General features: G+C 40.7%; 3 protein-coding genes and 1 pseudogene across 3 annotated transcripts; 3 read left to right on the forward strand and 1 right to left on the reverse strand.

Annotated features, from left to right (window-relative positions):
• Positions 1-384: 384 nt before the first annotated feature.
• On the forward strand, positions 385-167,294 carry NOTCH2 (notch receptor 2). Its single transcript, XM_028102049.2, has 34 exons — positions 385-681; positions 40,666-40,747; positions 71,846-72,105; positions 75,660-75,995; positions 86,438-86,560; positions 107,712-107,945; positions 109,264-109,419; positions 110,097-110,285; positions 111,210-111,323; positions 112,146-112,259; positions 113,935-114,168; positions 117,784-117,894; positions 123,847-124,039; positions 125,372-125,517; positions 127,773-127,886; positions 130,274-130,393; positions 130,814-130,966; positions 138,351-138,579; positions 139,359-139,560; positions 141,207-141,360; positions 141,929-142,113; positions 143,662-143,794; positions 148,832-149,068; positions 151,451-151,563; positions 152,411-152,916; positions 154,264-154,611; positions 155,388-155,530; positions 155,730-155,940; positions 156,374-156,470; positions 157,867-158,035; positions 158,903-159,204; positions 159,957-160,104; positions 160,740-160,837; positions 162,651-167,294. Exons 1-34 carry the CDS (start codon positions 609-611, stop codon positions 164,037-164,039), a joined length of 7,416 nt encoding a protein of 2,471 aa, XP_027957850.1. The 5' UTR covers positions 385-608; the 3' UTR covers positions 164,040-167,294.
• Positions 97,984-98,340, reverse strand: LOC148164489 (ubiquitin-conjugating enzyme E2 D3 pseudogene; annotated as a pseudogene).
• Positions 167,295-175,252: 7,958 nt separating the features above from the next.
• Positions 175,253-177,457, forward strand: ADAM30 (ADAM metallopeptidase domain 30). The gene has a single exon (XM_028101899.2). It carries the CDS (start codon positions 175,253-175,255, stop codon positions 177,455-177,457), a length of 2,205 nt encoding a protein of 734 aa, XP_027957700.1.
• Positions 177,458-214,343: 36,886 nt separating this feature from the next.
• Positions 214,344-225,886, forward strand: REG4 (regenerating family member 4). The gene is made up of 5 exons (XM_028101900.2): positions 214,344-214,410; positions 216,991-217,088; positions 220,194-220,331; positions 221,922-222,027; positions 225,819-225,886. The coding sequence occupies exons 1-5, from the start codon at positions 214,344-214,346 to the stop codon at positions 225,884-225,886; spliced, it is 477 nt and encodes a 158-aa protein (XP_027957701.2).
• The last annotated feature ends 17,831 nt before the right edge of the window (positions 225,887-243,717 follow it).

The following is a 243,717-nucleotide window of genomic DNA, read 5'->3' on the forward strand; positions in this document are numbered from 1 at the left end:
ATACCTATCTTACTGGAAGAGGTCTGTCTCTCCTGGCAAGTTCACGATCGCGGCAACCCTGGCGTCTGAAGTTCAGGGTCCTATCACCCAGCTCCTTCAGCAGAGGCCCAGCCCAGCGAGGCAGTCCAGCGAGGCAGTCCAGCGTCAACCGAGTTAAGGCGCGTCGAAATCCGACGCGGGTTGGAGAAGGCTGGAGGGGCAGTCGGAAGACTCGTAGTAGATCCCTCCGCGCGCAGCTCGGGCCGGCGCTTCTTCCTGCGGGAAACCCCTGGGTGCCGAAGGCGGCGGGGCTGGGCCGCGGCGACAGGGGGGCGGGGTTTGCGGTGGGAGGAGGCGGCCGAGGCGGAAGGACACACGAGGCTGCTTCGCTGCACAGCCGAGAAAGTTTCAGCCAAACTTCGGGCGGCGGCTGAGGCGGCGGCCCGGGAGCGGTAGACTTGGGGTGCGGGGAGTGGGGGCATTTACGCCTGAGCTTCGGGGCACAGCGCAAGGCCTTGAGCCGCAGAAGCAGGAGGAGGAGGAGAGGAGAGAGTGGGGGACCCTCTGTGGGGACCCCCTCCTCATGTGGATCTGCGCAGGCGGCGGCGGCGGAGGAAGAGACCGAGAAGATGCCCGCCCTGCACCCCGCTCCGCTGTGGACGCTGCTGGCGCTCTGGCTGTGCCGCGCGGCCCCCGCGCGTGGTGAGTATCCGGTCGAGGGGTGCTGTCCCCTGCGCCGGGGCCCGCGCACTGCCGCCCCGGCGCGGCCGGCCACCTGGGGCGATCATAATCCCCCCACCCCCTCCGTCCTCCTCTCTGCGAGAAGGCCGGGCTCCGAGTGAGGCCCCTCGGTTCCCCAAAGTTTGGACGCCGTCAGGGTCTCCCACCCCGCCCCCCGCACTCCCCGCCGCCTCCTACGCCCCTCGGCCGGTGGCCCCACACACGCCTCCTCGGCTGAAGGGGGGCCGGGCCGCGAGCCTCAGAAACTCGCTTTCCCAGGCACTTGAGTTCGGGGAGTTGGGCTGTTTTGCCCTTTGGTTCCGCGTTTCCTGGGGTCGAGCGAGAGCCGAGTGCCGGCTGCCCGAGACGAACCCTCGCCGGCCGGGGACCGCAGATGGGCCGAGCAAAGGAATGCCAGATTCTGGCGTGGAGGGAGCGGGGGCAGGGCCTCCGAGCCGCTCAACGGCTTATACCTCCACTGCCAGACTTAGCTTTGCCAAAGGGAGGCACACAGTCCGGGTGGGTGGGTTTGGTTTGGATGGGGACAGGGTTTCGTGGTGCGCCTGAGTCCTGACACTCCGAATCCCTGGTCCCGATGAATCCGGTGTGTTTTGCTCGAGTCTTTGAAAGGTGGAGGCAGGAGTAGTAGGAAACTGGTGTGGCTGCATGCTGAGCCACATGATTTAAAAATCTCAACTGCTGTTATTCTTTCCGAGGCGCTGAGCTCGGGCGCTGTTTCAGAGTCTGTGTCCAGCCCCAGGAATGTGGTGTGACGATCATCAACTCCTCCAACCTGGCAGCGGCATTTGCTGCTCTTTTGGCAAGGTTGGGGGTGGGGCAGGGGCGGGTGAGGAAAAGTGGATACGTTAATTCAAAGTGCTTCCTTGGAAAGCCTCTTTATGGTTGGATATTAGCCACAGTCTTTCGGAACACGGTTGGACCAAGGAAGGGGAAATCGAATCACGTCTTATCCATCCCACCCACAGTCTTAGATTCCGAATTTCTTCAGACTGTTTAGTAGAAAAGAGCTTGGGTTTTGGAGCACTCTGTAATCCTGGGTTCAAATCCAGCTCTGCTGTGCTCACCAATCAAATGGGAATGAAATTACCCAGCTAATAGGATTAATTAAGAGAATGTATATTAAACCCATGGCAGTCAAAAGGTATTCAGAAAGTCGTTTCAGGGCAGGGCTGTGTTTTATTTTTCATGAACTCTGCTTCCAGAGGGATGGTAGATTGTGCATGTTTGTTAAACTGATAGGGATTTCTTTTCCTAGCCTAATCCGAGGGAAGATTTTACCTTTACCAAAAAAACTAGTACATGAGCTATGTCTTTTTGCAAAGAAAAGGTTAAGAAGATGATGAGCTTCAGAAAAATTTGCTCTTTGTTCATTGTTAACAGTTGGCATGCCAAGAGAACAAGGGTTTTTTTTTTTTTTTTAATCTTTTTATCACAGTGCTGAGTTGTTCAGGACCAACCAGATCCTTCTTGGAAAGCTCAAATTCCATACACTTCTATGTCCCTAAGAATTTCAGAAGTGGACCAGGAGACTGTGTGATGATGAACCAAAAATCATTGTTTCAGAAGCATTTGATGAAACACCATGGCATTTTTGCCTTTCCTTTTTCTTTTGAGTGAAAGCGTGACTGTAAGTGTGGATTTATGATAAAAAGGACTATAAACAATGGGATTGCAAAGCGATTTGCAAAATTAAGTGTTAAATAGTAAGCTGTTTAGTAACATTGTTAGTAACACTGACAATTTCAATGTCAGAAGTTGGATTACTTTGACACATAGGGCTTCTCTCGTTCTAGGACCTCAGTACATAGAATGATATCCTCTTTTATACTAATGTACTGATGAGGTATTGCTATTGCCAGCTCGCTTTTAGGTGGACAAGTTGAGTGTTAGTCAATTGCTTCAAAGGACTAGATATGGATATTTTGATTTTTAGACAGGTGTTCTTCGGATGCTAAACCACTGCAATAAAAGATTTAAAAACCTGTTTTTTGGTATAAATCTTAAATCTTTTCAAAGTCTAGCAGTGAAGGCTTCTTGAATCTTCTTAATCTGTTATTGTGTTTTTGTCAAGGTACACACTCTTCCAAATTTTTGAGTGTTCCTGTGTTTCGGATTGTGGCCAGTTGTTAACTTAAAGGTCACTGAGTTCCTATGGCAAGGAGCAGTCGACCCATCTGTCTGATTGTCTAAACAGCTATCCAAGACCACCTCTTGTTCCTCGTTTTCTTTTGCTTTGCAATGGGAAGTGAGTCCCTGGTTTTGAAGCCTGCTAGATAATTTCTCAGCCGAATTCTTCTCCTGCTTTAAAAAAAAAAATCACAAAGAGCAATTCTTTTTTTCTTTCAGATAAGGATGAAGTTTATCCTAAAACTATTTTCCTTTTCTCTTTCTTTATTCTTGTTCTTTCTATATAATTATTCTTTTGCAGAGGTGAAGGGATGGAGGGAGGAGGAAGGAGAGTGATTATCTCTTGTCTCTCTCTTCTTTTTCTGGATTTTTTTTTTAAAGATTTTATTTTTTTATTTGACAGAGAGAGACACAGCGAGAGAGGGAACACAAGCAGGGGGAGTGGGAGAGGGAGAAGCAGGCTTCCCGCCGAGCAGGGAGCCCGGTGTGGGGCTCGATCCCAGGACCCTGGGATTATGACCTGAGCCGAAGGCAGACGCTTAATGACTGAGCCGTCCAGGCACCCCTTTTTCCTCATGTTTTGATTTTTAAAAATATTTACCCACACCTCCTTGGCATCCTTCTGCCCTAGTCTCACTCCACTGTCTCTTCCACAGGCTTCCTGTGGTATAGAGAGAGTAACTTTTGGTTTACCTGAATTGTATTTGCTGACTTCAGGACCTTTAGAAAATGTTTAAATTCAGTGGGATATGCTTGGATGCTTCAGAGCAGCCTTACAATACATTTTAAAAATATCACACCCGCAGAAATTCTATTTTGCCCACAAAATTTGCATTGATCTAGTTCCCACTCTGATGCCATTCCTAATGGTTCCTCTCCTTACCCCGTCCCTGTGATAGAATGAAGCTCCATGTCCTGGCTGCATCAAAATTAGCTGATAATCAAAAATCAGACTCAACGCCCAGGGATTCTGATACAGTAGGTCTGAGAATCTGTATTTTTCAAGGTTTCCAGTAACCTGTTGGAACCCACTGATAGTTCATTATTCTGCCTTGAAGTGTGTATAGTGTGTAAATGGGGGTTTTTCCTTCTTAATTTTAATAATTTCCAGAATTAATCTAACCTTAGCCATTCCAGTGTTTAGCCCTCTGATTATCAGATTTTTAAAATTGCTAACATAAAAGCTGTTGAGTATAATGCCATTTCTTCTTGTTCATCTGGACACAGTAGGTCCCCATTTTCTCTTTAGAAGGGCTTCATATATTCGAGTGATATATTATAATTCCTCTCCCTGATCTTTTTCCTCTCTGTTGTCTTTTTTTCCTCAAGCTTCATACATATATATAATTTTGGATTCCTTTTATTTGTCCTTAGTGGCTTTAGAGTAAAAAATCCTAAGCCATTGTTTGAATGAAAATATAATAATAGATTTTACATTATCCTTATATTGTGTTTCTACTTGTTATTTAAGTGCTTTCTTTCTTGACATCTTTATCTGGATGCCACAACTTGAACCTTTCATTTTCCTCCTACTTTTTCCTGATTCTCCTTCTCCTCTCTTCTTCTCCTTCTTTGCAAATGACTTGAAACCAAAAGGTTTTATGTTCTTCTATTCTGCTCTTTTTATTGGTCTACCATATGTATGATATTGTGGAAAGATCACTGGACTGGACCCAGAAGACCAGCATTCTCCTCCAGGTCTGTATTTAATTAGTATTGTAATCTTGTGGGAGGGATTTTGGTCCTCCATTTGCTCAAGTATGTTGTCCATAGTCACTGAGCCAATTAGAATCAAGACTAGAATTTCTCTTGTTTGGTCCTCAGTCCAGTGCTTCCTGCACTCTCCACACCACTTCTATCTTTTGTACAAATGAGCTCATGTACGCGAAAACACTTAGAACATCCTCAAGTGCTTATTATTAATGTATACTTCTTGAGGAAGAGAATTGTGTTTTTTCATTTATGCGTTTTTTTTTCTAATACTCTTACCCTGTACCTGGCACAGTGCCTTGGCATCTAATAGACACTCAATAAATATTTGTTCAGTTGAACAATTACTTTTATTATTTTCTTATTCTAGACTACTGTGGTAATCCAAGACCTTTTTTTTGATAGTATTTGTAAGAGTCATTGCTTACCTTACATTTGGGGAAAAACCAAATTTTTCCCTTCCCCAGATGTTTTATTTAAACTTGCCATTTTGAATTTCAGTGTGTGTGTGTGTGTGTGTGTGTGTGTGTGTGGTTCTCTCTATTTTATATTTTTTTTCTGATCACTTCTGCAAATCATAAAGGTCACTTTGACTTTGGAATTCAACCTCAAAGCTGCTGGCATCCACCCCCTGCCTCTCACTTGAGCTGTTTCTACTGTTTCCTGTATTAGTATATTACTAGACCAGCAATTTCTGTTATTTTGTTCAGAATTGCCACACTTTATTGTAATTTGGTCATTTGGGGGATTATTGGAATGCTATTTTTAAAATTAGAATTAACTAAGTTTATGTTTGTTTTGATGAGTTTTTTGCGTTTTTTTTTTTTCATTATGAGCTAGATATTGCAAGCTAGTATTAGATTAAGAGGATATATACATTTGGTGAAGTTTTTTTTCCTACCAAGAGAGTTCCCTAAAAACCACTACCACAAACAACTCTAAAGATGAGATGTGATAAATAAAACTTTGAGAGAACCATATAGTGCCTGAGCTATCTCTACAATAAGATTTGCTCCTTGAGGGTAGGCACTGTGTCACACACATCCCTTCTCTGGTCCATAAAACTTGTTTGGCATATGCTCAACATGTGGAGTCATCCAAGCAGCAGGTCGGCTTTGTCACAGCACCTGTGACTCCTGCTCTGTCCTCCCCACCTTTGAGGCATTCTGGAGGAGAGGCTGATGGTGAGTCAGGGGTGTGTCTTTATGCTCCTTTCTCCTTTGAAGAGAAAAGATCAGTTGAAAGCTGACCCCACCTACAGACTTTTATACTATTTTTATTAATGGTAGCTGAAATTTTCCTCTTTGTTGACTTACGCGTTGGCAGAAACTTTAAAATTCATCTAGTCCTTCTATCCTTTCCATGCTGGGTCTGCTCCTCTTACAACATCCTGGTCAAGAGGTAGCCTACCTTCTTTGTGCTTCAACAACTCTTGTGGTAGCTTCCTGCCTTTGGAGCCAGCTTAGTTCAACTCTGGACAACTCTGATTTTTAGAAAGATTTTCTTATATTTAGTTGTAATCTGTCTCCATATGACTTGTGCCCCTTGGCATTTTCTCAAGAATTTGCCTTGCAGAGTCCCGAGCCCTGCGTGAGTAACAAGGATCCAAAGGGGTACTCTTTATTGAACTGATACCTACCCCTCCATAAAAGGAGTTAGTGAGGAGCACGAAGATGATTCTATGTGGGGTGTTTTCCTGGAGATTCTGATTCAGTGGGTCTGAAATAGTATTTGGGAATTTGTATAGTTAAGAAATAGCCAGTTCATTTATATATTAGGGAAGTTTGGCATCACTGCAGAGTGAATCTGGGGAAACCAAGGATTTTTTCGGTTTAGTTTTTGTTTGTTTGTTTGTTCTTTGATCGTACTAGAGATAGGTTGCTTTGCCTGGGTCTTGTGGTCATTTTTTACCCTTGAAAGTGCTTGCTTCTTGCTAAATGCCTAGCCTGCTGGTGAAGTTGCTCTGGTATCCCCATAAGGCTAGTCAAGTTGTTTGTTTTGTCTTAAAAAAAATAGTCTGCAAACTATTCAGAGTCTTCGGGCGGCCGTGTAGGCATTGTATATGTTGTGTATGGTGGAAGCCTCCTTATCCCTTCATCAGAATGTTACCCGAGATGCCAGCATGCATAGGTGTTCCATGGTTTTTTGGTGTCCACTAAGGAATTCGGTCCTAGTCCTTGTGATGACGCTGCTTTTGAGGATGTCCGCTTTGTTCACCCGTGAACACGTATCTGGTGTCAAGGATTTCCCTCAGCTGTGTTAGTGCAAAAAGATACCAAGATCACTCATTTCAGGCAGTCGTGCCTTAGGGCTCTCCGGGCTGCTGCAGCAAACGGAATAAGGAAGGGAGAATAAAGAAGGAATCAAGGGTGTCTTGAGCAGAACAGAGCATTCTGCAGGAAGGGACCCAGGAGCGCTCCTCTGACAAAGACACTTAATGTTGCTGTCCTCGATAGGAGCTAGAAAGTGGCTTCAGATCTGAAAGGATAGGTTCATGGCCTCTGGATGGGACAGACTGCAATGTTCATTTGTAGTGGTACAGGGTTTGCTGCAGATCTGTGCTTTCTGTCTTTCCTCTCCTTTTTGAGGCAAATACCAGTTGTGTGGCAGAAAATACAATGTGACCTTAAAAAGAAGAGTAAAGCCAAGAAGAGGGGATGATAAAAGCCAGAGCTTGGAGGGAGAAAAGTGAGGTAATTATTGTATTAATTTATTTATGTGTATAACTATGTAAGCTTCTATATATAACTCTGGTAGGAGCCCTAGCTATTGGCTCTAAGATTTATTATCTTTGTAGCTCTGCTGTCCCAGTGGTGTGTTAGGGAAGGACTGTGGTGTGTTGTTATCCTTACTTTGTGTGTTTTCATCAGGTGGTAGGGAGTATAGGGTATTCTGCTTTTGTAGATGTGTGGGAATCATTGACCAAGCAGAAGATAGGGCCCCGCCCCCAAGGAGCTGACACCATCGTGGAGATAAGGCAGACGAGCACACAATTAGGAATATGAAATACAAGTCATTTAAGTCACTTATCTACAGTCTCAGAAAGCAGTTTCCTGCAGTCAGGGTGACTAAGAGCTGTAGGGTCGAGGGGAGTAACCTGCAGGTCTACTAGGGAATAATGACTCCCAGTGTACTCCTGCTAGGCTTGTCTGCTATTCTCCCCTTTCTCTTTTGTAATTTAGAAGTATCAGAACTTAACTTGGGGAAAAGATAAAGACCGCTTTATCTGGTGGGGGTCTAAATTAAATTTGGCATATGTTGTGGTAAGTATTATGTCTATCAGTGGGTTTGTGGCAAGAGAGAGGGCTGTGTTCTTAGTCCTGGATGCCGGGCCTGATCTAGGACAAGTTAAGGTGGAGACATCTTCTTTGGAAGATCTAGTTCTCGGTGGCAGTAGCTGAAGGAACTTCTTGTCATGGACAGGCATTGACTGAGGTATAGTATGGACACACCCAGAGTTGCTGCCTCAGGTGGCACTGATTAATCATGTTCACATCTCCCTCACCCGCTGAGCTTGTCTTGGCAAAACCCTGTTCTACCAGCTCCTCAAAGTTTGTGTTTTACTAGATATGATTGAACAAAGTCTTGGGGGTCATTTTACTGTCCTTTGCCACTCTTGAACTGTGGGCCAGTTACCTTGGTCCAGCTCTGGTGCCCTTGGACTTTGGCCATTCAGTGAGGGGCCTTGGTCTTTCTTCCCATTGGACTGAAGCACTTTCCCCAGAGGCCTGCCTGAGGCAGTTTCTAGTCTTCAAGTCAGTTCCTTTCAGAATATTGGCACCTGGGCAGTGACTCTGGTTCTTTGAATACATCAGCCAAACATCATGCCAAGATGGACTCATCGCTTCACAAAGACAGGTTGGATCTGTGGGTGTTGCAGAACCTGTTTCTGGGTTAAGAGTAGCTCCCCCACCCTTATATATATTTAATCATATGAAGAAAGCATGTGTGTATTTTATGAAGGAAAACATGACGATAATATTTTGATTGGAGTCGGATATCGTCTCCTTAATAATATGTTGTCTTTTAACAAATAGCATCACTTTAAAATACAATTTTGCTTGCTGAATAAAGTGCTGTACAAGAAGCTGTGGTTACATTCTAAAGTAGACTACCTTGTTCAGAGGCAGGTGCATTTTAAAATTGTTGTTGTTTGTTTCTTTTTCGTCTCTTTTTCCTCTCATCTGTCTTGTGAGGAGATTCTGGAAAGTTTTTAAGCCTTGAAGATTAAATAGTGTATTTTAACTAGACCCTAAGAGGGACAGGTTGTTATGCTGGCATATTTATCCAACATTCATAAGAATAATTGAATAGTGTTTACTCACTAATATCTTTTGTTGAGTTTCTGAATATGAAAACTAGACAGTGCTAATGTGTTAACTTCTCTAAATGGTAATTGTAGTAAGCTGCAAGAAACTGTTGTTTAATTCTCTGCTTTCACATGCTTTTTTGTCTGTCCAGGAAGTGTTGAGACTCACTGAAGTTTGATGATGTGTATATTTTGATTATGATTTTGATTATGTTTTTCTTTACTGTGAACATGCCTTTATTTATTTGCTAGATCTTCTTTAATTGGAAATGTTAAGGACATTTACTTTATTACAACATTTAAAGCACTTTCTAACCTTTATGAGGATTATTAGAGGAAAGATATATCTTATGAATCATTCAAGTCCTTGGTCCTGTGTTACTATTTAATTAAAGTAAGTGACAATATTTCATGACTCCTGTGACATATACTTCCAAGAGATTTAAGGGAAATGATTGTAACTAAAAACAAACATTGTAATATTTTAAGGGAGGTTTACATAGTAATAATTATTCATGTTTATACATAATTACTTATATTTATAGTTTTTTGATTTTCTCTGGCACCTTTACAAGATTTTTTTTGGAGGGGGAGGTTACTTAAAAAGTAATTATATTTAAAAGTAGTTAAAGACATTGAAAAATCTAGAAAAGTGTGAGAAAAATAGTCACAATCAAACCACTCACTATTTTGGTATACATCTTTTGGTCTTTTTCTTCTACCTTTAGTTTTAAAATGTTGATTCATAATCATGGAACACTACATCAAAAACTAATGATGTAATGTATGGTGATTAACATAACAATAAAATTTAAAGCAAAAATGTTGATTCATAATATATACACACTTTTCTGTGCTGCGTTTCTTTGGTGGTTATAAATATTTCTATTTTTAAGCACTTTTCATAAATTGAATTTTATTGGTTAAATAATATTCTTTTTAAAATGTTCTTATTTTTTAAGACTTTCGTTAAGATTTATTTTAGAGAGGGGCAGAGGGAGAGGGAGAGAGAGAGTCTTAAGCAGACTCTGCACTGAGTCTAGAGCCTGATGCAGGGCTTGATCTCACGATCCTGAGATCATGACATGAGCTGAAACCAAGAGTTGGTTGCTTAACTGACTGTGCCACCCAGGTGCCCCAATAATATTCTTATTAATGGGGTTACTATGTTTTGACCATTCCTTGGTTTGACTGCATATTTAGTTGGTTCCATTTCTTTTCTATATAAATGATACTCGTCTTCATACAGAAAAAAATTCATTAGGATTTTTCCTCATTAAGCTAGATTTGCAGAAGAAAAATTGCTATGTCAAAGAGAGTGATTTAAAAAAATTGGGGAACAGAATTTATTTATTTATTTTTTAAAATTTATTTATTTGACAGAGAAAGCAAGAGAGGAAACATAAGCAGGGGGAGTGGTAGAGGGAGAAGCAGACTCGCTGCTGCGCAGGGAGCTTGATACGCTGAATGACTGAGCCACCCAGACGCCCCGGGAAACAGAATTTAAAAACAAACAGGAAAACATAAAAGAAAATTAAAATCTCCAATAATTCCATCACCTCCAACCAAAACCCACAGTTAATATTTTGATACATTGTAGACAGTTTTTTTCTGTGTCTATTATGCAGTTGGGGTTTTAGCTATGTATGGTTTTATCATCTGCTCCTGCACTACTTAAAATACTGTGAACATTTTCCTATATATATAAATGTTCTTTAACAGTATTAAAGGCTGCATACTGTTCTGTCTTAAGGATCAGTTATATATCTAACTTAAACTGAAATCGGTTCTTAGTTTGTACTTTTTTCATAATTGTCAATAATGCTATAATGAAATTCTTATATGTAAATCTTGGTAGAAATATTTATTTTGTTAACACTAAGCTCTCAGAAGTCAAGTCATTGTATCAAAGAGTATGGACCTTTTTGTGACTTTGATACACACTGCCAAATTCCCTTCTATATAGTTTAACCAACTATAGTTCCATCAGCAGAATATGAAACTGTCAGTGTTGCCAACTGTGTTCAACACTGGTTTTTGTTTTTAAAACTTAACCAATTTGACAAGTGGTAAATGCTACCTCACCTTAATTCGCCGCCTTCCCGCGCTGATTACACAGTGATACTGAATGGTTTTTCATATGGTCAGTGGCCACTTATTTACTTATTTTGGTAAACTGTGTCTTTTACCCCTCAAGGTATTCATTTTTTGTTACTGATTTATATTAAGAATATTAGTCCTTTGTCTTAAATGTGCTGCAACATTTCAAATTGCTACTAATATGTATATTTTTTTCTTACAAACATTTATTTAAATTCTAGTTAGTTAGCATGTAGTGTAATATGGGTTTCAGGAGTAGAATTTAGTGATTCATCGCTTACATATATAACACCCAGGGCTCATCATAACAAGTGCCCTCCTTAATACTCATTGCTACCAATATTGATATCAAAAACTGTTTATTCAATAGGTCAATTTTTAATCCTTTGACTTGTAATGAGCTTGGTCAGTTTTCTTTGTATCTGTTACTGGTATTTTCTTTAGCTAATTTAAAATTCTAATCTGTATCATAAAACAATAAGCTGTCAGTTGTATGTGCTCAGGAAATGCACATTTAACATTTTATGAAAAGATGCTGGAGGAAAACAGTATATTCTGGAGCTAAATATGTGATTTTTGGTGGGTTGAGGGTAATCTGCTTATGTCCTGTCTTCCTGGAGGGCCAAGATTTTTGAAGTATGTAACATCCCTAAAAGGCAGGACTAGTGCACTACTACTAAATCTGACATTTTGACCTAATTGATAATAGTACTGTGGTCTAGCCAGTCAGTTTGGGCAGACAACAGTATGACTAAGATTCCCTCCACTCTCTCCTCACCAAATTGATTAGTTGTGGGACAGAATGGGCTGAATCAACCTGTTGTTTTGGCACCCCACGGACACCACCTGTTTCTTCCATTTCTCCCTCCAGCTTCCCACTGCCCTAGTGCAGTGCTGTGTGCACAGTGGGTAGGGGATCAATGTTGTTGCTGAAGAATGTTGCAATAAAGAAGAGTAGACTGCTTGTTTTTCAAGCTTGTATGTTCTTAAGGTACCCTGCTGCTTTTGACATTAAGAGCTCCAGCTGAACTGTTGTATGTGGAAGCCCTGCAGGTCTTAAGTGTTTGATTCAGAGTAATTTCAGGCAATATGAATGCTTTCTTAAGTATCATTGGAATTTACTGGGCTGGTTGTTTGCCAGCTATTGCCGTATTTAGCATGAAGAGACCTGGGGAACAAGGACATTTCTGACCAACCAAAGAAGGAAACCTTTCTGAAGAGGATTGCGACTCTTTTTGTTCCGTTTTTTAGGTGTGGTTAAGAGAATGCCAGTTAAGAGATTCGGTTTGTGTCCAGTCACTGGTCTTTGTTTCTGTGCCCCATACACAAAATTAATTTGTGGGTGGGAAGAGAGATTTGATAGTGAAGCTCTTTCTTACCCTGAAGTCTAATACTCTTTCTGGGAGGAAATTAGAGAATTCTTATGCCTAGACTGTGCATTGAGAGGCTTAATCAGCAGGTGAAGCTGCTGATTAAAAACAGGTTGATGGGTGCTTATTCTCATCTTTCTTCTTGAAGGCTTATTCATTTTCTGCTCTGTCATGGTCTGAATTTATTTTGGCCCAGTCCTTTTCTCCATCCTTCTTTTGGAACCATCAGCCATCCCTCTGTGGCTTAAAATTTCTCTGCCTGTTTTTCCATTTTAAAGATGAAGATAGTATTTGGAAGGATCAGTCAATATAACTAACATACAACTTATTTTCATAAAGTAAAACAATCCCAACATTTACATAGCAATGTAGCGTTTACAGAACTCTCTTATATAATTGCCTGCTTTATTCTTCACAAAACTGTGGTGGAAAATGAACCTCAGAGGAGTTAACTGGTTTGTATACCATTGTTTAGCTCTAGATAATAAGTGACAGAGCTGGGACTAAAACTTGTGGTTTGACTCTTTAAACCTCAGCTTTTTTTTTTTTTTTTAACATTTTGTTGAATTCTTACTATGTGTCCGTCATTTTGCTAGGGCTTTACATATATTTCCTCATTTAATTCACATAGCTGTCCTTTAGGGTAGACAGTATATAACTGTTTCACAGATAAGGAAATTGGAACTTAGATTCATAGCTTTGCGTGTTGGGGTGAATAATATGGTTAATGAAGAATGGAGCCAGGATTAAAACCTCTGGCTCCAGAGCCTCTGCAGTCAACCATGGCGCTTTATGTACCTTTGTACAGTTATACCTCGCAACAACCCTATGAGGTGGGGAGTAGATTACGTGGGGAAACAGGCTTATAAAATGCCTAGGATAATACAGTTAGTTAAGTGGCAGAGTTGGGATTTAAAGCTATGTCTGTCTGTCTCCGCAATCCTTACTCATTCCAGTATACTAAAGATACATGTTTTTATGATATGAATAAGTTCATTAGACTGGCAGTTCTTTGAATATAGAGGTCAGCTATTAGGAATCCTTTGTATTTTCTGAATAAAAAAGAAATGGATGGACATTAGTTGACTGATGGCCCTTGACTTCCTTTAGTTGATTTCTATCACCAGGACAAGCAGATTGAATTTGGGCTGAGAGGAGGCGAGTTCTCATTAAAGATGAGTCTTTAAGCCAAAATGGGCCACAGCTATGAGATCTTCAGAGGGCTGCTCTCAGGAGCAATGGCCTGACTCCTGAGGGCTCTGCCTGGGGACATTCCTGGCTGTGTTACTGGAAACTTCCTTGAGAGGGAATTGTCACCTTATTGGGAGAGGAGGTGGGATACGTTTAAGTCTGGCTCTGAACATACTAGCCCTGTGTCTTGGGCAAGTTTCTTTTTTTCTTTTTTAAAGATTTTATTTATTTATTTGAGAGAGGGAGAGAGAGAGAAATAGCATGAGAGGGGAGAAGGTCAGAGGGAGAAGCAGGCTCCCCGCTGAGCCGGGAGCCCAATGTAGGACTCGATACCAGGACTCCGGGATCATGACCTGAGCTGAAGGCAGTCACTTAACCAACTGAGCCACCTAGGCGCCCCCTTGGGCAAGTTTCTTAAGCACTCTATGCCTCACATTCATTATTAATAAAATGAAGATCATAGCTGCATATAATTATTAGGGTTGTTATGAGGATTAAATAAATTAATAAGTGTATAATGTAATAATTCATAGTACAATGTCTAGCACATAGTAAGAGTGCAGTAAATAGTAGTTATTGTTGGTGGTTTATGTTGCAGTATGGACTTTTTGTTGCTTTCACTTTAATGAAAAGTGGATGAGTGATTTGGACCCTTGGTGAGAAATAGGAGCTTCACCTTTGCAGCGTATAGATTGTACACTGGTTTTCAGTGACCCTATAAATATTTAGGGGTATTGTATTTGAATCTGTTCCCTTAATGGGGTGTACTTGCAACTTGGAGAAATTTTGTCTATTATACAAATTTCACTGATATGTGTTAACTCATTTCCCCATTATTTATTAATCAGACATTTGTGGTTGGTTGTTATGCTTACTACAGAAATGGTGATTTTGCTGAGATGTATCTTTAAGGATAATATCAGGTCTAACTCAATTGTTCCCCAATTTCATATGATATGGCAAACATCATCACGTGCCATTCTATGTCACCATGTGGAGTACTAGTCTAAACCCAAAATATTTAATGTTTTGATTAGCCTTATAGCACTTAATGGACCATCTCTGTTAGGCATTTTGAAATAATAAAAATGTCCTATGGTCTGTTATTACACCTTTAGGGTCTCCTGGAGATTTTGGGATCTCAGGTGGGGGATTATCCATCTAGTCCACCCCTTGTTTTGCAGATGCAGAAACTAAAGCCCAAATAAGTGACTGGCCAAAGGACCCAGAGCTAGGTCAAGGCTGGGGCCCGAATCCAAGCTCTTGTTTTGTAGTGATCTTTCCTCTGCATTCATTGCTCAAATGATCTGTCTGTATGTCAACCTTTTTTTTTTTTTTTTAATTTGAGATCCAAAAAGGGAACAGAGAAGGAGTAGAAGAGTGGGGAAGGGGAAAGGTGTGGGGCCATATTGAAAATGTCAGTGACAGCGGAGAAAATATTGCCTGTGCGCCCCTGCCTGTCCCTTTGGACTTCTCTGTAGTGGTTAAGACAAGCCAGTGGGGCTGGTGTCGTTGGTGATTCAGTAATGGATTAGCCAGGACTGGTGGAGTTACTTTCTCAGAAAAGGGTTTCGTATTTTAACATTTGTTTCCCATGACAGTTTGCTTATTCTCAAGTTTTGGCAGCCTTGAGCAAATGGTTGTCAGGTTTTTATTTTGTTTTGTTTTGTTTTAAGACAAAACTCCACATTTTATTTTGCTGATTTAGTAAACTGTCTTCTACCTACCACTCCCTTCTGCTCCCTCTATAATTATTTCTAAGGCTTTGTTTTTCAGTTGTGGGAATACTATGAAAGGTTTTCTTTTATAGTCTGAGATATTTATAATTATGTGTAAGCACACTGTTTACAGAAAATGTAAGTGGTGCATATGGTAACTCAAATACTCTTAAGGCACTTAAAATATTTTCCAGTAATTTAAATCTTTCCAAAAAAACAGCTGAAACCACTTATGGTAAAAGAGGAGGTGTACAGTAAGGATAGCGCATTTAAATGTAATTAATATTAGATAAAAGTGAATGTCACTTTGGAGGAACTGGGAGTATATGCATGAAAGCGGACCGAGGCATGCCTCCTCATTAATAAAGTGAACAAAACAGACGAAAATCTGTGTTCTTCTGGAGCTTATATGCAGTCACAATAGCTTTTCTATACCGAGGGTTTATTATGTGACAGATGCTTCACCTGTTTCCTCTGGTCCTTATAGTAGGTGTTTGAGTCCTATTTACTGAAAGGTGAAGGAATGGTCATCTAGGCCACTCAGCTGATCACTGGTATAGGCCAGCAATTGGAACCCCTCTTGCCCAACTCCAGAGCTCACACATTTACCCACTATAAATAATTCTATTGTCAATTTGGTGGAATCCTGTAATCATAGATAATGTAACTTTGGATTTAATAATATTTCGTGTACCAAACTGACTTAAATTTTACCCTTCTTAACACCTTACCTCTGAATGAACATTTGCATAATATGGGAATTGTTTAAACTTCAAAATTCCATTTTGAGGATTTGCAGTCCTTTCTAAATCTTTTTTAAAGTGGGAGGAATGGATTTATGTTTGTCATAATCCAAGGAAAGTTGTTTAGCATTTCTTTCCCTTTTATATCTTGATCCTAAAAGAAATTCTTTAGTAGATTAAGATCAGGAATGAATGGGTAGCTTTTTTTTCTTAATAAAAAACATTTTGAAAGATTGAAAATGGCCATCCTGAGTCATATTTGTGCCAGCCTTTTTAGTTACGGATAGCTTTTTTTTTTTCCCCCAGATAGCTTTTTCTTGACTGTGCACATCCATATGAATTCTTATTATTTAATTTTGAAAGGGATATAAGAAACCACATAAAACAATTGAAATTCCTCAGCATATGAACAATGGACACAGCCAATTACTGAAACTACTCAGTACTAACCTATCTTGGCCTGGATAGTGCAGCATTTCTACACATATCATTATAGAAAAAGCACACTCTTTTCTGTGAACTCTTTCCTTATTATTATCTTCTTTGTTACTGACAATCAATAGTCATCTGTACTAATAGATAAGAGAATGTGTCTGACACCAACATGTAATCCCAGATAATCCTGTCTGTTTTAAAATAGAGCTCTACTCATGCATGCTCACACATGTGGGTCCTTTCAAACATACTGGACTCTCCTTAAGGTTTAGTTGTGTTAAATGCCCATTGAATGGTGAAGGGGAGAATGCTCAGGGATATTAAGGAAATGAAAGAGATAAATGACAGTATAGGTTGATTGTTTGTTTTTAATTATCTCTTGAGTTGACTTAGGTACCCTTTCCCACTACATTTTGATTTTTGCTTTAGCACAGCTGGTGAGTTTTGGAACCAGGTAGACCTGGCTCTGATTCTTAGCTAAGAATATTGGGCAAGCCCCTTAACTTCTCCATGTCTCAGTTCCCTTATTTATGTAGCGGGAATAATAGTAATACCTAACTTGCAGGATTATTTGCAGATATTAGAAACAACATATTTAATTGCATGGTTCTAGGCACAAAATAGACACTCAAGTGTGGGGGGGCGCCCAAAGTTTAAAAACTTCATTAGCCTCATGATAATTCCCCCCCTTTGGAAGATATGGTCTGAAAATAGTTGTCTGTGACCCTTCTTGTTTCAGTTTCTTTCAAGGATTCCCTTTAGACTGTTTCATTGCCAAGGCAAGATTATGGATCACCTAAAGAGCAAACTAAAGCACTATTGTCCAGTAATTTCAAATTTGTAAGTTAACTGTGTGTGAATTAAAAGCCTTTCTAACCTTTTGTCTGCTCGAGTTTGCAGCATGTTGCACCTGTCGCTTCAGAAACAGTTGGTTCATAGAAAAAAATTATTTAGTATTTCAAATTAAAGTCGAGGAACTCTTTTAATAAGGAGGATCTACTTGGTTGGCTTGTTTCCATCTTTCACCCCTGAGTCTTAATGGAAATCAGGTTTGAAATGTTAGAAGCTGTTGGTTTTCGGCATTGGGAAAGCTTATCTAATCAGGCATGTGAAGTGGCCTATGTTGGATTTCTGTGCCAGAGAAGGCTAGGGGAGGTTGAGGAGATTATCGCTCTTGCTTATAATTCCTGAGCATTGTCGAGACACTGGGACAGCAGTAGGGATATTAAAAAAAACAAACAAACATTGAACTTGGTTACACCAGTCCAAAATACATCCCACTCCCATTTGGGCTGGTCTCATAACATAGGTGTATATGAGCTAAGTTGAATCATGTAATAGTTTGTCATTTCTGGGCTAGATGGTGAGGATTTCCTGTTTTACAGAATTTTGGATTGGGAATTTTACATTAAATAGTGCTTTCTGGTGTATAGTCACTTTTGTAAACATGATCTCACTTGAGCCACAAATAAACTCTTCTAAGGAGGGACGGCTGGTGACATTATTTTAGTTTTACACATGAGAATAGTAAGTCTCAAATAGCTCAAAGGAATTCCTCTAGATCACATGGTGAGTATACAGCAAAGCTGGGGTTAGAATTCAGGTTCTGATTTCTAGGGCTTCATTATACCACACTGCTTCCTGCATAATGTACCTAAATCCAAATTCTGTTCCCCAGGATAGGAAAGGATTCTCTTCCTTTCTGTTTGATTAGCTGCGTCAGAGCATGACAGCAGTGAAGCAGATGTTGAGGATTCTTTCCCCAGAAGCTCAGTTAGCTTTTCCTAAAGCTATTCTGCGCCTGCAGTCACCACTTGTTACTGTTACCTGGACAGGATGTTGATCCAAAGTGAAATAGGCAGGAGAGTGTGGCTGACTCAGCTTAGCCCATCAAGCTTCCATGTGTTCTGCCAGTGGGTCTGTAATGTCATGTTCATTTACATGCATTTCATGTGCTTTGATGTCTGTTTCTTCGTATTTTTCTCAGCTGTTTTTAATGTCTCAAGCCTTAGTTCTTCCTGAGTGGCCTGAAGTGACTTTCCTGTTCATTAAAGTTGCCCTAAAATCTCTGAAGAGCATGCAGCATGGGCTTCTCCTCAGTGTAATTTTATCTCATAGCCCTTGGCAGTTCTCTCCTTAACTTAAGCAGAATATAAATTGTGAATGCAGATAGGCGTGTCGATATTGCACTGTCACTTATGTAAGTGCACTTTAGCTTTTCTTCTTTCCTTTTAACCAAAATGAGGAAATAGAGAATGTTTTGTTATGGTAGTTTTACACATACACCCACGAGGAAATGCGTAGTTAGCTTCTGTGGGAAATGTAACTGATACATTTCAGGGAACTAAAATGCATGATGGCTAAAAATTTTAAGTCTGCCAAATGTTCATAGGGAAAGAAAGAAAAATGATCAAGCTCTCATACTGCACTTCAGTTTAGCTTATTAATTCTAAGGTTAATAATTTATAGGAGCCTCTGCCCTGTTTACACCTATTATATATGAAAGTATGCTTGTCTTTCCACAGAATGCATTTCACAAGTTTTACTTTTCTTTCAAGGGAGCCATCTCTACAAGTGTTCCTCCAAGGGGAACAGTGTAGGAAAGCTTTCCACCTGGTGGCCAACTGGTTGCAGGTTTGATACCTCAATATTATCAAAACGTCAAGTGGACCATTTGGCCCCTCCAGCAATCCAGCTGGACATTTGGCCATGCCCTGTGGTCAGCTGAGAGCTTCCTTGATGAAGGCCACTGTCATCTAGCCACATTAGGGCCATGCACCTTTCTCACTAGGAAGTCTTTGGCAGTTGTATGTCCTGAGACCTAGGATCCCCTTCTCCAACATCCTGAGGAGAGCTTTGATAGCACTGATAGCACCCTTGCTCCTGAGGTACATAGCTTATTCAAAACACATGTAATTTGTTCATAGGAAGCTGGGAACTGATTACAGTTTTTCCTCATGACAGGTTGAAATTAACAGGTTTGTAACATTCACCGAAGTAAAAGAATACTCATCGTTTTGGTAAAGTGTTAAATTTCAAATCTGATAATTTGGAATTTGAATTAAACAAACATCCCTACTTTAAGTGTGTGTGTGTGTGTGTGTGTGTGTGTCTTTTGGGAGGAGGAATAGACCTTGGAACTGTTAAAAAAATTTTTTTATAATAGTGCCCACTCTCAGTTGGCAGATAATAGCTATCCAAATATTGCTCAGGTCTAGTGAAAAGATTTAGGGAAGTTGTAATGAGTTTAATAACCATTTGTGGAGTGACATAGATCGACACACCCAATTACACAAGACCTGAGTCTGAGAACTGTTGATGTGCAATCATCCCATCAGCATCTGCTCGTCATTATCAACAACAATAATGGCTCAACTATTTCTTTGGGGCCACATGAAAAGACAGTGTACCCATAGCAAAGGGTAAGTCAGACCTGACAAAAACATAGCCCTCCCTAACCCTTTGTTCCCAAACTTCTCTTTAAACACATCCTGTTGTGAGGTTTTGAAATATCTCACATTATTTCTTGTTTGTCATTTGTTTTCCTTCTTAAATATCATGTCTTTCTAGCTCAACTTTTTGCCAAAACCATGAAGGTCCAATGTATCTGGGTCATTTTTCTAATCCATTTCTTTGTCATTTGAAAGCCTTCATGTCTCTGGCTTCATGCTGCTTTATGTGTACAAAGGATTCAGTATCTTTCCTAGTTTACATTTTTGTTACAACTGCTGTCAAACCACTTATGAGCCCTTTCTAATATAAATCATTTTGGTCACTGCGAATGGGAGGGAAGGAATCGGTTCACAGGAATAAATTTGCATGTTGGGAAGATAATATCTTAATAGTTTTCAAAGCACTTGCAAGTGCATTATATCTTTTATAAGACCATGTGTTCATTTCTGGAGACTGTGACAGAGACCCTCTGGGACCTATTTGGAAGTCATGTTGTCAAGTACCAGGATTGGCTGGAGAATCAAAACCAGGTCTTCTTTCTGTTCCTCGGTGTATAACTGGATCATTGTTTTATCGGCAGAAATATGGAATCTTTCGATTTTTAAAAGGTACTCGCTTGCCTTTGGAAGGTACGTTAGCAGTCCTTTCCAGAGTGGAAAGAAGATAGTTCTATTTTCCAGCCTTTTGATAAAAAAATCATTGTGTTATCTCTAAATCTTAGTGTTTCTAACTAGAGTCTGATAGCACTTGCTATCAGATATCACTTACCTCTGACTAAGGTACCTTTTGGAAAATTAACGTTTTATAGAAATTAGTGAGCTTTTCCATGACTTTCTGAAGGAACAGACTCAATCTAGAGATATAAATGTGTTCTTTGATTTACTAACACATTATAAACTTTATTATTTGGTTACCTTCTTTCTGAAACGTGTGTTTATGCATAAAATGGATGCTTAACTAGTGCTCATTGATTTTGGCAAGTGGCAAAATGCAAGATGAATATTGGCAGAACAGTGTTGTACAGCTTCAGTGCCAAGGTTGCTATGTGCAGACTGGCTGTGAAACCTACTTTACCTTTTGAGAACAAATGTAGATTTTTCAGAAATCACCCCAAGCCTGTGGTCCAGAAGTCTTGGTATGGGGTAGTGTAAGACCAGGGAATGGGCTTCTCTTACTTAGGTAAGTAAGAGTTACCTTACCTAAGTAAGTTCTCTTACTTAGGTAAGAGAACATTTAAGGAATAGGTTTTGCATTCTTTCTAAGGTTAGGCCTTGTGCTGAATGTTAAAGTAGTAGTTTCAAAAGTTTTTGTTTTGTTTTGTTTGTTTTGTTTGTCTAGTTTAGGCTCCTAGTGGTGAGCTGAGGAGAAGCAAAAGAGGAGAAGCCATTCTTGGGGATTTCCTTGGAGGTTGTAGCTGGCTCTAAAGAGTCCTGGTTGAACTAGATGAGTAACTAGTTCCTATGACTAATGAACTTTGCAGGAGTCCCTTTGGTTGCATATGTAGCTCTCTGGGATTGCTGTAAGGTTCCAAGTCATCCCACTTTGGAATAGTGGTTTTCAAACTTGAATGGGCATTTGGAAGGTTTATTAGAACACAGATTTCTGGGCTCAGGGCCCACCCCTCGAGTTTCTGATTCTGTAGGCCTTCAGTGGGACCTGATAGTTTGCATTTCTGACAAGTTCCCAGATGCTGCCGCTGCTGGTCTGGGAATTATACTTTGAGAACCACTGGCTTAGAGCAACATCAGGTGTTTGAGTTTTGGGGCAAAGAGAGCTATGCAGGCTTGGCTGGGATCTTTTCACAGCTCTTCCAGTACACAGAGGTGAGCTTCCAGATGTATGAATTAATTCATCCAACAAGTATGTGACTGTCCGCTATGTGCCAGCCACTGTTATAGTTGTTCGGGGATATTGTGAAGAAAGTACACAAAAATCCCTTTGTTTGTGGAACTTCAGTGAGCATAGGCTGGGATTAACTTGGTATCAGTCCTGCTGCTTATTGGCGCTTGCAGGTGAGCCTGTTCTTTTTCTTAGCTCCCTTCTACTTATTTTACTTTCTTTTGGAATCTTTGAATTTAGTAATAATGACATCATTATTACTGATCATCATCAGAACTTTTTATTGAGTGCTTGTTCTATGTTAGAAACAGTGTAGTTCAGTGCTTTACATTTATTATCCCATTTAATTTTTAGAACAACCCTGGGTGTTTCCATCCCGATTTAAAAGATGAATTTTGGAAGGCTTGGTAACTCACCAAAGATTATACAGCTAGCTGGGGCTGGGTCTGTCTGATTGCAAGGCCATACTCTTTACTACCAGGCTGTAGTCCAGGGTTTTTAAACTGCAGACTGTGACCACTAGTGGGGCATGAAACCATTTTGATAGGTCTCAGACAGCACTTTGGGGGAAAAATTGAAACCAAATAGAAAATACCACATAGGATAAGCATTGCTTCTTGAAATTTTCATTTTTTCTGTGTATGTGTAAATATTGAGTTCTGACTTAAAATATATTTCTTACTGTAGATCACAGGAAAAAATGTTTGCAAACTACTGCCTTATTGGCTATCGGACCATAGGTCATCATTTTAAAAAAAGATTAGAACATTTAAGCCTTAGAAAAATAAGTAATTTTTTCAAGGGCACAGAATAATCAGTGGCAATACCAAGACAAGATGTTTGAGTTTTGCCCCTGGTTCACTGCTTCCTTTCTCACATCTTGTTGCTTCCTTAAAAGTGCACTATATTGCCTGGGAGTTGAGTCTTATCTGTTCACGTGATGGAAATATGCCATGGAACCTTTAGAGATGTTGACAAAACCTGAAAAGGGAAGTTGAATGTCCATCTCTTCTGGGTAGGTGAAAATTCTGCCATGAAACCCCCAAAGCCTGCAGATGAAGATGTAACATTTCTCCTGTTAGTTCTGGTATACTTGGTAGAATGAGGGTAATGATATTAGCTAACAGTACCAGGCTCTAAGCATGTTTCCTATGTTAATTCGTGTAATTACTAATTATTTTGGCAGGGTGGCCCTGGCTAGGACGTGAACTCAGCGGTTTAGAGTGAGAGGGGGCATCCTACCAGCATGAGTTAACACTTCTCTATGCTGTCCCCAGTTCCTCATTTTGTTCTTGTTGAGTTCAGGGCTATTTTCCTCATAGCCTGGCTTACCAAGGCATGGTTTCAGCTTCATTTCTTTTTCTTTCTTTCTTTCTTTCTTTCTTTCTTTCTTTCTTTCTTTCTTTCTTTCTTTCTTTCTTTCTTTCTTTCTTTCTTTCTCTTTCTTTCTTTCTCTCTCTCTCTCTCTCTCTCTCTTTCTTTCTTTCTCTCTCTCTCCTTCTCTCTCTGTCTTTCCTTCCTTCCTTCCTTCCTTCCTTCCTTCCTTCCTTCCTTCCTTCCTTCCTTCCTTCCTTCCTTCTCCCCTAGACTATATACCTTCATTCTGTGGGTAATTTAGGTTCCTAATACTTTTTCCCTTAAATCAGTACATTGCTGATTTGCATCAGGGGCAGGGCTGTGGATTGTCAACATGATTAGGTGGTGATATATGTTGGTCCTTCTAGAGAATGCTGCCCCAACACTTTATACCAAAGGGGCTTACAGTCTGTCCAGGAGTAATGGAGACACTTGGAAATAACTTGAGAATGCTTACAAACCCTCCCAGCAAGTGCCCTTTAGTGTCATACCAATGGTCCATGGAAGCTGAGGAAATGCAAAGTCAAGGCCTCCTCAGGAGGGAGGTAGGGATGGAGATTGGTGGGGAGGAGAGACTAATACATTCTTGTTAAAAGAATGACATGTAGGGACACCTGGGTGGCTCAGTCGGTTAAGTGTCTGCCTTCGGTCAGGTCATAATCCCAGGGTCCAGGGATCAAGTCCCACATTGGGCTCCTTGCTCAGCAAGGAGTCTGCTTCTCCCTCTGCGTGCCACTCCCCCTGCTCGTGCTCTCTCTCTCTGACAAATAAATAAATAAAATCTTAAAAAAAAAAAGGAATGACATGTAGAAGTAGGTAGGGATGGGATGAAAACCTTAACTCATGAATCGTAAAATTCAAGTGAGAAGGAGCCTAAAAGGCCTGGAGGAGTGAGGTCCTTGGCCTTCAGTCAGATGGCTAGATGATAGGGAACAGGCAGGGTACCTAGGTTATCATTCTGTGGCGTCTTTCATTCTAAGACATGTTCACCAGTGTTGTCTTCCAAAGCACCTGCTCACAGGAAAGAGTGACTGTCACTTACCCTACACCAGGGAAGATGGCACCAGGAACATGTACCAGGTTTATCTTTGCATTTTCTCCAGTTTCTTTGCATTTTCCCTCAAATGCTGTGTAGCCTCAGGGCTATGTGTGTCCTAGTTTGTGAAATGCAGGGGTAAAACAAGAACCTCCAATCTTTTAATAAAACGTATGCCCCAAGAGAAACAGTTTTTTTGAGCATGGACTCCGCCCCTCCAAATAGTTAAATAAATATTTTAAAATTATACACATGTACAACTATTAAACCATACATGCATATGTTAACTCTTAGTAAATCTTAATTATGTGTTTTTTAGACTGTAAATATTTAGACGGTCCTAAAGTACTTCTGGTGCCCCATGGGATAGTCTTGTACCCCTCCACTTCTGGGATACACACATCTCATTTTGCAGACCACTGGTCCAGAATGAAAATTGAAGAGTTTAATGTCAAAGCTATTGTTTCTTTCATTAAGTAGATTTTTTACTCTACTCCTTCTGTAGAATAGTTTTTGAATGTAAGCTTTGAATTAAAAGGCTATCTTTGGGTGATGGTCATTAAAGAGGTCACGTGAAGTGATAGCACTGGGTGTTATACGAAACTGATAAATTATTGAACACTACATCTGAAACTAATGATGTCCTATAAGTTGGCTCATTGAATTAAAAAAAAAAAAAAAAAAGGCTATCTTTCCAGAGTGGATTATGTGGGAATGGAGGATGCATGTGAATTAAGTTGAATCTCTCCTTGAGAAAGAATGCTGGTTTTGATCTAAGGAAAATGAACACCTCCCCCTTTTTTTCCAATTAAATTTTTTTTCGTTTTTGTTTTTTAAAGTAAGCTATTCCCAGCGTGGTGCCTGAACTCACAACTTGGAGATGAAGAGTCTCATACTCCACGGATGGAGCCAGCTAGGCACCCCACAACTTTCCTTTTCTTGGTCTGTGTTGGTACAACACCCTTGTTTGATGTCATTAAGATTTCCCTCCCCACCATTATAGTGATCAACCTCACACTCCATATTAGGGCTTGGTAAATGTTTGCTGATTTTTAAAAAAAATTCCTTCAGTCTTAACTGGAGAGCAAACTAGAAATGACAGAGCAGTAGAATGGACAGTATACCACACTTTGCTATGAAGCTGCTGGTGAATATATTGGTACCATGCAATGGTTGTTGATTTGTTCTAGGCCTTCTACATTATCAGCCAAAGTTGAGCAGGACTTGTAGTCAGAAGTAAAGAAAATAAATTAGTTCATTTCATTTCAGAATTTGGAAGCCCAGGACTGTGGGGATTAGCTAAGACAAAGATAAACAGTAAATGCAGTGAAGATTATTTTGGTAATTAGAAGAAATTCCATTTTTATAACGAAGTAAAAAGGAATAACACTCTTTAAAAATAAAACTCATTTTGGTGACACAGTAGAACCAGACAAACTCAGGGACATGTGTTCTATATATATAGATATTTCCAAATATTTTTTCAGTTGTGAGGATGCAAATCATTACAATATTAGAGCAGCTTGGTTCATTACTGTTACTGGAAAAACGAGTTGAACCAAGCACATGTCCTACTGAGAGTGAGTCAACAGTGTCATTTTAACATAAGGAGGGACAGTACATTAAGTGAGTTATTCCAAGTCCTGTGGTTTTCCTCCAGCTGAGCAAAGACAGCTCTTGTTTCAGAAGTAGGGCTTACGTGCAAAAAAAGAAGTTGCCTATTTCCTTTCTTTCTCAATTATAGCTGGTTTTCTTTTTGCCTGACACTTTTCAAAAATCCATTTTCTCCTTAGATTTGTATCATCAGATTTTCTGAATTTTGATGGAGTATTTATTTATGGAAAGTATATTATTTATTATAGACCAATTGTATTTTAAAGTTTTATTTCAAATTCATCTACCAATTCATGGACCAGGGTTGGTATAATGGTGTCAGATATCCTTTAGAAAATGTTGTAAGAAAAACAGAAAAGTAATCTATTTTAACATGTCATTATTTTTCTAAGGTTTTTAGTAGTATGGACATGAAATAAGGTGGTATTTTATGGAACATTATACCAAACTGTAATGATGAAATTTATCCTTTTGACTTTGGAAGACAAGAGTCTGGTGTTCTGAGACTTGTGGAAAAATAGTGCTGTGAGCTGTTTGAGGTTTCCTCAAATGGGATCCAATATGATTAAGGGTTTGTGTCTGGATAGTTTATTCCTTGGTTTGGGAAGGTGAGTTTTTGTCTTTTTTTCCCCTCTCAGTTGATTTCCTTTAACTGGGAGAGAAGCAGACCAGATGAAGAAAATATTCTGTCTCTTAGGGCATTCTTGGTTTACCACATTAGTTACTACATGCCTTCTCTGACTAGCAGGCCACACTTTTTTTTAGAGGTTCGGTTTTCACTAACTTAACTGCAGATGTGTTCTTTGGAGGATTTTATTTCCGATCAGTTGAATTATGGGTAGCTTGATCAAATTATGATGGGTTGCCTACTTTTAATAGGGTCACTTCTTAAGAGTAAAATCTTGTCGGGCGCCTGGGTGGCTCAGTTGGTTAAGCGACTGCCTTCGGCTCAGGTCATGATCCTGGAGTCCCGGGATCGAGTCCCACATCGGGCTCCCTGCTCAGCGGGGAGTCTGCTTCTCCCTCTGACCCTCTCCCCTCTCATGCTCTCTCTCTATCTCATTCTCTCTCTCAAATAAATAAATAAAAACTTTAAAACAAAACAAAACAAAAACAAATAAAAATCTTAAAAAAAAGAGTAAAATCTTGTCAACATAAGATGTGATGATTATTATGATCTGGTTCATGATTTCCTTTTGCTTCTTGATGCTACTCTGTATTGAGAAGAAATGGTATCTAATTATAATTTTACAAAGGAAGAACTCTGTACAATTCCACCCATTCTTTTACCTCATAGGGTACTTTGTTTTTGTGTTTTTCCTGAGAAATAATACATAGCAGTATATTGAATCCTAGAGTTGGCAAGTTTTTTTTTTAAAGATTTTATTTATTTGAGAGAGAGAATGAGAGATAGAGAGCACGAGAGGGAAGAGGGTCAGAGGGAGAAGCAGACTCCCTGCTGAGCAAGGAGCCCGATGTGGGACTCCATCCCGGGACTCCAGGATCATGACCTGAGCCGAAGGCAGTCTGAGCCACCCAGGCGCCCAAGTTGGCAAGTTTTCAAAAGTGGGGTACTTTTGTTGTGGAGGTGGGAGAGATACTAATGAATGTCCTTGTTAGGGCATGCGCATGAAGAGTGGTTCTGAAATACAGCATTGGTGGCCCCTCTTATCCTAGGAACTTAGTCTTGTTTTGGTTTTTGACAAGCCTGTGGCCTTTAGCTGGTCTTTGTCATAGATGTTTTTTATGTACATAGTTGGTATGTGGGTGCTTATCTGCATGAGAGTATTCTGTTATGGAGGTTTGCAGGTTTGGGTGGACATCAGGTTTTTCTGACTGCATTTCAACAGATGTAATGAGTGGAAGGATGCTGGACTGGTAGATAAAGACTTGTGTTCTGGTGCAGCTTTGGCCATCTTGACTTGAATGACTTTGGGCAAGTTCCTTATTTCTTTGAGTTGCAGTTTCCTCTTCTGTAAATGGTGCTAATACCAATTTGCATGCCTTACAGGGTTGTTGTGGGGATCAAATGAAATCATTTGTATGAAAATGTTTTGTAAACTATGAAGGTATTTTTATTGTAGCATTGCCTTTAGTCAGACTTCTCAGGGTTGAGAAAGCGAGAGTTGGGAGCTGACGTTCTGATTTGTTTGGCCGGTGTTCACATTGGTCTTAGAATACTTGTAGGTTTGGGTGGGGGAACATAGATGGAAATTAGCTAAAAATCCCTGCCCACTAGAAGCTGAGTCATTAATCCTAAGTACATGTTGCCAAGTCAGTACCAGCTCCATCTTTAGGTAGAGCAGGTGCTTGTTACTCTCATTTTACTGGAAGGACACTGACCAGCCAACTAACGTAGGATGTGACTGGCTACTTTCTGAAATCACATCATTAGAATTACTCCTTGAGGGTAAGATACTGTATTGTAGGAAGGTTGCTGATTTGGGTTATTTTCAGTGGAGTTGGAAGAGCACATACAGAGGCCCACTGTGTGCAAATTTATAAACTTGCTCTACTTAACTCAAAAACCAGATCACGTGTAGAGGAGGACACTTGATTCACTTGACATTTTTAATATAAAACTTAAAGTATTTGAGACTTTCTATGGTAAATTCTATTCAGGCTTATAGCCAAAGTGATTACAATGCCTTGGTTTTCATATTTTCGATGAGGTAATGTGTGCTTTGGTGGGGAGAAGTAATGTTATTTAATCACCAGCACTACACTAATAACCACATTAGCTAAATCCTTTGTCCCTTTGCTTGAACTCAGAGTTACTTGCTTTAATACTGGTTTTCCAGAGGACTTAATCCTGTTAATGTGATGAGGTGATGGTGGGAAGGACATTCCCATTGGGCCTGGAGTGGTGTAACTGGTAAAACTCCCTTTCTAAATCCCTCTTGTTCTACATGAATATCACTCCCATGTCCCCAAAGTGGAATGAATTTTTACTGAGGAGAGTATTTTAAGAGTGATAAACAAAAGAGATGAAAATATCTCCTCTGCCAGGTCTTTGTGACCTTAGAAAGCTAGAATAAACTATCATTTTGCAGATTTTATTTTTGTCTTCTTTTGTGGGAAATTAGGGACTTGTTTATGTTCTCTTGGAGGGAGATAGAAAACTGGCCTGCTCCTTCAACAGTTTGGCTTTGAAAACATTTTCCAAACATTTACCATATGCCTAGCATTACATAGCTGGGTTGAACCTAGGTAGAACAGACATGGTCTAGGTATTGCTGAGTCCAAAATCTGTCTTTTGCTGGAACCCCCTTGGGCTGCCAGGCAGGAGGAGTGGCAGCAAGGTAGATGAAATGGGTGGTAGATTAGGGCATCTGCTTTTTTTTTAAATTCCCTCTAGGAATTTATGACTCATTTATGGGAGTTGGGGAAGACTGGGCTCCAGAAAGCCAATACCCTTTATAGGATTTACCCCCAAAATTTTAATTTAATATATTGAGGTTTAAATTATTTTTATAGCTCTTTCTGAGAACTCTGGACTGAAGCTGAAACAAGAGAAGTCTTTTGGCCTCTCTAAAACTAAGAAAACCTTCATCAAAGGCAACATAAATTTTGGGTTTGCCAAATCAGGTGTTGCTGCAAATGGAGAAACCTAGATTTCCTTCCTGTTTTAAAAAACGCTAACATGGAAAGCTCAAGTTCTGATATGATCATTTATTAATGCAGACAAAATTTTCTATCTTTGCTGCCTTTCTTTGCTCATCCAGTTGGCTGTGCCTGTTTGTAAACCAGGTTGTGGCTGTCAGTGTGCGGGGCTGTTTTTGTTAAAATGACTATTACAACTCCATGGAAATCTAAGTAGTCTTAGAGATGAATTCTTACCTACATTCACAGTAAAGAAAGAATATGAATAGTTGAAAGGTTTGAGTCAGAGGAGAGGAATTTTAAAGAGGACTTAATTAAACATTGAAATTATCAGCTCTTCATCAAATATCTTTAAGTATACATTATTATTACGTTTTTCTGTTGACCCTGGGACCCAAGTTCTGTTGGTGTGAGTTGGCGTTGATCTGTGTTTGAAGAAACAAGTGAGAAGAAGGGAGCAATTGAAAATAAAACTAAATAAAAATTAAAGTTTGTAGCTATACTATATGTTTTCTTCCGTCAGTGGTTAATAAAAGATTTGATATTTTCCTAGTGTCTGCCTTCATCTATTCCAGGGTTGTTGTCCCAGACATGTTCTCTGGAAATGGGAACAATATGCATTTACCATCTCCAGATTTAGACATTTTCCTCACAATGCTGGTTTCTGTGCTTATCCGGAATATTCGAGCCTGGGTATGAGCCCAGGGTTTAGGACCTTTGAGCTCTTGAGTTTAAACAGTTCTCAGTGGAACATAATAAAAAATAAATTAATTAAAAAAAAACAGTTCTCAGTGATGTGAGTTTTGTATTGAATATTGTCCACAGGTGAATAGGGTTTGGTTTTGGCTGAAGGTATAGAACCTCTGTCACCCAGATAATAATATAGAAATAACCCAAGTGTTAGGACCTTAGTTTCTGCAAGCCCTGGCTTCAGAACAGTTGACTATAATGGAGTGGTGCTTTATGCTGGACTCAGATTTTTTGTCATACAGTGACACTTCATGGTGTTCTGGTGACTTGATTCTTGGGAGTAGCCTTCATTGCTACAACCAGAGTTTTTAAAAAAAGGCGGTGGGGAAGGATACTCATGAGGAAATCTGGGGCTGTTCTCTGGATTTTTCCCCATTGGTTTTGTGAAGTCTCCTGGATTTTATTTTTTTATTTATTATTTTTTTAAAATTTGATTTTATTTAAATTCAATTAATTAACATAAAGTGTATCATTAGTTTCAGAGGTAGAGTTCAGTGATTCATCAGTTGCACATAACACCCAGTGCTCATTACATTATGTGCCCTCCTTAATTCCTTGATTTTATATAATGTAACAATCTTAGGTTTTTCCATTTTTATTTTTAACATAATTTTGTCCCTTGTTCTTTGTTTTTGGGGTCTACCTCCAGATAAATAATAGAAATTGTCTACTCCATTTAAAAAGTTTTCTGAACAATTTAAGCTAAAAGAACACTTTGTTTCTTTTGGGTGGGTAGCAAGAAGATTATATATATTTATAAAATTCTTTTCCAGCAAGGGTACTTAAAAGCATGTATTTAAAATTAAGAGCTTTTAAAAAAATGAAGCTGTACTTAACAAAATTGCCTTTAAAAAGCTTTAAAAAGGGAGCATTTACTAAAAGCACAGGAAATTGGTGACAGGCAGAATTTGTTTCTGATAACAACAGATAATAGATCATGGAGGAGATAATAGAAGGTTGCAGACAATAGGATATCACCTCAGATTGGCCTTTTTTGGCCATTATATAAAGAAGATAATTTAACTTCTTCATAGAGAATAATTTAACTTCTAGATCTGATATAGCTTCTTCCCTTTTCATAGAGAATAATTTAACTTCTAGATCCAATATAGCTTCTTCCCTCTTGGGTTTTATTATACCAAGATCTTGAACCTTTTGGACGTAAAAATCCTGTAATTATTTTGGTCAGTGTCATTTTACTAAATGTTAAGTACTCAATAGTAAAGAAATTTATCGGGGCTACTTTGGATCAGATTGGAGCTTATTTTTCTATGGATGTGTATTGGGGGAATCTACTCATGGGGAAAATGGTACTATATAATGAAAACATATGATCTTAGCTTACCATTCACTTGAAATTTTTATTACTGTGTTTTCTGCATTTGCTGTTTAGATGTAAATTATTTTGGCTTCTGTTCAACCCATTTAAATCAATTCTTAGCCATAATACACATGGCTTAAGATTCATGGGGAAGAGTGGGGGCGTGTGTATCTTATGCAAATTTTAAGGCAGGAATTTCCAAATATGTTTCAGTTTTGTGAAGATTAGAAAAGTATAGTTCCACTTTCTCAACTTCTCATCCCTGTTAAAGGCCAGGAAATTTGCATCATTTTTTTCCTTCTTATTTTACTTTTCTACTGCTTATACAAAATGAAATCAGAATTATTAGACACAGTCACGTTTGGGTATCACTATGCTTATGGAAATTGAAGCCTTAGAAAATTCTAAACACATGAAGTGGTCATTGACTTTGTCAATAGGTTTTGTGTTAAAGATAGTTCATTGACTACCTTATGAGTATTGACTATGCCTGCTATGGTCCAGGCATTGTGCTAGGTCATGGGTATACCAAGATGAGCCAATCATGGTCACAGTCTTTAGAGAATTTGCATGGAGGTAGGGGAGAGGGACAGGTGAGCCAGCACTTTTATTAAATTTGGATGGGATGTAATGGGAGTACGGAGGAGGAACATCTAAATCAGACTGGAGGGTGTCTGAAGGCTTCTTAAGGAAGGTAATGTTTTATCTATGATTTGAAATATAGGTAGGAGTAAGCGAGATGGATAAAGAAGAAAGGGAGGGGAAGAATTTTCCAAGTAAAGGAATGTACATATGTGTAGAGGTGATTATTAACAAATTTGCCACATCTGATTTATAAATGTGTTTTTATAATTTTTCATTTTATTTAACTCAAAATTTTTCTGCTTTCTTTAAGAAGACAGAAAAATGAAGGAAATAACACAGTGTATATAGTATATGCCAGTAGAGCACAGCAAATATTGATGAATTTTTCTCTTTGCAATAAATAAATCCAGTAGTATAAGAGAAAATTGGAATTTTGTATTTTTGTATTTTTATTTTTTAAGAAGATTTTATTTATTTATTTGACAGAGAGAGAGATAGCTAGAGTGGGAACACAAGCAGGGGGAGCGGGAGAGGGAGAAGCAGGCTTCCCACTGAGCAGGGAGCCCGATGCGGGGCTCGATCCCAGTACTCTGGGATCATGACCTGAGCTGAAGGCAGACGCTTAATGACTGAGCCACCCAGGCACCCCGAAAATTGGAATTTTTTAAATCAAAGATTATTCTAGAGTCATCAACTCACTAGGACAAATGTCTTTATAACAAGAATTCTTTTAGTAATGTCAGAAACACCCTTGTTATTTATAACTTCATTTTTTGTTGGTTATATTTTCTTTAGTCAAGGTATACTTGTTTTTAAAAAAGTAATATTTTGCTAGGAACTCTATAGCCTAAACCTTAATCTCTGTGGGTCTGATATCAGCATCTCTTAAGTAGGAAACACATTTTCTATTATATGATATCTGTAAAGGACAGAGAAATCCTTGTAACACTGTCAGGAAAATAAAATTGGTATCTCCCTTGTTGCATTTATTTGCCTTTTAATCAAGACGAATTTCAAGGAGGAAGACAGATGTTTCTCTACTTTGTTTTTATTTAAATGTACCACTTGGGATTTGAAGCTTCTGCACTTCTGTTTGTTTGGATTTTTTTTTTTTTCATGGCTTGATCCCAAAAAATGGAATAAAAAATTTAGTGGAAGTTTGTTGTTTGAAATCACAGGGTGCTGTGAGAATTATTGCAAATCCCTGATGTCCCTCTGCCCTCAATTCTCTTACTTTTGGTAATAATGCAAGCAGTCGTTTTGGAAAACTTTGCTTTGTTCATTTTACTGAGCCTCTTCCAGAAGCATCAGCAGCGGGCTGTAGCCAAGGTCCTAGGGCGTAAACTCAGACTTCTCCCTCAAATGCTGCTACTAGAAATTTGCATAAACGTTGAAGAGAGAATTAAAAGGGCCCCGTATGCCCTCTCTTCACATATTTTAGGAACCCCACCCATTTAGGGTATTAAAACGTCTTTTGAGTGAGCAGTGGATACGAACACAGATATCACACTGCAGACCGCCGGAGCAGGATATGGAAAAAAAAATCATGTGAGATAGACAACAGAGGCTTATTTGAAGAGGCTACAAAGCAACAAGTAATGCCAATTTACACCGATTACATGTTAATGCAACAAGTGAAACACATTGAAGGCTGCTCAGATTACAGCCGGCTGGGGTGCAGACTTAATTACTCATGTTAGAGATTTCTAAAACAAAGGGAGGCTTTTAAACCAATGATATGTAGCTGGCATGATACTGAAAAGCCCTGGAAAACCTAGGCAAATGCCTCGAAGAAATTTTAAGGAAGATTCTATCCTATCAGGATACCTTGGGCCAGTCCCTAAATGGGCTAATTCCTGGGCACTAGAACTGGTTAAAATCAATGATAGCTTATTCTGTTGTTTGCAGTATTTGTAGACAAATGAGACCAATAAACTTGAGTAGATACCAGGACCTTGTCCGTACTGAGTTACACAGTGCTAAACACAAGAGTTTGGGTTGTATTTCTTAGAGGTTTTTTTCTGGAGTGGTCCTGAAATTGACATTTAGAGGGTCTGCTAAAGGTTTTTAATAAAAGCAATTTTTATTTTGTTTGTATTTATCTTAGAGTCATTCAGGTAAATCACATTCTCTTTGCCCCTGCCCCTAGCTTCCCTCCATTACACTGTATGGACTGAAAGATAGGAATTGTTTTACTTCTGTTTGATTTCCATTCAATGTCTAGTAGAGAGCCATGCTCACAGTAAGTTTTTCAACAAATAATGGAACCGTATTAAAGTTGAAAGACATTTTTGCTCATAGTGTTTATTTTACCTTTACTGTGTCACTTATTCCTGCAGTACTATACCTTTTTTTTAAGCAGTTATCTCTGATTTTTTTTTCTTTTTTGTAGTAGTAGTTCAGTATTTTTTTATTAGATTGTTAGTGATGGCAACTGGGAAGAATTTATTCCACTTATTGATATTACATCTTAAATTGTCTAGGGCTCTTCTATTTTTCCAGATTTCTCAGTTTGTTTAAACTGGGGTTTGATTGATTTTAACAGGTTTCCCTAGAGGCACCATTTATCATGCATTCACTGACCAAGAATTTAAGTACCTACTATGTGACCTAGGCTTTTTTGAGCTCTTCCTATGTATTCGAGGTTGTTTAAATGTATTATTTCAGTTAGTTCTTACCGTAGGGCTCTGAGAGATGATTTTACTGTGAAGAAACTAAAGCAGAAAGAGGGTACAGGTGTAGACAGTAAATGGCAGAGCTAGAATCCAAACTCAGATCCTGATTTTAGCACCTGTGCATGAAACTAATATTGCCTCAAATATACAGAAAAGAAGAAATGTTTTCTATCCTCTAGGAACTTAAACATGGAAAAATAAGAGAAGACAGCATAGAATTAAGTGCTAAACTGTGAGTGAGTTACTAATGTCTTAGGAGTCAGGGGCTCTGAGGGTGAGGTGGGAAGTGGGCTGGGCCTCAGCAGAATGAGTAGAGTGTTGATGGTGGAGGGAAAGTGACAGCCATGGAAGCTGAGATGTGGGTAGACATCCATTCCAGTAAGAGACTGAATTTATTTTGGTGGGAGGATCCTGGGAGGGTAAGGTGGGCTGTAATCTTGAAGGCAGGCCTGAGGGTTTAGACTGAAAGAAATAGGAAATGGTTTGTCCCTGGAAGAAGTGCCCTCCATGCCATTGTGTGAAGGTACTGCGTAGACCTCCCAGCTGGTTCTTCTGAAGCCAAATTGAGAGTAAGTTCTGAGAATTAAGAACTGAAAGCCAATGCAGATTAGAGAGTGCTGTACCAACACTTTGTGAGTGGACCTTCTGGGAGGTTGGATGAGATTAGAATATAATCCTTACCACTCTTGGGGAGCTGAGAAAATAGATGTCTTCAACTTAGTCTAAAAAGGGATGACTTGAATAAGCTTATATAAAAAAGAAAAAAAGCCCCTGCACTCACTGGAACATTTTACAATTGTGACTGTTTCCTTCCTTCCTTTCTCTTTCTTTCTTTCTTCCTTCCTTCCTTTCTCTCTCTCTCTCTCTCTCTCTCTCTCTCTCTTTCTTTCTTCTTTTTCAAAGATTTATTTATTTCAGGGAGAGAGAGAGCGAGCGAGCAGCAGGGAGGAGCAGAGGGAGAGGGAGAGAGAATCTCGAGCAGACTCTGTGCTGAGTGTGGAGCCCAACATGGGGCTCGATCTCAACACCCTGAGATCAGACCTGAGCTGAAACCAAGAGTCAGATGTTGAACTGACTGCACCACCCAGGTCCCTACAATTGTGACTGTTTTCAAACACAAATCTGATTGTCATTTTCCTTGCTTAAAGCTGAGCACTTAGACCAGAAGCCAGGGTCTAACCCCTGCCTTCCTCCTATTACTCCCCCTCCTTGCTTAATAGTCTCCAACCACGTGAACTTGGAATACCAGTCTCATTCCCATCTCAAGGCCTCTACACTTGCTCTTTCTTCAGTTTGGGATTGCTCTTTCCCACATCTTCATGATTCTTGTTCATTTAAATCTTAGCTCAAAGATACCTTCTGAGAGAGGCCTTTCCTAGTCACCCTGTCTAAAGGAGGTCCCTATACCTCCAGCCTTTGTGATTACTCTGTCTCTCATATCTGGGTTCTGTTTCCAACAGAATCTAATACTTACCATTGTCTAAAATGACATTATTTATTTATTCATGTATTATCTATCTTTCCCTAATAGATAGAAGGTTCATGGGGACAGGGACTTTATTCTGTTAAGTATGGAATCCCTGACATTAGGGCCTGCACCTCAGATGTTTTATAAGTATGTTCTGAATATTAGAAGCCTAGCCCCCAAAACATTGCACAGAAAATGTGTGAAAATTAGAAATTGTTCTCTAAATTTTGCATCACATTGCCAAGTTGATGGAGTGATGAAATTGAAATCTCCTGCTTCTCTTTGTTTTTGCCCTTTTTTGGAGGAGGAGGAGGGAGGCATGCACAGAGATACACACACACACACACACACACACACACACACACACAGTGTATGAGATTGATTCCAGTCAATAGTATTTATTGAGTGATCACTGTGGCTTATGATAAAAATTTGGGAAAACACTTTTTTTTTAAAGATTTTATTTATTTGAGAGAGAGAGCGAGCACATGAGAGGGGGGAAGGTCAGAGGGAGAAGCAGACTGCCTGCTAAGCAGGGAGCCCAATGCGGGACTCGATCCTAGGACTCCAGGATCATGACCTGAGCCGAAGGCAGTCGTTTAACCAACTGAGCCACCCAGGTGCCCCAAAAGTCACTCTTTTTGTGAGTGACTTATTTCTCTGAGTCTACTAAAACATCAGTTAAGCATCTGTTCTCTAAATGAGATATGATTGAGCATTTCATTTTTTACTCCACAAATGTAAAGGTGCTTTCAATTTCACTGTTAAATTTAAGTGTTTTACATTGGAAAAAGCACATTGAATTTTGAAATGAGATCTTTTCTGGTTTCACTATTTTTTTTTGTTTTTGTTATCAAAGTTTTAATTTCTCTTTGAATGGCAAATAATTACAGTATTCATTTAGAAATACCCCTGAGCAAAGTCACGAGTCTCAAATTTTACTTTATTTTTATTTTGTCTATTCAGGCAGTACATTACTGTCTAGATTACTCAAGACCTCCAGTGTATTCTATAGTTCTAGGGGATTCCTTAATGTGGACACTCATGCCTTAATTGTTCTCAAAGTATGGCTCCTCAGACTTGAAGCATCAGCATTACCTGGGAACTTGTTAGGAATGCAGATGCCCAGTCCCCCTCTAGACCTACTCAATTAGAAACTGTGGGGATGGTGTCTGGCAAGCCCTGCAGTTGATTCTGGTGCACACTTTGAACACCATGGCTTAGTAAATGTTAAAGGGTCAAGGTAGCGTGATCCTGCAGATTAGCCAAATGGCATTAATTATTAGCCCTGTAAGCCCACCTCCTTTTTGGTCCCTGAATTTGATTGGTTCACTAAGGCTAGGCTGTAAAGTTATTTGTTTGATGGATTGTCACATATTGACTTTGGGTTGTTTGTATTTCTCTGAACCTGTCACTGTAATGATTTGCCAGGACACTTAATAGGAACAGACTGTAATTTTTTTGCACCCATGGCTTTCTGAGTCATGGGTGGCTAGACCCTTAATGTCCTTCTGCACAGATTTCTCCAGGGACCAGGAATGCTGTTCACATACTTTCTTTAAATTTTATTTTATTGTATTATGTTAATTACCATACATTACATCATTAGTTTTTGATGTAGTATTCCATGATTCATTGTTTGCGTATAACACCCAGTGCTCCATTCTGTACGTGCCCTCTTTAATACCCATCACCAGGCTGACCCATCCCTCCACCCCCTCCCCTCTAGAACCCTCAGTTTGTTTTTCAGAGTCCATAGTCTCTCATGGTTCATCCCCCCCTCCGTTTGCCCCCCCTTCATTTTTCCCTTCTTACTAGCGTCCTTTTTTTTTTTTTAACATATAATATATTATTTGTTTCAGAGGTACAGGTCTGTGATTCATCAGTCTTACACAATTCACAGCGCTCACCATAGCACATACCCTCCCCAATGTCTATCACCCAGCCACCCCATCCCTCCCACCTTAATGAGGGAGGTGTCACTGTTGAATCACAGGAGACCTTCAAGAGCATTTAGTTCACCCCAGTTTAGTTTACTGGTAGGGAAATTGAGCCCCCATGAGGTTGTGCTTTACTTGCAGTAGTACAGCTAGTTAGTGGTAGAGGCAGGATTTCAGGTTTTTGGACTCCACTGAGCCAGGATTCCTGCAGGGGGAGGACAGAGCTGCAGTTTAGCTTGCTCTGTGCCTGCAGGACATTCCTTTCCTACCGACAGGTTTTCTTCTTTATTTAAAGAAAAAAAGCAATAGAAAAAAGTCAGGAAGTTCTCATTGAAACTAATAAAAGTGTCTAAAGAGAATGAAAAAAGCAGTTTGAGAACTTTGGTATGGAGGAAATAACCTGACATTAACTGTTTTAATTATAGTTGTTGCATTGGCCTTATCAGTGTGGGAAGAGGGAGCATTTGAGCCCTACAGGGAAGTGGGATATGGACAACAAGATGACCCTCTTCCTGAATCTGCCTGTTCAGGCTGCATCTTAGTGACTGTGTGATCCCAGCAGCTGTCAGAGATGGGGCTGGACTCAGGAAGAGACCTGGACCTCAGACCCAACACTGCCACAGATAGTGGTGTGATGTTCCATGAGGAGGTCACCTAACTTCCTTGGCCTTCACTTTCTAGTAAATGGGTAAAACAAGACCTATCCTGCCCATCTGAAAAGAGAAATGTCAGATAGTGGGAAGTAGTGTATCACTGTAGTTAGGAGTACAGACTCTCTTGCAGGTTCCAGACTCTCTAAGGTTCAGATTTGGCTCTTTAACTCACTGGTGTGGCAGTAGCCGGTCACTTAGCCTTTTTGTGGAACACATATAATGAAATTAACTGCTTCACAGCATTGTAGGGAACATTGAATTAGTTAGTCTATGTAAAGTGCATAAAATAGTATCTGGGATTTAGTAAGTGCAATGTGTTAGCTGCTGTGGTTATTACTATTTAAAAAATATTATTTTAAGAGATGAGATTTCTATAAACATGTTCTCAAATGATTCCATCACTTGGTAACGGTACTGGGCAAATAGAGGGTTCTTATGCAGTAATTTTTTTTTTCTAGGGAAAGCACTTTATTTTATTTTTTTAAAGATTTTATTTATTTATTTGAGACAGAGAAAGCATGCACGTGCAGTGGTGGCAGATGGAGAAGCAGGCTCTCTGTTGAGCAGGGAGCCCGATGCAGGACTCGATCCTAGGACTCTGGGATCATGACCTGAGCAGAAGGCAGATGCTTAACCAACTGAGCCACTCAGGCACCCATCTTATGCAGTAAATGTTAATGGAGGAGTTGTTCTAGCATCCAGCTTGTGCCTGGGCCCCTGTGAAACAAAGCTGATTTTGATGCCCTAGAACGTCAGGCCTAGAGCCTGTGATATTGAGCAGTTTATTCATAAAGTAGTATGGCTAGAGAAAACTCAAAGGTGGAAACGTCTCAATTTTGCTTTCAGGTATTTGTATACAAACCATCCTAGCAGATGGACATCTTAATAATCTTACAGAAAAAGTTCATTAACTGCGATTTTGGTTTTTGTTGTTTGACTAGGTTTCTTTCTGTCTTGCCTTTCCAATTGTTATTAGGATTCTTGATAAGGATTTTGGTGATGAAAATTCTAACTCTAAAGGCTAAATAATCAAGTTATCCAGCAAGTGAGTGGTAGACTTTAGGAGCCTTTCTCCTCTTGTGGCTGGAATCTATGAAAATTTCTACCATTGCTGTTTATTTCTAAGTAGTCTGTCTTGGGAGGGATTATGGTGCTGAGGTTCCTTTTCATTGCCTTGTAAAAGGACTGGAGTTTAAGAATTTGAGAGTTATTGTTTTATCTGCATATATAAATTAACTTTTTATTTTCTTTACTTTGACACCCCGCCCCCCAATCTGTGTTCATGGTCTACTCTCCCATCTTTGTGTGAATCCCTTAAGGCTAGAGATTATGTTGTATTCATTTTATATGTATTCCATTTCCCCTTTTCCTCTGGATCCTAATAGTGTGTCTAGTATATACTAGGCTCTCAATTACAGTTAGTTCAATGAATATTGTTGATATTTCTGATTAGTTATTAAAGTGGCCTATTCTGAAACCTCACTTGAAGGCTTAAGTAATTCATTAGTATCATGGTGATCTAGTATTTACCCAGGTCTTCCTAAATATTCACTGATGAATCCTTACATTACTTATCTGAAGTATTCAAATTTCAAGATGCTCATGGCATGTCATGGATGTTAAGAGCTTTAATTTTCTTTGCGAGATAGGGATGCAACAGCAGGGAAGATAGAGGCACAGAGAATTAAGAGCATCATTCAAGACTGTAAAGTAGTTATTGTAGGAAGAGACTCCTAGGATGAGTTTCCATGCTTCTATGACCCCAGAAACCAGAGGACAAATATAAAACAAAACAAACAAACAAAAAAACCTGATGAAAGCTCTAAAGGGAAACCCAGATCAGGTTGGATATGGGAACGGATATTGACCTAGATTGGGTAATATTTCTTTGCTGTCTGAGGGTTCTGATTAGTGACTTATTTCTAATGTACGTTTGTTTTTATTTTTAGCATTGCAGTGTCGGGATGGCTATGAGCCCTGTGTAAATGAAGGAGTGTGTGTTACCTACCACAATGGCACAGGATACTGCAAGTAAGTTTTTCTGTTTTTTTTTTTTTTCCTTTTTATGTATTTTATTTTTCCTCAGTAGAACCCTGGACAAGATTTGGTTCTACTAATTCTATTTTCAGTACTTCTGTGAACTTCTAACTTTTCTGATGTAGTCTTTGTGGGGGATGAAGATGGAAGGATGTAGATGTCAGATAAATGGTTAACAAGAACTTCTTATTATCTTATCGCTATCTTTTTCATTATGAAAATGACTTTTCAGTGAGTTGGCTAGTTAATGTATATTGAGTGCATTCTTAGAATCACTTCTCAACATGTTAGTTACGATCTTGTTTTTAAGTCAAACCACAATAGATATTAACTTTAATTCTGCCTAGTGTAAGTGAATATTATAACATGAAACTATTTTTCTGGTGTAAAATAGTCCAGTTCCTAAAAAGAGACTGTGGGAAAGATGCATATGCACTTGTAGGGATGGGATGGGGAACAGGCACTGTGGAGAATGTCATTATATGGGCTTACAAGAGTAAGGGTATGGAACAGGACTAGGGAGCATAGGCCAAGAGCAGTTTTTCTTTTTCTCCAACACCTAGTTTAGCTATACTTTTGGTTTCTTTGAGGAGGCCTGTGAGATTATCTCATAAGAAACTCCTCTTTTTGTCCTATGGACCATATTTTTTTCCTTCTGGCTCTGGCTCAACTGAAATTTTTTTTTAAAGACTTTATTTATTTATTTGTCAGAGAGAGTGAGAGCACAAGTAGGGTGAGCGGCAGGCAGAGGGAGAAACAGGCTCCCCGCTGAGTAAGGATCCTGATGCGGGACTTGATCCTAGGACTCTGGGATCATGACCTGAGGTGAAGGCAGTTAACTGACTGAGCCACCCAGGTGTCCCTCAGTTGAAAATTTTTGACAGGAACATGTATTCATTGTATTTAGATCATGGAAAAAAAGACTGATAATATAACTTTTCTTTAACGCTTTCATGGGGTACACTTGTCCTCTGCTTTAGTAGCAGTCCTTGCTTGATAAGCATTTTAAACGAGTTTATCCAACATAGTTTTATTTCTTTTCTTTTATATTTAATTGAATAACGTAAATATAATAATGATATTGGTTCTAGTCAAATCCATTCTGACACCAGGATCTAAGTTCTTTTTTTTCTTTTTTAAGGTTTATTTATTTATTTATCAGAGAGAGAGAGGGAGAGAGAGAGTGTGAGCACACTCAAGCAGGGGGAGCAGCAAGCAGAGGGAGAAGCAGAATCCCCGCTGAGCAGGACCCTGAGATCATGACCTGAGCTGAAGGCAGACGCTTAACCAACTGAGCCACCCAGGTGTCCCAGGATCTAAATTTTTTAATGTCATAAGTGAGGATTTTTGCAAGTCAGGGAAGATGCTCTTGAGCAGAGTGATAATATTTTAAGCTATGATGACAGTAAAGTTGTTTTTTAATTAAAGATTTTATTTATTTATCTGAGAGAGAATGAGAGAGAAAGCACAAGTAGGGGGTGAGGGGCGGAGGGAAAGGGAGAAGCAGATGCAGGGTCGCGTGGATGTGGGGGACATCGGGGACCCGATGGACACGGGGGACGCAATGTGGGGCTCAGGACCCTGGGATTCCAGGACCCTGAGATCATGACCTGAGCCGAAGACAGCCCCATAACCGACTGAGCCACCCAGGCGCCCCAGATGACAGTAAAGTTTAACTGTGGGTTGCTTGAATTGGAATAAAGATAATACTGGAAATGAAATGTTTTTGTAACTGATGATAAGCTGCTCACATAGTTTTTCTAGCTGGAAAACAAAAAACCAAAACATGTGATGTAGTCTTCGCTCAGAATGGTAACACACCTGGAGATAATAAAGGGGAGGAACTTAATACCTTAGAACTGGCTACCAGAATCTTCAGTCCGTTTTTGGCAGCTGGTGTCATAGTTACTTGCTTTATTCTTTATTCAGCTCTCTTGTGGTAGTTAACACATTAAATTATGATCATTTGTGGATGTGTTTGTTTCTTCTACTGGATTTCAAGGTCCTTGTTAATGCCTGATAGGTAGCTAGAGCTTAACAGTGTGTTTCTTGAACCAGAAGGTGCTCAATAGATTTCATCATTCACATGTTTTTTTAATCCGTCTTAAATAAGAAGGTACTGTCCTCTGAGAATTTTATTTGCTTCACACAGAATCTAGTATGGTAGTACTATACTGAGAGGCACTTTAGTTCTACTTGGACACAATTCAACGTGGTGACTTATGTAGGGGGAATTTCAAATAGGTTCTAAGTGTTGGCCTACATATTTGTGGTTTGCTGTGGGAAGAGAGACTAGTCTCTGAGCACTTACCAGGAGAGGATACTAAGGGTCACTTTTGGGAGAAAAGAGATTTCTGGGCTGTTAGTCTCCAACTCTCCAGCCAAGGTGAGAGAGACACAGTTGCCCCTGGTTTCTAGAAGAAGCACTACTAGGGAACAGGGAACTCACTTTGTGGTTAACAAAAATGGAGCTGCCCAAAATCTGTCCGTGGATGCTTAATTGTTGATGGGATAGGTTGCTTATGGATATGGTTCTGGGCAAGTCCCTCAGATGTCCTCCAAACCCTGTGTGAGGGAAACAAGCCCCCTGAGAAAGGAGAGAAAGGAAAAAAATGGGCGAGACTGTCCTTTTGGGAGACCAATATGAACAACAAAACTTGTAAAAAGAGGGTATTTCTCTACGTTGGTAAAAGCAATATTAGCATCTTCAGGAGTGGCTGTCAATGACTTAAGTGGACACAGGAAAAGCAAGAACAATATCAGGGAGGCGAACTCAGTCATCCCTACAATGCTGCAGGATGTTAAGCAAAAATAACATCTACTTAACAGAACTTTCAGTGTATTTTCACCAACTTTCCTTTTTTCCTTGGGGAGAGAAGGTAATCCAGCTTGTTCAGTAAATATTATTTTCCCAAAATGGTAAATGGATATTAGAACACTTAGAAGTTCTATAAAAATTACATCAGACATGCAGGGCATATGATTATCTTTTTGTTCATGAGATTGCTTAGTGGATTAAGAAAAAGTTGAAGCCAAATTCTTTTTACAGGGGGTGGGGGGGTGGGAATTAATGGAAAATGTTTTAGAGTAGAAGATATCTGACTATCTGTTTAAAGAGCATAATGCTCCTGATTCAGCTAAAATATAATCGTTGTTTATAGAAATTATAGAAATCCGTGATAAGATCACATTGACAGATGAGGATAAGTACTTTTAAAGGTTAGTTTTGTACACAGCTCAACTATTTTTTCTCATTGTTAGGAGCCCAAGTATTCTATCAGTCTATGATTAGATTGGGATGCCAGACAAGGAGAACCTGTGTAATCTTGCATAAAACTCAATTATTGCTCCTAAATAGTTGTTGTCAGATCTTAATAAAGCCCTCTCACTACAGAGAGATAAGACATTTTATTCTCTCCCTTGTCCTACTGGGAGGTGTAAATATATAATTAAGTTTGGCTGTCATTAATCACTTTCAAGTTGTTTGTCTCAGGCTTTCAAAGATAAACCATTCCAAATCCCAATTTGATTGAAAATCATGGGTAACTCAAGTTCACTAGAATGTTGGGGGAGGGTAAGGTTTTGGTTTGTAAAATTCACAAAATGTGCATTTTTAAGGACATATTTGTCATAGTTATTTAAAGTCCTTATTTGTCAGTTCTTAACATCTGGGTTGTCTTTGGGTATGTTTGTATCAACAACTCCTTCTGTTGACTCTGGGTACAATTTCCCTTTACTTCTCATTTGTGGTAGTTTTTGTTATTTACTGGACATTGTGAGCGATGCATTTTAGTGTTTACTTTCCATTAAAGAATGGTGAGTTTTGTTCCAACAGACAGTTACATCACTGGAAGATTGCCTTGATCCTATGAAGGCTTGGTTTTAGGCCTTGCTTTGGCGGGTCTGTTTTGCCTTTAGTCTGACAGTGTAAGTCTTAGTCCTGGGATGTGGTCCTTAGACCCAAGGTATGACCCCTCGAGGGGATCAATGGGAAGTGTGAGGTGCTTGTCAAGCCTGGTGTTTCCCAAACCCCTGTAATTTAGTAGGACTTGAATTCAAACTTGGGACTCCCAAGAACTGCTCTCAGCCTTTCAGCCTTCCAGCTCTTCCTTTCTTTGGGTTCCTAAATACCTTGCTAATGCACAGCCAGGAATCATTTAAGGATTTGAGTGGAGTCATATACATATTTTAGGGCTACCTGCTCTGTGGTTCTGTCTTTTCCAGGATTTCTCCTCCTCCAAATTCTAGCTGCTTTGACAGTTCCAGATACCTTTGACTCCTCAGCTCAGTAAGACTTCCATTTTCTGCTTGCATTCTATTCCTCATGTGCTGCATGGACTGAGGAATACCTTCAGGGGAAAAGCTATATAAATGTAGGTTTCATATGGTTTGGTTTTCTTTTTTTGAGGCTCATATCCCAGTTTCTGCCTGCTTTTGATTACTTTTACCTTTAATATATTGTCCACAGCATCTAATTATTGTAAGCAAGAGAGTTGATCTGATATAATTACTCTGCCATTATTTTTAATGATAAAAATGGTCATTATAAAGGACTCTTTGAAAATATTCTACATGCCACTTAGGAGGTAACTAGCACAGTGTTTATTAAACACTGGAAAGTCACCATCAGTTACTTAGGTACCTGTGGATGGGTGATTGCATTTGAGAATCTCTACTTTTTGCCAAAGTACCTAAGTAGAAACTACATTTTAAAGTAATCATTATCAAAGTAAATTATTTTTACTTTACATTATCGAAGTAAACAAAGTAAATCATTATAAATATAAAATGTTATAAAGTATAATTTTGCTTCACAATTTACCTAAAATTTGTCTGCTAGCTGTAAGAAACATTAAGCATTAACAACTAACAATTTTCCTTGCCAGAATTAGGAGTAATGCTGGTGGTCCAGGCCTCCTAAAGCCATTCAAGGAAACTAGAGTCATTGCCTTCTTTGTCCTCTTGATATGTTTCTCTATAGTCAGGAGAGAATAGAATCTTGGAATCTTCCAGAGCCTGGCTTAGAGTAGATATCAATATTTGTGTTGTAGTGGTGCTCTCCTAGAAAGGCATTTTCAAAAGTCAAGGCTGACCAGCATTTTCCCCTTTCACTCACCTTGTTAGTGCATTCAGTGCTGTTCAGGGCAATATCAGATCAAAGAGATGCACTGGGAAAAATGTCGACTGTTAAATCACTTTCTCTTTCTTCTCTGCTGAAACTGGTTTTGCCAAGAAGATTCCTTCAAGTAGAGTGCCCTATTTAGCAGAACATCATATATACAGGTCTTCTGGCAGAGGCTAGCAGAAGCGTGGCCACTTTTCCGTAGTTCTTTTATCTTTACCATAAAATGAAGAATACTGTCTTTTGCTCACTAAATACCTTTCACAGAATAATCTTTCTTTTTTTTAATAATATGATACTTAAGAAGCTATTAATTCAGGAATTACTTATTGTATGCTCTTTATGTATACCACGTATAATAGATAACTGAAGTCTGTGGTAATAGTTGCAAGTAATTGATAGTGTTATCACATTATTTCACACTCTTTGGGAAGTCATAAAATAATTATTGATTCATTAACCTGGACTTTTTAAAGAGGTTCAGAATAAGTCTTATTAGACTAATGCAGTGAATTGTGAAATGACTGTAATGTCAGAGCAGAAACTGTTAGTGACTGGTAGGGCTGGGACCAGAGTGAGGTGAGTGAGGCCTTCATCTCAGGTGTAAAATTTTAGAAGGTGTCAGAAAACCCAGTTACCAAGATAAATAATATTATAAGAGTCTCATGTTCTACCAGCTAAGCTAGCTGGGCAGTTATAGTTTAATGCAGTAGTTCAGGATATCAAAATTAATGCAAAAAAACTGTGATAAAAATATCCAAATTTTAAATAAAGAGATCAGTATTACTGACTTTTCCTTTTGCCTTAGGCTTCAGGATGATTCCCTGTGGTACTCTTGTGTGGATTAAGGTATCTGAAAGAGCCCTGCCTGGTGACATGGAGGGGACGTAGGTTTTTATGCCACATAGTCTAGAGTTTGAACCCTAATTCTTGTTAGCAATCAGACCTTTGGCAAGTTAAAGAATATTATGCTAGCCAATGTTTATTGAGCACTTATTATATGCCAGGCTCTGTGCTTAATTAACCTTTTTATATGTTATTGTAGTCCTCATATAAGTTACATGTCTTAATATCTTTGTTTTACTGATGAGTACATACGGAAACTCAAAGAAGTTAAATAATTTCCCCAAGATCACATAAACTCTATTTTTAAAAATTTTTTAAAGTTTTTTTTTTAAAGTTAACATACAGTGTTATATTAGCTTCAGGTGTACAATATAGTGATTCAGCACTTCCATATGTCACCCTGTACTCATCATGACAGGTACACTTCTTAATCCCCATCATCTATAGAACCCATCTCCCTCTCCCCTCTGGTAACCATCAGTTTGTTCTCTACAGTTAAGAGTCTGTTTTTTAAAAAAAAGTCTGTTTCTTGATTTCTCTCTCTCTCTCTTTTCCTTTGCTCATTTGTTGTTTCTTAAATTCCACATTATGAGTGAAATCATATGGTATTTGTCTTTCTCTGACAGACTTATCTGACAGACTTATCTCTCACTTATTATAAGTGACAGACACTTAGCATTATACTCTCTAGCTTCATTCAAGTCATTGCAAGTGGCAAAATTTCCTTCTTTCTTATGACTGAATAACATCCCATTGTATAAAATACCACATCTTTATCCATTCATCAATTGATGGGACACTTGGGCTGCTTCCATATCTTGGCTATTAATGCTGTTATAAACATAGAGGTGCATGTATCCCTTTGAATTAGTGTTTTTGTAGTCTTTGGGTACATACCCAGGAGTGTGATTGCTGAATCATAAAGTAGTTCTATTTTTAACTTTTTGAGGAATCTCCATATTGTTTTCCATAGTGGCTTGACCAGTTTGCATTCCCACCAATAGTGCAAGAGGATTCCCTTTTCTTCACATTCTTGCCAACACCTGTTGTTTCTTGGTTGATTTTAGCCATTCTGACAGGTGTGAGGTGATATCTCATTGTAGTTTTGATTTGCATTTTCCAGATGGTAAGTGATGATGAGCATCTTTTCATGTGTCTGTTGGCCATCTGTATTTCTTCTTTGGAGAAATGCCTGTTCATGTCTTCTGCCCATTTTTAAATGGATTATTTGATTTTTGGGTGTTGAGTTTTATAAGTTCTTTATATATTTTGGCTACTAAGCCTTTTGGAATATGTCATTTGCAAACATCTTCCATTTTGTAGGTTGCCTTTTAGCTTTGTTGATTTTATCCTTCCCTGTGCAGAAGGTTTTTATTTTGATATAGTACCAGTAGTTTATTTTTGCTTTTGTTCCCTTGTCTCGGGGAGACGTATCTAGAAAAAAGTTGAATTTGTCCAATGTTCAATGTCAAAGAGGTTACTATCTGTGTTCTCTTCTAGGACTTTTATGGTTTCTAGTCTCACATTTAAATTTTTAGTCCATTTTAAATTTACTTTTGTGTATGGTATAAGAAAGTGGTCCAGTTTCTTTCCTTTGCATGTTGCTGTCCAGTTTTCCCAGCACCATTTGTTGAAGAGACTGTCTTTATCCCATTGTATGTTCTTTTCCTGCTTTGTCAAAGATTAATTGACCATATAGTTGTGGGTTCATTTTGGAGCTTTCTGTTCTGTTCCATTGATCTATGTGTCTATTTTTGTGCCAGTACCATACTCTTTTGATTACTACAGCTTTGTAATATAACTTGAAGTCTGAAATTGTGATGCCTCCAGTTTTGTTTTTCTTTTTCTATTTTATTTTATTTATTTGAGAGAGAGAGAGAGCATGAGCAGGGGGAGGGGTAAAGGGAGAGGGAGAAGCAGATTCCCTGTTGAGCAGGGAGCCTGACATGGGCTCGATCCCAGGACCCCGAGATCATGACCTGAGCTGAAGGCAGGTGCTTAACCCACTGAGCCACCCAAGCACCCCTGTGCTTTTCTTTTTCAAGATTACTTTGGCTATACAGGGTCTTTGTAGTTCTATAAAAATTTTAGAATTATTTGTTCTAGTTCTGTAAAAAACACTGTTGGTATTTTGATAGGGATTGCATTAAATGTATAGCTTGCTTTGGGTAGTATAAACTTTTTAACAGTATTTGTTTTTCCAATCCATGAGCATGGAATGGCTTTCCATTTCTTTGTGTCGTCTTCAATTTCTTTCATCAGTGTTTTATAGTTTTTAGAGTATAAGTCTATACTATAGCATTTCTGAGAGGTAGCCTTTGACTTGAAAGCTCAGTGCAATTACTGCAGATGAAATACAAGAAGGCAGTGAAGGTGGGGAGAGAGGATACTATCTACTAAAATGCTCTTTGGTAGAGAAAACTAAATTGAAAAACTTGAAACTTCTCTCTTCTTTTTCCTAATGGAAAAATGAACAAGTCCAGACAGATTTTATGTAGCTTCACAGCTTGAGACAGGTCAAATTCAACAGCTTCTGATAAATTTTGCTGCCAGCTCAGAAGTCACAAGTTGTTAAACATAGTGCCTTACATTTGCATAGTGAGTTATAGATGTATGGATGTATGTCCTGTGAGGCTTTCCTTATTTAGGGCACGAGATCTGGACACTGTAACAGTACCATTCCTAAGTGATTCTTCTTATTAACACTATGTGTTTGAAAAATCCTTTAACAAATACATTAGGTGTCCCTGAGAAAATTTTTATAAAGTAAGTCTTGATTATCAGTTTCTTATAATATAGAACAATGGGATTCCCATATTCTTTTCAACTGATCTTTTTCTTCAGGTTGGAATCTTTATAAACTTCATGTTAGATAAGAAGTAGGAGAAGGTGATTCTTAGACTCTGCCTGTATCCTTTTGCCTGTCTTGGGTAATTGCCAATAAGTTAAATCAGCTAATTTTGGCCTGCAAACCTGGCATGAATAGATGTGAGTTTAGCTAGGCTTCTTTCAACACAGTCCCCAAGTTAACCATAATCCTTTCTAAAGTTTCTTTCTTATTGTTCCATTGTGGCATGTCAGCACCATTAATTTCATGTGGGAATTCTTTTCTCCCCTTTTTTCTTATGACTAAGCAGGATGAGAAATATTTTTCTTCTAGGATCTTGAGTAGCTTAATTAAATACTTCATTTTAAATTTTGGCTGTCTATCTTTCATCGAGGCTAGCAAGATTGAATACAGAGGGGTGGGGATATCAGAATGTGATAAACATGTAATTATCTAAAAATTTCCAAATACTTTTTTTCCATTAAGCTAGCATAAATATGTGGGCATGAAGGAGGTTTTCTTTAAGTGCTCTTCTTTTTTTTTTTTAAGATTTTATTTATTTATTTGAGACAGAATGAGAGAGAGCGAGCGCATGAGAGAGGGGAGGGTCAGAGGGAGAAGCAGACTCCCCGCCGAGCAGGGAGCCTAATGCGGGACTCGATCCAGGGACTCCAGGATCATGACCTGAGCTGAAGGCAGTTGCTTAACCAACTGAGCCACCCAGGCGTCCTTTAAGTGCTCTTCTAAACGTCCCATAGCTAGGAATTTTGTAGCGAGGAGTAAAGTTTGGTGTCTCCTCCATCCCTACAGTCTTTTCTGTGTGTGTGTGTCTGTGTGTGTGTGTGTTTGTGTTTGTGTGTGTGTGTGTGTGTGTGTGTGTGTGTTGTGAGTTTTTTGTTTTTGTATTTGTCTTAGTTGTATTTTACTTTACATTTCAATGTACGGTAAATTACGATTTCTCTGGGGCTTCCCAAAGTTTTCTATATTCTATTTACCTACCTATTCTATTTACCAAAGATTACCAAAGTTAGTAATCTTTGCTAGCACTTCATGCTCTGTGTCCAAAAATGTCTCACTGATTTTTATACTGATGCCTTCAGGCTTCCCTTATTAATGCAATTACCTTCTGTTTTAAAATGGTCCTCTCCTAAACAAACTATTACTTGAATCTTTATCAAAAGACTTTTATGAAAGAAAAGTGAAAGCAGAGACTAATAAAGGCATTATTTCAGTGATAGGTGGTATTACTCATTGAACCCATCCAACTGGAACATCATATCCAATATTTTTTCTTCACATAAGTATGAGGAGAAGGTAGGTGTTAATGAAAAAATAACCTGATTAGGACTTATGTGGGATAGTGGCATTTAGGGTACTGAATCTCTATAGATTCAGGCCACCTTCCTGTACTTGCTCTATCTATAATCCTGTATCCTGAACACTGAAGGTCAGATAGACCAAAGCACTGTAGGATTCTTACTCTTTGTCTTAGTCAGCTCAGGCTGTTATAACAAACTACCACAGACTGGGTGGCTTAAACAGCAGACAATTATTTCTCACGCTGTTCTTGAGGCTGCGAAGTCTAAGATCAAGGTACTGGCAGATTCAGTTCCCTATGAGGACCTTCTCCCTGGTGAGATGGCTACCTTCTCACTATGTATATCTTTTTAATAATTTTTATTGTTATGTTAATCACCATACATTACATCATTAGTTTTTGATGTAGTGTTCCATGATTCATTGTTTGTGTATAACACCCAGTGGTCCATGCAGAACGTGCCCTCTTTAATACCCAACACCAGGCTAACCCATCTCCCCACCCCCCTCCCCTCTAGAACCCTCAGTTTGTTTTTCAGAGTCCATCGTCTCTCATGGTTTTTCTCCCCCTCAGATTTCCCCCCCTTCATTCTTCCCCTCCTGCTATCTTCTTCTTCTTTTTTTTTTTTTGTATATTTTCACTAGTAGGGAGAGAAAGCTCTGGTCCCTTCATCTCCTTATATGGGCGCTAATCCCATCATGAGGAACCTACCTCAGGATTTTATCTACCTAATTACTTCCCAAAGGCCCCACCTCCAAATATCATCATATTGGGGATTAGAGTTTCACTGTATGAATTTTGGGTGGATGCAAACATTCAGTCCATAGCACTCTTCAAAGAAAAGTTTAATTTTCATCAACTAGTATTTATTGAGTTGGCTACATTGACTGAGCACTGTGCTAGGTATTGTGAATAGACCTAAAGGCTCAAGAGGTTTGTGCTCTCTGACAAACTTACTTATGAGTATAAAATACCTTGGGAGTGTCTGCTAATGAATGTCATGTTTATCTCACATAAAACATGGTGGCAGTCCTCTGACATCTTGCCATCTTGTTAGGGAGATGAGGCATACATATATGTATAAAATACAGTAGTCTGTAACTACCCACTGTGTCAGCACAGATGATAAAAACTATGGAGATTCAGACAACGGAGCAACTACTACAGGACAGAAGATTAAAATCAGAGGATTTTTTTAGGGGATCACTTAGATTATAAATCTGAGAATATTGACGGAGATGGGTAGTAGAAGGATGGAAGTACAGAGACTGAGGGGACCAGAGGGGCTGTTGTTTCCTGGAATAATCATTACCAATATCTTCATCATTTTGTTCTTTTTTTTTAAGGTTTTATTTATTTATTTGAGAGAGAGAGAGACAGATAGTGACAGAATGAGAGAGCGCACAAGCGGGGAGGAGAGGGAGAAGCAGACTCCCTGCCAAGCAAGGAGCCTGACGTGGGGCTCGATCCCAGGACCCTGGGATCATGACCTGAGCTGAAGGCAGACGCTTAATGACTGACCCACCCAGGCGCCCCTTCATCGTTTTGTTCTTTTTTTTTTTTTTTAAAGATTTTATTTATTTAATTGACAGAGAGAGAGACAGAGAGAGAGGGAACACAAGCAGGGGGAGTGGGAGAGGGAGAAGCAGGCTTCCCGCTGAGCAGGGAGCCCGATGCGGGGCTCGATCCCAGGACCCTGGGATCATGACCTGAGCCGAAGGCAGTCGCTTAACCAACTGAGCCACCCAGGCGCCCCCATCGTTTTGTTCTTAATGACATAGTTTTAAAACTTTTCTACATCTTGTTTCTCTTTTTTGTCTCTACTTTAGGATGTGTGAAGTTTTACTAAACCAGTATGTTGGATTCATCTGGTTTCATAGTGATAGATAACTGATTTAAAAAAATCATTCCATATATACATGTTGGCTTGAATGGTTGAAGATAAAATGTCTAGAGTGAGGGTTGGAGGGGAAGACCAGGGGACAGGAAGGGGGGAAGATGGGAGCCTCATCTTTCCTACTCCTAGAACTTTTTGGTTTTGACTTGATTTTTATGCTGCTTTCAGAAGCAGCCAGGTAAGCTTGTGGACACCATTTACAAAGGAATTCAGAATCCAAGCATCTCTGAGGCAAGAAAAAGAATGGGTTAAGATAGGAAAATGATGGAAAAACAGACACGAAGAATAGGATCAGTTGTCATATATGGCCTGGTTCATTCTCCTAGCTGAGAATTCAGGTATCCCATCCTCTGACCTCTTCTGTCCAGCATATCATTGGCCTGATCTAGTTCATTGCAGGGATCCAGAGTAAGCAAGCATCTGTTAGCCAAATCTTTGGTTAGCCCAAATTAGCTCATGTCCTTTACTGCTTGTTTCCTCTGATTATATAGTACATACCAAAACCCTCAATTATCCAGAATAAACCAGGGCTGCCTATTCTGTGTGGAAAACATTTGACAATGGTTATGATTCTCTTGGCTAGACCATGGTAGGGCCTTAGCCATTTAACTGCCTGTCCCTTTAAGATTTTGAAATGCCCGTTCTTGTGTAAGCCAGATACAACTCCCTGATGAATTATTTTACTGGGCCCCTTCTGAAACTTCAGTCATCCTGAAAAGTACCTCAGGAACCTCTTTGACTTTAATTTTCTGTCTTAGTCCTATTTGTATATAATATTTGTGGTATCTGATTCTCTGCCTCATATTGCTACAACTCATGGCCTCGCATTTCTGGGTCACTTTTAAAAAACGGAGAGAACTTGATTACTAATGAAAAGTTGACTCATTTCCTTCCAGGCAAAGGCTGACACTGAGTATCAGGAGTTCATAATTAGTCTCCACAGACGCAATCTCTTTAATTATAGGGCATCACTTATTCTTTCTTAAATTTTATAAGAATTAATGAGAACATCAAGAGTGGAAAAAATGATTAAGGTAGGTATTTATGCTGTGTTGAGAGGACATATAAAAATGGTATCTGGAAAAAGGTCCTACATGAATTTAAGTGGTTTATTCCCTGCAAGTTTAAATTTGGAGCAGACCTTCCCAGACCATTGTTTTATACACGCATCAGTCAATTTTAGCCTTGTGAGATTTATCAGCAGGTCAGATTCCATAAAGAGACTTGCAGCGTCTACCACCACTCTGGTCGGAAGAACATAGGCTCTCATGTTTTGGAGAAGATGGGAAGGCCTTTCTTTCCCTTTTAGGTTCAGGATTCTTATTTATTCTACATATCTTGTTTAAATATATTGTTCTTTGCCTCTTTATGCTTCCTGTGAGGGGTTAGCTGAAAGTGAGTTATGCAGCAGTTCATTTACTCCAGTGAGCACTGAACTGTCTGTGCACTTAGAATGGTGATTGGTAGGCAGTGTGGAGGATGTAAGAGACCAATTTTGTGCCAGGAGCCCCGTCTCGGAGGGGTCAATAGTCAAGACAGACACACACACACACACACACACACACACACACACTCTCTCTCTCACTCTCTCACTCTCTCTCTCTCTCTCTCTCTCTCTCTCTCTCTCTCTCTCCAAGCATTAACATAGCAGGCGTTGTTATCCTTGGGCAGTATTGCTGAGGGAATTCAAAGCCAAAATTGTAGAGTTATCATGCTTAGGAGGTTAAAAGGACTTTGACAAGCACTTCGCTTACTCACTTTGTTTTACATGTGAGGAGCCCAGGGCTTAATATGGGACCTCCCCTGGATTACATAACTGATTAGAATGTAGACTGGGACTAAAAATGGTTCCTTAGACCCCTGCAGGCGATCTAAAGATTCAGCACTACTTCCTTTCATTCTTGGTACCAACCCTCAAGGAATTAATGTGGGTGAACATGTATATGTGTATGTGTGTATAGATGTATCTGTGTCTCTAAATAGAGCTATATATGTATCTATATATAGAGAGATAAAAATAGAATTAAAAAAAACTTAGTGCTTTTGTGAGGCAATTTTAAAAACCAAGAATTTTAACTAGCTACACATTTATTTTTAACATTCCATGAAACAAAACAGTGTGGAAATTCTTTTGAGTTCCTCATAAGGGAGGTCTATGCTATATTAATATCCAAGGGGCCATGGAACATACAAAATGGAATCATACAATTGTAGACCTAAAGGGAATATTAGAGTTTTTTGAAGCTCAGAGAAGTAAAGTGGGCTGGTACAAGGTTAATATCTAGTGGCAGAGCCAGAGCTGGTGTAGAGGTCTATGGGGAGCCAGTCTATCAAAAAGATCTGGGAACATGCTAAAGTCTTAGGTAAGAGATTTGTAAAACAATATACTAGTTACATTTTTATTCTTATTCAGATAAAAAAATAAACTCATGACTTTATATGTATATATGTAATACATATATTAAAAATATATATTTGTTCACATATGCCCTAAATATATCTCACCTGCCACTAGGCAAGGGTTTTTAAAGCAGAATGATACAGGAGACTGTAGCCACATCAGGTATGGCTTTGCTTGACTCAGTTTAGTAAGTAAAGTGCCTCCCCAGAGTTAGTGTGAAAACATGGGTTGGGCTGTGATTTATATTATGGTGTCAACCATAATGCTGTTTTTTTGTTTAGATTTGGGAGATTTTATTTAGAACTTCAACTTGATTCCTAAGTACAGGTCCAGCCTGGGCTATTTCAGGTTTCATAGTGTCTGTTTTGCTTATTACTCCGTCTTTTTGGGGTAATGCATTTATCTTCACTTTGAGTAAACTTGAGTGTACACTTTCAGGATGCTTGCTTGATACTCAGTTTCTCTGGTTTGGAAGGCTACAAATCATTGTAATATCTAAGATTTTTTTGATCCCCTGGGCCATGGTCCTTTTAAGGTAAGTAGTGGTTTTTGCCATAAGTCACCATATTAGGGTTATACACCATAATTTTTTTCCGTGATGTCCATTATTTTTATTATCTTGGTTCTAATTATGCAGAGATGTGGCAGTTGACAATGATCTTTTGACCATTCAATTGTCTTTCTGAAATTAAACATATTTCATTACAAGTACTTCTAAAGTGGCCTGACTTCTAGTAAACAAAAAGTTACCTAAATTTCAAGCATGTGTTTTCGCCTGGATATACTTTCTTTCTTCCTTCCTTCCTTCCTTCCTTCCTTTCTTCCTTTTTCTTTCTTTCTTCCTTTTTCTTTCTTTCTTTCTTTTCTTTCTTTTTTTCTTTCTCTTTCTTTCTTTCTTTCTTTCTTTCTTTCTTTCTTTCTTTCTTTCGTTCTTTCTTTCTTTCTTTCTTTCTTTCTTTCTTTCTTTCTCTCTTTCTCTCTCTCTCTCTCTCTTTCTTTCTTTCTTTCTTTCTTTCTTTCTTTCTTTCTACAGAGAGAGAGAGAGAGAGAGAGCAAGAGCAGGAACACAAGCAGGGGGAGTGAAAGAGGGAGAAGCAGCCTTCCCGTGGAGCAGGGAGCCTGATGAGGGGCTCAATCCCGGGACCCAGGGATCATGACCTGAGCCGTAGGCAGACGCTTAACGACTGAGCCACCTAGGCACCCCGTCGCCTACATATACTTTAATTCTGTCATGGCCTTAGAGCAGGGATCAGTAAACTTTTTCTTAAAGTTCCAGATAATAAATGTTTTAGGCTTTGCTGGTCAAGAGGCAAATTGAGGATATATAGGTACCAGTATACCCCTTTAAAATGTAACCATTTAAAAAATGTAAAAGCCAGCTCCTGGGGTGGAGATCCAAAAACAGCTGGTTTTCATCCAGGGCAATATTTGCCAACCTTTACCTTAGAGCCTAATAGCCACTTGAAACATCCTCCAAGCGCATGTGGTATAAACTGGAAGAATGGTTTTTTGTGGTCAGTTGGTTTTTTTGTTTTGTTTTGTTTTTTAAGCATGTAACAGAAGTTCTTGAAGCAGATGTTGCTGAAGTTAGAACAAAGAATTATATCTGAATCCTCCTGTGTCAGTTTTTGGTTGATACTGCATTTCTAGTTGAGATGATCTATACCGGAGGTCTACACAAAAGTAAGATCCTGTTAAATTAATGAGTGGTATTAAAAAAATAAAGAAAACATTACATTTTGGGGAGCAATAACTGTTCTCTTACTGCCATAGAAGTATTAAATGCTGATGTCATTAACTTCATGAAAGTTATCCTTTGTGTGGAAAGATTTTAGGGTGATTATTGTGATGGTGATGGTTTTAATAATTGTTCTCAAAAGCTTATAATCTAGAAGAAAACATAAATAAACCAAACCCAATCCCAGCAGTACAGTTAATGTAGAGTATGCTTCCAAGTATAGGCATCCATAGGCTAAGACGCCCGTGTGGTGCTAGTATCTTCCATATGATGAGGGTTTGTGGGCTTTGCTGTTGTTTTTGTTGTTATAAGACTGCAAGAATATGTAAAATAATGATAGTGTTGTACTCTTAAAAGAAATAATCTGTATGGTATCTAGATGTATGTCAGACAAACTTTCCCATTAGACCACAGTTTAGTTTTGCAGGATTTTCATTTTGTTCCTATGGAGGCATAGACTTTGATTTTATACAACAGATCAGATACAGATGAAGGAATTTCCAAAGATGAGGAACACTTTATTTTCAGGACACTTGAATTTGAATATATAGTTGATCCTTGAACAACACAGGGCTTTGGGGCACTGACTCCTGCACAGTTGAAAATCCAATAACTTTTGACTCCCCCCAAAACTATGATTGCTTACTATTAACCAGAAGCCTTACTGATAACATAAAAGTCGATTAACACATATTTTGTATGATATATGTATTATATACTGTATTCTTAGAGTAAAGTAAATTGGAGGAGAGAATATGTCATTAAGAAAATCGTAAGAGAAAATACATTAATGGTACTGTACTGTATCAAAAGAAATCTGCTTATATGTAAATGGACCTGCCAAGTTCAAACTCATGTTGTTCAAGGATCAGTTGTGTACTAATACAGGCATCATTTGTGGGAAACTTTTCTATTCTTTTCAACGTTAATGAGCATTATGAAGTCCCAGATAATAGGCTAAGAATTACTTTATTTGTATATACTATCTCAGTGTTCTTCAGTCTTTTTATCATTATCACTCTTTGCCCCAAAGAAGCTGTTTTAGACTTTTTTCCTAATTCCCCCATATCCCCAATGCAGTTTTAATACCACAGATAAACTGCATCTTTGTTTATCTACTGTGGCTCTTTGGAAGGCCATACACTGTTGTAATATCTAGGAATGACCCCCAAGAACCAATTTTTTACCCCTTGGGCCGTGATCTTATCTTTTTTTTTTTTAAGATTTTATTTATCCATTTGACACAGAGAGAGAGACAGCTAGAGAGGGAACAGAAGCAGGGGGAACTGCAGAGGGAGAGGGAGAAGCAGGCTCCTGGCTGAGCAGGGCCCGATGCGGGCCTCGATCCCAGGACCCGGGGATCATGACCTGAGCCAAAGGCAGACGCTTAATGACTGAGCCACCCAGGCACCCCACCATGATCTTATCTTAAGGGAAGTCTTTGTTTTGAAGTAGGGTTAGGCACTGTTAATTTCTTTTCTCATGATGTCCATTATTTTTGTTATCTGTGGTTCTAATTAAGGAAATTTAAGTGTTTCGGGGCATTCTGAAATTATATTTAATTTCCAATTATCCATGGAACAGTTTTGCATACCTGCTTGTGTGAGTCTCCCCTTCTCCCTTTTTTGGGGAGAATGATTATTTTGGACCTACAAAGGAATATTTTTTGTCCTCTTAAAGTTTAAAGAAATGCAGATTTTTCTCCTGCCTTCTCTTACATTCAGGTTTGGTTTGATAGGATTTGGGTGCAATTATTGTTATTATCATTTATTTTTTTTAGAGAGGGGTGAAGGAGAGAGAGAATTTCAAGCAGACTCCACGCCCAGTGTGGAGCCCAATGCAGGGCTCAAACCTGCAACCCTGAGATCATGACCTGAGCTGAAATCCAGAGTTGGATGCTCAACCAACTGAGCCACCCAGGTGCCCTTGGGTACAATTATTTTTGAACTAGGAATCTTTTCAGACCAAACTATAAGCTTTTGGAACTGTTTCACTTTCAGACATTTTTTTGGACTTTAGAACTTTGAAGGCAGTCATCCATTCATGCTGGGGAACAGAAAGCAGGCATCCATACTCATTTTTCTTCTCTGAAATCTTGTTTAATTTTTACTGCTCAGTCTCTTAAGAATCTAGCGGTTCATGCTACTGAGGCTACTTAATAGGATGTTCTGTTCCTCAGGACTCCAGACTCCTGATGGTTCATATAACCAATGTTTTATCAAAGATTAATAAAAGATTAATGAAAGTACAAGAGATAAAAAGACTGTGTGTGTGTGCGTGCACACATGCATTTGCACATACATGCGTGTTTAGTTAATTTCATATTTTTGGGGAAAATGTGATTTAAAAAATCTCCATATGGGTTTGGCTAGTCCATTTTGAATGATTTAGGGGTGAATGAGGGTTAAGAAATCCTCTCCATATTAGGAATCTTAATTAGGTTTGATAATCCTTTGGATAAATAGTTCAACCTGATGGTTCCCAAACTTTGAGTGTAATTAAAGAGCCTTTTTAGGATTCCATGGACACCTGCATTTTCCTTTTTACTTCCATTAAGAATGTGAGTACTGCATAGTTGAAAGCCTTCTATATACCAATTACTGTGTTAGTGTGGTGGTGGACAATTCTTAGTCTTTTGGGAAGACAAATAATCAAAATAGAGGATAATGAGTGATATGATACTTTAGGGTTATGGGAGTATGCAGTGGGGGAATCAAGCCTGTTTCTCAGAGGAAAAACATTTAAACGGAAGTTTGAAGGAATTTTAGGGCTTAGTTCTGAGAAGAGGGTCAGGTAAAGTGTTTTGGGCTGAGTGACGAGCATGTACAAAGGTCTGGAGGTGAGAAGTGATGGACTGTAGCACATTCTGGGAGCTGAAAGAAGAGTGTAATGCATAAAAGGAGATATGATCTTGAGTTGAAACCATTTTTCCATCTCTTGTTTGAAATGCAGTGCATAATACCAAAATCCACTAAAAAAATCAGTAGCCAGTATATAATACCTTTATATTTTAATAATCATAACAATATCTACAGTCTATTTAAATATGGATGCAAGACATTCTTTTAGTAGTCTAGAGAGTGCTCTGTGTTTGCAGATTTCTTGCAGTGACTGTATGGCGCATAGCTTGGGAACAACTGGCTTAACTCATTCATTTTTGCCTATTACTGTGGAGGGTGCTTTTTGTAAACTCAGATGTTTAGAATATGTTTGCCATGTTGTAATCATGTAGAAGTAGACATTTTCTCAGGGTCCAGTGCAGTAGAATATGGCAAGGCACTGAATAAGAAGACATAGGGAAGACCACCTTCTGTTGTAGCAGCAATGCAAGTCTTTCAACACTGTTTGTGTGCCCTTGCCCAATCTTTCAAGTGATGATTGAAGAGCCTGGGTGCTGGGTTCAGCTTTTGAGTTCTGATAAAGGAGCCCCGACTGTAAACTGGAAGATAAGGGTGTTTGCAAATTCTTGTGTAAATAAAGCATGGTTTCCCATTGCAGTGGTTACTGATTTCATAGTCTCTGATGAGGATGAATGATGCCATGAATTAACAGCTTTAAAACTAGTACCACTGCAGCTTCTTTTTTGGTTTGGATTTATAAAAATACATATGTGTTTATTGCTTTATTTGAATGGGGAAGGGGGTGAAAAACCTGAACACATAGAAACCAAGTGAGGTGGAGTTTTAGAAGATAATTCCCAGCCTCACAATTCCCCGTAAAATTCTTTTCCTGTGGGAAACTTTTAATTTGGAAGCATTCAGCCTAATGTGGGAACCAAGATTAACATTTTCTGAAATACTTCTACAAGAAAAGCAGAAATGTACTGTTCAGGAAGCTGAATTTACATAGTGGAAAAATGGGCTGTGCTGCAGTATTTGGTAGTCTTTATTTATTAGTTGTGGTAAAAAGTTGTGTGTGTGTGAGAGAGAGAGAGAGAGAGAGAGATATTGATTGTATATTTCTCTTTGTTTCCTTTACATCAAACCAGCAAAGCCCTAGAAAGCGTGTTTTACCACAAACCAGCCCAGTACTAGGCCCTAACTATACACAAATACTTTTTTTTTTTTAAGCTCTTTTTGTTTTCTCTTCTTGCTGAGTAAGCTGTAGTGTTTCCTTTTTTCTTTCTTTCTTTCTTTCTTTCTTTTTTGGGGGAGGGGAGTGAGTGTGGGAGTAGGAACAGCAAGAAGTCAACAGGACAGAGCTTCTTCCCTTTTCTCCCCCTCTTTACTAGGAAGTTAACTAGGAGTCTTCATGTGTTGTTTTTTAATACCAAGTCAGTAATTAGCATAACCCAGTTAGTTATCTTTACACAGAGTTACAGAATTAAAAAGTTGACAGTCTGATGGGATATCAAACTAGAGGCATGGGAAGAGGGGACAGTGAGGTTAGACTAGTGGGATGATCCTCTTGAATGCCACCCTCAGAGTATATATAGACCTGATTCTGTAGGCTCTGGGGCATCTAGAAGTTTGTAGCTGGAGCCTTGGGAATTAAATGCTGTAGAGGAACTTTCACTGGTTACAGTTAGCCTGGCTGTTAGCAATTATTTTTATCTACTTTAACATAGGGAGCGGGGGAGGGAGCAGGAAACTAAGCTGGCATTATGGTCACAGGAAAGAACAGACTGATTTGGGGCCTTTTCAAACTACAGACCTTTGTTACTGACCAATGCTTAATTTGGTTTCTGGGTTTTGTTATTTTTTTTCTCCTGCTTTTACCTCATTTACCTTAACGACAGCTCCCCCCTCTAGAGCTCAGCCAGGGCAGGCTGCCACTGCGGATTGGGGGGCCGAGAGGTCCAGAGCAAGAAGAAAGTGGGTTGAAAGCAGAGTTCTGTTTAAAGAATTTTCTGCTGGAAACTAGCCCAGAGGGAGTAAAGAGGCGCTTTAATGAGGAGCAGCTGCGGGGCCGACGCAACCCACATGAGACATTTTTTTCCCCTCCGTTCCACATTCTGTATAGTTTTTTAAAAAATCATGATTTTGAAATAGCTGTTTTGTGAAGCACGCCTCTCTTTTTTCTTCTTGTATGCGGTGGGGTTTTGCTTTGTTGTTTTATTTTCTTAATGACCAAATCCTCACTAAAAAAAGCTGAAGGCAGAGCTGCAGCAAAGCCCTGGATGCAATTTGGGCTCACCCTGCTGATACAGAACATTCGGTGGAGAAAACAAGGAGAGAGAACACTGGCTTTTATTTGGAAAAGGGGGCTTATTTCCTGCTCGGACTTCAGTCATCTTGGAGCTGACACAAGCTGCTACAGTGTTTTAAGCTTTTCTCTAGACGAGTGGCTATTCACTTAGGAAACTTGAAAGAACAAACTTTTCTGTCCTGTATTACTAGGGAGCCTGATGCTGAACTGCAGCCATTGCCAGACAGATTGGAATTGCTATTCAAATCCCAGCTTCGTTGAAATCTGTAAAGTGGCTACATGTAAACGCATCCAGGCTGCTGGTGACATGTGAGAGTTGGGGTCTGTTTCTCATCTGTTTTATTGAGGGGGTCGGTATGGGCGTCCTTCCAGTTGGAATGCTTTCTAGTTGCAAGAGGAGGAATCCCTTGTTTTTCTCCCTCTTTTCTTCCTTCCTTCCCTCCCCCCACCTTTTCCCCATTCCCCATGTGTGTTTGAGCAGTAACAATGAAAGAGTGGACTTCTTCATGTCAGAAATGGCAGACTTTTTCAGAAGAAAGGAATGTATATATCTGTATGGGCCTGATAAATATGCAGATTAGTTCATGGAATTATTTTACAGAGAAAAGCCCTCCAAAACTTTTCCTGTATTCACAGCCTCCTCTGTTAACTGTATTCTTTCAGAGTTCCAAAGCTAGAAAAGAGGGCAGAACAGAAGGAAGTCATTGAGAGAACTACTAAAATAAGTGATAAATTCCCTTCAGAAGGGAGGCATTCAGACAGTTTTGGGAAAAAAAGGCAGCTGTTAGATTTATTTATTTATTTATTTATGTATTTATTTTTTAAAGAAAATTTTTAACACACACCTCTAGCTCAAGATACAGGCTGTTTTCCAAAAATTATACTGAGGTAATAACTTAATAGAACTACAGATTTCTGAGAGAATTTGGATGATTAGCCCCAGTTTCCAGCCTCTGACCAAATTCAACTTGAGCCATCTCAAGAAGGGAGCTATTGAAGTTCTTATTTTCAGGCGGAGAGTCTTAATTTCCACTCAGACTAACAGGGTAGATGGTATACTTGTATTACAGTTGAAAAGGGATTTGCAAATTTGAAAGGTCTCCTACTTTAGGAAATAGGGGTCCTTTATTTCTGTCTGTCTCATTTACCCATTTACCCCCTTTCTTCCCATGTCCATAATTCTCCTCAGCCTCCTGGGGCATGAGGGATAATCTTGTACCTCAGGATGATTCTTGGGGTTGATCTGGCCCATGTTCAACCAGGCAGAACACTGTGGGCTTGGTAGGGGATTTGGGAATATATTTGGATCGAGAGACTGACTTTATCCATCACATGAAATTTAACCTTTTTTCGAACCAGTTGCTTAGTGGTATATAGGGGCTCATGGTATTCAAGGTACCTGTACCAAGTGTCTCAAGACATGCCCTTCCCTACAACAAGATACCAAATGGGAGTTCGAGAGAAGCTCAGGAAAGACATAACATAGCAATGGCTTAAACAAAGTAGTGCCATACTGGTAGAAATAATGTAGTGCATAACATGGCACTGCATCTGCTGTTTTGGGGGGATCAGAGATGGGTGAGGTGATTTGGAGGGGGCTTAACAGAAGACAGATTTTGAACAGATCTTTGAAGCAAGGGTGGAAGAAAGGAGCAAAAATTAGAGATGTCAGATGGGAAAGTTTTAGAAGATTTTTATATAGGGAATAGTAGACAAGAGTATGGAAGTCATCTGGACTGTTACACTAAGGAGTAAGGGAGTTGATGATAGGAGTAGGGCAGACAAATAGGTCATAGATTCTAAGAAACTTGGACTTGAAGGGCTGGATGCTAATGCTGGTTTCTGAGCAGAGCAGTGACATGATCAAAATTGTGCTTGAAAAGGATTGTTCTGTAAGTAGTATGCTTAGTTTTAGCAAGGAATTTCCTGGTTATCCTTATAGAAAGATGTGAAGAGGATGCTGGTGCAGCCAAGATGTTAGAGCTGACTGAATAGATGCCAGTGTTGGGGCACGACCTGGTAGGATACATTCAGTTAAGTACTGTTTTATGCTTTGATAAAAGATCTAGGTAAAGATAGAGATATAGTTGTAGATGGTGCAAAACTGGGGGAAATTGCTAGATTCACAGACAGCAAATTTGGGGCAGGTCAGTTAGCTTTGGTGTTCTTATCAGTAAGATAGGGTTTCAGACCAGTTAATTTCTGAGGTATGGTGCAGTGCTGAAATTCTGTGCTTCTAGAAATAAAGTGTAAAAGTTATCTCAGTCAAAGAAACTTGGGGTAAAGATTCAGCATGGTGACAGGTCCAATTATTGTGTTCAAAAACGTGTTGTGCAAGTATAGGATACAAGAAATACAGCATGAGTAGTTCATGTGAAAAAAAAGATCTGGCATTTTAACTGTATCTTCAGTAGCTCATAATAGTATTTTGTGGCTTCTAAAAAAGTGAACACAGCTTTATGCTGCAATAGTAAAAATATACTGTCCAGATAGTCCAACCTCTAAGCTGTGCTGGTAAGAGCACATGTGTTACTATTATTTTTTCCTCATTTGGGGCCCTGTGTTTGTTTGTTGTTGTTGTTTTTTAAGATTTTATTTATGAGAGAGAGAGCATGAGCAGGGGGGAGGGGCAGAAGGAGAGGGAGAAGCAGGCTCCCCACTGAGCAGGGGACCCTGAGATCATGACCTCAGCTAAAGGTAGATGCTTAACTGACTGAGCTACCTAGATGCCCCTGGGACCCTATGTTTTAAAGAGGTTTTTGATGAACTAGAATCATCTAGTAGGAGGAGGCAGGATGGCCCAATGTTTGGGGTACATGGGCTTTGGAGTCATATGTGGCTTAGAACCCTGCCTCTGCCATCTTCTAGCTGTGAAGTCTTAATCCTTCTAAGCTTCAAAGTCCTCATATGCAGAATGTGGATCATAATATACCAATACTGTTATAGGGAATAACAAAAGAGATAATAGCTGTAAAATGCATGGCAAATACATAATACACAGTAAGTGCTTTAAAAATGTTGGTCACTATTATTACTATTATTAGCTTAAGCATAGAAGAGCCACTGAAATGGTGAGGAGGTCAGGAAATTATTTTCCTTTTAAAATTTATCAAAATTTATTTTTAAAAATATTTATTTGAGAGAGATAGAGTGAGCGAGTGAGAGCACAAGTAGGGTGAAGGGCAAAGGGAAAAGCAGACTCCCCGCTAAGCAGGGAGCCCGATGTGGGACTCGATTCTGGGACTCAGGGTCATGATCTGAGCCAAAGGCAGATGCTTAACCGACTGAGCCACCCAGGCGCCCTGGAAATAATTTTATACTAAGGAATAGTCCAAAGTACTGAATCCTGTAAAAAAGGAACCAAAGGGTCAACATAACTATCTTTAAGTTCTTGAAGGGCTACAGGTTAGAGAAGCAAAGGCTCATTTTTTATTCTAGAGACAGTGAATTTTCTAAGTGAAATTTTAGGGAGGCAAAAAAATTTTTAAATGAGATATTCACATAGTATTAAATTTACCCTTTTAAAGTGTACAATTCAGTGGTGTTTGGTATATTCACAGATATGTGTAACCATCAACGGTATCTATCTTCAAAACATTTTTATTATCCCCACCCTCAAGAAGCTCTCCACTCCTTGGTGGTTTCTCTGTTTTCCCCTCCTCCGAGCCCCTGGCAACAATAATCTCTTTTATATCTCTATTTGCCTATTCTGGATGTTTCATAAAAATGAAATCATACACTATGTGGCCTTTTGTGTCTAGCTTCTTTCAGTTGGCATGATGTTTTCAAGGTTCATCCATGTCATAACATGTATCAGATCTTCATTCCTTTTCATGGCCAAATAATATTTTATTGTATGAATATACCACATTTTATTTATCTATTTACCCATTTATTTATTTATCCATTTATCAGCTTATGGACATTTGGGTTGTTTCTGCTTTTTGCTGTTATGAATAATATGACTATGAATATCCTTTACAAATTTTTGTATGGACTTACATTTTTAGGTATCTTGGGTATATACCAAGGAGGGGAGGCAGAATTTAAGACATCAGAAAGAAAGAGCTTTCTTTTTTTTTTCCTTTTTCATTTATTTATTTTTTTAATTTAAATTCAATTAATTAACATATATTATTGATTTCAAAGGTAGAGGTCAGTGATTCATCAGTCTTATATAATACCCAGTGCTGATTACATCACATGCCCTCCTTCATGTCCATCACCCAGTTTCCCCACCCCCCAGGTCCCTCCGCTCTAGCAACCCTCAGTTTGTTTCTTATGATTAAGAGTCAAGAAAGAGCTTTCTGATAATGCAATCCACCCACACTGAAGACTGTTCTGTTGTTGAAGTAGTGAGCCATTAATTTTATTTTACTTAACAAATGCATGGTGTTTACTATGTGCCAGATACCATTCTAAGTATTTTACAATTATTTAAAAACCCTCTGAGGTAAGCACTATTATTAAATCCATTTTACAACAAGGAAGTTTAATAACTTGCTCAAGGTCATACATCAAGTAAATGGGGAGCTGTAATTGAAATCCATGTGGTTTGGTTCTAGAATCTATACTCTTAATAGCAAGAACAATAATAACTTCAAGCATTTATTAAATTTTTACTACTACTCAGGCACCCTGCTTAACTGCTTATATTCAAGTAGAGATTGGCAATCATCTTTTAAGGATATCTTAGAAAGAATTATCTCACTGGGTAGAAATTACCTTAGGGTGTGTTGAATCCCAAGATTCTGTTATTCCAAGGATAATATCTGGCCTGAGGCTTTTAAGATGATCAGAATTTATATCAAAAAGGAAACTGTGAATATGAATGGTGATTATTGTAGGAATTCACTTAATAAGACTTGTCAGAATATGATAATGTTATATATAACTTAAAAGCAGTAACCAAAAGTGACTTTTTGAGATTGTGAATGGAAACCTTAGAAAAATGGAAGAATTAAAGTTTTGTAGGAAAATGATCCCACTTTTCAAATGTTCAGTTTCAAGTACTGCAGAGTATTTTAGGATAAGTGGATGACTTTTAGTAAACTGAACATATGGAACTGGAGCTGTTTATGTGGGTACATGAAGGTAGTTGTTTAAAACCGAATGAACAACAACAACAATAACAAATGCATATGAAAGGAAAGAGCAGTGCATCCCAAACTTAAAGCTCCCCCATAACTGATGGGGAAGAAGAAGAGGAATCAGACTAAGAATTTACCAAGCTTTGAGATAGAGGGCGTCCTAGAAACCAAATGTAAAAAGATTAAAATGTTAGAAGGCGTGGTCAGAGACACCTCTTACAGGAAAGAATTTCTTTAAATAAATATTTTTAGGTTTATTCTTCATTCATTAATTTATTTAGAGAAGGAGGGGTGGAAAGGGATAGAGGCGAGAGAGAGAGAATCTCAAGCAGACTTCACGTCCAGCGTGGAGCCCAATGCGGGGGCTCTATCTCACAGTCCTGAGATCATGACCTGAACTGAAGTCAAGAGTGGGCGGATGCTTAACCAACTGAGCGACCCAGGCGCTCCAGGAAAGAGAATTTCTTTATGATGAAATTGCAGACTGAACTTGACGAGGGGAAAGTCATTGCTCTAAGAGCATAATTTCTGGGCGATAATTAGAATGAAAGTTTTGTTGCAAAGGGACAAGTAAGAACTAGATGGAAGAGAAAGGGAAACTGTGAAATTAGGCCACAGTTAGAGAAGTTTGGTTGTGATAGAGGAAGAGTTTGGAAAGGGAAATAGGGCTTAGGGAAAAATGTTCATTAAAACATTTTAAAAGAGATTTGTTAATTTAAAAGAGATTTGTTAGGTTAAAGAGATCTGTACATGTTTTAAGGTAAATAAATAGGCTGATTGATGTCTAGCCCTCTAGAACATTTTAAATAAGAAATTAAATATTATATTAACAGTAGGTCTAGTTTCACATAAAAATAAGATGTAGTTCTGTGTATGGACTTTAGGAGACTAAGTCAGTTGTACATTATATTATCTCACCTAGAGTAAAAACCTCAAGCTTTCTTCATGGTGGTCTACAGACCCCTCATGATCTGCCTAACAGTATAGCTCTCATCCATTTATCTGCTACTCTTTTTCTTAATCCCTTTGAGAGAGCCACAGAGGTCTTCTTGCTATTCCTCAAACAAGCCAGGACTGTTTCCTATTTTAGGTCCATTGTATTTGCCTTTCCCTTTGCCTTGAATACATTTCCCCTCGATACCTGCATGGCTCGTTCCTCACCTCATTTAGGTGTTGACTGAAATGTGCCTTCTCAGTGAGGCCTTCTCTGATTTTCCTATTTAAAACCAAAACATTTCATTTTATCTATACCCTACTATTCCCAATTCCATCACCTCCCATCCCCCGTTTCTTGTCTTATTATTTTTTTCATAGCACTTAACTCTACCAAACAGATTATATATTTTACTTACTAATCTTGTTTTTTATCTTCCCTTACTAGAATTTAAACTCCACAAGTTCAAGGACTTTCCTAGCACTAGAACAATATCTGGCACATAATGGGCACTTACTAAATGTTTGTTGCATGAATGAATGAGTGCAATATTCTTTGCAGAAAACTGATGTGAGAACATTCTTCATCATCATTAACATCATTATTAATAAGCCTGTTGGATGCTATATGTAGAATTGGGCTTCATATATTTTCTTACTCAAACTTTTTCTTTTTCTTGTATTTATTTCTTTTCTTTTCTTTATGTATTTGAGAGAGAGAGAGAGCACAAAGTGGGGGGAGGGGGAGAGGGAGAAGCAGACTCCCTGCTGGGAGCCCAATGTGGGACTTGATCCCAGGACCCTGGGATCATGACCTGAGCTGAAGGCAGATGCTTAAAAGACTGAGCCACCCAGGCACCCAGCAAACTTTTTCTATAAAGCACCAGATAGCAAATATTTTTGCAGGCTAAATGGTCTCATGACAACTACTTAACCCAGTTATTGTAATGCATAGTAGCCATAGACAATCCATAAATGAATGAGTATGGGTGTGTTCCAATATGACTATTTATGGACACTGATATTTGAATTTTACATAATTTTCAAATGTCACAAAATATTATCTTTTTTTGACATTTTTCTAAACACTCAAAAATGGAAAAACTGGGCACCAGGGTGGCTCAGATGGTTAAGCATCTGCCTTCGGCTCAGGTCATGATCCCAGGGTCCTGGGATCGAGTCCTGCATCGGGCTCCCTGCTCAGTAGGGAGCCTGCTTCTCCCTCTGACTCTCTCTCTCTCTCATTAATAAATAAATAAAATCTTTAAAAAAACGGAAAAACTATTCTTAGCTCATGGGCCATTCAAAAAATAGGCAGTGGGCCATAGTAGGTCTACAAGCTGTATTTGCCCACCTCTGCTTTTACTGGTTTCTTAAACATACCTTAGTTGAAACTTATTTTCATGTACTTGGTAGGGAGCAACAATGCAGATTAAACCCTAGTGACACATAATTCAGGAATATTCTTCTTTGGCTCCAGAAATTTTCATATTGTTTCGTTTTTGTTTTCCTGGGAACCTTATGGTTTCTTTACATGTTTATGATACTAATATTTAAATGAATTTGCATTCTCTGAGCAGATGCCACATGATAGTGTTGGGGAGGTGGTGGTGGTGTCATAGTCCAGGAGCAAAGCTGGGAAAAGCCCACCCAGGTTTAAAATTTTGCCATTATTTATAAGGTGAATAATTTCCGTATGGCTGAATCAAGAGTGTCAGCCAGGCTTAATGCCCATAGGACTGCCACTGTGAATGAGAATTGTGTTGCAGTTTTTAACATCATCCATAACAGACTTCTTAAATAAGTTACAAATGCTTTTAATAATATAGCTCAGGGATAATTTTAGCTATGCTACATTGGCAGTTTTTGTTCTTCTACTTTAAAAAAATCAGAAAATAACCTATCAAATCAAGCTGTGATCTGAATAAAGCATCATATTTTCCTCAATACGTGCAAAGAGAGGAAAAAATGTTTCATTTACAAAACTTTTTAACATAAGGCTCTTCCCATACTTGATTTTGTTCAGTTCTTACAACAATGTAGGTAGCTTTATTAACTACTTAAAATGTGAAAGAACTAACAGTGAAGTTAAGAACACGTCTAGGGTCACAGCACCAGGACTCACTCCAAACAGGCCTCTGACCATATGAGGTGTAGACACTCCTCCCAGAAACTGCAGCCAGTCTTTGGTTTTAGTGCTCTGCCCTCTCTTCACTGCCTCTCCATCTCTAGCTTCACCTGCTCATGAAGATGCTCAGAGCTCTAGCTGCTCCTGGCTCTGCAGTGCTTCCTGTCTTCAGATCTAGGAAGAGGGGAGCCACCTACCAGCTCTGTTTCCTCCTCCAGCCATGTTAACTACTGCACAATTCTTTTGGGCATGTTCTGTCTTAGTTCCTTAATAGTTGGTCCTCCTCCTTTTCTCAATAGCTGGGACCTCTGAAGACCTCACCTTGCCAACCAATGCCCAAGGAAACATCTTGGGTGTGATTGGACAAAGACAGGAAGGAGGAATACATGATACCCGTACTTCAAGTCTGGGCGACAGGGAGAATCAGGACACAGAATCTGCACATAGGGAGCTGTGATGGGAGCTGGTTGTGAGGGGGGAGTTTTATTGGTTTAAGTGTGTCATCTTTGAGGTAATGATGGAGCAGCCTTGTAGACTTAGTTTGCTATCCTTCAAAAAGTAAAATGGAGAAATAGGTTTAACCAAATATCTGAGGTGACAGCCAAATGGTGAAATTTATAGTTAGAATCAAAGTCTTTGTGTTACTTTTGAATGCTTCTTAGAGGTCTCATTTAAATAACCCCTATATTAGGAAAATGGAGACTATCTATGCCTTTTTTTAAAAATGCTGTTTAGAGAATGTAGGATTGTCATAAATACTACGTACAATTTGGGATGGTTGCATATCTTATGAATCAGTGGGTTGCACATAAAAAGATTCCTCAACACGCCACGTGGAGAATGTTACAGAATGTTATTCTTGAATTGTTTTGTCTTATTCACTTTGGCATTTATATGGTACCTTAGATATTTTTATGTCATTTTCATTATGTTTTGTGCTTTTTATTTGGTTAAAAAAGCTGCCTGCTATTTATATCTTAACAGATTTAAGTTTTTAAAAAGGCCCCTTTGAACCCTTCCCCTTTCCTGTACCTCCTTTTTCTTTCTCCATCACGGAGAAATGTAACCCCTGAACATAACCCAGAAATCTAGATATAGGCCAGTTGATGTCTCAATAGAAACAAGAAAAGAAGAACTTATTATTTCTCAGTGCCTAATTGAGAGAAAGCACATGATATTTTACATGTTCTAAATTGGAGAGGATAATAGGGTCCGTCCATGCATTATCATGTGAATGTCTTAATCCTATCAAATGGCTTAGTCAAAATGAGAAAGGTAATGAATTTAAACAGACAAGTATCAACAGTGCTGCACAAAAAAGTGCTGTTTCACCATACCCGCCTGTACTTACATGAGAAAAGCTGTGGTTGCATTTTGCCTTTGATAAGGATTGTGCTGACTGGCCATGGCAGACCATGCTGGGTCACCCACCTGGTATTTTGTCACCTACTAAGACTTGAAAGGACATGAGAGTGTGTGGTTAAGTTCTCTAAGCACTTCTGAACTAAGGCAGTTTTACAGGTTGTACCTTTAGGTCTCTCAATTCATAGTCTAGTGTTTTCTTGAATGCACTGCGTTATCTTGTAAAGTTTTTGGACTTACAAGAAGTCAGGTGTTTTCATGGACTCCTCTCTTTTTATACAGATGTCCGGAGGGTTTCTTGGGAGAATATTGTCAACATCGAGACCCCTGTGAGAAGAACCGCTGCCAGAATGGTGGGACGTGTGTGGCCCAGGCCATGCTGGGGAAAGCCACGTGCCGATGTGCCCTGGGGTTCACAGGCGATGATTGCCAGTACTCGACCACTCACCCCTGCTTTGTTTCTCACCCCTGCCTGAATGGAGGCACCTGCCACGTGCGTAGCCGGGATGACTATGAGTGCACCTGCCAAGTTGGTTTTACAGGTAACAAATGTGACTCAGGGTCATATTTTCCTATTCTCAGCAGATACCTTTCTTTAGCATCTCTTAGATCTTGACATGTTGCTCTTAAGGATTCTCTAACTCTGGTGTACATTTAACATTATGATAAGGAACTAGAGTGTTCCAAACAACTATCTTTAACTTCCTTTTGAGAGTTCTAAGAGGGGAGAAAGAGAAAGAGAAAGGCAGAAGTATTTGACTGCCTAAAGTATATATGTCAAGATTGGGGATCAGAACTTTACTTCACTGTCACTAGAAGAAAAGCTGTCTGTGCTATTGATTACTTGCTTCTTGACATTCAGGGCACTGGTTTTTCGGGTTTTCTGTATTCTGACTATTCCTTTTGCTTCTGCATTGCCTTGTCCTCATCTGTTAAATTTTTGTGTTCCTTGGAACTCTGTTTTGAGCCCTCTTTTGAGCCATATCACAGCTCCCCCAGCTCACTGTCTCCAATGGCTTCAGCTGTCATTATCTTCCTCAGTTGCTGGTGACTCTTTATAGTCACCCTTTTCACTCCACCCCTACCCCCACATTCAGGCTCGTATTTCTAACTGTTTGATGCATATTATCCTTGGAAACTTGACAAGTACCTCACACTCAACATGTTGATATAAATGGGTAGTGGTGATGTATAGTCCACCTATTTCAAACTAGACCCCCCTTCTCCCTTACCCCACTTAGACTCAGGCCCCTAACCTAGCCACGAGGCACCTCTCACCTGTCTACTGTTCCCCATTTCCTCTCTTCCTCTGTACTTGAGGTCTAGCCTGTCCATGTTGGTGACAGCTCAGCCCACACCTGGGCTCCTGCAGTTGCTTCCTAACTGGTTTCCTTGCCTTTACTTCCTTCCTGTCTTGTTCACCTGTCCCATTGCCACATCTTTGATCATAAATGCCAATCCTCTCACAAACTCACCTGCTTACAATGCCTAATGACATTTTATCATCCACAGAGTCAACTGCAAACTCTTTTACATGGCTTCCATAGCCTGTCATGGTCTCGGCCTTACATCTTTTTATAGCTTCACTTCCCACAAGCATCTAGCTCTAGTCACACCAACAACATTCTCATCATTTCCTGAAAATGTCATACTTCCTGTTGCCTCCATGCTCTTGCACACCCCTTTGCCTGGAATGCCCTTTTCTATAATTGGCGATTGCCCAATGTTACTTAAAATTCTGTCTTAGTGACTTTTTTGTGATTCCTGTAGGCAGTTAGTCTCTATGTTCTATTATCTTATGTGTCACATTTTATTGTGTAATAATTTTTTAAATGTGTCTCTTATCTGACTAGTTTATGAGTTCTTCAGAGGTGGGTTTGAGCCTTATTCAAAATGAACCACAGATGTTTATTAAGTTAGATGAGGAAAGCAGAACCATTCACTATTTTGTCCCCTGCTACACCAGCAATTCTGAAAATTTGATAAGCAAAAACTAAAAACATACTCAGTAAACTAGACTGGATCAGTTAGTTTGTAATACTTGTTTTACTGATTTTTTTCATTAAAAGGTGTTGGTAGGGGTAGAGGATAGTTAGAATGGTCCATTATCTTCATCATGACCATGACAGAATTGTTGCTGTGATTCATCGAAGAGATTTGGTGGTTAAAAGAATATTTTTTCCCTGATTGTCCGTTTTGAATTGTTTTGCTCCACAAAGGGAAGGCATAGCCATTTAAAACATTTTAAACCTGACTAGTGGAAATGGCAGTAATGTCTTCTTAATAATTAAAATGTTACTCTGAAATGATCCCCATATTAAAACTTCTTCCTTTGCCATTAAAAGGAACTGTTCTTGGTGTTCTGCAGGGCTCTGATTATTTTCACACATCTGCCACTTTTGTCTGTCTTTAGGAATTACAACAGTTAAGTTTACCCTTTTGGTTTTGTGGTAGCCCTTATACTCCATCTAGTCAGTCCTTCTTAGCTTATCTCCACTCATAGTTGAAGAAACAGAGGTGGGGTGTTAGTGCATGTACGTAGCATAGGTTCAGGGACCTTTCTGTTTCAGTTGTAGGCAAATACTCTATACACACGATTGCCAGAAGGAACCATTTTTATCTCTTCTCCGTGTAGGTAAGTTCCTCTCAGAGGAATGAAGAAAAAAAAGGAAGAAGAATTTTAGTTCCTTTTTCTCTCTGCTTAGCATCCTGAGATACATGTGCTGTGCCTGTTTTTTTTTTTTTTTAAGATTTTATTTATTTGAGAGAGAGAGAGTGCACAAGTGGGGGGAGGGGCAGAGGGAGAAGCAGACCCCCCACTGAGCAGGGAGCTGGACATGGGGCTCAATCCCAGGACCCCAGAATCAAGACCTGAGCTGAAGGCAGATACTTAACTGACTGAGCCACCCAGGCGCCCCTGCTGTGCCCAAATTTTTATTGTACCTTTCCCCTTTGATGTGACATTCCTTGATAGAGAGCACTTCTGTGTACTCATGTGTCATCTCCTTCCTTTTAGAAAAGCTGTCATGGCTGTCATTTGTTTTTCTATGGGGGTCAAATATTTGGATGTTTACCTAGACAACCGATTGGAATACTAACAAGTTCAGGGGGCTCTCATAATCTTTAGCTAAAAACAAAAAGCTTAAGCTGATGAAAACAAAAATCCATATGAATACCAGATTTACTAATAGCATGGGAATTTTTTTTTTCTCTGTCTTTCTGTCTCAAAGACATGCTGTAGGATCCAGCACATTGGAGTCTCCTGGCTTCCTCTTATATTTTCCTACCTGAGAGTCCACAAGACTTACCTTTCTAGACCTTTATTCTCATGACAGCTTCTAGTTTTTTTTCATAGATAAGTAGCCAGAGATTCTTCATTCTCTTCAAACACATCAAACAATATTTATAGCAAGACCACAATTAATAAAATGTTTCCTAGGATATGTGTGTGGGTTGTGTTTAAAGGAAATAGAAGTAACATTGACTCGTTTCTATCATATAAGATATCTGTTTAGTAACTATATATTGTGGAAAAGATCAATGCATTTTATTCACTCAGAAGGCATGCTTTGAGAGCCTACTACCGGGATCCAGCCCCTGCCCATGTGGTGTGTGATATAATAAATGGAAACAGCAAATTTGGAGTGTGTGTGTACATGCGCAGATGTGTGTGTGAGAGACAATGACTTAAGGAGCTGAGAAGGGCAATAGGGAAATTTCTGAGTAGAGTTGTCAAGTGGGAGTTCACTAGGTAAACAGAAAGGAAGATGGCATTCCAAACAGAGGCGCAGCTTATGCAAAGACAAGGTGTGAGTCAGGAGGTAGGATGGCATCCTGTAAGGAGGGGCTTCATACGACTAGCCTACAGTCCCCTCCGTGTGCTTCCCTGAGTCTTTGTATTTGGCTGAGGGTCCCAGGGAGGGCCTGTATCAGGTGATCTTGAGGAGGCTCTGGTTTGGGCTTCCTGTGAAGTTCAGAGAGCTTAGGGATTCTCCACACAGTAACTGATTTTGGGTGGGTGGGAGACGTGTGATGTTGATGATGGGGCTGGCTCCCACTTCAGTGGGCAGCACTGAGTTCTGTTCTCCTTCCTTAGGTAAGCTGTGCCAGTGGAGTGATGCTTGCCTGTCTCATCCCTGTGCAAATGGAAGTACCTGTACCACTGTGGCCAACCAGTTCTCCTGCAAATGCCTCACAGGCTTCACAGGACAGAAGTGTGAGACTGATGTCAATGAGTGTGACATTCCAGGACGGTGCCAGCATGGTGGCACCTGCCTCAACCTACCAGGTTCTTATCAGTGCCAGTGCCCACAGGGTTTCACAGGCCAGCACTGTGACAGCCCCTACGTGCCCTGTGCACCCTCCCCCTGTGTCAATGGTGGCACCTGCCGGCAGACGGGTGACTTCACATTTGAATGCAACTGCCTTCCAGGTAAGGAGAGCCCCTAGTGTCCTGAGGTATACACCTTCAGCACAGAAGGAAGGTGGTGGGTTTGGCTCAGTTGCTTCTTTAGGAAATATACTTCCCAGCAGGGAAAAGGGGAAATAAGAATTTTGTGTGGGGTGGGTTGCTGGTGAGGGAAGAGTTTTATGGGCATTAATAGGGTCCATAAACTGAGTAGGGGGTAATTTAACATGTCAGAGTTTATGATGATGAGTGGCTAGGAAATTGATTATTGTCCTTTTTGGAGGAACAGCAAGAAATAAGAGAAACAGCTTTGAGAAAGAGATAGATAGGTCTCTGGAATGGAAGGGAAGACAATGAGAATTAGATGTCGAAAGATATGTGTGATTAGTAAAGTGCTTTAAACTGAATTGACAGTAAAAGTAGGTGGTCAACTTTCCTACATGCTTTCACCTCTGAAGGAATAATAGATTATTTTCCTGTCTACCTAAATGCACCCGCCTACCCTTTTGTAATATTACCTGGGCTCCTGGCCCTCTCCGTGTACCCTCTGTGACTTTGGGTAACCTTGCTCTGACTTGAAGCTAGAGAATTTTGGAATTGGGGTAGTGCTGTGTTACTCAATGGGCACTTTTTGATGTGTGCTGATAGAAAAAGTATTCACAACCAGACATAACTACAAGACAGAAGCCAGGAAAAGAGCAATGTATGGGAGCTTGGGGCCCAGGGTTCTGTAGAGATGGAGAAAGGAGCAAGCCTGGCCAATTCGCTAACCCCTTGTAAAAATGATGATGAGGCTGAACACCGAGAATTTGGATTGGGAACAGAACATAAGCAGCTGGAGCAGATGAATTACTAAGCAACAAAGATTCTGTTTTTATACAAATATCCTTAGTGCAAAAACAAAAGAAGGAAAACTGTAGGGGGGAAGAAAGTGCTAAGTAAGCAGAATTGCCTCAAAAAGAAGTTGTATTAGCTATTCTTTCAAAATGAGAATCTTAGATTCTGGTGTTGTGGATGTGGATCACATATAATGGGATTGTGTGTTTTATCTTTTGGGGATTAAAGGTCATATGTTGGTCCTTGGTATAAAACCAAATGGTAATTAATTCATTTCATTCAGTAAAAATTTATTGACTGCCACTTGTTTTCTGGGCACTGTGCTGTGTGCTTGGAAAAGAGTAATACAAGACGCTGCCACATAATAAAAAACTTTATACCATTTAACTGTAAGCCACAAGAACAAGCTATTAATTGTATTGCTTTCAGTTTCTCTTTCAATGAATAGGTAATCATTCTAGACACTAAATAAATTTTATTGACAGAGTATTACTGTTATCCACATTGTCTTGTAGAAGAAATAACTAAAAGATATCTTTCTTCACTCCCATATTTGTTGGCCATATTCTAAGGGTTAAAGGAGACAGAAATGTAAACAATTTAATTTTACACATATTCTGATACTCTAATAAGCTAATAGTCTAAGTGGCTAATAATTGAGGTTAGCATGATTTATTGTTGAAAGGTAAATGTGTTTTTTCAGTTTCAAGAAAATTATTTTTAATAGTTGCCCAGAACAAGAGGTTGATTTGGCAGAGAAATACTGACGGGAAGTCAGAGAAGTCAATAAAGGAAGTTTTTAGCTAAGAGAGAGTGATTGTTCACTCCCATAGTCTCTGCATTGTTATCCATTAGCCACGATAAGAACCTTAGGGAATTCTGAGAGTGTGTCCAGGAAAGGATCTGTCAAACCAGAATAGTATCTCCTCCTTGAGAAAGGAAATAACCAGGGATTCCACAGCTGAGAGGCTGCCAGGGCTCGTGGGATGGAGTAAGGAGATCTTGGCTGTCTTTTACGCTCTGCTTGTAATTTAAAGTAAGACATTTGCTTACTCACTGATGAAGTGTGTGTGTGTGTGTGTGTGTGTGTGTGTGTTTGTGTGTGTGTGTGTGTTGGGTTTTGGGATGGGGATTCAGGGGGTGGGGAGAAGATTTGGCAAAGAGAAAACTAACATTTATTCAATGTCTTTTATGAGTTAGGCGCTGTGCCAGGTACTTCTGCATCCATTAGCTCAATTATACAAAAACTTTGGGGATAGGTATTATTATTCTAGTTTTCCCAGGTGAAATAGCTCAAGTGTGGAGATATTAAGTGATTCACCCAAAGTTGCACAGCTAACATGTGGTTAGGCTGAGGCCTGAAAACCAGGCAGGTTATTTCTAAAGCCTCTATATTTCACTGCATCACACTGCACTGCTTGTCTATCCCTGAAGGTGCTTTGAAAATGTGTGACACTCTTTGTTAAGTGCTTTGAGATGTTTGGATTAAAAAAAAAAGTAGGTGATACTTATACTTATGATCAAATACTCTTTGCTACATATCAACCTATACATGGCACCATGCAGACATTTAAGATAGTTAAGTAGACTAGTTCTTGCCTTTTGGGGTCTCATGATCTAAAACAGATGACATCAGCTTAGACAATATATAAAAAGAAATTTAAAAAGAATTCAAAACAATAGAAGATGCTGTATGTATTTACACAGTTTGTAAGATTTTATGCTCATTGTTTTTATGTCCCAGGTGGAGTTTGGAAAGTATTAACTTTATTTCCATATAGGGAAATAGTGCCTGGAGATTATTTTTTTCTGAGAAAGTCCTTTTCATAATGCAATACCATTCTCCTTGCCCCTCCTTCCATTGTGCTCTGCACTATTCAAGAGACTAAAATGTTACTTAAAATAATAATCACTATCTCAATGTAAATAACACCCTTATTTGAAGAGAATCATTGTTTCAGTTCTAAAAATGGAGAAACCAAGTCAGCAGGAGGGAAGAAGGCTTGTTAGGGTATTAAGCAACTCCCATGTGTGCTTCCTGCCACATTTCAAGTCGTTACACTTTTAATTGAGGCCTACCCTAATCACCCTATTTCAAATAGTAACCAACTCCCTCCCCCCTTAATTATTGGCCCTGGTCTACTTTTTCTTTTCTTTTTCTGTAACACTTATCATCTGCTTAGTATATAATTTGCGCTATATAATTTACTTCATTATGCCTATTGTTTATTGTCTGTCTTGTCCAAATTCTGCCACCTCTTCCCCTCTTCAGAGTGAAAGTTAGAATCTTTGTTTTTGTTTAGTGATGTAGCCCAAGCACCCCCAAACAGTGCCAAGTTCATAATAGGCACACAAATATTTATGGACCAAGTGAGTTTAGTATAATATCGTAGTATTGAGAATGTAATTTTGGTCTTCTCATTTTCTTCCTGGTATCATACGTCCTAGACTTAACGTGGCTTCTCCTTTGGTTCTTGTGTACTCTGGTACTGGGTAAGAATTTCAGAGTCCTTTTCAACTCTGAAAGTCAGGGAACCACACATAGGTTAGTGACTATATTCAAATGGTCAAGTTATAGTTCTTTTCCTGCAAAGGACACTATAGTTACTGTGAGTTGATTTTTCAATTTTTATTATTGACGTATAGTTGGCATACAATGTTATATTAGTTTCGGGTGTACAGCATAGTGATTCGACAGTTTGATATGTTATGCAGTGCTCACCACTGTCCCTGTACAACACTATTATGATATTGCAGACTGTATTCCCTCTGCTGTACTTTTTACCTCCGTGACGTATTTATTTTGTTCCTGGAAGGTTGTCCCTCTTTGTCCCTTTCACCTCTTTGACTGTCCTCCCACCCCCATCTCCTTTCTGGCAGCCACCACTTTATTCTCTATATTTAAGAGTCTGTTTTGTTTTTGGGGTTGCACATATAAGTGAAATGATATGGTATTTATTTGTCTTTCTCTGTCTGACTGATTTCACTTTGCATATAGTACCCTCTAGGTCCGTCCATGTTGTCACTGATGGCAAGATCTCATTCCTTTTTATGGCTGAGTAATGTGAGCCTAGTATTTGAGTTTTACTGTAAGTCTCACGGAGAGGGGATTACAACTGCAAAAATGACTCCTCTTCCACAACAGAGAAGGAAGTGTTTCTCCCCAGAGGGAATAAGAAAGGAATATATTCGAGAGGGAACTAATAGAATCAAACCAAGGAACCACATGTCATTTTCTCCTTGGATGATCAACTGTTAATGATCCAGATCCTTCGTGGGCTACCATTAAATAAGTCTTTAGCAGAAGCCCTGAGGAGGGACACTCAGCCAGAATAATTTTAACATAAGAGCAACATAGAAAATAAATTATTGGATCATTGATTCCCAGTATTTTTGGGTTTGGGCCAATTAATGGGGAGAGAATGAGTTGGGCTGGTTTTGTGTTTGTGGATATTTTAAAAAGTAGCACAGGTAATCAGAGAACAATGGATTGTTTGAATCTGTTGGCTGTGCCTTGTGAGTTCACAGTTGGATTGGCCAGTCCTTGATGTACTTTACTCTTCTCTCCTATACGTCTCTATATCTCTATGATTTTTAAAAAATTTCACAAAAAGCTGTCTGATCCGTCCTCTCCAAACAACGGAGGTTTATTCTTTGTGAACCACCTCTGTACTTTACAGGCTGATTATATGTGATATCCCTATATCATGAAAATAAAGTTTAAGCCCATTTTGTGGCTTTTGTGTCTGAGCTTAAAAACTGTTAGAAATAATTCCTTCTTGCATTCTCATATGCAGGGGCATGTAACTTGCATTCTCATATGCAGGGCATGTAACATTGGGTATTATACTAACCACACTTTGGCAGGTTTCTCTGGAGCAGATGCAGAAATGATCAGATCACTTTTCAGAGTACATTATTTTAGTTCCAGTTTTAGTTGATGTTCCTGGAAGTCTTTCCTATTCTCTTATGCTCAGTAGTTTGGACCATGCTATCTCCTTAGCTTTTATTGCCTTCCCCTGCCCACCTTGCCTTTTTATATAGAAATTATTCTTTTTTATTTTTTTAAAGATTTTATTTAATAGAGAGAGACAGCGAGAGAGGGAACACAAGCAGGGGGAGTGGGAGAGGGAGAAGCAGGCTTCCTGCCGAGCAGAGAGCCCGATGCGGGGCTCGATCCCAGGACCCTGGGATCATGACCTGAGCCAAAGGCAATTGCTTAACCAACTTAGCCTCCCAGGTGCCTGAAATTATTCTTTTTTTTAAAAAAGATTTTATTTATTTATTTAGAGAGAGCATGAGTGGGGGAGGAGCAAAGGGAGAGAAAGAGAATCTCCAGCAGACTCCACGCTGAGCACAGAGCCCAACATGGGGCTCCATCCCACAACCCTGAGATCATGACCTGAACCAAAATCAAGAGTTAGATGCTCAACTGACTGAGCCACCCAGGTGCCCCTAGAGCTTATTCTTTATCATGTGTCAAAGGCACCTATTTCACTGAAATGCCTTCTATGTTCCCAGTCCCCATGGGGATTGGAGACCTCCCTAAGGTCTTTTGGTAATTTGTATACCTCTAGCACAGCACTTATCAAACTGATGGTTTATTTGTTCATCTTTCCCAGTAGACACTCTCGTTTTAACTCTTCCTCCCAGTACCCAACTTAGTGCATGGCACAAAATTGACACCCAGTGAATATTTGACAAATGAATGCATTGAATGTGACAGAAAACAGAATTATTGTATTCCATAACTTAAAAATATATATACCAAATTTCTTTCTTTTGATTCACCTTATTCATTTCTTTGACTTTTTTAGTGATGAATTTAGAAGGGTAGAGATCATTAGGGAGATATCAAGAGAGGTGTGTTAGGAGCAGTAGCCTGTGTGGGTGGTAGGGCTTGGGGCTACATGGGCCAGTCATGAGGGCCAGCGAGCTCGTCTGGGCCCATTTGGAGATGGGAAGATGTGTGCCAAGAAAACCAGCAGGACAGATATGGGACCAGTTTGCTTTTGTGTCAGATTTCTTCTTGGGGGGTTGGGGAAGAAAGTAGACTTGTAGCTCTTTTTTGCCTTTGGCCAGTTTCAGATATTCCTGGTTTTTTCCTCACTCTTTCATCCCTGCAGACTAAAGCTCTTCCGGAGGACTTTTAGCCTGGTTTGAGAGAATCCTAGTTATGTCATCTCATCTTCCTCTTTCTGCTCTCTTCTTTGTGTCTCTCCACGAGCCTTTCCACCCTCACACATCCCAGCATGTGAAAATGGAAAGATATGGATGCTTTCTTGAGAGATGCTCTTCTCTGTGTGGGATGACAAGTTCAAAAGATTCTTTTCTGCTCCCCACCCTCACTGTCATCATTTATCAGTTACGTGGGCCATGGTTTTATAACAGCACAGTCTTAAAATGTTCTTTCTAAGTTTAATTTCTCTCCTTTTGGCCTTTTAAGGATATGAGTTGGCTTTAAGCAGTAGACTCCTTTTAGTACGGTCATGTGAGCCTCTTTGTAAATCTGCTACATCCATTCCACCCACAGGTCTGGAGACTTGTCTGTTTCCCTTTCCCCTAGAACCTTAAAATACATTTTTATGAAGTGATTGCACTGTAACTTATTCATATAAGCCTTACCACCACCTCCCCTCCTTGGGTGGACTTTCTTACAAGAATTTGCTAGCTATTTCCTAAAAGAGGTCTGTATCTCTATTTTTAAAGCATAAATCCTGTCTTAACTCTGGAGGAGAACTGATTTGGCTTGAGTTTTCTCAGACATGGGAACTTTTAACCTTAGGTTAGTTTTTCAGATTTTTGCAAGGGAACTCTGGGGTCCCAGACAGCATACTGATTGAAACTGGTTCAGTACTGACTCCTGCCTACTAGCCATGTAAACTTGGATAAGTCAGCCATATGGCCCTCAACTTCTTCATCTATAACATAAAAGGATCAGAGTAGATAATCTCTAAGGGCTGTTTTGATTCTATTCATATATAATATATTAGCTAATATGTATGGATCACTTGTCATGCATCAGGGACTGTTTTAAGTGCATTCCCCCCTAATATAATAGCTTTATTGAAATATAATTTGCATACCATATAATTTGCTCTTTAAAGTGTACAATTCAGTGGTTTTCAGTGTATTCACAGGTACGTGTAATCATCACCACAACCAATTTTAGAACATTTTTATCACTCCAGAAGGAACCCTGTACCATCATCAGTCACATTGCCTTGGTCCCTCATTCTCCCCCACCACCAGGCAACTACTAATCTACTTTCTGTCCCTATGGATTTGCCTGCTCTGGACATTTCATATAAATGGAAACATATGTGGTAATTTGTGATTGGCTTCTTTCACCTAATGTTTTCGAAGTTCATTCATGTTATAGGAGGTATCAGTGCTTCCTTCCTTTTGTGGCTGAATAATATTCCATTGTAGATTTACCACATTTTTTCCCTACTTTTTAAAAATTGAAGTATAATTAACATACAATGTTATATTAGTTTCAGATGTAAAACATTGATTCAGCAATCCTATACATTACTCAGTGCTCACCACATTTTATTTATCCATTCATCAGTTAATTGACATTTGGGCTGCTTCTGCTTTTTTGGCTATTATGAATAGTGCCACTGTGAACATTCTTATACAACTTTTTGTGTGGGCATATATTTTCATTTCTCTTGGGTCTGTATTTAAGAGGGGAATTTCTGGGTGATATGGTAACTCTGTTTAACCTTTTCAGGAACTGCCAGACTGTTCCAAAGTGGCTGTACTATTTTACATTTCAACCAGCAGTATATGAGGGTTCCAATTTCTCCACATCCTCCCAACACTTATTATTGTCTGTTTTTTTGATTATGGCCATCCTAGTTTGTGTGAGGTGACATCTCATTGTGGTTTTGATGGGCATTTCCGTGTGATAGCTAATGATGTTGAGCATCTTTTCATGTGCTTATGGCCATTTGTATATCATCTGGAGAAATGTCTGTTCAAGTCCTTTACCCATTCTATAATGGGCTATTTGCCTTTTTATTATTATATTATTTATACTGTATTTTTATTATTGCTGTAAGAGTTCTTTATATATCCTGGATACAAGTCTCTTATCAGATAAATGATTTACGTGGGCCATGGTTTTATATTTTCTTTCATCCTGTGGGCTGTCTTTTCACTTTCTTGATGTTATCTTTTGAAGCCCAAATGTTTTTAATTTCGATGAAGTCCAAACTTTCTAATTTTTCTTTTGTTGCTTGTGTTTTCGTTCATATTTATGAAAGCTTTGCCTAGCCCAAGTCACAGAGATTCACTCCTTTCTTTTCTTACAAGAGTCTTATAATTTTAACTCTTAGTTTTTAAGTTAATTTTTGTTATGGTATGGGAAAGAGGTCCAATTTATTCTTTTGCCTGTAGATGTTCAATTGTCCCAGCACCATTTACTGAATTAAGTGCTCTGTGTATCTAACTAATTTATTCTTTATAGTAGCCCTTTGTGGTAGACCCTGTTAATTCCCCCCAGAGAGGAAAGAAAGTTCCAGTATCTTGCCCCTGTTCACTTACCTATTGCATGGGAAGGTTAAAAGTTGAACCGAGGCCCCAGAGGCCATGCTTTAATCATGAATTAACCCTTAGCAACTTACCTTCTCACCTACTTACTTTTGACAGGGAAGAACTATCTTGAAAATAGTCAATCAGTCATAAAAAGAAAACATTTTATTTCTTATAGTTGTGGTTATGCTGAAATGCTTCTGCTTTCTTAATCTGTCTGTGGTTGATGAATTCAGTTAGTTGTAGCGTTGACTGATATAAATTTAGGGTCACAGTTTCAATTCCTAATAGTTTGGCTACCAGGGCTTTATCACCTCCCTGACACTGTAGTCAACCATATTAGTCTTAGTCACCAGAGAGATCAAGTTACCAGTTCCAGAATACCACTAGACCACACAGGTTCCAGCAGTGGTGAGCCAGCAGCCCTATTTCCCTCCCACACTCTAAAACTCTATCTTTAACATTTCTAAGGAATGTTTCCATTAAGAGCACTAGAGTAGGAGCAAAGACCTCAGTTCTTGTTCAGACACTGCTACTTGGTGGATCTATAGATTTGCTCTTTATCTTAATTATGGGTGAACTTAAACCAGAATTTTCTGAGTCAGTTCATTTGTAAGACTTTCATACAATTAAACAGATATATGAGTAATATGATAAATTTTTAAAAATCTGAGTCTATAAAAATTTTCACAATCTTTCTCAAGCTTACTTAATGATTCATCTGCTTGAATGGACTGAATACCAAATGCCCAGAGAAATAGAATTCTCCTTAGTCAAGCTTTCATTTATCCCCATCTTCTGTGAAGTGATTTCCTTTGGTGTCAGTAATTTTTTTTTACCACTTGGTTTATACCCATTTACATGACTGCCACTTTATTCAGAGAAACCAGCCATGTTGCAGTGTAACAAAGCAGCTGTAGAATATCACAGTGGCTTGTGGTAGGAATGAATAAAGCAAGGTGTGATTGCTGTCTGTCCCACTCGCCAGACTGTAAATACCCCAAAAGCAGGGACATTCTATCTTTTTTACTCACAGTTACGCCCCCAGTGCCTAGTACAAGACCCGATAAGTGTTTTGAGTGAGAGAAGAAGAACCTTAGGGACATTTTGAAGAGACCAAATACTTAGTCATACTATATTTCAGATAGGAGAATGATCAGTTGAAAATTCAGTTTTAAAGCTGGTAGTCTTCTATTTTAATAGCTAAGGGATTTGGTAGCCAAGGAGAAAGGAAAAAGCTCAGTATATAAATTACAGAGAAACACACTGTGGGCAGTTAGGGTGAAGTTTGGTGTGTTGGTTTCATTTTTCATAAAAGGGAAAATCAAGAGGAAGGAAGTAATGCCATAAATGTGGAGAGAAGGATGAAGAACTTGAAGGGTTGGTAAGTTTAATTAATAATAGTGCCACCCCATTTTCAGATAGCTTTTTATGTTTATAATGTACTTTACTCATGATATGGCACTAGAAAGGCAGGTTTGGCAGGTGGAATCCACTTCATTTTACAGATGAGGAAGCTAATTCAGAGTTTGTAATTTACCATGTGTTGAATAGCTTATAGGTAGTGAGGTTGGAACTTGACCCATATCTTTAGACAGTGAGCTCAATATTTTTCTTTTATTTCCTGCCCCGACCTAGTTTTCCCAAGCAAACATCCTAAGAAGCAAGTAAATTAATTTAAATTTAATTAGGTGATCTTTTATCTGTTCTTCCCATTAATCTAGCACAGAGCTGGGGAAAATCTAATATCCCCCCCCACCTTTTTTAAGAACCAATGAATAGTTATCTAAGTAGACATTTATCTTCACTGGGATTTTATTTCATAAAAACACTTTGAAATACTTGTGAGGTAACTGTGAAGGCATGTCATTGGCATCATGAGTCACTTTAACTGTCTAGCTTCTCTTGAGGCAAGAGAAGACAGAAGATTGGGCAATTTTTTGTATGGTGAGTCCTGGGTTAACCAGCTGCTAGCTCCTGAAATGAAATAATGAAGTAGGTCTGTTCTGATGACGATGTTCTGTAGAAGAGCTGATGACTTACTTCTGCATGAGAATTCATTATTTTCTCTGTTCTTCTCTATCCAGGTTTTGAAGGGGTCACCTGTGAGCGGAATATTGATGACTGCCCTAACCACAAGTGTCAGAATGGAGGGGTTTGTGTGGATGGGGTTAACACTTACAACTGCCGCTGCCCCCCTCAGTGGACAGGTATGCACACTGTGGTAAATTAGTCAGAATGGGGCATGGAAGGCTGTTACTGAAGTGGGCACCTTTTACAAGGGTCTCTGTGCTACATCATTGTGTGTAGTGCTAACCCCATATGTTCTGCTATGCTCATTTAAAGAAAAATATTTTCATAGGTATTTACAGGGCCACTGCTCTGAACTCAGTACCTCAGCACCATGCTAAGGTGCTATGGCAGATATGAGAGAAAAGCATTACTGACAGACTCTGAGGTCTGGGAAAGCAGCACATTGCCTAGAATATAGCAGATACTTAATACATATTTGAGAGGAAAAGAACATAGTTAGCCCTGAAAATATAAATATTCTCAGCACACTTACAAAAAAATAGGTGCTATGTGAAATAATTGATGTGTTCACTAATCTTATTGTGGTAATCATTTTGCTACCCACACTATAAACATATATCAAATCATCACATTGTATACTTTATTTTTTTACATTGTATGCTTTAAACTTATACAATGTTATATGTCAAAAATATCTCAGTAAAGCTAGGGAAAAAAAAGAAACTGCAACTTGTTAAGTTTTGGTATAGTATCAAAGAATAATCATAATTATATGAAAGGCTATTAAAATACTCTTCTTTCTTCCAACTAAAAAGTGAAAATATAAGTTATATACACTACAAGTGTTCAGAGCTTATTCATGGACAGAAATCTATCTCATCTTATTGCCATGTCCTATAATTATGCAAAGGGTTGGGCAGGTACCCTTGATATTATTTTTATGACATCCATCTATGTTTCTATTTTTTTCCTTTTTTGTATCCCTTTTTGCACATAGGACGAGAATAGATTTTTCAGCCTCAGACATTAGTCTTGCTTAATTTTACAACCTCTTGAAGTGTCTGATGTTGTCTTAGGCAGATTTTCCACTTATTTTTGAAAGTTAAGTGATTTTATGCAGACATTTGGTTCTAATTTCTGTTTATATCTATTTATCTAACTGAAAGTGGAAACAATTAAGAACTGATTAAGTGACTAAGAACTAAGCCTTTTTGAGAGAACTTGATGATTTAATGTGGAAATCCAAGAATAAGTTAATGTTATAAGGAAGAAACTTCAGGGGCGCCTGGGTGGCTCAGTTGGTTAAGTGGCTGCCTTGGCTCAGGTCATGATCTCAGGGTCCTGGGATGGAGCCCTCCATCGGGCTCCCTGCCCAACGGGCAGCCTGCTTCTCCCTCTCCACTGCTTATGCTCTTGCATGCATACTCTCTCTCTCAAATAAATAAATAAATAAATAAAATCTTAAAAAAAAACGAGGAAGAAACTTCAGCGCCAGTGAGGAATTTTGCCCAGCAAAGAAGTCTTGATGTTGGGTTGCTGCCATTACTACCTGGTATTCTTTAGAATCTCCAAATTACTTTCCCTTATCTATAGGAGCTAATTGTTTAGAGTACTCTTTAGACCTGTACACTATGAACAGAAAAAGATTAAAAGGGTTTAAAACTTTAGTAACATGATTTCCTGGAAGGGCACACATTTCTGATTTTAATCTCCAAGCTGTCCTTTTTTATACTTTTCCACTGGGTTTCCCTAGAATTTCTTCTTGGTGTCTTGATCCTAGGACTTCACTCCCAACACTCTGCACTTTGTGTCATATTATCTCTTCTCTTTAGCTTTTGCTGTTTCTCTGGTAGATTTTTTTTCAGAGGCCATTTTTCTTTTCAACTCAGAAAAATTACTGTGAAGTTCATTACATGACAGTAATAACTGGAAAGATTTAAATTTTTCTCTTTTTAATGATCCTTACAGTGGTATAGGACAGGATGAGGTGCTTGTTAGGAACTTGACCCCATTCTAATCTCTCCTTTGTTGTACATGGTACTAAGGCTTCTGATGCCAATGAAGATTAAATGATACTGTGATTTCACTGCTGAGTTTTCTTTGCTGCTATACTCTGTTTTCTGCCTTGATATTAATTAGGAAGGTGCATTCTTGGGGAAGCTCTCCCAGGGAAATGATATTTTATCAAAATTTCTTACCCCAGGATGTTTAATAAGTACCTCTTTTTATGAAAGTCCTTATAACATGTTTCTTTCTTCATGTGTTTTTGTATTTTCTAGAAAGGATGGCAGATTTCTGAATAAGTTCAGTGTGACAATATTTATTTCTTTCGATTTGCTGTCATTTAAAGTGACTCTCAAGGGCGCCCAGGTGGCTCAGTCAGTTAAGCGACTACCTTCGCTTGGGTCATGATCTCAGGGTCCTGGGATCAAGCCCTGCATCGGGCTCCCTGCTCGGCGGGAAGCCTGCTTCTCCCTCTCCCACTCCCCCTGCTTGTGTTCCCTCTCTTGCTGTGTCTCTCTCTGTCAAATAAATAAGTAAAATCTTCAAAAAAAAAATAAAGTGACTCTCAGTCTTTGGTTTCCCACCACAGGTTTCCTTCCTCTTTTTCACTCATGCCGATTCTTTGATTTCCAGTGGCAGCCTTGTTTTTTGCTATCCCCATCACTAACAGGATCACGTCTGAGGTCCTTCCTCTGCTATATGAATTCCTTCCTAGTCTCAACCCTGTTTGCTTATCCAGTCTTCTCATGCATCCAACAGCAGTAAGAACTGCTTCCAGTTCTCCTGTATCTACTGAATCCTGTGTCTTCACTCACAACATTCCTCTTCCACAGACTGCCCCTCTCTCCTCCTCTCCCTGTTGTCCTCACCAGTTTTGCCTGCCTGGCTCAGGTCGAATGGCTGCCTCCTTCAGGGAACTTTCCGTGACCTCTCTGCAGGCTGAGCTAGGTATTCTCCTCTGGCTCCCTTACTACACTGTACATTCCTCAGTGGTGATGCTTGCCATGGTGATATTGGCAGTATTATATGGTTGAGGTGAGGGAAATAAGGAGCTATAGGATGACTGAACTGTCACTGGTGATACCAGTACTGCAGCTCTCTACACACCTTTGTTCTCAGTAGCACACAGCCAAACTGTTCACCATCCCAGCCCTCACCTCATTCTGAGAAGAACAGATTAAAAATTGGGAGTCGTAGGGTTCCTATTTCTATTGATATCAGAGCTATAAATTCAGATTAGTATTTTCTGCTTTATGCAAATTAAAGAAATGAATGGGGCTAGGGGCTGGGAGTTAACTAATGTTTGTTAGTAACCAAATACTGTGCTAATTACAATGTTTTGTTTTGTATAATCTTTGTGATAACTGTATTAAGGGTAGAGTTTATTAAATATCCTTTTTACAGATGATGATGGATATGCAGAAGGGTTAAACAGTTTACTCAAGGCACATAGTGGTTGGGTTAGGGTTTGAATCTAGCCTTGTTGAACCCCAAGTCTGTGCTCAAATCTGTGGTCTTTTTCTATACAAATTGACTCTGTGGATTGTCCTTTTTTATTTTTTAAGAATTTTAAATCTTGGGCGCCTGGGTGGCTCAGTTGGTTAAGTGACTGCCTTCGGCTCAGATCATGATCCTGGGGTCCTGGGATCGAGTCCCACATCGGGCTCCCTGCTGAGCAGGGAGCCTGCTTCTTCCTCTCCCTCTGCCTAACATTCCCCCTGCTTGTGCTCTCTCTCTTTCTCTCTCTCTCTGTCAAATAAATAAATAAATAATCATAAAATAAAATAAAAGAATTTTGAATCTTTTTAATAGTGTGCAATTTATAATTTTGTTATTCTAGGATGTGATTTATTCTTTATTTTTTTCCATTTTAGAAATTTTCCTGGTTACTTTGAAATTAGAAGTCAATATTGAATGAATATTTTATATTCAGTCTGGAGATTTTTTTCACTATACCCAAGAGCCTTATTGCAACTTTGTTTAGACTTCCCTCTACAATTCGCAGCTATAGAGTTGAAGCATGAACTGTTTGGTCTGGCTTTTGACACAATAGAAAAAGAAGGGTTGGAGTTAGTCTGCTAGGAGAGGAAGTGAAGTTGCCAGGTATCTGAAAAAGAATGGTTGGGATTATATAGCTGAAGAAAGTAGATATCAATTTGAAATAAAGGAGATTTGTGAATTTGCCATGTTTTTTTTAATTAAGTTTTTAATTCCAGTATAGTTAACATATAGCATTAAATATTTATAAGTTTTTAATGAGAGGAGCCTGATAGGCACTATGTTGTTTTATAAATACATATGCAGAGAAGTTTTGGTCTTTAGTAGCAAGTTCTGGGCTTCGAGATGACCAGAAATTTTTTCCGAGTCTTTTCATGGTTTGATTTGGGATAAATGAGTCAGCTTCCTTTTCTTCAGAAGACTTTATTTGCTATCCATGGAACTAATATCTCTTAGTTACTTTATTGAGGTATTGGGAGAATAAATGGTGCAGTAAAAAACCTGTTGAGCCTTTCATTTATCATGTAAATTAAATTACATTTAATTTTAATTATAAATTACACTTTCAACCGTAAATTGCAGTTACCATGTAAAACATTCCCGATCCACGCTGTTTGATATAGTAGTCACTAGCCATATTTTGCTATTGAGTATCTGAAGTGTGACAGGTCAAACTGAGATGTGCCACAGCTACAAAATACCTGATTTTGAAGACTTAGTATGAAAAGCAAAAGCAAAATGTCTCACTAATAATGTTTTAAATATTGGTTTAGATACTAAAATGATAGTGTTTTGGATATATTGAGTGAAATAAAATGATATTAAAGTCATTGATGCCATCAGTTTTTTTCTTTTGTTTAAGTGCTACCAGAAAATTTTAAATTAAATCTGTATGTCTCATGATATTTTTATTGGACAGCACTACCTTAGGTATGAAGATATTCTAAAGGTATTAGCACTGCTGCTGCTATGCAGGAGTATCCTCTCTGATCCAGGGTTGTAGCAGGATAGATGTGCAGCTGTTTGTACAAGGGGCCTTGGGTTTGTCTGACTAGAAGAAAGCATGTTGCCCTTGTTCTGGTGTGATTTCCACATCAGTTACGGACAGAACTGTGTTCTGATCTAGTTTTTTCACCAGATGTGGCCATCTAGAACAGTATTCAAAAGCTACCACTCTTCTGGATGAACTAAAGCCTAGGTAGAAGCAAGAAATTGGTGTTGGGAGTTGGGCAAATGGTTTACTTTTTTATAGGAATTTTGTTATAGAGATGTCTGAGTAGTTGGATGTTCCTTTAGGAAATGGAAATAAACCTAAGGATCTGATGAAGCCTGAGCACAAAGGTCTTTACTATTACTGTTTTTGGCCCCAAGCCATCTTATGAGAGAAGTTCTGCTCTGGCAGATAGCCACTTAAGAAAAAAAAAAGTTATAAAAGGCTCCCAAATTAATTAAAGCAGTGTAGATTAATGTTTTGTCTACATAGATTGTTATTTGAATTTTCTTTTTAAAGGTTCATTTCCTTCAGAATTAAAGTTGCCTCTAAACTCAACTCACAAATTCCTCTCTGGCAGCTTTTGGTTTGGGTTCACTCCTAGGGCAGACGTGATTTATTTTCCTGTGCTTGTTATTAACCCAGAAATGCAATTTTAGCTTGGGCTTGGAATAGTGCTTTGGGACACTAAGCAGAAGTGAACAGTGGAAGTTAGGTGGACATGAGTCAAATAAAACCAACCACATTTTCTCTCAGCTCTCCTTTTATAACTGATGAGCCCAAAGAGTTGGTTAAGGTTCCCTTTACTGTCAGTTGCTCCAGTTTCAGTAAAATTTTTTTGGCATGAATCAGCAAGTACATACTGCCAGAGGTGGTGCATTAGCTCCTGTGTCTGGGAATGGAGTCTTTTCATGGCAGTATTTTGATTTTGAACATTTCAGTCTAGCCTCTAGTTGGTGACAAGCTGTTCTCTAGGGTGAGGCTTTTGTTACAATCACTTTTCTGTCTTTTAAATACTATAGGAAAGGAGGCTTTTGGTTGAGAGTGGACACTATGTATATCTGGAGCTGTAAAAGTATTCTCATTTGTATTCTGCATGGGGGAATGGGAAAATGCATCTCCCATTTCAGTCTCTCTGCTGTGAACTTGATTGTGAGGACTTGATATAAAAGCCTGTTTTCTGGAATTCTGCTTCACCCAGTTTAAGTTTGCTATCACTTGGGCAGACTGCCAGAGTGCTAACCTAAAACACCCTCATCCTAAAGGTCTCAGAGTTGATGAGTGGTCATGTTGGTGTGAACAGGGGTGGGTGGTTAGGATAGCCCCCCCACAAAATATAGGAGGTGAGACTGAGGCATCTTTTGTGCTCTTGTGGTCCATGACTCAATGTCTGACTTTGGCTGTATTTCAGGCAAAATCTAGTTTCATTCCATAGCTTTTCAAGCCCCTGTAGAATTGTTGTAAGGTAGCTTCAATGACATATTTACTGAATAACTCACTATTATATCCAATATACTATGCTGGATGCTATAAGAGACACAAAGAAGAAATAAATCAATTCTTATCTTTTTTTAATTTAATTTAATTTAATTTTTTTAAAAAGATTTTTTATTTATTCATTTGTCGGAGAGAGAGAGCACAAGCAGAGGGAGAAGCAGGCTCCCTGCTGAGCAAGGAGCCCGATGCGGGACTCGATCCCAGGACCCCGGGATCATGACCTGAGCCGAAGGCAGACGCTTAACCAACTGAGCCACCCAGGCGTCCCTTAAATTTTATTTTATTATGTTATGTTAGTCACCATACAATACATCATTAGTTTTTAATGTAGTGATCCACGCTTCATTGTTTTCATATAACACCCAGTGTTCCATGCAGTACGTGCCCTCTTTAATACCCATCACAGGGCTAACTCATCCCCCCACCCCCTCCCCTCTAGAACCCTCAGTGTGTTTCTCACAGTCCATAGTCTCTCCTGGTTCGTCTCCCCCTCCGATTTCCCCCCTTCATTTTTCCCTTCCTTCTCCTAATGTCCTCCATGCTGTTCCTTATGTTCCACAAATAAGTGAAACCATATGATAATTGACTTTCTCTGCTTGACTTATTTCACTTAGCATAACCTCCTCCAGTCCCATCCATGTTGCTGTAAAAGTTGGGTATTCATCCTTTCTGATGGCTGAGTAATATTCCATTGTATATATGGACCACATCTTCTTTATCCATTCATCTGTTGAAGGGCATCTCAGCTCTTTCTACAGTTTGGCTATTGCAGACATTGCTGCTATGAACACTGGGGTGCATATGGCCCTTCTTTTCACTACATCTGTGTCTTTGGGGTAAATACCCAGGAGTGCAATTGCTGGGTCATAAGGTAGCTCTATTTTTAATTTTTTGAGGTACCTCCACACTGTTTTCCAAAGTGGCTGTATCAATTTGCATTCCCATTGACAGTGTAAGAGGGTTCTCCTTTCTCCACAACCTCCCCAACATTTGTTGTTTCTTGCCTTGTCAATTTTTGCCATTCTAACTGGTGTGAGGTGGTATCTCAATGTGATTTTGATTTGAATTTCCCTGATGGCTAATGATGATGAACATTTTTTCATGTGTCTGTTAGCCATTTGTATGTCTTCTTTTGAGAAGTGTCTGTTCCTGTCTTCTGCCTATTTTTTGACTTAATTATATGTTTTTTGGGTGTTGAGTTTGAGAAGTTCTTTATAGATCTTGGCTACCAGCCCTTTATCTGTACTGTCATTTGCAAATATCTTCTCCCATTCTGTGGGTTGCCTCTTTGTTTTGTTGACTGTTTCCTTTGCTGTTCTTATCTTTTAAGGATGGTCAAATTCACTAGGAAAAAAGAAGGAAGTCTACATATAACCACAGTAGGAGGTAGAAACTATAAATGAATATGAATTTGAAAGAAGACATGGTTAGAAATTGGGGGCCATCTAAGTACTTGGTTGGATGAAGGGGGAAATAGAGCAGAGTTTGCTTCTGTTTTGAATCTGTGTAATGAGAGAATATGGGTTCTATTGACAGAGATAGAGAAATGGGCTAGAGATGCTGGTGAGTTTGAGGTGAGTTTTCCAAGAGAAAAGCACTTAACAGTAAGACCCAGGAGGTCAGATTAGAAGTAGGGGCTCTAGACTCAGATTTTGAGGCTTGTTTTTGGTTGCCCTGGGAATGTATCAGGTCTGTAAGGGAAAGTGCGTAGTGAGAGTTTGGACCTAAATTGTGAGAAGTGTCCATACTTCAGAAAATGGAAGAGGGAAGGGATCCAAAGAAGGAAGGTGAGAGAAAAGGATGTGTGTGAGTTGGGAAGCTCTGCTGTGACAGCATCCCTGAGCCAGGGGCTGCATTTTAAGACTGTGACCTTGCCTAAACTCTTCATGTCTCTCTGGTCCCATCTGCGCTCTTTTACCACTGTACCTGGTTTATATGCCTACCTCACCTGGGAGGCTCTCAGCCTCTGGAGGATTGGGGTGGTGTGACTGATTTTGGCATTCTTGAGACCAATATTAACAAATAGTAGTTATTGAATGGATGATAAACAAAAGACTGAAATAAGAATGATAACTGCAAAGAGTTAATCAAAATTTTTGAGGTCATTGGAAATCTTTTTTTTTTTTTTTAAGATTTTATTTATTTATTTGACAGAGAGAGACACAGCGAGAGAGGGAGCACAAGCAGGGGGGAGAGGGAGAGGGAGAAGCAGGCTTCCCACAGAACAGGGAGTCCAGTGCGGGGCTCGATCCCAGGACTCTGGGATCATGACCTGAGCCGAAGGCAGACGCTTAATGACTGAGCCACCCAGGCGCCCCGGAAATCTTCTAAAATGTAGTTTCAATATCAAGGAGAGAAGAATGCCAAATTGCAAAGGGTTAAATTAGAAAAAAAGTGGGTGTTGAGGAAGGAGGAAGGGGAGGAGTGGGTATAGATCACTTATTCAAGATTTTGTACAGCTAAAAGAGGGAGAAATGCAGGGCAGTAGCTACAGGGGACAGAAACTTCATGTGACTGAACTAGACTGAGTTAGGGCAGCTAGAAGAGGGTTGGTTAATGAACTGGGTTATTTAGGAGGGCTTGACTCTTTACAAGTGTTAGTGGGGGATAATTAGGTGAAATGTTTGTTGGGAATGGGGAAAGAGGGATATGGGAAGTTATAGTCAGAGTTGAAGTATCAAATTTGAGATCTTGTGGTTGGAACAATGAGTGTCTCATAATGAGATCCAAAATGTGAGTGTGCTTGTGATATGGAGCGGATGTGGAAGCTGTTGAGCTGAGAAAAGTAAAGAACTCTTGGCCTGGATGACCTTATTAGTCCTCAGCCCAGATACTAATTTCATGGGAGATGGGAAAGGAAAGAGTGAAAAGATCCTGTCATGTGTTTAAGTCTTTCAAGGAGGTGGAAATTGGTCCATGAGGACAACAGATAGAGGTGAGATGATTTAAATTATAGTATTTAGTATTTAGTGTTTTTTTTTTAAAGGTATACATGTTTAGAAAAATTTGGATTTGAATCCATCTCTATTTTTTAGTGTCAAAAGTGAAACTGCATATACCAATTGCTTCTTCTTTAAGACGAGGAACAAGCATACTTTGGGTTCTCTTATATCTTCTTTTCACTCTCCAGATTTTGTTTATATGATCTGGGATTTAAAAATTCATACCATAGTATTGCTATTGAATTTTAAAATTTTATGCATTTTCTTTTAAAAATATTTTTGATATTTACATTGCTTTATAATTCAATTTATAATATTTTGGACTTTATTCTATATGTAACTTGTTTTGTGTTAACTACTAGTACATTTATGTCACAGCCTTTTCACTCCTGGATTCTTTATTTTGATTTATTTTTTCAGTCAGATGAGTACATCTTGGAGTAATTTTTTTTTTCCCGGAAAAGTTACATGTTGGTATATCTTTAGAGCTCTCAGATATTTGAAAAATATCTTTTGATTTAGTTGCCTTCATACACAAATGGCATCTTGTCTAGATATTGAATTCTTGAGTCACAGTCAGTCTTACCAAGTTCCTAGACATTGTTCTTTTGTGTCTTGTGAGCATTATAGGGAAGTCCGATATCAGACAAGTGAGGCTCTCTCCCCTCTCCCTTCTCTTCCCTTTCTTTAAAGTAAAATCTTTAACCAGTATTGGTATAGGTATATCCCTATTATTTTTTTTCCTAACACTTTTGAGCCCTTTGGATCTGCAGGCTTAGATCTATTCTCATCTCAGAAAAGATTATTCTTTTCATTTTTTTTCATTTGTTTTTGTGTCTTCAGGAACATCTATAAAGGTCTTCATTCTTTCCCATAGCTGAGATCTTGTCTCTTGATATTTTAATTTCCTCTGCATTTTATGAGAGCTTCTTAAGCTTTTCCTTTATAACACTGACTTATTTTTCTTCATTGTCAATTCTCTCCTTTGTGGCTTCTGATTATGATTTTTATTTGAATTGCATTTTTTATATTCTTATCATATTTACTCATTGCATCTAGGTCCTCTGTAATTCTGCTTTGTTCTCAGCCTGTCCTTCATCAGAGTCTGACATCTTGTATTATTTTTCATTTCTTTTTAAAACCTACATTTTCTACATTTCTTGAGAATACAGAGCCAATTCTTTCTATTCTGGGAGGGAACTTTTTTCACAGGTATGCTCTTCATCTACATCTTAAGGGGTACCTTCCCCATCTTTCATATTGCAGAATGTTTTAATAGGTCCCGTGTTTGTTTGTTTATTTGTTTTCCATTTTACTCATTCTGCTCATAGTAACTGCTTGCCTGTAAATACTGTCGGTTGATTCTTTTTGGAGCGCTGCAGTGAGGTGAGGGGCCACAGTGAGGTGAGGGGCTCTTTATGTAAACTGGTTTAACAGCCCAGCAACCCAAGAAGGCGGCGAGAGAACCAGAGTGTGGGCCTCCTAGCAGGGGGACTGAAGCTTGGCACTGTTTTCTTCTTCTTGTGTGGAGAAGCCTTTGTGCCAGGGGTCAGCTTTCTGAACATCCAGCATTGGCACAGCATCCATTGCTCTCCATACAGTGGCTGAGTCTGGATGCTCTTTGGTGCTGCTGCATCCGGAATTTGCCCCAGATGCACCACAGACTCTCTCGTTGCTATAGCGGCCACAGGCACCCTGGGACTCCTCAGGGCTTTAAATTGCTATTGACCTGGAGGGGTGAGGTGGAGTTCAGCCCATCCTCCTCACAGCAGCGAGTGGGCTTTCTGAGACACAAATGGGATCGTGTTCTTTCTTTGCTTAAAATGCTTCAGTGGGTCCTCCTTGTCTTTGGATAGAGTTCCAACGCTCTGTATATAACTCCCTCTCCTGCCATATCTCCCCTGATCCGTGCCTTAGAAGTGAACCACACTGATTTTTTTTCATTGACTCAAATGAGGCATGCTTTCTCTTCTATTCAAACTGATACACATACACTTATTTCTGCCTGAAATACTCCCCACTCTTCCTTCTTCCTGTACACATTTCCACACATATACACACTCACATACAACCCAGTTAACATGTAAAGTCATTTTCTCTCTCTCTGTTAATGGTAATTTAAAGTTTATTCAGCTATACTGCAAGTTATTCTGACTTTAAGGTAGCATCACATGGCATACTTCTGAGTTTATTCTCAAGATATTCTGTTGTACTTATCTCTGTTTTATAGATCTATAAAGTCTCTGGCACTAGGAGGTCATCTGGGTTTGGATCACATAGCAGTGAACAAATGGATAAGAGAACTTTAGAAATAGTTAAAGCAGGAGACCACTGTGATCTTCAAATGCCGAGACAAATGCTGCCATTACTGTTAATATTTGGATGATAAATTCTTGTTATAAATGCAACCTTAGGTGGTTTGAAGGGGTAAGTTTGTTGGAAAATAAAATGTAAAAAAAAAAATTACACTGCCTTGACATGGACTCTCATTAGGTCTCATAATTGTGGCTTGCCAAAGAAACATACCATCCCCAACTGGACCTGCAGAATATAGTTCTCTGCTCTCCTACTTTATGCTCCCAAGGCAACCTGTATCCATTAGAGCACTTATCACTCTCTGTTACAATTGTGTGGTTGTAAAACCCCTATTTACAGGGTAGAAGCCACAGCTGTTTTCTTTACCATTATAATTTCAGTGTATATAGGTCAGTGCCTGGCACATGGTATGTACATATTTGTTGAATGAATGAATGAATGAATGAATGAGAACATTAAAATTTTCAGTTGTTGCTGGCCCAACCTCATCCTTTGAAATTCAGGGGTGTTACGGGTTCTGTCAGAGTCTCTTTTCCCTACTCCCTGAGATACATTAGTATCTTTCTTCAGTGTAGACCAGGTCTGTACTACATCTATGAAACTGGGCTAATTGTATGGGAAGATTACATTTGACAACAATATAAGCACTTACCACAGGGTCTGGTACCTAGAAATTGCTTAATAAATATATTTTTACTATTTGAAGTTAGTAGCAGCATTAGGGAATAAAGAAAACATTGATTCTTTGCCTACTTACCTTCATGCAAATGGAGGCAATTAGAAGAGGAGGAGAGGACTCTACTGAAGAGGGCTAACTAGGGTGTAGTCTTTTGGGAAATCTTAGGTTTCATTCAAAGAGGGAAGGTACCCGCCATAGTGTAGAATTACCCTTGAGACATAGTTAGAGTCAAAAGGCAAGGTGAATTGGGTGTGGCATAAATGGGATGGAGTTCAGCGAGTAAGGAGGGGGATAGAATGAGAAGTTTGGGTATTGACTGGTGGATGTCAATAAGGGGAAAATGGAAACTTTGGGAATATGAATAGAATAGAGACACCCTAAAGGTGTGAGGAAGAGGAGTTGAAAGATGATTATTATTTTGGGGTTAGAATGACCTAAGTAAGAGGAGACATATTTTTGAATACTTCTCAAGAAATGTTATTAGCTGGGCACCATGTTAAGTGCTGGGGATTCACCGATGAAGTAAATAGCTACCACCCATTTCTTTTCTTTTCTTTTTTTTTTTTTTAAGATTTTATTTATTTGACAGAGAGACAGTGAGAGAGGGAACACCAGCAGGGGGAATGGGAGAGGGAGAAGCAGGCTTCCTGCCCAGCAGGGAGCCCGATGTGGGGCTCGATCCCAGGACCCTGGGATCATGACCTGAGCTGAAGGCAGACGCTTAATGACTGAGCCACCCAGGCGCCACTAGCTACCACCCATTTCTTCATGGAATTTACAGTCTGGTGAGGAATACAGACATACATCATATACTCTTCTGTAAAATTTTGGACTGTAATAAATGCCTTCAGGAAAAGTAGAGGTTATTGGGACAGCATATTAACAGGCAGAATTAATTGGGTTGGGGGTAGGCATATAATGTCTCTTTGAGAAGGTGACATTTCAGCTGTGGTTAGTGAGTAAGAATTAGTTAGGGAAGGGTGGAGATAAGAGTGTTCCAAACACAAGGAACAGCATGTGCAAAGACCCTGAATTGGGGGGGAAAGGTTATGATCATTTTGAGAAATGAAAAAAGCCGGAGTGGCTAGAACTAGTAGTGCTTCCAAAGGAAAGGCTAGAGAGATTGACAGAAAACATGGATAGGATTTAGAATTTCATCCTAAGTATAATGAAGTTATCAAACCCTTTGTCATCAAAAGGTTTGACCAGGCAAATGGCACAATCCACTGTATATATTGAGATCATTCTGGTGATTCTTTAGGAAATTATATTGGTCAGGATACAGGGAAACCAGGCTTTTGAAGAGTCATAGAAAAGATGATGGTGTCTAGGATTGGGGGGCACATTCATTGAGATTCTTGCATTTATCCATACGTTTATCCCCTACTCCTGCATCGTCCTCTTAGCCACTCGCATGCCCGCCAGGCCTCTTATACACGTTTGTGTGCTTGCGTATTAGTTGCCCACATTTCCTCGTCAGGCAGATCCTGTGGACTCCAGTGTTCATACAGACCGTTTTGAACAGTCTAGACCCAGGAGGAGCAGGATAGTCAAGCTTGTGCTCTGTTCTTTCACGTCAGCAGCGGAATAGAACATCTGTGTGTAGGGAAGGCGTGGTGGGCAGGGCTTATAACAGTGCTCTGCTATAATATGGAGAGATGGAACTCCACACTCAGGAGCTTGGGTGACTGCTGGCTGGAAGGAGATACTGGAGCCTGAATTCTCCTGATTTAACCATAGAAGAGGAGGTAGCAGGGTCAGGGCAAGGGCCAGCCAGGCTCATTTTTTATATGTTCCTCATGTGCCGATTGTTGTTGCAATGAGAGTTGACCCTTAACAGGGCCATTGATGTGATAAAAGTTTTTCCCACACACTTCACAGTTGAGAGATGACTAGGAAGGGTAAGGGCTTTATCCTAAAGTGCTAAGGCTCAGTGATCATTTCTTTGCTTTTCTTTTTTTTCCCCTCCTCTCACTTCCCAGTTACTTGTAACTCCAAGTCAGATTGATGGTTTGTTTGTGGTACCTTGAGAGAGCCATAATGAGCTGTTTGTATCCCAGTGTGTTTCAACTCATAAATGATGTCTGTTTAGTGGTCCACGGCTCACTGGGCTAGAGCTTGTTGCTAATGAAGCCTAGGTCATGGTTTCCATTTCAGTACAGTTCTCTTGGGTTCACTCTGTTATATTTACTGCCAGAGGCTATGCCCGTAATCTTATGCATTCACCCTTTGGTTTTTTAAGACCATAGGATGAGGCAGTAAGAAAAGATCAACATGAAAGTGACCTACTCCTGCGAAACTAATACAGCATACTCATTTTTCCGATGGTGGGTTATTAGTGTTGTCTTCATTAGTAGCACTACTGAGCATCTTGCTCTTCCCCTGTTTTTCAACCTGCTCTGTCTCTCAACAGTCAGGTCAGAGTCCCCTTCCTTATTTAGAAGACTAACTTGATCTGCTATGACCTCACACCCTCAACATCCTTTTCAGCACTTAACGATTTCCATTTTTGTCTATTTCTAACATTCTTCCAGCTAGCTGTGCAAATGTGGACAAGTCACTGCACCTCTCTGGTCCCAGTTTCCTCATCTGTAAAATGAGCATGTTAGATTAAATCTAAGGTCTACAGTCTATGTAACCACTGATGCCAACTACCTAGTAAAGTGTCTGATATGTAAACTGAGGTCAATGGCAGACATGCCTCCTATCCTCAAGAAGCTTGTAGTCTAATAGGGGCAGGGACTATACATAATAAATAAGTAAATATAAAAATATAAAAATAGATAAACATAAAAGTACAACTTTTGATGTTGGCAGGATGGATTGAATGGAATAGATACAATGGGGAGAAAATTGGGGAGATGTGAATTTGAAGATCTAGTTAAGTTATAGGAGAAGTCAAAGGATGAGAAGTTACTAGCCATATAAATAAGAAGGGGAAGAATATTTGAGGCAGAGAGAGTAGGATATGCAGAGGTTCTGAGGTAAGTAAGAACTTCATGTTTAAGGAACCAACAGTAAGCCACTGTGTCTGGAGGAAAATATATGAAGATACGGATTTGAGGTGTATTTAAGAGGCAGAAGTGATCAGCCAGAAAATTATCAGGAGCTGTGGGTGCCTCCAGGTATTTAAGGTATCAACCAAGGACTTGGTAGTGTGACACTTCATACCAAATTAGCCCAGGCTCATGGTGGCATTAGAGAAAGTAGTTGCCAAAAACAAGTTATTTCTTTTCTCCTTTGCTGATAGGAAATGGGAAGGGCCTACTAGCCCACTGCCTTAGTCTCAACATTAAATGGCATAGCCTGCAATCTCTAACAGGTGGAAATTACTAAGAGGGATAATTGATGCCCTTAAAAACTTGCCTAACTGAGCTTTGTGCAACATATTTTGGGAGTTGACCAGCAAAGTTTGTGTGTTGACACAGATGATATCCATGCTAAGACTTGTTTGGGTGGAAAATTTAGTAGCTTGGTAGGGCATGGATAGAACACAGCTCTTCCTTTTTACCAGACATGTTTATATGCTAGGTAGCTCATAACTTTGTTCTTTTTCCTTCTCTCCCTACCAACAGAGAGCCATTTGCTTTTAGTCCCTCCTATATTCTATTGGCAGACTAATCTTCAAATGCAGTTTTTATCATGTCTTCCCCCATCCGTGAGCCTGTGATAACTCCCTTGTACTTGTTGTATCACGTTCAGAATTCATACTAGAATTCAAAGCCTTAAATGATCTCCCACCTCTTCTCCTTTTAAACCCCAGCCAGAGAATATCCTTCAGTCATTTTGATGTCTTCAAGACCTAGCCCTACCACCCTCAATGAGCCTTCTCCCTCCAGCCCAGATTTATGCTTTCTTGTCGTGGAGTGGTGGGAACAGCCCATTGATCTAAGACAATGCACCCAACCCCTCCAGATGATCACCATAAACTCTATTTCAATATTTAGTGATCTTCTGCCTTTATTCATCTGTACCAAGGGTGTTCTTTAATTGTTGCATGCTTCTTTGCTTTCTCAGTGTGCTTTCAGACCCTGGGAGCAGGAACCTAGTCTGCAGATCTTGTTGATCAAGACCAAGGCTTGGAAATTTAATGCTGCAGTGAGAAGGGCAGTAGATTTGGAGTCAGACTGATCTGGGTTTGAATGGCATTGCTCTCACTAGTTTATGACCTTGGGAGGGCTACTTTACCTTTCCAACCCTTATGCTTCTTATTCTTAGGCTTCTGCATTGATTTCCTTTTGTGCCAAGAAGTGGTGGCATGAAGCAAGTGCAGTATCTTAGCAGACATTCCACTGGGAACTTTGGAGCGAACACTTGTAGTGGCCACCCAGGTTACCATTTTCCTCATTCTGGTTGATAGAATTGGAATGAAGAGAAAAAAAATTCTGGCAGAAATGAGCCTGGGAAGGAATATTTTTCTGGAGAAATGTGCCTGAATCTTAGAGAAAAATGATCCATTTTGTAGAAAATAACTTATGAGCCAGTGTACTTTTGGCTCTCTAGATTTGATTTCTCTAACAAACAGTATCTAACAGATACACAGATGTCAGGTGTTCTAATCTTCAACAACAATCTTCATTCAAAAAATAGTGAACTGTACCTACAAGTACATTTGATTTTTGGATAGTAATTTTGAGTCCTAAGTTTTTCCAGTAATCTGATCATGTGAGTAATGATTTTAATCCTCCCCTTCTTCATCATCTCTACTTCCTTAGGCCTTCATGGATTTCGGAAACTGAGGCACACAAAGATGGTTTTGTTATCAGACTCACATCTCAAGTCTTTGTTAAGAGTTTTATTTTTTTTTTTAATTTTTAAGATGTTATTTACTTCTTTATCAGAGAGAGAGAGTGCGCACAAGCAGGGGAAGCAGAAGGCAGAGGGAGAAGCAGGCTCCCTGCTAATCAAGGAGTCCGATACGGGACTCGATCCCAGGACCCTGGGATCATGACCTGAGCCAAAGGCAGACGCTTAACTGACTGAGCCACCCAAGTGTCCCTTTATTAAGAGTTTTAGAGGCAGGCAGCTCTGGTTTAAATCCCACTTCTCCTGCACTTCCTGCCTCATGCTAGGCAAGTTGTTTTACCTCTCTGAGCCTGTTTCCTCAACTATAAATGAGATAAATTTTGTGACAGCTCAAGCACAATGCCTGGTTCATAGCAGGCAAGCAATGGCTCTTGGTTTCCTTTCCCAGGAGTGCCAAATTTCCATTCCAAGCATTGTTTTATTTACCTAGTCTGTCTTACTACAATATTTAAGTGTCTGGATATTATATTGCATAAGGAATATATATGAGATATTTTTAAACACAGTGTCTTATAATCAAGAACCAGTCAAAAAGAAAAATAACATCCATATTCCTCATATTCAGAAAGTAAGTTTTGTTTGAGGGTAGCATAGATTAGATATTTGAGTTAGCCTAAGGATAAGAGACAAGGCTCTCCGTAATTTCCAGGTTATAGCCACTCTTCACCTACTTCTTAGTCATGTTTTCATTTCTAAATCTCACCTATATCCTAATTACACATCTGTCTTTACTCTGAGGTAGCATTTCTGCCAGTATAGTAAGGGAGCAAAGCTTTCTGTAATAAATGACATCACCTGCCCTGGGGGAAATGATTGCCAATGTGTGTACTCACACTCACTCACTCATTCAGTCTGTATTAGTTAATACTGTGGGTTGCAGTTGACAGATTCCCATCTGAAATTAGGGATACCTGTTGAAAGGGCCATCTCTCCTTAGGAGAATTTGGGCTTCAGGAATAGCTGGAAGCAATAACTTGAATCCCACCATGATTCTGGTTTTTTCTTCTGTGCACTTCTGATTTCACCCTTATCGCTTTTTCTGTCACCAGCCACTTTATCTTTTTGGTCCAGATGTCAAAGAATCCCTAGTCCAAAAGTTTAGAAAAGGGACACAGTGCTATAGCTTGTATCAGATGCCCATTCTGGGTCAGTCAGCTAGAGTAGGAGGGCATGATCATGTAAAGACATGGTGGCTCCATCAAGAATTATGTGTAAAAAAATAATAATATGGTTGAAGTGGGGTGAGGAGAAGCACACAGAAGGAGGGTGGTGAGCACAGAGTTCCAGAGATGTCCACACACCCATCCTGCCATCCTGGGCAGGGGGTTCTTAGGTTAAGAACACAAAAAAATATTCCTGAACTGAGGTTGCTTTTAGTCAACTGATGGGAGATGGATGTGTAATCAAATAAGTACAATAGAGTGATTCTCGTTTTGTATAATGGATGTATGTGTAGATAGGGGTAAGAATAGATGGTCAGTTAGGTTAGATCAAGCACAGCTAACCTCTGTTACCAGTGATGGCTACACAGCTGAGTACATTGAAGCCCTTCTGAAAAAACTGGAGCCCCTTGATTTATTGTTCGGTGTTCTGGGGACTAGGGATAGCCTTGGCATTTTCTGAGTATAAACATGTGCTTTTTCATTAAGAGGCCTCTTCACCGGAATGCCTTTCTGAATGATTCCTTGAGTTATTTAGCAAAGAGAATTAAAGGACACCTTGAGGTTTTATGAGTTTTAGCCACTTGTCCTGTTGTGTTTTAGAGAATTCAGATGATCTGAATATGAGTTCCCTTTGGTAGCTCTTTAAACTGACGATTCATCAACTTGTTTTATAACTTGGGTGGTCTGGCACTAAACTGCTTGTTAATCACAGATGCCTTGCTTATAAGTTGAAGACATACTTTTGTTCTTTGTGACGGGGCCTGAGAGCCTTTGCCATACCCCCCCATCCTTTGCTATTGTAGTGACCTGCATTATATCCATAAATGGTCTTGTGTATCATCCTTCAGTTTGCTCTTTTTCAGGAAGATCAAACTGATCCTTTTTCCATCTTCTATTACATTGGGTCAGCTGTCTGCATCTTACTCCACAAATCCACATCTTTGAAGGTTGGGCGCCTCAGGCTATGCACAGTTTGCTCCAGTTTCATCATCTTGGTGTTGCCTTTCACCTCTACAGTTTACCAAGGCTTTTCATTGTCCTTCATCTCTTCTCTCTACCATGCTTGCCCTTATTTTATTTTTTAATTAAACTTTTTATTTTGAGGGACACCTGGGTGGCTCTGATTAAGCGTCTGCATTTGGCTTAGGTCATGATCTTGGGGTCCTGGGATCGAGTTCCGCATCAGGCTTCTTGCTCAGTGGGGAGCCTGCTTCTCCCTCTGCCTGCTGCTCCCCCTGCTTGTGCACTCTCTCTCCCTTTCTTTCTCTCTCTCCGACAAATAAATAAATAAAATCTTAAAAAAATAAATGAACTTTTTATCTTGAGATAATTGTAGAGTCACACACAGTTACAAGAATTAATACAGAGAGATACCCTATACCAAGTCTCCCCCGTCTCCCCCAATGGTAACATTGTCTTGCAAAACTATTGTACAGTATCATAACCAGGATGTTAACATTGATACAGTCAGGATATACAACTACTGCCCTGACATTTTGACCCTTAAGTTCCTTCTCGTCATTCTGTTTCTTACTCATCTCATACACTCTTCTTCCCTCCATCTTCTCACTTGCATATTCATTGTCCAGTGATTTAACTGAATCAAGGATGCTACAAGCCTAATCTTCTTTTTGATAGGTTGGCTAAATTCTCATGTCAGAATTTCTAGGGACAACAATTTCCATTCTTCTTAAGTTATTTACCTGGAATAAATATCATTTGGATGGTTCATGGTAGCCTTAAGATTCATGTGAAGAAGCAAAGGAAACAGTCAACAAAACCAAAAGATAACAGACAGAATGGGAGAAGATATTTGCAAAGGACATATCAGATAAAGGGATAGTTTCCAAAATCTATAAAGAACTTATCAAACTCAACACCCAAAGAACAAATGACCCAGTCAAGAAATGGGCAGAAGACATGAACAGACATTTCTGCAAAGAAGACATTCAAATGGCCAACAGACACATGAAAAGTGTTCAGCATCACTTGGCATCAGGGAAATACAAATCAAAACCTCAGTGAGATATCACCTCACACCAGTCAGAATGGTTAAAATTAACAAGTCAGGAAACGACAGATGTTGGCGAGGATGCGGAGAAGTGGGGGAGCCCTCCTACACTGTTGCTGGGAATGTAAGTTGGTGCAGCCACTCTGGAAAACATTATGGAGTTTCCTCAAAGAGTTGAAAATAGAGCTACCCTCTGACCCAACAATTGCACTACTGGGTATTTACCCCAAAGATAGAAATGTAGGGATCTGAAGGGGTATATGCACCCCAGTGTTTATAGCAGCAATGTCCACAATAGCCAAACTATGGAAAGAGCGTAGATGTCCATCAACAGATGAATGGATAAAGAAGATGTGGTATATATACACAATGGAATATTATGTAGCCATCAAAAAATGAAATCTTGCAATTTGCAATGATGTGGATGGAACTAGAAGGTATTATGCTAAGCGAAATAAGTCAATCAGAGAAAGATAAATATCATATGATCTCACTGATATGAGGAATTTGAGAAACAAGACAGAGGATCATAGGGGAAGGGAGGAAAAAATGAAACAAGATGAAATCAGAGAGGGAGACAAACCGTAAGAGACTCTTAATCTCAGGAAACAAACAGGGTTGCTGGAGTGGTGGGGGGTGGGAGGGTTGGGGTGCCTGGATGATAGACATTGGGGAGGGTATGTGCTATGGTGAGTGCTGTGAATTGTGCACGACTGATGAATCATAGACCTATACCCCTGACACTAACAATACATTATATGTTAATAAAAAAAATTCGTGTGAAGACCTGGTCTGCTGGGAGATCTGCTCGCCTTAATTTCAGGCAGGTCACACGAGGGTGAAGAATGTATGGGAGTGGGTATGGTACTAATCCTTTGAGACTTAAGAACCCTAATCAAAGGCACTTTTTTCCCCCAAAGGACAGTTCTGCACAGAGGATGTGGACGAGTGTCTGCTGCAACCTAATGCTTGTCAGAATGGGGGCACCTGTACCAACCGCAATGGGGGCTATGGCTGTGTATGTGTTAATGGCTGGAGTGGAGATGACTGCAGTGAGAACATTGATGACTGTGCCTTCGCCTCCTGCACTCCGGGCTCCACCTGCATTGACCGTGTGGCCTCCTTCTCTTGCATGTGCCCAGAAGGAAAGGCAGGTAAGGCCAGCAGGACAGAACGGGAGTTCAGGGAAGGGGCCAGAGAGCATTCAGGATCTCTTTCATTCCCCGAATTGTGTCCTTTTAATTAGCATCTGTAGGAACATGTTACTCAAGACTGTTCTTCTGGAAATATAATTGCTAGCCAAAGTACTATGAAATTAGTCTTCTTCTTTAGGACTTTTGACTCTCATCTCAAGTCTGCATACCTCAGTTTTTCATCCCCCCCCCAAATGAAAGTAACTATTGCCTTGGGAGCATCTCTTGACCTCCTTAAGATCTTAGGCACCTCGGAAATTAAGATTAATTTCTCGGAAATTAAGACAAAATTAATAATAAATGGATTTAGAGACTTCATTTTGAGAGGAAACCTTGTACTCAGAAGGAGTCAGGAGGAGAGAAGCATTTGAATGCATTCCAGCTCTGTGTCTATGGAAATACTTCTCTAAGGGAGGAATTTTACTAACTGCAAAGTTAACATTGCTCTACCCTCTCAAGTTAACAGCTCCCAGTCCTAGTAGAGAGCAGTGAAGGGAGGAACATGACAGAAGAAGATAGCTTAACTCAGAGAACTTTGTGCCCAGCACTTTTGAAGTGTTCTTATATCTGTGCCTTTCCAAAAGCCCCACCTCCAGCTTTGTAGAAGAAGCCTTAGTTACCTGTTCTTAAGCTAATTGCAGACTGGAAAATCCGGTTCCCATGTGAACTACACAGAACATGAGGCCTCATAATACCTTCAGAGTCCTGAGGGTACTTGAGCCAGGAATGTCGACCGCTATTAAAAAGGCCGCCCTGGTATAGGCCGATGATGTTCAGCTGTTTTTTTCCTTCTGAGGCTAGCGAAATACTGGTGGCCCTGATCATCAGGTAGCATAATTTGGGGAAAGTAAGTTGCTAAATAAAATATGAGGTGCATGTAATATTTGGAATATATAGTAAAAAATTATTTGTTATTTATTTGAAATTCAAATTGAACTGGGCATCCTCTATTTTTATTTGCTAAATCTGGCAGCACTATCAGAAGGATATCTTCATTGTCTAACCATCTCACTTTATGGCCTGTAGATGACTCTACCCTTGAGGAGAGGTCTAGCAGAGGGCTCAGGGTCAGAGCACCAGGATTGTCTGCAGCTCTTTGCTTGCTGTTAGCTGCAGCATGTCCCTAAGGTAGGATTAGGTAAAGGAGAAGTTGCCTCTAAATCTCCATATTGGATTTTGGTAAGGTGACCATAAGGTTTTCCCTCCTCCATGACAGAGAAAACTCTTCTTCAAGTAAGAGACGCTTTCTCTTTATTCTCCTTGCCCCACCCTGTGACAGGTCTCTTATGTCATCTGGATGATGCATGCATCAGCAATCCTTGCCACAAGGGGGCACTGTGTGATACCAACCCCCTGAATGGGCAGTATATTTGCACCTGCCCCCAAGGCTACAAAGGGGCTGACTGTACAGAAGATGTGGATGAGTGTGCCATGGGTGAGTACGTGGAACCTTTCCTGTTCCTCATGGTGTCTGTTGAGTTCAGCAAGCATTCAGAAGCAAAACCTCAGATCTCTTCTGTTACCTGCCCACTCTTTACAACCTTTCAGTGTAAAGATATATTCTGTTCTGACAATTGAATATATAGGAGGTCTGTACCTGGTTCTTTTATTTATTTATTTATTTATTTAATTTTTTTTAAAGATTTTATTTATTTATTTGACAGAGAGAGAGAGACAGCGAGAGAGGGAACACAAGCAGGGGGAGTGGGAGAGGGAGAAGCAGGCTCCCCACCGAGCAAGGAGCCTGATGTGGGGCTCGATCCCAGGACCCTGGGATCATAACCTGAGCCGAAGGCAGACGCTTAACGACTGAGCCACCCAAGCACCCCCTGTACCTGATTCTTAATAGAAAGCCCTACTTTAGTGATAGTTTGGGCAAAAGAAGAGCAGAGAATCACAAGAGTTTAGATTGCCCTAGTCTGTCTTTCCTTTCCTTTCCCTTTCCTTTCATTTCTTGTTTTTTTTTTTTAAGGAAGAAAATAGGAAGTTGAGAACCAGATTATTAAAGGCCTGGCCCTAATGCTGTAACAATCAGACCTATTTCTGTAATCCACATTTGTGGAAAGTCCATCAAAGTACTTTGATCCCAGTAATTGGTGTTTTATTTTCCAGCTAATAGCAATCCTTGTGAGCACGCAGGAAAATGTGTGAACACAGATGGTGCCTTCCACTGTGAATGTCTAAAGGGCTATGCAGGGCCTCGTTGTGAGATGGACATCAATGAGTGCCATTCCGACCCCTGCCAGAATGATGCGACCTGTCTGGATAAGATTGGAGGCTTCACGTGTCTATGCATGCCAGGTACGTGGGCCCACCAGTGTGTGGGGTCTAGACTAAAGGCACTGCCCCGCACTTTTCAGTATAGGGTGGCAATTCCATGAGCTCTGTCAGCATTTAATTCCCAGCCAAGGGGACCTTTAAGGAGTAATGCAGTGCTAGAATTCTTAGAGCTGTGGAGATCAAATTAAACAAGTCCATATGTCAACATCAGTTACATGTAAGAGAAAAATTCAGAAGTGATTGTTTTTATGCAAGTATTATTTGATTTAACACAGGATTTACAATAAGAATCCTTTAAATAGCAAACTTTTCTGATCTCTTGATATATTATAAATATCATACTGTTCCATTTATAGCAGTTATTTTACCCATAATTATATAGGAACTTGCCATTTGTCCATAGTGATGTGCATACAATTAGTTGTATTCTGGAGTTCTTCTGCAGAAACCATTTCTTGAATCCTTAGAGAGCTCAGGTAAATCTAGGATAAAATGACACAGGACAGTGGCTGCTTTGCCAGATTAAGGCTGCTAGTTGCTGTAGCATTGGGAGGCCCTCCTGACCTTGACTTGTACCCTGAGAGCAACAGCATCTCCAACTCAGCTGGTCTTTGGGAACATCAACTAGGGCCTGGTGCTGCTCTGAAAGTGAAGCAGGGACTGGTCAGAGACGTGAGGCGGTCTTTGCTGTGGCATGCTGTGTTTTGCTAGTGTCTTTGGAGGTAACCCCTTCTCCCCCTTCACTGTGACATGGATATCTTGTAGTGTTCTCCTCTCTCACTGATACTTGCAGTGACTATTTCCCATCATGGCAGAGTCCCCTTTGACTTTTGCAGAAATGTTCATGCTCATAGAGGATATAGTCATCTCTGCAGATTTGTGCTTTCTTGGCTAGAGTATGCCTTTCTCTCTTTCTAAGCCACTTGTGTGGTCCAATTTGTTCAGGTTTCAAAGGTGTGCATTGTGAATTGGAGATAAACGAATGTCAGAGCAACCCTTGTGTGAACAATGGTCAGTGTGTGGATAAAGTCAATCGCTTCCAGTGTCTGTGTCCGCCTGGTAAGTGCCCACCACCTGCCCCTGTTTTCTTTGAAAGCACAAAGCTGCCTGACCACAGGGAAGGGAGGAGGAGAGAATGTGTGTGGGCTGTACATGAGGAAGTCATTAAAGTGAGCACTTCAGCATAGGAGTATGTGCAGAAATGGGGAGTTTGTTTCAGCTAGTGGATCATCCAAATCCTTTGTGGCCAGAAGTCCAAGTCTATTCTGAATGGCCCATGACCTCTCTGTCTGTGTGTGTATTTCAGAAAGGTCATACCTCACAGAAGCCTTAGTTGTAGGCTATTCAGGGTTTCTCCCCCGCCGCCATGGGTCATATTCTTGAAGCCCCTCTGTGAGATTTTTATTTTTAGATATTTCACCCTGGGTCCAGAAACAAGCAGCACAAGTCAGTTTTTTCCAAAGAACACTGTCTGTCTCTTTCTGCTCCCCAAAGCTCTTCTTGAAGACATGCCAGATTTTCTGCCACAGACAATAGCCTCTCCAGTTGTTTCTTCAGAGAGGTTCCAGTTCCTCTGAAGCTGTACTCACTTGTTTGAGGGCTCCATGTATAACCATTTAGTCCCTACTTCAACTAGAAGTGAAATCTGTACTGGGAAGACAGAGAAGTGGAGATATACCCAGTTGCCTCTGATGCCCTGAGCTTATCCTAGTTACCTGTTGGGAAGAATAATTTTATGTTTGCTGAGCCATTGGTTTAAGCCCTGCTGCTAACTTAACCCAACCCTCCGTGGACATCCTTCTCATAGGATATCATAGGTAGACCTTAGATAGACAGACATAAGATAGTGCTTTGACTGTGTCATCACTCTGTCCTTTTAAGGTTTCACTGGGCCAGTTTGCCAGATTGATATTGATGACTGTTCCAGTACTCCATGTCTGAATGGGGCAAAGTGTATTGATCACCCAAATGGCTATGAATGCCAGTGTGCCACAGGTAAGATTGTCCTCACTTTTTATCCCCCTGGTAGGTCCATTTGAACAAAATAGGAGACTGTCCTACCAAGCCAGTCCACTAATGGGCTGCTCTGTGTTTAGAGAGAGCTGCTTCTAGCATTTTTTTGCTGCTCTCACTGTTTCCTTCTACAACACCTGCCTCCTTCTCCACCACAATAGTGGCCTGGCTTGGACATTTCCATTTGGTGTCCATGTCTTTCTGGGACAGATTTTGGCAGCGGTGAGTTTCCAGCTGGCTTGACTTACTCCTTTGGGAAAGGGAAGAATTCCAGCTGAAAGCTATTTTTCACTGGGGCTTCTCAGCAGGAGGCCTGTCTCTGTGTTTCTTGGGGCAAGTGCTTGAACAAAGGCCCAGAAATCTAAGGGCCATTGTGTGAAAGTGCAGAGGTTTTCTGCATAAAAGACTGCTCAGACCCTGAGAGTCAGGTGTGTATCTGAACAGGCGAGAGAGCTCTGTTTGGGAAAGTTTAAGTCCTCTTTCCTGACTTCTGCTACTACAGTGACAAAGAATCTGTTTACGAATAGTCTACATTTCTGATCTGTGGCCACATTCTCATTTGGGAGTGGATTTGAATAAGCCAAACGTTCCTTGTTACACATTTGCTTCTGCACAGACCAGTATTATAGAGAAAGACTAGAAATAATTAGAAAAAATTAGAATTAGAATAATTAGAAAAAATGATTTCCCAATTTATTTTTTATATGACCACTTAAGGCAGAAAGAAGTTATGGATATAATTCAAGACTTTTTTCTGGTTTTAGAAGATGGATTTTTTAAAGGATTTTAAACATCATGTGCATGATTTCTTTCTGATGACAGAAAAGGGAACTAAGTCACAAAAATAAACACAGAGAGTGAGTGTTTTGGTAGTACTGGAACATTACCATGTACTGGGCCTCCTTAGATTAGGTCCTGTCAGATGAACCACTTAACTGCTTTCTCTTTTCATGAACTGTTGTCCTTGGTCGGAGAAGTTCCAGGTTTTGTCATCCTCTGGCCAGATTATCCTCGTAGAGAATAGCCTTCACTGGAGAGAGTTTAAAAACCTTGAATTCACGTTTAAAAGGGAAGAGAGCCCCTCTTCCTTTAAAATCCTTGAAAAGAATGGATTGAATGAAGGAGGCTTTATCCCTTTTTGTTTTAAATGCTCATACATTTTCATTTTCTTTAACAGGTATTTATTAAAAACTTAGTATATAAGCATAGTACTCAGGGAGGGGTCGAGAGGGATAAAGAAAAGTTCTCTGTCCTCTTAAGGTCAGAATTGGGGAGATAAGGTACATGTAACCATTAATACAGTATCTGTATGTTGGTTTTGGGAAGAAAGGAATATAGAGGTAAAGATATAATGGAAAAATATCGAGGGCTATTTCCCACTGAAACCCAGTATGAAATGAAGATGCAGTTAAAGTATCTCTGTAGTGAAACCATTGATCATCATTTGAATTCTACAAATTTTATTTGAAAAACTTTAAGCACAACTCTAGGCTTGCCTTATACATCAGGCAAATAGTTGGCTTCAGCTGCTCATTGTCTACAGCATGAACTGTTTGAGACGTGAGGTCTGTAGAATAAGTGGATGTGGCCACACCTACGTTCAGGTGTGGAGTGTCTGACTGGGTTTTAAGGCCTTCTTGGTAAAATTCCTTCCCAGGATTCACTGGTGTGTTGTGTGAGGAGAACATCGACAACTGTGACCCTGATCCTTGTCACCATGGCCAGTGTCAGGATGGGATTGATTCCTACACCTGCATCTGCAACCCAGGGTACATGGGTGCCATCTGCAGTGACCAGATAGATGAGTGTTACAGCAGCCCCTGCCTGAATGACGGTCGCTGCATCGACCTGGTGAACGGCTACCAGTGTAATTGTCAGCCCGGCACGTCAGGTAAACCGCTCTGCCTGTGTCTCCTCTGGGCTTTCACCGCCCACCCCAACAGTTTACACACTTGTCTCAGGCTGTCATGGCATATGCTCCAATGGAAAAATAATCCTGATTCTGAGATGCTCAGCCGAAGCTACAGCCAGAAACATCTCAGAGGCAGATATCTCTGGCCACCAGAGAAATTAGAGGCAATAGCTTTGCAAAACTGATGGTTTTAGGTGTGTGTTTTTCATTAAAAGGAGACACATCACTTCAAAAAATTGAAATTATTATTTAAAATTGGAATCCCTGTTGGCTTTATGGCTTGATTTAATTATTGTTTTTTCTTTAGCCTCCGCCACGCTCAGCTTAATGAAGCTGGCCCTGTCCCTTCTCCCTCCCTCCTGTCCTTCCAGTTGTGCTTTTCTCTGTTTCAGAGTCCAGTGTCTTTAATGTCTCTGGTGGGCCTTGGGCATTTGGGGGACTCTCAGGGAGAGGGGAGACTTTGCAGCACCTCCCAGTCCTTGTAGATGAGAATGCAGAGCCACCACTTCCCTCCCCAAGTTCATTGCTGTTTCCCTACTCTGGTTGAGTGACTGCTTGTCAGGTGGGAGGGCATGCTGCTCCTTGCTGGGGGAATGTTCAATCATTTTCTCAGGCAGCAGCATTTCACAGGTTTCACTGGAGTCTGTTTTACTTATTCGAGGAATAATTATGGTCACAACTGTGGTTAATGGACAGAGAAGTACTATGTCTCAGATCAAAGAAAATGTATTAGTGGAAGATTAACTAGTGTGTGCCTTTGCTAGAAGGGAACCTGCCAATACAAGGGAGTGATTTATTGAGAACTCATTCTTGATTTAAGGAAAATGGCCTATGTAGGGGGCAAAGGTGGGGGAGGTGGTTAACTGCCCTCATTTTATTTTGTTATTTCCAAATCCATTTCTTCAAACTTGTCAAAGGCCCTGGTCTTCATCCAGGACCTCGTACATGCCAAGTTTGAAAACAAAGTCCTTTTTGAGTTGCTCAAGCATACGAAAAACATCCCATGCCTTCACAGTTGAAAATGCCTTCCCCCTCCCCACATTTAGATAACTCACTAAAAGGGCTGAATAGATCTTTGTGAAACCTTCCAAAAGCAATTTGCTTCCGGGCTGGTCCCCAGACATGAGAAATTGCAGTACGAAAAGAAATTTGAGAGATTTACAAGCAATTGAAAGGATGCCTTTAGAATGGTGGGGCTGTTTTAGGCTTTGCTATCATCCCCATTATAACAAATGTACTGGAAACCTGGGTGAGTGGTGGGTTGGCAAGCACTTTGTTTTCTCTGGGATTATATCATTATGCCAGGATGTATCAGGTGTATTCCCTGGGGAGGACAGAGGAGGCAAGGTGTAAGTAGCTGTCACTGAGAAATGCAAGAAGTAAATATGAGTGGTGTGCAGGCAGCATAGAATGAAGGCCCAGAATCTCTCAGAAAACTGCCAAATCCCTTCCTGTGGCTGTTGTGAGAATTAAAGCAAAGAGATGCAGGCATCATGAAAAAGTCTTGGTCTGTAATGGGTGGAGAAAGCCCTGACATGTACTAGGGGCCTGGATGAATGGGTCTATTTAATTAGTCATTATGAATAGACTCCTGAGTTCTAGAGGAAGAATCCTTGACCCATTCATAACATGGTCCTGAGTTGGTAGGTTGGGGTTTGGGGGAGTATAGACAGAAGGGATACTTTACAGTGTGCTGGCTATAATTGTGGTTTCTCACTTACTGGGTACTTAAAGCACCCAGTAAGCTTCTTTCACCCATGGCCTTATGATGGGAAACTGTTCTAAGTAAGTTTTTTTAAGGTTTTAAGTCACAGAAACCAACTTGACTAGTTTAAAGACTCTTTAGCAAACAAGCAAACAATAACAAGAAAATAGACAAGGAATTTAGTGAAAGCACATAGAAGTATCTTACAGATTCCAAGTGAGAATTGATCAATAAGGCTTTGCAAAAATTAGCAGGAAGCAGAGCAATTTGTAGACAATGGGTCCCCCAGGTCATATTCCAGTGTTCCAGTGAGAAAATCTCCTTGTCCCATCTTAGGCAGGGTATCTGTTCCTGCTCGAATAAAATATAGCCTCCTGTGGCCTACCGTGGTCAATTTTTGGTAAGTGGGGGTTATCAGCCAATGGCTAGACAATTCTCCTAAAAGTATGCACTTGTATACAAGGAATATGGGAACTCTTGCCTCATCTGTGGTAGTGAGGCAGCCTGACCTCATTAATAACAGTGAGCAGTATGGTGTGGCAAAGCGTGTAGAATCCAAAGTGCCTGGCTCACATCCTGGCTGTGCTGCCATCATTGAGCAAGTCTGTGATAAAGTGGGTGTAACGCAACTTGATGTGCCAGTTGAGTGAGGAGACTGAAGAAGAGTTATGTAAAGTGGGAGGCAAAGTGCTTGCACATAATAATGGCTCAGTAAGTTTTTAATGTAATTATTATTATTAAATATTAATACAAAGTATGAGTGAACCAAAGTTTTCGCATTTTTTCATGGAAATTTTGTTAGTTTATATCCTTTTTACCAGGCTTTATTTTTGGATTTTTTTAAACTACCAAGGCATTTTTCTATGAATGAGAAATAAAGCATCACTCAATTCATATTAAGTAAATGACAAAATATCATGAGTATTTTTATAAAATGATGGTAGAAATTAATGATTGGTATATCCCTACTGTTTAGTTACCCATATCTAGAATTAAGCCTTTCATAATATAGCCAAACTCTACCATTCTTCAGGGGAATGGGCCAGAGGAGAGGCAGCACAGCCCCAGAGGAAGATGCCAGACCCTTTAAGATTTATCCTGAACTTATGCCCATAATAGTGACAGTTTCAAGCTCTGGCAGTGGATACAAGTTCCAAAATTCTGGTTTTCATGCAAAGGCTTAAATTTTACTTTTGGAACACAGTACTGCCAGTTGTTTTCCTTGAAATGACAGGTTTCCTTCTTTCACTTAATGTTTGCTAAGTACTTAGGTCTGAATAGCCCTGATTCCTCTGTCAGTTGTTCTCTCATTTAAAATGGGATTCCATGAAAAAAGCATGTTCAGTTCAGAATTCAAACAGTCGAACAACTGCTTTTCCTGGAAGAAACTGTGTACTTTGGCATGCCACAGAATGCTTTATTTCCCATTTCATTACACAGAACAGTAGATATATATTCAAAGATCAAGATATAATAAAAATATAAAGGTAATTTTGACTTCTTCACCAAAGTCATTATTAAGTGAGACTGTCTTTTTGTTTGGTTTAAATTGTGAGTGCATGGAGGTTAAGAATATAATGACCACTCACTAGTACAATCTGGCACCACTGCCTTGATTCCTGCTAACATGTCAACAGTCCCACCCCCATTGCTTTTGCACCATGAATGCAGATGCCAACACACTGAAACAGGCAGATAGTGGCTTAGTATGATTCACAGAATAGTTTTGACCTCATAATCTCCCTGACGGGGACTGGAGGACTACACTTGGGAGATCTGATGCTTTACTGTATCCAGGGTTGGCTGGATACTCTTTAGATTTCTCAACACCTTGTATCACATGCTATTTTTATGATAAAACTAGTTTCTTTTTGCTTTTATCTTTGCAGGTGTTAATTGTGAAATCAATTTTGATGACTGTGCAAGTAACCCTTGTGTCCACGGAGTCTGTATGGATGGCATTAATCGTTACAGTTGTGTCTGCTCACCGGGATTCACAGGTAATACCCTTTTTGTCGGGAGGTCCCAGCCCTGTCACTTTGGGAAAGGGGCATCTAAAGAAAAATCACTTTTCAAATGTTGCCTATTTCTTTATCCCTTGGAAGGTTAGAAGTTTGTTTCTGTACTTCACTGGCCCAGTTTTCTACTTACAGGCCTTCCCTAAACTGTAACACGAAGGTTTTCATTAGTTAGGGTATTTAGACCTTGTGTTGTGGCTACCTGAAAAGCATTTCTAGTTATACCATGAGCTTCTGTCACTGTGCTTGAGTTATATAGCGTCCAATGCCACCTTTAATTTGCTACACTTAGGAATGAATGCCTTCATGAAAGTATAGCCAAGATAAAATTCTGTGAAAACACTAAATGCTTTTTTCTGAGTACTTCCTCTTGTGGGAGATTGTTGGATGAAGCAAGAACTTGGGAGGACCAAGCTAACTTGGCTAGCACAAGGGAGATCTTTTCTCACTAGAAGGAAGAAAGTAAATGGCTAAAATAAAATTGGTTATCATTATTATAAGTAGTTAGAACATTTACACACCCATGCTTGTGTGCACACACACAAACATAAATCTTCTCTTTTGTTGTTGATAAGATTGCCTTTATCTTTTACCCTCCTGATCAAAAAGTGGTAGGGGCTACTGAGAAATCTGAGGCACCTTACGGACACAGCTGTTTGTTAATGGCACCCTCAGAGGGCATATGTGATGCCTATCCTATTCTTTCTAGACAGTGCCACATGCAAGCAGGCACTTATGTAATAATGTTACCATTTAATAAATACCATGTGGTCATTTGCAACCAATGTGAGAAATTTCCCTCAGAGCTTTTTAAACCAGATATCAAAAGGCATTCAGGGCCAAGTGAAGCAAATGTCTGCCTCTCGCTTGCCGGGAAGTTACTTTCCTGTATATTTCACAATCCTTTCTCCTGCTTGGCATGATTTTGGATGCTAGGGAGTAATGTTCGTGGCCCACACAGGTCACTGAGATCTCTGCTCAGTGGAAGATCACTCAGAAGACGGGCATGATGAAAGCTGTCATATCTAGTGCCCAGCACTGCTGGTAGTAACCAGCTGCACTTTTGGGTCCTGAAACTTGTTACTCCAAGATTAAGTGACAGCCAATTAAATACACAAAAATTCCTGCTAGATAGGGTAATAGGTGCATTTTTGTTAAATAGGTAACAAGAGAATAGCTACCATTTATTAAGAGCTTATTTTGAGCTAGGTAGTAGGTGGCCTAATCTTGTTTAATTATTACAGCCATTATCATTCCTATGGTATTGATGGGAAACGCAGTTTAGAGAGGTTAAATAACATTACAGGTGCGCTGTGGCCAGGATTCCAGTCCAGGTGGTCCTACTCTAGAGCCCATGCCCATTCTCACCTCACCAGACAGCCTAAGTGGGTGCCTGTTCTGGCTTCTTTTTAGATATGTGACCGTTAGACACTGGACCTTTTTTTTTTCTTTTTTTTAATGCCAGTAAATCATATTCTCTCTCTTTTTAACATTTCAGCAAACCAAGGAGGTCAAGGAGGGGGAGGACATAGGCTAAAAATATTCTAAAATAAACCTAAGGTATAACATGAAATTACATAACTAAGAACTGGAATGTTTTGGTTACTGGGTGGTACTCTGTTCTTGGAACGATTTTCTATGTCTATTTTTTTCGTTGGTTTTTTTTTTTTTCATTTTTTGTTTTTTTAATCAGCTGCCGAAAATACCACAGACAACTCTGGTATTATATATATATGAGCTGTAAATGTGAGGTGTTTTATCCTTTCCTTTGTTTTATTTTAACACTACTACTTTTTCAGGCGCCTGGGTGGCTCAGTTGGTTAAGCGACTGCCTTCGGCTCAGGTCATGATCCTGGAGTCCCCGGATCGAGTCCCGCATCGGACTCCCTGCTCAGCGGGGAGTCTGCTTCTCTCTGACCCTCTTCTCTCTCATGTTCTCTGTCTCTCATTCTCTCTCTCTCAAATAAATAAATAAAATCTTTAAAAAAAAACACTACTTTTTCTTCTTTTTTTTTTTTTACAATTTTCATGACAGCTTTGACAGATATAAATGAATTTTTCTTTTTAAGACTAAATTCTGTATTCTCAGACCTCTTTATACTTAACTGATTGGGAAATGTAAGGAATCAAATGACACTTCTACAAGCTAGTTTTCAGTTTTACTAACTCCTTTTTCAGTTTCACCTTAATATCTATTATTTTGCTGACTTCTCATAACAGTCCATAAAAGCAGATAGGTTGAATAAGAAACCAAAAGCATAGGCAACAAAAACTAAAATAAACAAGTGGGACTACTTAAACTAATGTGCTTCTGCACAGCAAGGAACAATAAGTTGAAAGGCAGCCTATAGGATGGGAGAAAATATTTGTAAACAATGTGTCTGAAAAGGGGTTAATAATATCCAAAATGGTATAAAGAGCTCATACAAGTCAATAGCAAAGAAGCAAATAATCCGATTTAAAAACAGGCAAAAAGCAAGAAAAAAAAGTTTTTTGGAACTATGTATGGTGATGGATGTTAACTAGACTTATGGTGATCATTTTGCAGTATAGACAAATATCAAAGCATTCTGTTCCACACCATAACTAATATGTTATATGTCAATTATAGCTCAATTTTTAAAAAACACATTAGGCAGAAGTAGCTAAACACAATTTTAGAAACTATTTTTGGAAAATTCCCAATAATTTCCAGATAGAGGATACTAGAAGTATCCACTGTAATTTTCAGAGCTACATGATTTAACCACAGAGTGATTGTATTTTTAAGCTGTAAATCATTATTTGTACTTAGAAATCCAGTATCATCTGAAACAGGTGAAGTTTTGAAAGCTTCACTATCTACCAAACCCTAGTAGTTTTCAAAAAGCATTTGAAAGGCTAATCATGAGTAACAGATCTACCAAGGTAGCTAATCCTCATTATAATGTCATTATTAAACTATATAAAATCACCAAAGTACAATAAGAAAACATATGTATGAATTTTATGATATCTTCTCTCTCTAAATCTCTTACAGTAGTTTCTAATCAGCAGTAGAGTGTATAATTTATAAGTATAAATATATAAATTTATAATTTATAAATATTTAACATACAATTGCTTTTTGGTTCTTTGGCCCTTAGTTAACCTAATAATAGCATATCCCGAACAGGCACACTGCTAAGAAATCTTGCAATAATACTGAAATCAATTCATATTACTCAGCCATAAGAAATAATAAAATCTTGCTATTTGAGACAACATGGATGGACCTTTAGGTCTTTATGCTAAGCGAGATAAGTCAGAGAAAGACAAATACTGTATCATATCACTTGTATGTAGAATACAAAAATGCCAAACGCATAAAAATAGAGTAGAATGGTGGCTAGCAGGGGCTGGGCTAATTGGGGAGATGTATTTAAGGGTACAGACTTGAAACTAGTAGATAAATAAGGTCTGGAGACCTATCACAGTACAGTGATTATAGTCAGCAATACTGTGTAATAAACTTCAGAGTTGCTAAGAGAGTAAGTCTTAATTGTTCTCACCACAAAAAAGAAATGATAAATATGTGACGTAATAGAGGTGTTAGCTTAAAGTGATAATCTGTTGCAATATATAAATGTATCAAATCAGTATGCCATATACCTTCTTTTTTTTTAAGATTTTACTTATTTGAGAGAGAGAGAGAACACGAGCCAGGGGGAGGGGCAGAGGGAGAGGGAGAAGCAGACTTCCCGCTGTGCAGGGGGCCCCATGTGGGGCTCGATCCCAGAACTCTGGGATCATGACCTGAGCCGAAGGCAGACATTTAACTGACTGAGCCACCCAGGCGCCCCAGTATGCCTTATACCTTAAACTTATATGGTGTTGTACATCAATTATATCTCAAAATATTGACAAGACAAAACACAAAATGTAGATAAGGAAATTTTAGTATTCCCATTTAACAAGTAAGAAACTGAGAGTTAGAGCTTGATGTGTCCATGCAATGTATACAAATATATTTTGTATGTATTGAGTCACACAGCTGGGACTGTGAGTTCCCAGAAGGCAGAAACCCCCCTAATCATCTTTTTAACCAGTGTCTAAAACTGTGTCCAGCATGGAGAAACACTCAATAAATATTGCTGAGTGAATGACTAGAACTCACATATGGGACTTCTGACATCCAATCCAGTCTCTCAAGTGGACTATATCATGCTTTTGTTTATTAAACACTAATTTGTTGAGTACCTACAAGGTGAGAAACATTGGTTAACTTCTCATTCTGTAGTTCCTGAGCCCAATAAGATTCATAGCCTTGTGCTGGGCATTTCTGATGCTGGGTGGAAACTCCTTAAAGGTGGGACCTTGATAGTGAAGCCGCTGTCAGTCCACCTGGTAGACTGCATAAGGAGGCATTTAACCCTCTCGATTAAAGATGACTTGAAAATTGATTCTGGGAAGAGTTTTTAAAGCAAATGAGGAAAACCTGGGAGGAGAGACTTATGAGAAAATGCTTCCTAAAAAGGACAGAAAAAGAAGGCTTTTTCCTCATTCTCCACCAGATAGCAGGCCAAGGATAGCTGTGCAGTTGAAGAGTTTGGGCTCCTGTCTTGGTGCCAGTGGCAAACATCTAAAAAAAAATCTGAGGCTGAGGCTAAGAAAATAGTATTTTAAAATAAGTTATTAATAAAACGCTTAAGAGAAAAACAGCAACCACTACCAGATTATGGGTCTTTACCACAAGAACCGCCAATAATGGTTTAGAGAGCAACGGAGAGTGAAAAAATGTTAATACCCATACTTTAAAGGGGTGTGGATCTATTTTATTTGGAATTTCCTGTTCTAAATGCAGGGTTACTCTTTCTTAAATAAAAATGCATGTTTTTATCTGAATCAGAAAATTGTATTCTTTGAAACTTATAAATTCCTTCACAGCAGTTGCTTGTTGCCACTCATTTACAGAATTATGGGTTATTTTAAAATTTTATATCATTTTGGAATATATAGTTAAATCTCAATTATTCAGATTTAACAAAGCAAAACTCTTATTTAAGTGGCACACTTTATTCAGCTTAAAGCAACAAATGTCGAGGTTAGAGCTGACATCTTTTCAAAGTACAGCCTTGCATAGGTTTTAGAGGAAGAATATATTCACTTAATTTCATATATTCTTAATAATTGTCTACATCAAAGTCTTCCAAAATGTAATATTTGAACCATCTGCATTATTTAAAACATGGTTTGCTGGACTCTACCCATCACAATCTATGGTGATAGGGCTTAAGAATCTCCATTTAAAACAAGTATTTTAAGTGAGTCTTTTTGCACATTAAAGTTTGAGAACCACTGGTCTAGATTAAGAGACCCTGTATTATTTTCTCAGTTATCCAAAGACAATAAAATCATGTTTAGAATATCCTTCTTTCTGAGGCAGAAAACGGATTAATACAACTCTAAGAATGAAAGCAAAATGGCTTTCTTTTTAACCAATATAATCATTAAGTTAATAGTTTATTTACGAAATATTCCGGGTAATTGAGATATACCTTATGTAGAAATGTAAGAGGTTGACTAATCGAAAAAATTAGTTTGCGGTGAACCAGCTGAAAACAGTGATAAAAGCTTCTTCGAGAGTATTCACAACAGCAGAAGAGGGACAGCCAACTTTGGTAACATTTTTGAAGTTTCCCTATTTCTAAGATGGAGTAAAGAAGAAATATATATTGAAACACTGCAGTGCTGTTCCAGCATTTTGTTAACTTGGCTGCGTTATCGAAAGACCGACTATGCTGTTTGCTACTTCCTCGCATGGTGCTAAGTGCTCTTAGGTGTTTATTATTTAAATCCTGCATTTGGTGCCCAAAGCATCTTATAAGATGGAAGGTGTCAACACAGTATCTCTCATAGTTCTGTGTCTCTTTCCTAAGCATTTTGGATTTGACAAAAATTTTCCCTTCTCTACAGGGCAGAGATGTAACATTGACATTGATGAGTGTGCTTCCAATCCCTGTCGCAAGGGTGCAACGTGCATCAACGATGTGAATGGTTTCCGCTGTCTGTGCCCCGAGGGTCCCCATCACCCCAGCTGCTACTCACAGGTGAACGAGTGCCTGAGCAGTCCCTGCATCCACGGAAACTGTACCGGGGGCCTCAGTGGGTGAGTAGCTGCTATGTATGAATATTCCTTCTTGACTTGTAGCAAGCCAGTTGAGTTTCAGTACAGGCCGTGCCCTGTGGAAGTCATTCAGGGGCTTGAGCTGAGACTGGTTACAGATTTTGGTAGTCTCCTTCAGTCTTCCAAACCACCACTTCTGCTCTACCTTCCATGACTGAATAGGTAGAAAATAGGGGGGTAGCAGCTCATGGGAGAAGTCCAGGATTATTTTGTGAGTCTTTGGCAATTGTGCTTTTAGAAATTATTGCAAGATTGAGTTTTGACAAAGGTTCTATTTGATCTCTCCCTCTGCTTAAAAAAGCTCAATTCTGTTCTATCATGGTACTGGTGTGTGCCACTGAAGTGGAGTTGGTCTCAGCTAACTTTAGACGTGGCCCTGATAAAACATTCATGGTTTGTAAGCCCCTGAGAGTTGTGTGATGTGTTGATAGTACTTTTCTAGAAACTCAGAGTGTGATGTTAGGTCACACAAAATAGTCCTATACTCTTGGTGTGCTTGCCAGAAGGTAGGGCTGTAGGCATTGCCATTTGCCATACTTACAACAAGTGAAAGAATGAAGAGTGTATTTAGGGGTGAAGAGAAATCAAGTAATTTTTCCAAATGAATTACCTCGGTATTCCCGTTTCAGAGTATGGCAGCCTGCAAAGCATCCCAACCCATCTACCTTTTTCCTAAGGATCTCCAGACAAGAGAGCTTTTATTTCCTGATACCATACTCCTAAGTGTTAATGATGTTCAAATTGTGAACAATGTACATGTATTTCAGACACCTTCATTCTTGTTCCTTTTCCTGCTCAGTTTACTCTACATGCTTTCTGGGGCAGGGTTTTAGGAGAGAACAAAGTATGTCTTGTAAGTCAGACATCCCAGGAGTTCTTAGAGTGCCCTAGAGTCTCTGATACGAACATATTTCTTGGGTATCTGTTTTGCATCAGAAGCAAATGATCCTAAGGTTTGCTTCACTTTAGTTTTATGTATAATAGAAGGCAGATTTAATGTCCCTTTCAGATTGGCCCAATATGTTTACCAACCACTGGTTACATATGAAAGCTCACATATAATTAATTAAGTTCTCTAGCATCTTGGTGAGCTGGGAAGCACCAGTAAAATCGGTTTACTGAGTACTCCAGACGGGACCACACAGTTCACATTGTGTCCACAGCAATCCAAGTATAGATTCCTAGAAGAGTAGAAATGAGATTAGCTTATCCATGAGCTCCTCTGTCCCTCATTTCTTCACCAAATCCTATATTTCACCTAAGACTCAATTGTATATTCATCCCCCCACAGTAAAGAATGCTATATCCTTTCAGGTACAAGTGCCTCTGTGATGCAGGCTGGGTTGGCATCAACTGCGAAGTGGACAAAAATGAATGTCTTTCTAACCCATGCCAGAATGGAGGAACTTGTGACAATCTGGTGAATGGATACAGGTGTACTTGCAAGAAGGGCTTTAAAGGTGAAAACAAAAGTGCATATTTCTATCTCCCTTTATGCCTTTTTCTTATTGCATGTTCTTTGACTTCTTCTTTTCCCTTCCTTTGTTCCTATTCACTCTTATAGCAAACATAATTTGAGAACTTAATATTTACAAGAATTTAATATTTTTACACTTGGGGAATAAAAACATAAAGAGATATAGATTCTATTAGCAGAGAGGTGAGCTATGGAACTATTTAAGGTGAGCGCATAGGATGCTATAGGATGGGAGAAAATATTTGTAAACAATGTGTTTGAAAAGGGGTTAATAATATCCAAAATGGTATAAAGAGCTCATACAAGTCAATAGCAAAGAAGCAAATAATCCAATTTAAAAACAGGCAAACCACTTACACAACTCTGGACAGGTGTTCTAATTGTAAGGTCCCTGGTGCTGGTTTGATTCTACAGTAATTCAAAAGAGATTTTGGGGAGTAGAATGAGAATATTGTCTTACTGTAATTATGATAGCAATCATGCCATGGAAGAATCCATGTGTTCCAAACCCTTCCAACAAATTATCTTACACATTGAGATAACCTAAATATATAGTCTACCTATGGCCTTCTGGAAAAATGTATTATAGTGGGTGTTGTGTAAATCATTTTTTAGTTGCCATTGTTGTATTTCCACCACCCAAGTTTTCCCTTAGAAACTCAAGAGTGAAATCTGTGGGTAAATCATTTATTTTGCACTCCTCTATCCACTTAGTCATTGATTTCCCCACTCAAAAATTGTGCCAGGCTACCATGATACATCAGTATGTTTCAGTGTCAATTTATTTGATTATTTGAAAGTTTTCTGAGATTATACTTTAGTCATTAATTTTCTGATATATTACATTTGCAAAGAAATTTAAAAGTGCTTTTATTTCTTTGTCTCATTGAGACTTGCTGATCAACGAACAAAATAAAAATCAAAATGTAAAATCCAAAAGTGTATGACTGGTGAGTAGCAGAGTACAGTTCGAACCCAGACCTCTGTACTCCCAGACCACCATTTTTTTATTTACAGTGCATGCAGTTCCTCTATGTTGAGGCTCTGTGTCAGGCCCTGTTGAAGATGCAGAGGTGTGTAATATTTGGGCACTGTCCTATCCCATTAATGCTTCATTACTTTCCTCTTTTTCATAGAGGGAATAGATTCCATGTCTTGGATCAGGGGAAAACAGTTTTATGACTTCAGGAAGTACTACTACATCAGTGGTAGAGACTGGGCATATGAAAGAGTAGGCATAAACCAGAGGCTTTGATTAATGTATTAAAAAAATATTATCCCTTGAGGCACTCAGTCGAATGAGCAGCTGACTGTTGATTTCAGCTCAGGTCATGATCTCAGGGTCCTGGGATTGAGCCCTGCATTGGGGCTTCACACTCAGCAGGAAGTCTGCTTGAGATTCTCTACCTCTGTCCCTCCCCCTGCTCATGCTCTCTCTCCCTCTCTCTCTCTCAAATAAATGACTAAATCTTAAAAAAAATATTATCCCTTGATAAATTATACCCCTTTTTAGGCCCTCACCAACTACTTTGTATAGAAAGAGGTGATATTTAGAAACAGCAGCAGAGTTTTAACCTAAGTGAGCTTCTTGGTCCACTGTTGAGGAATTACTTGTATTTGGAGGTGCATTCAGCCTTTAGACTATTAGATTATATGTCTTTTCTTTTCTTTCTTTTTTTTTTTTAAAGATTTTATTTATTTGACAGAGAGAGACACAGCGAGAGAGGGAACACAAGCAGGGGGAGTGGGAGAAGGAGAAGCAGGCTTCCTGCCTAGCAGGGAGCCTGATGTGGGACTCGATCCCAGGACCCTGGGACTATGACCTGAGCTGAAGGCAGATGCTTAATGACTGAGCCACCTAGGCACCCTAGAATATACTTCTTCCATTCATCTTTTCGACTGCGTTTTACTGACTGACTGTATGTATGTCAGGGACTTGCCACTGAAAGAACAGGTGTTCCAGTGGCCTAAAGAAATTCAATTTCTAGAGCAGTTAATATTTCCCAGGAGGGGTCCTGGGATTGAGCCCCTCATCGGGCTCCCTGCTCAGCGGGGAGCCTGCTCCTCCCTCTCTCTTTGCCCCTCTCCCCTACTTGTGCTCCCTCTCTCTCTCTCAAGTAAATAAATAAAATCTTAAAATATATATTTACCATGAAGAGGTTTGCTTAGTAATTTAGATAATGAGGAAGCTAACAGAAAGTTTCACTGTTTCGGGGTTTTCCCCTTGTCTGTCTACAGGCTATAACTGTCAGGTGAATATTGATGAATGTGCTTCAAATCCGTGTCTGAACCAAGGAACCTGCTTTGATGACGTAAGTGGCTATACTTGCCACTGTGTGCTGCCATACACAGGTGAGTTCTGCAGGTGAAAGGACCAGAGGGAATGTGTGTTCTTGCCTTATAGTTCTAAACCCCAGAGTCTCGGAGACAGGTTCTGTGGGGCAGTGATGCTGCTCTGAGGAATACACTCCCTGGTCACCCATCCTGCCCTCACTGATTAGATCTTGAGCTCTGAGAAAACACTGTGGCCTCTCTAGATGCAACTGGTAGGGAAACTCATTTGCTTTCTTTGTACTTTGGGGTTTAAAATGTTTTTAAAATGATGTATGGCTGCTGATTTCATTCATTATTTGAATGGACCCAGTGTTGTGGGTCTGTGTTCTTAATCTTAGTTCAGTAATACAACAACCACCACTTACTGTTAATTTACTATATGCCAGACACTTTGTATACTTTGGATTCCTTAATCTAGTACTCACAATAATTCTGTAAAGTAGAAGTTCCTATGACCATTTTACGCTGAGGTAGAGAGAAGTTACCTGCTAAAGGTCACATAGGTAAGTGGTAGATTTGCCCTTAAGTCCCTCTCAGTCCAAAGCTCTTCCTCTTAACAGCCCTTCTTCTCCTTACATTCAGTACCACTACGTCTCATTCAGAGAGGTATTGCCCCTTGGATGGCGATTACACACACAGAAGACATGGGTGTGACTTCAGTTCGTACCAAGTGTTCTTTGCTTCAGGTGGTATTTTAGGAGTGTGCTTGGACATTTGTTTCTTCTTTGCATTTTCCTGCCTCATTACTGCTGTCTTGTGATTGTTTTGTGTGGTTGTATTTGTATGGCCTGTTTACCTCCTCATCATCCATTTTCTTCATCTGTGGAGAACAAAACAGAAATATGGATGATGGCTTTGCATGTTTCTCTAGTATGCAGCATGCAGGCAGGAGCATGGCTTAGTTCCTACTCCCCTGTTAGGCTGTTATTAGTAGCTGTTACCAGTGACTCTAGCTGTTTAGAGTGGCAGAGTGGCCAAAACCATAACTCTGTTACCTGAAAGACTTGGTGCTACATTGTTACCTTTGCCCCTCTTTGGAAGAAATGTTCATGGAGGCAAACTGCATTTAGCCAGCCTCATAGATAAAATTGAAGTTATTGGAGATCCCTAGCTATCCCCAAAGGAAGCCTAAAAAATACATTTCATAATGACAGCACTGATCACATTTGTTGATAATAAGAAGAGTATCTCATAGCCAGAAAGACGGAGACTTAATGGCTGCAGGGAGATATAAGCAGGTGTCACTATGCTCAGTTATATCATAGGCTTACCTGAGTGAGATGTAGGTCTGAAAATATTTATTTTGTCTTCTTGCTAGTCAGATACTGTAAGAATATTTGGCTCTATGCTGGTTATTGGTTTTTCTTCGGATTAGGATCCCAATAAAGAATTTACTGTGTATGAACTTTGGGAAATTATATTAGACTGAAAGCCTATGTAGATTAAAATTTCAGTGCTGAGTGTAGATAAAGGTTCTGTCATTGGGCTTTGCCAGCATGAAGGGAACTAAACAACATTGCCTTCTCTTGAGAGCCACTGTTCTGACCAAATACCTTAAAAACTGGTTGGGTATGTTGGTAAAAATTTGTGGTAATTTTTCTTCTTTCTGAATATGAAATTTTAGGATAGTATTTTAAGTTGAGTTAGTTGTAACTTGACTTTAAAAAAACTTTTCCTTTTAATAAAAGTCTTCCTTTTTTTTTTTTCTATGCTGGAAGCTTATATTCGGTATGCTAAGGGAGGAAATATTGGTATGCAAATATCAATGTCATGTTGTTGATGTTGGTATAAGGAGACATGTTACCAGGCAGTCAGAATTACCTCACTGTTTCCTGCTTCCCGTGGCCTTCTGATCAACTCCATTGCCTTCTGGAACAGGCTAGCAGAAGTTGTGAGGAATAGGAGGCTGTGTTGTTGCTTCTTCCTGGCTCACGTGAAGGAGGATCTGTGTGACTGAGCTTCTGAGTGGCTGACTCTTAGCTATGGAGATGCAGAAACTGTTGCACTTGACTGATGCAGGTGTCCAAATCCATAATAACTACCCATAATAATAAAGACAAGAGCAGCCCAACAGTTGTTGAGCACTCACTCTATGTGCCAGGCTCTATGCTAATAAAGACTTTGTAAACATTTTTTATTTAGTCCTCAAAAAGCCTCTATGAGTTACATACCATCCTAGTTCTTATTTTGTTTATGTGGAAGGCTCAGAGCAGATAAATAACTTGCCTGAGGTCACATAGTTAGTAATCAAGGTAGAGCTAAGCCTCAAAGGACCCAGGTCTCTCAGATTCCAAAGTTTTTAACTGCTGCCTTAGACTTGAATTCAGAGAACATCCGTTGGTATAGAATTTGAAAAATTTCGGTCTCCTTGGCTATTTCTCTAAATTCTGTCATTTGCTTTACAGGCAAGAATTGTCAGACGGTGTTGGCTCCCTGTTCCCCAAACCCATGTGAGAATGCTGCCGTTTGCAAAGAGGCACCAAATTTTGAGAGTTATACCTGCCTGTGTGCCCCTGGCTGGCAAGGTAACAACATAGGAGTTAGAGAAACCAGGAGTTTTAAACAAAGTGGTCAGATCATCCGATTAACATGGAAGGCCCAGGTCTTCTGAGGCCTGCCCATCATCAAGAACACCGGCCTTGTATAGGACCTGCTAACTGGCATGACTTAGAAAGCCTTTTTCATTTTCATATCTTTGGGGCCCCCTAGTGGCTGGAAGACTCCAGCCCGAGTCTAAAACCATGATGTTCTAAAGGAGTTTTACCACCTGGGCAAAACTTGCCCAAATAATTTTGTGCCAGGGACACAAAGCCTTACAGAACTTCCCAAAGCAGGACACCAGCCAGAATATCCCTATCTACTGCAGCTGCAGCTCAGATCCCCCATACATTTCTGTGGGACTCACCTTCCAAAGACAGGAGCATTCATTGCACCTGTATTTCTAGGTCAACGGTGTACAATTGACATTGATGAGTGTGTCTCCAAGCCCTGCATGAACCACGGTCTCTGCCATAACACCCAGGGCAGCTACATGTGCGAGTGTCCTCCAGGCTTCAGTGGTATGGACTGTGAGGAGGACATGGATGACTGCCTTGCCAGTGAGTATGCCAGCCAGCTTGTAAATCCCCTGAGGCACACAGGGAGCAGAGCAGAGCCCCATTGGGGCAGGGGCCTCTCAGTGCTGAGACTGGCCATCCCAAGAGTTTATCACGTGTCTTTAACATTAGAGTTTTTATTTTTATATATTTATTTATTTATTTTTAGATTTTTATTTATTTTTTGACAGAGAGAGAGACACGGTGAGAGAGGGAACACAAGCAAGGGGAGTGGGAGAGGGAGAAGCAGGCTTCCCGCGGAGCAGGGAGCCCAATGCGGGGCTTGATCCCAGGACTCCGGGATCATGACCTGAGCCAAAGGCAGACACTTAACCGACTGAGCCACCCAGGTGCCCCAACATTAGAGTTTTTAAATCTCCTTTCAAAGCTACCGGCTTTAGGAGTTGAGGCAGTAGAATCTCTTTAAGCATTCCCTTACTGATTTCTTTTGTAATGACAAAGTGGGGACAATGCTATGATAGTTTCTTTTAAAGCAGATCTGTTGAGGTATAATTAATATAAAGTATACTACCAATATTTTAAATGTATAATTCAATAAGTTTTGACATTTGGCAACTGAAACCATCTCTAAAGATCATGAACATATCCACCCCCTTAAAAATATTTTCTTTTGTAATTTCCCCTCCTTTCCCCTTCCCTGTTCCAGGCAACCAGGGATCTACCTCTGTCACTACAGATTTATTTGCATTTTTTATAATTTTATATAAATGGAATCATTTCATGCAAATTCTTTTTTTGGGAGAGGGAATATGACTTCTGTCATTTAGCATATTATTTGAGACTCATCTATGTTACATGTATTAATAATTCATTCTGTTTTATTGCTAAGTAGTATTCCATTATTTGGATATACTATAATTCACTAGTGGAACATTTAGCTTTTTTTAAGTTTTGGGATATTACAAATAAAGCTGCTATGAGTGAGTCTGTGTAGACATGTGATTTTATTTCTCTTGAGTATATATCTAGGAGTGGAATAGATGAATTATGTGGTAGGTATATGTTTCACAGAATTGCCAAAATGTTTTCCAAGATGGTTATACCATTTTCATTCCCACGGGCACTGTTTGAGAGTTCCAGTTGAACCACATCCTCAAGAACACTTGGATGTGATTGCCCTTAATTTTAGCCTTTCTAGTGGCTGTATATGGTATTTCACCATGGTTTTAACTTGAATTTCCCTACTTACTGATGATTATGAGCATCTTTTCATGTGCTTATTGGTCAGCCATCTACATTACTTGCTATACTGACTATTCAAAACTTCTGTTCATTTGAAAAATTGGATTGTTTGTCTTATTATTGAATTGAAAGAGTTCTTTATATTCTAGATACAATTTCTTTGTCAGATATTTGCTTTACAATTATCTTCTCCCAATTGTAGCTTCTGTTTTGACTGTCTTTTGAAGAGAAAGAGTTTAATTTTGATGTTCAATAGAATCTTCATTCACAGTTCATTTTTCTTGTATGTTGTTTAACAAAACTTTGCCTAACCCAAGGTCACTGAGGTTTATCTCCTTTGATTTCTTCTAAAACTTTTATACTTTTAGTACTGACCTTTAAGTCCACAATCTATTTTGAGTTAATTTTTACATGTAGTGTGAGTTTTAAAAGTTTTAAAGAGTAATTTTCTGTGGTAATATTGCTAACCTCACTTATTAATTCTAGATTAGTTTAGCTTCTAGTTTAGTTTACGTTTTCAGGATTTTTTTATAATCATGTTATTTCTAAATAAGTACAGCCATATACATTTTATTTCTTTTTCAGTCTACACACATTTTATTTTTCTTGCATTATTATACTGGCTAAGACTTTTAGTAAATGCAGAATAGAAATGGTAAGAGAAGCAAATCTTTCTTTGTTCTTGATTCTCGGGAAGTATGTATGTAGTCTTTTGCCACTAAGTATGATGTTACTTGTAGGTTTGGGGTTTTTTTGTTTTGTGGTTTGGTTGTTTGTTTGTTTTTTTTTTTTTTTTGGTCTTCTATCAAATTGAGTAATTTACCATATACTCCTGGTTTGCTGAGAGTTTTTTTTCTTTTTATAATGAATGAATGTTGATTTTTTTCCCAATGATTTTTCTTTATCTGTTGAGGTAGTAATATATATATTTTTTTATGTAGGTGAATTATGTTAACTGATTTTCAAATGTTAAACTAACCTTAAATTCCTGGGATAAATTCTACTTGGTCTTGATGTATTATCTCTCTCATATTTATTGGATATGATTTCAAAGTTTTGTTATGAATTTTTGTATCTATGTTCATGAGGGATATTGTTCCCCAACTTTCTTGTGCTATGTTTGTATGGTTTTGGTAAGAGGGCAATGCTGGCCTCAGAACCAATTGGGAATGTTTCCTTTCTATTTATTGAAACAGTTTGTGTACAGTTGGTATTACATCTACCAAACATCTAGGTCTGGAACTTTCTTAGAAGGTTTTAACTGTGAATTTAATGTCTTTAATAGATATATTTATTCAGGGTATCTATTTCTTTTTTATTGAGCTTTGGTAATTTGTATCTTTCAAGGAATGAGTTTTACTTTTTCTAAGTTGTCAGAATTATTGGCATTCATAATATTCCCTTATTGTACTTTTAATGTCTGTAAGATCTGTGGTGATTTCCCTTCACTGATTTCAGATATTGGTAATTTACATTTTCTCTCTTTTCTTTGCAATTGCTCTTGGTAGAAGGTTATTGATTTTATTTTATTTTTTATTTTAAAATATTTTATTTATTTATTTGACAGAGAGAGAGAGAGCACAAGTAGGCAGAGTGGCAGGCAGAGGGAGAGGGAGAAGCAGGCTTCCTGCAGAGCAGGGAGCCAGACGCAGGGCTCGATCCTAGGACCCTAGGATCATGACCTGAACCGAAGGCAGCTGCTTAACCGACTGAGCCACCCAGGCGCCCCGGGTTATTGATTTTAGTAATCTTTTTAGTTTCATGATTTTTCTCAGTTGTTTTACTGTTTTCTATTTCATTGATTTCTGCTCTTTATTCTTCCTCTTTTGGAACTAGCTTGCCCTTCTTTTTCTAGTTTAACATGGAAGCTTAAACCATTATTTTTATTTCTTTCTACTTTTCTAACATAATAAACATTTAGTGCCGTATATCTTTTTCTCAAAACACTGATTTAGCTGTACTTCACAAATTTTGATACATCATTTTTTTTCAGCTCAGAATACTTTCTAATTTCCATTTTGATTTGTTCTTTGACTCATAGATTATTTAGAAATGTGTTCTTTAATTCCAGATATCTTTTTTTACTAAGTTTTTAATTGTAATTCCAGTATAGTTAACATACAGTGTTCTGTTAGTTTCAGTTGTACGATATGGTGATTCACCAATTCTACACATTACTCAGTGCTCATCATGATAAGTGTGCTCTTTAATCCCCCTCACCTATTTCACCCATGCCCCCACCCACGTCCCCTCTGGTCACCATCAGTTTGTTCTCTATAGTTAAGAGTCTGTTTCTTGGTTTCTTTCTCTCTCTCTCTCCCTCTCTTTTTCTCTTTTCCCTTTGCTCATTCATTTTCTTAAATTACACATATTAGTGAAATCATATGGTATTTGTCTTTCTCTAACTTATTTTGCTTAGCATTATATTCACTAGCTCCATCTTTGTTGTTGCTAATTCTAAATATCTTTTGTTGCTGATTCCTTCCAGATAGTTTTTGTTATTGATATCTAGTTTAATTCCATTGTGATCAGAGAACATACTTTGCATCATTTGGATTATTTTAAATGTATTAAATTTTGTCTTATGGCTTAGTCTATGGTCTGTTTGGTAAGTGTTCTGTGTGCACTTGAAAAGAATGTCTCTTTTGCTGTTTTTTGGTGTGTTCTATAAATGTTACTAATTTAATAGTATTTTTAGGTCTTCCCTGATTTTCTTTCTGCTTATTCTATAAATTATTGACAATGATATTGAAATCTCACTATTATTGTGTATTTTTCTCCTTGAAATTCTTTCAGTTTTTGCTTAATGTATTTTGAAACTCTGATTTTAAGTACATAAACATTTAAAATTGTTATGTTCTCTTGAAGAATTGAGTCCTTTGTCATGAAATGATCTTATTTAACCCTTGTAGTATTCCTTTTTCAGAAGTCTTCTTTGTTTGATACTAATGTAACTACCTTCCCTTTCTTTTGATTATTGTTAAGTATTTTTTCCATCCTTTTACTTTTGGCCCATCTGTGTCTTTAAAATATGTTTCTTATAGAGACCATATATTGAGTCTTGCTTTTTCTCTCCGATATGATGATTTCTAACTTCTAATTGAGGTATTCATGCCATTTAAATTTAGTGGTTGATGGTGAGATGACTGAGTTCAGTATTTGCCATCTTGCATTTTACTTTATCTTTTTCCTTCCCTTTCCATTTCCCCCTCTTTTTTTGCCTTCTTTTGGAATAATGGAGCGTTTTTATGATTACATTTTATTTCTTCACTGGCATATTAATGACATTCTTTTTTTTTTCTTTTGGTGGTGGTGGTTTGGGGTTTGCAGTATGCAACTTTAACTCATTACCATCAACTATACTACTTTGTCTAGCATAAAAACCTTACAACAGTATACTTATATTTTCACTCCTGCCCTCTGTTCTATTATTGTCATATATATTATAATAAATGCCCCAAAATATTATTTTTGCTTCAAATGGTCAATTAATTTTTTAAGAGATGTAAAAATAAATTAACAGTCTTTATACTTAACAACATATTTATAGTTTCTGGTGTTTTTCATTCTTTTGTGTAGATCTGAATTTTGTCAAGTATCATTTTCCTTCAGCCTGAAGAAATTCATTTAATAATTCTTGTAGTGCTTATCTCCTAGTGATTAAGTCTTTCTGCTTTTCTGTGTCTAAAAAGGTTTTTATTTTGCCTTAGTTTTCAAAGATATTTTCTTAGGGAGTAGAATTCTAAGTTGACTTTTCCCTCAGCATTTTCAAGTCATCCTTCTATTGTTTTCTACCTTACATTATTTCTGAGGAGCAATCTGCAATAATTATTGTATTTGTTTCTTTATATGTTATTTTCTCTCCTTTGGCTGTTTTTAAGGTATTTTCTTTCCACTGATTTTTAGCAGTTTGACTCTAATGCCCCTTATTGTTCTTCATGTTTATTTTTGGGGGGGTTCATTGACCTTTTTGGATATATGGGTCTAAATTTGGAAAATATTCAAGCACTGTTTTTTCAAAACCTTTTTGCTCCCCTTTACAAATTTCATCATACATCTTTTAGGCTGCTTGAAGTTGTCTCTCTGTTCATCAATGCTCTATTTATTTTTTTAGACTTTTTTTTTTCCCTCGGTGCTTCATCTTAGATAATTTTATTATTTGAAGATATTTTGATATATCTTCAAGTTCACTAGTCATTTCCTCTGTAGTGTTTTGTTTGCTGTTAATCCCATCCAGTATATTCTTTTTCTCTTCATTGTATTTTTATCTCTAGAAGTTTGATTTGAATCTTTCTTATGCCTTTATCTCTTTCCTAGTCGTATTCATGCCTTCAATTCTCCTTCTTGAACATACAGAGTATATTTATCATAGTTGTTTTATTGTCCGCACATTAATTCTACCATATGGGAAATTCTTAGGTCTGTTTCTATTGTTGACTGTTATCTTCATCATAAGTTATATTTCTTGCTTCTTTGCCTACCTGGTAATTTTTTACTGGATGCTAGACTTTTTAAAAAAATATTTAGAATAATTTCAAGCTTTGTTTAAGGATCATTTGGAAATAGTTTGATCTTTTTGGGTCTTTTCTTCAGGGTTTGTTAGGTCCAGAACAGCGTTTAGTCTAGGACTAAAATGGCTCACTACTGAGATAGTACTCTCTGAGGATCCTACTTAGTGCTTAGTTAGGAGTTCTTTTCGTTTTGACTGTCATGAACATTAGCTATTCTCAGCCTAGTGTAAACTCTTGGATTGTTCTGCCTCTGTCTTTCTAGTGGTTCTTTCCTCGGCTTTGATAGTGTCATCACATGCATGTGATATACGCAGTTACTTATCAGTACTAACCGCTTATCAGTACTCAGTTACTTACTTCTGTGGTGATTAAATCATTAAACTTCAAACAAGGTTATCACAATGTGTTAAGAATAATGGCACCTAATTCACACATAATTTCAGATCACCATATGGATGGCACCAAACTAGGTCCTGGCAGTGCCAAGGTAGATAAAACCCAGTGTTTACATTCATGAAACTCATAGTCTATTGGCAAAGAAAGCTATGCAGACAAATTGAACATTGTGTAGCAAATAGTGAAGAAAAATATGTCCACAGCAGTTGATGGAGAAATTTAGGGGAGTGGGATCAAATTATTTGGATTTCTTTTCCATGTTAATTATTTTATCAGTCAAAATTTTCAGTATTTAAAATCTTTCCTATTGGAAGTAAAGTTAGCAATATTTATAATTAATTTAAAATAATTCAGTAAGTTATGGTGAGTTTCCTGAAAGATGCTATGGAAATTACAGTGTGCTATGCACTGTGGATAAGAAGGGATAATATGATTTTTTACAATTTTTCCAGTCAAGATTGCAGATGAGCCTTAGAGTGGAATTAGCCTAGTAGATGAATAAGGTTTTAAATAAGCCTCTTATCAAATCGGGGCTACATTACCCACCTGATGTTTAGTTCTCTTTTTATGTAGATGACCTGTCTTTGCAATTATACTTTAAGGTCCTTAAGAGCAGGACCTAACTCTTATTTTTCTTGTTCTAATATGTCATGTATATTTCAGAGGACTGTGCCATAGAGTAGCTCAAAATTTGTTGATTAATTGCTGTGAGCCTAAAGTGTTCTAAGATTGAGCTGTGTGATATATAAAATTTTTTTAAATGTTTCCTGATTCTGCCTAAATCAAGAAAACAAAAACAAACAGGGAAGAGTAGAGGGAAGGAATGGAAATGAAAGATGAAGGGAGGGAAAAGATAGGAAAGACAGATCAGCACAGGGGGCTGCTTAGTATATATCCTATCTTACATCACCCACTCCCATCACCACATACACCTTTTGAAAACCTTTACTGATATTTTTGAGATTCTGTGTATTGGGAGCACATATTTGATTAGCAAATGTGGGGGACCATTGTAAGTTTTTGCGAAATTCCTAGTGGTGTATGCATAATTCATTCCAATTATCAAACAGGTTAAGAATCTCAGGCAAGTGTTACTGCATTCATTTTCGTAAATGGGGGAGTCAAGGCAAAATAGATATAAAGAAAAGTACAAATAGAGAAAAGTCGGAATTGTTACTGTTCTTAGTGTGACTCAGTTCAGGTCACTTACCTTTATAGGTCTAAGATTAAATTGATGCTATAGTTCAGAGCTCTAATTCTTGTGTGTAATGACTTAGATCCTTGCCAGAATGGAGGTTCCTGTGTAGATGGAGTGAATACTTTCTCCTGCCTGTGCCATCCTGGCTTTATTGGGGATAAGTGTCAGACAGACATGAATGAGTGTCTGAGTGAACCCTGTAAGAATGGAGGGACCTGCTCTGACTATGTCAACAGTTACACTTGCAAGTGCCAGTCGGGATTTGATGGAGTCCACTGTGAGAACAACATCGATGAGTGCACTGAGAGGTGAGCAATCCATACACTCAGCCACCAGTGTCTTATGGGAAAAAGGGAGAAAGGAGGGAAAACTACAGAGCACATTGCTGTGGTTGCAGGGCAGGGTAAGGTATGCACCTGGGTCCCATTCCATCATCTTCTATTGCCTATTTCCTGATTCCCTGTAGATGTGTAGTTAGCAGGTCAAAGGTCAGAGATTGAAAAGCTTAGTGGGATGGACCATCATTTATTTCTAATGCTTAAGGAACAGGAAGAGTTATAATTCTGTTCCATTCTCCTCTTGGTCCCTTGTTCATTTCAGTTGACATTTTAAAAATTCCTATTTTTTTGCAGATTTGTCATCACTCTTCGGTAATTTCTAGATGTTTTTTTTTTTTTTCCCAACAAGTTTATTCTGTTTCTCTTTCAGAAAGAAATCTAGAGTCAAGAGCTACTTATTTAGCACTTTTCTTATAAATTAAATTGACTTAGGGATAAAATGAAATGTGATACATGGAAAACCACAGGACTCGGTAAAACCTGGAAACCTTCACTTTCTCTGGGAATCTCTAATAAACTCAGTCTTTTATATACTCCTGGAACCTTTTTGGTTGTAGACATGAAGCTGGGACTCAGGCTGATTGACTCCCAGTCTAATTTGGAAAAAGAAAATTTGCTAGATCTAGGAGTTTAAGATGCTCAGGAGTATTTGCCTCTGTAATGTGTTAGATTCTAGGAATCCGATTTTTTTAAATAGCAGGTCAGAGGAACCAGATTACATAGCTGGCATTGCTCTCTCTGCTTCTCAGCTCCTGTTTCAATGGTGGCACCTGTGTCGACGGGATTAACTCCTTCTCTTGTTTGTGCCCTATGGGCTTCACTGGCCCCTTCTGCCTCCATGAGATCAATGAATGCAACTCTCATCCATGCCTAAATGAAGGAACATGTGTTGATGGCCTGGGTACCTACCGCTGCACCTGCCCCTTGGGCTACACAGGGAAAAACTGTCAGGTAATTAAATTTCAGCCCACTCAGCTCCCTCAGAGTAGCTGAATATTACACTACTTCTCTTCTAAGCAGAATAAACCCCTCCTAAACAGGGAAGTTCTGACTCTCAGGGGGGTTGTCTCTGAGACAAATCTGCCTAACTTCTTAATAGCTGGTAGATTCCAAAGTGGTGACACTGGCAAGATTATACAGATTAACAAGCATGAGATGGTTGTAACAGGCTAACCAAGAACTGCAGAGAAATACATGTGGGAAATAAGTGCATAGATAGTATTTATGTTGGAAATGCAAAAAGGGAAATCAAGAACAGTTTAAGTAAAGTCTTTAAACGTCAAATACAGTATCTGAAGGGATAATAATAATAATTATTAAGTCTTACAGTGTTGTAACATTCTCAAAACCAAGCTAGTCACGTGTCTTTTAAATTCAGATATGTAAATATGTATTTTTATAGACTCTCAGAGCCAACTAGGGCAGCCTTTCATTTCATGAAAGAAGAAACTTGAGTCCCAAAGGGGGCAAAGGTAACCTTTCCAAGGCTGCATACCAAACAGCATTGTATTTATTTATTTTTATTTTTTTAAATTTATTTATTTGAGAGAGAACGAACGATTGGGGGGAGGGTCAGAGGGACAAGCAGATTCCCCACTGAGCGCAGAGCTGGACATGAAGCCCGATGCGGACATGGAGCCCGATGCGGGGATTGATCCCAGGACCATGAGATCATGAACTGAGCTGAAGTCAGATGCTGACTGAGCCATCCAGGCGCCCCACATTGTATTTAATTTTATGCTATATTTACCTCTTAAACAGTGATAGAATGATAGAATAACAGAACTCCAAAGAATTTAGGACTAAGTGACCAAATCTAACTAGCCTTACAGGGTGCACTTCAGTTAGGCTTTGGCTATATTGGACGTGCAAATAACTACCTCTGCATATTAAATTAAACAGCTCGATGCTGATTCTGTGGATGAGAAGGACATTCTTCCTTGGGCTCTTGCTCATTCTCACAGTATGAGGTTACATGTGCCAGGGAGTGCTCCACCCATACCGACTGGCCCCTTCTTTCACAAACACTCCATGAGTGTGACCTTGCTCTCCCCAGGGGTCAGGACACCACATGCGAGTTACAGAGAAAGGAACTAGTCTGCTCATACTCTTTGCCTTATGTTTTTCATAAGCCTGATTTTCTCCCCTGTAAGTAAGCTCTGTGACAACTTCTAGGTTTATTAACGGGCTTTAAGTCCTTTTACTTGTAACCACCATGGACAGATTTGATTGAGACTCATGTAGATTTCTCCCACAGGATTAGCACAGGTGTTATGAACCTTCTGACAGCTGTAATTTCTTTCTTTCTGACTGTTACAGGGTGGCCACAGATCTGGACATAGTCATAACATAGGGAATAACTTTATTAGGCTCCCTCAAATTCTTGAACTTCTGTGGTAAGAACTTTTTAAATAGCAGAGCTAAGAAGAATTAGACTGTATAAAATGATTGGATTACCGGAGAACATTGGACTATTTTAAGACTTTGCTGAGGGCTCTTTTTTTTATTTAGTGTGTTTTCCTTTGATTCTTAAAATGCAGTGTGACTTATTTTCTTCTTTTCTGATATTTGGATGTTGATGTATCCTTCTGTTTCAGACCCTGGTGAACCTCTGTAGTCGGTCTCCATGTAAAAACAAAGGTACTTGCATTCAGGAAAAAGCAGAGTCCCGGTGCCTGTGCCCATCTGGATGGGCTGGTGCTTACTGTGATGTGCCCAATGTGTCCTGTGAGGTGGCGGCCTTCCATAGAGGTGAGCTCTGCCTCCTCAGGCTCCAGGGTCACTCCCCAAAGTAGCGGCCAACTAGCAGCATTTTAGGACAGGTATTGTTACCTTGGGAAGAATGGACAGTGGTGGGTGGGCAAGACTCTACAAAAGGGTCTGAGATGGAAGGTGAAAGGCAGAGGCACATGCTTAGAGATTCCAAAAAGAAATGTATGTAAAATGAAATGAAGGCATATTCTACTTTTAGGACTTATTTCTTTTCTTTTCTTTCTTTCTATTTTTTTTTTAAGATTTATTTATTTTAGAGAGAGAGGGAGCAGGGAGATGGGGAGGGGAGGGTGGAGAGGGAGAGAGAGAATCTCAAGCAGACTCCATGCTCAGCATGGGCTCCATCTCACAACCCTGAGATCACTACCCCTCCTGAAGTCAAGAGTTGGATGCTTAACTGAGCTACCCAGGCACCCCAGGGCTGGTTTATTTTCAATATAAATCTGGTGCTGAGCGCCATGAACTAGATAAGAATATAGTTAGTTGGTCTGAACCTGACAGGTCGTGTGCTCTCCTGTGATGTTTCTTCCTGTACTGGGTTTCCTAGGGGTGTCCACTGACCACCTGTGCCAGCACTCCGGCATCTGCATCAATGCTGGCAATTCGCATCACTGCCAGTGCCCCCTGGGCTACACTGGGAGCTACTGTGAGGAGCAGCTCGATGAGTGCTCATCCAACCCCTGCCAGCACGGAGCCACCTGCAGGGACTTCATCGGCGGGTACAGATGTGAGGTAAGATGAGCAGGCAGAGGTCAGGGGCCTCCCGAAGATGGCACAACTATTGTGAGCACTAGCATACTGAAGTTAGCGGCTTATGACTTATTTTTACAATTTATTTATTTTTTTTCACCAATCACCATTATATTGTCTACCAACCACCACTGGTTTCAGCCCCCTTTGTAATAAGTTCACATGGCTCCAGTAAGGTATTTTTATAGAGGTCGGGAAACATCTCAGTCGCATAGGGTTGCCTCCGGGTTCAGAGCCAACATTCACTGCCAGAGTGCATTTCACAGGCCAGCCACTCAGTGGCCCCTGGGACTTCCCTGAATAGCAGCTGAGATAGGAGAAGCCACTTTGAGGTGTGTCCTGAAGTTGCTTAGCCGGTTCTGTGTAGCATCACACTAAATATGACATGTATATATTTGAGGAAGTGTGTGTCTGTTAAGGAACATGTCACTGTCTTCCTGATGGCTGGGCTGATAATGGGTAGAGCAAGATGTTAACAAAACACCAGAGTCTTGAATTTGACACCAGTTCAGGCCACCCAGGAACACTGAGAAGAGCTTTACTTCTCATAAATGAGCTAAAGATGGCCTCTTTATATTGGCTCCATGGTTATTCCTTCACAGCAGGCTGGGACCTGTTAGTTCAAAAGCCACCAGTGCCAAATTCAAATTTTTACACAGCCAGTTTTTCTAAAAATAGCCCTAATAAAGTAGATTTTTAGCCATGTAGAGCCTTTCTGCTTTGTATATTCTGCAAAACAGCACCCAATATCTGCAAGCCATAGGTAAGCCCCAGGACATAAAGACCCCAAGCCAGTGCTGCCCTTCAGAGCTCTCTGACCCAGAGACGGTAGCCTGGCTGTACCAAACATGTAAGCCCCCTCTCTGTTACCCCTTTCCTTGGAATTCACTTGCCATCCTCTCTTACCTACCTCTCCACTCTGGACAGTCTCATGCTGTGAGGGATGCCCTTACATGCAAACCTGTCAAAGCATTGCCCAATAAAGCCACTTCATGGTCAGGGTCTTTTTCCTTGATCAGCCCTGAAATTCCTCACCCCCTGCATCTACGACGTTAGCTAACATGGCCCCTCTCCCATCTCAGCCAGTTTCTCATACACATGTGCGGTTTCCTGAATCTAGAGACCAATAAATGCAATATGTTTACTATTGTCCACACGTACCGTTGGACTGAGTCATAGGGTCCTCATCGCATACCAAGGAATGCATATTTTAAAGATGGGAATACCTGCATTGAGGAGCAATGAAAGTTTTGCACAGGTGTCAGTTCTGAAATATCCCTCAGAATGTTGAGTCCTTGCCTTTGTTATAAAGTGGCTTTTCAGCTGGAAGATGTAAATGTCGGTATGCTGCAAGTTGGCCCTGCACAGGATGATTGGTAGAGCATGTGATGGTGCTGGAGAATCATATAGGAGCTGGGTGGGGGCAGGGGGTGGGCAGAGGTATACACCGACCTTCCAGATCTCATTTGCTGTGGTGGTCTATTTCCAACAATGGTCCAATGTTTCTTCCCTTTTGCTTGTTCCTATCAGTGTGTCCCAGGATATCAGGGCGTCAATTGCGAGTATGAAGTAGATGAGTGCCAGAATCAGCCATGCCAGAACGGGGGCACCTGTGTCGACCTTGTGAACCACTTCAAGTGCTCCTGTCCACCAGGCACTCGAGGTATGAAGTCAGCCCTGCCTGTCTCCATCTAGGGCATTTTCTTAAGTTATAAATCCATTTTTAGTGTGGAGGAGTTTTTAAAAAATTAACCATTTAGTTCTGGATTCTGGTAACTTAGGCCATTTCATGTTCTCAGTTCTGTCTGGTTGTTGACATTTTTTTTTTTATGAACATATAATGTATTATTTGTTTCAGAGGTACAGGTCTGTGATTCAACAGTCTTACACAATTCACAGCACTCACCATAGCACATACCCTCCCCAATGTCCATCACCCAGCCACCCCATTCACCCACCCTCCTCCATTCCAGCAACCCTCAGTTTGTTTCCTGAGATTAAGAGTCTCTTATGGTTTGTTTCTCCCTGGTTTCTTCTTGTTTTATTTTTCCCTCCCTTCCCTTCTGATCCTCTGCCTTGTTTCTCATCTTATGTTCCATGAAACACAGAATGTGGAAATGATGCTGTGTTGCAACAAAATTGGCCTGGTTAGCAAGATTTCTTGGTGCTTCAAGGGAAAATAACTAGTGGTCTCTTGAATAAATAATTCACATTTACTAGCTTGTGTATTTTTTTAAACTTGCCAAGTATTGCCTCCATAAGGTGGGGGAATGAATGAAATGAAAATATTTGCCTATTTTCATAAGCCCAGAGGAGGAAGCTGATGGCCTAAGGCTATAACTAAGAATTGCAGTAAAGCCTATGGAGTCCAACCCTAGACTGAATGATGGGGCATTAGTCTACTGTGGGCATTGCCCCTGCCTCCAAACAGTTTTCTGGAGAGAGCTTGGAGTATTGTTTGTTAGGAGAGATGTAGTTATAACCGTTCTGAGCAGCCTGTGAAAAGGAAAAAAGCTGAGTCCATCCACAATGGTGAGAAATTCATCTCAGTGTCAGAATGGAATGTCAGGGAAGTATTTACACTCTCTTAGACCTTTGTGCCAGTGAACTTTGATAATTTACCTTCCTTGAGTTTGGGGTTTGGCTAAACTAAAATAGGAGAGTACCCCACTAATAGGATAGTTATCAAGCAATGAGGTTAAAGAGGAAGAGAAAACTCAAGAGAAACAGCCTTTAAATATTTGAATAAATATTTGAATATATCCTGTGAAAAGGGGAGTTGTTCTCTGCTCTAGAAATCAGTAGTTGAAAGAGAAGAAGTGATTTTGATTCATTATTAGTTTGCTCCTTTTAATAATTTTACTGTTTAGGACAAGCTCCAATTCTGGTGGTAGCAGATTAAACCTCAGATCTCAGTGGCTTAACACAACGATGGTATTTTTGTCACTCAAAGTCTGAGTGTCTCTCTCTGTATTTTAGATATGAAGTTGCAAGCACTTGGCCTCCAAGGCCTCCACAGCAGAGGAGGAGGGACAGACTTGTAGGGTCATGCAGACTTGTAGGGTCATGCAGACCTGTAGGGTCATGCAGGCTCTCCCTGCCTCAGTCTGGACATGACACCCATCATTATTGCTCATAGTACATTGGCCAGAATTAGTAAAATGGTCTCACTCTGACTCCAGGGGAGACTGGGAATATGGAAGAGTCCATGGATATTCATTGTATGCTAAGATTTCTGCTGTACCCTAAATGTTTTATGAATTACAGTTGTCAGTCCTAGAATGGACCATTTCATAAGGCAACAAAAGTTCTCTCTTCTGTTGGTTAAGGATGGCTTAAACAATAGTTTTGCTATTAGTATTGACAGTCTTTTTCAATACTTTGAATATATCATCCTACTGCTTTTTGACCTCCAGGTTTTTGTTTTTGTCTTTTAATGAGAAATCAGCTGTTAATTCTTATTGAGGATCCCTTGTATGTGATAAGTTGCTTCTTCCTTGGTGCTTTCAAAATGCTCTCTTTGTCTTTGTCTTAGGACCTTATGGTTATGATATGTGTAGGTATGGAGCTCTTTGAGTTTATCATGCTTAGAATTCATTGAGTTATCATACTGTGTGTGCTTGATTAGGTATGTAAAGTGGTATTTATTTCTCCTGGCTTGACTTCTCTGGCCATTGGTGAACCTTCAGGAGACTGTCAAATCCCATAGATTCATTGTGAGAGTTATCACAATGATTGTTTTTATTTCAGTACTCCTGAGCTTTGGATCTTGGCCTGGGGGCACCTCCAATTCCAGGTTATGAGCTAACTGTTCTGCATATCCTTACTACTTTGCTTCAGGCTGAGGTTGAGCTCATTCTCACTCAATAGGTCTGTCTATTACTGCTGGTTCCATTCTGATGGGATGCATCTGTATTCATTTTACTAGCAGCCCCTAATCACCAAATAGTCTGTGTAAGTGGGATCACAAACTGGGTTTTTTTTTTTACTGTCTTGTTTTTTATTTAGTTTGTAAAAAGGTAATATATGCACATGTCCCAAATTTTATACATAGACACACACACACTTAAATACATACACATGTAGCAAAAGCATCAAGTGAAAATTCTCTTTCCATTCCCCTGCCCTATACCTAGTTCTCCCTCTCCCACAAACAAGTAAACTTTACTTCATTTTACTTTCTTGTGTATCTTCTAGTTTTTTTTAATGTGTCCTTCAGAATTTCTTTTTTATTTACCCCACTTCTTACTCTGAAGATAGGGTATTAGATAAACTCTTGCACTTGATTTTTTTTTTGTTTTTGCTTAATTGGAGATGTTTCCATATCAGTTTATAGAACCTCCTTAATCTTTTTCACCCTGTAGAATTTTGAGCATAGCCTATTGAACCAGTGTCCTAATGATAGAACTTTGGGTTTCTTGCATGTGTATATTTGTAGATAAATTTTCAGAAATGGAATTGCTGGATTAGAGAATTATGTGCATTTGTAATTTTGATTGATATTGCTGATTCATAGCGTATGTGTATACTGGCTTCTTCTCAGTGAGGATGAATGTAGTCTCATCTATGAGTCATTTGGTTTCCTCTTTCAGTGGTTTCTCTGTATCTCTATCCTTTTTTCCCTATTACATGGTTTATCTTAATATTTTACAGAGATTAATTATGATACAAAATATTCTCAAATATTTTTTGTCTTTGATTTTCTTTGATTTTTTTCATGCAGAGCTTTTTATTTTTATTCTTTTTTAAGATTTATTTATTTATTTTAGAAAGAGAGAGCAGGGAGAGGGGTGGAGGGAGAGGGAGAGAGTGAATCTCAAGCAGACTCCACGCTGAACATAGAACCCAAGTGGGGCTCGATCTTAGGGCCCCAAGATCATGACTTGACCAGGAGTCGGATGCTCAACTGACTGAGCCATCCAGGCACCCCTGGAGCTTTTTCTTTTCTTTTTTTTTTTTTAAGATTTTATTTATTTATTTGACAGAGAGACAGCAAGAGAGGGAACACAAGCAGGGGGAGTGGGAGAGGGAGAAGCAGGCTTCCCGTCGATGTGGGGCTTGATCCCAGGACCCCGGGATCATGACCTGAGCTGAAGGCAGACGCCTAACGACTGAGCCACCCTGGTGCCCCTGGAACTTTTTCTTTTTAATCAGTTTGGATTTATCAGCCTTTTTTAAATGGCTTCTGGATTTTGAATCCTAGTCAGCAACACCTTCTACACTCTAAGATTATAAAGGAATTCTCCCATATTTTCTTCAAGTACTAGAAAACTGAAGCACTTTTTCCATATGGCTACTAATTTGCCCCAACACAATTTACTGAATATTTGATCTGTACAATAATTTGAGATGGCAGCTTCATCAAATTCTAAATTCCCTTGTGTATTTGGGTGTTATTCTGAACATTTTTTTTCTTTATTCTGTTAATTTATCAATACCACTCTGTTTTAATTAATTAATTAAATTTTCCAGACTGTGGTTATGGTTTATTTTTTCATATAACTTTAGAATCAGGTTGTCTATTAAAAAATCCTGGTGGCATTTTTTATGGGGGTCACATTAAATTTATGAATCTGTGTAAGGAAAACTGACATCTTTACAGTGAGGAGTCTTCCTAACCAAATCGTAACATCTTTTCATTTATTCATATCTCCTTTGTGCCTTTCAGGGCTATTTTAAAGTTTTCATATAGGTATAGTGCATTTCTTTTTAAGATTTATTCCTATATTTGTCTCTTGAAAATGAGGTCTTTTCTTCCTTTTTTTTTTAAGATTTTATTTATTTATTTGAGAGAGAGCATGAGCATGGGTAAGGGGAAGAGAGAGAGAGAGAGAGAGGGACAAGTAGACTCCCTGCTGAGCACAGAGCCTGATAGAGGGCTCTGTCCCAGGACCCTGGATCATTACCTGAGCCAAAGTCAGATACTCAACCGACAGAGCCACCCAGGAGCCCTCTTTTTCCTTTTTAATAGTCTTGCTTATATTAGTGTGTGCTACAAATATAAGTGGCAAGAATACAGAACTGTTTTCCTTTCTTTTGTAATTTTTTGAATCATTCATAGAATCATCTCTAGAATTGTCATTGATTTCTTTTGTACTCTAAAAAATATTTACAGATGTTCATACTAGATGGCTCATTTACATCTATAGTACATTAAATGAGTTCTGTTTTAAATGGAATAACCTTTGAGCTCTCAACAGGATATTTTCCCTACAATTTTTAAAAATAAGAGACTAGTACACATTATTTTATAGGAAAAAAAGTCAATGGTCTAAAACTTAAATATATCACTCAAAATTTAGTTCCAGTTCTTACCAATATTTTTACATACTTATAATCTACATGTTGATTGTGATAGTCTCTTTTGAACTGTTTCTATAGTTTGAGTAAAAGGAATAAATTAATGAAAAGTTGCTGGGTCTCCCAGATGGGGCAGATAATGCTGGCTCCTGCCCAGGGGACTGCTTCAGTGGGTTGTGTGGGAGGGTACCTGTGAGGCCCTGAGAATATTCTTTCCTTGGCTCTTACTGGTCACCAGGAGGGTGGCAGCTTCGCCCTGCCTGACCTAAAAGGTCCCGTCGCAGATTGAGACATGTAACCTGAGTAACTGCAAAGTGCTGACAAGGGTGTCTCTCTTTGGCTGGAAAGCAGCGTTCCAAAGAATGTCATCCATTCTCTGTCTCTTCTCTCTTTTCTCCAGGCCTGCTTTGTGAAGAGAACATTGATGACTGTGTCGGGGGTCCCCACTGCCTTAATGGTGGTCAGTGTGTGGACAGGATCGGGGGCTACAGTTGTCGCTGCTTGCCTGGCTTTGCCGGAGAGCGGTGTGAGGGGGACATCAATGAGTGCCTCTCGAGCCCCTGTAGCTCTGAGGGCAGCCTGGACTGCATCCAGCTGACCAACGACTACCTGTGTGTCTGCCGCAGCGCCTTCACTGGTGAGAGCCTCGCCAGCAGCCCCAGCACTCTGCCTCGGAGGGGCCTTGAGAGAGGAAATTGGGCCCCGTATGTCACGTCGCCGACCCAAGTGAAGCTTTTTTCTTATGTAGGAAAAACTAGACCATCTTAATTCAGAGCCCAGTTTTTCCTTAGGTCTGTGCTTCATGGATGTTATAGTCCATCTCTGTCTTTTTTGTTTTTCCTGGGATACTTTCTCTTCTGTTATACACTGATGATATCATACTGTAGCAGAAATACGAAAAAAGACATAGAATGTTGGGAGTGGTTGAGCAAAATAACACTTTTTAATTGGGGCAAAATACATCTAACATAAAGTGTACCATCTTAACCACTTTAAGTGTACAGTTCAGTGGTATTAAGTACACTCACATTGCCGTGCTGTCAACACCAAACCACCCAAAGAACTCTTTCATCTGAGGAAAATAATGTCTTGTGTTCAGAAGCCGTGCATCTGTTCTGGTTTCACCACCTATCTCCTTTGGCACGTAGAGACCTGAGTTACTGGGTAGTCACTGCCACGGTGACCTTTCCACCTCTGGGACCCAGACAGGGTTAGGATCTGCTAGGTCACCTAAGGGGAGGAGGTCCGACTTGGGGTGTGTTTAAGAAAACCAGTTCATGAGAGTATGTACTAGAAAGCTTCAGAGGTGTGACCTGCACAGCTAAGAGTTGGCCATGCTCCCAGTCTCTTCTCAAGCTGCTGCTTTTTCATCACGGATCATAAAGATGACCAAGTCCTGCCTCGGAATAGGGGCTTGTCATAGGCACTTATTATTTCTGAAGATGGGCAGCTTGGTGACTTTGGGGGACTACAGTAGTATCTAACAGTGGCGGTGTCATCAGATACTCAGACATCTGCCTGGCATTTCTGGAGTCATTCCAGACTATGCTGTAGTAGTATTCCTTGGGAGTCAGATAATAGGCTACAGTGGTCTCCTTAGTAATAATTTGGCAAGTTGGACTCTGCTATATTGTGAGCCCATCTCTAGACTTCCTTCCTTCCAATTTTAAAGATATGTTAGTTTTAAGAACTTTGGTAATTTATGAAGAGTGGGAGGGAGTTTGCACTATGGAAGGTACCTGGATGTGATAGCAAAAGAGGAACAGTGCGTTATGAACGTCATACCTACTGAGGCAATGCTGGACACAAAGAGTATGAACAGTCTGTCCTGCAGCCTTATATTAGCCATGAGGTGCTTGGGAAGCCAGAGAAGCAAAACTGACTGCTATTTCTCTCATTGCCTTGGAGGCTTCCTTTATGGGGAAACCCTGACAAGCACTTAAAAAGAAAGGGGGAAACAGGAAGGAAGGACTGAAGATTGCCTTGAATTAGGGTCCCACCATCGGGAAGTAGTGGTGATGTGTTGTCCGCACTTGTGATGGAAAGGAATGCCTCGAGCTCCTTGGTTGTAATTATTGCGAGCTGTGGTTGCTGAGATGAACGCTGGGGGGCCGTCTGTCACCGAGCCCCATGCCCATGTGATGGCGGCTCTTGGGCCATGGCTGCCGCTGTGATTTGAAGAGTCAGGCAACAGTAACCCTTGCCTCTTAACTCTGGTCAAAACTATGCCTGTTTTAATTTCCTTTTGAAAGCCCCTCTTCCCTTGGGCAGCGGCTGCACTCCGGGTGGGCCCATCTCCTGCTGTTTGCCGGGGGGCGCCCAGCTGTGTCTCCGGGTCTCCCCCTCGGCCCCAGTTGCTTACTTCACTTTATCCTGCAGCGGTGGCCTCGGGATGCCCTCTGTTTTAGAACTGTCTCTAGAGGAAATTAACTCTGGAAAAATTAAGCTGTATTTTAAAGCAGTGCTGATCAGATTACAGAATGGCTAGAAAATGACTGAAAAGAGAGTTTATGGATGAAAAATCTCTGTAAGCTACCAGTCACCACTTGGATGTGTTGGCCCGGTGTAGCCTCTCCTGTGAAGTTGACAGCTTTAACAAAATGCACCGAACAGTTTTGGTAAATGTTTCTTTTGGCTTATGGAAGCTAAAAGTATCTTCAAAAAAAATGAAAAAGCTGAGGTGTCCTTTTCTTTTCCTTCTCTTCTCTTTTTTCTTTCTTTTGGTCGGATTAGAATGATTTTTCATGTCCCTCTCCATCCTGTTGTGTGAGTCTGTTGGGGATGTGTGCCCCGTGTACTTACTGTGTGGGCGGGGCAGATGGGGGCATTGGCCTGAGCCAGGGGCGGTCCAGTGAGTGTTTTTCTCATCTTCTCATGTTCCCTTGGGCTTAGGACCCAGCTCGCACCTCTTGCCCCATCCCTCACCGCCTGGCCAGCTCCTGTCCCAGCAGCACTCTGTTCAGTAATGTGCAGTCAGTACTTCTGCCTTTTAAAACTCCTTTCCATTTTCTGTTTTGAGGTCGTCACTGTGAAACTTTCGTCGATGTGTGTCCCCAGATGCCTTGCCTGAATGGGGGGACTTGTGCTGTGGCCAGCAACATGCCTGATGGTTTCATTTGTCGTTGTCCCCCGGTAAGTGCCATGTTGTCTATTTAAGGGGCATGCTCTTTTTCATACAGTCTGGATAAAGCTGTTAAGATACGCCCAGAAACAGTGAGCTCCCTAAATCTGTGACTCGCAGTCTTCAGAAGCACTAAGAGAAATCCACGGGAATTGGTGGAATGTTCCCTTGAAAACAAGACTAGGGTCTCTGGCTTCTGGGTGTGCCGGAGGGTAGTCTTGCCTCCCCGATTGGGGCAGTGTTGGTTGGAAGTGCTACTCTGCTTACATTCCTTAGCAGGGATTATTTGGGAGCAAGCTGCTTGTTACACTAGAAGGAAGCCTATTTTTAGCCATTTGCTGTGCAAACTCTTTGGCCTCTGCCAGAGGCTAAAACCTCCCTAAAACAGAGATCCCTATGTGTGAGGATATACCAAAAGGAAACCTGGGTAGTCACCTTGGTCTGGCTGAGCAGGAAGCAGAAGGATAAAATGACATGGAAAGCTTTTTAGATGCCCCAGACTCCTGAAATAACGTCCCCCTCCCCTGCCCCAAAGCCATTATATGAGTGGTCTAAGGACAGCTAGGGAAGGTGCTTCTAGATAACGGTGTCATCTGAGTCTTATCCCACCTCTGACGTCTGGATTTAATTTCTGAAAGTGAGCTCTTAACCTGAGAGAATTCTACATTCATCCCATGGAACCTTCATCCCTGACCTTAGGTTGACTTGAAGAGGCTTCTTCCTAGAACGTGGTGCAGGAGGCCACATGGAAGGATTTTAGCCATGTGTCTAATCTTTATCTTTCTGGAGGTGTGGCAGAGAAGGGATTGGGAGGAAAAACGAGGCCCACTGTCCTCATTCTTTCACTGATTTCCACAGGGATTCTCCGGGGCAAGATGCCAGAGCAGCTGTGGACAAGTGAAGTGCAGGAGAGGGGAGCAGTGTGTGCACACGGCCTCAGGACCCCGCTGCTTCTGCCCCAACCCCCAGGACTGCGAATCAGCCTGTGCCAGTAGCCCCTGCCAGCATGGGGGTAGCTGCTATCCTCAGCGCCAGCCTCCTTACTACTCTTGCCAGTGTGCTCCACCATTCTGGGGCAGCCACTGTGAACTTTACACGGCCCCCACCAGCACCCCTCCTGCCACCTGCCTGAGCCAGTACTGTGCCGACAAAGCTCGGGACGGCATCTGCGATGAGGCCTGCAACAGCCATGCCTGCCAGTGGGATGGGGGCGACTGTTCCCTGACCATGGAGAACCCCTGGGCCAACTGCTCTTCCCCACTTCCCTGCTGGGATTACATCAACAACCAGTGCGATGAGCTGTGCAACACAGCCGAGTGCCTTTTTGACAATTTTGAATGCCAGGGGAACAGCAAGACATGCAAGTAAGAGTCCAGGGTCCCCAGAAGCTGAGGGAGACTATCACTAACACACCTCAGTTCCTCGTTCTTGCTCCTAACCACTCCGGGGCTTCAGCCCAAGCTGCCTCTGCTTTTCAGACTGGTGCCCTGAGGCCCTCTTCCTGGTGCTGGCCTTGCCCCGCCGCACGCTGCCCTGTGCTCCCCCTTGCTGACAGAGGCCCAGGAATGCTCGTGCACAGCCACCCTCTGTCTGCCTCTCTCTGCATTCTTACCTGCCGCTCTCACGACCTCCTAGGGGAAATAACTTTTGGAAGTGGTGTTACCCATTCCCAGGCAGACTCTCACACCTGCCTGCAGGATGAATGGAAAGGTCTGTACCTCTCTCTGTTCACCCCATTCCTTTCTTTTAGACAGGGTTTCCCCATCTAGGTTTATCAGGAAGCAGAAGCCAGATCAGGCCGCTTAACCCTCCTGGTTGTTACTGTGGCGGTTACAAGGTGCTTTATGGTTAAAGAGCAACTTTCCTTTTAGCTGTCCCATTTAATTTAATCTCAGTGAGCTCTCAACAACCTTATGAGGCATAGGTACCATTAATGGTCTTTCCCAGGTGAGGGAACTGAGACCTGGGAGGTGAGAGAACTTGCCAGAGCACATACAGGTATTGCTGATTCCCAGGCTCTACACTGAGCCAGCGTGGCAAGTTGTACCAGTGGCATAACTATCGAGCGGTGGGAGTGGGGAGGAGAGTGGAGATGAAATGGTTTGTGCATCGTTTAGGTTTGGGGACTCAATTTCCTTTTCCCAGTATTTGAAAGAGGCTGTATGTGCTCTGGTACAAATTTAAATCTGGTCTCCCGTATGGGACACACCTCTCCCAATCCTCCGGAGCTAAGATTCAGTCTCGTTTGGGAAGGAAATGGGCCATATTGACATGGTCCTCTGCAGAGCCCTGGTGGTTCAGTTCCTGGAGGCAACTTTTACTTCTAAAAGCTCATTGTTAACTCACTAGGGATACTGGATAAAAAAGGAGAGGAAACGTGTACCTGGTTGATTTTTGTTTCAGGTATGCAGCTTTGCTTACAAATCTGACTTAACAAGATTACCAGCTGCCTGGGGGGCTGTAAGCCCATGCAAGCATAGGGAGCACAGTGTTGTTTCTCCTTTGAGGAGCACTCACTGATATTGAGTGGTGTAGATAATATGCACTCTATGCTGTCGGGCATAGGAGATTTGACAAAGGGACCTGATTTGGGCCACAGGAGATAGGTGGGAAAAGCTCCAGTAGTTCCAAGTAGAAAAAAACCAAATAGCGCCGCAGTCTATTCTGAACTGTCTCCTTGTTCTCTCCCTCTTCTGATTCCCCCCGCCTAGGTATGACAAATACTGTGCAGACCACTTCAAAGACAACCATTGTGACCAGGGATGCAACAGTGAGGAGTGCGGCTGGGATGGGCTGGACTGTGCTGCCGACCGGCCAGAGAACCTGGCAGAGGGGACCCTGGTTATAGTGGTGCTCATGCCCCCGGAGCAGCTGCTCCAGGACGCCCGCAGCTTCTTGCGGGCGCTGGGCACCCTGCTCCATACCAACCTGCACATTAAACGGGACTCGCAAGGGGCACTCATGGTCTACCCCTATTATGGTGAGAAGTCAGCTGCCATGAAGAAGCAGAGGATGACTCGCAGGTCCCTTCCTGGTGATCAAGAACAGGAGGTGGCTGGGTAGGTTTTTGGTTTCTAGACCTCTTGAAGCTTAATTCTTAACTTCTTAAAGCTTGTAAAGCTAAGTACGTTGATACACAGAAGTCGTAACTGAACCTATAAAAATGTAGAGCTCAGACAAGTAGAACGGCCCACCAAATACAACAAACCCATTTGCCAGTACGTGTGTTTAAGGGTAAGGGTTTACCTTGGTCTTGGTATCCTGAGAGGTGCATCGGAGCAAGCAGAAGGCAGGATGTCAGGGAGGTCTCAGATGCCAGAATCCATAACCCTTTGCCACGGTTGCCTCAGATCCCTTTAGAACTGACTCTTCTTTTATAGTCATCATTGCCTTCTGTTCGAGGCCCTGCATTTGTCATAGAAGTCTCTGTAATAATCTTGACTCGTTCCATCATTGTGCCCCACTATTGTTGGTGTATCCCACAACTTTCGACTCTATAGCTAGCTAGGATCCAGATGCAGAGACAAAGGAGACTAAGGACCAGCTTTACCCTCTTTCCTCACTTCGTCTTGTGCTGCCTCAGTCAGAAGGTGCAGACTCAGCCAGGCCAAGGAAGGGGAGACCTAGTCCAAGTGGGAATTAGTGGCTAGGATCTAGGGACAGGACCTTAATTCCGGAGATCTTTCGGAGGCACCCTCACAGAGCTGGAGAGCCCGGTGCTGAAGGTGAGGAGGGAAGGCTCAGGTAATCGTTTTTAGCTTCACTTGCTTAACTGACCCCCTTCTGTTTTACTCACCATGTCCCTTTTCTCCTCTTTTCCCTTGGCATCCCACAGCTCTAAGGTGTTTCTGGAAATTGACAACCGCCAGTGTGTTCAAGATTCAGACCAGTGTTTTAAGAACACAGATGCAGCAGCAGCTCTTCTGGCTTCTCATGCCATCCAGGGAACCCTGTCCTACCCTCTGGTGTCTGTCGTCAGTGAGTAGCACTGGTGTTAAGGGGACAGTTTGGGGCAGGGGAGGCGTTACCTGGGGACAGTGAGAAAAGGGCACACTTTTCAGCATGCAGCTCTGTTTTTCAGGGCTGGTGAGGTCAATCAGTCCATGTCTTCTAAGTGAATTTGGTGCTAATGCTGCGAGATTTATTCAGCACTTTCCCTGTCCCTCTGCACTTCCAGGTGAATCTCTAACTCCAAAACGCACTCAGCTTCTCTATCTGCTTGCTGTGGCTGTCGTCATTATCCTGTTTATTATCCTGCTGGGAGTTATCATGGCGAAACGAAAGCGTAAGCATGGCTCCCTCTGGCTGCCTGAAGGTTTCACCCTTCGCCGGGACTCCAGCAATCACAAGCGTCGTGAGCCGGTGGGACAGGATGCCGTGGGGCTGAAGTAAGATGGTTTGCCAACAAACTGCTGGTCACAGTGGTAATAAGCAGGGATAAATCAGAAAGGAGATCTTGTTGAATTATGATTTTAAATTTCAAGCTCTGGCCACACCACATCACCACACTTGACCATGATTCTGAATTCCTGCTGAGTGACTATGAAATAATAGGAGTCTGGATGCTTCTGTTGGGTACATATTCAAGCGGTGGTGCTCAGCTTCTTTGTTGAGGCGCACTTTTGTTGTAATTTCTTGATCCATGGGAAAGGAAAGGATGTTTACTGAGGCGGTGGGACATAAAATACTGCCCATCCTTTCTGGGCCAGGGCCCCTGAGAGTCTTTGAGGATGGCCATGGAAGAAGTATTAAAAACCACTATATTAGTTTATGATATAACCTCTGCTGTTGTTTTTCCCCTTCTTAATCTTGTCCTATCAGAAATCTCTCAGTGCAAGTCTCAGAGGCTAACCTAATTGGTTCTGGAACAAGTGAACATTGGGTTGATGATGAAGGGCCCCAACCGAAGAAAGCCAAGGTAAGCTGGCCATGGTAGAACCACCATTGTCAGTCACGATCTGGTCACATTTCAGATTTCTGTCCTTTGGTATCCAGAGTGAATGGGAGAAAAGGGTGGTAATCTTTATATGCTGCCCAGGCAATGGCTACCCCTGGCTGTCTTGAAAGGCAGAAATTGTTAGGTCCTCAATGGCCTTAGGTTTCCTCCATATGTGTTTCAATAAGAACTCTTTAAAAATAATAAAACAAACATGCTTCCTTCCTTAAGAATCATGCTGATGATAGCCAGATAAGAACTGATGTTATGTATAAAAAGTGATTTCCTTTATGACTAGATCTCTCCCTTATCCTCTTTGGATACTCCTTCTGGAAAGGAAGGTACAATTACACAGTGGAAGAAAGGCAGTGACCATTGAGTTTGGAGGTTCTGCATCTTGAGCCCAGGAAATTAAAACCATACAGATATAAGAGGTAGATCAGGCTGAAGCTGATGTGGAAAAGGAGACGATCCATCGATAGCTATACATGCCTGGGATATGCATATATCCATGGTATTCTAAAGCAGCTTGAAGGTATGCATGCTTGAGGAGTACAGGGATGCAATACCAGATGATGGTTAAGTACATTGCTTTAGTTACAATCAGAACTGAATTCAGATCCAAAACTCTACTACTTCGTAGCTAGAAAATTACTTAACCTCTTTGTACCTAATTGTCATTGTCTGTAAAATAGGGAGTTGTTGTGAAGATGAAATATGGCAATATGTGTGAAGCATCCTATCCATTTTCTATCACAGTAAATATTCAATAAAAGGTAGCTGCTTTTTAAGTTATGTTAGTAATTATTGCCCAACAAATATTTCCCTGGGTGCTTGCTATGCTCTGGGCCCTGTGTTAAGTACAGGGAAGTGGTATTGAATAAGGCATGTTTCCTGTTCTCACGGACCGTACTGTCTAGTGGTAGAGACTGCCATGTAGTGCCTTGTAAGCACTTAACACATAGTTAGTTTAAGCAGAGGGTGCTTTTTGGGACCCACCAGAGGAATTAAAGTCTAATTCTATTTGAAGGGTAGGTAGGAGTTAGACAAAGACTTGGGAGTGGATATGGCAGACAGAGGAGGCAACCCAGGCAAAAGTCCAGAAGCAAGGAAATGGTGCTTTGTGGATCTGTAGATAGCATATTTGGTAGGCAAAATAGAGGGCATGTTAAGGCTGAAGCCTGGAGTTTGGGATGGGGAGGTTGGGAGAGTTGTACAGGAGAGGGTGACAGGAACCACTTACAGCTGGTGTGGATGATGCCCTGGAGGGTGGAGTAGAAGGAGAGAGAAGTGGGTAGAAGACTCTGGACTAGCTCCTCGTCCTCTGTTCCTAATAGTGGGGGCCAGGTCAACAGGGAGCATTGTTTTCCCCTGTCAGGCTGAAGATGAGGCTTTGCTCTCAGAGGAAGATGATGCCATCGATCGACGTCCATGGACACAGCAGCACCTTGAGGCTGCAGATATCCGCAGGACACCATCACTGGCGCTCACTCCTCCACAGGCGGAGCAGGAGGTGGATGTGCTGGACGTGAATGTCCGTGGCCCAGGTCAGCACCCACAAGCCTCCCCCTTTCCACCTACCATGCCTGCCCTTGGTTCTGGGTTGTGCCTGTGTTGGCCCCACTTGGTGATATGCCCCCTGCCAATTGCACAGACTAAATCAGCCTGAGGAAATGAATGCTTAGGGAATACAGGCATGCAGAAATTAGAAACCTATGTGAGAAGAAGGGAAGGATTTCACATTGCCTCACGTACAGCATGCTTGGGAATAGATAGGCTCATTATATGGGAAAGATTTTACTAGGATAGAAAAATAATATCCCAGGGGCACCTGGGTGGCTCAGTCATTAAGCGTCTGCCTTCGGCTCGGGTCATGGTCCCAGGGTCCTGGGATCAAGCCCCACATGGGGCTCCCTGCTCTGCGGGAAGCCTGCTTCTCCCTCTCCCACTCCCCCTGCTTGTGTTCCCTCTCTCACTGTGTCTCTCTCGCTGTCAAATAAATAAATAAAATCTTTAAAAAAAAATAATATCCCAAAGCAGAGGGATAGAAAATTAGTTTAGTTGATACCTTAGTGCATATCATTCTATTAATACTGGACATTTTAAAATGTGGCCCAATTTAAAATAACATTTCACTTAGGAACTTAAACAGAAAGCCTTGTTTAACTTAGAGGAGAGCTCCAGCTTAAAAAGACTCTTACTTTCCCACTACTCTTCACAGAAAGGACATTATCAGAGGAAAAATAGGTGGCAGATGTAAAACTAATTGCCAATTACCACAAGAAGCCCAGGGATTTTTATTTTCCCCCATAAGAATAACTTTATTCAAACGGAACTATTCCAACAGTTGGGCTAATGGAACATTAATGTCCTTCTCCTCCTTGAATACTTTTTGGAAAATTCTTTTCTTATAGATGGGTGCACCCCATTGATGCTGGCTTCTCTCCGAGGAGGCAGCTCAGATATGAGCGATGAAGATGAAGATGGAGAGGACTCTTCTGCCAACATCATCACAGACTTGGTCTACCAGGGTGCCAGCCTGCAGGCCCAGACAGACCGGACCGGTGAGATGGCGCTGCACCTTGCAGCCCGCTACTCAAGGGCTGATGCTGCCAAGCGTCTCCTGGATGCAGGTGCGGATGCCAACGCGCAGGACAACATGGGTCGCTGCCCTCTCCATGCTGCAGTGGCAGCGGACGCCCAGGGGGTCTTCCAGGTAAAGAACAGGAGTAGGGCTGATTCCCCGTGGATCTATCATGTTTCCTCTTTGCTAAGGCACTTAATATCCAATTACATTCATTCAAAAATTCTTTGAGAGAATAGGGTGGGTGGTGGAGTCATGCTTGCTGGATGGGAGAGCAGGAGAAGAATGGCAGCAAACTGACCTAACTCTTAACAGCCAGATAGCGATAGACGCAGATCACACCGGGGTTTCTGATTCTTAATCACCACCCTTTTTGATGTGCCAAAACGCCTCCTAAGTGAATAGGTCAGAGGGGAGTGGTCCCTGTTACCAAGCTTCCGACTAGTGTCAGCTTCTTCCTGTAGATGTATCTGACTATATGGACTTCTAGCTGCTCCTTGGTGGTTTTCTTGACATGAATTCACAGTGTATTCCTTGTTGCCCTTTTATTTTAGCCTGGCGAGGAAACTGGAAGCATTCTGATTCATCTTAAACTATATACCATAATTGAGGTTGTGGTATTTTCCCACATCCTTCCTTTCTTTAGAAAGTAGAAGACATCACTTTCCATGAGCCATCGTCTCTTGAGCACCCATATGTTCATTCATTCATTCAATATTTATTGATTGAGGATGATAGAATCTTGGACACAAAGATAACAAAAGCATTCCCTGCCTTCCAGAAATTTAGCGTAGCATCAGCTCTGTTGCTTTTGTTTCTTCTCTTAGTTTCATTATCTTCTTTTATCCAGGTGACTCTCTTTTCTGTACTTTCTCATCTTCTAGATTTTGATCCGCAACCGAGTGACTGATCTGGATGCCAGGATGAATGATGGCACTACACCGCTGATCCTGGCTGCCCGCCTAGCTGTGGAGGGAATGGTGGCAGAACTGATCAACTGCCAAGCAGATGTGAACGCGGTGGATGACCATGGTAGGGCCGAGAGGCAGGGAGTTGGATTCTTGCCTGCAAAGCACGCCGTTGAGGGGAAAATCATTACACAATCCTTGAAGAACTGTCCCAGATTTGAATCCACTGTATATTCTTTCATTCATTTGTTCTTCCTTTCAACATTTTGAGTTCAGAGAACTAAGCCAGTGGGTAGTCCACAGACAAAGATGGGAAGGGATTTTTAGTGAGGGTTCTTGGATCTCAAATCCAGTCTGTGAAAGTCTTGCCTCTGTAGGTTCCCAGGCATACCACGCTCGATATGAGGACTTGTGAACTGACTTCACTAGAGGGCTGTGGGCAATACCTTAAATGACATTCTGGTGTGTGATAGATAGATTCTTGTCCTCAGTGTGGGATTCTATCATGTGGAGGACGTGGGTACCATAGACAAATGATCCTACATGTCTTCTGAAGGCTAGGCTACCTGTATTAAAGTATTTCTAGAACAGAAGAAAAGTAAGGTAATACTTTGTTTTTTTCCCATGGGCACCCACAAACAACTGGCTTGCTGTTCTCTGGGAAGTTCGAAGTTTCCTTGTATAAGTCATGATGTTTCTTTATACTGTAGGTACATGTCCCTCTACTCTGTCTGCTTATAAAAATGTTTTTCCCTACAGGGAAATCCGCTCTTCACTGGGCAGCTGCTGTCAATAACGTGGAGGCAACCCTTTTGCTGTTGAAAAATGGGGCCAACCGAGACATGCAAGACAACAAGGTACAGTCTGGGCTCTGAGCTGGAGGGCAGACTTAGCAGTGCCTTCCCTTTTCTCCTATAGTTCCTCTTGTGATGAGTTTAGACAAAGAGGGACGCAGGTTGGACAGGAACTGGCTCCGAAGAACTTGAGGGGAGGGTATTGGGCTTACCCAGGGAAGTGTCAGGAGTGAACCCTCTGCCTCCACAGTACTCAGTCTAAAGCAGGCTGTCCTATAAATAATGTCAGTGTAGCCTTCTCTGCCTTTCTCTTCATTGACATTGCTCCTTTTTTTAAATTTTTTTTTATTATGTTATATTAATCACCATACATTACATCATTAGTTTTGATGTAGTGTTCCATGATTCATTGTTTGCATATAACACCCAGTGCTCCATGCAGAACGTGCCCTCTTTAATACCCATCAAGCAGGCTAACCCATCCCCCAACCGCCCTCCCCTCTAAAACCCTCAGTTTGTTTCCCGGAGTCCACAGTCTCTCGTGGTTCGTCTTCTCCTCTGATTTCCCCCTCTTCATTTTTCCCTTCCTACTCCCCGTGTCCTCTGTGCTATTCCTTATGTTCACAAATAAGTGAAACCATATGATAATTGACTTTCTCTGCTTGACTTATTTCACTTAGCATAATCTCCTCCAGTTCGATCCATGTTGATGCAAACATTGGGTATTCATCCTTTCTGATGGCTGAGTAATATTCCATTGTATATATGGACCTATCCAACAAGAAGATCTAACAATTGTAAATATCTATGCCCCCAACATGGGAGCAGCCAACTACGTAAATCCACTGTTAAACAAAAAAAGAGTCATATTGATAATAATACATTAATTGTAGGAGACCTCAACACTCCACTCTCAGCAATAGACAGATCATCTAAGCAGAAAATCAACAAAGAAACAAGAGCTTTGAATGATACACTGGACCAGATGGACCTCATAGATATATACAGAACATTCCACCCTAAAACAACAGAACACTCATTCTTCTCGAGTGCACACGGAACTTTCTCCAGAATAGACCACATACTGGGTCACAAATCAGGTCTCAACTGATACCAAAAGATTGAGATCATTCCCTGCATATTCTCAGACCACAATGCTTTGAAACTGGAACTCAATCACAAGAAAAAAATCTGGAAGAAATTCAAACACTTGGAAGTTAAAGACCTTGGTCTTTCTCCTCTTCTCTGTTCTGCTTATGCTCACTTCCTTTTCTCTTGTTCATTTTCATTTTCTTTGCTGTGGCTCTTGTTTTCTGCTCTTGGACACCATGGGTGTTTTCCTGTTTGCTTTTCTTCCTTGAGTCTTAGGTCATGTTTCCCCTCTCTTGCTCATCTTATCTTGTGTATTTCCTCTCTTCCCTTATTTTAATTCTTTCTTGAACATGTTTTGTTTCCTTTTGCTTTTGCTTCCCCTTATTTTTCTGCTTTAGGTTCTTCCCCTGCTACCTTTCTTATTTCTAACTTCCTTTCCTTTTAGAACCCGATTTTGATAAGTTCAGTGCTCTTTTAAGCAAATCTCTGGCTCAAGGGCATGCTTTATTTCACATATTCCTAACTAAGGAGACATCTTCTGCAATGGGGCAAAACATTCTTGGGGAAGGGTGAAATAATCGTACTCTTTTTTATGTATAAAGCCACAGATATCCAGTCAGTACACAGGCAGATAGACATTTTATCTGTGGTATTAAAATTTCATATAGGGAGGCAGTTAGAAAAAAAAACGTCTATGGGGTTGATAATAACACAGTTTGAGAAACACTGGCATATTCTCAAGAGTGTTGCTAATTTTACTGTGCCATGTGGGCCTTTTCTGTAGGAAGAGACACCTCTGTTTCTTGCTGCCCGGGAGGGAAGCTATGAAGCAGCCAAGATCCTGTTAGACCATTTTGCCAATCGGGACATCACAGACCACATGGATCGTCTTCCCCGGGACGTGGCTCGGGACCGCATGCACCATGACATTGTGCGCCTCCTGGACGAGTACAATGTGACGCCGAGCCCTCCAGGCACTGTGCTGACTTCTGCCCTCTCACCTGTGATCTGTGGGCCCAACAGATCTTTCCTCAGCCTAAAGCACACCCCAATGGGCAAGAAGCCTAGACGGCCCAATACCAAGAGTACCATGCCCACTAGCCTCCCTAACCTTGCCAAGGAGGCCAAGGATGCCAAGGGTAGTAGGAGGAAGAAGTCTCTGAGTGACAAGGGTCAGCTGTCTGAGAGCTCAGTGACTTTATCCCCTGTTGATTCCTTAGAGTCTCCTCACACATATGTTTCTGACACCACATCCTCTCCAATGATTACATCCCCTGGAATCTTACAGGCCTCACCCAACCCTCTGTTGGCCACTGCTGCCCCCCCTGCCCCAGTCCATGCACAGCATGCACTGTCTTTCTCTAATCTGCATGAAATGCAGCCTTTGGCTCATGGGGCCAGCACCGTGCTTCCCTCTGTGAGCCAGCTGCTGTCCCACCACCACATTGTTCCCCCGGGCAATGGCAGTGCGGGGAGCTTGAGTAGGCTCCATCCTGTCACTGTTCCGGCAGATTGGATGAACCGCATGGAAATGAATGAGACCCAGTACAATGAGATGTTTGGTATGGTTCTGGCTCCAGCTGAGGGCACGCACCCTGGCATAGCTCCCCAGAGCAGGCCGCCTGAAGGGAAGCACATAACTACCCCTCGGGAGCCTTTGCCCCCCATTGTGACTTTCCAGCTAATCCCCAAAGGCAGTATTGCCCAACCGGCAGGTACTCCCCAGCCTCAGTCCAACTGCCCTCCTCCTGTTGCAGGGCCCGTGCCCACCATGTACCAGATTCCAGAAATGGCTCGTTTGCCCAATATGGCTTTCCCCACTGCCATGATGCCCCAGCAGGATGGGCAGGTTGCTCAGACCATTCTCCCAGCCTATCATCCTTTTCCAGCCTCTGTGGGCAAGTATCCCACACCACCTTCACAGCATAGTTATGCCTCCTCAAATGCTGCTGAGCGAACACCCAGCCATAGTGGTCACCTGCAGGGTGAGCATCCTTACCTGACACCATCCCCAGAGTCTCCTGACCAGTGGTCAAGTTCCTCACCCCACTCTGCTTCTGACTGGTCGGATGTGACCACCAGCCCTACCCCTGGGGGTGCTGGAGGAGGTCAGCGGGGACCTGGAACACACATGTCTGAGCCACCACGCAGCAACATGCAGGTTTATGCATGAAAGAGTCTGCCTCCAGTGTAGGAACAGAACTGCCTATTGTAAATGCTGCTGAGGAACAAATGAAGGTCATCCGGGAGAGAAATGAAGAAATCTCTGGAACCAGCTTCTGGAGGCAGGAGAAAGAAGATGCTTTTATCTTTTAGATAATGCAAGGGAAGCAATTTTGTCAGCTTCACTGGGTATCTGCAGGATTTGGGGTTGGGGGAACATGGCTCCTTTTAATCTCTTACCCATCAAGCCAAGTTTGTGGAAATGCAAAACGAATATAAGACTTGGGACCATGTTCACTCTTTTCTATTTGGAGAAAAGAATGGATGCCTGTCATAGCCCAGACATTCTTGCAGCTTGGACTGCATTTTAAGCCCTGGGGGCTTCTGCCATATCCACAAGAAGATTCTACAGTATGGTCCTTTTGGAAATTGTACCCTGGAATTCTGCCTACGTTGACCTGTCTCATTTTATCTTCCTTGGAAATTCTTTTGACTTCATTTGGTGCTTTAATTTTTGCACCTCTCTGTGGTTGCGCACCCCTGCCCCCAGCATGTTAGAGCGCAAGACCTTTGTGCTTTTAGTCATTCCTGCTCTGGAAAGCAACCTCAGCCTCCTTTCTCTTCTTTTCCCAGTGTCCCCAGGAGTATCACAGGGTTTGCTTTGGTTATGGTTCTCAGCATACACCTATCAAGTATGTTTATTTAGAAAATGAATCTCTTGCAGTTTCCTACGTAATATCGTTCCTACAAGAGGAAGGGGGAGCAAGATAGTTTTCTTTGAACCCATTCTGGGGACAGAAGACCCTTTCAAGAGACTGCATGCAGGGTTTTACCTAAACCTTACGAGGAAGAAAGATGAGAATTGGCCTGTTTTTCCTTTTGTGGTCCTAGTCAGTGTGAAGTTTTATCATTGGCAGTGCAGGTACTGCGACCCCCCCCCTTAAAAAAAAAATTTGGAATGTTGGAATGACCAAGAGATAAGCCAACTCATGTGGGAAGTGGTTACCCACTATCAAGTCCCTTTCCTTCCTGCCCAGCATTCCACTAATGGCCCATGCAAAACACATTTGTTCCCAGATCTCGGAACCCCCAGCCCACTTCACTCATTCATCCAGCAGGGGAAGCTAGCCTTAGCTGTTGAGCCTTTCCTTCCAGATATCTCCATAGAAGAAGATGCCTCAAAGGATGCTCCCTCACCACGGAGAACTGAACTCTGCTCAGCTCGAGGGACCCCATGACAGCTGTGTTCCTTTTGTGGGGGGATTGCAGTCTCCACCTCCTGAGTCTGTTTCTGACCGCATGCCTGCTCACCAGTCTTCCTTCCACACCGTGCGCTCGGAGTTACCAGCGCACCCAAGTAGGTTCTTGCCAAACACACGGACTTGCTATGTTCAAGCTCCAGAAACAGAAAGCTGGCCTGGTTTTGTAGGACCCAAGCCAGCCCTATAAGAAAGCTGGAACCATGAGGCAGCCTTTGCTATGTTTTTGCTACCATTCCTTTTCCGTCATGGCAGGTCATGACATTCCCTTTCAGGCAACTAACATAGAAACTTACGGGGACATTTTCCTTTCTCAGAGTCACCTTCTAGATGATGATGGACAATGAAAGACTTACTGTCTTTGTCATGCTCATGCTCAGATTGTGATTATGTTATACTTGAGTCTGCTCTCTGTATTTGTGGTCTTGGCACCTTCCGTGACCCTCTCACGAGGGCAGAAGCATTCTAGTCAATACTAGAAATAGGAGGAAAACAGTTTTCTTCCTCTTCTCCCCGAGTCAGCTAATAGTTGATCCTGTGACCACGCTGTCGTCTCTACCTGGTGCTATGATGTCATGACACCTGGGAAATTAGTTCTGCTGGGGCATTTTGTAGATATTGACGGGTGAATTTCCTATTCTGTTTTGGTTTGAATGATAGTCTTCGTTCCTGCCTTGGCTAGGAGTGCCCATCAGAGCATCCCGCTTAACCTGATTTATCTGTCTGTGGCCCCATATGGAACCCCTGTGTGTCTGTTAACCTGGCAGTCTACAAATGTTCTGGGTTTTTTTTTTTTTTTTTCAGTCCTGCCCAAGTTCATTGAACCAACAAAAATAATTTGTTCTGCCCCAATATGAGCAGACTGTTCATTCTGTGTTTTATTCTCTCACATGGCAACTCTACCAGCCCTTTCATAGCATGTAACATTTTATCTTCTGAATGGTGACTGTTTGCCTTGGACCCATTGTTGATTCACAGTGGGGAGAACCTCTCTGCATGGACCGCTATGGATCCCACCACATCTGCCCTTTCTTCATCCTGTCTCATCCCCACTTCCTGAAAGTATCAGCCTCTGACCCAACAGCTTGGCTCCTCTATAGCTTCCTCCCTCCCCAACCACAATGTAAGCCTAACTTGGTTGTTTCTCCTTCTTGGGATCCTTTGGGTTTGGGGGAAGGGACTGTGAAAACTGCCATTACAGACAACAGGCTTCAGTGATGAAGGGGAAGACACTGCCTCTCAAGCATTTATCAATCCCTTAGATTTTAAGAACCCTTGAGTTGTATAGTGCCTAATAAAAGAGAAGGTGAGATGGAGAATCACTTTCTCATTGGGGTTCTGAATTAGAGACTTAAGTTTTTATAGGCCATATCTTTTATGCCATGTATAGGTCACCTCCCCATTTTTGGTTTATTTTTATTTTTATAAATTCTTCCTCTGATTCCTCTTCTGTCTGCCTTTGGGGATAGATTTTTCTGTTCGTTTCTTCTGTTTTGCGTTAAGCATCATTTTCTGACTTACATGATGGTGAGGGAGGGAAAGGTGTAAGGGAAAGAGAGAGTGAAAGACTTTGATGTAAGCAATCAGCCATGATGCTCAAGCCCATTATACCATCTTATTAGTACGTTTGCTGGTACACAGTTCTTGCATAGAAAAGAACCAAAGGTATAATGTTTTGTTGGCAGGCAGTTTGGAGATTTGGGTTTTAACCAACACATTGAATGTATGATGACTATTTGAGAGGACACAATTATATGACCTGACGCTCCCACTTGTAACTGTTTGGTACTATGGCTCCTTCCTTGTGTACATTTCTCTTAAAAGTGATATTATATCTGTTTGTATGAGAAACCCAGTAACCAAGAAAAATGACTGCATGTTCCTAACTATGACATAGTAAGGAAAATGCACAATGTTTTTACTTTTCAAAGTTTCATTCTAAAGTAGTTAAGATGAAATTTATATGAAAGCATTTTTATCACAAAATAAAAAAGATTACATGTCAAGTTCTGTGGCATTGCAGTTTTTATTTCCCATTCCTGTGTCCCCGGTCTTGCGATGATACACCTGATGATGTCAGAATTCGCTGAGAGAGAAATAGTTTTCTTTTTGTTCTGAGTCCCCCAAAGCCCAGCACTAGGTATCTTTTTTTCTTTCTCCAGCCAGATTGCAAAGAAATGCTTTTGAAGAAAACACTTATGTCTAACAGGAAGCATCACAAGACAGAGTCACTTTTTTGTGCACTGGTTGGTGACAAATAGACACTTGCCCAGGACAGAGGGCCTTCCAGTAGAGATGGAGAGTGTTTGCTAAAGCCAGAATTGAAAAGTGGGGTCTAATTCATAATACTGATGGTGCTGTTACCTAAACCGTTAACTTGCAGTATTGTTCCTCAAAGTAAATTTTATATAGAATTTCATATCTACAATTCCAAAATAGTATTTTGCCTGTAAATATGTTACCAAGTTCCTTTATACATTTACTCGTGAAAGTCCAGCAGGGAGACAATTGAAGACAAATATTTGACACTGGTGGTATTTATGGCATTAGTGGTCTTGTATCAACTTTAGCATTGAGTTTATCTCCATATTCTGTTAGCCTTGAAGAAACTTCTGAATCACACATATGTAATTCTAAGTGGCAGAAGTATTTGTTGAAATGACTGGAAATCTTAACGATATGCTTCAATTAAATAGTAGAAGAAACATTATTCAAGATCTGACAAATATGTTTTAACACAACTGATAGCGCATATTGGTTATCCTGAGAGCATTGTAATTTCATATAAAACACATTTAAGTCTTCATGTTAGGTTTTGTAATGGTGTAAAAGGAAAATGAATTTGAGACCTAAGGAATGATTTGCCCAAGTCTGGTCCTCTGGAGGCTGGGATCTCAGAGCTGGACTTGCCTCCTCAGACAATTTAGGAGCTGAGACTTGGCTGGAAACCTGCTTCCATGGATCTGAGCTGCAGGCTACTAGCTCGCTCACCACATCCTACCCCTGCAATTGCAAGCCTAGAAACCTAGCCCTTGATTGTGGTGGAAGGATCCAGGCATCTCCCAACCATGAAATCCAAGGAGGGAGAGCAGGGCTAGAGGCCACGGGCTGCCACATCACACAGCTGGAACAATAGACTTGGACACCAGGCCACAGTCATGCCAGGGGAGGGACTGGTGCTTCCCTCAGTCGTGCAGCTCAAAAGCCTCACAGCCCAAGGAGAGGGGGCCGAGTTCCTCTTTCAGAACACAATGAATACAGCAACCGCCCTTAATGCCTGCCCACAGTCCAAGATGCGATGGGCGGTGGGGGGACTGAGCTTGTGTCCTGCCTCTGCTTCTGCAAGCTCTCCCAATAAACGCTGCTCTGGACCAGCTGTGCGTGTGCCCGGCTCCACCTCCTCATCTGCCTGACAGTGTTTTTAAAACGAAATGAGAATCAAGGGCTTGCAAGAGCCCTGAAGAGAGAGAGGGTGGACGTGAAGTTTGTGAGTAGGTGGGGAGGCATAGGTGTGAGTGTGTGTGTGAAACAGAAAATACAACTTTTCTTTTGACTTATAGCTTAGCAAAACACGTCAAAAACATTTACAGCAGTCAAGTCCTGCCTGCCAAGTGTGGGCAAACTCCAATCGGGATAATTCAAGAAAGGCTTACTTACAAAAGTACTACTTAGGAAGCATGCATGGGTGAGGTGTAAGGGAATGCTAGGAGGCGGTGCAGAAAGTGCTGGCTAGCACAGCAGAGCTATGACTACCGGGTCCTAAGGGATGAGGCTGGGAGAGGTTACTGGAACCCGGAAAGAGACCTGTAGAGCACGTTACCTCAAGAAGAGCTATGACATCTGTCAGGGAGCGCAGCGAGCCCCAGGCCCCTTCACAAGGAGGAAGCCAGGGAATGATTTCATTCTGCTCTCATTCCCCACCCCACTCCCACCCAGACTTTCTATCTGCTGAAGCCAAATGGAAGTCTGGAAATACAGGAGCCTGTGGAATTTGATCCATTGGTAAGTGTCAGCTTCCTGGGGTGAAGAGCTTGGTAGAGAAAGGAAGAGAGTGGACCTGCAGGTGCAAACCTATCCTTATCCAAAACATTCTCCCTACAGCTAGCACATTTCTAAGAAAGTTCTACTGGTGGCCTGCCATTGATCTGTCAAGGCAGGAAACACAAAGTAAAAGGAATTATGTATTGATAATCCCGACTCAACTTCTTTTCCTGACCTCCTAGTGTGTTTCTTCACTGCCTTGGCTTTGAACACTCAAAATGAAGACAATCATCAGCAGTAGGAGGGACAGATTATGGTATCTCCTCTCAGTGGAATACTATACAGAAATGAAATAGAAAACATGCAGCCATATGGAGAATTGTCATTGATGTAATGTTGAGCAAATTAAGCCAGACACAAAAGAATACATTCTGTGTGATTCCATGATACACGTTCAAGAATGACAGTGGCAAATAGGGATCGCAGTACTGGATATTCTTCCAGGAGAAGGGTCTTGACTGAGAAAAGGGCAAGAAAAATCTTTCTGGAGTCTGAAAATATCTTGACCTGGGTGGTGATTGCATAAATATATACATATGTACAGTTTTGTATAAAATACGCTTAGGATTTGTGCATTTCACTTGGGTAAATTGAACTTCAATAAAACATATATATAGTAAACTGACAGAAATGTATAAACACCTAATATCAAAGTTATAATATATAATTATATATATTTTACATCATAAAATGTTAATTGTTATCCTATTTAGTTCAGATGTTTAACGATGATATACATATAGCGAAGACTCCTTTATTTCCCTCTCATTCCATTCCCCTCCCTCTCTTCCTCCCTCTTTCCTTTCGCAGTTACTTGATTCCATAAATTCGGTTTGCGGGGACTATTTTATTCTTAAAAACATTGTTATGTGCAATAGCTAATCCATGAAAGAAATATATTTTCAATGCAATTGTATAAAATGTGGGATTGCATAATTGCAAACTTAAATATGCGAGTGAGGTGAGCCCGCTGCTGGCTAGCTGAGTAGGAGTTCAGGAGGCCAGCTGGATAATCCATCTCTGGCTGGGTCCTGGCTGCTATTTGGTACTACCCGGTGGCACTTGTCTGCCTCAGGACAAATATGTTTGGGGTTGATTCTAAGTTCTGTAATCTGGCTGGGATTTGCAAGAACCTTGTTTCAAATTATCCCCTGCTTCGTATGCCTATTACAGAAACTCTGGGTCAGCCAAGTATGGGCTGTAGGGACCCAGCTCCTCTTTCTCTGTCATGGAATTGTCTCATGTTTCTCTATTACTCTCCACTTTCTCCCCTCCGTGTCCACTTTCTCTGCACTCCTAGAAAAGTTTTAAGAACAGGGACCTGGCAGAGGATGGACACCAATCACCAATCATGTTATATCAGAATCTGTGTTACTGTGGTTATTACAGGGCTTTGCATATAAGAAGTGGAAAGGAAGAAGAGAAGCGATCTACATCTGAGGTTAATAAGACAACCCAAGAAAACGTACCGAAATACTTAACCATTAGGAAATCAGTGAATCAAATGATGTAAAATTAAGTCATACGGAAACCTCTGTTCTACACAAAAGCCAATTGGGGGATGTATTTGAAGAGCAGATCACATTTATAATAGCAAACACACACACCGATAACCTTTAAAAAATGACCGCAAATACTACCAAATATACCCACTCCTGACGACTTGAGTGGCCGCTGCCTCCTTAACAGGTACAGCTTTAGCTCTGCTCTCTTCTTCCCACCTGCTAGATAAAAATCATAAATCTATCTGATCACACCTGTAGCCTGGATAAAATTCACTAAGCTACTCAAGTCTTTGAACCCATCTCAATATCACCTGACGTAAGTGCATCCTATAAAAAAGCCCAGCCTAACACCCACTTCCACATTCCTATATCTCCCCACTGTGTGCAGTTTTCCCTGCAGCAAAGAGCAGCAATAACTCCATCTTTTTTGACTAGCAGGGGTGCTTCTGGTAGCCTTTGACGGACAGACATCAACCGAGGTCTATGCTGAAACTCCAGGCCAGGAAGAATCAATCCCATTTTCACACCCTGTTATACACAGAGCACTGACTGTGCCCGTGAGCACTCCTGAATTTATTTTAAGAATACCTGGAACATTCACAAAAATTGCACATAGATGAATCCATGCTAAAATCTCAGAGTTTCAAAGAATCGGTATTATATAGCCAGGTATCTCTGAACATAGCAATATCAAAATAGAAACAGAATAAGAATGTAACCAAGAGCCCTATGTGTATGAAGAATTTTAAAGCTTATAAATCAGTTATCAATACAAATATACGTTAGAAGATATTTAGAGAGAGCAGAAAATACTTATCAAATAGTACCACTACTTTTTAAAATATTTTGTCATTTTTTTAAAGATTTTATTTATTTGAAAGAAAGAGAGATAGTGAGAGAGAGCACGAGCTGGGGATTGGGAGAGGGAGAGGGAGAAGCAGGCTCCCCGCTGAGCAGGGAGCCCGACCCCAGGGGCTCCATCCCAGGACCCTGGGACCATGACCTGAGCCGAAGGCAGACGCTTAACCGACGGAGCCCCCCAGACGCCCCAGTACCACTACTTTTGAAATGCTGATTGTTAAAACTTATGGAAATCAACTCAAGTTTTAATGATGAACTTACAAATTTGTTTCCTTTGAAGTTAAGTAAACTGCAGATGTCAGCTCTCACATATTCTATCCGACTTGGTCTGGAAGTCCTCGTTCTGGCCAGGACAAATGGGAAGTCGTTGCTTATAGAACATCTCATAAAAAATCCAAGAGGAAATATAAACTATTAGAAGCTGTTGCCATTAAAGAGGACCAGAGAGAGTTGTTTGGTTTGGTTTGGTTTTGAACAGAATCTTTCTTGTTAGTGATTATTGACTCCAACCAAATGGTGAAAGAAATCACATGCATTCTGGATGTTTGGATACAGGAGTCCACCAACCCATGTCAGCCGAGAAAAACTGGGATGTTGGGAAGCTATGGATTTAGGGGCCTCTGTTGACCTAATGGAGAACACTGGAAAGAAAAGATGCATTCAGCAATTCCTTCTGTGCCTCAGGAAGAATCATCCTGAAAGCACATAGTCCTCATTCCTTATCCCAGCCTCAATTATCTGTGTGAGAGCCAAGAGAGCACTAACTAGAATTCGGTAGTCGTGCCTCTCCTGACTGGCAGATCGAATTCCTCAGAGCAGACCGTGTGGATGATCAGTTCATTGCCTCTTACCTCCCAAATCATCCCTTCTACCTGCTCTATAACAGTGGATATGGGACCTTTAAATATGTTTGCTTTGCCAGATGGCACTATGTTAAGTTTTATCAGTAGAGGGTGCTGGAGAGATCTCATAGGGGTAAGAAGCAATCTACATCTGAGGTTAATAAGACAACCCAAGAAAACTTACTGAAATACTTAACTATCAGGCTCTCCCTGCAGTTTACACTGATGTATATTGTAGCTTCCCACGCCAGGCTCCCAAGGGCAGGCAGCTTCTGCAGCACCCAGCGTCTGCCATGTACGGCAGTCAGCAGCCGCAACAATGGCGGGCAGTCCCTATGCCCAGGGTGTGTGTGTGTGTGTGTGTGTGTGTGTGTAGCAGAGTGTATTCGAGGGCCCCGGTGAGATGCTGTTCTGAACAACTTTCCCCAGTGCCCTAGAGTGCCTCAGTGAGACACCTTCCTGTGAACAGCCACCCCAATACCTTAGAGGTTGGATTTATGGCAAGATCCACCAAAGTGCTACCTCACTGACTTCTCTGCCATTTAGTATCCAAGGCTGTGGCACCTCACAAGGTCTGATCTCAGCCCTAGGAGGAGGCTAGCTCTTCCTGGATGGCCAGTTTCACCCCTCACGTTGGTAGGTCTACTATACTATATAATATATTGTATTTTATTTTATATTATACCACCCATATCTTATTATATCATTGCATATTTGCTGTATTAAGTATTCTATCCACAATTCCAATATTCTTTAGAGTTATCTTCACAGTTTACCAGCAAATCTCTTATTCCTCCAATTACATGTTCAAATTAATAATTCTCTATATTACCTTTCCCTCTTCCACTGTGATATGGATTCTTTCTCCTGACTGAACTCAGACTGATACAGAAGGTAACTTTGGCAGAGAAATAAACATTGCTGTGTGTTGTGCTTAGTTTTATCTTAAATCAACAAGTCAGAAACTTTTCATCTATAAAATTTTCTTTTAATAATTCTTTTCCAAAAGGGACATAAAGAATGAGTGATGGCCCTCTCAAAAACTTGGAGCCGTTGTTTAAAAAAAAAAAACACTGGAAGGGACAAATTTTATGATGTAAGTTAAAAAATAGTCATATTTAATCTACTGGCACTATCCTTTCAACAATATCATTATGACTCCAAGCTAATCTGTCAACCTAAAGATTAATGAAAGCATATTTGTCTCATCTCAGAAAATAGACACAAAGTTTTAGGTTATTAAAACATTTTTTTCATTGTGAAATATAACATACACAGAAATGAGCATAAATTTTTAGGAATGGTTTAACAAATATGCACAGCAAACCCCAGGGGTCAAGACATACACTAGCAACACCCCTAGCACTCTAGAAAGCTACCTGAACCATATATACCCTGCCCCTCCCTCATCCACTCCTGATTACAGCCCCTTCTGCTCACCCTAGAAGTAGGGTGACAACTCATGCTCACCGTTCTGGTAATTATTTCCTTGACTTATTTTACCAACAATGCATGTATCCCTAAAAGTAAAGTTTAATTTTGTCTGATTTTGATCTTTACGTTTATTTGTTTTTCTTTGTAATATTCATCCATGTTGTGCATATAAATAACTCCTATGCGTCATCTCATTGCTGCAGTCACTGTTGATGGAAATTTGAATTGTTTCTAATTTGGAGAACATTGCTGCTTCCATGTATCCTGGTAAATTTATGCACACATTTCTGTAGGGTATATATCTAGGAATGGAACTGCTGGATCATATGGTCTGCATATTTTCATCTATATGAGCTACTGCTAAACAGCTTTCTAACGTGGTTTAGCCTACTAAATTACCTCCAGAAAGGTGTAAGAGTTATCATACTACACCCTCATCAAAACTTGCTATTGTCAGTCATTTAAAAAATCATTTTAATCCGTGGGCCTTTGCGGTCTCCTCCCTCACCCATCACTCAACCTACAAACATAACCACTGATTTGCCTTTCTCGGAGAACTCCTGGGGGTTCTGCTCTCACAAGTTCTTTTCTATTCCTAGATTCTCCCCCCGCTGCACACACGCCCCAAATCCCGCTAGTCCCTGGCACCCAAGGACAAACAGCACAAAGAGCCACCTGACAAAAGGAGCTGGAAACTCTCTCCGGCCGGAAGCCAGGCGCTGCCCCGGCGTGGGTTGGGGATTAGATCCTTCACTGATATTCTCTGGCTCTGCCGCTCCGCTTAGGGGTACGTGAGTCCAGCGGAAAGCTGGGAATGGGGTGACGGTGCGGAGCGCGCTGTGCCTAGAAAACATCTGATTCTCACGGATGGAAAACATCAGGTGTGTCCTAGGGAGTACAGAAACAGACGAACAGCACGGGATGCAGCGACCCTCGAACAAGACCTCTTTTGTTTCTCCTTTTTCTCTGTTCCTTCTCCTTTCTCCAACTTGCTCTCTGCCCTTCTCCAACCCTCGTGCCAAAAGCCCCTCTTCCCTGTTTTATTCTCGAGCACCTTTCCCTCGGTTCTCCCTCGTGCGCCCAACGGCACCGCCCAGAAAACGAACGGGATTCGTTCTGGGAATGTCAACTAGACGGAGCCTTGGGAGGCGAGGGGGTTCCTGTATACCCTGCTTTGGGAGCTCCGCACCTGGCGCTCCCGCGCCTCTTGCGGCCGCCCCTGGAACCTGACTCTCAAGGCCGGTTGCTGGGATTGACTTGCTAGGGCCACAGATCTGGGCCATGAGGTCAGTAAGGACCTTACTCCCCAAAGACCGTTCATTCCCCGTGCTCGTCCTGATGGCGCTCCTGGTTGGTGCTCTTGGCGAGGATTTAATTTTTCACCCTGAGTGGGGATTTGAGTCGTATGAAATCATCATTCCCAAGAAGCTGAGCTTCCGGGGAGGGCAGCAGGGTGCCCTACAGCAAGTGTCCTACCTCCTGCAGGTCAAAGGCAAGAAATATATCCTCCACCTCTGGCCCAAGAGGTTTCTATTGCCTCGAAATCTAAAGGTTTTCTCCTTCACAGAACAGGAGAAACTCCTGGAGGATCACCCTTACATACCCAGGGACTGCAACTACATAGGCTTGGTTGAAGGAACTCAGGATTCAGAAGCTACTTTAAGTACATGCACAGGGAGTCTCCGAGGCATATTGAAAATTGATGAGGAACATTATCAAATCGAGCCCCTCAAGGCCTCTTCCAGCTTTGAACATGTCATGTATCTCCTGAAGAAAGAGGACAGATTTCAGAATCAGACCTGTGGCTTAACTAATGATGAGCTAGAAAAGCAGATGGCTCAGAGTGAGATTATGGCAAGGCTTAGGGACTATCATGGATCCTATAAGCATCAGAAGTACATGGAACTAGCCCTGGTCTTTGATTACAGTCGATTTTTGTTTTCGGATTCCAATATTACTCGAGTCATACAGGATGCCGTTCTTTTGACTGGGGTTATGGACACCTTCTTTAAAGATATCAGTATGAGGCTACAGCTACAAGGTGTTGAAATATGGACAAATAATGACAAATTTAATATTCACCAAATGACCTCACAAGAACTTCTAAACTCATTTTTAAAATATCGTGCAACGACCCTTTCTGGTCGGGTTTCTGCAGATTGGGCACATTTGTATATTACAGGTGTTTTTACTCATGCTCTTGGATGGGCGTATATTGGAGGTATATGTAAGGCCAAATATAGTGGATCAATAAGTAGTTTTCCAAATCTAAATATCCTTGAAGCCAGTAGACTGTCTGCTCATGAACTGGGCCATGGTGTGGGAATGAAACATGATACAGAATATTGTCAATGCAGGGGTAAACGAACTTGTATCATGGGCACTGGGAGTAGTGGGTTTAGTAATTGTAGTTATAGTGAATATCTTAGTCACATAAATTCAGGGGGAGAATGTCTAAATAATATCCCAGGACTGGGTTATGTGGTGGAGAGATGTGGAAACAAAATTGTGGAAGGCAATGAAGAATGTGATTGTGGTTCAAGAGAGGACTGTAAAAAAGACCGTTGTTGCGAACCGGATTGTAAACTCGCACAAAGTGCCAATTGTAGCACTGGGCTTTGCTGTCATAAATGTCGCTTTCGTCCACCTGGGTACATATGTCGAAAGGAAGACAATGAATGTGACCTTGCAGAGTACTGCAATGGAATCTCAAATTTCTGCCCAGATGACACTTTTAAGCACGATGGAACCCTTTGCAAGGGTAACTCCGTGTGTTTCAAAAAGAGGTGCCATTCCAGATATACGCAGTGCCAAAACATTTTTGGACCTGATGCCAGGGAGGCTCCTGATCAGTGCTATCGCTTAGTGAATTTAGTGGGTGATCAATTTGGGAACTGTGGTATTATAGGAGGCAAAACCTACGTAGCTTGTGCCAGGGAAAATGTAAAGTGTGGCAGGATACAGTGTATAAATGTCAAGAGCATCCCTGATGTGCCAGAGCATTCTAGCCTGATCTCTACTCATCTGCGAAAGGAAAATCTCACGTGCTGGGGGATAGGTTACCACGCATCCCTGACACCCTTGGGAATACCTGACATGGGTGAAATATATGATGGTACCCCCTGTGGTTTTGAACAGCTGTGTATTAACAGAACTTGTGTGAATACCTCAGTCTTGAAATCTGACTGTTTTCCTAAGAAGTGCAACAACCGAGGCATTTGCAACAATAAGAAAAACTGTCACTGTGGCTATGGCTGGGCCCCTCCATTCTGCGAGGAGCAAGGGTATGGAGGTAGTATTGACAGTGGGCCCACGAAAGAGCTGAAAGAGGAGGTGCCCGCCCCGGTGCAGGTGGTGTCCATTATGTTAATGCGCCTTGTTTTCTTAATCATCTCAGTGATCGCTGTGTTTTTCAGGAGATTGATAGAACAGTTTATAAACCCCACACTGACAGAAACACCACCAATTAACATTCCAAATAAATAAACCACGGCAACAAATGTCAAGAACCCAAACGAGTGAGCAGGCGATCCCCAGTCATTTAATAACACAGAGCCATATCTTGAACAAGCTTATCCTTTAGCCCAACGGCACTTAGTTCTTTTTCCACTTCTATTTTTTACCGTAATTTTTCTCCAAGCTTGGGTCAGCAAATAAATGATATTCTTGTTTGGGAAACTAATCAGTGCATTTTGCTTTTTTAGTATTCACTTGCTCCTTCATTTGTGCTCGAGTTTGGGATAGCCCGAAAAGAACGGCCCAATGGCTTTTCTGAACGCTAAAGCTCTGAATATTGTTTCACCGAATGGCATTGGTTTTCACAGCAGAGTCCTGCGGCTTGGAATCCCAGCACACAAAGTGATTGTCTGCCCTTCTCTCTGCCCCCCTTGAGTGATTAGTGAGAACTCCGTGCTAGGGCCCCTGCTGACTGATAGATGTGGCCTACCACTTTTATAAATACAAAGCCATACTTTAGTAAGGGATATCGCTCAGGTAATTCTTTTTCCCTGTTATGGTCATTTTTTGGGTCATTCCAGCTCTGTAGCTGTGTGGTTTGGGGCAAGTCCAGTTGGGTGAAGGACACAAATCTACCATAACTCTTGCATTTCATCACAGTCTATAAATGATGACAAACCCTGGCAGCATCCTGGGGACAAGACTTTGGACAAAGTTCTGTGCTTCGGGCTTTTGCTGGCAGAAGCTGGTCTGTTGTGAATGTGTGCTGAGGGGACACGTGGCCCTAGGTTTGCCACACCCCTAAGTAGAGCAGAGGAGGGTGAGGAACGCCTTCCACCCAGGACCCCCATGTCTGCCTCCAAATATTCTCGCCCCTTTGCCCGGTGCTGAGCGTGGGAGGAGGGGAGGACTAAGTGGGTGCTCTGGAGGATTTGGTGCTCACCTCTCATGCCCAGGGAGGAGCACATCCTTCCCAGATCTGTGTCAGCCCAAGGGTTCGCGGTCTTGCTCTAGGCCAAGCCTTCCTGCTTTTGTCTCCTCTCACCCCCGTGCTCCCCCTCCCCAAGCACCACTGCAGGCCCACTATCCTCACGCCTGTCTCCTCTTTCCTCGGCCACATAGTTCTTCTAATTGAAGTTGCAGGAGGCTCACGGTTAAGAGTGGTCCCCTTGGACTGTCTGGGGACTGTTTTTTAGTGAGGGGAGAACAAGAAAACCCTGACTTTTTGATGATCATAATTCTAACATTTTTCAAGCTTGGCCATCACCAGAAAACATCCTGAGAAAGCAAGGACATTTAGTTGTAGCTGGAATATTGACAATGACGGCTACCATTTATGGAGAGTTCACTCCATGCCAGGCAGTGTTCTCAATGCCTCGTGTGTATTTATGTATTTTCACTCCCGAAAATAACTCTGTGTGGGGTGTGTTATTATCTCCCCCTCTCTAATAGAGAAATTAAAGCACGATGAGGTGAAATAATCTGCTCAGGATGTCATAACTAATAAGTAACGATATTGTTACAAGAAGCGTTATATATGGGGGCTCTTGAAAAGACTGCGCTGTTGCTGGGTGGAGTACTCTGCCAATGTTAATCAGGTAATGTTGGTTGATAGTGTTGTCTAAGTCTACTCTATCCTTGTTGTATTCAAGCAAGAACTATAACTCGTTCTTCAAGTGAATTTGTTGATTTCTCCTTGCAGTTCTATCAGTTTGCATCATGTGTTTTGGAGCTGCTGTCAGGTACAGAAACTTGTGGGAATCATGTCTTCTTGATGAACTGACCTCTTTTTTTCTCAAGATTTTATTTATTTGACAGAGAGAGACACAATGAGAGAGGGAACACAAGCAGGGGGAGTGGGGGAGGGACAAGCAGGCTTCCCGCTGAGCAAGGAGGCCAATGCGGGGCTCGATCTTAGGACCCTGGGATCATGACCTGAGCCGAAGGCAGACGCCTAACAATTGAGCCACCCAGGCGGCCCAAACTGACCTCTTTATTAACATGAAATGACTATCTGATTCTGGTAATAGGTCTTGCTCTGAAGTCTATTATAGCTGATGTTAATATAGTTACTCCAACTTCCTTTTGACTACCATTCATATAGCATACACACCTTTTTCCATTCTTTTATTTGAATATATTAGTATCTCCATATTTACAGTGAGTTTCTAGTAGGCAACATATAGTTGAGTAGTTTTAAAATCAAGTCTGACAATTTCTGCCTTTTAATTAATGTTTTGACCATTAATATTTAATGTGATTATTGAAAGAGCTAGGTTTGAGTCTATTCATTTGCTATTACTTTTTGGTTTGTCCCCCTTTTCCTTCTTTTTCTTCCTTCTTTTGAATTAAGCTAGTATTTTTTTTATAATTCCATTTCATCTCCTCTGGTTACTAGGTATAGCTCTTCATTATTTTAAAGGTCATGTTAAGATGTGTAGTATATATCCTTATTTTATCACAATCTATCTTCTAATGATGTTATACCACTTCATACACACTACAAGAATCTTAAATTAATATACTTCCATAGTTCCCCTCCTGGCCTTTATGTTATTGCTGCATGGATTTTATTTTTACAAATGCCATGAACCCCCACAATAAATTATTATTATTCTTATTATTCTTCTTTGAATGTTCAATCATCTTTTAACAAGATTTAAATAATAAAAAGGGTATATATGTGCCCATTTAATTACCATTTCTGGTGCTCTTTCTTCTTTTGTGTGGATCCAGATATTCATCTGCCATTATTGTCCTTTTGCTCAAAGATTGTCCTTAAATTCTCATAGTGCACGTCTGCTGGTAATGAATTATTCTAGCTTTTGTATGTGTGAATACCTCTTTCTTTCACCTTTTTAAAAAAGATAGTTGTCCTGGGTATAGATTTCTAGGTTGACACTTTTTTGGGGGGTCTTTGAGTATTTAAAGGTATCAATCAATTATCTTATTGCTTGCATTGTTTCTGGCAAGAAATCTTGTGTTATCTTCACCTTTTTTTTTCTTGATAGGTAGTATGTCTTTTTATTTTCCTACTTTTAAGATTTGCTCTTCATCATTATTTTTAGTGGTATGATGATGGTCCTTTGTGTAATTTTTTTCCTGTTTCTAATAATTGAATATGTACAGATTCTTGGATCTGTGTATTTATAGTTTTTATTATGCTTGGAAAGTTTTTGGCTATTCTTTCTTTAAGTAGTTTTGTTCCTCCCTTTCCTTTGGGGACTCTCATTATCCATATATTAGCCCAGCTGAAATTATCTCACAGTTCACTGATGCTTTTTCCCTCATTCTTTCTTTCTTTTAGTGTTTCTTCCTCAGTTCCTTTTCGATATCTTTTGCTAGGCCTCATATTCACTAATTTTTTTCTTCTGAATTGTCTAATCTGCTATTAAGCTGAGCTGGGTTCTTTTCCATCTCAGACACTATAGTATTCATTCCTAAAAGTTGGATTTGGATCTTTTTTATACCTTCCACTTGTCTATCTAACTTTTTGAACTTCTAGAATATAGTTATAATAACAGGTTTTTTAATATTTTTTATTGTTATGTTAATCACCATACATTACATCATTAGTTTTTGATGTAGTGTTCCATGATTCATTGTTTGTGCATAACACCCAGTGCTCCACGCAGAACATGCCCTCTTTAATACCCATCACCAGGCTAACCCATCCCCCCACCCCCCTCCCCTCTAGAAACCTCAGTTTGTTTTTCAGAGTCCATCGTCTCTCATGGTTGGTCTCCCCCTCCAACTTACTCCTCTTCATTCTTCTCCTCCTGCTATCTTCTTCTTCTTTTTTTTTCCTTAACATATGTTGCATTATTTGTTTCAGAAGTAAAGATCTGTGATTCAACAGTCTTGCACAATTCACAGCGCTCACTGTAGCACATATCTTCCCCAATGTCCATCACCCAGCCACCCCATCCCTCCCACCCCCCACCACTCCAGCAACCCTCAGTTTGTTTCCTGAGGTTAAAAATTCCTCATATCAGCGAGGTCATATGATACATGTCTTTCTCTGATTGACTTATTTCACTCAGCATAACACCCTCCAGTTCCATCCATGTCGTTGCAAATGGCAGGATCTCATTCCTTTTTATGGCTGCATAATATTCCATTGTGTATATATACCACCTCTTCTTTATCCATTCATCTGTCGATGGACATCTTGGCTCTTTCCACACTTTGGCTCTTGTGGACATTGCTGTTATAAACATTGGGTTGCATGTACCCCTTCGGATCCCTACATTTGTATCTTTGGGGTAAATACCCAGTAGTGCAATTGCTAGATCGTAGGGTAGCTCTATTTTCAACTGTTTGAGGAACCTCCATACTGTTTTCCCGAGTGGCTGCACCAGCTTGCATTCCCACCAACAGTGTAGGAGGGTTCCCATTTCTCCACATCCCCGCCAACATCTGTTATTTCCCGATTCTTAATTCTAGCCATTCTGACTGGTGTGAGGTGGTATCTCATTGAGGTTTTGATTTGGATTTCCCTGATGCCGAGCGATGTTGAACACTTTTTCATGTGTCTGTTGGCCATTTGGATGACTTCTTTGGAAAAATGTCTGTTCATGTCTTCTGCCCATTTCTTCATTGGATTATTTGTTCTTTGGGTGTTGAGTTTGATAAGTTCTTCATAGATTTTGGATACTAGCCCTTTATCTGATATGTCCTTTGCAAATATTTTCTCCCATTCTGTCAGCTGTCTTTTGGTTTTGTGGACTGTTTCTTTTGCTGTGCAAAAGCTTTTTATCTTGATGAAATCCCAATAGTTCATTTTTGCCCTTGCTTCCCTTGCCTTTGGTGATGTTTCTAGGAAGAAGTTGCTGCGGCTGAGGTCAAAGAGGTTGCTGCCTGTGTTCTCCTTTAGGATGTTGATGGACTCGTGTCTCACATGTAGGTCTTTCAACCATTTTGAGTCCATTTTTGTGTGTGGTGTAAGGAAATGGGCCACTTTCATTCTTCTGCATGTGGGTATCCAATTTTCCAAACACCTTTTGTTGAAGAGACTGTCTTTTTTCCATTGGACGTTCTTTCCTGCTTTGTCGAAGATTCATTGACCATAGAGTTGAAGGTCCTTTTCCGGGCTCTCTATTCTGTTCCATTGATCTACATGTCTGTTTTTGTGCCAGTACCATACTGTCTTGATGATGACAGCTTTGTAATAGAGCTGGAAGTCCGGAATTGTGATACCGCCAGCTTTTCTTTTCTTTTTCAACATTCCTCTGGCTATTTGGGGTCTTTTCTTGTTCCATACAAATTTTAGAATTATTTGTTCCATTTCTTCAAAAAAAGTGGATGGTATTTTGATAGGGATTGCATTAAATGTGTAGATTTCTCTGGTAGCATTGACATCCTCACAATATTTGTTCTTCCAATCCATGAGCATGGAACGTTTTTCCATTTCTTTGTGTCTTCCTCAATTTCTTTCATGAGTATTTTATAGTTTTCTGAGTACAGATTCTTTGCCTCTTTGGTTAGATTTATTCCTAAGTATCTTATGGTTTGGGGTGCACTTGAAAATGGGATCGACTCCTTAATTTCTCTTTCTTCTGTCTTGTTTTTGGTGTATAGGAATGCCACTGATTTCTGTGCATTGATTTTATATCCTGCCACTTTACTGAATTCCTGTATGAGTTCTAGCAGTTTTGGGGTAGAGTCTTTTGGGATTTCCACATAAATATCATATCATCTGCAAAGAGTGAGAGTTTGACTTCTTCTTTGCCGATCAGATGCCTTTTATTTCTTTTTGTTGCCTGATTGCTGTGGTTAGGACTTCTTTTTTTTTTTTTAGGATTTTATTTATTTATTTGAGAGAGAGAGAATGAGAGAGAGAAAGCACATGAGAGGGGGGAGGGTCAGAGGGAGAAGCAGACTCCCTGCTGAGCAGGGAGCCTGATGTGGGACTCGATCCAGGGACTCCAGGACCATGACCTGAGTCGAAGGCAGTCGCTTAACCAACTGAGCCACCCAGGTGCCCTAGGACTTCTAATACTATATTGAATAGCAGTGGTGATAGTGGACATCCCTGCCGGTTCCTGACGTCTTAAGGGAAAGTTCTCAGTTTTTCCCCATTGAGAATGATATTCACTGTGGGTTTTTCATAGATGGCTTTTATGATACTGAAGTATGTTCCCTCTATCCCTACATTTTGGAGAGTTTTAATCAAGAAAGGATGTTGTACTTTGTCAAATGCTTTTTCTGCATCAGTTGAGAGGATCATATTGTTCTTGTCTTTTCTTTTATTAATGTGATGTATCATGTTGACTGATTTTCAAATGTTGAATCACCCTTGCAGTCCAGGAGTAAATCCCACTTGGTTGTGGTGAATAATCCTTTTAATGTACTGTTGGATCCTATTGGCTAGTATCTTGCTGAGTATTTTGATATCCATGTTCATCAGGGATGTTGGTCTATAATTTTCCTTTTTGATGGGGTCTTTGTCTGGTTTTGGAATCAAGGTAATGCTGGCCTCATAGAATGAGTTTGGAAGTTTTCCTTCCATTTCTGTTTTTTGAAACAGTTTCAGTAGAATAGGTATTATTTCTTCTTTAAATGTTCAGTAGAATTCCCCTGGGAAGCCATTTGCTCCTGGACTCATTTTTTGAGAGGTTTTTGATTACTGCTTCAATTTCCTTGCTGGTTATGGGTCTGTTCAGATTTTCTATTTCTTCCTGTTTCAGTTTTGGTAGTTTTTTAAAGTTTCCAGGAATGCATCCATTTCTTCCAGATTGTCTAGTTTGTTGGCATATAGTTGTTCATAATATGTTCTTAAAATTGTTTGTATTTCCTTGGTCATGATCTCTCCTCTTTCATTTATGATTTTATGTTTTTGGGTCCTTTCTCTTTTCTTTTCTATAAGTCTGGCTAAGGGTTTAACGATCTTATTAATTCTTTCAAGGAACCAGCTTCTAGTTTCATTGATCTGTTTTACTGTTCTTCTGGTTTCTATTTCATTGAGTTCTGCTCTTTTATTATTTCTCTTCTCCTGCTTTGTTTAGGCTTTATTTGATATTCTTTCTCCAGCTCTTTTAGGTGTAAGGTTAACTTGTGTATTTGAGATTTTTCTAATTTTTTGATAGAGGCTTGTATTGCAATGTACTTCCCTCTTAGGGACTGCCTTTGCTGTATCCCAAAGATTTTGAACAGTTGTGTTTTCATTTTCATTAGTTTCCATGAATTTTTTAAATTCCTCTTTAATTTCCTGGTTGACCCATTCATTTTTAATAGGATGCTCTTTAACCTTCAAGTGTTTGAGTTCCTTCCAAACTTCCTCTTGTGATTGAGTTGAAGTTCCAAAGCACTGTGGTCTGAAAATATGCAGGGAATAATCCCAATCTTTTGGTATCAGTTGAGACCTGATTTTTGACTCAGTCTGTGATCTATTCTGGAGACAGTTCCATGTTCACCCAAGAAGAATGTGAACTCTGTTGCTTTAGGCTGGAATGCTCTGTATTTATCTCTAAAGTCCATCTGGTCCAGTGTCATTCAAAGCCCTTATTTCCTTGTTGATCTTCTGCTTAGATAATCTGTCCACTACTGTGAGTGAGGTGTTGAAGTCTCCTACAATTATTGTATTATTATCATCAATGTGTTTCTTTAATTTGGTTATTAATTGGTTGATATAACTGGCTGCTCCCAAATTAGGGGCATAAATATTTATAACTGTTAGATCTTCTTGTTGGGTAGACACTTTAAGTATGATATAGTATCCCTCCTCATCTCTTACTACAGTCTTTGGTTTAGAATCTAATTTATCTGGGGGCACCTGGGTGGCTCAGATGGTTAAGCATCTGACTTCAGCTCAGGTCATGATCCCAGGGTCCTGGGATCGAACCCCACATAGGGCTCCTGGCTTAGCGGGGAGCCTGCTTCTCCCTCTCCCTCTGCCTCTCCCCTTGCTCATGTTCTCTCTCTCTGTATCTCTGTGTCTCAAAAGAATAAATAAAATTTAAAAGAAAGTTAGAATCTAATTTATCTGATATGAGAATTGTTACCCCAGCTTTCTTTTGAGGTCCATTAGCATGATAAATGGTTCTCCATCTGCTCACTTTCAGTCTGGAGATGTCACTTTAGGTCTAAAATGAGTCTCTTGTAGACAGCACATGGATGGGTCTTGCTGTTTTATCATCTGATAACTTGTGTCTTTTTATTGGAGCATTTAGCCCATGTACATTCAGAGTAACTTTGGAAAGATATGAATTTAGTGCCGTTGTATTACCTGTAAAGTCCCTGTTTCTATAGATTGTCTCTGTTTCTTTCTGGTTTATGTTACTCTTGGGCTCTCTTTTCACTTACAAGATCCCCCTTAATATTTCTTGCAGGACTGGCTTGGTGGTCACATGTTCTTCCAGTTTCTGTCTGTCCTGGATGTGCTTTATCTCTCTTTCATTCTGAATGACAGCCTTGCTGTCAAAGTATAAATAAAGTTGATAAAGTTGCTGATAAAGTATTCTTGGCTGCATATTTTTCTCATTTACTACATTGAATATATCATGCCAGCCCTTTCTGGCTTGCCAGGTCTCTACAGATACGTCTGATGTCAGTCTAATGTTCTTACCCTTGTAGGTTAGGAACTTCTTGTCTCAAGCAGCTTTCAGGATTTTCTCTTTATCTCTGAAATTTGCAAGTTTCTCAATTATATGTCAGGGTGTTGATCTATTTTTCTTAATTTGGGAGGGGTCCTCTCTACCTCTTGGACATGAATGCCTGTTTCCTTCCCTAGATTAAGGAAGTTCTCAGCTATCATTTGCTCAAATATACCTTTTGGACCTCTCTCTCTTTCTTTTCCCTCAGGCTTTCCAATAATTCTAACATTGTTCTGTTTTATAGCATCACTGATTTCTTGAAGCCTCCCCTCCTGTTCCATTAGTTGTCTTTCTCTCTTTTCCTCAGCTTCCTTCTTTTCCGTCAACTTGTCTTCAATGTCACTTACTCTCCCTTCTGTTTCATTTACCCTAGCTGTTAGAGCATCCAATTTAGACTATATCTCAGAACATTTTTAATTTCAGCCTGATTAGATCTTATTTCTGCACTAAAAGATTCTCTAGTGTTTTTTATGCTTTTTTCCCCAAGTCCAGCTAGTAACTTTGTATTTGTTATCCTGAATTCCATCTCTGACATTTTACTTATATCCATTATCAATTAGATCTGTGGCAGAGAATATTACCTCTCGTTCTTTCTTTTGTTGTGAATTATTCCTTCTAGTCATTTTGCCCAGAGAAGAATAGATGAATGAGTGAACAAAATAAAAAACATGAACCAAGATCCAAGCAAAATACACAGTAGACAAATCTGAAGAGGTCAGAAACCAAAAATAAAAGAAAAAGAAAAAGGGAAAGAGAAAAGAAAAAAAAGGGGGGGAAGGAAAGAATATAATCTCACAGGGTGAATAAAACAGGGTGATCCACTTGGTCCTGAGTGTCTTTTGGTCTGTGTGTTAGAAGACACTAAATCCCCAAATTGTAAAGAAAGCAATATATATATATATATACACAAAAAAACTGAATAGAGTGAAAGGAAGCCAAAAATGAAGAATATATCTATAAAATGTAAATGTAAAAAATGTAGGTTAAAAAAATACTTAAAATTAAAGAGTAGATAAAATAAGAAACTACTTGAAAAGGGAAAAAAGAAATGGAAAATTTTAAACTAAAAGATAGATAAATCATGAGAAAAAAACCTTGAATTCTATATATTATTTTCTCCTAGTTCTGTGAGATCTGTAAACTTGCTGTTCACCTCTTCTTCCAGCTGGTCTTCTGCGGGAGGGGCCTGCTGCACTGCTTCTCAGGTGTCTTTGCCTGGGTGGAGTTTCACCACCCCTTGCCAGGGGGCTGGGCTCAGTATAAGCTGTTTTTGGTTGCTCTGTGTGGCTTTTGTTCCCTGAAGGCTTTCTGGCCTCTTTAGAGGGTCAAAATAAAAACGGCCACACCCCATCTCCAGCTCCAAAGCTGAAAGATTGCAGTCCCCTCTCTTTAGTAAGCCCTCAGGGATAAACAGTCTTCACTTTTGTGTGCGCCAAACTCTGCAGACTTCTGCTGTGCACGCCCACACCGATCCTCCCGGGGGAAAGTGGAGGGTCCAGTGCTACTGCACTTTGTAGGGCCCTGGCACAGAGAGAGTTCGCCCAATTGTGTGTGCACCCACACTGCTGCTCCTAGGCGAAGGTGGAGGGTCCCTGTGTTCTAGTCCTTTTCATGGTCCTCAGGTGGAAAGCGGTCACCCGATCAGCCCTGGCTTACGGTTTATGGTGAATCGAGCTGAGAGCCCCCTCCCAGGCTTGCTGACTGTAACCAGTTTCCCCGCTCCAATGCTTAGGAACTCTACCAACTCAGGCACCCCCGTTATTTCTGTGACTCTGGGGAACCTGAGACCACACTGTCCCACCTAGAATTCTGTCCTGTTTCACCACATGAGCACCTTTCAGGCAGGGATGTCTCTCATTGGAGCAGATTTCTAAGGGTTCCGATTTTGCCCTCAGGGGATATACCACTTTCTGGTAGCCAGCTCCCGGAGGCTCCCTCCCCCTGCCATTTATCTTCCAATATATCCCCTCAGATTTACTTCTCCGCACCTCCTACCTTGCAAAAAGTGGTCACTTTTCTACTTGTAGAGTTCCAGATATTCTTTTCTTACCTCTCAGGTTGAATTCATGGGTGTTCAGAATGATTTGATAGTTATCTAGCTAAATTCAAGGAACCAGATGAAATGAGGTCCTTATTCTTCCACCATCTTGCCTCCTCTTGAGAGAATCTTAAGCAGACTCCACGCTCAGTGTGGAGCCAGACAAGGTGCTTGAGCTCAACGACCAGAACTGACTGTGCCACCCAGGCATCCCTGTGTACAGGTGTTTCAAGTTTTCCATGAAGGTTTTGATAGAGCCTTTGTATCGGAAGACAAGCCAGGGAAATTTTCCTACATTTATGTAATTTGTTATGTTCTGTTGTCCGTATTCCTCCAGTGTTTTCATTCCTTCCTTTAGAACTCATATTACTGCTTATTTAATTCCTGGGCCTTCCTTCTATATTTCTTTTCTCCTCAGAACAGGAGCTGTTATCTGTCCTTTGCTTAGACAAAGATCTCAGCTTGACCTCTCAGATCACTCATTTATTGTTCAGCCATGTCTGTTATGCCATTCAGTTCTTGCTACTTGCTAGTTGTATGATGTAGGGAAGTTATTTAAGGTTTCCATGCCTCATTTTGTCACTTGTGAGATAAAAATGAATAGCACCATTCTCTAAAGGTTGTGGTGAAGCATAAGTGAATGAACACATGCCAGGCACTGGGAAGAGAACATAGTAAGTCTCAAGAACTGTTTTGGTTGCTCCTGTTGGATTGGTGTGATTGCTTCTCAAGTCTCTCTGAGGATACTAACCATACCAATTTTTAAGTGACCTCCTCTTTCCTTCATTAAATATGAAAGCTAAAACTATAAACTTCTAAAGGGAAACCAAGGAGAAAATCTTTATGACTTGAATTAAGCAATGATATCTTACATTGGAAACAAAAGGAACAAGCCATTGAAATAAAAAAAAATTGGTAAATTGAACATCATCAGAAGTTTTACCTTCTGATGTTTGAAAGAGTCCATCAAGAAAATGAAAAGGCAAGCCATAGATAATATTCACAATATGTCTGAAAAATAAGTTGTATCATAATCACATAAAATCTCCTAATAATTCAGCAATAAGAAGACAAATGACTCAATTAAAGATGGGTTAACTATTTCAACCAATACTATATGGAGGAAGATGTATAAACACAGTGATTACATGAAAAGATGCTGGAAAACTGTGGAAGGAGCCAAGATGCCCTTCAACAGATGAATGGATAAAGAAGATGTGGTTCATATATACAATGGAATATTACTCAGCCATCAGAAAGGATGAATACCTACCATTTGCATTGACATGGATGGAACTGGAGGGGATTATGCTAAGTGAAATAATTCAAGCAGAGAAAGACAATTATATGGTTTCTCTCATATGTGGAACATAAGGAATAGCGTGGAGGACCACAGGGGAAGGGAGGGAAAACTGAACCAGGAAGAAATCAGAGAGGGAGACAAACCTTGAGAGACTCTGGACTCCAGGAAACAACCTGAGGATTACAGAAGGGAAGGGGGTGGGGGAATGGGGTAACTGGGTGATGGGTCTTGAGGAGGGCATGTGTGGTGATGAGCACAGGGTGTTATAAGCAACTAATGAATTGTTGAACACTACATTGAAAACTAATGATGTACTATATGTTGGCTAACTGAACATAAAATAAAAGATGCTGGAAACCATTGGTCATCAGGAAAATGAGAGTGAAAACCACAGTGAGACACCACTTCACATCATTTAAAATGGCTACCATCAAAACAACTGACAATGCCAAGTGTTGGAGAGGATGCGCAGAAACTGGAGTTCCTGTCATTGTTGATGAGAGTGCAAAATGTGATGACCCATTTAGAAAGCAGTTTGGTAGTTGCTTATAAGGGTAGATATATGCTCACCATGTGACCCATTGGCGCTATTCAAGACATAAAATGACATGAATCTACAAAAGGACCTGTAGGAGTGCCTGGATGGCTTGGTCAATTAACTGTCCAACTCTTGATTTCAGCTTGGGGTCCTGAGATCGAGCCTTGTGTCAGGCTCTGCGCTCAGGGCAGGGTCTGCTTGTCCCTCTCCCTCCCACTGCTTATGCTCTCTCTCTCAAATAAATAAAATCTTTTTTAAAAAAACAAACCAAACAAAAGGATGTGTACAAAATGTTGTGAGTTGCTTTACTCACAGTAGCTCCAAATGGAAACAATCAAAAACAAAACAAAACAAAACAAAACAAAAACAGAAGATAGTAGGAAGGGAATAAATAAATGAAAAATCAAAGGGGGAGATGAACCATGAGAGACTATGGACTCTGAGAAACAAACTGAGGGTTCTAGAGGGGAGTGGGTGGGGGGATGGGTTAGCCTGGTGATGGGTATTAAAGAGGGTACTTATTGAAAGGAGCACTGGGTGTTATACACAAACAATGAATCATGGAACACTACATCACAGACGATGTAATGTATGGTGTAACATAACATAATTAAATTAAATTAAAAAAAAGAAGAAGAACAAAGGTTGAGACATCATGCTCCCTGACTTCAAACTATATTACAAAGCTATCATAATCCAAATGGTACAGTATTGGCATAAAAACAAACACACAGATCAATAGAACAGAATAGAGAGCCCAGAAATAAATCCATGCATATATAGTCAATTAATTTGTGACAAGAGAGCCAAGAATACACAGTGGGGAATGGACTGTCTCTTCAATTAATGGTGTTGGTGAAACCTGGACAGCCACATGCAAAAGAATGATATTGGGCTACTACACTTTCACAGTGTATACAATTATCGGATAATTCTGTGGTACACCTGAAACTAATATGATGTTCTGTATCTGTTACACCTCCACAAAAGTGTCCAGTATCTGTGAACAGATAAACAAATTATCATATATTCATACAATGGAATACTACTGAGGAATAAAAGGAAGAAACTACAGATACTAACAATAACAGTGAAGAATCTCAAAACTCTTCAGCTGAGTGAAAGAGAACAGATAACAAAAAGTGCACAGCATATGAGTCCATTTCTATGAAGTGTTAGAGTAGATTAAACTAATCTTCAATGACAGAAACCAGATCACTGTTTGCTTGAGTGAATAATTGTCTGCCAACAGACATGAGAGAACTTTCAGGATGATGGAAATATCTAGATCTCAGCTGAGATTGTGGTTACACCAGTGTATACATTTGTCAAAATGCATTAAATTATACACTTAAAAGGTACATTTTTATGCTTCAACTATATGTTATGAGGTTGATTAAGAACAATAATGTGGTGTTGACATATAGATAGATCGATGAAAGGGAGAGAGATAAGTGGAAGAGTATAGGGAACTTAGAAATAGATCACAGTCTATAAAAATTAATATATGGTAATGATATATCAAATCAGTGGGAAAATGATGATTTTTTTAAAAAGAATTGATGCTGGCAAAATTAGGTGTCTGTCCATTTGGAAGGAAATAATGTTGGACCTCTGCCTCTCCATACTCAAAAATGTAATTACTAAATGGATTCAAACCTTAAACAGAAAGCTTTGATTTATAAATTAAAATTTTCAGTTTTTTAAAGTATATGTCTAATTTTGGTATTGGGGAGAAATTTTTCAACTAATCCTGGAAACCCAGGAGATAGCAAGAAAAAAAGATATATTTGGTGACATTAAAGGATTCAATAAAGGAAACTCAGGTGAGTCTAAGGATTTCTTTTCTTCTTTCACATAAACAAGTTAATATGCAGAAACAAACCAGACTGGAGAAAGAAAGGTCAGAGTCAGGACAGGAAAACCGTTGACCTCCTCATGATTCATTGTAAGTGTCCTGTTGGAGGGCTTGGTGTGAGGCTTTCTTCTTCACGGACTGCTACAGAATGTGGGGTGGGGAGAGATCAGAGAGCCCTGGACTCAGCGCACACTAGCTGGGGCTTATTGACCAGTTATGCTTCCTGCAGCTGGAGATGGGAGTGGTTATTTTCATGGCCATTGCAGGTCCCCATAGGCTAGCATTACATGGAGCCAAGTTCTAATAAGCCCAGGAGGTCTGGGTATTTCCCTCTCCCCATCACCCCAGGAAATGGCTGTAGTTTCTCTAGGGAAGGCCTGGGGAAGATTTACAGCCACCACTTGTGGCTGCTTTGCAAGGTTCATTCTTCCTCAGAGACTCAGTCTTTTCTCAGTTAGGAACTCCAGGTCTTAAGGACTGGATGAGAGATCACACATTTCCACTATGGTGACTCAGTCAGGTCTCTGTTGCCCTAAACTAGAGTTTTTCTAATTGTTATGTAAGTCAAACAATTTCATAGTAGGCTTTCCATCTATTTCACTCCCAGGGACCCCAGGATATAAATCACCACCACATGTCCCTGCCCCCATCATGTCTCTAGATGGTTAAGTGCCACCGCCTGTCCTCTGCTTCTCCAGGATCCTATGATTTCCACCAACATCAGGAAGCCAAATCCATGGCAGCATCTCCCAACATTAGCAGCAACCTGCAAGGACACACCACAACGTTCTTAAAGCCTTGATGAAGAGATGTCTTCTGGACCTTTGTTTGTGGAGGCAAAGAAACAAGGAGAGAAATATAGCTACACGGAGCTCCTGAGAATTAGGACTGTGGAAGAGGGGCCACAGAAATAATGGAAGGATGCAAGTACTACCTGATTCCCATATCAGTGTAGGGAGGGCAGGGAGGGAAATGCTGACCTCACTCTCCTCTCACCTTCCAGGTTCCTTCTGGTGCCTCCCATTGACCAAACATAACTGGGAGAGTGTCAACAAGAGCGCTCAGGGTGTGCATCCTGAAGAAGACAAAGCAGGACAGAGATGCATGGCCAGTAGTAGAGGTGTTGAGGCAGGGAGAGCAGAAGGAAAATACCAGCTAATAACATAAGGTATCACCGTATCGTATATTCTAGGCATTTTACATGTATTAACTGGATTTAATCACCACAGAAACTCTGCAGGGTAGAACCATTATTATCCCTGTCTTGGCGATGAGAACACTGAGGCTAAGCTCTTTCACTGTCTGTGCTCATGCTCAGAAGAGAAAGTTCAGCATAAATCATCACTAAACCGAGAGTCAAAATATTGGGATTTCAACAGACATGTTCTTTATAACATAGAACATATAACGCTTTTAAAATTTGACCTAAAGTGTCAGGTAGCATTGGGGCTGAGGCAGTGATGTTCAGTTTTGTGCTGATGAATACACAAAGAAAGCCAGGCTGACAGAAGAAGGAAGGGAGTAGAATAGATGCCCAAAGGGAACCACAGACCACATGATCCCAGAGTCAGTGGCTGCGTTGACCACTAATTAAGGGTTTCTTATTTTCCCAGCCAGAGCCCACAAGGCCTACACAGGCTTTGTTTCTGCAAGATGCTTCTTTATCTTCTCAATAAACCCACTTGAATTTGAGCTGACTGGAGTGTATTTCTCCATCATACACAAAGTCTTAATTGTAACAATTTCCAATGAACTGTGAGCACAGAAGTTAGGCTTATTCCTGTTTCATTCCACTATCTCCCTTGTAAGATGAGGAGGAGGTATCAATGACCTCCATGTTCTCCTCTGGCTCTGACATTCTGAATTCTGGTTCCTTTTCAATGACTTTTCTTTTGGAAGCACATATCCTAAAGTTTCCAGCTGAACACCTTCTGTCTCCTGTGTCCAAACATTCCCAGGGCTATTTCAGATAAGAGGCTTTTACGTAACTGTCCTCACAAACATTGAACCAACTCTATGACCATCTGTGTAATGGCCAGCTGTTTGCTCATTTGATGTGTACATAAAGGGAGGAGACAGCAAACTTGCATATTATAAATTGCATCATCTTAAAAAGGAAACAAAGGCAAGACTTTGCAATAAAACCATAAAATTTGTTAATTTTAAGGCTGAACCCTTTGAAGGATGCTCATAAAATCCTTATCTAAACAATGTTTAGGGAATTGTTGAATAAGGGACATTGTCATTCAACGAGATATGAAGAAGCATATGGGCTACCTCAGGAAGAAATGCAGACAAAGAGCCCATCTCTACTCAGGAAAAACTGTGTATTTGACTCCTTCCTTACCTTGACTCGCAGACTCACATTTGATGCCCGCTGACTGCTTCTTGGCATTAACCCTGCATTTGTCTCTTTTAAATTTTAAGGTCTGGGTTTCTCCATATTATTTTGTTTGACCATCCTTATCTTCAGGGGTTGCCAAGAAGGGACAAAGAATGTATTTACTTGCCAGGTGGGCGCAGACATAATGACTTACCATGGGACTCTTCCTTACCAGTAATCCCAGGGCCCTCCTAAGCCCTAATCAGTTGAGTTCTCTGTGTTGTCTGACAGGAATTCATGCTAGCCTTAGGATTCCTTACACAATTAACCTACTTCCTGCAGCTTAGTGTGATGGTGGTGGCAGTGTTCCTCTATCCCATACTCATGCTCCTGAAGTCACCAGCCATGTCTCCAGTTAGAAAAAGCCCGTTGGAAGTAGCAAAAGCTTTCTCCCTTCTCATACATAATTGATGAGAATGTAAAATGATTTAACCACTTTGAGGAAAGTCTGGCACATTTTTTTAAAGATTTTATCTATTTATTTGACAGAGAGAAAGAGAAAGTGCACAAGCAGGGGGAGTGGCAGGCAGAGGGAGAGGGAGAAGCAGGCTTCGCATGGAGCAGGGAGCCCAACACAGGTCCTGATCCCAGGACCCTGGAATCATGACCTGAGCCGAAGGCAGATGCTTAACTGACTGAGCCACCCAGGTGCCCCAAAGTCTGGCAAATTCTTATAAAACTAAACAACTACTCATTCTGTGATGCAGGAATTCCAAGGTATTTACCCAAGAGAATGTAAAACATGTCCACAAATGACTTACTATAACAAGAATGTTTACAGCAGCTTTAATATAAGAGCAAAGACTGGAAACGTGCAGGTACTTATCAATAGGCTGGATAAACTGTAATACATTCATTCTATGGAATATTAAAAAAGAACAATAAGTAGGAACAAATCACTAACACACAAAACCACATAGATGGGAGGTGCTTGGGTGGCTCAGTCGGTTAAGCGTCCGACTCTTGGTTTGGCTCAGGTCATGACCTCAGTGTTGTGGGATTGAGCCCCAAGTGAGACTCTACACTCAGTGGGGAGTCTGCTTCAGATTCTTTTTCCCTCCCCCTCCCCCTCTGCCCCTCCCCACTCACATATGTGTGCTCTCTCTCTCTCTCAAATAAATAAATAAAATATTTAAAAAAAACACAACATGGGTGACTCTCAAAAACATTTTATTAAGTAAAAGTAGCCACACACAAAAGAGTCTATGCTCTTTAATTCCACTGTTAGAAGTTCTGAAATTTAAAATTAATCTACGATGAAAAAAAATCAGGGGCGCCTGGGTGGCTCAGGTGGTTAAGCGACTGCCTTCGGCTCAGGTCGTGATCCTGGAGTCCCAGGATCGAGTCCCACATCGGGCTCCCTGCTCAGCAGGGAGTCTGCTTCTCCCTCTGACCCTCCCCGTCTCATGCTCTCTCTCTCTATCTCATTCTCTCTCTCAAATAAATAAATAAAATCTTAAAAAAAAAATCAGAACAGTACTTGCCTGTGGATGGGGTTGGAATTGATTGGGAAGAGGCACAAGGAACATTCTAGGGTGATGGATATGTTCTATATCTTCATGGGGTTTGGTTTACATTGTGAGCACTTGTCCAAATTGAAAATCTATACTAGAGATTTGTGCATTCCTTGTATGTAAATTTTACCTCAAAATAAAATCTGTAAATAAATATTTAACCTAGTAAATGATAGGTATGCTGAAATATTTAGAGGAAAGTATACTGATGTCTGCAATTTACTTTGAAATGCATAAAAAAAACTCAACACGGATTGATGGGTACACTAGGATTTGGGTAAATATATAAATATGTGGTAAAGGAAGGATAGTAAAATGCTAACGGTAGATTCTAAGTGATGAGTATACAGGTACAAGTATACTACTTTTGTAAGAGTCTTTCAAATTTATGTTTGAAAATTTCTGTGATAATGTAGTACTGTACTTCGTCTTTTTAAAAATTTTTTATTGTTATGTTAATCACCATACATTACATCATTAGTTTTTAATGTAGTGTTCCATGATTCATTGTTTGTGCACAACACCCAGTGCTCCATGCAGAATGTGCCCTCTTTAATACCCATCACCAGGTAACCCATCCCCCCACCCCCCTGCCTCTAGAACCCTCAGTTTGTTTTTCAGAGTCCATCGTCTCTCATGATTCGTCTCCCCCTCCGATTTCCCCTCCTTCATTCTTCCCCTCCTGCTATCTTCTTCTTCTTCTTTTTTTTAACATTTAATGTATTATCTGTTTCACAGTTACAGATCTGTGATTCAACAGTCTTACACAATTCAGTGTTCACCATAGCACATAGCCTCCCCAATGTCTATCACCCAGCCACCCCATCCCTCCCACCCCACCCTTACTCCAGCAACCCTCAGTTTGTTTCCTGAGATTAAGAATTCCTCATATCAGTGAGGTCATATGATACATGTTTTTCTCTGACTTATTTCACTCAGCATAACACCCTCCAGTTCCACACACATCATCGCAAATGGCAAGATCTCATTCCTTTTGATGGCTGCATGATATTCTACTGTATACATATACCACATCTTCTTTATCCATCCATCTGTCGATGGACATCTTGGCTCTTTCCCCAGTTTGGCTATTGTGGACATTGCTGCTATAAATATTGGGGTGCATGTACCCCTTCAGATCCCTACATTTGTATCTTTGGGGTAAATACCCAGTAGTGCAATTGCTGGGTCATAGGGCAGCTCTATTTTCAACTTTTTGAGGAACCTCCATACTGTTTTCCAGAGTGGCTGCACCAGCTTGCATTCCCACCAACAGTGTAGGGGAGGGTTCCCCTTTCTCCGCATCCCTGCCAACATCTGTCGTGTCCTGACTTCTTAATTTTAGCCATTCTGATTGGTGTGAGGTGATATCTCATTGAGGTTTTTGATTTGGATTTCCCTGATGCCGAGCAATGTTGAACACTTTTTCATGTGTCTGTTGGCCATTTGGATGACTTCTTTGGAAAAATGTCTGTTCATGTCTTCTGCCCATTTCTTGATTGGATCATTTGTTCTTTGGGTGTTGAGTTTGATAAGTTCTTCATAGATTTTGGATACTAGCCCTTTATCTGATATGTCCTTTGCAAATATCTTCTCCCATTCTGTCGGTTGTCTTTGGTTTTGTGGACTGTTTCTTTTGCTGTGCAAAAGCTTTTTATCTTGATGAAGTCCCAAGAGTTCATTTTTGCCCTTGCTTCCCTTGCCTTTGGCGATGGTTCTGAGAAGAAGTTGCTGTGGCTGAGGTCGAAGAGGTTGCTGCCTGTGTTCTCCTTTAGGATGTTGATGGACTCGTGTCTCACATGTAGGTCTTTCAACCATTTTGAGTCCATTTTTGTGTGTGGTGTAAGGAAATGGGCCACTTTCATTCTTCTGCATGTGGCTGTCCAGTTTTCCCAACACCATTTGTTGAAGAGACTGTCTTATTTCCATTGGGCATTCTTTCCTGCTTTGTCAAAGATTAGTTGACCACAGAGTTGAGGGTCCATTTCTGAGCTCTCTATTCTGTTCCATTGATCTACGTGTCTGTTTTTGTGCCAGTACCATACTGTCTTGATGATGACAGCTTTGTAATAGAGCTGGAGGTCCGGAATTGTGATACCGCCAGCTTTTCTTTTCTTTTTCAACATTCCTCTGGCTATTTGGGGTCTTTTCTGGTTCCATACAAATTTTAGGATTATTTGTTCCATTTCTTTGAAAAAAGTGGATGGTATTTTGATGGGGATTGCATTGAATGTGTAGATTGCTCTAGGTAGCATTGACATCTTCACAATATTTGTTCTTCCAATCCATGAGCATGGAACGTTTTTCCATTTCTTTGTGTCTTCCTCAATTTCTTTCATGAGTATTTTATAGTTTTCTGAGTACAGATTCTTTGCCTCTTTGGTTAGATTTATTCCTAAGTATCTTATGGCTTTGGGTGCAATTGTAAATGGGATCGACTCCTTAATTTCTCTTTCTTCTGTCTTGTTGTTGGTGTATAGGAATGCCACTGATTTCTGTGCATTGATTTTATATCCTGCCACTTTACTGAATTCCTGTATGAGTTCTAGCAGTTTTAGGTGGAGTCTTTTGGGTCTTCCACATAAAGTATCATATCGTCTGCAAAGAGTAAGAGTTTGACTTCTTCTTTGCTGATCGGATGCCTTTTATTTCTTTTTGTTGTCTGATTGCTGTGGCTAGGACTTCTAATACTATGTTGAACAGCAGTGGTGATAGTGGACATCCCTGCCGCTTTCCTGACCTTAGGGGGAAAGCTCTCAGTTTTTCCCCATTGAGAATGATATTCGCTGTGGGTTTTTCATAGACAGCTTTTATGATATTGAGGTATGTACCCTCTATACCTATACTCTGAAGAGTTTTGATCAAGAAATGATGCTGTACTTTGTCAAATGCTTTTTCTGCATCCATTGAGAGGATCATACGTTTCTTGTTCTTTCTTTTATTAATGTAGTGTATCACGTTGATTGATCTGCAGATGTTGAACCAACCTTGCAGCCCAGGGATAAATCCCACTTGGTCGTGGTGAATAATCCTTTTAATGTACTGTTGGATCCTATTGGCTAGTATTTTGGTGAGAATTTTTGCATCCATGTTCATCAAGGATATTGGTCTGTAATTCTCCTTTTTGATGGGGTCTTTGTCTGGTTTGGGGATCAAGGTAATGCTGGCCTCATAAAATGAGTTTGGAAGTTTTCCTTCCATTTCTATTTTTTGGAACAGTTTCAGGAGAATAGGTATTAATTCTTCTTTAAATGGCTGATAGAATTCCCCTGGGAAGCCATCTGGCCCTGGGCTTTTGTTTGTTGGGAGATTTTTGATGACTGCTTCAATTTCCTTAGTGGCTATAGGTCTGTTCAGGTTTTCTATTTCTTCCTGGTTCAATTTTGGTAGTTGATACATCTCTAGGAATGCACCCATTTCTTCCAGGTTATCTAATTTGCTGGCATAGAGTGGCTCGTAATATGTTCTTATAATTGTTTGTATTTCTTTGGTGTTGGTTGTGATCTCTCCTCTTTCATTCATGATTTTGTGGATTTGGGTCATTTCTCTTTTCTTTTTGATAAGTGTGGCCAGGGGTTTATCAATCTTGTTAATCCTTTCAAAGAACGAGCTCCTAGTTTCGTTGATCTGTTCTTTTGGTTTCTATTTCATTGATTTCTGCTCTGATCTTTATTATTTCTCTTCTCCTGCTGGGTTTAGGCTTTATTTGCTGTTCTTTCTCCAGCTCCTTTAGGTGTAGGGTTAGGTTGTGTATTTGAGATCTTTCTTGTTTCTTGAGAAAGGCTTGAATTGCTACATACTTTCCTCTTAGGACCGCCTTTGCTGTATCCCAAAGATTTTGAACAGTTGTGTTTTCATTTTCATTTGTTTCCATGAATTTTTTTAATTCTTCTTTAGTTTCCTGGTTGACCCATTCATTCTTTAGTAGGATGCTCTTTAGCCTCCATGGATTTGAGTTCTTTCCAACTTTCCTCTTGTGATTGAGCTCTAGTTTCAAAGCATTGTGGTCTGGAAATATGCAGGGAATGATCCCAGTCTTTTGGTACCAGTTGAGACCTGATTTCTGACCTAGGATGTGATCTGTTCTGGAGAATGTTCCATGGGCAGTAGAGAAGAATGTGTATTCTGTTGCTTTGGGATGGAATGTTCTGAACATGTCTGTGAAGTCCATTTGGTCTAGTGTGTCATTTAAAGTCTTTATTTCCTTGTTGATCTTTTGCTTAGAGGATCTCTCCATTTCAATCAGGGGGGTGTTAAAGTCCCCCACTATTATTGTATTGTTGTTGATGTGTTTCTTTGCTTTTGTTATTAATTGGCTTATATAATTGGCTGCTCCCATGCCAGGGGCATAGATATTTATAATTGTTAGATCTTCTTGTTGGATAGACCCTTTAAGTAGGCTATAGTGTCCTTCCTCATTTCTTATTACAGTCTTTGGTTTAAAATCTAATTTGTCTGATATAAGGATTGCCACCCCAGCTTTCTTTTGGTGTCCATTAGCATGGTAAATGGTTTTCCACCCTCTCACTTTCAATCTGGGGGTGTCTTTGGGTGTAAAATGAGTCTCTTGCAGATAGTGTATCGAAGAGTCTTGTTTTTTTTATCCAATCTGATAACCTGTGTCTTTTGATTGGGGCATTGAGCCCATTTACATTCAGGGTAACTATTGAAAGGTATGAATTTAGTGCCATTGTATTTCCTGTAAGGTGACTGTTACTGTATATTGTCTGTGTTCCTTTTTGGTCTATGTTGCTTTTAGGCTCTCTCTTTGCTTAGAGGACCTCTTTCAATATTTCTTGTAGGGCTGGTTTTGTGTTTGCAAATTCCTTTAGTTTTTGTTTGTCCTGGAAGCTTTTTATCTCTCCTTCTATATTCAATGACAGTTTAGCTGGATATAGCATTTTTGGCTGCATATTTTTCTCATTTAGTTCTCTGAATATATCATGCCAGTCCTTTCTGGCCTGCCAGGTCTCTGTGGATAGGTCTGTTGCCAATCTAATGTTTCTACCATTGTAGGTTACATATCTCTTCTCCCGAGCTGCTTTCAGGATTTTCTTTGTCTCTGAGACTCATAAGTTTTACTATTAGATGTCAGGGTGTTGACTTATTTTTATTGATTTTGAGAGGGGTTCTCTGTCTCCTGGATTTTGATGCCTGTTTCCTTCCCCAAATTAGGGAAGTTCTTTGCTATAATTTGCTCCAATATACCTTCTGCCCCTCTCTCTCTTTCTTCTTCTTCTTCTTCTGGGATCCCAATTATTCTAATGTTGTTTCATTTTATGGTATCGCTTATCTCTCGAATTCTGCCCTCATGATCCAGTAGTTGTTTATCTCTCTTTTTCTCAGCTTCTTTATTTTCCATATTTGGTCTTCTATATCTATCACTAATTCTCTCTTCTGCCTCATTTATCCTAGCAGTTAGTGCCCCCATTTTTGATTGCACCTCATTAATAGCCTTTTTGATTTCAACTTGGTTAGAGTTTAGTTCTTTTATTTCTCCAGAAAGGTTTTCTCTAATAACGTACATGCTTTTTTCAAGCCCATCTAGTATCTTTAAAATCATCATTCTGAACTCTAGTTCTGACATTGTACTAATGTCCGTATTGAGTAGGTCCCTGGCAATTGGTACTGCCTCTTGTTCTTTTTGTTGAGGTGATTTTTTTCTGTCTTGTCATTTTGTCCAGAGGAGAGCAGATGAATGAGAGAACAAACTGCTAACAGGGTAACAAAGTCCCCAGAAAATATACTCTAAACAAATCAGAAAAGACCTGAAACTGGGGGGAAAGGAAGGGAAAGAAAGAAAAAAGAAAACAAACAAACAAACATATAACAAAACAAAAGAAACAGAATATGATCAAATATGATCAGGCTGGTGCATAGATCAGTGCCACACGCTAGATTTTGGGTGTATTTTGTCTGTTAGAAGAAAGTGCCTCCCAAAATTTTAAAGAAAGAAAAAGTTATATATGTACAAAAATAAGGGTTAATACAATGAAGGGATGAAATATGATTGTAAAGATGAAAATTATAAAAGATTTTATAAAAGGAATTGATAAGATAAGAAGTTGTTTGAAAAAAGAAAGGAGAGGATTTAAAAAAAAAGGGAGAGAATGTGATCAAGCAGGAGACTAGAACAAAGCCATACACTAGAGATTTAGGGTATATTTTGATCTGTTAGAAGAAATCGTATCTCAAAATTTGAAAGAGAAAACAACTTATCTATATATGCCAAAAATAAGGGTAACTACTCTGAAGGGATAGAATATGACTCTAAACATTAAAAATAAAAATGTTTTTCAAAAAAAAGATTGATAAGATGTTGGTTGAAAAAGGGGAAAAGAAAAATTCAAAAAAAAAGGCAGTTAAAAAAATCAACTTTGAAAGACTAAAGAATCATGGTAAAAAAGCAATGAATTCTATGTGCAGTATTCCCCTAGCGCTGGAGTTCTGCCGTTCTCATTGATCGGTAAACTTGGTCTTGGCTTGCTGGCTGTTCTTGCTGATCTTCTGGGGGAGGGGCCACTTGCTGTGGTTCCCAAATGTCTTTGCCGGAGGCGGAATTGCCCCGCCCTTGCCAGGGTCTGGCTAAGTAATCTGCTCAGGTTTGTTCTCTGGAGCTTTTGTTCCCTGCAAACTTTCCGTACAGCTTTGGAGGACGACAGTGAAGTTGGCGGCCTCCCAATCTCTGCCCCGAAGGAGCCGAGAACTCGGGGCCCGCTCCTTAGTGCGCCCCCAGAGAAAAGCAGTCAGTCACTCCCGTCTCCCCGTCTCCAGCCGCACTCGGTGCTCACCCGGCCTGTGACCGAACATTTCTATCTCTGGCACCCGACCCCGTGTGGACTCTCCAAACCCAGCAGATCCCTGGGGTGTGCTCCCGTGCCGCTCCTCCCGGGGATGGAAGGGGAGTCTCCCCGGCTCTGCCGCTTGTTGGGTCCCTGCTGGAGGAGCAGTGGCCCGACTGTGCTGCGGATCAAGGTTTATGGCAACCCCGAGCTGCGAGCCTGTGCCTCGGCTCCGTCTCTGCAGCCGGCTTCCCCGCTCTGATACCTGGGAGCTCTGGCGCACTCAGGCACCCCCGGTCTTTCTGTGACCCCGAGGGTCCTGAGACCACACTGTCCTGCGAGGGTTCCACCCCCCGCTTAGCCACTGGAGCGACGTCCCTCAGCGGAGCCGACTTCTTAAAAGTTCCGATTTTGTGCTCCGCGGCTCTATCACTTGCCAGAAGCGGCCGATGGAGGCCCCCTCCCCGCCGTCTGTCCTTCCGAATATCGCCTTGGATTCACTTCTCCGCACATCCTACCTTCCAGAACGTGGTTGCTTTTCTGTTCAGAGAGTTGTTGCTATTCTTTTCTTCGATCTCCTGTTGAGTTCGTAGGTGTTCAGAATGGTTTGATCCCTATTCAGCTGAATTCCTGAGACCAGACGAAATCCAGGTCTCCTACTCCTCTGCCATCTTGCTCCTCTCTCAAGCCTTTTTTTTTTTTATTTTCAGTTAGTCACCATATAGTACATCATTAATTTTTGATGTAGTGTTCAATGATTATTAGTTGCATATAACACCCGGTGCTCATCACAACACATGCCCTCCTTAATACCCATCACCTGGCTACACCATCCCCCCACCCCTCCCCTCTGAAACCCTCAGTCTGTTTCCTGGAGTCACTGCTAGGTATTTACCCCCAAAGGTACAGATGTAGTGAAAAGAAGGGGCACATGCACCCCAATGTTCATAACAGCAATATCCACAATAGACAAACTGTGGAAGGAGCCAAGATGCCCTTCAACAGTTGGATGGATAAAGAAGATGTCCATATATACAATGGAATATTACTCAGCCATCAGAAAGGATGAATACCTACCATTCACATAAACATGGATGGAACTGGAGGGGATTATGTACTTCAAGTCTTTGGAGATCCCACAAGGAGAAAAGTGCCATCCATGTCACATCAGCCACACTAAGGATTGATCATGTTCATTAGAACACCACCCTCTCCTGAAGAATATACTTTAGAAAGTGTTAAAAGGCAGAGGAGGACCAATTAAGCATCCTCCAGACAGGGAAGTCACTTTAAGGCCAAAAAATGAAGCAAGCCACTCCATATTATTCATACAGTTTTATTTGGGGTAACTTACTGACAGGGAGTAGCCGGTGGGCAGGCAATCTAAGCAGTATGAGGTCATTCTCTGCCCCCACTCTCGCCTCATTTGGATCTCAAGCCACAACTGGTATAAAGCAAGGGGCATGGTGGTGGGATCACAGGGGAGTTATCTGAAGAGGTGTCCTCTGTGCACCAGGGGGGAGAACAAGATGAAGGGCCAAAGATGGAGTCAGTGTTGTCAGCATGCCCACAGAAAGTGTCCATGTTTTCTTAAAATTTTTAAAAAGATTTTATTATTTATTAATTTGTCAGAGAGAGAGATAGAGAGAGCACAAGCAGGGGGAGCGGCAGGCAGAGGGAGAAGCACTCAATCCCAGGACCCTGGGATCGTGATTTGAGCCGAAGGCAGACACTTAAAGACTAAGCCATCCAAGCACCCCGAAAGCGTCCATGTTTTTATAATCTGATATTTATTAAATCTTCTCTGTGTACTATGCAGAACTCCTTGCATTCATTATCTCATTTAATATTCAAAACTTTCTTATAGTAGATGTACAATTCATATTTGATTTTATTAGTAAGAAAATAGAGTATTCTTGAGCCTACGTATCTACCCAAAGCCCTGCAGCTAGTCAGTGGCAGAGTCTGATGAGAACCTGAATCTTGATGCCAAAGGCCGTGCACTGACACTACACTGGCTCACCTTCCTCCAAATCCATTATCTGAGTTAGAAATGCCTCAGAAATCATCCGCCCCATTGTTATTATTTTGGAGATAATTAAGAGGCCCAGAAAGGACTACGATTCTCCCACATATGAATTCTCTTCTCATTAAGATCTGAGTCATTTTCTTTGGGTAATTTTTAATCCCTTACTCTGTGATAAATCACAGCACAGGAAATAGTATCATACTTCTTGACTTAGGATGAAAGTACTAAAAGACTGACAATAGTCAAGTGTTACTGAGGATGTGGAGCACTAGAACTCTTGTACATTGCTGGTGGGAGTGTACAATGGGAAAAGTTTGTCACTTTCTAACAAACTTAAATACACACCCATTGCATGAGCCAGCGATCCCACTCCTACTCCTGGAATGAAAACATATATCCATCAAGAGGCTAACAATGTTCATAGCAGCTTTAGTCAGAAGCTGAAAATAGCTAAAATGTCCATCAACCAAGAATGAGGAATCATAATAACAATGACCTGCGCTATATTTATGCAATGGAATGCTACTGGGCATTAGAAAGAGCAAATTATTAACACAGGCAACAATGTGGAAGAATCACAAAAACACTATGTCAAGTGAAATAATCCGGACATAACAGAATACATATTTTATTCACATAAAGTTAAAAAAGGAAAAGGCAAGACTAATCTGTGGTGATGGAAGTCACCTCTGTGGGAGGGGCAGGAGGGAATTTCCCGGGATGGAAATGTTCTATATCCTGATTTGGGTTATTGTTACACAGCTGTATAGATTTGTCAAAATCCTTCAAGCTTAATATGTAAGATGTATGCATTAAACCTAATAAAGTAATGTCATCATTAAAAAAATCTTCTTAGAATGCAAAACAAAACACAATTAAACAAGGAATTTGGCAATAAGGGGAATACATTTTCACCTAGTCATCCTAAAGATGTGATATGGCAAGACCCATGAGATAAGAAACAGTACAGTGGAAATAAAATGACTTGAAGAAGGGGAAGGAAGGAGACAAGGAAGGGAAGGGAAGGAGGGAAGAGGAAGTTTTGAAGCCACCAGAATTCCAAAACAAAATGAAAAGATAAAGGAGAGTGACCCCAAATCACATGCTATTGACCATTTGAAACAATGAAGAATTACATAAAAAGTGCAACCTCTTTCCTTTTCCCATCCCACCTCCTTCTCCAGGGTAATCACAGAGAAATGCGGTTTGCCTGCTTTTTCTAGGCACATAAATACATACACACATAAATACCTAGATAGCTTAGTTCTTTTACAAAAATGGGATTACAGTGTATGTATAATACTGTAATTTTCTACTAATATTATATGGTGAAATACTAATAAAAAATAAAATAAAAGCAATCCAAACCCCTAGTCTAATAAGGTCTTTGTGAATATGACAGAATTTATAAATCTCTTGGTGAAATGTAGAATAATTTATATAGTAGTTTTAAAAATCGGTTTAATATTAGACAAACCTGTTTTTAAGTCGTTTGGGCATACCACAACACCTCACTACTGCTCTCTCTCTTCTGTCGCCCTCCCCTCACCTCTCTTTTTTGCCTCCTGCCACCAAATTTCATGTTTATTGCTCAAAAGCAGAACTATTTAGATAGATGTCTTATGCTTCCTTCCTGCTACTCAATATTCTTAGGGTCTTACTTTCCACCCCAATTTGCTTATCAAGGGAATGTCTTTGAAGACAACACCTCCCAAATGAATTGTAGGGCCTGGTATAACAATCTTTTCACACCTCCACATATACTTCTGTAAAATATGTATGTTTTCAGATAATAAGCCCAATCAAGTCAGTGGAAATCTTTAGAAGAAAGTATAGGAGATGGAAGATAACATACATTATGTGTCTTCTTTGTGTCAAGCACTGTCCTGGGCATTCTGTTATACTGAATTTGGTCCAGCAAACACATTTTGAGCACCATCTAAGTGCCAGATATGCAGATAGAAAGGGAAAGTCACATCCCTGTGCTTGAGAAGTGGCACCCTGTTAAGAGCAACAGGCCCATAAACAAATAATTTCTACATAACAAGGGGAATGTTAATACAGAGAAGGGGCAGGTTTAGAGCAGAGTTCCTGGAGGAGAGGAAGCCTGGGTTGAAAGTACTGAAGGATGAAGAAGAGAGCCAGTTGTGTATACAATTTTTCAATTTACATCCCTGTGGCATAACTTCCATTGTGCCTCTTGAGCAAATCAGCTGATGCTTTCTAGCTGGTAGAGCTTTCCATAGATAGATTTCCTAGGAAATGTGGAGATGGGGAGATTACTCTATGCCACCAGTCCCCCACGTCAGGGCCAAGTGAGTGGACATTAAGTCACCTATCCTCAAAAGAAGAGTTTCTCCAGACTAGCTATAAAAGTTAATGAACACCTCCTCAAGTGACTCATTTCCTCTCTCCTGTTGATAGGACTGGTCCACTATTATGGGATGTTGCAGGGCTTGCCTGCAGCAGTGTTCATGGTCAATATCTTTGCCAAATATAAAAGGATTAAGTCCAAGACTAAAAATTTGTACCTGAAGGGGGCACGGAGGAACTCCTCCATAGTTGTTTTTTTTAATAATAAGTAATTTATGCTGTTTTCTTAAGATTTAGAATTGGAAAAAATTTCAAGACTCACCTTCTTGTTAAGGAGTCACTTCAGGTTTTTCCCAAACCCCTCTACCAGACTTCATTTTTCACATTCCCCTAAAGCATTTTTCTTTGATCTCTTTCTCACACTGACCATTCCATTAGGTGCTCCCCACCCCACTACCCTGCCTGGCTGAGGTTCTTTTCTCATGCCAATCTAATAGTATTGAGATGTTTAGATGCCAAAAAATAATTGACCCTTTCAAAAAACTCCCAATAGGCTTCAACAGTAAAATAGAAACCATTCATTAGTTAAAATGGGTACAAAGTGAGTTGCTCTCATACGAAAGCTGGAGATGATTTATTCTTGACTTCAGATGAAGAAGCAGTGAGAAGCTCTGCTCTTTGACTCAAAATGGGGTTCACTGGTCATTTGAAGAGGAAGGCAAAGGGATCACTGCCATCCAAACTTCAGAGAAACTGGAGTCAGAAAACGGTGGATATGACAAAGATTCTTTACTGAAGTAACCTCGGTGTCAGCTTGGAGATCAAATTGAATTTGACTCAAATCTAAGCTGTACAGCTTTCCCCACAAACTCCCCACAATTCCTTCAAGTTCTTGGGACTTATTTCTACAAAGTTTTCCTCTGTCTCTAAGCTTCCTCAAAAATAGGAACAATTTCTCTTTTGTTTCACATCGATCTGTTTCTATAAGAAATCCGCTCCCATCATCTTGGTTTCACTTATCCAATACGGTAGCCACTAAATACATGTAGGTGTTTACATTTAAATGTAGTTGATAAAAATTATATAAAATTTAAAATTCAGCTCCTCATTCACACCAGCCATCCAAGTGCTTGATGGCCATATGTTGTTAGTGGCTGCCACATTAATAGCACAGATTAGAACATGTCCCATCTTTGGGGCAGTTGTACTAGTGGGCCATGAATTGATGAGAACTTACTGAATATTTGTGAACATATGTCAAGAGGTCATATTTTTATTTTCCATCAGAAAATTCAGTTTGATCTAAGCATTTTTAACCATCCTCATCTTTTTCAGAAATGTACCACTTATCTATGCAGATATATCAACAAATGTTGCCCCTTGAGGAGTCTTTTAGGAAGTAAAGTAGAATCATTAGATAGATGAAGGTAAAATGCTTCAAGCAGGTTTGGAGTATGAATTCTTCCAAAAGAGGAAAGAAAACATTTCCTTCTGAGAAAGAGGTGAATGTCTTCCAAAAAAAAAAAGAAAAGAAAAGAAAAGCTTTTATTTATGGGAAAAAGAAAGGCATGAGTGAGCTTGCTTGTCCTCTAGAAGGAAATACCTAAGAAGAAAAGGGGCAGGTTTGGAAGCAGCTACTCTTTCTTAGGTTGCTGGTCAGTTTAGCACTAAAACTCCCTGAGCATAAGATTGTGAAGATGAGTTGGTGTGATCTCAGACCCAAAGTAGCTTAGGCAGAAAACACAAGTTAAATACAAGCGTGAGGTATTTGAGCACAAGAGAGGCAACTCTGCTGTCCAAGAGTAGAATAAGGAGAAGCTTCAAACCAAGAAGCTTCCAGACCAAGCTGGGGTCTGAGCAGGGCACCAGATCAATGTTCTTTTTCTTACCTCTTGATGTCTTCTCCTCTGCACTGATTCCCGCCCCCAGATCCTTGTACTTAATAACATTCAACACTTATTGAATTAATTAATTAAAAGACAAATATGACCAAACAAATAAAGAGAAGAGTATTGCAAAAAAAGGGGAATGACAGAAAAAGTCATGGAGACATGACCTTGTTTGGTTTCCAGGAAGCAATGACAGGGGGTGTTGAGGGAGTTAAGACATAAGTGGATGGAGCCCCAGTGCCAGAGGCTAGAGTCACAGAAGGGGCTAAGACGGGAAGATTTTTCCTGCTGTCCTAAAAGTTTGGATGGAGGTGGGGCTCAATTTTAGTATTTCCTCATAAATGTAACAACATCAAGTTTGCTTTATACAAATAGTATTCTGGAAATACATAGACTCAAATGAAAATTTTCTCTTTTTTTTCTTTAAAGATTTACTTATTTATTTGAGGGGGGTGGGCAGAAAGAGAGAGAGGGAGAGAGAATCTCAAGCAGACTTCTGCACTGAGCATGGATCCCGACACAGGGCTCAATCTCAGGACCCTGAGATCATGACCTGAGCTGAAACCAAGAGTTGGAGGCTTAATTGATTATACCACCCAGGCACCCCTCAAATGAAAATTTTCTAATAAAGTAAATTTAATTAGCATCAGACCTTAGACATGAAATTTTAACTCCATTCCAAACTTTAATTCCTCTTGTTGTTGTTATTTTAGACACAGATTGTATTAAAAAGAAAAACTAAAAGTCACTATGAATCTTATTCTAAACATTAGAATTCTTATTTAACATCAACACCTATCTGTTTATTGTACCACATTCTCTTCTTCAGGGATTATTTTATTTTTTTCCAAAAGACATGCTTGAGCAATAATCTCAGGAACAGACTATGGACAATAACCTTTCTAAGTTTTTATAATTTTCACTTGTCTTAATTGCATGCCTCCCCCCTTCAATGACTGGTTGGCGGGGGGTAGAATTCCAGGTTGAAAGTTGTTTCCCTTCACACATTTTATTTATTTTTATTTTATTTCTTTATTTTTATTTATATATTGTATTTATTTATTTACTTATTTATTTATTTTAATTTTTCTTCCATTTTTATTACTCTGGTATGATACTATTCTGATCCTAGTTTTGGAGGTAATTGCTGATTTGCAGTTTTTGGGTTCTAACTTTCATGTATGATGTGTCTACATATAGAAAAATTTCAAATAATTCTACTCAGTATTCAGTGGCCCTTTTCAGTTCAGATATTTCTTGAGTCCTCTGTGTTCTTACATTCCAAAGTTTTATGTGGGTTCCATCAATGCCCTGGTTTGGAGCTAACTAATGGGAGGGTTCCGTGTAAGACCACTTAAAGTCCTATGAGCTTCTAATCCTCTTATCTCATTTCCTTCTCTTCCCTCTTGTATCTCAAGACCTTAAAATCTTTATATAGTGACATGAAGCTAGCAGAGTGAAGGTTGTGGGTTGGGAAATCTCCCTAGACATATATTTTGTCAAAACTTTTTCTCTTACGTCTGGACCAGTGCTTTTGAATGCAAAAGGCTTGGAATTAATATCTTTGTTCTTTGTTGTGTCAGTAAACAATAATGCTTCCCATTCAGCTGCCTAAAGGGGAAAAAGCTGTGTTTAACAGGTCGTGTAAAAAAACAAAATTCATCTGGTAATATCCTGCCACGTACAGTTAGGAAATTGAGGCACAGCGAGGTTCAGGAGCACACCCAGTGTTACACAGCGAGTAGGTAACAGAATTAGGACCTGAACCCACATCCATCAGAAGCCAGGTCTTGTGTTCTTTCCCCAAAGCATCATCAGAATGGCAGAGGTTCTCTAAAATACACTTTGTACAACATGGAAACATGACTTTCTCTTGTCCTGCCATGGATGTGTATACAGGCTAGAAAAAAGCGGATGGCAAAGCCCGAGTAGCATTGTGAAAAGAACCTTGGGCTGAAAGGAAGAAAGTCTAGCTTCTGATACCAGCTTCACTCCAAACTTGCTGTGTATTGAGTCAGTCTTGGTGTTTCTCTGGGCCTCAGGTTCCTCACCGGTAGAGCAAAAGCACAGGACCTGAGAAATAATGTTATCCTTCCCGGCCTTAACGTTCTAGTCTGTTGAGGTTGAATAATCTCTGACACCTTCAACATAGTTTAATATTTTGCTACCTACACCAGAGACGGAAAGAGTGTTGCCTTTTCCAAATAGGTTCTTTTCTTAATTACACTGTGTGATTCAGGAAACAGAAGGCCTGAGGTCAATGTCCAGCTCCACCACTGACCAGCATTATGATCTGGACTGAGCAGGCTCTCTACTCTCTGTTAACATCAGGTTTCTTCGGTGTGAAATGGGGATATATGTCCTACATCACTCCCAGGTATTCTGGTAGGAGCTCATGTAATGACTCAAGTGAAAACACCGCATGGTAAAATATTGTATCAGTGTACGCTATTTTGACATCATTGCCCCGCATTAGGACAAGATTTCAGTGCCTTGTTCCTGAAGAACAGGAGAAGGAGCTGAAACAGGTATTTGAGGAATGGGGTGCATGCTGAAAGGGGGTTGGTGCCTTAAAGAGGAAAGTCTCTATGGATCCGTCAAGCACACCACGGGGGTGCATAACTTATGTCCAGCTCTGGTGGCAAATCCTTTCTGCAAAGATAGACACATCCTGATTCTCCAGAGTTGAAGTGGGGCATCTTAATACAAAGGAAGGAGAAATAAAGGAAATTGACAGTAAAAAGAGATAAAATGATTGACAGAAGGGGCATCTGGGTGGCTCATTCGTTAAGTGTCCGCCTTCAGCTCAGGTCATGATCCCAGGGTCCTGGGATCGAGCCCCGCATCGGGCTCCCTCCTCGGTGGGAAGCCTGCTTCTCCCTCTGCCACTCCCCCTGCTTGTGTTCCCTCTCTCGCTGTGTCTCTCTCTGTCAAATAAATAAATAAAATCTTAAGAAAAAAAAACGATTGACAGAAGAAAAAGTAAATACAGGGAGAGAAGATGGGCTTCTAACAGATTACAGGGTGTTGTCAGTTTTGATAAGGTGGGATGGAAAGGAAAGACTATTTACCAACAGGGAGGGGTTCTTCTGGCTATTTGCTTCATTCTCAAGCCTTCTCTCACACATTCACTTTGACCACAGATAAGACTTTTATGGATGGATTATTACTTCAAGCAATACTATTGCGTTATGATTAAAACAAAGGTCATATAATTCTGGAAGCAAGAAGATATAAGAACTCAAGAAACTGCCTGGGATCTCTCGGGACACCGAAGAAGGCAGGGGTCCTCAAAGCCTTGAGGGCCAACCAGGTAATCATCCGGTTGAGGGCAGAAGGCTTTCTTTGAACATCTGTTTTCCTTTACTAGCTTTTCACTGGGCCAGAAATGACATGCTCTAGGTCTAATGATGTTAGTCATGCTTTTTGCTGCTGTGTTTTTTAACTTGAACTATGCATTTCTTTCTTCCCTTATTGTAAAGAGCGTTGCCTTTGGTGTCAGCATCGGGTTAAATCATGGCTGTGAAATCTAGCAGCCGTGAAACTTTGGGAAAGTTCCTTAATCTCAATGAAGTTTGTGTCTTCGTGTGTAAAATAAGTTAATGATACCTACAAGGCAGCCTAGTTATGATTAGATTAGGTGACATGGGAGCATCCAATGAATGTCAGTTTGTTAAGATCCACTTACAGACTATTCCAAAAGATGCTGTACCTCCCTTCCCTCAGACATTTGGTTGGACAGAGAAGTCCTTGCTGTTTGTGTTTTAAGGGGGTTGCAGGACATTGAACATACCTCCGTCACCTTTGGAAGGGGGGTGCCTCAGAGAAGTGCAGGGTTAATGCAATGATGTAAAAGGTTGGGGGTGGGTCCATCACAATCTTCACTGTTTGGTTTCCTTCTTTATTCACACTGTGTCAGAGTGCTCACATGGACCTGTGTATGGATCAAATCTTCAGATTGTCCAGGAAAGTTTGAATATTATGTTCCATCATTCCCCTTAAGCAATCTATTATTTGATAGTTAGAATATGTATTATGATTTTTGGATCATAAAGCATGCTCAAGGGAGGAATCAATGAATTACTCATCCTAATAATTGTTTGGAAGAAAATCTTGGACCCAGTTGCATGCTTACACTAAAATAAATGCCAGATGGATGAAAATAAAAGAGAATATGGGTAGATATTTTAATCTTATGTGGATGGTAATGGCCCATTTTTCTGATATAAATTCCAAATGTTATAAAGGAGAAGGTAAATATGACAATTTTCTAAATTTTCAGTGTGGCAAAAGATAAACAAGAACAAATACAAAGTGGGAAATATGTTTAGTAATATATGAAAGACAATAAATGCACAAAGAAAGGCCCTGCAGATTCCTGAGAAAAAAGATGGAAATCAAACAGAAAAAATGCGCAAAGCTGTAAACCAAAAATTTACCAAAGAAATTCAAAAACCCAATCAATCATTATACAAAAAGATGTTCAACTTCTTTATATATATTTTGAAAAATTTTAAAAATTACCAATTTAAGTAATTTAATTATGAATATTAAAAAAATACTAACCAGTGAGATTTTTCTTTATTGTGCCAAAATTAGCAAGAAAAAAAAGGACAGATTGGGTGTTCCTTGAAGTTTGGGAGAACCAGCATTGCTGTCTATGCGCTGGAATGTACAGAACATCCCACGCAGAGGGCATTTTAGCCAAGGGTATCAGTGTGACAACGTGCATGTTCTGTGAAGTCACAGCCCTGAGTATGTGCATTTATACTAAAGAGGGGATCAAAACTGTATAATAGTTATGTTAAGGGAAGAAGGTTCATTACAATCAATCAGTTTTTGAGAAACAAAACCAGGTAACATGACTCAATTTATATAAAAATGATACACAAACCGACATGTAGATGTACCTAGAAAGATGTCTATAAGCTATTCACTAATAGCTGGGAGATAGAATTTATTTCCTATTTTCCAGTTTTTCACGGATATTTTAATGATTCATGTACTGTCTCGTGATGCGGAAAAAATAAAAAAAAAAATGTCGTTATCACCTAAGTGTGAAGGAAAGAGGGTTGGCCTAAAGTGAGGGTATCTAGTTGTAGCTGTGTGACAAGGAGCAAACCACTTCATACCCATAGACCTCAGGTCCTCTCATCTGTAAAATATGGGTATTGGGCCATATGTGCCCTTTTGATTCTAACATAGACAAATTCACTCTTGGGACTGACTTGATTTGATGGAGTAGACAGTTACTGACCCGTCTCTGAGAAAGTTTGCCTTAGGCTCCCTCTGCTGGTCCTCCTGAGAATAGCAGGAGCAGGCTCTTGACAATATACCAAATGCCTTTCCTCCAGACTTTTAAACTCTTCAGCCCAGTCCGGTTAGGTCTCTGGCACTGGACCAGAGGCCTTGCAGGTGACATAAATTAAATATTCCTAATCTCTACAGTTAGCTTGAGATTGCCTTTGTTGTATAATCTGGGTTTAGCCAGAAAAACATTCCTTGTTTCCCTCCATATGTGATTTGGCATCTAAATTCCTGGGTCTGTCTCACCCACTGTGTTCAGATTGCAGACCCAGGTGAATCCAGGAACTTCGAGGGAAAACTCACAAGGTCTCTGAGACCCTTATAGGAGAGGTTTCCGAAGCACTTCTGCAGCCCCGGGGAAGAGGAAGATGGCCCCCCACAGCCTGCGGCTGCTCCTGGTGCTGAGCTGTGTAGCCAGCACTGAAGTCCTGGGTAGTGAGTATCAGTCACTCAGCTGGATCTGAGCCCACAGCCAGTGTTCACGCAGCACACCCCCAGCCTTCCACTTGCCCCACACCATGTTTAGGTGCTGCAGGCAATAGATGTCAAAGACAGGGGCGCCTGGGTGGCTCAGGGGTTAAGCATCTGCCTTCGGCTCAGGTCATGGTCCCAGGGTCCTGGGATCGAGCCCCGCATTGGGCTCCCTGCTCAGCGAGCCTGCTTCTCCCTCTCCCACTCCCCCTGCTTGTGTTCCCTCTCGCTGTGTCTCTCTCTGTCAGATAAATAAATAAAATCTTTAAAAAGAAAAAAAATAGATGTCAAAGACAGGAACAGAAGACAATGTCATGTGGTAAAAAGTGCGAGGACTGTAGAAGCAAACACATTCCAGCCTTGTGGGGTTGTGAACCATAGTTAAATTATCAACTAAATGTCGGTTATGGTGGTTATTTTGCAAGTTTCTTGTGAAGGGTGGAGATAATGTATTTGAAGCCCCTGACACCTAGCAGTCAGTAAGTGAGAGCTACCCAATGTTCATGCATTGTTTTCCCATTTGAACATACTGGGAATTTTGGGTTGCAAGGGACTTAGAGCCTCGTTGGAGAGATGGCTCCTACACCCGTGTAGTCCCAGCATCAGGTACAAAGTAACATGTCAACAAAGTGAGAATCAATACCCTAAGATCTTCCAGTGGAAAAAGCCAGGAAGAAAGCAGTACGCATGAGCTAAGAATATGTATCATAGAATATCTGAAATGGAAAGAAATGAAATGTGGGCACATCTGGTGTAATGCCTTTGTTCTGTTTACGAGGAAGATGAGACCCGAAGGAAGTCAAGACTTGCCCGAGATCACATAGCAAGATTCGCGATGCTCTGGCTCCTGGTCCAGGGTGCCTCTCAGTCCCATGAGCCCCGTGAGGGAAACCAGACCTGAGCATGTATATAAACTGGCATCCCTCCCACTGGGGAACACTTTGGCCAAGGGGAGATGCATTGGGAGGACAGAGGAAGAGAAGCAGGGTTCTTTGGGCATCATGTTGGTGTCCGGGGCTCACGTCTGTGGTCCTTGGCTTAGTCTACCTTTGATATATCCTTGTACTCAAAGGCTCTCCGCCCTCCCTGCCATGCCAACTGCCAGCCACCAGTTTTCTCAGTCCTTAGGCTGGTTGGGACCTGGGGGATTCAGCCACTTTCTCTGACCCAAGCTAGAGTATGAAAGACTATGGGAGGCAGCCCCCAAGACCTCCTGTGGAGCCAACTAACCAGAGAGTTAGCTCCCTGTTGTTCTGGGTCTGGCTTCCCTTCAGGGGCTTGAAATCCATCCAAGCTAAACCCGGGGAGTGAGAAACCAGTCACCCTACTCTGGGACTTCACCAAAGCTCTCTGGTTTCTGTCAGCCGGAAGGAAGTAGAGCCAGGACGCTCCCACCGGTCACTCCATTGCTCCTCCACAGATCGTCCTCCCAGCTGTAGAGAATTTCTGGGGTTGCTGCGCAGGAGGACCCAGCTGGAGAGAGCTGTGGGGCCGGGTCATGGAAGCCCTTCCATGCTAGCCAGAGTAGGGAGCTTATCTGAAAGCAGAGGACGTCCCTAGAGATCTACAGGCACGGGATGAGATAGAACAGGAGAATGGGGCAGACCAGGGGCAGTGGTGTCATTTGAGTAGCGAGAGCAAATGCTCACGATGTGACACAGTCTGTGGACATCCTCCGGGAGCAGGAGGAGCTCTGCACTCCCATCTAGCACTGGAGCGTGGCCACGGGGTCGCAAAGCCCAAGCGTCCCAGCCTGGCCTTCCTTTTCGTCTAGGCCGTCTGCATCTCCAGCCAGCTCCCTGCTTCTTGAACCTTCAGATGCGGCCCCCTCACTAATCAACTAGCAGGAAGAGCCGGTGCCTCTCTCCGTCACGGTTTCCTTGGCTTCCGGGCCTCGGTTCTCCTTCTCCTTTCCACCATGCTTGCTTGAAGGATCCCCTCTCCTTAAGGCAAACTTCAGTGCTAACCTGTCCTGCGCCCTCCTGGCCGAAACCACCCCTCCTTCCGTGTAATGCCTAAAACCTTTCAATGTATGCCCCTCGTCCACTCAGGTGCTGCCTTCAATTCTGGCTGTTCGACCTCATGACCAAAGTGGGGATTGTGCCAGTTGCTCAGTATGTCTGTTCCAATTGTGCATTTGATAGCAGGGGAAACAATCACAGGGTGGGCTGGGGGTCCCACCAGGCCTGCTGTGAACCTCCTAGCTAAACCTCTGTGGTCACCTGACATCCATAAGCCCCTCCCCGGACGGACCACCGCGACGCTTTTGAGTCTCCTGGAATTCGTGTTAGTTCAGAATCAGCACCCACCAGTGATCCTCAAAAGCTCTGATTGTGTCCTTTTCTCCAATGCACAGTTACCCTTACAAAGGCCGCAGTTCCCTTTGGAGAAGGCTGGGAGAAAGATGAACGGTATAAAGTTTTGGCAGCTTAGCAGGATCCTTCCTCAGGGCACCCAGCCTCCGGGTCATTCTGGAAACTGACCACGTGGGAAATGATTGTTTTTTGCCCTCCTAACTCGTGCTTGCCTCTGATGTCTGTGTAGACATCCTCATGAGACCCAGCTGTGCTCCTGGATGGTTTTACTACCTGTCCAATTGCTATGGATACTTCCGGAAGCTGAGGAGCTGGTCTGAAGCTGAGGTAAGAAATTGGGCCCCATGCTTGGACTGGTGTCTCTAAAGCCAAGGGCCACCTGGTGCTGCAGGTCTCATGTGACTCAGAAGTAAGGGTCCTGCCTTGGCATTCTGAGGAGGCACCTGGCTGCTGAAATGGGGAGAAGGCGGTTGTGTGTCCCACTCATTCATTTACCAGAAAAGGCAGTGTGCAGCCAGGCCTGGGGCATGGTCTTCAGAACTGCCTGACAAAAAATGAAGCAGTCTAAACAAATGGAAGGCATCACTGCCTACACCCCCCAACAAAGGCACTGGTTTTGTTTCACTGAGGCTTTGTCTAGAAGATACCCAAGTAGCCACTTCACCTCCAAGGAGTGTGGGGAGCCCATGCAGCTGTTTCTCTGGGTTGTGGTTCTTTAATGGACGTGACTGGTTGGGGCCACCTTATGGGGAAATGTGGTGTGATCTGGGCCCAGAATGTCCTCAGAATTCTCCATATAAATAATTCAGTCATGATGGAGCACTTAACAAGTGACAGCTATTGAGGCTACAGAGTCTTCTCCGGCCTTAAAAAGTGCAGGATTAGTGCAAGATTGTGACACTTAAACAGAACATTTCAGTGCAGTGTGAGCATGAGTGACTCTCCCAAGGTTATACCCAGAGTAACTAGTGGAACAAACCCAGGGAAATCAGCCCTAATGCAATGCTTCCTGGGCTGATGGGGATGATGGTTACAGAGAGAGAGAGAGAGAGGAAGAAAGAGAGAGAGAAAACACTAGGGGTTCCCAGACACTGTTTGCTGAAAGAAAGAAAGCTGGTGGAGAGCAATGAACTTTTCCTCAATTCTTGAGAAGCAACTTGAAGAAATCTTGAAAGGCCGCCTGTACTGCCTGTTTCCAGAGATTCCAACACGAATTCTGCCAACACACAGAGGAAGATACCTGGGGGACTTGGGAGTAATATAGACCTGAGTTTAAATCATGACCCTGCCTGACAGAGTTAAGTCGTACCTCACTTGACTGGTTTTCTTGCTTTAAAATGGGGATGGCACTTTATCCTACGGGCTTCTCAGAAGGATTCATTAAAATAACTTGCAAAGAGCCTATGGCACAGGCTGGGTGCTCAGTTGAGGTTCTCTCAAGGCAAAAACAGTCCAGAGGATTGATCCAGAGCCTTAGCAGAGCTGACAGGTTACTCCTGAACAGAAGGCAGAGAAGGTGCTGGAAAAGGACCCGACAAACCTTTACCATGGCCATTGCTGCTTCTTGACTAGTTGCCAGTATTGAGGGCCAATCTTAGTTCTCGAGAGCCCTGGTACGGAGGGGACCATGAAGATGATGGGTAGATCTGATCTCGCACACGAGAGGCAAAGGGGTCTGGGTTCCAGGCCCGGTTCCCTCACTACCAGGCGTGGGAACTTGGAGGAAAAGCTCACGGAACCACTTGGAGCCCGTTTCCTCTTCTGTCCCAGGAATCCTTTGTGACTGGTACTCTCACTAAATGTTGACTGGTAATCTGGCTTCCATGCCTCACAAGTTTGAAAGTCGAATGAAATTAGGGGTCTGGAAGCATTCTGGTGTTGTGAAGTTGTTGACAAATGGGAGGCCTGTAGGAACATTCAACTCTAACCACATCTCATCGTGAGCAGGATACCAGAAGGAAGCACTGAAATAGCAACCCCAGCCAAAGCCATGTTTTTATTCAACTAAGTTGTGTTAAATTAGGTTTTATCATGTAGGCAGATCCTGTAACACAACCCCCAAAGAGCATAAAATAAGTATATATCTCTATCTAGCTCTAAGATGTGTGTATATAAAAGGTTGTCTCCTTTAATTGGGCAGTAAATTTCTGGTTAGGGAATAGTTATGCCACAACTTCCATCTGATACCTGAAACAAAATGTGATTATCATTCAGTAATCGATAAGAAAAATCCCACCCGCATTCTCTTGCATAGGAAGGAAAGTAGCATCTTTGAAGAACAAGAATTTGGGATAAAAAAAAAAACATACAGTAGTAAAACAAACTTGGGTCTGGAAAGTTGCAACAGAGCAGATACATGCTTACACACCAGCGCTCATCTGTTTTAACTGGGATGAAGGCACTCAAAACTCCAACTGGATTAAATCTTGTGGCTACTGCCACAAGGAAAAGCAAACAGACAGGCATATTCATCTAGAATCAGAAAGTCACGAACACGGGATCTTCAATTCTCGACCAACATCTGAAGAGTGTCCCCTCTCCTTGGAGGAAGCATCACAGATTTGTAGACAGTCCACACTGTTCCTGTTTGGTACCAAATGAAGATAAGGTACGGAGCACTGTTTACAATTTACAGTGTATTATTCTTGTGCAGTATAGGGCCAGAATAATTTACAATAAAACCGACATCAAACTTGGGAGTTACACAGACCTGGGCTCTATTCTTGGGCAACTAAGTCTAACACCCTTTTCTGATTGTGCATTTCTCCACCATAAACTAAAGGTGGGTCCTACTTCCTGAGACTGGCGTGAGGATTGAGTGGGATAGTGTGTGTGTGAGGTGCTCATCATTTTGGAGGTGCTCTGTGAAGAGCCCACCCTATTCTATCTGCTCTGAGACTCATCCCCTTCATGTGTGTTCCCTTAGATGACGTGGCACTTATTTTTTTTTCTCTCTTTCCTTTCTAGTGGGACATGAAACAAAGGGCACATTTTATGATCAGTGATTTCTTAGATTTGTTGAAATGCAGAATTAGAATATTTAATTCTAGCCATTATATCCTCACACAACTCCCTTGTGTAGCAGAGTAATTATTTCTTCGACTTTACAGATAAGGAGAGTGAACCTCCGAGACGTCATGTGACTTGTCAAGGTCACATACAGTAGCTCGAGGCAAGACCAGGAGGACCCCAGGCACGTCCACCGACCCTAAAGCTCACAACCTTGCCTCGAGCCGCCTCTTCCTCCGAGACCCCGCACTTGGGGCAGTTGTGTTTTCTCCTCTGGAGACAGGCGGTGTCACAGAGTGTAGATCTCAACTTCTGGGATGGTGGGGCTGCGCCCTCCATGTTGCTTGGAGCACTAGGGTTCTGGGGTGAGGATTATGCTTTTAAAACTCAAAAGAGATGATTAGCAAGACGTCTTGCCCACAGCTCGAGTGTCAGTCCTACGGAAACGGAGCCCACCTAGCGTCTCTCCAGAGTGTAAAAGAAGCCACCACAGTAGCAAAATACATAACTGGCTACCAAAAAAACCAGCCCGTGTGGATCGGCCTGCACGACCCACAAAAGGTAACCTCGGACTTGGCCCACTGGTGCCCCCTGGGGAAAGCTGGATAGATAGCCCCTAGTCTGGGAAAGGGCATCCAGGCCTACTGACAGGGGGCACAGGTTTTGGATCTCCTTCAGTCACTGCCTCCAATCCATAGAGGCCAGAGTCTCAAGCTCTGGGTCTCAGTTCTGGCTCTTGGTAGAGGAAATTATTTCAATGGCATCATTTTATAGAACTTCTAAGTAAAGTCCTTCCAAATCTTAGAACACCAAATGACTGGCTTTTCAGAGCCTTAAAAAAAAGTTGTGTAAGTATATATAGGTATATACATACATATATACATAAACATACATATATATACGTGTATATAAACACACACACACACCTGCTATGGGATCTGGCTTAATTAAATTCCCATTAGATCTTGAGTTAAAGTTGAGAACTTTCAGCCAAGCCTTTTCCTAGATGCTATTGTGCTTTTTATGTCATCCATAACTTTTTTCACTAGGTCCTCATTTCAGTCTCCGTCAAATACCTCATTGTAAAGAATGGCATGTGAGGTCTTTGGGCTGGTTGCAGAGGTCTCTATGTGGGACCTGCAGTTTACAGATTCTTTGTGGGTCTTCTATCATTAACCCAAACAGACGTAAGAAACACAAGAAGAGAACCCCCAGACTTTCTGTTTCTTGACAAAACTTTGCCATAGATGTCGCCAGTATTTTATACAATTAATTATACATTTTTATCTATTCACATTGCTATCAATCAGAACTCTCTCCTTCAGAGTCCAGACAAATGACAAATATTTACATATATATATATATATATATATATATATATATATATACCAGATTTGTTTTGGTGATTTAATTTTCTACATTCACAACTGAAGAAAGTTAATAGCTCATCAAATCCTTTCAAAAATTGTGCAGTGTCTCTAGTTATTGAAGAAATGCAAATTAAAATAGCAATATAATTTGACTTATCAGATCATCAAGCTTTCACTTTGTCTTAATGTATGCATTAAGAGGATATTTTTAAGGATATAAAGAAGTTGTCCAGTAGATGGGGACTTAAATTCCTACAACTGAAAAGTGTTCGGAAGGTAGTTTGGCCATGCATATCAGTACCCTCAACATATTGATGCCCTTTGACCCATTCATTCTACTTCTGGGTTTCTATCCTAAGAAAATAAGTTTAAGTGCAGAAACAGCTCTAGAAACAAAGTTGTTCATGGCAGTATTCTTTATAATAAGAGTAAGTTGGAAACAACGTAAACATCATCAACAGAATTAAGGTATATTCTAGTAACATCATGACCATTTAAAAATGTTTAGAAAGCAAGGTGCACAGCTGAAGAGGTATTTTAAAGATCACCACATATGTTAGCACATAAAAATATGGTGATAGAGAAAAATGTTTACACCAGAAGGAAATATGCCAAATTGTTAGTGATGTTTTCCTCTCAGTGAACAAATGGGGTGAGTTTTCTGTTTCATTCCATGCACGTTTCTGGGCTTTCCTAGTTTTTGCAATGGCACATTTTTACAAGTTTCTAAGGGGCTGTGAAGCCTGCAGGCGGACTGTCATCCATCTCTGGTCACTTGCAGAAGCAACAATGGCAGTGGATCGATGGGGCCTTCTATGTCTACAGAAGCTGGTCTGACGCGTCCAGGCATAGGGACAAGTACTGTGCGGCGATGAGCTTCAAGAACGGTAAGTTCTCACGCACCGCCCCTCGCCTCTTCCCAAATCGGAGCTCCTGCCCTTTCCCTGTAAGAGCAAAAAATGGAACGTCTGCTCCCCGTCGCCCCAACCGCACCAGCGACTCCGTTTTCTACAGGATAGCGGCCTTGCCACGGACCTGGTGTAGCAACCTTCAGTCGGCTGTGACCATGTTACAATCTTGGCCGCACCTATGACCCAGCTGTTCAGTTATTTACTTAGTATGTTCTTTAAATCCACTCACTTTTCCCCTTAAATATGCTTATTTTTAAATCCTATTATATTCATACGATGAGGGGGAAAGATGCCACATTTTGAGAAACCCAGACTACCGGGTGCAAATATGTGGGACCCCCTGCCGGCTTCTTGATAGTTAGGGTTCCTTGGGAACCCTGGGGACCTCCTCTTGGCCTGCATTCTTCCCTCTTGTTTGTTTCCCTGAGTTTTGTCCCCAAAGTGCAGGGCCCAGAACCTCAGCGGCAGGCTGCACACAATCACGTGAGTCTCCTTGTTTCTCTTGTCTGCTTTCAGTCCTTGCTTTTTATGCTAATAAGATAGAGTTTTCGACCTTTGTACCAATGACATTTGGAGCTGGGTAATTCTTTGTTGTGGGGGCTGCCCTGTTCTTCATAGGTTTAGGATACCCTGGTCTCTAATCATTAGATGTCAGTAGAACCACCCCTCCCCCACCACAAGTTGTTTCCACCAAAATGTTTCCAGACGTTGCTAAATATCCCTTAGGGGGCATAATTGCTTGAATTTGAGAACCACAGCGGATAAGTGATGTGGAAGATTTCCGTTGTAAAACAAGAAAACAGAATATCAAAGAGGCTACTCAATGCCAAAGACAACATCCCAGTGGGTTTAAAAGGCCCCAAGGTGTCACCAGGACACCCCTCCAGGCAGGAAGTGGGTCTGGGAAAGGCCCGGACTAAAGACTCAGGGACATGAGGCAGGGTGGCTGTCGTCTGAGGAATAAAGTTTATATGCACAAAAAAGAGCAGGAAAACTTTCCAGCAGCAAAGGATGAATGGTCTAGACCCTTCACAATAAGAGGGACTCCTCACAGATGAAGGAAGGACTTCTCACAGACTTGCAGAGATCATAACCGCTGCTGGGAAAGGCTCAAGACAGCCCAGATGGAAGGAACACAACCGAGACCAATAGGTAGAAGCTAACAAAATGTGGATTTCTGCCTAAGCTAAGGAAAAAAATTTTGAGCAATTAGCACTACCCAAAAATCTAATGGGTTACCCCCAGGAAGTAGTGAGAACCCTATCACTAGAGTTAGCCAAGCAAAAGTGGTCACTGTAGCTGCTAAAAGTGTTAGAAGAGAAGCTCCAAGGCACATGGAGAAGCGATTGAGGAACACTTTTAAAATACAAATTCCAGGCATCATTTTGGACCTACAACATCCGAAACTCTAGGGCTGGAGGCCAGAATACCTTTGGGGAAGCCATGGACCGGATGTCCTCCGGAGTCCTTCCCCTGATTCTGAGATTTCAACTGGACCAAGTTCTCAAACACAAGTCTTTCCCGTCGGTCCACGTTCACAGGGGCAAGTGCCTAGGAACAAAGTCACTTGCGTGGGACCAGGAAACTTGATGTCCTCCTGAGAACGCCGGGTCTTTCAGAATCTCTTCCTTTCCTTGGGGTCACTCAGCCCAGCTCTGAGCTACCAGAATACAGGTGCTCAAGCCAGAAAAGCACAAGGACTAGTGAGAATTTTAGAGAGCCTTCCCTTGGCCCCTTCAGTGTCATTTTATATTTGTGTACCAGGTTTAGCCCCACCAACTCGGGGGCTGAATTGTTTCTTGAAGACTCCAAAGGTATTGTCTTAATGGACCAAAACACAGCCACATGCACACATCCTGTGTGTGACTGGACTTGTTCCTCTGTTATGTCTATTTAGAAGGACCTTCCCAGGGCGTTTTGTCCAGTTGGTTCTTCTCTCACCCTTTCTGCACCACAGTGGAACTCTCTCGGGACTCTCTGGCAAATCGCACTTGCCGGAGCTTTCTGACATTTCTACTGGTCCACTCTGGCACATTCAATAATGATAACTAGGGTGCTACAATTTAAAGAGAAATTTCATATTCAGCGCAGTTGGGGTCAAGACCCTGGGCTCTGCATTCTGAATGCCTGGGGTAGGATTCCATCCCTCCATGTAGCAATGTGACCTTGAGCAGATTTCCTACTTCTCCGTGCCTCAGTTGCCCCTCCATAAAAAGGGGCAAACCAAGAGTACGAGTCCTGTGGATATGTATAGGTGAAGTGCTTATCCCAGAGCGGGTTGGGCTCAGGGTTCTCACAGCCTGGAGGGGAGGGCTGTGGTCCCATTCACGCACCTCCCTGGTGTTGAGGAAGGGAGGAGGCACCAGGATGGGTCAGAGCCAGGCAGACATCCAGACACGGCGCTCTGCTGCACACACCCGCAGTGACAAGTGACTCTGTGCGTGGCCATAGTTGGACCTCTCCTCAAAAACATTTCAGTTTCAGAAGACCCACCTCCTCCTTGCTCTGGGTCCTTCCTTATAAAAGGATGGCCTGTGGGCCATGACTGGCTTGGCGGCTTCCAATTCTTTGACCTTCAAGCAGGTGCTGCGTAGTGCCTCAGCTGTGAACTTTGGAGAAATCACCCTCACAGCATCCTGTTTCCAACACAAAGGACCCCCACTTTCTGTGGATTCATGTCAAGCTCTGAGGGTCTCAGAAGGGATGTGGGCATGGGGCTTCTGCCATTGTGTGTAACGTCGAAATTATTTTTCTTTCTGGTAACAAAGTTAGTACCGGTGTTGGTGTCTGGTTCTTCAGAGAGACAGAAGTTATAGGATGCATATGTAGAGAGATAAATTTCTTTTTTTTTAAATTTTATTTTATTATGTTATGTTAGTCACCATACATTACATCATTAGTTTTTGATGTAGTGTTCCATGATTCATTGTTTGCGTATAACACCCAGTGCTCCATGCAGAACGTGCCCTCTTTACTACCCATCACCAGCCTACACCCCCCTCCCCTCTAGAACCCTCAGTTTGTTTCTCAGAGTCCATAGTCTCTCCTGGTTTGTCTCCCACTCCGATTTCCCCCCCTTCCTTTTTTCCTTCCTACTAGCTTCTCTCTCTCTCTCTCCTTTTTTAACATATAATGTATTATTTGTTACAGAGGTACAGGTCTGTGATTCAGCAGTCTTACACAATTCACAGCGCTCACCATAGCACATACCCTTCCCAATGCCTATCACCCAGCCACCCCATCCCTCCCACCCCCCACCACTCCAGCAACCCTCAGTTTGTTTCCTGAGATTAAGAATTCCTCATATCAGTGAGATCATATGATACGTGTCTTGAGAGAGAGATTTCTTTTAAGGAATTGGCTCATGCGATTGTTGGGCTGGCAAAGCTGATGTGCGCAGGGCGGGCCAGCGACTCTGATATCGCAGTCTTGAGTTGGGGGCACTTTGGAGGCAGAAATCCTTGCTCCTTGGGCAAACTCCATCTTTTCACTGATTGGATGATGACCCACATTATGGAGGATAATCTGCTTTACTCAGAGTCGACTAATTTAAATATTTATCACAGCTAAAAAAAAAAAAAAAATCCTTCACAGCAACATGTAGACCGGTGTTTGACCCAACACTGGGCCACACATCCTGGCCCAGGCAACCCATGAAATGAACCATGGCAGTACCTTCCCCGGGGTTGGAAGCAAAACACCCAGGTCACGCGGGTAAGTGCAGTACAGAACCGGATGGATTTGAACATCTCTTTATTTTCTTGCAGATTTTTTGACCTGGGAGAGCAACGAATGCAGCAAACACCAGCACTTCCTGTGCAAATACCGACCATAGAGCGAGCATCCGGGCTGAGCCCATGCCACGCGAGCCCCTGTCCCCTTCCCTCTGCACGCGCTGGCTGCCTCTGATCATCATCTTCGAGTAAACATAGCAACTGAGGCTGATGAGGCCCTTATTGCTCTCACTTTTTTAGGTTTGTTAGAAGCCAAGTCCTCAACGCTGGTAGGACAGTGGCTTCTAGCTCTAAAGGTCACCCCGGGATCTGTCTCCATGGTCCTCTGCTTTCATCTTCCTCACTTCTGGCTGTCTCAGAGGAGGGAGGGGACTGGTAAAACAGCCAAGTGGAAATGTCTCATCAAGGGTTTGGAGACAGGAGGAGGAACGTCAGGAGTGAGCCCCCAGCCCCCTTCAGCTTCTGCACCCCTCTGCCCTTTCTCTAGTGCCCAGATCCTCCTGCTCAGACACCTGCTTAGTTTTCCTTCTGCCACGAGGAATGTTTACCAGTAGGGTCCCTATTAGGCTGACATGAACCATAGATTCCAGGGCCATCTCTTAATAAATAGCTGTCTGCATTGACAACGATGGGAATGAAACAGTGAAATAAGACTCAGAGAACATACCCACATGTCTCTTCATGTCCTTCTTCCTTGTCCCTGCCTTTCCTCAGAATAGCTCCCCCTCAGCTGCAGCCCTGGTCTGACTAGAGAGAGGGAGGCGACGCGCCTGGCCAACCTCAGTGTGGGGGTGAGTGGGTGGGGGTTATTGAAGTGTATGCACGCTGTGACAAGAGTCACAGCCAGCGCCCTGGAGCTGCCTGGGGCCCGATGTTCCTCTCTCCCCGCTGCCACTAACAGCCCCATCACCTTGCTCAAGTCTCTTTGCCTAGTGAGGTTTGAGATCCCTTATGAGGTGGTTTCTCCAATACTCAGGAGGTACTTTTTCCCTCATACAGATTCATGACTCCCTAGGTCAGGAATCTACTTGGCCATGTAAGAAGAAATAATATGGACTTGACAATTACAGAAAATGTGGCTTTGGTGTGATCACATTTGCATTTCTTAGAAGCCCCAGAGAGGAGAAGACGTGTGGCCAGGCCATGTGCTTCAGGCTGGGTGGATGGCCATTGGCTTCACCCATGTTGCTCTGCCAACTGGTGAACACAGAGTCTTATACCTGAACCTGAGGATGCTCTCCTGCTCCCCTGTGACCTCAGCAGGCTGAGACCAGCTGTCCCATACTGGCTCAGAGAAGAATGCAGTGAGGAGAAGGGAAGTCATGCCACTCTTCCACTTCTTCCTCCCTTCCCCCAACACCCTTGTCACCCTTTTGGTAACCAAAGAGGAAGACATCAGAAATAATGTGTTGCTGCTTCTTCTTCTTTAAGATTTTATTTATTTATTTGAGAGAGAGAGAGCACGAGCAGGGGGAGGAACAGAGGGAGAGGGAGAAGCAAACTCCCTGCTGGGCAGGGAGCCGGATGCGGGGCTCGATCCCAGGACCCTGGGATCATGACCTGAGCTGAAGGCAGGTACTTAACCGACTGACCCACCCAGGTGCCCCTGTGTTGCTCCTTCTAAGCATGAAAAAGCTTATTAACCCAAAGGATAAATATCTTAATGGTGGGAGCTCAGACAACATGACAGGCAGATGGAAAAGGGTCATTCTTTCAAAGTTGATAGCTTCAGCAAAAAGCAATCACCAACTCCTACGAGTGTTCTGGGCAAGCGACCGTCAGAGAAACAAACAAAAGTATCAGATTCTATAACAGAGATGGAAGATAAATCTGGAATGCCAAACTGATAGGAGCCATGTAAGAACCTCCCTGGATTAAGTGCCAGATTCTGTGGTATTTCCTGTAAGAATTAACAGAATGTAAAGGAAACATGAATCACAACATCCCAAAAAGGTAGAGGTTCTCAATGTCTCTTGACTATGGCACATATGAGAGATAAAAGATACCATGGCCCACCCACATCCCCTTAATCTTTCATCCTCTCCTGAGGAAAAGGAGCTCATGATAGCAAAGTAAAGAGAAACAAAATAAACTTCCCCAAAGTGACAAATAACAGATATACCAACACAAAACAAAGTAAAATCTAACAGTCATTCTGTAAAAACATTAAAAATATTTAAAATATGAAAATAGTTCCATCCGAACAGCATCACTAACCTAAAGCACTCGTGGTGACTAGCACTAACTAAGCTCCCTCCTTGAAATTACCGAATGCCAACAAGTTGCGCATGCGTGAGCGCCGTGTGCGCTTCGCGACATTCCCAAACGAGAGCAGGCAGCCACATGTCTTATTAGAAGGCTGGTCCTTGGGTTAAGTTTAGAACTGCCCTGGTTTCCAGTTGTGCATATGGAATTTTAGCGATCTTTAATTATTCAGCGAGTAGGTATATCATTCAACAGAATTTTATTGAATGCATGCTGTGTGCTAGGAACTCATTCCGGGAACAAACCTGAAAAATCCTTTGCTGTTATAGAGCATACACTTCAACAGGGGTGAGTGGAGGGAGAAACTCAATTAACTAAATGCGTAAATAATGTCTTATGAGAGGGTGACAGGCTCTGTGATGGAGACACAGAGCCAGGAAGGGGTCCCGGGGGCGGGCCTGGGTGCGCTATGTATGGACTAGTCGGTGGGTTCTTGGTCACACTGAGAGCTAGACTGTCTAAGCAAAACAGAGAATTTATTGGTATATGTTACTCCATGGTCCTGAGGAGATGGGGGCTTCAGGCATAACTTGACCAAGGGCTCAACAAAGTCACCAGAATAGGGTTTTCTCTCTGCCTTTTTAGACCTTTTTTGGTGGGAATGAACCTCATTATCAAGCCCCATCTAGTTGCAGGACTGGCTGCCACAGCTCCAGTCCTCACCTTGAGAAAAAAGAGACCCACAGCCCTCAAACAGAAGCCTCCAGACTAAGCCTCATTGGCCAAGAATCTCCTGACATGGGTTATGTGCTCAGTCCTCAGCCAGTCGTGAGGGCCAGGAGGGTGGGATGTGGTGATTAACTTAGCACGTGTCGACACTTGCAGTCACTAGCCCAGGGGTTAGCCGGCTTCACCTAGAGAACAGGGCCTCTACTGGCAGATACAGTGCATTTGTAGGAACTAAAAAACATCCTCTGGGGAGACACAGCCCTGTGGGCCCAACAGCACAAAAGCAGGCTGGACGATTCAGCCCCTACTTGCCCCCTTCGCTGTGCACTTTGTGCGATGCACAAACCACACTGCCTTCCTCTGGGGCCCTGCTGACATGTGCGGGTCTCCGCCTGCGGGCCAAGGGCCATCCTTTGGGAAACTGTCCAAAGGCCCCACTGGAGGACTTTAGAATTAGGTGTCTGAACTGACTGGAGTTGCATCTGATTCGAGAGAGACAACAATCAGGTGGCTATCGTGTCCCAAGATGTGCTCAATCATGGAAGACTCCAGCCACAGCCTGTGGGGTTTATTACAGTGGGGAGAACAAAGCGTCTGGAATTAAGCCACTCCAGATCTCACTGACCCTGCCACAAACTGACTATATTATAGGGAGCCTGACGTCTCTGAGCCTTCATTTTCTTCCTCAGGGATTTGAGGACTAAGTTAGTTACAATATGTAAAAGGGTTTGGAATGGGGCCTGGCCTAAGAGCATAACAAATGTGATTGTTCTCTGTGGAAGCCACGTGAGCTGTCATAATGAGCGGCTTGACTGTGAGACACAAAGTAACGCCCTCTGCTGCAGCATGGGAGGACAACTACAGAGGACAGACCTTGGATTCCAGAAAATTCTGTGTGTGTGTCTGCCTGGCTTTGCACAAACAAGCACATAGGAGGCAACGCAGACCCAGGCTAGTGAAGGAGGTACACACCAAGCGTGAATTTAAAAACTTAATACACATTTCCGTCAGAATTTACTATAATACGGGAAGTGTTTGTGTTCAAAGGCAGAGGAGAGTAATCGGAGGGCATGAAGATTAAGCCTGAAACCATTTATTTAAAGTAAATAAAGGGTTTATTTTATTATTTTATTTTATTATTTTATTATTTAACTGCAAATATAGGCAGCAGTTTTTGTGATCTTGGGTTAGACATCTTAGGACGCTAAGCAAAAATCATTAAAAGAAAAAAACTGAGAAACTGAATTTTTTAAATTCAAAATTTAATCCAAAACAACAGCAACGAAACCAAATGTGATGCCACAATACATCCTCTAGAATGGCTGAAATGAAAAAGACTCATAATACCAAGCACTGGTGAGGAGGTACAGTGGCCAGAGTCCTCAGATATGTATGGCTGCGGGAATGCGCAAGGGTGCTGTCACTTTGGAAGACAGTTTGGCAGTTTCTTATCAAGTTAAACCTACTCACCACATGACCCAACAGTCCTTAGCTATCCACCTAAGAGTAAGGAGAACACACGTCCACAGGAAGACCTATACGCAATTGTTAATTACATTTTATTTTGTGATAGTTTAATTCATAATGGCACAACACTGGGAAGAACCCAAAGGTATTGACTCATCTACTGGTGAACAGATAAACAAATTGAGGCATATCCATACAATGGAATATTGCTCGGTGGTAAAGGGAAACCAACTATGGATCCACATAACGTGGACAGATCTCAAAAATTATCACTATGCTACGTAAAAGAAGCCAGACACAAAGGACTACATGCTGTAAGGTACAATCCACTTACCTGAAACTCTAGAAAAGGCAAAACTATAGTGACAGAAGGCAGAGTAGGGCTGGCCAGCAGCTGCACATGGGGAAGGGGGTAGGCTGCAAAGGACCACAGGGGAATGCTTTGGGTGAGGGAAATGTTCTAGATCACGGTTGTTGTGGTGGTCACACAACTGTATACAGTTGTCACCCCATCATACTGTACACCTAAAAAGGGTGAATTTAAAATATATAAATTGTACCTCAATAAAACTGACTTAAAGTTATGGAAAAACTTTCCCAAAAGGGATGGAAAAAATTCAGCCCGGAAGCCTGTTCAGTGACTTCTCTGCTTCTGCAGAGCAATAGAGCTGAGTTAGTCCCACAACATGTCACCTTTGGAAAACTCTAAATCTAAACCCATTTATTTACAAAACCCCCTCACTTTCATGTTCTTCCCCTCAGTCTCCTCTCCCAACCTCATCCTTGTCAGAATTATTGATTTCCCTTCTCTCTGCTTCACTCCATCACTCATTCTCTTTATCGTCCCAACAACCTTCTTAATCCAATACCAAGCTGCTTCACCCCATTATCTGTTAACACTTCAAAGGCCCCAATAAAGTGAGAGATCAGTAGAATTAACCATTCTCCCTCTCTTCAAAAATATTAGGTCTTCTGTCAGGAATACCCTAGAACCCCTTCATCTGCTAACAGATGTCTGCACGTACATCCAACCAAGTGTCCCCCCCACTTCAGGAGTCTCCCCTGGTTTTGCTAAGACTGTTTAAGAAGTCTTTTTCCTCCTAACTGTGAGAGCACATGGCCCGTCTCTCAGTTTCATTGCCATTTTAAGTCTTTGTGACCTGGGGCACATGTCTCTTTCAAGCCTCAGTTTATCTATAAAATGAGGGTCCTCGGTTAAACTCAAATGCTTACAGGGTCTGGTTAGATATGAATAAGTGAAGTGGCCTGGAATAAAGCAATTTGAACTGGAAAAATAGCAGTCACATGAATTTCTTTCAAGCTGTGCATGAGCCGAACAGAGCAGGCCCACTGACCTTTGCCCATGGAGGCCAGATGGCAACCCTGGAATGAACCATCCTTTCCAACTCCAACATTCTCTCTCTCTCTCTCTCTCTTTTTTAGATTGATTTATTTATTTTAGAGGGTAAGAGAGGGCGTGTGCGAGTGGGGGAGGAGCAGAGGGAGAGAGAGAATCCTCAAGCAGACTCCTTGCTGAGCATGGAATGCAACTACAGAGGGGGGCTCAATCCCAGGACCCTGAGATCATGACCTGAGCCAAAACCAGGAGTCAGACACCTAACTGACTGAGCCACCCAAGCACCCCTCCAACATTCTCTTTTTCTGTTTCTGTCTGGATCATGTAGTTCCCTGAGTCAGGGGTCAGTCTCTAGCATCACTGGGAGCTTACAAAAGTTAACAATGGACATAAAATATAAGAGGATGCACAATGATGAAGGAACAAGTATGTGTCCTACTTGAGGACTGTCATTCCAAGCTATGTTGCAACCAAGAAACAGCCCAGACATAGAAACAAGTCGTAAAAGTAGAAGTAAGTTTATGAGCAACATCAAGGGGCTGCCCTGCAGCCTGATGGCCCCTGTGAAGGCCGCTGGAGAGGCAGTTTCAGGGACAAAGTTGGGGCAAAAAGGAATCTGCAGGGGGCAGCTTGGACTTTGTAGTCTTACCCAGAATTTAAGCCTTCTTAAGGATCTAGAATATAATATCATGCCATAGTATATACTTAATAAGTAGTAAATACCTGAATGATTGATCACATCTACTTTAAAACTACAGTATTTTTGCCCCCCCAAAAGAAATTATTGAGAATGTACTTAAAACCATGAAGTTTCTCTACGAGAATTTATTAGAAAAGATGGCTGAGCAAAGCCTGGGCTATGCCTCCTCCCGAAAGAAGGTAATGTAGGTGATTTCCTATATAAAAACCACCATTCACTGGATACTTAATAATGCCAAACATAGTGCTGATTTACATATATCTCATTTAATCCTCAAAAACATACCACCTTACAGATACAGTCTCTGAGACAGTGAGCGATCTGCCCTTGATAATAAGTTGGCAGAGCCAGGATTCAAGCACAGCGATGTCTGACTCTGAAGGCCACGCTTTCGAACACTATACTGCAGATGAAACACACCCACTACTTCTTCCTCTGGCCCAGTTTCAGGGACAGAGTCCACAGTCAGGTCCACCGAGCAGGGAGGGAAGCAGAGCAGCATCATTTGCTCAGGGTGGCAGGGATCTACTCCAGGCGATGCTGTTGCTCAAGTAAACCTGCTGTGTGGTGACAGGAGAGACAGGAGGGACAGGGGTGGTCAGCCTCTCAGCATCGCTTCCTGTGGTGCAGGCACATTCAGCGATCAAGACATCATACGTGGGCATGTCTGGTTGAGTTATTTGCAACAAGCGGAAGTCAGAGTGATGTAGGAGGCAGGACACGGAGCCCGAGTCTGGACAGACCAGGGATGATGCCCTTGCGAGGCTGATGCTCAGACAGGGCAGCATAAAACCCTGCTGGTGTCTCTTTCAGGCCAGTTCAGTTCTTCCCCACCTGTCCTCAACCCTCCAGCCTCCTCAAAGAGTTAGATAAGAGTAGTTTATGCTACTTCTTGTTTTGACCTACCCAAGATATCAAAATAGAACAAAAAATAATTGTGGTTTAAAAGTGGGTGAACATAAGCCTTACTGAGAAAAAGCTTCAGATATAACCCATAGTGTTATTGACATAAGAGCACACGAATCCAGCAAGTCTAGAGTAGGAATATACCAAGAATATCTCAATACCTAAAAGGAATTGCCTTTTTGCAAGATACTAAAAAACAGGTATTTTCATAACTATGTTTCTGATACATGGTTTTTCATCTTAAAGGTAGATACTATTTTGAGAATGAAAAACTATTCAATGCAATATTAGCATCTGCCCTGTAATGAATATGGAAATTGGCAGGTGTCAAAAATTAAACACTGTCTATATTTAAAATCTTCAAACCAATTCTACCGACACTTTCATATCCTAAGTATTATAAAACATTTTTAAAGTAACAACAACAACAACAAAAGAATAGATCACTCTTAGGTAGAAGATTCAGCAAGTCTAGAGCAGGTCCTAAGCATGTATATTAATAGGCTCCATAAGTAACTGGTGTCAACCTCCAATAATTGAAATTACAGCTAAGAATTGTCTGGTATCAGGCAAAGCAGCACCAGACTAATCAACAGCAACATATCATAGACAGTAAGTGCACTGACAAATTTCTAGCAACTTCTCACAGAAATATTTATACTAATAACATTTAACTTGTACAAATGTAGTGTAGGGGAGGCTAAGCATCTCTTCTGATTTGACAACTCTAGACCAGTGCAACTCGTCAATAATAATATATCAGATAAATCCAATTATCTCTAACAGTTCTCTTTTTTATAAAATGAAAAGACAAACTTTGTGCTTTTCTAGGGCATTTCTAGGAAAACTCCAAGGTAGTTTTAGATGCAAAGGATATCCAGAAGAGATTTTTTTTTAAATTTTATTTTGAATTTAAAATTTGATTTTAGGAAGGCCAGAAATCAGGTTGTCAAGAGATTTGAACCTTTACAATAGAAACAATACTTGGCTACTCATTTCAAAGTGCTAATAAAACATTAAAAGAGAGAGAGAGAAGATAACATGATTGTTAAGAACCTAGATGTCCATCCACAGATGAATGGATAAAGAAGATGTGGTAGATATATACAATGGAATATTATGCAGCCATCAAAAAATTTGAAATCCCACCATTTGCAATGACATGGATGGAACTAGAGGGTATTATGCTAAGCAAAATAAGTCAATCAGAGAAAGACAAGTATCATATGATCTCGCTGATATGAGGAATTTGAGAAACAAGACAGAGGATCATAGGGGAAGGGAGGGAAAAGTGAGACAAGACAAAACCAGAGAGGGAGACAAACCATAAGAGACTCTTAACCTCAGGAAACAAACTGAGGGTTGCTGGAGTGTTGGGGGGTGGGAGGGATGGGGTGGCTGGGTGATGGACACTGGGGAGGGTATGTGCTATGGTGAGTGATGTGAATTGTGTAAGACTGATGAATCACAGACCTGTACTCCTGAAACAAAATAATACGTTATATATTAATTTAAAAAAATTTTTTTTAAAAAAGAACCTCATCTCTTTCCTAAGTGAGAAATCAAGGACATTATTCTGGTAGACATAGAATCTTTGTTGTTCTAGGCAGATTACAAAGAAAAAAGAACAACCTTACATATTGTAGCTTAAGCCGGAAATAATATGGAAGCAGGAAACAAAGCACAGTGAAGTTAAGCATACTTTCTAAGAAGTTAAATATTACCTACTTTCCAAACTAAAGTATTATAAACCAAGACAAAAAATATTTATTTAAAATGTTGTCTTTCAATATGCTCTTTCATATTTGGGAACAAACTAATACTTTACTTTAGGACCATTGCAGGGGGTTCATGAGGTTAAAATTAATTTCATAACATTGCTAAGATATTCATTGTCACTATCTTTAAATGAATCGATAAGCAAGCATTTTAAAATTTCTGTTTAAATTTTCAATATGGTAAATTTTTTTTTTTTGAGAGAGAGAGAAAGAGTGCAAAAGGGGGAGGGGCAGAGGGAGCAAGAGAGAGAGAATCTTAAGCAAGCTCCACACCCAGCATGGAGCCCAACTTGGGGCTCAATCTCAAGATCCTGAGATCACGACCTGAGCCGAAATCAAGAGTTGGTCACTTAACCGACTGCGCCACCCAGGCGCCCCTCAATACGGTAAATATTAATAATTATAATCTGTAAGTAAAGCTCCTTGGGACCCTCAAGAAGCTTCAAGAGTGCAGAATGGAGTTAAGCCAAATAGTCCTTTAGGACAATTCTCATCCTTTCCTTGACAAATGTAAGTATGTACACAGTTGTATTTCTCTGAAACTATTGCTCTAAATAGAGCCTTATCACATATATTCATTCTAACTTTTGACCAAGTTAACTTCAAATTCACAGAGAAAACTGGGGGTGGGCAACTGGGCTTACACACCAGCTTCACTGCAGTCCTGCAGAGTGCATCAATACAACTTCTAGAGCCATATGTTCTACAGCTTCTCAAAATAATAAAAATGAACACATTGATTAACAGACTCAAGAATAGTCTCCGTGTAGCATATAAGAAGAAGCAAAATCATATCAAGTTAAAATTTAGCTTAGTAATTAAAGTTTCAGAATTCATCTTACTTAGAAATGGTAGGTATTCAATGTGTAGCCATTAATTAATTCAACTTAATGTCAGTCTGAGGTCTAAGTTACCTAAACATCTTGGAAATTATCTTCAAGTTGACATACTACAAAACCTATGTTGTTGTTGAAATCACATTTTATCAGAATAATAAATCAATTTAGTAAAACACAAAGTTATATTTTTCATAACATTGAACATTAAGTAGAAGTAATGCTGGCTTATGTGGTCAGTAAATCTACATAAGTTTGGGAAGAATATACCCACATAGAATAAAAATCTACACTTTACACTGATAAAGCAGTGAAGACTTAGCTGTTTTTATTAAATTAAAACGACTAAACTAGCCAATTTGCCAAATTTACCAAAATTATGTGAACATGAATTCTTAAAACATTTTTGAGTTAGTCTCAATAAGAAAACTTTTTAATTCTCATACATTGAAAACATTAGAAGTTCAATTTCCTCATTTTCTGGGAGTCTTAGAAATAATAGTCAATTTATATAAGCACTAATTTATCTCAATAAGCTAATCAGAATAGAGATCCTTTCATTTAAGATAATTTATAATTCAATTTGTTCATAACAACCATAAGAAATTATTACACCCTCACATAATGAGATGTCAAGGTTTCTCTGACATGTAGACATCCTGACTCAGATAGAGGGAATTTATCACTTCAATTCTAGAATTCACCCATGAGTCAAGAGTAAAGACAAAATTACAAAACCCATTGGTCCACAGAAGATGTGGTGCATATATATGGTATGTGTGTGTGTCTATGTGTGTGTATATATATATTACATGAATATATATTATATGAATATATATTATATGAATATATATATGAATATTACACAGCCATAAAAAAGGTTGAGATCATGCCATTTGTGACAACATGGATGGACCTAGAGGGTATTATGTTAAGTAAAATAAATCAGATAGACAAAGATAAATACCATATGATTTCACTCATATATGAAATCTGAAAAAACCCAAATGAACAAACAAACAAAAAGCAGAATCAAGCTTATCAATGCAGAGAACAAACTGATGGTTGCTGGGACAGGGGGATGGATGGGAAAAATAGGTGAAGGGGCGTGGGAGTTCCAGGCTTCCAGTTATGGAATGAATAAGTCATGGGAATAAAAGGCACAGTATTGGGAATATAGTCAATTATATTGTCATAGTGTCGTATGGTGACAAATGGTAGCTACACTTGTGAGCATAACATAACATATAGAAGAGTTGAAGGGCTATGTTGTGCACCTGAAACTAATGTAACATTGTGTGTCTACTATGCTCAAATAAAAATTATCTTCTTATATTAAATATATATAAACATTAAAATAGGTATATATGCTTTATGCCTGTAGCTCTTACAAAACCAAGAAAAATAACATATTAAGTAGAAATAAAACTATATCTGATAAACCTCAAGTTCACATTAATGTGGTTTAACAGAGAATGCCTGTTTGCTGCAACAAAACTCGGCTTACAGAAGGAGCCTGGGATGTTTTGCTTCAGTTCAGATTCTTCTGGAGTTCAACGGTGACTTTGCGGCTCAAATGTCACTTTGCTTTTCTGCATCCAAGCTACAAGGCCTTCATTGTGTGCAAGCTGAGCAGCAACACTTGGCCTCTATGCCACACCGTGCTACACAGGACATCAGCCTGTTTTCTCCCATTAGCTTGTAATTAAAGTAACACAACTTGGTGCCAGTGAATTTTGCCATAAATGCAAATGCAGCAGGAAAACCTCAAGGCATTACTCAGAAAGCAGTTAAGCATATTATACAGAAAATTATCATTTTCCCCCACATTGTCATCAAAATAAAAATGCACTTTTAGAAGTTGTTCAGAGAATGAGCAAACTCTCTAAATTATTCCCATCGAGCACGAGGGACACATGGCCCTAGTGTGAGAAGTACAAGGAACAAGCATGAATTTTGTTATCGAACACACTTGGGTTCTAATCCTTGATATGTCCATTAATAGCTGTATAACCCTTTAACAGTTCACTCAGTTTCTCTGGGGCTGTTTTCCCCTCTGTAAAATGGAAAGAAAAAAAATAAGACTTTGTTTAAGGATCATTGAGTAGATTTAATGAAATTGTTTGTCAAGGAAGGTATTAAATTGGGAGCACAGTGAAGTATGTCCTTAAGATTCCTGCAGCAGATCTTCTAGTTCAAGAAATAACACATTTGAACGACTCTAAGTATATTGCAATTGTATATTGCCTGAGGCAGTCAATGTCCTGGGATAAGGATTTAACAGAAAATGTCAAGACTTGGTTAAAGTTCCTGAGATTCACAATTAGCAAAGTTGTCACAGGGAAAGTGATGGATCATTTGCATAAGGAGGTCCAGAACAGGGGTAACGTGCCATGCTCTGGAGAATGGGTGCATGGGCATCAGCCCATCCTGTAGCTGGTTCTGCAGGCTCCTGCAAGCCGCTCTCCCAACACAGGGGTTATTCTTGGAGGAACACTGGTTGGGCCTGGGAGGAAGGCCTGAGGCAGCAGGGAGCTTAGAGCCCAAGCGTGGGCCAACACCTGGACCAAAAGTGCCTTTCCTGTGACAGTGGATGCATGTGTCAGCTGAACATGCCTGACCACTCTCCGATAATCAGAACAATAGCGAGACCAAGAGTGACAGGGGCCCAGCAGTATTTGAGAGAGCAGTCAGCCCCTGGAAAGGATCCATGTACACGACGGCCCCGGATGCTCAGGGCCCCTGCTGATTTTGGAAGAGCAGCAGACTATGATATCCAGAGCAGCAAACTGTGATGTCCTACTTGAATATTTTTTTAACGGGGGCAAATATAAAGTACTTTGCATAGTTATTCACAGGAGAAGAGAGGATGAATACAGTTTTACTAGGATATTAATTTGTCTGACTTCCAGCATGATAATAGACCAGAGCAATAAATACCCCCCCTTTTTTTTAAGATTTTATTTATTTATTTGACAGAGAGAGACACAGTGAGAGAGGGAACACACACAGGGGGTGTGGGAGAGGGAGAAGCAGGCTTCCAGCTGAGCAGGGAGTCCGATGTGGGGCTCGATGTGGGGCTCGATCCCAGGACCCTGGGATCATGACTTGAGCCGAAGACAGATGCTTAACGACAGAGCCACCCAGGAACCCAGGAAGTAAATACCTTAAAAGTGATTTTTAAAGATTCTATTTTTGTCTCTGAATTTCTGAAAAGATGAATCCTCTTATTAGGCCTCTAGTGAACACAGCAGAAGCTTGAGTTACAGGAGCATGCCTACTGCCCACGCTGGGACCAACCTACAGAAATAGGTGCTGACACGGGAAAGTTTCCATTCAGTCACTGAAATGCTGAAATTCCAGAAGAATCTGCCCCATCATTCCTACTTGCCCCTCGTCTCTAGGAAGGAACTATTTCAATCTTGACTGGAAACAGTACTGAAATGCTAGATAAAGCAGATATCAGAAAGCAAGAACAAGAGAAGGCTAAGCTGTGGTTCCACTCCACAGCTGTAGGGAAGTCTTTGGAAGCCTGTAGAACAGTCTTTGGAAACAGAGAGAGCTGCCAAATAATGTTAAGTTTCTCCTAAGTTCCTAGAGTGCAGAGGAGAGAGTCTCAGCCTTACAGCACTTTAGAGGATTGCCTGATTTTGTAAGACAAGTTGCTGACACACACAGGAAGAAGAAAAGAACTTTAAGTATCGTGTTGCAACCCAAAAGACTTTTGAAAGGAGCCACGGAACAAGATCCTGTGAGGCCTGACCTGGTCCTGACATTGGGAAAATCTGGCTCCACTGGATCAAGTCTTCCAGAAGGAATTTAAAAAGAAGCATGATTGAAGAAACTTGTATTCACTGGACAACTGGTAGACCATCCACATATTCACCTTTAGTGAAAACAATTCACAAGGAGCAAGAAAGGATGACAAAGTTGGCTGTCCTCAGATAACAAATCAGAAGGTGAAGTTGGGCCTGGAGGCCGGAGGCCAGATCCCTGGAATGAGGAGAAACGAGTCCCCATCTTGGATTGAAAGGTTTCACATAGAATGTTGTTGTTTTCTATTGCTGCATAGAAATGTACCATAAACTTAGTGGCTTGAAGCAACACATATTTATTATCTCAGAGTTTCCCAGAGTCAAGAGCCTATGCATAGCTTAGCTGGATATTCTTGCTCAGAGTATCCTCGGCCTGCAATCCTGGAGTCACTGGGTTTCATTCTCATCTGGAGAAATATGGGAAAATCTCCTGCCAAACTCATGCAGGCTGTTGGCAATGTTAATCTCCTTGCGGTTGCAGGGCTGAAGGCCCTGTTTTCCTGTTGGCTGTGGTCTGGAGGCAAGACCCACATCCTAGAGGCCACCACAGTTTCCTGCCATGTGACCCCCACACACAGCTCAGACATGGTGGTCTGCTTCTTCAAAACCAACAGCAGAATCTCTCTCTCTCTAGTCTCCTATAATGTGACATAAGGCCAGGAGTGAGGATCCCATCACTTTTGCCCTATTCTGTTAGCTACAAGTAAGACCCAGGTTCTATCCACATTCAAGGGGGAGGGAGTACACAAGGGGTGTGATTCACTGGGGGTTACTGTAGGGTGTGTCTGCCACACACTGATATAATACACTGTGTATATGTAAGTGTTCTTGGGCACATGGGCTCATGTGTATGCTTCTGGGTCTGTGTCTCCCCAGATTCAGACACTGAGACAAAGATCCGCATGGAACTAGTCTATCTGGGAGATGATCCTAGGAAACCTCCAAGGGAGTGGGCAACTGAGACAGGAAAAGGAAGCAGCTAAAGGGTGTGTTAACAAATTACAAACTGTGGGCAGCTTGAGCTTTAGTCCCTCTGGGAACTCCAGAAGCCCGCCTACTGCCCATGCCTCGCTCGGATTTATCGTATGTGAGGGGCCAGGGAGCTGAAGCATTGATACACGAGCAGCAGGCACTGAAATGGAGGCCTGAGAAGATAGGGGCAGAGTCCAGATTGTGACTTGACAATCCAAATGTCACAAGTGTGATCACCCCTGGTGCTTAGCATCTCGCTTCCCCTAGTAGCAGGGGAGCTGAGAGAAGAAGGAAGATGAAGAAATGCTTGAACTGTAAGTTTGCAGGGTACCAGCTCTCTTCTTCTAATCCATCTCTCGGAGAGAGAATTTATGAATCCAGAGTTATAAATATTTGCAAACGCTTTTTCCAGGTGAAGATGTCATGGGACAGAAAACATTTTATTCACAAGAACTGTGGAAGAGCCAGTGGAGGACAGAAGGCCAGGCAGGGCTGTTCTCTGAGACAGAGGCAGATAGAGTGGAGACTATACCTTCCAGGAAGCTGTGCAAAAACAAGGAAGGGCACATGTTCAGAGCAGGAGCTAAGATACCTGAGCATGAGCAGTGCACCAGGGACACAGCTGAGAGCAGATAGAGGGAGGACCCCCTACTTGGCCAGGCAGCCAAGAAGGGCCTTTGGGAAGAGCAGGAGTGTCTAATAAGGTTTCTTTCACTTTTACTGAGATATATAATATGCACACAACAGTGTGCACATATGGAAAGTGAACACCTCAGTGAACTTTCACAAACAGAACACACCCACGGAACCGACACCCAGATCAGGCACCCTGGGAGCTGCCTTTGCGTCCCTTCCGATCATGACACCTACCCCAAAGGGCAACCACCAGCCTGACTTTGAGCAGCATCTGTTACTCATTTTTGTCTGGCTTCTTTCACTCAACACTGTGTTTGTGAGGTTCTCCATGTTGTTGCATAGTTGTAGTTCATTTATTCTCATGTTTTGTAGTGTCCCATTCTGCAAATATACCATGGTTTATTTGTCCAGTCTACTGATGATGCACATTGGGGTAACTTGTTTCTTTCTTTTTGATTTGAAAAAACCTTTTAAATTTTATTTATTCGTTTTATTTATTTATTTATTTATTTATTTATTTATTTTTATGGCCTTATAGTTGACATATAACATTATGATAGTTTGAGGTGTACAGCATAATGATTTGATATTTGTACATATTGTGAAATGATCATCACAGTAGGTCTAGTTAACATCCATCACCACACATAGTTACTACATTTTTTTCTTGTGATGAGAACTTTTAAGATCTATGCTCTTAGCAACTTTTGAATATTCCATATAGTATTATTAACTGTAGACATCATGCTCTACATTATATCCCATGACTTATTTGTTTTATAATTGGAAATTTGTACCTTTTGAATCCCTTCACCAATTTTTCCAACACCCCTACCTCTCCGCCTCTGACAACCACCAATTTGTTCTCTGTATCTATGAGCTTGGATTTTGGTTTTTGGTTTTAGATTCTACACGTAAGTGAGATCATATAGTATTTGTGTTTCTCTGACTTATTTCACTTGGCATAATGCCCTCGAGTTCCATGTTGTCTCAGATGGTAAGATTTCATTCCTTTTTTTTTATGAGTGAGTAGTATTCCATTGTGTGTGAGCATGTATGTGTGAGCATGTGTGCAGACACCACATCTTCTTTATCCATTCACCCATCATTGGACACTTAGATTGTCCCCATATACTGGCTATTCTAAATAATGCTGCAGTGAACATGGGGGTGCATGTATCTTTTTGAGTTAGTGCGTTCATTTTTTTCAGATAAATACCCAGAAATGGAATTGCTGGATCATACAGTAATTCTGTTTTTAATTTTTTGAGGAAAATTCATACTGTTTTCCAAAGCGGCTGCCCAATTTTCAATCCCACCCACAGTGCCCAAGGGTTCCCCTTGCCCCACATCCTCTCCAACACTTGCTATTTCTTGGGGGTGGTTTCTTAAGAGAATTTTCATTCATTCACTGCATGGTGTACAATACAACCTTCTTCTCTGTCTCCACACAAAAATCTTTCATCAAGGATGTGTGATTTGAGAGGATTTTCTAAGGTGAGTGCAAAGAACTGCCAGGTCCAGTGTCAGGGATAGTCCAGGGGGGAACAGAAGCCACACGCAAACCAGCCACCTCAGGCTGAGTTTTTCTTTCTTAAATATCTTGAATAACTCATTTAGAATTTGTTCAACAGAAGTACGTCAAGTCATCCAGTCAGGTTGACTGGACCCGGGCAGATCTAAAGAAAGAACTCTAGTGGAAATCTTTGCATTTCTTCTTCTGTTTTTTCCTTCTTGAGAAATTCCATATAGTTTGGAGTTGCTGATTATGAAAATTCCACTTACTTATCAAGGGAATTGGACATGTGACCCAATATAAACCATTTAAGGTTTCTTTTTCTGAAATTTGAGAGTCAAAATTTGTTTCAAGGATTACCAAATTATGACACAGAGACATGAAGTGAGCAAATGTTGTTGGAAAAATGGTGCCCATAGACTTGCTTGGCACAGGGTTGTCACAAACCTTCAATTTGTAAAAAATGCAATATCTGCAAAGTGCCATAAGGCAAAGTGCAGTAAAGCAGGCACCAGAATTTTAATAGAAGTAGGAGTCCAAAGTCCTCCACTTGAGCAAAACATTTCATTTTTCTGAACCTGTTTACTCTGTTGAATGGCTTAATACCTGACTTTTGCTCTAGATCCGCCTCCCCATAACCAAGCACAAACAGATTTCAAAAAGGAAAGGAAGAAAGTTTCCAATGGGCACAAGAGGAATCTTATTCTGCCTCTTATTCTGGGTTTGCAGGTCAGCCAAAAGCCAGACTAACCCAATTCACCAAACAGAGAAAATCCTTTTTCTCATCAAGTTACAATCAAAGATGACCCACAGGTATAATGATTGTGCTTTGATGTCCTAGATCTTGGAACCAGCAAAGTTACAGGTGGCCAACTTCCTTCCTTCACAGCCAAATGATTCTTAATTTGTTGCTAACCATTTCATAACACTTGGTTTTGTACTTCTGACCACATTTCACCCATTCTCTCGCCAATGATGGACATCCAAATGATCTCCAACTCCCCATTTGAGTTCA

Source organism: Eumetopias jubatus, unplaced genomic scaffold, assembly GCF_037043125.1.
Source record: "Eumetopias jubatus isolate StellerSeaLion01/CBP00866 unplaced genomic scaffold, mEumJub1_p1.0 scaffold_4, whole genome shotgun sequence".
In the NCBI taxonomy this organism is placed as follows: domain Eukaryota; kingdom Metazoa; phylum Chordata; class Mammalia; order Carnivora; family Otariidae; genus Eumetopias; species Eumetopias jubatus.

Bases quoted from the DNA above. Each gene is read 5' to 3' on its own strand.
- NOTCH2 (XM_028102049.2), top strand. From the start codon at position 609: ATGCCCGCCCTGCACCCCGCTCCGCTGTGGACGCTGCTGGCGCTCTGG. The intron at 109,420-110,096 runs GTGAGTACGTGG...TTTATTTTCCAG, and splicing joins TGTGGATGAGTGTGCCATGG to CTAATAGCAATCCTTGTGAG. The intron at 130,967-138,350 runs GTGAGTATGCCA...GTAATGACTTAG, and splicing joins CATGGATGACTGCCTTGCCA to ATCCTTGCCAGAATGGAGGT.
- ADAM30 (XM_028101899.2), top strand. From the start codon at position 175,253: ATGAGGTCAGTAAGGACCTTACTCCCCAAAGACCGTTCATTCCCCGTG.
- REG4 (XM_028101900.2), top strand. From the start codon at position 214,344: ATGGCCCCCCACAGCCTGCGGCTGCTCCTGGTGCTGAGCTGTGTAGCC. The intron at 214,411-216,990 runs GTGAGTATCAGT...ATGTCTGTGTAG, and splicing joins CAGCACTGAAGTCCTGGGTA to ACATCCTCATGAGACCCAGC. The intron at 222,028-225,818 runs GTAAGTTCTCAC...ATTTTCTTGCAG, and splicing joins GGCGATGAGCTTCAAGAACG to ATTTTTTGACCTGGGAGAGC.